Consider the following 288,358-nt stretch of genomic DNA (forward strand, 5'->3'; position numbering starts at 1 on the left):
GGTGGGGCATCTCATAGAGTATATATTATTATTGAACGCATATACCTTATTCAAAAACGCATTGTGCTTGCAACACTCATACTTCATTCAAGGCGCCTGCGCTGTTGTCCCGACTAAAATGAAATAATATCTAGAAAGAAACAAAGCATTCTCCCAAAATTGAAATCTAGTGAATGTTATTAGTAGTTACGTAGTTTAGTGTTCTTTTATTTTTGTTTCGTTTACATTATTATTTAGTCGACATACGTAAATCGACCTTTAAAAAATTGCTTTTAACTCTAGTGGTGGGAATTGGAAAGTTGTCGAACGCCATGGAAAAGGTGCGATCCTCGTGTTTCATACAGGGTAGTTTAATTTAGCGTAGCCCTTTTAATTCAGCAGAAATGAAAGCCCGCGAATATATATATATATATATATATATATATATATATATATATATATATATATATATATATATATATATATATATATATATATATACCACGAGACAATGTGTTCCGTTAGGTTAGCAGCCGCTGGAACTTACCTATGCTCTTTTTCACAAGCTGCTCGCACGACTCGGAAAGGTAAGGGTGACTTGAGTAAACCACTACGACACAAAGTTATTGTGTCCCCACCACATTGAGATATAGTGTGCTTAACTGATACAGAAAACACAGGACAAGCTGAGAAGCAGCAGACAGACGCAGCACGCATACTTTCCAAGAATCGCTAACTAGTCCCCGTTCTTGCTTCATTAGCAGTAGGGTGGAACGAAGCCCTAATGCGCTTCCGGTATCAATTAACGGCCCAGCGTTTGAAAACGCGCCAGTAACGCAGGTGCAGACGGCACTTGTCGCTGCGTTATACACTGCGCCACGCGCGACGTCTGCATCTGCGTAATATCGATAAACTCTGTACAACCACGGCCGCTCGATGGATACTGCCTATTACAGGTCGGACCATTTTCATAGCGCTCGATAGCCTTTCTATTACCACTTCAGCGCGCAAACTATATTTTTTATGTCGGCTATGATCGGACGCCTTTCAGACAATATATACCGTTGACAGGCTGTCATGAAGCGCTGTTAATCCAATTACACGGACGTATCTGCCAGAACAGGGTCGCCGTCGAAAGGAATGTGCCTCTGCGTTCTGAATCCGACTATGATTATTAAAGTAGGAGTGTAGATAAAAATTATGGGCGAAACTTAAGCTCAACCCTAAAGGGGTCATGCCACGGTCATCCAATATATTACAGTTTTGTAGTCTGGCAGATAATACTGGACATTATTACTCTAATTCTGACATTTGAGCGCCCTAGACGCATTCCTTATTTCAAAATAAATGGCTGAAGTTGACACCGCGATGCTCCTCCCACCAGCAGCGATCGCCATGTTGAAATGCTTGGTGACGTCACAGAGCGACACCGGCCATCGAATCGTCTGCTGCAATGCCGGTGCCGAAAGCTGCCGATACACTGTACTGTGTTCGCGCTTGCTAGCATGACTCGCACTAAGTGTACTCAGCATTTTTCTGAAAACAGAACACAGACTGTAGCGATGCGCGATTTAGTTCTTGCCCAGGCATCCACCTTCGGCGCAACAGCCGCCATCGTCCCATGGCAGCACCGAATGCCCCTACCGCCGTAAACATAGCCGCGCCGGGAATAATAATAGCTCTCGAAAAAGGAATTTCAAAAATGAATTGTGAAATGCCGACCCATACGGTGAGAGCTTTTGCTCACCGGGCGCGGTGCCCGTGTTGTTGTACGCTCCGAAAGTAATAATTTCCTTTACTACGAAACAGTGGAGCTGATGGGATCGAGTGGTCCATTTACTAAAACACCTCGCTGATGTTTTACAAAGTGCCGTCCGGTGTGGTTTCGATGCGAAATCAGGCCTTTAAGGAGAAGCAGACGGCAGAGCGCCGTCGTCCTTCGCGCTCGCGGGCGCCGTTGCTGTATAAAGCTGTAAGTCTCATGGGTCTTATGGGCGCCGGTGCTGTTCGTGAGCTTATTGTCTGCTTTCATGATGCGGCTAGGGCCAGGCTTGGGCCTGAGAACGAGCACCGAAAACGATGCTGCTAAGACGGGACGGCCGGGGTATTGGGTGCCTCGATGTAGTGCGCCGCGCCTATATACATCGAGCGCTGTCGGGCGGCACTATATACATTACGCATTTATTGTGTTGCTTTTGAGATGTGTTTCAGTGTACAATGTGTACGGTGTTCGAGCGGGCCAGCTCGCGCGCCTTTCGTACTTGAGCGCCGACGTGCACCTGAACCCCGGCCACACATGCCGTTATTCCCATTAAAAGGGCTAACAGAGGTCGACGAAAAGCTCAGTTCGCGATAACCTCGGTAAGCGGCGTGACTGCTGTTTGGCCGACATTATCGCGGCTTCGAGTAACCGCGGTTGACGCTGCTCGTGCACAGAATATGCAGCAGACGACGCGGTGTCAGCCTATGTCGTCACCGGCTGCGCCGGTTGCCAGATCAGCAAGTTGTTCACAAAGAAACGAAAACACTGTCTTTAAATATCTGCATCTCCGATGCAGCTGAAGCTTTGAGGCACAGTTACTTGACACATCAGGAATAAGATGCCAGGAATAGTTTATATCCCAAAATTGGCACAATGACCTCTTGAAGGGTATGACGCGATAGCATATGCTCTACCAGCCCATATATAAAGCTTCGCTCTAAACAAGCCATGTGAGCGTACTGCACGTGGCCTATGGGTGAATGCAACGGTCGTACGAGGAGCTCCGACTATGAGGATACTATACGTGACAGAGTTAATGACTCGCGTCTGCGCACTCAGACCCCTGTGTTTGCTTCACTGTTATTTCGCGCAAACTCTTCAGAATACATTCGTTAGCTACCAAATTATGAGAAAAACTTCTAAGGCCACCCGACATCAATATAACGCGCAGCTTAACCAAGCCGTACGAGCATGCCTGCGTGGCTTAGGGATAGTGTGTCCGACTAGGGATACGAGGGAGCTGGGGATCGAATTCGGTTCCTCTCACCCTGTCGTCAGAAAGAAGCCTGAGTGGCACCACCCGCCAACGTACCCATGTCACGTGGTCTCTTGACGTTACCCATCCCAGAGCCCATCCAGCTGCCGGCAACCGCCAGCTATCACCTGCCAGAGGCATGATCACGGTCGAAAAATACAGCGCAATAAAGGACAAGGATGAAGACGCATGGGACACACGAGCGCTGACTTGCAACAGTTTATTTCGAGCCTCGGAGACGGGTATATATAGCTGAAAAAAAGCCAACATCACACATGCGCAGTAGGCGAAACATTCATACCTCGTCGTAAGTATACCAGCTCCTTACGAGAGCGATAGAAGGCTCGGCCATGCAAGACCCACCCAGCCGATCTAGGTATCATCTCGGCTTCTATAATCTCTCGCGTCAGTTGACAGCGGTTTTTGGCAATAACAGAGCATTGTTGGTACGCAGGATGGCACATATGGACATTTCATCTGGACCATTTTGATTCCCATTTTCATCTATACTGTTTTATTTACATTTACTGCAGTGTACATACAAAAGTCTCCCCGCTGTTCAGACACATTGTTACAATGTTCTAGGATGCATTCGTTCAAGCACCTACAGCTTTGCCATATAGCTCGGCCGACCTCTCCACCTTTCTTCTCATTAAATTACTCTCTCTCTTCCCACATTTAAAAGGGATGCTGTAAACCATTGAATGCGTACATTCCACAAATTTTGTTCGGTGCTTCTTCTTGCAATTAGGATTCCTCGAACCACCGTGCCTCGTCAGTCTGCTGCCTTCATCGCAAGCGCAGTCTGCAAAGCCCGGTCACTTTCATTCTGCATTCGAAACAAGATTCTACCACAGGCTGTACGCGCCTTTTTTGGAGGGTTCCTACCTTCTGCTAACCACACGGAAACCGGATCTGCAGAATCCAGAGGTCTGAATGACTACGCCTAGCTCGTCTCCACAGGAGACTTCACAACTCAGCACCGCGGGTAACCGCGGGGGACCCGTCCACCGCTCGGAAGCGACTCCGTGAGTTTTCTGTCCTGATCGACCAAGCCACTGAGCACATCTGGCAGCTTCAAGCTAGGCAGCTTCGTCGAGCGCTCCCTGAGAAGCGCTCAGTGTCACATGGTACTGTACATGTCCCTGAACAACTCAGCTTGCCTCAAGACGTACAGAAGGTGCTCGCACTGGGACCGAAGTTCGAGTCGAAGAGAGGACAGCCCCGGAGCATGTCTCCCTAGATCGACAAGTGTCTCGGCGTGCCTCCGCTGAGGATTCCCTGCGCTGTGTGTCAGACGGATGCGTTGCATCACTGCAAGCAACCGAAGGTACCAGTTAAGCGCGTTTTTGAAAGATCATCACGCTCTTTGCCCATGCTGACAAGGAGGGAGGTTGCGCTGTGCTGGTGGAGGGCGTTTGTTTTTACTGCAGCCGCCTACCAAAATTTAACACAACCAGGGACTCCGGAACCAGGGGGGGGGGGGGGGGAGAAGGGGAGGGGGGCGAAACTTTTATTCCGAGGGGGCGGGCGCCGCCCTCCCCTCCCCCCCCCCCCCCCACCTTCCCTCTGCTCACACTAAAATCACTTTTATGAGCGCTCAATTTCTAGGACGATAAAATGTAGACTGTGTTGTAAATGAGCTAGCATGGACTGCCACCATTTTGAAAACTTTTTCTTTGCGTGAACTAAATTAATACTCTCCAAAAAAAAAAAACAAGTGTTGAATGACTGACCACAGCTGATGAGCAAGAACCAGGGGATATACTTCTTTGAACTGAGTTTTTTTTTATATATATATTTCATACCAAATTAAGGCCCTTTTTCATTTCTTTGCCCAAGTTTCGTTAGCTGGCTTGAAAGTTGACAGATGGCAAGAATAGGGCACCCTTGAGCCAACAACCCAATTTCTTCTCGCAAAGAATCTGAAGGCAAGTTGTTGGAACCCTTAAACAACCTTTTGTTGGCTCCCTAAAGTTATGTATTCTCTTAAACCAGCTTTTCGATTGCTTGAACTTGAATCATGTTGGTAATTTTGAGTTAACGAGTATTTTGAAAGTATGAAGTGCTATAGTGTTTTAGAAGGCTTGAACAATTCATGGCCTCATTCTTCTTTAGGGGTAAAACATATGCTTTCAAATTGCGTAAAACTAAATTTACAAGGTGTAAATTTGGGGCTAAATTTAATTAAAAATTAAGATAAAATAATAAATTAACAGTAAAACAAAATTAAAACAAAATAAACAAAACCAAAATTACCTGAAAAATAACAATTATGACCTGACAAAATCCCCCCCCCCCCCTCCCCCCTACTAAAAAAAAACAGTTCCGGAGTCCCTGAACATAACCAAGATTTTTCGGTATGTTGACGATTTCTTAATTTTTCTTGACTACAGTTCGGACTCATTTGAAGACCTAGCTGCTAACACTAACCTTTTTACGCTCAGGCTTTACACCTCTAGAACTAACACACGAGATGCCTTCTGACGACAGCGTTATATTTCTGGATATCAGGCTTTTATTTCCTAACGCACTGATCTACTGGAAGTATGAACCCCGATCTAATAAGCCACTGCTACCATTTGGGTCTGCTCATTCTAAACTTGTAAAGAGAGGTATTGCGGGGCTGTGCTTAAGAAACTCTCTCTGTAAATCTTGTCCTGAACTTATTGCTGTGATCCCATACATAAATGGCCTATCTCATCGCCTGAGTAAGATCGGTGAACGAGGGAACATGAAAGTTATTTTTTCTGCCCCCGATAAGCTGCGAAAATTGTGCAGACTGACAAGGCCCGGTGGTTCCAGAAATCCTAATTGCAAGAAGAAGCAACGAACAAAGTTTGTAGAATGTACGCATTGAATGGTTTACAGCATCCCTTTGAAATGTGGGAAAAGCTATGCATATAGGGCAAAGCTGTAAGTACTTGAACGACCGCATCCCAGAACATTGTAATAATTAATATGTCTAAACAGCGAGGAGGGTTTCTGGATGTACTACAATGCAGGAAATGTAAACAAAACAGTATATATGAAAATGGGAACCAAAACGATCCAGATGAAATGTACGCGTGCCAGCCTGAGTACCAAGAATGCTCTGTTATCGCGAAAAACCTCTGTCGACTGACTCGAGAGATTATAGAAGTCGAGATGGTAGATCGGCTGTGTGGATCTTGCGTGGCCAAGACTTCTATCGCTCTTACTCGTAAGGAGCTGGTGTACTTACGTCAATATATGAATGTTTCGCCTACTGCGCATGTGTGATGTTGGCTTTTTTCAGCTATATATATATACGGCTGTGAGACTCGAAATAAACTGTTGCAAGTCAGCGCTCGTGTGTCCCATGTGTCTTCATTTTGTCCGTCCATCTTTGCGCTGTATTTTTTTATCATAGATAACCACCAGACTGCTACGGCATGCTCACGACGCCGACACTGGATTTTCTGGAGAACAGGTCTTTTAAAGCTATCGTTGAAGCATGGCTTGCCAATGATAGCCAACATTGTCAGAGCGACGCCGGACCTGCCTTCGTGGCCCATAGCGATAAAAAGGGACGAGCTGAGAGGATAGAAATGTAGGAAGCTCGGCTATCTGGTAAGCATTCGACAAAAGGGTGCTAAAGCACAGACACAAATAAAGGTTTCTCGGGAATCCTGTGGCTTCTTTTTTCGTTTCCGACATTTTCCCTGTTCCTTATGATGGAAAGCTCGACAGATTCTTTGAAGGACACCATAGGTGGCTGATGAAGCGAGAAACGTTAAGGCAAGGGGGTAAAGGTGAGGTCAAAAGAAGTTCCCCCATGTACTGCCGCCATTATCAAACTCATCACCATGGCAAAGCATAGTTTTTCCTCGCTAAGTCAAAACTGAGCAAGGTTTGGACTGGAGTTTTATAAACGCGAAGAATAGATAACATAGTTTTACAAAATTTTCATGCGTTTTTCAAGTTTCAAAACACTTTTCAGACATTGTTTGGAGCATGAGGAATTGATGTAGGACGACTGTGAACCATGTTCCCGAACAGATGCTCTTTGAGTTTCGGTTAGAAATTTCCATTTTCGAGTGCCGCTTCACTTGCAAATTTCATGAAAGATTTCACCTTCCACAACAAGAGATATGCTTGAACTATGGGGTGCAAGGCGTGTGAACGAAAAAAAAATCCCTGAGACGAATGACACCAAGCGAACTGAATACTTTAATTCGCTGATTTTCTCACAGGAACAGCTGGACAAGTGGTTCAGCGCCACCGGTACTTAGACCAGAACACGACGCTGCTCTACTCACAGTATTCTCAGCCGTCATTTATGAAAGAACACAGAGCAAATAACGTGAACAGTAAACACACGCGAGCACACGTTGACGTTTGCTGTACGCAGCGCTGGCCATCCAGAATAAGCCAGGCTGGGCCACTACTACGGAATTCGTCAGCGATGTTTCGTTGTTGTTGTTTTTTTCTATATTGTGTTCGCTTTCTTGTGCCCAAAGTGCAACTTTTTTTTTTTTAAATCCTTGCACACCCATTGTGTGCCACAAGATTGGCGCAATGCAGTAGTAATTCGGGTGTTTAAAGGGGGCAACTGAAGACTTTTAAATAGCTACCGCCTAATATCTCCTACATCGATTTCTTGTAAACTTCAACACTATAGCCAAACGGGCGAGTTGGTGGAACATATTGAATGGAAAACAGCGCAAGAGACAAACACCAAAACTTATGGAACATATTAGCGAAGCACATTTTTCATCACCTAGAAACAAGCTCTGTACTTTTTACCCTCACCAACACGGATTCAGAGCAGGCCTTTCCACCACTACGCAACTCGTAGAGACAATTCATGATTTGGTAATGACGATTGATGTGAAGCAGCAGATTGACGTAATCGCTGCAGATTTCGCCAAAGCGTTTGATAAAGTGCCGCACAATAAATTGGTCTTAAAACTGGAAAGAGCTGGAATTAATACGAATATAGAAAAAATGGATTAAAGCACATTTATCGAATCATAACCAGGTTGTCAAAATTGATGGTCATGTGTCCGGCTCACTGGCAGTATTTTCGGGAGTTCCGCAGGGTTCTGTTCTGTAACCGTTGTTATTTTTGGTGTATATTAATGATATCTCTGCTGTCATGGAACCAAATGTACGACTATGTTTACGGCCAGAGCGATAGACGGCGTTAATGTCGTATTCTTGGAGCCTCAAGGCCCAACGGGCCAGTTGGCCGGAAGGGTCTTTCAAAGACAACCAGCAAAGGGAGTGATGATCGGTGACGACATAAAAAAGCGGCCATACAGTAAAAATGGTAGGGGTAACATTAAGAGATAGAAAGCGTGCAGAGTGGGTCAGAGAAATAACTCAAGTTAACGACATTCTAGTGGAAATTAAGAAGAAGAAATGGACATGGGCAGGACATGTAGTGCGAAGAGAGGATAACCGATGGTCGCTGAGGGTAACAAACTGGATTCCAAGGGAAGGAAAGCGTAGCAGGGGGCGGCAGAAAGTTAGGTGGGCGGATGAGATTAAGAAGTTCGCAGGGGTCAAGCGGATGCAGCTAGCACAGAACCGGGTTAAGTGGAGAGATATGGGAGAGGCCTTCGCCCTGCAGTGGGTATAATCAGGCTGATGATGATGATGACAGTAAGTAGGGGCGAAATTTGGCTATTGCCCAGAGGACAGCCAAACACTCTTTCTTAGGTGAAGGTGGGCATTTGACCTCAAAAACCTCGACCTCACCTCAAACTCAAAAAATATTTGGCGACCTCACTCAACCTCAACCTCATCAATTGAGGTTGAGGTCCCCCAGGCGACCTCACCTCACTTTTCAGGTGACCATTGGCGACCTCACTCAACCTCACCTCAAACTCAAAATGTGAGGTTGAGGTCGGACGCTCGACCTCAAAAAAAAAAAAAAAAAAAAAAAGAAAAGAATCATTAAATTAAAGTTAAAGCAAATACAGATTTCTCGGTAATCCTGGGGTATATAGGCTAGCCAGAATTTTGTCTTATGAAGGCTGTATTTTACTCCTAATTTTGTACAACAATTAATATCCCGGATAAAAGCAGAAAAACTCCGGACACTACCATGTCCAACTCTGCACTTAACTGGCAATCCTCTCGACCTCCTCGCCTACTCTTTTGTGGTCGGTTTAATCTAAGGCCTACATGGGTACCACGTTACTACGCATAGGCCCATAATGCAATACGAAGAGTTTATCCCATCTGACCCACGTGAATAAGATTCGTATTAGAAATAAAACAAGTCAGTTCTTACTATAAACTGAAAAGACAAATGCTGTTGACCCTAGTGACGACGACAACAATGACGATATGCTCTTATTCTTTTCATGCCACATAGCGCTAAACAGACAGGGGCACAGCGAGACACACGGGACGGGCGCTTTTTTTTTAGCGCCCGCCCCGCCCCGTATGTCTCGCTGAGTCCCTGTCTGTTTAGCGCTATGTGGCAAGAAAATCGACACCAACTCGCCCAAGCTTCAATCCTTGCTCTTTTTCTTAATTCTAAATAAAAATTGATGATTGCCGAGCTTTTTTTTAATACACTATACATTGTCTTACGCCAGAATACATTAAATTAGGAAAAAAATAAGAATAAAGTCGTGCCATCGTTGGTATGGACGTTTGTTTCCGACAAAAACTGTCTATAAAGCAAGTCATCCATAATAACGAGTCGTGAATAAAAACGAAAAGTATATAATTGAGAAAAAAATATAATTAATGGCTGCTGTTTTAATTAATTTGGGTATTTAAACACAGCCGAGATGTCGATGCTACCCTCTTCTCCATGAATCCGTCGACCCGAAACGTCTTGTCTGTTCTTAAACCTTGTCAGCCATCCTCTTGAGTAGCTGAAGCCAGTAACGTCTAGACATAGCGTAGGATAATATTTCTCAGTAAACATCCCCCTGTTTTACTGAACAAAAATTCCGCAAGTCATCACAAGTAAAACCTATCAAGACGGAGGAGAAGCACCCATAAGTTGCCGAGGCAGCGAGCCTTCTTTTGAAGCATTTCGTCGCTCACGACAGCACCATTCGCGTGCACATTCCCGAACCACGTTAACAAGGCTGACTCTCTTCGAACTGTGCTTGGCTCTGTCGGACTGTGGCTTTCGCTGCGATGCCGACGTTGAGCCATTTATCGGAGTCCTGTAGTATCGATGCTACCGTCGACCTGACGAGGCTGAGGCCTAGTTGAACTTCGGTCCAGTCTTTCACGGCTTGGATTGACTGAGATGGCTTTTGCCGCTTGTATTCACAGATTTCCCGCTTCGCGCCTAAGTTCAGCTCCATTCTTTTGCGTTTAACTCCCGCCATGCCAAAAGTCAGACAAAAGTTGAGGGTTACAGGCATCTGCTTCTTTGCACTCTTTTTCCCTATAGTTAACCTCCCTGACTTTCCGTTCTTCTGATTCTCTCTTTTTTGCCTTGTACTGTTCCTGTAAGGAAACGAGGGAGTCAAGCTGGCAGGCTACTATACAGAGGGCTATCAAACAGCCCTTTCCTGTGCCGTTTTTATGTGTTCCTATGAAACAAACACTGCAAGCTGAAGTACAGTTTAGAACGACGGCTAGCCGACTACGAAGAGCTCAGACCTTGTCAAGGCTGCATCGTTGACTCGAGGCGAAGCCGACATGCGGATCGCTGTGGTGCAAAATGTGGTAGTTCGGCAGCGCAACAGTGACGAAAACCAGGAGCATGAGAAGGAACGGCGTCCAGGACGGGACGCCCGGTCCTGGTTGCGTGCTCGTCGCCTTTCTTTTGTCGCTCTACTTCCTGAGTGTGTCTTAACCCTGGAACACACTTTGTGTTCTGCATGGGATAGAAAAACTTCAGTTCCCACCCCCAATTTTGGCGCTTGTCTTTCTTCTTATTGTTTCTTTCTTACGCTTTTACCGCCCTCTCTTCTGTTCACGTTCAGCAGAATTTATTGCGACCACATGTTGCTGTTTTCCCGACTGCGGCCTCTCGTAGCGGCGCTGCCGCTGCACCCAGAAATCTCCCGGTTCCCTCCTATTGGGGTCTTTCTTAGTTAGCCGACCCTCGGTTTGCTGTGTACGATCCCTGCCATCCACCCTCCTTTTCTCCTCTTCCTCCATTCCTTACCGCTCTTGCGCCCCCCCCCCCCCCCCGCCCCTCCCCTCCTAAAATGACGACACGCCCGCTTTGGTTCTTTCCAACTCCACAGGACTGGTTCAGGCATCCGACCGTATCGGCTGTCGCATAGGTTCCCGGCCTGCGCCCCCGTTCGGACTCCCCTGCTTTCTTCGAACGATGTCCATATTAACGAGACAAAAATACATGGGCCGAATAGGCTGTGTGCATTCATCCCCTGTCCATTGTTCAGAAAGCTAGTTTCTATATTAACGAGGCATAAATACATTGAAAAATCTTCGCCCCCAGAAAAACTGTCCATAATTCGGGTCCTCCATATTAACGGATGTCATATTAACGGGGCACAAATTTTTCATAATAGCCACTCATGAAACGACTTGTGAAGACTAAATCCCCAACGAAATAAACAAAAGAGGAAAAGACAGCAAAACACCAATTAATCATAAAACTCGGCCAACGCCGAATAAACCTTCAGAAAATTTCGAAGAGGAATGCTGTTTATCTTATGAGGTCCCAACCGGCCACTCCTGGGCGTTTGTTTATAATTCTGTGATCCCGTGGCGTATTGCAAGAATTAGCGAAATTGCTTCTTCGAACACCACGCTTATATTAAAAAATTACAAGAGTCGGAACTGCTAGGAAAGAGGGTTAAACGTGAACCACTTTGCTGTCGCGAACATCGGCTCGCCCTTCAAATTTCGCCGGAGCAAAATGTCCAACTCCCACCCGCCTAAAAAAACAAAACAAAAAAACACGCGATATAAATACTTGTACGTCCGAACTGAATAATGGATGCCATTTCGCCAACAATTCTGAGACGAGCTTCTTTGTGGTATTCACTTGTTTTCCTTTGAAGACTGAACTAATAAACTGCACGGTGGTGTCTCCGAAGCTGCTTCGCCGCATGCATCGTACGTGAATCTAGAGAAACCGTTTCCCCGTTAGTGTCGTATAGTTACAGCACATAAACGTAAAATAAAGACAAGAACAACAGAAAGGAGGCGAGCAAGCGGCCCGGAGGGACCACGCTCCTTGCTGTGCACGCGCTCCTCTCTTCGCCGTCCGTCTCCATGGCATCTGGTTTTGCTCGTACAGTGAATGCCGAACTGTCACCAATACACACCAAAAGGCAATGGCGCATGTGTGCCAGCTCCGCTTTCAGAGACTAGATCGCGCTTTCCAAAACTTGCAAAAGAAAAAGAAAAAAAAAAACTCAATGACCGCGCCGGTAAGTGGAGAGGAGGGTTGTGCTATGGGCCTCTGAAAAGATGCCAAAGAAAGAGCCTAATGTGAAGGAAGAAGCCTGTTCTCTTTTCGGCAGCGTACGAACTTAATTGACATACAAGAAAATATAGATAAAGAAATACCATGTTGACGAAAGTAATAACAAATGTCGCACACTAAAAACAGAAGAGAACTGCGCTTCCCAGAGCGTATAGAAGGCTTGAGACATCGACTTAGTACTGCATTCCTAAGTGCTAGCATGTAATTGGTTTCATTCACGTATATCTAAATTGATTTTTAAAGAAAAAAACAAATGTCTGAAAAAATTATTCCGACATCTGGCCACAAAAATTTTCATCCGATTGATTTGTCCGTCTCGAGCAGACGGGAGCACAAAAAAGACACGCTCAGTTCGCCACACCAATTCGTCCGTCTAGACACCAAAATGTCGAGCCGGAAACCATCTCAATACTTTCTAGCTCATAAAAAGATGTAGGAGAACGCTTTTCCTTTTTTTTTTTTTTCTGCGCCTGAATAAGAGATTTCAAGAGAAACCTGATATTATGAAGTTAAGAATCCCTTACTCTCCTCCTTCCTCCTGCATTGCTTGATTTCACTACAATTTGAGAGAGAATCAAATGACCTTAGCGGTGCAAGAACTTTTTGTTTTTCATTGGGCTTTACTGTATGCAAGCCCCATATATTTTTTGTCTCTTCTATCTCGGCAAATAGTTAACATGCGCAGGTTTCTTTCCTGTATATCAGCTGCGTCTTATAAGCTGTGCCGTCCGTTTCATCCTGTTGCACGTTTTGCCGCTACACTAGCACCTTCATCCCATTTCAGTTGTTCGGGGCCACCTGTGAATCTATTAGAAGAAACAAGCAGCACAAGGCCAAAGAGAGGTTGTTCTGGAGAATACAAGAATATAAATTTACAGGACCGGAATATAGAACGATGACGTACAATTCGAAAGGGAGGACTTTGATAAAATGCTCAGATGGTATTGTTCTGGTTTTCCTGGTTTGGTCATGTTTTCCTTTCTTTTTATATCTGTAAGTATCACGTGCTCTAACCATTTCGCTGCACCATTTTCTGTTAAGTTTCCGTGTAATGTACAGCGGGGTCCTTTATCGAATGTAAGGCAGCAGCCGTGACGTTAGCTCCAAAAAACGGGCATGCACACTACAAACAGGTCTGCTTCGCGCCGTCTGCGCAAAGACAGTTTGCTTCGCTTTTTAGTTTGCTTGTTTCTTTGCGGCATCCGACAAAGGCACCCCGGTTCAACGTGAGTTATGTGCTTTGCGCGCTCCTGGGTGTTTGAGCCTGCGGAAAGCATCGGCACAAACAAGTCAGAGAAAACAGGGATGGCGGGGGGGGGGGGGGGGGGGGCATGAGAAGTCCGCGAAGTAAAAAGAAATATCTCCTTCTAAGAAGACCAGAGGGAAGCGTCCTCGGGCTGCGGACATTACGGTGGAATGCCGAAAGCTGGGCAGGGGCTGCGACATCCGGTCGTCCGAACGGGGGGTAACCAAACACCGAGAGTCGGCGGGCACACCGCGGCAGTACGCTCGAGCTCCGCGTCAAAAGGGGCGCTCTTCGAAGAAAGCCGCGGCAACAGCAAAAAAGCCTGGACCTCACAATTTCGACCTCACTCAACCTCAAACTCACGAGTGAGGTTGAGGTCCAATTTCGTGACCTCACTCAAAAAATTTCGAGCTGTCGCCGACCTCACCTCAACCTCACCTCAATCCGTGAGTTTGAGGTCATTTTGAGGTTGAGGTCGACCTCATGAGGTCGAAACCTCATGAGGTTGCCCACCTCTGCGACGGAATAGTTTGCTTCAGCCTTTGTGATCCGGCTGGCGTAAGCGACAACGTACTCGTCAAAGGCCTTTCGCAGAGCGAATACTGCACAGAGACCGATGCCGCTGACGTCAGTGTGGATTTCCGTGTGGGAAGAAGGGCCGAAATGACGCAGGATTGGCGGAGTCGTCACCAGGCGGCGGAGTGTCACGAAGGCTTCATCACAGTGTGGAGACCAGGCTGAAAGGTACTGGCTGGAAAGAAGCTTGATCAGAGGGTCGATGATAGTGGCGAAATCGAGAACGAGATGGCGGAAGTAGGAGCAGAGGCGGACGAAGCTGCGTTCTTTCACAGTAGTTGGCTTGGGATATTCTGCCACAGTGCGCAATTCTGCCGGACCGGGAAGAACGCCATCCCTGAAGACGACATGTTCGAGAATGGCGAGCTGCTGAGCTCCGAAACTCTTTAAATTTAGTTGGGAGTTCAGTGTCGGTCAGGCATAGCGGAACAGTCTCAATAGACGCTGGAGGTGAGATGAATAATCCGGGGAAAAGATGACAACATCGTCCAGATAACAAAGGCAAGTGTGCTATTTTGGCCCTCTGAACATGGTTATCCATCGGCCTCTGCTCCTACTTCTGCCATCTCGTTCTCGATTTCGCCACTACCATCGACCCTCTGACCAAGCTTCTTTCCAGCCAGTACCTTTCAGCCTGGTCTCCACACTGTGATGAAGCCTTCGTGACACTCCGCCGCCTGGTGACGACTCCGCCAATCCTGCGTCTTCTTCACACACGGAAATCCACACTGACGTCAGCGGCATCGGTCTCGGTGCAGTATTCGCTCTGCCGAAGGCTGGCTTTGACGAGTGCGTTGTCGCTTACGCCAGCCGGATCACAAAGGCTGAAGCAAACTATTCCGTCACCTAAGAAAGAGTGTTTAGATATATCCTCTGGGCAATAGCCAAATTTCGCCCCTACTTATTGTATGGCCGCTTTTTTATGTCGTCACCGATCATCACTCCCTCTGCTGGTTGTCTTTGAAAGACCCTTCCGGTCAACTGGCCCGTGGGGCTTTAAGGCTCTAAGAATACGACATTAACGCCGTCTATTGCTCTGGCCGTAAACATGCCCATGCTGATGCCCTCTCACGTTCTCCCCTGCCGTCTGAAGCCACTCCTGCTATATCCGTCCTGCATCCCACCGACATGCCCATCGATATGACTTCTGAGCAACGCAAAGACGCATGGATCGCTTCATCTTGGATTTCTTATCTGACCGACCATCACGACCTCCCTGCCGCGCTCTCCGTCACCAGTCTCACCATATTTCGCCATCAGAGATGAGCTCCTATTCCGTAGGAATTGCCTCCCGGATGGCCGAAAGTGGCTGCTTGTTATTCCGACCCACTTGCGCTCTGTAATTTGCTCCCAATACCACGACGATCCCCAGTGTGCCCATGCTGGCTTATTGAAAACCTTCACTCGCCTGCGACAGCAGTGCTACTGGCGTGGCATGTATCGTTATGTTCGCTGGTTCATTCAGTCTTGCTCTGAATGCCAGCACCGGAAAACAAACCGTCTCGCCAGCCCGCCACTCTTCTGCAGCTGCTTACCTGCCCAGCCCAGCCTGTTGAGCGTGTTGGAATTGACCTGTACGGCCCTCTTCCTAGCACTTCAACAGGCAATCGCCTGATCATCGTTGCTATTAATCATCTCACACGCTACGCGGAAACGTCGCCTTTGCCATTTGCTACAGCCCCCGACATTGCCTCCTTCATACCATTCTTCTCCACGGGGCTCCCAAAGAGTTGCTGAGTGACAGAAGTCCCACCTTCCTCTCTGAAGTTATCGAAGCTCTCCTTCGAGAATGCAAAATCGTTCACCGCACCACCTCCGCGTACCATATATCCGCAGAAAAATGGCATGGTTGAGCGTTTCAACCGCACCATATGGGCGACTTGCTGGCAATATATATTGCTTCCAACCACTCCAACTGGGACCGCGTTTTTCCATTCTGCACCTATGCATATAACTCTTCCACTCACGCAACCATCGGATTCTCGCCATACTTCCTCCTGTACAGCCGTGAGCCCTCTTGTATCATAGACACCATCTTCCCATGCCGACCGGATTCTTCCGAATTCACCAGTTTCCAAAGCTGCAACTTATGCTGACGGATGCCGCCAGCTTGCTCGGCCCTTCACTTCGCACGTTCAGCGGCAGCAGAAAACCACCCGAGATCCTATCTACACTTTTTCCTGCTTACCGTCCACACTCTTTAGTCTGGCTATCGGTGCCTTCCTCCAGTCCCGGCCTTTCCTCAAAACTTCTCAGCAAGTACCAGGGCCCCTATTGTACTCGTAAGCACACATCCCCCATCAATTATCTCATCAAACCCCTTACGCCGTCCACTGAACACCGTCGCCGCAACCGTGAAATAGTACACAGTAACCGCCTGAAACTTTACTACGATCCTGCCATCGTCCCATCGCCATAAGCAGCCAGGATGGCGCCTTTTCGCCCGGGGAAGTTGTAGGACAAACACACGTCTCTGCAATGTTCAGAACAGTACAACGCTCGCGCCGACGCTCGTGCGTGTGCTCAAACAAGCTACGCTTGCTACGACTGATTTCGGGACGTTCTGTGCATTGCCCGTGGCGTAGCGCCTTGTACAAGGTCCTTTGTTACAGGTTTATGCTTATGCATAAACTTGTAATTTATGGTTTCCTTTTCGAAAAAAAAAAAAAAGGAGTAACCAAGCTGCATGGTTTGCTTCCCAGTCGTATCGTGGGGCCCTTCCACAAAGCGTAAAAAGTCTGGAAATGCGACGGTAGGGATCCGCTCGAGGGGTGTCTTCACTTCATTTTATTACAAAGACCCTCACCCCAGTTCGTGGGTGTTACGTAAAGGGTGGGCACAGGTATGAACACATTATACATAAAATAAACAAAAAAAAAACTTATATCCTCGCCCAGGATGCCCGATCTGTAACAACGAAGATGTCGAGGCCGACATCCACCACTTGCTGTGGGACTGCCCAGCACTCAAGCCAACACGAATCCGGCACCTGAGCATAGCTGGCCTTTCAGCAACCAACCCTGCCTCATACGTCACTTGGACGTAGGGACCTCATCATCGCTCACTTCTGGACTTCATAAAATCAGCCAACCTTTTTCCATTCATTTAATCATTTATTCATCCTTCATCTCATAACCTACTGATGCCCTGAGGCAATAAATATCGACTAAAAAAACATATTATTGGTTAAATATGGCAGTTATACAATTACAAAATGTGGATAGACAGGTGACTGCGGCAATGACGTGTGGATGACCATTCCAGTCTACGGCTCAGTGAGGAAGGAAAAGAAAGGCGCGAATACTCCGCTGTATACGACCGCAAAACATGCAGCCTGGTTGTTTTGTAACGAAAGCTACAACAATAGGCTATAGTAGAAGCGAGTTTCACCGTGCTTGTCCGAGGCCACAATTGCGCCTGCGCCGTAAACATGGCAACCAGCTGCGCCGTTCCAAAGATGTTCCGCCAATGCGCCATGCCACTACTGTTACTATGGCAGCGCTTGGCGTGTTGGGACATGTCTGGGCAGACAGTGATGCCATCTACATTGAGCCATTAATGAGATCAGCACTGTAACCATGACTATGACTATGTAGCGCACAGCGACGCTGTAAAGCGAAGGTGCTAAGATCGGCGTTCTCAGCTGGCGAAAGAAGAAAATAAAGTTAGTGGTTAGAGCGCCCGTCTCGACTGCGGGAGGTGGTTAGTTCGAAACCCACCGCCGGACACCCACCGGTAAAAATGGGTACAAGCGTCCTCTGGCCTGGTGCTCGGCTTTTCTAGGGGTGCGTGCTTGGGAGAGGCTCCGCAAACCCCGCTGCGCCCCTCCTCCGCGGTGGGCCCAAACCCAGTTTCGAACATCGCAGCCTGCAAAGGTGGTTCAGCTTGTATTGCAAAGGTACTTCCTTTGAGCCTCAGCTGCAGCAGTCTTAAAAAAAAAAAAAGACTGCTGCAGCTGAGGCTCAAAGGGAGCACTTCAGGTGAGGCTCAAAGGAAGTACCTTTGCAAGATAAACTGAACCACCTTTGCAGGCTGCGAGGTTCCGTTTTGCAGACAACCAGCAGAGCCCTCAATTTTTTTAATTTATTCCTAGTCGTCTTGTAAAGCCATTCCAGGCAAACTTCCAATATATGCGTTTTAGGCGTTTTAGGAGTAAACCATGAATTTGTCGATACCAGGAATAACTTAAGTCGTTTGTCTAAATATGTGTCTTTTAGGGTATAATGTCTTCTACATTTTATGCCGTAATCGCTATATATACTAATTTGAATTTGATGTAATGAAAAACCACTACCTTAGCTTTCATTTGTGCCAGTGGATGTGGTGTTGCCTATGTTTCTCATGTGAATGACTGAACTCCCTCACATGTATTTACTTACATTACGATATTAAACTGGGTTTGGGTCCACCGCGGAGGAGGCGCGCAGCGGGGTTTGCGGAGCTTCTCCCAAGCGCGCACCCCTAGAAAAGCCGAGCACCAGGCCGGGGGACGCTTGTACCCATTTTTACCGGTGGGTGCGCACGCACGGCACGAGTTGTTCGGTTCGAGAAACCTGCCACGCTGGTCGTTTTTTTTTTTTTTTTTTTTTTTTTGATGCTCCGCTGCGACACCGTAAATTCTTGACAGTGGTGACTCCGGCCTATTAGACAAACGACCTCAGCAACCTACCACCCTCAGGGGAACCTCCGCCTGACGCTACCTTGCGCACATGGGACGTCGCAGCTGTCGCTCCACCTGCCGACATTCTGGCCCAAGCAACCGCAGATTTGGTTCACCCAGGTGGAAAACATCTTCCATCTGCGCCGCGTCACCTCGGAGGCATCCCGGTTTCGTCACTTAATTTCCAGCCTGCCTCCTGAGGTGGCTCAAGAGGTAGCGAATGTCATCCTTAGACACGGGCGATATTCCATACCAGCGACTTAAGCAGTGCATTCTGGACCGCACCACGGCGTCTGAGATTGCGCGCCTCCAGCAGCTGCTCACCTGCGAAAAGCTTGGAGACCGCCACCCCTCCCAGCTACTCACTAGCATGCGGCTGCTCCTGGGCGAAAGCAATGCTGACTCCAACGGCGCACTGTTGAGAGAGCTCTTTCTGCAGTGCTTGCCGCAGTCCACCCGCATCGTCTTAGCTGCTGCAGGGCACTTTACCCTTGACCGCCTCGTCCAGCTAGCTGATCAAGTCCATGACGCGACTTCTCCTTCCGTCGCCGCCCTCTCCTCTCCACCAGTGCCATCCGTCATTTCACGATTAGAGACCGGGATCGATCAGCTGGCCGCTTCTCCCGATGCCCTTCGGACGTCCTCTCATGCCCAGCACAGGTTCTCCTCAAGTCCTCCCTGCCATTCGTCTTCGCCGAGAGTTCGCGCTCTTCCAGTCCTCGCAGTAAGCGTATTTGCTGGTATCACTACACTTTTCAACACCGCGCGCCCCAATGCACTCCACCATGCAACTGGTCGGGAAACGCGCTGCGAGACCACTGACGCCGGCATGTGACCTCGCCCTTCACCCTGGCCGCCTTTTCGTAGTCATGGACCACATTTCCGGCCTGTGCTTCCTCGTGGTGTCGGAGTCAGCGTTCTGCCGTCCATCAAGGCTGCGCGTACTTTTTGGGAGTAAATCACCTGGACTTACTCACTGTGCGGCCAACTCAACCTTCATCGCCACCTCCGGTCCTTCACTCTGGACCTTGACCTCCGGCGCATGGTTTGACTGCTCTTCATCGTTGCCTACGCCCATCAACTGAATAAAGATCCTTGGATACGACTTCCTGGCCTGGCGCATTTTGATCTGGACGTCATGCAGCATGCGTGGTCATAGTCTCATCGACAGCACGACACGCCTTTCCATCACTGACGTTATATCGGCTGTCGCTCAAGTGGCATCCGCACGCTGATCCCATCATGCTCGTACGCCCAAGTCCTCGCAGGCTTTCCCGAAGTCACGAGGTCTTGTAATTTCCTCGAGCCACCCAAGCATGGTATTACCCACCACATTGTCACGCGTGGTCCACCCGTCGCAGCTCGCCCACGCCGCCGCTTTGGTGAGCGTCTGGCGATTTCCAAACGGGAATTCGACGACATGCTCCAGCTGAGTATTATTCGCCCTTCATGCAGCACCTGGGCCTCACCGCTCCATCTGGTGCCCAAGAAAGTACCGCCCATGACTGGCGTCCGCGCGGCGGCTACCAGGCTCTCAACGCTCACACGGTACGCGACAGCTATCCTCTTCCACACATCCAAGACTTCTCGGGACGTTTGGACGGATGCAAGATTTTTAGTAGAGTGGACCTTGTAAAAGCGTACCATCAAATCCCTGTTGAACCGGCTGATATCCCGAACACGGCCATCCCTACACCATTCGGCCTATTTGACTGCGTGCGCATGTCCTTTGGGCTACACAATGCAGCTCAAACTTTGAGAGATTTATTGCTGAAGAAACACGCACACTCTCGGCTGTGTTTGCCTACATCGACGACATCCTCGTCGCGAGTCGTACTCCCCAAGATCACGAGCGTCACCTCCGGGAACTCTTTCAACGAATCCATGAATTTGGCTTGGTCGTCAACGCCCAGAAATGTGTTTTCGGCTCTTCTGAGCTTCAGTTCCTGGGCCACCACATCTCGGTTCAGGGAATTCGTCCATTGCCTTCCAATGCCCAAGTTGTTAGACTTCCCAGCACCCACTACCCTACGCAAGCTCTGCGAGTTCCTGGGCCTAAGGATTTTTTTCCGAAGCTTTATCCCGCACTGCACCGAGCTTCTTCAACCCTAGACCGACCTCCGCACAAACAAGTCCTCCTCCTCCGCGGTTTCCTGGTTTCCCGAAGCTCAGGCTGCTTTCACGGCTGCAAAACAAGCCCTCGCCGATTCAATTTTTCTCGTCCACTCCAGAACTTCCGCGCCCACTCGTATCGAGGTGGATGCTTCCAGCGTGGCCATCGGTGCTGTTCTCTAGCAGAAAATCGACCCCGAGTGGCACCCATTGGGTCTCTTCTCTCGGAAGCTCCAACCTGCCGAGACTTGCTACAGCTATTTGGCCGTGAGCTGCTCGTCATCTACTCCACCATCCAGCATTACCGCCACTTCTTGGAGGGCCAGCCATTTTACGTTCTTACGGATCATAAGCCTCTGGTGCATGTGTTCCGTACGAACTCTTCCAAGTACGTCGCTGATGCACTTTCACGCATTACCTCCATCGGCATGTCTACATCTGCTGTGGACTGGGAATGTCTGGCCCGGCGCAGCTAGAATGCCCTGAACTTCAAGCCCTGCGCGACCACACCGTGCCCTAGCTCCGCCTACAGTTCGTGCCTCATCAGCTTGTGACCGGATTGCTCTAGTGCGACATTTCATTGGCTCTACCGCGTCCATTCATCCCAGAGGCCTTTCGTCGTGCCATTCTCCATTCACTTCACGACATCTGCCATCCCAGCATAAGAGCCACACAGCGCCTCGTTACCAGCTGTACGTCTGGCCAAACATTAACACCGACGTTCGCCAATGGGCCCGCTCGTGCCTTGCTTGCCAGACCACCAAAGTGACCCGCTATACAAAGGCTCCATTCCACCCAGTCTTTCCTGCCACCTGGTTGTCGCTTTGACCATGTTCATCTGGACTTGGTTGGACCACTACCACCCTCCAATGGCTGCCGGCACATTTTTGACGATGATCGACCGCTTCACTAGTTAGCCCGAAGCAGTGCCCATTCCGGACCTTACTGCGGAAACAATTGCCAAAGCCTTCCTTTCAGCATGGGTTTTCCGCTTCGGCTGCCCCGGCAAATTGTTACCACGGGGGGCGGCCACCAGTTCGAGTGCGCCCTCTTCACTTCCCTCACCAGTCTGCTCGGCACTAAACACTGCCGCACCACAGTTTACCATCCCTGTTCCAACAGCATGGTCGAGCGGCTCCATCGTCCAGCTCAGGACTGCCCTCACTGCTCGCCTTGATCGTGAGCACTGGGCTGACAACTTTCCTATGTTGCTTCTTGGCCTACGCTCGCCGTCCTTTGTAGTGACCTTGGCTGCTCGGCGGCCAAACTCGTCTTCTGTGCACCCCTGTGGCTTCCCGGAGACTTGTTCGTTCCTTCGGCTCCCTCGTCCCAGCCATTACAGTATCTTCAACGCCTTCAGGACTGCATTCAACACCTGCGTCCAGTTCCGCCTCGATCATCAAACCGTCAGGTCTTCGTGCACCCGGACTTTGCGTCCTCGACGCATGTTTTTCTAAGGCGAAACGCTGTAAAAACGCCTCTTAGCACCCCCACTCCCCCCATACGATGACACGTGCCACGTCCTCAACAAGACAACAAAGTCGGCGACTATCTTGCAGGATGGTCGAGAAGAGATCGCCTCCTTAGATTGCCTCAAACCCCCATACACGGAGACACCTCCCCAGGACTTCCCCTAAGATGTCGCTGGCTTATTTGTCGACTTGCCTGCCGCCGTGGCACCCCCATCCCTACCCCGTCGGCGCGTGCATTTCGCCGTTCCGTCTGGACGGGGGCCCCCGTAGCGCACAGCGACGCTGTAAAGCGGAGGCGTTAAGATTGGCAAACGGCGCGTGCTCTGTGCGCACGCACGGCACGCGCTGTTCGGTTCGAGAAGCCTGCCACACTGGTCGTTTTGTTCTGATGCTCCGTTGCGCTCCCGTAAATTCGCTACAACTATGACCAATCATGAATGACCATAACTAACCGTGACTGACTATGATAACTATGACAATGACTATGACTAACCAGATCATAATTATGATTATCAATGATTGATTTCATTATTACCGACATCTGGATGATTAACAGGGGCGAAGGGCATTTTGTGGTCACCTTTTTTTTTCATTTTTTTTTCAAATTCAGTTTATTTCCGTTAAAACAACAGAGGGGGCTCGAACAAAAAGTGAAACAAGATCACTTGATCGCGTTCAAGCCCCCTTTACATTGCATACGGTAACGACACGGTTATATTTAACGCGGTTAACAGTAAACAGATTTATAATTATAGAAGAAAACAAAATTGCAAATTGCACAAGGCAAACCAAATAAAGTAACTCACACATCACTTTTCCATTTATACAGTTCTAGGTACAGTAATAGAAAAATAAAAACAGCGGTATATTCAATCAGGTAAGGCAATACAAAACTGTACAATTCCAACAGTGTTCATACAATTACTGTCTTAATAATTGCTCACGGGAAGCATGAGGTAAGAAATTTTTTCGCTTAAAATGCGCCTGCCACTACTCTTACAAAAAGCTACTCCCTCTAGTCTCCCTTTCGATACGATTCAGTCCCCGGCCGTCAAGGCCTAAATATAGCTGGCCCACCGGACCATGGTATATTACATAACCATGCAGGGTGCGACCGCAGCAATTAATCATCCGTTCTCATTGGTCGGTAGGTTATAACTTTACAGCGACTGGAGTAACTACGACGACGATAATGATATCAATTCAGGGAACCTATAGACCAACACCGTGTTTACAAACAAAGGGTGCACTCTCGGCTCCGCAGCAGACTGGGGGTAAAAAGTAGGCTTAGAGCCCTTTGGAATACATGGAAGCGAATGTTTTCAAAGCAGTTTTGTCATTTCGCGGGACACCTATATGATGTCGTTATGCGGTGCAGAGCAACCATGAACATCCTAGAACAGATTGTGAAAACATGTAATGTCATTTACGAGGCGCAGTAGTTTTAAAACACCACGAAACGTATGAGGGTGCTAGTTGGTAGAGTGACCCATAGAAACACAACTTGCCACCACATTTTGCTCGTTCCCTGGGCTCCAGCTAGCCGCCATCAAGCTGGCCTGGGACGCCGCCGGCCAACAACGTCTGGAAACCTGCGCCTGAGGCGGGGCCCCCGCCATCCATTCCAAGTATAGTGTACTAGAATTCTAGTTCACTATAATCTCAAGCGACGGGGGGGGGGGGGGGGGGGGCGGAGCTCCTTCATCCGCTGGTGAAAAAGCACCACTGGGTGGTCATTAAACGCTGGCGAGAGCTTTGAGGAAATATGTGACAAAGTATGCTATGTCATTCCGGAGGTAAACTATTTTTAAAATGCCGCTAAATATATGCGTTGTGAAGCCGTATACATACCGCCGACAAGCTTTCTATCCGCTGGGTGTTTCTCGGAATCGCGCCAGCTTCTAGCCTGATATACCGCCACATGCCCTGCATTTGCTTACTAATAACAGTCATTCAAGGTGCGCAGCCTGGGCAAAAACTACAATCAAAAAGCACTTCTCAAATGCCATGACAAGAAAGCGAAAGAAAGACGGCAGCGCAGTCGACGCTTACTTGTGTGAGCAGGCGGGGCATTTTAGTCGTCTGGTGCGGCGCAGTTCGTGTGTATTGCTGCGTGGGGACTGCTTTGAGCCTAAAGGTTTGTATCATTGGAACGGCAGTGTTCAAGAAGGAATGTAGCAGGCGTGGCAGCAAGTCGGACAACACGAGAAGCTGCCACAATATCGAGAAGCACCCAGCGGATAGCTATAGTTTTTCAGGATTATGTCGGTCTTTACAATGCATATTTATCGAGGCACTTTGAATATTGATGGGAATAAAAATTACGTAGTATTATTTGTCATACATTTCCTTCAATGCATTGGCTAACGTTTAACCGTCTGCCCTGTTTGTTGATGCTCTAAGAAACGAAAAATTATTTCGTAAGTTTCTTGCTTGCATGTGTTTCTATGGGCCGGACTCCCGACCTATAGAACATGTCGGCCGGCGTTCTTCGTGGTCTCCCTGCCCAACTAGGTGAGGTTCAAGGTATACAGCATGCGCTATATGCCGACGACATCACCATTTTGGCTACAGAGGGCAACATTGGTCAACTGGAGGACTGCCTGCAAACAGCGGCGGGCATAGTCGATCGCTATGCTACGTACTGTGGTCTCCAGTGCTCTCCTCAAAAATCAGAATTCGTGCATCTACGCCCCTCGCCGAGATGCAAGACACCAATACTTCTCTCTCTGGCTAGTGGACCCATACGCGAAGCCACAGAGATTAGAGTCCTCGGACTCTTTATTCACCAAAATCGTCGCGCTGACACAACACTAGCCAAGCTTCGCAAGGTTGGCGACCAAGTGGGCCGCATGGTCCGCCGCGTCTCCAACAAGCGTGGGGGCCTCAGAAGCAGGAATGCGATGAGACTCGCCCATGATTTTGTGACGAGTCGAATTCTTTATTCTACTCCATACCTGCACTTGCGCAAGCATGATGAAGGCATAGGTCACTCTCCGCAAGATGATCAAGAGTGCGCTCGACCTCCCGATCTCTACCTCCAATGCGAGGATCCTTGCATTGGGGGTGGTGAACACCTATCAGGAGCTACGCACCTCACTAATCAATACACGCGTCATGTGCAGACCGTGCCCGGTCGTTGCCTTTTGGACCGGCTACATATACAACACAACCACCACATTGAGGAAAAGGTACGAGTGCCAGAGCTATGGAGAGGCGCCCTCCGTGTTCGACCCCTTCCTACCAAAATGGACAGAGAAGACCACAATGGACGGCGTCAGGAGCGGGCAAATGCCCTGCACCGCCATTATGGCTCTAAACACAATGTTTTCTATGTGGATGTTGCGGGCCCGCACAATTCCAAGGGAGGATGGTACACTTCTACAGTCGTTCACGAGGAAAGATAGGTGGATGGCCTCCCTAGCGCAACCCACGCGGAGGAGGTAGCAATCGCCCTGGCTGCCTCCCACCCTCAATCTAAATTCATCCTATCCGACTCGCGAGGGGCCTGTAGGAATTATGAGCTGGGCTGGATAACGCCTACAGCACAAATAATACTTCGGAGAGCAGCTTGGGTTCAGGATCCCCACTCCCCAGACCCAATTTCTCATTTGGACTCCAGGCCACCAGGGCCTACCAGGGAATGAGGCCGCCAACTCGGCCGCCCGCGCACTTACTAACCGGGCCCCCGGCGTGGACCCTACCGATCTGGACCAGGACACTTATCCTCTCTTAACTTTTCAAGAAATCTGTGCCTATTACCGGGACTTGCACCGTCAGTACCCGGCTCCTCTCAAGGGGCTAGGGAAAGCGGCCGAAAGAATACTTCTTAGACTTTTTACTAACACTCTACTGTGCCCGGCAGTACTCAAACATTTCGACCCTTCCTTTTATGGCCTCTGCCCTTTCTGTGGAGAGGTGGCTGACACCTTTCACATGGTCTGGGCATGCCAGCTAAATCCTTCTCTTTTACCCATAACCCCTTCCCCTACCCGAGAGGACTGGGATCGGCTGCCTCTAGCGGCACAACAAGCGCTGGTCCAGCGAGCTCATGTGGCGGCCCAGACCAATGGACTCCCGGAATAAGGGACTCCACCTAGTATTGTAAGGAGAGCGGCCCACTAGGGGTGGCTCTCCAAGCAACCTCTCCTTTTGTAATAAATGCTTTCCACCACCACAACCACCGACCTACGTTTCGCGGTGTTTTAAAAATACTCCGCCTCTGTAATGAGGTTTCATCGTTTCAAAATATGTTCTACGATGTTCACAGTTACTCTGCAACGAATGAAGACATTATGGGTGCACTGTAAAACCTGAAAACTGCTTTGAAATATTTTGGTTCTATGTATTCTTATAGGCGCTAAGCCTTCTTTCACCCCACAGTCGCCCCCCCCCCCCCCCCCCCCTGGTGACAGCAGCGCCACCGCATCTTGCTTACGCCACAGATCGGTGTTGGTCTATACATGCTCAGCTTCTGTTAAAAAATGAAGCAGCACGTACAAGTAAGGTCGTACAGGCCTCGTTTATATCGATGTTGTCCCTTCCTGAATTTTTCCGTAGGGTACAAAAATATTTCTGGTGCTTTGTTCTGATTAAGGAGTTGTGTAATTAAGGACATGCGAAAAAATAATGACTAACTACAACCCTGTTCGCAAAAAGACCATTGCCGGCCTACTGGGCACTGTGATTCATTAAGAGCTGCACATATTTTTTTTTTGCTCATTAAGATAGTGAACCTTTAGGACAACTCGGGAGTTTAGTTAACTCGCATGATTTTATCTGCATGAACTACATGAAAATAAATCGCAAAGTTACTTTCCTTATTAGAGCAGTAAGTTTGGCGAGTTGTTGATATGCATGGCGGGAAAAAGCGCGTGAAGACGACGACAGGACGATGAACCAAAAGCATGATCGATTACTTCCCATACTTCTTGTGTCTTCTTCTGTCTTCTTGTCTTCTTGTGGACGACGACATTCTCTGTGCGGCCTCAACCCCCCGTGCCACCCTATAAAAAAAAATAAATAAAAGGAAAAATATGCAAACAATGAGGCTCAATGTGGAAAAAAAAAAAGAAAAAGAAAGGTTCTCACTTTTCATCCGTATATATCAGCAGGATCTGGCTCATCTTTAATTTGACATATTTTCGCGCAGGTTTTCTAAGCGTTACGGGACAGCTTTCGCCACCCTAATTTTAGGATATGTGAATGTGACTGTCACCACACTAAACATTGACTTAGTTTCGCTGTCTTAACTTTGCCCATTATGAGAGAAAAAAAAAATCAGTTTTAATAGTTCACTTTATTTATTTAAATGTGATTACCCTCGGAGCTGTGCCTTCGAATGCCACGCGCCCAAGTTGCGCGCAGAGTGAATGTCAAGGAACGTCACAGTGAGCAGCGGTGATGCCACAAAGTGACATGATCTGAAGAACGTCGTTACTCTGCGCACACAGCAAACACGCGATTTTAGAATTGAGCAACGAGTGGCCAAACTTCGTTGAGCCACAGCGCAGAATAATAACGGTGTTCTCGAAATTCCAAACTATTACTAATGATCAGCTACATAATCAATTTTCAACAAGGTGCACATCTGTTAGAGTTATAGACCAGGAAATTAACTGCGTCAATGACCACATAGCTTTAAATAACGCTTTAACAGTGACCAAGTGGTGTGAAGAATGGCAGATGACTATTAATGTTAAAAAATCAGTTTCTTTATCCGTAACCAGAACGATATACCAATCAAATTTTCAGTACACATTAAACAACTTTCCTCTTGATTCGGTGTCCGAATATAAATATTTAGGCATAACACTAACCTCTCACCTCAAATGGGATTCTCATGTTAACAATGGTGGGTGTTGTGAAGTTATTTATGCAGTGTTGGCCAAAGAAGTGTCTTCTGCTGCTAATGTCAAGTGTTGTGATATTTAAAATACCTTGAGGTTTGTGTAACATGTCCCTTGAACACAAAGTTGCATTAGCACTGTTGAGACTTGAGGGCAGCATCTGTGAACAGTGAGAAATTGCTTCCCTAGCACTTTTACTCTTGAAAGTAAGATTGAGGGCAAAAATTGCTTTGAACCTTTGAACGTTAACACATAGTATTTTGGGCACACCTTGCATTGTGTGCATAATGCACGCACTCTTTAAAACATAAGCGTTGACAGGGTCTTCCAGAAGTGTTCAAATCTAAAATCTTCAGTAGAACCTTAACACTAGTGTTAACGTGCATGCAAAATTCAGAAGGCAACCCCACAAGCCAAACCATATTTGTGTGCAAAATTTTTCTTGCGAATATCAACCTCCTAAGGCAAAAAAGCAAATTATTAAGTGGGTTTTGTTTGTGGCTAGATCTTGCTCACTTGTGAAAATTGAAAGCCAAATAGTAGGGGAAGCAGTTTTATTGCTGTATGAAAAATTGATTGGAGCTAAATTGCTTGGAGCTAATCAACCGCCTTAAAACAGTTATTTTTCATTAACAGACGCCTCAAACTAGCACCATCGGAAACAAAGCTCCTTGCGTATAAGACATATGTCAGACCAATTCTAGAATATGCTAATGTTGTTTGGTTTCCTTTCACTAACAAGCTTATTAAACAAATAGAAGCAGTGCAGAGGAAGGCGGTCAGATGTATATTTAATAAACACAGGTTGACAGACTCACCAACAGAACTACTCAAACACGCAGGACTACTAACCCCTCAAAACAGAGCAAAACTAGCGCGCCTTAAAACCATGTAACAACTCAAAGGGACACTAAAGAGAGAAAGGAAGTGGGTTTGCATCGATAGAATGCCAGTTCCTGATTACAAAAAGACCACTCTTACTGAAAACAGAGCTGTTATAAGGTAGTAAAGAAGAATAACAGAAATACAGGTATCGCCACCACAGCCAGACGGCCGAGGCTCGCAACTACAAATCACGTCACGCGCTAGGGATCCCGGAGGCTGACAAATGCGAATTACGTTGCATGTTTGAAGGCGGTGGTACGTTTTTTCTCAAACATGATAACACGCCTTTATCATACGTAAACGACGGCGAAAAGACAACGTAAACGTTGCAAGGCAAATACAAAAATATACTTGGAGGCGCCACAGGCGCCCACTTCAGTTTTGGTTATGTTTCGGCTCAGGCATTTCGTGCGCACTCGGATAGTTTGTTTGAACCTGCAGCGCCTGAATTACGAGCTTGGAGCTGCAAATGCGCCTTGATGGTTCCCATTTGAGCATTCGGAGGCACGAGCGAGCGAAATCCGCTGCCGCCGACACGCTCCTTCGTTCACACTTCTGCGCCAACATATCGCCGCCGTTGCCGCTTCGACTGTGACCTGACCGCTTGACTGCAGTTACGTACGCCACGAAAAGCATACATATGCTAAGTACCGAAGGAAAAACGCATTGTCATTCAATTGTTCACTAAATCATGGCACATCTGACCAACATATACTGCGTCAACAAGACCTTCAACGTGCTATTTGCAGGCGTCGTAAACAAAAGGGGCATACTTGCCGCTCATACCAAGGAGGGCGTCGATATATTGCGGTCGTCGCCCGGCGAAAAAAAGGGCCTCGGGTAAAAAGTAAGAACTAAAAATAACGAAGCACCAGAAATACATTACAAAAGGTTAAAAAAAAATCGATTTGTAAAAAAAAAAAAAAAAAAAAAAAAAACGCCAGTAGCGGTAAGACGCGAACTCGCTACTGCTTGCTCCGTAACGTTCGGCGCTAACTGCTCGGCTACGCCGCTTTTTTTTTTCTTTATTTCCGAAGTATACATGAACAACAAATGGTCACACTTAATAAAACACTTCAGCCGTCAAACACTCTACCCGTCAAAACCTGGCTTCACGAAAAAGGAATCTATGTCCCTTGGACGACAAACTGCCAGCTTTGCAAGAAGCCAGAGACAATCGAACACATATTCTTAGACTGCTGGGATGCAGTATTTCATTGGGACGTGCTACAAAGAACAATTAAAAAAGAGCTGCCACTAAACCCTTATGGCATTCGGTTTTTACCAGTGGAGAACGAAGACGTACCCTATGATTTAATAATGCTTCTGGGCCTCCACAGCTTGTGGAAAACACGAATGCAAGTAAGGCATGAAGATATTAACATTCGCAGTGTACGTGAAAATTTTGTTGAAAGTGCTGTTTATCTAAGGGAATGTATCTGCGCGCTCCCTGACCCACCACAGTGGGCAGAAGTTCTGGATGACCTGGAAAAATTGAAGAAATTTTAACCTCGCTCGGCTACGCCGCGCCACAGGAACCTTGGAAATATTTCTAGTTTTTATGTCATGGCCCCATTTACAATAAAGTGTTTCTGCTGCCGGTCTAAAAATTACAACTTCTTGATCATCGGCGCATGCTGCCTGCTCTCACGTCTTGCAAATAATGTTCTGGATGCCTATGCGCACTATATTGTGCACTGGATCCATTTTAACATGTGAAATTTCACAGCGCTGGCAAATGTAGTGGCGCCGGCACTTCGGTCATGTTCTGCTACCGTGGACGTAATTTTCGCTGAACACGGAGCTGTAGCACAAACCTTGAAGGAAAAATGTGCGACGAAGCTTCACAACTGACAAGCGCAGCAGCGAGGACACTATTTTGCTGGTAACTAAATCTTATTTGTATGTAAACATGTCAGGAAGCGTTGCGATGACCGAGGGCTCGGTTTGTTTATACACAGTGCAAGAAGGAGCGCAAAAGCTTGAGAAACATGTAAAGTATTGTGCATTACAAGCGCTCTATGTTTTTCTTCCTTTTGTGGGCCCATCGCTCGGTAAATTACTCTCTTCATCGTTTTATTTATTTCGGCTGAGGCCGTCATTGCGAGTACGCTGTTGCCATGTTGGCCCTTGAGGGATGCGACGCCGCGGGCCGTGCCGGCTCGCTAGCTATCACGGAGTCTCCGCTTACGTCATAGTGTGAGTCACTGAACTCCGACTACGTAGTCGGAGGGAACAGTTTGAATTCGACCGGCGGGACAAGAAAAAACCTCAACTTCTTATCGTAATATCTCAGCAATTATTCGATTTTTTGCTGCCGGATATGCGGCGACAGTGTCACCAAATGTAGTTTATTAGATTTTCATACCATCTTTGGCTGTCTTTAGTGTCCCTTTAAAAGTCGTCCACTTCAAGATACATATCAAAATCACAAACGCTACTAATAAGTAATAATCACATACACACTCTAAACGAGTTTTCATTCCGTACTGACACTTTCAAATATTCATACTTTCCTCGTGCTATATGCGAATGGAACACCTTGAATACATCTATTGTTAGTAATCCATCATTAAATTCCTTCAGCACACGTGTAGAAAATCAACTACTTATTTCTCAGTAATTATTGTGTTCTTATGTCACTACGAAGTTATTCCTTCCGTTTGTGTTTTCGCTTGTGGTATTATCTGTCCGCCAAAATCTTGTCACATGCTCCTCATTCTTGTTTAATTGCTATACATATATCTTCTTATGTATAATCTCGTGTCATATTTTTTATGTACTTCGATTAATTACCATTGTTATTTTTTGTGCCTCTGTACTTTTGAATGCCCTCCCTGTTACGATCCCTAATGGGATTGACAGTATCCAATAAATAAATAAGTAACTATTCGATTGACTTAACCGGCTTGCTTGTTAACATGATCCACCTCTTTTCTGACGCCCACCGACACTGGTTCAGAACCCCGCAAAATCCGCCTTTTTACCACAAAACATCTACCCTTGAAACATTGACCTTGCGCAATAAATGCTTTTATCCACATTATCCGGCTGCATGATTGTTAGTGCTTGCAGTACGCGACAATCCGCCTCTGGGGATGTATGAATGAGCTACCTCCGGCAAGGAGATTACTTCGCCTGGTCGCAAGGCTTCTAAAACTCAGCCAGGAGAAGTTATACTCTGCTCTACGATATAATGCTAGCGAGCACAGCCTGCACAGCAAGATCCCTACCCATCTGCCTCCTCCCAGCAGTCTGGTACTTCCGCACTGTGTACATGGATGGATGGATGGAATATAGGAGCGTCCCCTTTGAAACGGGGTGGTAGCAGTAGCTATCATGGTCACTTTTCTCTATATATCTTAATTATTGATTTAGAATGGTTAACTAAACCATCATTCTATTTATTAAATTTTGCTCCTACATTACTAACATTATGTCACTTCTCTGCTTTTAAGCCACCAATCTTCCAGCCGTTTTTTGCTAGTTTCCACCGCCGGTTTATTCACCCGGCCACTGTTATCTCTAAACCCCAGAGCTTCAGGAACAGTGATTGCGCCTGCATTGTTACGACCATGCATCCGCATTTGCGCGCTCTATTGTTCGCCTGTGGGCATGGATAAGTGCTGTGGATATGTGGTGATGGTCCAATGGCTCTAAGTGAGCCTGTTTCCATAAATCCTTTTTGTAAGCCTGTTTTGCTTTGTGGACACCCTGCAAATGCCAAATTGACCATGTCAAGAGAACGTCTGGAAAAACACAAAGAAACGTCCCCCTGCGGGAAATAGCAGGAAGTGATTTCTTTCTTTTCTTCACCCTTTCAGTGATGAATGCCTCCTATCCAAAGGAGACGACAGAGTGACATGTCCGCTGACGTGCAGGACAAGAAAGGAGCATGACGCATACGGCCATTAAATGATTTCCCGGGAATGCAGGAAAGATTTGCAATTGTCGAAAACGGACAATGCTGGGAGCGTATGCGGCGCCCACGTGCACTTGGGTTTCTGAGAAGTAAATCCACTTGCCGGAACCAGCTGCCTATCGATTCTTGGCTGAAGAATAGAAATGTACCTCCTCGCCGTTCCCAAGCTTTTCCCGCCAACAAGTGACCAGGCTCAACGAAACAATGCCGGGCCAGTCAGTGCTTCAGACCATCAGTGCAGTGATGTGTTCGATTGGATGCCGATATCTGAGGGGCGTGCCCTGGATTTGGTTGGTCAGCATCTTCAGAGAGGGGCTGGACATAGGGGGTTTTAAGGACGCTGCAGAGCACGAAATGTCGCTCTGAGCCCTGGGTAAACGGCTCATCCAGTCGCTTCTCGCTATGAACTCTTAGCGCTTGTCATTTTGCTGATGTACCCTTCTTTTTCATGTAAATAATCCTGTAAATAAGTTTTCTCAAAGTGCCATTAAACCTGCTTGTACATATTTCACCAACTTCGAAGATTCAATCCTACTTCAACCCCGAGTCTCTGCACGCTACCAAGTGAAGGCCGGGTCGACTTAGTCCCAGCGTCACGACAGCATCAACTTCCGGATGAATACCATTGCATTCGAGTATAATATGGTCAATTGTTTCACTGGAGTTTCCACATACAGCACATGCGTCATTTCCATTGTCAAATTTCTTTTTGTAGCTGCGTGTTCTAAGGCACCCTGATCTAGCTTCAAAAAGTAGGGCACTGCCTCTTGAGTTATCAAAGAAATCTTCCTTCCTGATCTGCATTTTCCACTTTCGGTATAATTCCACACTCTGTTTCTTTTCCATCGAATTTATCCAATTTTTACCTTCTGTGTTTTTCACCTGTTGCTTAATGCTCTTTATTTCTCCGTCCTTGTTACTAGCATACTTACTAGTTAGTTTCCTAGTTCTTTTCCTCCATTGTGAGTCAACGCTTTTTAGATACAGGTATTTAAATACCTTAGCTGCCCATCTGTTACTGTCCAATTTCCTCAGGCGTTCCTCACATAATATTTTACTCTGAGCTTCCCGTACTTCGAAAGATGCCCAGCCCATATCTCCCTGTACCGCCTCGTTTGTAGTTTTGCCGTGGGCACCTAGTGCTAATCGTCCAACGGATCTCTGATTTGTTTCTAACGTCGACTGTACCTCTGATTTTAGGCACAAAAACGCATTTCCGAAAGTAAGTCCGGGCACCATAATTCCTTTCCAAATACCCCTCAATACCTCATACCTATTGTATCCCCACAGTGCCTCATGCTTCATTATCCCGGCATTCCTTCGCCCTTTGGCCTTAAGTGATTGCTCATGCTTTCCAATGTATGCCAATCCTTCGTTTACCCATACCCCCAAATATTTATATTCTGCTACTCTAGGTATTTCAAGGCCTTGAATTTTAAGACCCTGATCAGTTGAGCCGTTGAAAATCATCAGACCCGACTTAACTGCGCTGAAACTGAAGCCTAGAGCGTCCCCTTCGTCTCCGCAATACAGCTAGCAGCACAATATCGTCTGCATACATCAAACCGGGGAGGCGCTGCTCTACCGCCTTTCCACCTAATCTGTATGACAGGTTAAAACCTAGGTTACTGTCTTGTATCCTCCGTTCCAGGTTTATCATATAAAGCATGAACAGCACCGGTGATAGAGGACAGCCTTGTCTTAATCCTTTGCATACTTTGACATCTTCCGTACTTCTTATCCCTTCCCACGTAATTTCTAGTTTGTTATCCCGGTATATTTCCTGTAGGAACTCTATTATCTCATAACCGATACCTTCTTCTTTTAATATGTTCCACAGGAGTTCCCTGCTTACGTTGTCGTACGCCCCGTTTATGTCCAGGAATGCCAAATACAAAGGTCTATTTTCCACTCTAGATATTTCGATGCATTGGGTAAGCACGAACAGGCGCCTACCATTTTTAAAGCCGTTCTGAAGTTCTCCGAGTATCTACTTTCAACCCATGCTTGCACCTTTAATTTCACCGCCTGCATGGCTAACCTGTACATTACAGATGTTATGGTAATCGGCCTGTAGGATTTTATGTGCATCCTTTCTCCTTTCCCTTTATAAATCAAATTCATTTTACTCTGCCGCCAGCTGTCCGGAATTTGCTTATTCGCTATGACTGTTTCCAAAGCTTTTAACAACGTTTCCTTACTTTTTGGACCGAGTTCATTAATCAGCTTGATCGGAATTCCATCTATTCCTGTAAATGTGTTTTTAGGAATATTTTTTTCTGCCTTTTTCCAGTTTAGATTGGCCAGTTCTAAGGTACTTTGTATTCTGCTACCTTGTGTTGCTTCCTGATTTGCGGACATTACCCTATCGTCGTTCTTAAATGACTCGGCTATAACAGATGTAATGTAGTTCACTGCATTGTCTCCCTTTAAACAATTTCCCTCGTTATCTTGAATCCGATCTTGCTTTCTTTGATTTTTCTTCCCTATAGCCAGCTTATATGGTTCCAGAATTTTCTTGCTCCGCCTCTAGAGGCATCGTGTATATCAGCCATTCAGCGATCGGTGGACTGTCTTATTTTACTTTGCACGAGGGCCTGCACTTGAAGTTTCTTTTGTCGATATGATTCCCATTTTCGGTCGATTTCCTCCTGAGAAGCCTGTGCTTTCTTTGCCATTCGGTGTTCCCTTGAAGCAGCCCGTCGTTGTTCAATAGCTTCCCTGATTTCCTTATTCCACCAGCTCCGTGACTTCCTCTTTCCATTCCAGCGGTTTGCTACTTTAACCTCCTGAATTTTCCTCCTTATGAGTAGTTCTACCTGTTAATAATCCTAGTCTTCCATGGGGCTTTTCTCTATTGCTTCCTCTATGTCTGCAGCTATCTGCGCTATTTGATCGTCGTTTAATTTTGCGTTTACGTTTTGTCTAAGTTCCATTTCTCTTTTCATCAGGGCCCCATATGCAGACTAATACGTTTATGATCACTTCCCAGACTACACTCCCCTTCTTCGTCTATTTCCATTTTTGTGACCTTGCTATAAATTTCCTGCGACATTAGACAATAGTCAATGGTCGTCTGCCTGTTGCGGAATTCCCATGTGATTCGGCCTTCACATTTTGTTTCTCTATTTACTATAACTAGATCGTGTCTCTCGCAGAAATCTAGCATTAGCTTCCCGTTACAATCCGTGTATCCATCCAGATCGTCGATGTGGCCGTTCATGTCCCCTAGCAGAATAATATTGGCCCCGTTTCCAAACTGGCTTATATCGTCACTGAGACATTCAACAAGATCCCTGTTTTCTTGCCTGCATTGATGTCCTGTTCCTAAATAAACTACCCCTAGCCATGTCCTTATGCCGGCAATGGTTCCTGAAACCCAGATATGTTCTTTACAAGATGATTTAATTCTTTGCCAATTTGTTCCCTGGTGTATCAACATGCAGAAGAAAAGGCAGCGCCGCGACGTCGGGCGCTATCGAATGGTTCTCGAAGATTGCGGCGCTTGGCTCCCCTCTTGAGCAACACGGTATGCGCCAGACAGGGGCTACGTAACCATCCAGGACCTCAGGTTAGGCTCGATAAGGGCATCACTCCCTGCTGCCGAAGGTGCTAGTTTTCGCGCAAGACACGCATGGATGATCGGCAAAAAGCCATCTGCTCGGAAGCAGGCGATCCTGCCCGTGTCGTGTAAAGATAAAGGGTACTGCAGTAGTACCCTACAGGAAGTTTGCTGCTCAGGCAGGAGCTACAAAAGTTAAAATTAAAAAAAAAAGCAACCGACTGCAAAAGAACGCAGTGAGATAATACCAGCCTTTTCGATCAGTCGATCTGCTGCTTGTCTAAACTGTTATGGCTCTAAGTAAACGTCTTCATAATCATCATCTCTGAAAGTATTGATTCTTCGTCCCAATACGAAAAAGAAAGAAATCTTATAAGGCATTTTCAACGGCGTCAAGAATTTAACATAAAAATGATAGGTCGCTAATCAAGCCGCAACCCACTGAAGAATTCCATATGCAGCAATTAAGCGCCCGACAGATTGTTAACCATGCTGACATTGAAATGTTGATTCTTGATTGGTCATTGACACACGTATGCATTTAGCAGCTGTGTACGCAGAAGTTCTCCGTGGTTTCTCAGAAAATGCCTTCGCAAAACAACACAAAACGCATAAAAATGGATGCCGTTTTTTTTACTCCCTCGGTGGTGGTGGTGAAAAAGTTTATATTTGGGAGCCTTAAGGGATTACATGCTAATGACGGGTCGGCTCTTGGCTGCGTGTTGTGGCCGGAAGCCGGTGCTTCCCAGCGACACCCAAAGCCCAGTCCGTCAGCCGCTTTTGAACGGCCGGGTCAGAGCTGGACACCGCAGCCTCCCATCGCTCGAGGTCGAAGAGTTGTCAAGTGGCTGGAGGGTGGAATTCCGAGCATTTGATCATAATGTGTTCAAAACCAGCTTTAGGTGCCCCACACAGAACAGTCCTGGATGGATCAAAGCTAAGAAAGCAGGGGATGGGAATGTACGGGACTGAAGTTGGCGCCACGTCACCTGTTGTAGCTTAGTCATAGATTTATGAGGAGGAGGGTAACCAAAAAACAAAACCCGGTTTTGTAGAAAACGGCTGCCACAAGCAGTCAGGGTGTGGTCTTCGCCGCCTGTTAAGGTCACCACCTCAGGGCTGTTTCTGTTCTTCACTCCGCGGCAGGCGAGTATGAGTGACCCGGTCCAAGGTCTGCTACTCGCGATCGGGGCAATGCGCCCTTCCACATTCGGTTTCTCTCCTTTCACACTTATACGACGCGCAGCTGGGCTACCGTCGCGCGGAGCAGCTCGCACTACGCTGAGTCCTTCTCAGATTCATTTTGGGACAAATGCTGGGAAAAGAACAACGTACGCAAGCCCTTTTGCGCAAGTGTGGCGGTATGAGAACCGCGGGCACAAGCGAACGGGACATGCGAAAGGAAGAGTGCGTTTATACCACAGGCGACGCCTCGGGCAGTTTTCAAAAGCCTGCACGGAAACCGCAGAGCCCCTTGCTAGGCAGGTGTATTACTACTGCGCGTCAACCGAGACGGCCACATGTGCTCGGCTCTCGTTTTTCGATCGTACCTGTCTGCGGCTGACACGCAGGCGGGGACAGCGCGCTCCCGGATGATCGGATTACGATGACAGCAGCGCGGTTAGGTTGCATCGGGCACAGGGTTAGAGAAGGGTCCGATATAGGCGCGACAAAGGAGTGCTACAAAATATGCTTCGAAAATCGAAAGTGGAACGCAGTGCGTCTAAATAATGGCCGCCTAATTCAGAATATAACGCAACTAAACTTACTAGTCACTGCACCAGTTCAAAGGCGTTTCAAATGCACTGAATTTATCCCAGTGTAATAAACTTCGTAAAGCTGGCGTCGGCAGGAAAACCTTCTGCCGTGAAATGCAACCTGTTAAAAACAAATTAACATATATGCGAGCATTATGCTAACATTTTTGCACGTAGTTGCTGGTTAGTATACTCAAAAGCACCCTAATTTATCCAGAGAGAGACTTTATTTAAGAGCGCAAATTAATCACTCAACGAAGAGCTTGCGCACTTGCGCGGCAACAAGGAGACTGAATATTTAAAAAAATCTACTATGCAGTTTAATTTTACAAATTCCTTATTTTGTTTGAAAAGGTGGAAGTGATAAGAAAATAATCCGTGGTGTGGTTTAAACTATAGGACAATATAGAGTTGCGAAAAAGAGCTCCAGCCTATGTATATACCTTCCACCCAAAGGCTGCGCGTACCCTACCTGAATACGAAAATGCTGATTAAAGGGAGACATGGCGTCGACGGTATTTCGCTGTAGTGGAGAAGTAAGCAGCCTTTCGAAAGCAGTGGTGGACGCAAGAATAGGGTGTCTCAACGTACGCTGGACGGACGGATGGATGGAAAGACCTTGATATATATCTAACCAATCTGTATAACCCTTAAAGCGGCTATGTTTCGTTAAATACAAATCCTGTTGACTTTTATGCGTGATCAGATTTTATTCGTGGACTTTGACCTCACTTCCCCGCCCTGCTTTTGAACTACCAATATCCAACCGTTTTCTCCTAACGTGTTCCACAGGTTCATTCGCATTACCTTTCTTATCTAAACAATAGGGTCTCAGGGAGACTGAACGTGGAAGTATCGAAATCGGAACGGAAAATGCCACATTCTAGCAAAATATGCTCAATTACCTCTAGTCACTTGCTACTGTTGTTGTTTCGCATTCTGAAGTCACCCTGATTTCACTTCAGAGTACAAATATAGTACGACGCTGCATCTTAGATTACCCCAGAACAATTAATCCTGTTTTGTCTTCTCCATTTTCTACACGGGTCGAGTCTCCTTTTTTCCTATTGTATTAATAGCGTTCTTAAACTCTGCGTTTTGTCGTGCAGTTTAATTAGAGCTCTTTAGTTCTCCTTTCTCCTAACGGACGCAGCGGTGACGTAGCGGTAGAACATCCGCCTCGCATGCAAGAGGACCGGGGTTCAAATCCCGGTGCCGCGCAATACGCCACCGGATTAAATAAAAAAAAAAAAGAAATCCACGTGTCGATGGAATTGCATAAACAGGTTTGGGGTGCGACCTAGCTGATGCCGGTGATCACCTCCGGCAACGCACTCCCTCATCAGAACAGGAGTTCGCCACCCTGGTGCAGTAATTGGCCGCAACCTCTCATGATAAGCTCCATAAAACCCCGGCCCTCAGTCACCAGCGGCTGCGGAACAAGTGACCACGGCGCCGGTCAGACCTGTGACGCAGCAGGTGGTGCTAAGAATTCCTGGCTCCTCTGGACAGGCCGCCATTGGAAACTGACCCTGGCAACGTTTAACGCTAGAACCCTATAGCTAGTGAAGCTAGTTTAGCAGTGCTGTTAGAGGAACTAGAGGGTATGAAATGGGATGTCATAGGGCTTAGTGAGGTTAGGAGGCCGAATGAGGCATATACTGTACTGAAGGATGGGCATGTACTGTGCTATCGAGGTTTACCAGAGAGGCGAGAACTAGGAGTAGGTTTCCTTGTCAATAAGTATATAGCGGGTAATATAGATGAATTCTATAGTATTAATGAGAGGGTGGCAGGCATCGTAATTAGGCTTAATAAGCGGTATAAACTGAAGGTTGTACAGGCCTATGCCCCTACTCTGTAGCTATGATGACCAGGCAGTTGAAAGCTTCTACGCAGATGTAGAATCGGCAATGCGAAAAGTAAAGACGCAGTATACTGTACTAATGGGCGACTTCAATGCCAAGGTAGGGGAAAAGCAGGCAGGCGACCAGGCAGTAGGTGACTATGGCATTGGTTCTAAGAATAACAGGGGGGAGTTACTAGTTGAGTTTGCAGAGCGCAATAACCTAGGAATCATGAATACCTTCTTCAGCGAACGGAAGAACCGGAAATGGACATGGAAAAGTCCTAACGGGGAGACTAAAAATGAAATTGACTTCATAATGTGTTCTAACCCCGCCATTAAAGAGCATGTAGAGGTAATCGGGAAAGTGCGATGCAGTGACCACAGGATGGTGAGGTTCCAAATTAGCCTACATCTGAAGAAGGAACGCAACAGATTAGTAAGAAAGAAACCCATCAACGAATTAGCGGTGAGGGGGAGGGCAGAAGAGTTCAGGATCTCGCTACAGAATAGATATTCAGCTCTAACCGATCCTCGGCGACATTACCCTAGAAGCAATGAACAATATAATTTCAGAGATATCATTACTGAGTGCGCGGTAGAAGTAGGCGGTAGGATAGTTAGAGAGGATACCGATAAGCTATCTAAGGAGACGAAAGATTTGATTAAGAAACGCCAGAGTATGAAAGCTTTCAATCCAACAGACCAGATCGAATTGGCCGAGATATCAAAGATAATCAATAAGCGCAAGGTGGCCTATAAGGAAGTATAACATGGAGAAAATTGAGCATGCTGTAAAAACGGGGAAAGCCTTAAAGCGGCAAAGAAGAAATTGGGCATAGGTAAAAACCAGATGTATGCGATAAGGGACACGGCGGGCGACGTCATCACGAATATGGACACGATAGTCAAAGTAGCCGAGGAGTTCTATACAGATCTCTACAGTAGCTAAAGTAGTCAGGACCGTAATGAGATTGGCGGTAGGGAAAAACAGTCAGACGTTCCACCAGTGACGAAGGACGAGGTCAAGAAAGCATTAGAAACTATGAAAATGGGGAAATCAGCTGGAGAGGATCAGATAACTACAGATTTGCTGAAGGACGGGGGGGATATCGTGCTAGAAAAACTGGCCACCCTGTATACGCAGTGTCTGGTGTCATCGACGCTACCGGAACCATGGAAGAATGCAAACATTATCCTCATTCACAAGAAAGGGGACTCTAAGGACCTTAAAAATTACAGACCAATCAGCTTACTGTCTGTTACGTATAAGGTATTTACTAAGGTAATGGCTAATAGAATAAGGACAACCTTAGACTGCAATCAAGCAAAGGACCAAGCAGGTTTTCGGAAACGATACTCTACTATCGATCATATCCATACCATCAATCAGGTGATAGAAAAATGCTCGGAATATAACCAGCCCTTATACATAGCATTCATTGATTACGAAAAAGCATTTGACTCAGTGGAAACCTCGGCGGTGATGCAGGAGTTGCGAAATCAGGGAGCAGACGAGCCGTACGTGAAAGTGCTGGAAGATATGTATAGTGGCTGCACAGCAATCATAGTTCTGCATAAAGAAAGTAACAAAATTCCCATAAAGAAAGGTGTTAGGGAAGGAGACACAATCTCCCCAGTACTATTCACAGCTTGCTTAGAGGAAGTGTTCAGAGACTTGGAAGGGAGCAGTTAAGAATAAGGGTAGATGGAGAATACCTCTGTAATCTGCGATTTGCTGATGACATTGACTTGCTAAGCAACTCGGGGGATGAACTGCAAATAATGATTGATGACCTAGACAGGAAAAGTAGAAAGGTAGGCTTGAAAATCAATATGCAGAAGATTAAGGTAATGTTTAACAGCCTCGAGAAGGAACAGCAGTTTACATTAGGTAGCGAAGTACTGGAAGTAGTAGGCGAATATGTCTTCTTAGGACAGGTAGTAACCGCAGATCCGGACCATGAAAAGGAAATAACAAGAAGAACAAGATTGGGATGGAGCGCATTTGGCAAGCACTCGCAGATTATGACTAGCAGCTTACCGGTATCGCTCAAGAGGAAAGTATACAACAGTTGCATCTTACCTGTACTCATCTATAGGGCTGAAACGTGGAGGCTAACCAAGAGAGCTCTATAACTTAGGTTGAGGGCAACCCAGAGGACTATGGAACGAAAAATGGTAGGGGTAACATTAAGAGATAGGAAGCGTGCGGAGATTGGGTCAGAGAAATTACTCAAGTTACCGACATTCTAGCGGAAATTAAGAAGAAGAAATGGGCATGGGCAGGACATGTAGTGCGAAGAGAGGATAACCGATGGTCGCATAGGGTAACAAACTGGATTCCAAGGAAAGGAAAGCGTAGCAGTGGGCGGCAGAAAGCTAGGTGGGCGGATGAGGTTAAGAAGTTCGCAGGGGTCAAGTGGATGCAGCTAGAACAGAACCGGGTTAAGTGGAGAAATATGGGAGAGGCCTTCGCCCTGCAGTGGGTATAGTCAGGCGGATGATGATGATGATTTCTCCTTTCTGGTTTCCTACATACGTTACAGGTTATTCTCGGCCACTGAGAGTCTACACCAGAAAACCCTTTGCAGTCATGTTTACCTCAGTTTGAGGTAAAGCATCTTCATTTGCAGCAAACCACCTCACCCACTGAGTGAATGGTCCAGTCCAGCTGGTGATCGAACGTCGTCCGCCGCAAAACGAATGCGGAGGCCAATATTCCTCATCCGTTATTAGGCTCACGTGTTGCCGCCGTTATGGACTGCACTGACGCTGCTATACTCCGGCAATGACTGAATCGGTCACTGAATGTAGGCGATTGATCTACGTTAGGAGCTGTACAAAACGCAGCATCACCCTGTCCATCGAAGGGCTACTACCTTCCAATTGGTACTTTCATGTGGACCAGTCGGCATCGATGAGCAGGCGCAATGGAAACACGGACACAAGAAGCTGCTCCTCTCCTCACCGACTGGTCCACATGAAGGTATTAATCGATGCTATTCCTCCGACACTGCATGGACCTTTCGCAACAGACCGCGCAAGATGCAGCCGTTTTATGTGCAAACATCGTCGCCATCACGATTTGTAAATCAAGAGTCCTGTCATATCACCTCAAAAGAAAACTGGTGCCAGCGTAAATCAATGCCATATTCTGGCTTGTTCAACCGTCCTGGGGTCACGCCCGGGGGAACATGAAGATCCTCAAGTCGGAATTCTTGCGACAAGGTCATTGGTCTGCACTAGTCCTGTTTTTTTGTGTATCTTGTGTCAGTGTTTCCATTGCGCTGCTCCTCTCCATGATGCTTCCAATTAAACCTCTGCTGCGACAGCTACGGCGGCCATCTTATTGCCGCAAACTTCCTTCATCATCATCATCATCATCATCAGCCTGATTATACCCACTGCAGGGCGAAGGCCTCTCCCATATCTCTCCACTTAACCCGGTTCTGTGCTAGCTGCATCCACTTGACCCCTGCGAACTTCTTAATCTCATCCGCCCACCTAACTTTCTGTCGCCCCCTGCTACGCTTTCCTTCCCTTGGAATCCAGTTTGTTACCCTCAGCGACCATCGGTTATCCTCTCTTCGCACTACATGTCCTGCCCATGTCCATTTCTTCTTCTTAATTTCCACTAGAATGTCGTTAACTTGAGTTATTTCTCTGACCCACTCTGCACGCTTTCTATCTCTTAATGTTACCCCTACCATTTTTCGTTCCATAGCCCTCTGGGTTGTCCTCAACTTAAGTAGAACTCTCTTGGTTAGCCTCCACGTTTCAGCCCCATAGGTGAGTGCAGGCAAGATGCAACTGTTGTATACTTTCCTCTTGAGCGATACCGGTAAGCTGCTAGTCATAATCTGCGAGTGCTTGCCAAATGCGCTCCATCCCAATCTTATTCTTCTTGTTATTTCCTTTTCATGGTCCGGATCTGCGGTTACTACCTGTCCTAAGTAGATATATTCGCCTACTACTTCCAGTATTTCGCTACCTAATGTAAACTCCTGTTCCTTCCCGAGGCTGTTGAACATTACCTTAGTCTTCTGCATATTGATTTTCAAGCCTACCTTTCTACTTTTCCTGTCTAGGTCATCAATCATCATTTGCAGTTCATCTCCCGAGTTGCTTAGCAAGGCAATGTCATCAGCAAATCGCAGATTACTGAGGTATTCTCCATCTAGCCTTATCCCTAACTGCTCCCATTCCAAGTCTCTGAATACTTCCTCTAAACAAGCTGTGAATAGTACTGGGGAGATTGTGTCTCCTTGCCTAACACCTTTCTTTATGGGAATTTTGTTACTTTCTTTATGCAGAACTATGGTTGCTGTGCAGCCACTATATATATCTTCCAGCACTTTCACGTACGGCAAACTTCCTTATCTCATTCTAACTCTCCGACGCCTCAATCCATTCCGTTACTATGAGCATGCCCTGTCTATAGCCACTCCTTGATTTCGGCTGGGATATCATAAGAGCTTGTTTCGTGACCAACTTGACTCTCTTCCTCTCGCTTAACTTTAACACACCTATTATTTTCTTTACAACATGGCTCGATGCGCTGCCCACAATTTGAGTTCAACCCTTTTCGTTAGCCTCCACGTTTCTGCCCCATAGGCCTTCACGATCTGCGGGTGCCTGCCCATGTGATTATATACCTATAGTTTCTCCACTCTCATGGACCGGATCTGCGGTCACTACCTGCTATAGTATAGCGGATTCCCTTGTAACTTCCAATTTTTTCGCTGCCTATCGTAAATTGTTGTTCCCTTCCACCGAATGAACATTATTTTAGATTTTTTCACATTAATTTTCCTTGACCATGCTTTGCAATTTGTTTTCCGAGTTACTTAGCAAGCCAATTGTGTCAATAAAAAAAATAATTTCATTTTTATCTCCACTCCTTCCAATCCACCTCTTCGAATACTTCCTATAAATACGCGCTGAATAGTGCCGAAGATACCGCTTATCTTCCACACTTTATAAGTTTTCCCGAGGCGGACTGTTGTCGCTGTGCAACCATAGACACAGTCATGCCTGCATGACTGCAGAGGTTTCAGCTGGATTAAAGATTTTCTCGCAATACACGCATTGAAGGAGATGTACAGGTGATGGTTATATCCTACGCATTTGTGTATCACCTGATTACCTGATATATATGGTCTATGTAGCGGAGTTTCCCAAATATAGTTTTCACCACCTCCACAAATCCGGTAAGAACAAAAAAAAAAAAAAAAAAAAAGCTTTGCGTGAAACAGCGAAAGAGGGCATAGGACGATAGCTGTCTGAAATGTATACTACAGATTCATAATATAGACGCAAAGTGAAAACAGGATCGCGCCAGCTAATTACCCACATTGCCAGCCTGTCTGCTAGAATACACTGCAGCAATGCAAGTGACATCACCACCGAGGAGAGCTCGCGAACGAGAGAGAAACTTGCGAGATGACCAACGTTGGACTGGGATGAACGAGATGTCGGCACTTTCCGGAGCTTTATGAAGTGGTTGAGCCGAGATGCGTTCGTATATATTCTCCCTCATTCTGGAATTGTCGCGTCTAAGCCTCTAGGCAGCGTGATAGTGCCCCGGGCGATGGATGCTGCCTCGACGAAAACCGTGATCGTCGCGGCCCGTGGGTACATTCGATTTTCCGACCCCGCACCCCCAGACGTGTCCCCGGTACCCCCGCACCACCGTGCCCCGTAGCCCCGGACCTTGCAGACCCGGCTTCCGCTCTGACAGGAAGTAGCGTTATGGTCATATGACCTTGCAAGCTTCCTCCACCGTTTGATTTTAGCAGACGATGCCAACCATCAGTCACCACGACTTTCGTTCGCAGTGTCGTCGCGCGCACGGTTATCTTTTGGCGTACGTACTGAAAGGTAACAGAGGCGCGAATCAATCGGTGCTCTTGCGAACGGAGCTTGACATGCCTGTATATGCGAAGCGTTTTACAGAACTCGATCAGTGATTTGGGTTTGCTTGGCCCATCAGCTCACTGCGTTCGAAAAAGACGAAAGCGTTTGCAAACGTATTTAGACCAAGCGTTAGCTGCTCCAGCACACAACTATAGTGCCTAGAATATACTGGCAAGTATATTCTAGGCACTATAACACAACAGTTCGCTTGCTACGCGTTCACGCCTGCGCGCTGAAAAGATAACAAAACAGGTGAACTACTGAACAGCGCGGGCAGCCAATCAGTGCTCGCTGTGAGCGCTTTCGTCAGTCTCTTCGATTTGGCTTGCACTGGCTGCACTAGTTCTGAAAAGTGCTGCAGCGGTGCCAGGTGGTCACGTGAGCGTGCAGTGCCAGTTCCGACACTGGCGTGCGGCGGCAGCTGCCAAAACGAGTACGCAAGTGTAGGACTCTGCAACCTAGCAGACGCGTGCGCGCATCATGCATCGCGTGCTGTAACATGATCACGTCCAGTTTCGAAGCCAGCTGCCGTAGGCCTACAGCGCTCGATCGGAAAGTGACGACGACTAACAGTGACACCAATTGACCAAATACGTGCGACTGCGCACGATCTTTATATCGGCCGGTCTGCGAAGGTGCCATTCATGCGCCTCTGGGTACGAGGGAATTAACGTTGTAAGCAGTTGCCACGAGTACTAGTTTAAATAATTAAGACTGCCTAACAAGACGCTTGATTGGTTTCCACGAACTTACTTCTGTCCAAAAGCACTAGCTGACGCACGTATGTTTGTACCTCACTGCGCTCTCAGACATTCTGTGCGCTCCGTGGGCGACAAGTTTGATGTCGCATAGTCGCTGCGCAAGCTGTCTTGTGGCACACACACTTGGCACGACAGAAACTCGATCGATCGCAGCTGATTTCTGTTCGCATCCACCCGTCTTCCGAGGTCACAACGCGATAAAAAAAAAAAAAAAAAAAAATACTACATAGGACAACGCGCGCGAAGGTGCCGTATCGCGGCCACGTACCACGTATATGTGGCTACAACTACATATAATACCGCTCCTCCATCAACAAAATGCCAATCACCAGCATGCAGCCCAACTATACCTTGTATACGCAACCATTTGCGGATCCGTTAGCAGCGAACCGTCCGGGTTCTGAAGGAGACGGACTTTACAAAAGCTATGCAGAACGATGCGCAGCGTCGTCTGCTCTTGGCCAAGCGTAGCGTACGCCATGCTGCACTTTTTTCTGCACCTCTTCTGGAGCGAGTGCAGAGTGAACGAGAACTCGTGCAGAACTAGCCCTGCACCTTGACAAAACGAGGAGAGAAGTGCAGACGGCGCGCGCGGCACTGGCAAAACGAGGACGGCGGTGCTGCACTACTTGAACTAGTGCAGCTGGTGCAGGCAAATCGAAGGGACCTCGTGTGTAGTGGAAATCAAGACAAGAAAGCGAAGATATAAGATTCAAACGTTTTGCAGCTGCTTAGAGACGAGATACGAAGTTTGCGATATTGTTTAACGCACAAAAAAAAAAAAAGTTATCAGAATGAGTTGTACCATGATTGTACTGATGGGGGGAGCTTTTGGGCAGAAGCTGCATACAATGGTTTCGGTTTCGCTTACGCAGTGTAGCGCATGCAGACTTCGCGGCAGCTTTATTCATTTTACAAATATAATAAACTTACTATAGAGCCTATAAATTAGCAATCATTTTTAAAGTAAGTGACTAATTGTTTATTAATTTCAGGCTTATAAGTAACTGATCAAATCCAGCAATTTTAGTCGCACTGAAACCGAAACTAGTTGTAACAGTAAATTATCAAATTGCATCCCCCTGACAACACTAAAGTGACTAAATCTTGAATATACTGTCTAGTGCATTCTAGGAACTGCAATTCCTCATCATGGAGCCAATGATCGGAGATTCGCTGTCACGCTTGTTGCGGAATTTAGATAATGCATGCAAACTGAGTGAAAGTAGCTTATACCTCGATTTAAGTCATACCCGGATCCCTAGATTTTGGTTCTGTTACGGGTCTCACAACTGGCGAGGCACGCGCAATGACGTATCCGGAACTATTCTGGATTTGTTACGTGAAAGCAGTGAAAGCAGCCTCCTTCAGCTGCGTCTCAGCAGTAGCAGTAGTAATGCTTTATGGCAGGTCACACCCGGCTACATGCAAAGAATATGCAATGTCCTATTTGAGCCAATTATAACTTCCGTGGATGCTTAAAAACTTGCTGCTGCCTTTTCCAGCGTTCTTGGAGGTCCCTTAAAACGTACAGACGTGAAAACACGTGAAATACCTCTGTGTTTAAAGACGTCTTGTGAACCGTTTTGTCCTGATCGTTGAATTGCTATACCTCATGTACCTAAAGAAACGTTGCTTCTCTTTGTTTATTAATATATATTTTTAACATTAGAGAAACTCCGATAACATGCATTTATTCCCCGGCGGCCAGGCTTCGGGCTTCACGGCCAGAAGCATTGAAGCGCCCCCCTGCTAGAGTCCCTAGAGGGACCCTACCCCTGCACTATGCCCATCCCATGCCCAGCATGCTCAACGCCCTCTATCACAGCGGGCCTGTCTAGGCCTAATCTCTGTGCTGCTTTTATAATGGAAAGGTAGAGCTGGCCGTAAAATAGAAAAAAAATAACATGCTCTTCTTGTTGTTATAAGTTTAAGGACGACGATGATTATGTCGTTACTCATATCAAGCTGTCCTCCGAGTGCAAGGGTGAGGAATGTCGGATTGAGTGCTAGAAAGGGTTTGGGGCTGCGTCTCGCCGGCATGTAGCAATGGAGCATGATCTTTTTAATTATGTGCTCATTCCTTCGAGTCCGCTGAGCCTTACCTCTTAAAGCACCCTTAGGCATACACAATTTGTTGCACCGTTTGAAGTGTTTGCCTTAACAGCTTCTAGGTTTTAGTTTCAGTGCAGGAACAGGTGGCATTTCATGGTGGTGTTTTGTTGATGCCGGCCGAGTACAATCAATGAATGACTTGTCTTCAACGTCTGAATCGGTATAAGTGTTGTGCAAATGTGGTGTAATGAGTTGTTTAATGTCAGGTTATTGGTCGTAGCGTTATGTAGTGAAGCATGTCACGCGCTACATGCTCGTTTTGCCAATCCAGAGCTGTGCAAATATCGTATAGCTCCGGGGCGAACACAGCTTTTGGGCCGCTCTAGATCTCGTGATACGTGCGTACCTGTACGTGCAGTGGGTGTCGCTGCCCACTTTTTCTACTTGGGCTGCTCTGATCGATCCCTGGCTAGTGTCGAAACAAGTTGCTAACTTGTTGCGGGTTTGCTTTCTGGTAATATCCGAGGCAAAGCATCTGCCACAAAGTATAGTATAGAAAGTGCTTGGTGCCTTGCAGGGGTGCCATGTTGCCAGGGTGTATTGAAGAGCGTGATGAAAAATGGGCGGGAGCCTCTCGTGCTGTTCTGCGCCGAGCCCCAGGCCCCACCGTAAGAAGGACAGTGCTGACCCTCCGCACTCAGAGGAGAGTGCCTCCAACCTGCAGCACATCAGTGAAAGGGAACCTGAAGGTCAGCAACAAACATAACCTCATGCTTTTCTCCGCGCGGCCACAGTAACATTCACAAGCTTTACACTCTTAGGGTCAGCTGTTGGCAATTTGTTATGATTTATTGATCCTGGATACATTTTGTGACTTTAGACAGAACTAGACCTTTTTTGCATGAAATAAGTGTACTGTTACAGAATAAACAGGTGGAATGTTTTACAGTAAATGCTGTGCTAATTATCGCGTGTTAAAGCTTCAAAATATGTTGTGCATTTGTCTGGCAAGTGTGTGCAAGGGAGGAAGCTAGGGGTCTGTTTAGTGTTCCCTGTGTTTTAATACTTTCCTGGCATTCTTGAAGATATAGTTTTTTTGTTGTCTGAACCTCCTACCTAAACTATGTGCTTTCACTTCTGGTTCTCTTGACAAGCTGATCCTCTGTAAATCTTTTCATCACTTTGTTAGTTGCACTGTCTCTGGGCTCCTTATTGATACCATGAGGTGAATTGAGCATATTAAATTAACAGTGCTTGGTATACAAAAAAGCTTTGATTGTTGTGTGAGCAGGGCTGTCGGAACATTTCACTAGTAAAGGTTTATCGAGTCATTAGCAAGCTATAGCGAAAATTGACTGTGATACCTGCAATAGTTAGATCGTTTCAAGATGCTGAAAGCTATTGTGGATGGATTAAAGGATTGATTATAGCTGTCCCAAAGTGTGTTGAGCTAAATATACTCCATTTGTACTGTGTATTACTAGTAGAGCAGAATATTGCTTTAAAGGCCTTGACTTGGCACCTTGCCTGTTAACGGCAGCTTGCCTGTACTCTTTGCACTTGCTTAAGTTTTATGGTCGGATTGTGGTTTATAGAAAAGGTGTGAGCAAATGCAGGCTGCAGCCTGTTTGCATTCTGATCAACCTCTGTGTGTGAGCTGTGGTGCATTTACCTTTCAGATTTTGACCAGGACCCATCGACGCATCCAACAGCTGGCCCACTTTTTATGCAGAGGTCAAGAAGTGACGTCAGAAGTATGAATGCCATTACTGCATGATAACTGTTTTCACTGCTTACATTGCTGCTTTACTGAACTGGGTGCTCTTTTTCGTCTGCAATCATGATTCTTTACTTTTTTTCTCTCTTAGATTGCAAGGAGAAGAGAAGAAGTCAAATTAACGTATGTATTTTGTTAGAACATTGTATTTTTATTATTATTAGCTGCCTGTTTGCTACCTTCTTGGACAGAGCATTTCTATGAAGGACAGCAATAGACTATGATATGCATGTGAATAAATATGTGGAGAATGAGCTTGCTCTTTGCTGGAGACTTCAGCAAAGAGGATGCTGATGATACTAATTAGATACTAGCAACTTTGAAAGGATTTTCTTTTACAGGGTTCCTGCACACATTCTTTTATGGGCTGTGGTTATTTATATCTAACATATTGTTCCAGAGCTTTGAGGCATTCTGCATAATTGTAGCTAATACGCTGCTAAAATTGGCATGAGGCACCATTTTTTTTATGTATTGCTTTGCCCCACCACAATTCTTTACTTAGCAGGTGATCAGTTTTGAGGGAACCCCCTTAGAGTTCAGAGTGTTTGTTTTAGTGGGTATGTGCCATTGGCGATTTCCCAAATGCACTAAATTGGTCATGGCTTGCCTGGGCTTTCAGCAGACACATTTACTCATTACTGAGGCTTGACATTTTTTTTCTGCTTAGTTGTGTATATGTATTTCTTGAGCTTGGTTGTAGTCTGTGGTATGTTTTTGCTGTTGTTTGCATGGCAAATGGCTTGTAATTATGCCCAGCATGTTAAATGCACATTTTTGGCCACGTTGATGGATTACAAAATCGGTGCTGCTTTGTTGATATAAACAAATGCTATAGCTATGCCTAGACATAGACATAGCTATATATAGTTGTGTCAGAATGATACGAACATCTGATGCTACCTGCTCTGTATAAGGTGAGGAGATTAGTTTTTAAGGCAAAAGCCTTTAATGCTTCACCGTTGTCGACAGAAGGTTGTCAGCAGAGGTGTCACGCTTTCGAGAGCGAGAGTTAAAAATAAATTAATAAACCTTATCTCCACTGGTAATCGAACTTCCATCGCTTGGATCCCCAGCCCAGCGCTTTACGAACTGCGCCGCGCCCCGGATCGTGAAACACTCTTCATATTCCCCTTGTCTGTCGTGAGGATGTTAGCGGCATTCCGGGAATGACAGATACTGCGCCTTTCCTTTCCTGTAAACGAATTATAGAATGCCGGTGAACTTTGATGCGTTCAATGAAATGCTGGTCGTATTCGACAAGGGTTGTGCAATGTACCGTCATGACGGGTCATGACGTCACCAGGCAATTCATTCCTATACGAAGCTGCCCCGCCGGGCATCTGATCCAGGCGTCTGTGCAGCACCTTTCATTTGCCGCTTCCTCGGACGCCGCACCACACAGCAAACAAGCAGACCCAGGTGTCTGGGAGGCATTAGTACAGCAGGTATCAGCAGCATTTGAAATTGATTTACAGGATAGAAAAGGCGCAATATCTGTCACAATTCTCCGCGGACACATGTTCCACGCCATAAAGGAAGTTGGGAGTGAAAGAAGAGAGGGAGATAGAGGTGCCATAGTGGAGGGCTACGATCCACCGTCTTTCACCTCATCGCACTTTGGTGGTCCAAAGTGCCCTCTAGAATTTTTAACGTTGCTAGTTGGCACATAAAGCTCAGTGTTTATGCACACCATGGAAAATTAAACAGAAAATAGAATTGCTCATATGCACTGAATAAAATACAGGTGAAATTTCTGGAGGTACTTTAATATGCCAGCATAGATGTCATACTGTGTGAGCTGTAAGTAGTCCAACATGCTTTCTGGTGAAAGTGGTAGGAGAAATCGGTCATGAGTGCTGTTTGTTGGGTATATTATGAGTGATGAAAGGGTACACAAAATGGGACTTGTTTGAATTACCTTAGGCCACTTGCAAGAATAGCACATAGTGTGCGCAGGGGTCGGAAACTTCCATAGAAGCCATTGTCCTCCATTTAAAACGCTAGCACCAATTCCTTTCATAGTGGCTGGAGGTAAACCTAGCGAAGCATTGTATCGTTGTTTTGACAGTGGTATTATCAGGCAAAAAAAAAAAAAAAAGAAGGAATTTATAGACAAACGTTGTTTGAACCACTGCCAGCGAAAATTGAGAATTCAGATTCAGAAGCGGGCGAGAGTGTGGTAACATGAATTAGAGGTGTGAATATGCGTGTTTCTTCAGTAAAACTGCATCAGTTGCGGGTTAGCTAGTGCTCACGTCTGTCTGTATTCCATCTTAGCACTGTTCTACCCAAAATGAACTCCTTTGCAAATTTAGTTTAACTGAGCGTTACTTCTGAATATGCCAGTGCCTTAGACAACTCAGCCACTGTCGCATCTTATTGCGCTGTATGTGTGTGCAGGCAGTCATTCAGTTTTAAACACCAGTTTCCTTCCTGCCACCAGGTGGGCCAGAGTAGTTGAAACTGGAACTAGCGAGAGCTTCCTAACCCCGCTACGAATGCATCATATTAATGGGATGTAGAGGTAAATTGTGAGTGCAAATTGACATCAAAAGTGATAATTTATTGTGAAAAAAATAAATGTATGGGTAACATGCACTTAGTACATGCCCCTCATAACACTATCTGCCACCTCCAACCTTATGCAGGAACCAGTCTTTATCATATCCATAGCATGTAATCATTTGGGTTAGAAGCTGCAAAATTGAGTTTTGGATAATTTGCTCTACAGCTTTGGCTTATTAAGGTAATAAGGAATGTTTCTTGTATGCTTCTTGCCAGCTGCTGACCCACAAGAATAATCATACAATGATGTGTGCCAAGTTGAGTTCACTCTTCATTGTTACAAGTATGCTTGCCAGGAAACTAGCACTGCATTTATGCCGATTTGTGATGGATATTGTAGCTGTAAAAGGTTGCCTAGACAGCCAAGGTACCATTAGGTTTCCATGACGAGTGTCAAAAGCAGTTGTGCTGCTCATCATGGTGGCAGTGCATAACATTTTGTTCTAAAGGTCGTGCGCGTTCGCAGAACTTTGCGAGTTGCTGTTAATATGCGTGTGTGTTGCATTGTCACCGGAGAAGGGGTAGGCAGCGAACGCGATGGTTGGCTGGCATCCTCGAGGTGCTGCAGATGAAGTTATCTGATGTTAGAAAGATAGTGAGAGACTGGAAAGCTTGGCGTGATATGGTCCATAGGGTCGCGAAGAGTCTGACACGACTGAACGACTTAACTGAACTGTGTTGCATTGTGACTTTGCATATTGTCCCACAGCTGCAGGAGAAGGCCCCGCTGAAGAAATCTAACTCGTGCTCGACGATCTACTTGGATGACAGTACTGTGAGCCAACCCAACCTGCGCTGCACCATCAAGTGTGTCACGTTGGCCATCTACTACCACATCCGGGACCGGGGGGGCCAGCAGCGTACCATTGACATCTTTGATGAGCGGCTGCACCCTCTGAGCAAAGAAGCACCCGAGATGCGTGACCCTGACCACCGGACCATTTACCGCTTTGTGCGCACGCTCTTCAACGCAGCCCAGCTGAGCGCCGAGTGTGCCATAATCACACTTGTGTACCTCGAGCGGCTGCTCACCTATGCTGAAATGGACATTTCGCCCTGCAGCTGGCGGCGGGTGGTCCTTGGTGCAGTCCTGCTCGCCTCCAAGGTGACCACCCTTGCCCCGCTTTCCAGTGCATGCTGGGTTGCTTTTCCGGTGCCAAGCCGCCTTCTTCACAAGAGCACTGTCTTTCACCCACCTCTTCACAAAGAGAAACATTGTGTCTGACATAAAGGAGTGGTTGCAGTGTTGTTCCTATTGTCCCTAAATTCCAAGCTTGCTGACATGGGGTTCATTTGTGTATACAGCATGAATGGTGTCTGCTAAAAACAGCATCTAAGGTGCAATAGAAGTCGGCTTCGTAACCATGCAACCTCTTTGCACAGGGATTGTAGCTCATAATTGGGGCCCTTCGTTTCTTGGGTTCATATTGTTTGAAAAAATTATGACCCGAGTCAGATAGTGGGTGGAAATTGGATTTTTCTTGAAATATAGATCACAGTTTGAGTGTTTTTGGGCTATTTTTAAAACTGAGAACCATTAGCATGCACTTGTTTTGACGCAGATGTGAGACATACTTAAAAATCTAGAAGGGGCTGTAAAAGGCAGGCTAAAAAAAATATTTTCTCCCTCTTTCATTTACTTCTTTCCAACAGCTTTCTCCTGCTTTCATTATCCCATGCATATATCATTTCCAGACACTTCTGCATGAACAAGGTTCAGAAGGAAGGTCACAAACATTTAACTGTTAACACTTTTTAGAAATATGTTTGATAGCAGTTGGTTTCAATGACATACTGTGGTTATGTTGTTTAATACATTTAGGAAAGTCATTGTTCAGGCAGAATACAATTCTTTGAAGATGCAGTGAGTGGTGTCAATATGATAGCCAAGGAATCTCAGATGTGCATTGAAAAGGTGTTCAATCTTTCTTATAAAGAAAACTCTTTTTCGTCCTTTTGAGCTTCGTTGGGAAGAGGCACTTTTAAGGCCCTCTGTTATTGAGTTCCTAAGACCTGACTGCAAACAATAAATAATGCTGTGAAACATTGATTTGAGTGATATTGATACTTATTTATAAATCGGTATACCCAGAAACAATGGTTTTTGGGTAAAAATCAGGTTTACCCTGGGTTTTTACAGAACTTTAATATTAGAGTGCATAAATTAGGAGAAACTGGGCTTCGCCTGAAATCAAAAGGGCCTCAGTCTTGAATGTTGCGTGAAGTGTGGTTGTAATAACAAAACAAGATGTACAAAGAGGCTCGAAATCTTTTTTTACCCCTTTTTTTTTTCTTTCTAATCCTTATTCTGTGGAATAATGTTTCAACAGATCTTGGATTCTTATGATTTTGGAAGGTTTTGTGTGGGCAGCTGTGGTGCAGTATGGGAATGTAAGTGGTTGACAGTGGTTTGTATGCCTACCACAAAATTAGATCTACAATAGTGGCACCTGGTTTATAGTCATGCTTAGCTTTCCAAGGCTATTGCACATGCATGTTGCCATGCAGGATGCTTATGCATGAGTAGCAGCCCCTCAACACCACCACCACAAACCTGTCATGGTGGCTCAGTTGTTGTGGCATTTGGCTGATGCGCATAAGTTTCTTGTGGCCAGGAAATTAAAAAAAAAAAAAAAAAAAAACTGTGTGCTCATTCATAGCCACAGGGCTGCTTTGACTTGTAAAAGACCATTAATTCCTAATCGTAAACCCCTCCCTCCATCACCTTTGCAGAGTGCCCTAGTATAGTTAAGACTGCATAGGGCTTTGTTAATGAGCACAAATATTAAATTTAGAAGTTTTAGCAAACCAGTTCCCAGTAGTCACATTTGAAGAAGACTCTGTGGAGGGGAGGTAGTGTGTAAATATTGAAACTTCTTGTGCATCAAATTCGGTAATGCTATATTTTATTTTAGTTTCGGATTGAGCAGAACTGTTCTGCAACCTCAGTTAACTTTGAAATGTGTATATTGAAGTTAAAATGTTTGTTCAAAAGGAACAAATAAAACCCACAGAGCCATCATTTGTGCATAGTTTTATGCACATATTTTATTTAAAGGTTATGATATATTACAAGCAACTTAGAAGTTAGTCTATAAATCTCTACTACGTGATTAATGAATTAAGAAATACAAATTACCGCTAAGTGCCTGTCAGCTGAGTTGCACTCCCATGGAATGGTCAGATATATTTTTAACCTTGGACAGGTGAAAAACATTATTTACAGCTTCACTGCTCTTTGTTCTGTGCAATTTGCATATGTCAAGCTTACTCTGTCAGAGCCAACCTGATATTGCCAGCGTAATGCTTTAAATTCCACTAGTGTTTTCTTGTGTGCGTTGCTCAGCTGGTTTCTCTAGTGTGGCCAGATTTGGACCCAGAAGTGCGCTTTGGAGTAAAGAATGCTACGCAAGCAGTAGTGTTAAAATTCATTCTGAGTGCAGAATTGTCAGATATATTTTTAACCTTGGACAGGTGAAAAACATCATTTACAGCTTCACTGCTCTTTGTTCTGTGCAATTTGTACCTGTCAAGCTTACTCTGTCAGAGCCAACCTGATATTGCCAGCGTAATGCTTTAAATTCCACTAGTGTTTTCTTGTGTGCAGTGCGTGCTCAGCTGGTTTCTCTAGTGTGGCCAGGTTTGGAGCCAGAAGTGTGCTTTGGAGTACAGAATGTTACACAAGCAGTAGTGTTAAAATTCATTCAGAGTGCAGCATAGTTTGAGCAGATTGGTGGTGAATGCAGGGTTTATTGAAATTTTAGGTAGTACAGTTTAAATTGGTGAAGTGACTGAGTTATGGACATACGTGGAATGCTTTTCATTACTAAGGGAACCAACCAGGATGTCCCTAGTAGTTTCTTTTGCTCAATGAAAAGGAGTAACATATGTTTAAGTCTTATAAGTAACATATATTTAAGGTGTGCGTGCAATGGGAACGGTCATTTCTGCTGCCATCGCTCACAGGAGGCAGACTTTTTCTGTCATTTCTTTCGTGATCTGTGTTGGCCATTCTTAATGCTGCTTAGTGCCCATTTTCACTCTAAAGTAATGCAGTCTCTCAGTTTTCTTTTTCGCTTGCTTTTTCTTTCTCTGTTGAAGTTTTGCCGATTACTGTAGAGTTTAAGGTTGCTTTTGAACTCGAGGAAGGAAGCCATAGGCATTAGGAGCAGAAACACAAGGTAATTTGCAAAAACGTTGTGGCGTGTTGCAAGCTCTGAAAGTTTTGGCCTGTGCACGCACATTTATGTAGGTTTGTGCGCACGCACTCACTTGAAAAAAAAAAAGTCCGCAGTCACTGAAATAAAGGAAAACACAGGAGAATTTTCTTAATTGTGGTGTTTATCGATGTGAAACTTGTGTAACCATTTGTTTTCCCCGAGATGTAATTAAGAAGGAGAAAAAAAACGTCTTCGTGCTGCCACTGGATTCACGTACTGCATATAGTGCTCTACCAGCAGCTGTCCAGTTTCAATCGTATTCATGTTGCTCTTTGTTTGCCTAACCTTTGTCCACAGCGGTAGATACCTCAAGTGCCACAAGGAATGTGATTGGAACAGTGAGGACAGCAGCTCTGCGAAAACTCTCTCATGCTGTGGCATTAAGACTGCCAGAAATGAGGCCTTCGATAGTTGTTGAGCAGACAAAGATAGGGAAACGAGGGGCTCATTATGACATGCAGTCGTGGACCATGCTTCTGCATTCAAACCCTTAATATAATACAACGCAAATAGAAATGTTTGCTGTCTTTATTTGCAACGATGCATGAATAAAGTCTCTAGCTTTTTATGATCCCACAGAAAAATCATAGATTAAGCATTTTCCATGGAATGTGCTTGGAGCTCATTATCTTTTTTTGATGCTATTATGATTGCAGACCTTGATGGTTTGGTGGAAAAAATGCCATTTTACCTTATTTGCATGAATACATGTGAAGCGGGGCTTGAAAACTGGAGGAATTTAAGTAATGTTCAAACACCTTGTTTAAATCTATTAATTTTTGTCATGGAACATTGCTGAAGATCTTGATTGCCAGAGCTGGGTTCACAGCTTTGTTTGATTACCGTGGCAGTGTTCATCTGGTCAAATGATAGAGTTATTGTGTATATGTATGCATGCTTCATGGTAGCCTTGGAGAGCCACACTGCCACCATAGCTGAGTAGGTAGTGCACCACACATGATGAAGGTCGTGTGTTGAGATCTCACTGGTGGCATTTGGTTTCTTCTATCTACTTTATGATCTGGTATTGTTCAGGAAAATATTACACTACTAATTTTCCATTGATCGGTGCCACAATGTAGATAAAAAAAGATTCCTCTATGGTTTTCTTGGTTTCATTAGCTTCCTTCTAATGAGCATCGTAACATGCCCCTCAATATATACGTAAGCAAGATGATTATGGAAAAATAAAGAGTGATAGAATTGGCTCACATTACACACATGTGCATACATGCGTGTGTAGAAAATATCTCTACTTAGTGTTCTGCCACTCCTGTCCGTCATTCTCTTCTTCTTGGTCACTTTCCTCTCTTTTGCTTGCTGCGCTATATATTTCATATTCCAGTCTGGTTGTGGAGAAATAAAATAGGTGAATTTTGTGCAAAGGTAGCACAACGCTCTAAGTTTTCTGCTATGGAAAGGAAAACATGGATTCACATAAATTTGCTTTGGAAGGGTTAATGGTAAATGCTGCCAACAAATGGATGAGGCAGTGTGGGGACATTTGTCTGAAAATGTAAGAGTGGTGCAGGAAGCTGGAAAGATGGTCATGGCAGGGAGTGATGAAAATCACTGGAGGTGATAGAGTGCTGGTGTTCACACTATCAAATTTAGTAAGATGTAGTATAAATGCTATGAAGTATGTTGTGTCAAAACTAGTGTCTTCCTTTTCTAGGCCTTTATTACAAGTTTGCGTCAATTTCAGAAGTATCGTTTCACTCTCATCTCAGGTCTCCTGATTGGTAGAAACAGTGAAACCAAATGTTAGTTCGGTTCTCAGCACTTTTGGTTCTGGTGTTTTTGCCAATCAGATGAGCTGAAACAAGGTGAAAATGACGCTTGTGAAAATGATGCAAGCTCAGAATACAGACCCTGCAATAGGTTTTGTTGTAAAAACTACTTTTAAGGTTTTCAGTGTTGGGCAGCACAGCTAAGTGTAGGTGCCCCATGTATTAAGGGAACACAGGATAAATCCAAGTTGGCATCTGTAGATTGATTAATACATTCTAATGGAAAAGAGGGCACTTTCATTGAAAGCCAAGATTTGATAAGGAAACGGCCCAAAAAAATTTGTTGCTACCAACAGCTGCATTCACAAGAAAAGCTGCGGTGATAACTTCTTTTGATGCCAAGGCCGTACCATTCACCCACAGCCAGAGATGCGGAGTCCGCAACATTGAATAAATCTGCCAGCAATGAGTGTATGTCTTGTTGTCAAAGGAATTGAATTTTACTGGGAAAAAAGAAAATGTAGTTGTTCGGTCTTGAAAAAAAAAAAATGCATAACACAGCCTCAGTGTGCATCTAACTCTGGAGCCGTGTGTGCACCACCAGCGGCCACTGCGTTGAGTGGGATGGCGTTCCATAGGAATAAATGCAGACGAATGCTTTAAAAGCATGTTTAAGATTTCACAGCGTACCTATGATGTCCTTTCATTAAGAAAAGCAGCGTACACCCTACAGTTGAGAAAGGATGAAGCATCATTTCAAGCGCTGTGCATTTTTAAAACAATGCGGTACGTGTGCGTGGGATCACCTCTAGCTGCCGGGATCAGACGGGAGTGCGGCTTACAGAAACCAATTTTCCTTTCACCGTATACACATGTAGTACGCAGCTTTCCAATGCATGCCTATCGTATAGTTTAAAAAGGCACACACTTTTCAGTCTTGCCGTGTGGTATTTATTGTGCCTGCTTAGCAAGAGAATGACAAAAGGAGGAGGATTACCATGGGCAATGCTGGCCAGACAGTCTTTTAGAGGGCAGTCACTGCTAGGCAGAAAAGCAGAAAAGTAAAAATGCCAGAGAAACATCTTTATTGAAAGGAGCTTTTGTCCAGAGCATTTGCCAGGAAAAAAAAATTGATGGTATAGATCACATGTCCAGCCTTGTGGATTTAGTTGCTTTTTTAGCATCATGGGCTTCTTGGTTAATTGAATCAGGGATGTGCTTGCATTCATAAAGGGCATGTTTCAGGGCTGTTCTAAACATTTGTCTCATAAATTCACTTCACTAGCTTTGTTTTGTTGTCACTGTCAGCAGTTATAGCTCCACTTCCCACAGGTCTCCAGTTATAACAGTGCAGCTAATTTTATTCACCTCTTGTTGACGTGTGGGGATATTTCAACATTCATGTTTAAATAACTTGCCGCTTTGCAAAACTGAATTTTACCTGTAATAAATGGTCTTTTCCTTATAACAGCATTTTTACCTAGGCTTTCATGAAACCTTGCATGTTGAAAAAAAGGTATGACAAAAACATTACAGTGACCCTTCTAAAGTTGGGCTTACGTAGTTGCTATAAGTATTTGCGTGACATTGGACACACAGCTGTTCTACTTCCATCCAAGCAATTCCGCATCGTCATGTTAGATGTCCATTTCTGTGTGCTGCCCAGTACTGGTATGGGTTATGTTGTGCATTGAGAATGCCTATGGGCCCATTGTTAGCTTCAGCGTTCACTTGCTGGTCCAAAGGCCATGGATTTAATCCTAGCTACAGCAGCCATATTTTGATGGAGGTGAAATGTGCCCATGTGCTGTGCGATGGTCTAAATTAATCGAGAGCCCTCTATAGACTATGGCGTTCCCGAGTCACTTTGAAATGCCACAGTGCTATGGGCACTTTGCTGTTGCAGATTTACTCCGACCTTTCCAAGCACAGTTCTTGCAAGGTACAAGTGCTAATTGTTGTGTGCAGGTGTGGGATGACCAGGCTGTTTGGAATGTTGACTACTGCCAGATCCTCAAGGAGATCACTGTGGAGGATATGAATGAGCTTGAACGCCAGTTTTTGGAGCTGCTCCAATTCAACATCAATGTGCCAGCTAGTGTTTATGCCAAGTACTATTTTGACCTCAGAACCCTTGCTGATCACAATGAACTGGCCTTCCCATCGGAGCCATTGAGTAAAGAGAGGGCTCAAAAGCTTGAGGTAAGACTGCCAAGCATGCATCTTCGTCTTCTTGAGGAAATCAACTGCGCATACAGACATTATCCTCCTTGAGGTCACATGTGCATGCTAAGTGTGCGGTAAGGAGAGTAATGTTGTCATACTAATTCACTGTCGCATGAAAGAAATATAGAGACCACAAACCGGGAGGACACTTGTGGTAACACTGGCATGGTGACACGACTCATGCGAGTGAAGCCATCAATTTGTGTACCCCAAAGAAAATGAAATGTCAGTGTTACAAAGATTGGAAGGAAAATCATAGGAATGTCCTTGGTCTAACGTCTGCCTTAGCATATTTTCATTGCCCTCTATGATGAAGAGAAAAGTTATTTCATATTCCGTTTTGTAATAAAGATCGGTGGGTGCTTAGCTGCAAATGAATTTTTTGCTTCTAAACTATGGTAGTCAAAAACCAATGTGTGCTTAGAACTGAACACAATATTATCAAGCTGTACCAAGACATTAGTGTGCTTTCATATATAGCCCTGCATATAGAAGGGACAGAAAAAATTGCTGTGTAGAGACCTGTCTGCACTTATATATGAACTAAACTAACAATACAGCATCAAACTTGCTGGTACTAACTAAATATTTTGTGTGCTGTCTGTAATGCCTGTGCAGCTAACGAATTTCACATCATGCTGAAGCAGCTTTTTTTAGTGGAGCTGCTTGAAGGATCAGCCATCAGAGTACCTGTCTAAAATGCTCATTGAAGGAGGATTACTATATTACATATGGCATACACAAGGATGTTAGAAACATGAATATGGCTCAATTGCACCGATTTGCTAGTCCCACTACATAAAACTAGACATTTAGCATTCACGAAACTAAAACCTGCAAGAGCAGACCTTCAGTAACACCATTCCTGGCGTAAGTGCCTAGACCTCTTAAAAAAAAAATACTTAGTTACTTTGAAACTTCACTTAAAAGCAGACTCTACCTCTTTTTACACTGTCTTGTTGCAGACTGCCTTTCATCCCACACTGAGCCCGTCTCCGCTATTTTTATTGCAGGCTATGTCGAGAGTGTGCGAGGACAAGCTGGGTGAACTCCATAGGAATGGTTTTAAAAAGTGGTCCAGCCTCGACAATGTGAACAACGTTTCTGTTCGCAGGAGCACAGCAATTCTGTCCTGATGATACCATCGTCCATATTTGCTCCTTTTGTCAAGTCCTTGCCAAACGCAGCGTAATGTTGAGTATTTTTTTATACACATTTTCTTTCTTGTAATGGTGCTGAAACCGAGAATGATTGGTAACAGTTTAAAAATATTGAATCCTATTGGCGGCTAGTTTTAGTCTGGAAAGATGTTTTTGTTCGTAGTTATGACTGTCGTTGATGTGCTTTTTGTTTCACTCCACGCATTACTGGGGCAGAAGGCACAGTCCATAGATTTTAATCTGGATCTTGTACGCAAGGGACTTGCTTATCATTTTATGCCAATAAAATTTGAGTTACAGAGCAGTTTATGCAAGTTCTTTTTCTGGATTGTAACACTTGTACAAATTTATGATAATAAACGTGTAAATTCTTGCTTCGAACTATGTTTTTTCAAGCTTCTAAGTGTAGACATTTCTATAGGCCTCTCGTTGTATTGTGCTGCCATGTGCAAGGTGTAATTGAGAGCCTGCTTCTTTTTATGTACTTGTTCCTACTTCTGCAGTAGGTCCTTTAATTTTATACAATTCACTACAAGAACACTTGCCTGCTTCAGCAAAAACCTCTGCACCACAGCAGCTGATGGCTGGGTTAGAATTGCATTAGGTTATGCAAGCACAACACATTAGGTTGTCCTAATCTAATTTTAAAGAATGTGTCTTTCTGCCACGTGTCTCCCCACAGGTCTGTAGAAAGCAGTTTTAAAACCATTCTGGCAATGTTTCGATGCTCATAGATGCCAGTGAAATTTGCGCTGTGAATTCTTCTCAAATTCAAGACTTGCTATGCTGAACGACACACCCGAGAATTTGGTTTTTCCACTATAGTATCTTATAGACAGCCTTCCATCTTCACAGTCTACTCTATCAAACAACAGCCAACACTCTGCATAATAATGAGCAGACAGGTGGCAGCCTTGCAGCTGTGGCGCCCGCTTGTTGACTTGAAGCCGCATTTTTAGCTGGCACATCATAATATGCATCAAGGCAGTGCAAAGATCACCAGATATTGGCACTACGCACAATGCCTGCAGTGTATGGAAAGGCGCATGGTATGCCTGCTCGTCGAGTACGTAATGGCTATATTGCAGACGGAGTGAGCTAAGAGACACATGTGGCTACACTACTGGGTGCCTTCAAAGTACATGGAGCAGCATAAAAAGCAAACATCAGGAAGAAAAAAAAAAAAAAAAAAGAGTACTAGACCAATGCCATTTTCAAGTAGGCTGGTTTCGTGTTCTGTCTTCAGCTAACTTACGCAGAGTAAAACAAAACATTTGCGATTATTCGCTCTCTCGAATCTGATTATACATATTTTTTTTCAAGTAGCAGTTTGGACAGCTTTTAACGTTAAGACAAACTTCTGATAAGGTGAAAGGCTAACAATTTTCTGGTCCCTTCAAGTTCATTTTCATGAGAGAGTACTACTTATGATGGCTAACAGATCTTTTGCTTAATTTGTCAAAAATTCATGACAACGCTTCCCTCCAAATGAAGGCATGGTCCATTTTTGATGTACTGTTAACAAAAGGCTCCATGATGCACGAGCGGCTACAAAAAATGCCAACAGCTCTGTTACTGGGTGACGACTTAAAACAAATTCGTGGAGGTAAAGGTCGGGGTAAACATCTCTAGTCTGTGGTGAAATTAAATAGTTGTTGACAAGCAGAGCGCATAGATCACTCTCCATGCTTCCTGGAGACTTATCCTGGGTAGTGCATTATAGGGTCTCGTGAACCCTGTAATGAACCCTGTAATCTCCGACGTATACAGTGTGATGCAGAGTGTAAAAATGCGAATGATTTCAATTTATTGCTTGCAGAACTGCATGAACTGCCAACACAACCTTATTAATCAGAGAGGGTCAAAGGAAAGTGTTGGCTGCCAGAGATGTATTGAATCTGCTGAAAGATAAATTCGTGCCATAGCTAACATTAATGGCAAAAGATCCTAAACTTCTATGTTGGCAATGGAGCAGTTTTGAATTTTGGTCTTGATTTACTGCGCACACCTATGTACCTGTCTGTATTATTGTTTTTAGCATTCAGAAACCATTAAATTTGTCTAAATTATGTTCCAATATTTTCCTCAATCTGTTTTCTACATTTTTTTCAACAGAGACAGTCAGTGTTATTGTGGAGGCTTATAATTATTATCTAATGTTTTGAATGCCTGGGCACAACGCAAGTGTAGCTTCCAAGTATTTGCTACCCATCTGTTATGCATCAGCCCATAAGTTTATAATTCAAATGCTTGTGAAGTTTGGCATTACCAGTCTTTTTCTTCTGAAGGAATGTATGGCTACACGGTGAAGCAACCAGCGGTGGCTTTTGAGGCCAAGATGACCTGTCTTGCTCCCATTTTGTCACCCCTTACTCAATCCACTAGCCCACCCAACTTGATTCATCAGCCTGGGCATTTGTCGAATGAAGCACTTTCTCCCTTAATGGGCGACTTCTCAAATATACCATACTCACACACATATACTACAACATGTGATCTCTGCTTGTCTAAGCCAACTATAAGCATAGAGTTGAGAACAAACTAAGATGGCACGCAGAAAACGGAGAAGCAATGGATACATCAATATTATTTGGGAGGCAATACTTGTGAAATTCGTGTGACATGTACCACTGACATGCTCGCACACTACCATGCAGCACCGACTGCCGTACCAGCACTGCTACATGTTTCCTGCTGTCCAGTTCCGTTCACCCTTCTTTCATTTCCCTACTCAATTTTTTTAGTGCCTTTTTTCCACATTCATAGATACCCTCTTTTGTGCAAGCATGAACTTACTGTCTACTGTCCTAGATGCTTTGGAGCTGGTGAAGCAGTGAAAAAAGATTGCATTACATTTGTACCCCGATTTCAAATATAATGTGCGAGTCCTCCTTAAACCAATGAATTACGGGATAAACCTTGCATTATATTTGTGCAGTACTTCAAATACACAGTGAGAGTCATATATCTAACGAGGCACCGTTATTTTGTCTCAAAATAATTTGCTGTATGTATAACAGACTAACACTCGCTCTGTACAACATCATAACAACAGTAACATAATTTATTGGATTTGATCTCAATGTCAATTTTTGCCACACAATGCCACACAATGTCACACAAAATCACACAACAAAACATATTTCAATCTCAAGCAGTTAACTGCAACACTGACAGTATCAAATTCTGTCCATAAAGTTGGGTTTCAAAGAGAATGAAGAAAAGAAAATTAGCATCTTTTAAGCTCAAGAAATACAAAACAACAATGACAATATCAAACCCTACCCAAAAAGTTGGTTTCAACTTGCATAAAGAAAGAAAAAAAAAAAACATCTTTCAAGCTCAAGTCTCAAAAAAAAAAAAATGCCTTTCAAGCTCAAGCACTTGCAAAGGGAGAAAAAAAAAACATCTTTAAAGCTCAAGCAGTCACAAACTTCAACACAAAAAAACAGAAGTGGGCGTTAAGATCATGCAGTTGTCAAGCCCAACATGAACAAAAAAAAAATTGAGAAGGTCTCGTGCAAAAGCACTGGTTCTGGCGCAGCGAAGACTCCAGGCTACTGCTTTTTAGACTGAAAAGAAAAAAACACGTTGCATATGTAGTTACTATATCTGTTGCACATCATAGAACATGAATAGCACACTCTCCGCCAGCCTGCAAGAGCAGACTGCAGCAGAGCAAAAATTGTCTACAAAATGAAAGGCCACATTAATATACACCGCAATAAGATACCTGGCTTGGCTCATGCTTCCACCTTTGGCAGTGTCGGCATTAAAAATGCTCGCTGATATGTTAATTAGGAGTAACTTATTACAGTGAAAGCTCGTTAATTCGTACCTCGAATTTTCGGATAATTCGAACTACACTACTTGGTCTGGTCAAACTCCATAGAGATCTGTGTTCGAACGCGAGTCTATTCCGCAATGAATAATTCGAACTATGCGCAGCCGGGTATGGCCGGCTTAGCGCACAGCACATGGCAAAAAAAAAAAAAAACTCTGCGAAAGAGCGGCGCAGTTAGAGACTGCATGCATCCAAACCGGGGACAGAAGATGAAACCAGATAGAACCACAGAAGAGTGGGTAAAGCCTAAATGACGCCATGATGGGCGCGGCAGCACCGGAGGGTAAGGGTTGGCGGCCGTGGTTGCTTGTTCTCTCTTCCGCGCAGCCTCCGGAACTCACAAGTACTTGTTAATTCGGAAATACGGATAAGCACTGTCGGCGCAGTCTCAGCAAATGCCCATGAAAGGCTATGACTTCGCATGGGCGCTACGGGTTATGCGGGATTTTTAAAAAATTTTTTTCCGAGTCGTCCACCCTTCCATCCACCGGCCGTCAGAGAGCACGCGGTCGGCCGCGGTCATGATGTCTGCTTTTAGCATCATCTGCTTCAAAAGGCGTTTGCTGCTATTGCGCGTGGCAGTAGATGGGCGCCGGTCATTAAGTGGTCCCTGGGCGCCGCCACAGTACTCGCTAGACTGCATTTTGAGCAGAAAAACCGGTTCTGCTGTGGCTTCCACTGTGCTAGCGACGAGCGCAAAATGCTGTCCAGCGAGCAATATGGTGGCACCCAGGGACCACTTATTGAAAAGGTGTATAGGGGAACGCACGTTTGCTCCCACTACACCAGCGCAGCCTCCTTCCTCTGGCGGTCATTTCTGAACAACTGGTCGGGAACGTCGCCAGCGGAGCATATTGAGTTACACTGAATCACCCCCGTCCCGACTGGTACCGCGCCGCTGCCACCCTCTCCATTGTGCGCACGTGCCGTCTGGTGTGCAAAAAGATATTGCTGGCAGATACAATTCTGGCTGGCATTCAGTGTTCAGAGAGGGAAGAACGTTATTGTGCCCAGGGGTGCGGAATGGATCCTCTTGGTTCTTTTTATTAAAAGCACACAACAGCAGCATGCTTTCAGTGTCACAGAATGTTAGCTCTGCAAGTACATTTGCCACTGATTTTTGCAAGCTGTTGCTTCGGAGAGAACAGATATGAATGCAAAAAAAAAATGTTCGCGATGAAACTTTTTGTTGCACAATTTACGTGTACAAAGAAAGAAAATGCGCCCACAATTTTTTTTTTTTAACCGTGAACGGCTTCCAACTAGACCAGACTTCTATCCAACTGAAAAAGTATGGCACCATTTATTGTAGAAATATTTATTTACTGAACTTTTGCACGGAATCGTAACATTTAGTGAAGCATTTCTTCATTATCGTTATTGACTGATGAGTGTTCATGTGGCCGAATGCAGTTTGTGAAAAGTCAAAATGCTTGCTTGCACATCAGTGATCATTTGCTTATAAGCTATGGCTCTACAAACAGGTTGTCTTGGGGGTACGCATGCGCTGTGATAGCAATAAATAAATAATTAACTGTTTATCTCTATGGCACTTATTAACCAAGCTTATGGCATTTTTTTTTAACCATAAGCGAGCAGTTGGTAGGCATATTTGGTGGATGGTCTCGTATTTCTCTTCTTCACAGTGGTGCAACTGGCGACTGGCTTCTTGCAGCAGTTTGTAGCAGAAATTTCAAGTTTTGTAGCAGGAAAAATGGCATTTTGTAGCAAATATTTGAGCTTTTGTAGCAGGAAAGAAACAACATTTTTTAGCAAAATTTCAAAGCTCGAGACCCTTAGATAAAGAAGGCTTGTTTTATTTCTGGAACCCGATTGCTCAGATGTTTATAACGACCATAGCCATGCAAAAACAAGCTTCAAGCTCAAATGCAGTCTAAAGTGCTGTTCTTTCCTTAAAAAGCCCCATATTAAGAAAACAGGAGGTTTTGCTAAAAACCATGCCTTCCTTTTGAATAAAAACGGCTTTATGAGATATTCAACTACACTATAAACACTGTAGCCTTGGAAAGAAGGTAGCTAGCTGTCTTAATATAAAAACTCCCTGTTAAGATTCAGAACTGCCACTTCCTAAAGCTGCAACTTTAAGCTCTATTTCTTCTCTTTCCTTAATTTCTCCAGCTTGGACAGTGCTGCTGCAAGCCTTTCCTGTCCATTCTTCAGAAGGGCTTGTTCACGCTCAATGTCTGCAAAATTTTTGGACGACGCCTTTTGAGAAAAGCAGCTCAGCATTGGTGCTCATATTCCTGGCCAGCCTGATCTCTCCCTGTACCTTTTCCTGATTCTGACCTCTTTTCTGGGAGTACTTGTCCTGTACATGAGGGTAAGGTTGAGGCACCTTTTTCCTTGATGACCCGTGCTGATTGGAGATAAGGAGGGAAGAATATTTTTGTAGGTCCTGGATGGAGTTGTTTTTTCCCTTGAGAGAGGCACGCTGCTGGCGCACTGTCAAGACTGAGATAATCTTCTAAAGGGCGCGTAAACGTTGATGTTTGGAATTAAGTTGTGAAATTATACAAGATGTTCCACATAAGAGGTTGAACTTGAGGTACAAAAGCGGCCAACAGAGTCCAGTGCACGCGCACAGAAGCAGTAAAATCCTTATCGCTCCCTCCGCTGCTACTCTGGCCATTGCAGCCCATACTTCACTGGTAAAAAAAAAAAAAAAAGAGAGAGAGAGAGCGCGAAGCAAGTGTGCATACTGCTCCAGCTGTGCTTTGCCGAGGGCAACTCTGAACCGTCACTCGTTTGATGCCGCGCCGTCTGCGTTGTCCAGCCTGCTGCTTTGCACACACAAACACGCACGCACACAAATTAAAAGAGCGCCCAGGGCAGCTCGAAGCCGTCACGCATTTGAACGTGCTTCGACCCTTTGACAGCCAGCCTGCCAGCCAGCCTGCCAGCCCCTCCTTTCACCCTTCCCACGCACTGGACTTGAAGCCCCTTCTCACTCCCACCAGGTAGATTGAAAAAAAAGAAAAAGAAAAAGAAACAAACACCGGCCAGAGATGCAGAAGTGACTCAATTTTGTGTCTTGTGATTTTCTGCCCAGGATCTGCAAAAATATTCTTCTGCCTTGCACAGTGTTGCCAGCAGATGCCAATTTTTGTTTGCAGACAGTTTGGTGTCGCTGTCAGCAGAGTTATTCAAAGACTTTTGGCGCAGGCGTTGTGCAGAAGTAGGCAAAAAACGATTTTGTAGCAGCATGTAGCAGGATTTCTAATTTTGTGCAGTTTGGCGCAATTGGCACCGCAGTTCCACCACTGTCTTTAGCCTCGCATATCGCCTTCAAGACTCTTAATTTGTGTTAAAATAAAGGTAATTTTCATTATTATTAGCACAAAAAAGTATCAAAATCCAAGCTATTCAGTCAGCTTCGCACCACACTGAGCCATCCAATAAAATTTTGTATTGTGAAGATGACTATGTTAAAAAGGTATTTACTTCGAAGTCCACGTTGTAGATTATCTTGCCACTTAATTACTTGCGACACTAAAAGCATCATTACGATAATGGCGTTTTCGTCAATTTGCCTCACGGAGGGGACATGATCCACTAGTTTTTTTTAATTTTTTTTTATTTTTTTCCACGTTTGCACTGCCAAATTTTCCAAATTCTTTTAAGTATGCGCATGTCTAAAGGGCCTGTCACTCTAGCGCGACACGACGCCGACGCAGACCCGACAACGACACCGACAGTCGGCCGACCAAGCTGTCACACTAGGCCGACGACGACACCAACACGACCGAAAACCAAATGTCTTCCCAGTGTGACAGGCTTTGAGGCCGGGGACACCGACAAAACCAGTCTGCCGACTGTCGGTGACCGAGTCTTTCCGAGATCGACCGCCGAGCAAAAACTTTCTCGAAAGGCAAAGCCGACTCAGTACACCACGTCAACGGCGAATATCTTTCAGCACTAATATACGTAAAAAAGTAGAATCAATGCATAATCCCTGACCAAAACGCGAGCGTGAGCCGCCAAAATACTCGGGGCTGCTGAATGCATGTGGAATGGCAGCGTTTTCTTTTCGGGGCGAGTGAAGAATTCGGGGCGCATAGATTGCAGCGCGCGTCGGGACCGTGAGCAATCTTTCCGCGTTTCCGAGCTGTACAGAATAGTGCAAAATGAACACAGTATGCGACAAAGAAATGATGAAAAGAAGCGATTATTTTCCTGAAGCCAGCAGAGATGCCGATCCCCCTGCGCCCTTCGATCGTTGTGTTTACAGTCATAACGTCTAGCCGCTGCGTTACTACTTTGCAAGCCAATTTAAACGCTACGTTACGCATTACGAATAAATGTTTGTTCCATAATTCAATGTGTTTCAAGAATTGTGTGCGCAAAAAAGAAAAGAACTTGCATTTAAACTTCACAACGGAACCAAGAGCAGCTGTGGTCCCGCGGCTGGCCCTGTGAAATCGAAATGGGTTTTACGAAATCCGCCAAAGGTTTTACGCACTGCACGGCATGATCCAAACTATCTGCAGTTTACTCTCAGCAAGCTGGGCAGTCAGTTAAGCGGTAAACGCTACTACTGCCTTTGTGACTTTCAGATAGCAAGACAGCATATTAGCTAAAACCATATCTCAACCTCTGAAAGCACCAGTTAGGCCTAACTTTTGTGGTGCAGTGGTTAGCGCAGTTAGCTATCATACAGGAGGTCGTAAGTTCGATCCCACAGGTGGATATATTTTTTCTTTTTTTTTCTGCTTTTAATATACTATCTTATTCGCCGTCGATAGATTTTATTTTTTGAACACTGCCATTCTGATCCGGCAACCATAACCGTAAAATACTGGGCAGTATTCAGTCTCGGCCCATAATCATGACTGGTGAGGCGCTTGTTTTGGTATGGTCGAATTTATGAAATAGAATTTAAAAAAGGCGTCTCTTAATTTTATGAGAATAAACCAAGTAAAATAAAAACGGGAGTAGGTGTAGAAAGGAGAATCTCTCATGGCAGAAAAAATAAAAGGATTAAGAAAAGTAACGATAAGAGCCTGAAAATGGGAGGGCCTAGTCGGTGGGGAGGTTCACACGTTGTCTTGCTAGTGTGACATAGGCGTTGGGCGACCGTCGGCCAACAACCGCCTTGAGAGCGACGCGGCACCGTCCATCGACGCAGTGTGACAGACGCAGACTTTAGGAAGATGCTCTGTTGGTAGACCAAATCGGTGCCGTGTCGCGCTAGTGTGACAGGCCCTTAAGCGTTCAAGCACCAAGGAGAAAGCACACGACTGCACAAACAGCTCTGCAGCAGCCCAACACGTGCAGAACTGACCCCTTTCATGAGCTACTGGCGCAGCTTTTCAATGGGAGGAGGAACAGACTTGCCCGGGACGCGGCCGAAGAGGGTGCTTTTCACTGGTGAGTGCAACGCCCCCCTGCGAAGCTGCGGTACCTTTAGGCATGATAAAGTGAACATACAACCAGACAAGCACTGGCACTCTGCCAAGTTCGCTTGCCCCCTTGCTAGAGCTGTCATTATGCAAGCAAATACGGTAAATTTACGTAATGCAGATGGTTCTTGTCAGTTGAGGCCATTCAATAATTCGAACTTTTTTCTCGGCCCCGTGAAGTTCGAATTAACGGGTTTTACTGTACATGCAATAGGAGCTTACAGAAATAATTTAATGGCAGTGTCAAAGCTTACAAAAAAGAATATACTACCTTATCTCTTTCTGTAAGTCAACCTCAAATTACGAATAGTAAGTAGCTGCCACATGTCATTTGTTTCCTATAATGAAGATTTAATGGCAGTGTCAAAGCTTACAAAAAAGAATATACTACCTTATCTCTTTCTGTAAGTCAACCTCAAATTACGAATAGTAAGTAGCTGCCACATGTCATTTGTTTCCTATAATGAAAGATTTAATTGGTTATAAGCGATTGTTTAACACACACCAAAAAGGCCGAACTTTTCTATTTATAGAGAAGCAAAATGCACTTCTTAAACCACATGCACTCGTGTGTTGAGGCGGCATTAACCGTGTGCAGTAACAGTAGAACAATGTTGAGGCGGCATTAACCGTGTGCAGTAACAGAACAATTTTGATTGTGCAAAACAAAATACAGTGCGCAAGAATCCCGCAAGTAGTTCACTAAATGTATGTCATTGTTAGAACTACACCTAGATGTGCACAAAATATACACTGCTGAACTGGGCAATGACGCTACTCTGCTGCCACAGGATGCAATACAACATCTGTATAAGATGCATGCAGAAGATGCTACAGTAGAACCTCAATGATATATCACTGTTGATATGAGTCGCTGCTGTGGGGCAGTCAGAAATAAGTACTTCAGAGATGCCTTTCACGCACTTCTACTTCCTTATGATAGCATTCGATTTCCAAGCACCAAATGTTTCACATTCAGCACAGCACACAGTGCTCAGACATTGCTGAGTGAGCAGCGTTAATGGAGCCCTTTCTAGGGCACGTCTTGCCACTGTAGGCTATTGAGCACTGATGATTGTCGGCACATTTAGTGGATTCATTTCTGTCAGCTGATGGGACGCAAGGATGAAGCAGCAAATGTCCCTCAAAGGAGACCGTCCGTTCAGCCAGCGGTGCCGCCGATCTTCTGTCCGGCTAGCTTGACCGAGCGTTAACCTGGTGTTACTTGGTGTTGGTGTTAGCTATGTTTTAGCACTTAGATGTGCCAGATTCGCCGCAAACATCAAGAGATGGCACATGGCCCGCACATCGACAGTGACTCTGTGCAGATTTCTACAGTACAGAAGCGCTGAGGCACCGTAATATTGACGATGCTGTGCTGTGCAGTTATGCCATGGATGCACTGCGAAGCACTGCATGCAGCCATGAATACTGAGTCAGCCGTGAAAAGATGGTGCATTTCCAGTGATTGAGCATGTGGATTTTGTTCTATTTTTTGATGATATGAATACAGTAAAATATCAATTATAGAATCTTGCAGGGAGGGCAAAAAAGTAATCATATCACCCAAACTGAACAAAATAAGTATTCACGCAGGTCTGTTCACGGCTAACAAGATTTACTTACTGCTACGCTTCTACATTCACTCTCGATGCAGTGTGCCACCTATCGCTCGCAACTGCCGATCACATCATGGTGATGTACACGCGACGTTCGTGCTTGATAGTATGGTCACAGCTTGACCATTCGCATTATCAGTAGTTAAACCTGAAATTGCACATATTTCATACAGTACACTCTTGCGCAGATTTTATGAACCTGTATCATTTTGGTATGGTTACAGCTTGACCATTTGCATCATCAATAGTTAAACCTGAAATTGCACATATTCTATATAGTACACTTTTGCGCAGATTTTATGAATCTGTATCATCCCAAAATTCGTATAGCCATGATCATATCACTGACCTTTTACTGTAGTACTCATTATCTTGTGAAATTCGTATCAACGTATCAACATGCTACATGCAGCATGTCTCTTTATTATGAGTATTATGCATGCCGCCATGCTGATGGCATGCTACCGCTATAAGCATAGTTTACTCAGTTTGTCTCTACAGAGATGGTAACAGTTATGTATCTGGATACCTCTTAACAAACTTTCTGTCACTACTATATGCAGTATCATTTTGTCAGCTTTTACTTTGTACCATGGGCAAAGTATGTTAGCTTTGCAATGCATGGGTTCTTGACATGGATGCTTGAAAATGTAAGGGGTGAATCTGACAAGACTACTACCCCAGTCTCAAAACCTTTTTACTCAGGATTTTCTGTTGCAGATACCAGAAAAGTTACTTACTTGGAACTGCTGGCCATGTCAAGCATCGTCGGGGATAGGCTGAAAGCATGTTGGGCATATCCTATTGCTGCTGAAAAACAAACATTCAACAAAAGAACAAGCATTTACATTAATATATGACTACTGCCTGGGACATAAAGCTTCAAGCATGCCCTTTAGTGTCAAGATTGCAATTAACAAATGTTGGGCTGCTGCTTCATATCAACTACTTTCTCAAGCACAATGTAATGTGATGAATGCTCCACAAACACATCCACACCTACTCCTTGGTACATACTAACTTATAAAAACTGAATAAAACATTAGCCATTAATCACCACTTGCACCACGCAGCCACTGTACCATATGAAGCTAGGAAGCCATGCTGTACCACACCAAGGCCACCGGATAAGTTGCTCTCAAAATAATACAAACACCCCCAATAAAGAAAGAGAAAACATTTGACAGCGGTCAGTTTGGTTGGTGATAAAGTTGACAAGTGCCAGCCAAGCCTAAACATTCTTGTTGAAAGGAGAGAAAAGAAAAAGAGTCATGTCAGAACTACCCGCAAGGGTTTCATTCAATGCGTCATTCGAAGTGAAAAAAAGAAAAAAAAAAAAGCATTACATGTAGAATTCTCCGAGAAACCAAAGCCATTGGCAAAAACGTGTATGCATTCCATAAGTAAAAGGCATCAGCTACTCAAGAGGAAAGACTGAGTGAAAGGCAGCTTGCAATGGGGCAAGTATTGGGGAAACGAAAAATTACTGTTAGAAATAGCACAAGCATACATCTTACAGAAGTCTGTTTGTCGGTCAAACGGTACACTGAGGCATGATCACTGTTCTCATTAAAAATTGCAGATATTCATCCAGCAGCAAAAAGAAAACATTCTGATTGAGAGAATTTGAGAATTTCCCGCTGCCACTTTATTCAAACTTGTGATGGTTGCCACCAAGCCTAACCTCAAATATTCATGCCCTAAAATCTGTGTCGGTGCATGCATTTTATTCGAAAAATCAGCCAATGGTGGAGATATCTGTATGTCATTCTTTAATCTTTTCTATCTTGTAAAAGCTCCGTTTATGGTGATGGTGGTTACTACAGGTTAGCTTCAATTTGTCCTTGGCGTCCCTTTAGGATTATTAATCTGGCAATCACAGGAACTTCATCATTTTGTCATGGGTGTATTTTAAACCTAGCCATGCCTTGCATACTGGTGATTTTCATGAAATCGACACCATGCAGTGGCAGTGCTGCCAACTAGCCCAACATGGATCAGCATGCACCAAACCATGTAGTTTTTCTGCATTACAAGTACTTAACTGGCACAATCATATATTGTTGTCATAGATGTCTTGTAAAAGTATTTCTCAGAAGCACTGTTGCATGAATATTTAAATTCTTTCCTGCGTACACAGAAAGCCTGGAAACGGGAAGCTTTCCTGCTGTGGTGTAATGACTGCAGGACTATATATGATAGTGCAGTTGTTATCAGGCACAGAAAATATTTACTTGCTTGAACCAAAACGGCCGATTTAAATAAGAGGCATGCTTTTAACAAATGCTGCTCAGCTCACGATTAATGGATGCATTTCAAACGCAAAGAGTTTTGTGCAGGACTCTCGGTAACACAGGCCTTATTACGGCATGTTTGTATGGTGTTTTATTACCTTTGAAAAAGAAGGTGAAGTGACATATTTCCTTTTGAATTGCAATTCAATCGTAATTTCTTCGCACTTCATTACTGCTTATGCTGTCACTTGATCAGACTGAATCGGTCAGACAGACAGCCAAGAATCAAATGAAAAAAAAAAAAAAAAAAAAAAAAAAAAAAAAAAAAAAAAAAGCTGTGCCATAGGAGCCTAACATTCATTACATGACTTCCATCCATGGCTAACAAGCGAGAGCATAAACCACGTTTAACTGCTCCAAGTAAACAAGTGCACAGAAAAGACATCATTGTTCTCTTTCCACCAGAACACACGGTTAGGAAACTATTCTCATATTTAAGTGGTTCTTCCATTTTTTTTTAACAGTAAAGAAATAAGCCTTTGCCAGTGGCTCGCTAATGTTTTTAGTTTCATTTCTGCTCAAGCAGCATGGCAATTGCTTACTTGTCGTGCTAAATGCAAAAAAAAATTGCACTTACAGTTCTGTTCATTACTGATGTCACTGATTTTAAATTTTCTCTGAAGTATGCATCAATTGCCTACTGCATTAAACTCACGCCAGTTGTTTTCAAATGCCATGAAGCTCAGATCCATACTACAGTTGGTAGTGTGCACCTGAGTTGTGTTTCTTCTCATGTGATTGTGTTTCTTGCGCCACATTTCTGGGTACTTTTTCTTTGCCTTCTTTCTCATTTATTCCTTTATGATCATGAAAAAAAACAACACTGGTTCGCATACTGTGTCACGAGTTTACCACAAAATTTCAAAAACAACGTTGAGACCTCCGTAATGCCTATGCTGAATTACTTGAGTATGTCTTCTAGATCGTGATAATAGCCAGCCACACTTTGATGGTGTCAAATTGACTTTGAAAAATTAGGTTTTTCACATAGTTCTCCAGACTTGGCTGGCGCTTTCTTCTTCCTTTATCTACTCTACAAGTGATAAGTGTTAAGTGTCACACATACTCAGAAGCACCCCAAACAATACTTACCGCGAGGTGAAGTAGCTCATGTCCATTACTGGCTGTTCCTCCCAGTTGTAAAATGCCCCCCTCGGTTCTGCGCTGCCATGCACATCTTCATACTGTTCCACATAAGGGTGAGAGTTGGCTAATTCTGCACCAGATTCATCTTCATTCTGTTGCTCATAAGGAGTAGTAGTTGTCACATCTTCGGTCTGCACTACTTGATTCTCTTCCACAAAAGGGCCTGCACCATAGATGTCACTCGGTCCCTCCACATAAGAGCCTGCACCATATGGATCATAAGCTTGTCCAAAATAAGGCCCTGTCGTTTCTGCAGCTATATCTTCCAGCTGCAGTGAATAAGCAGGACTTATTATTACACACTCCTGACGCAACGTATAGTTGTATGAGAAATAGTTGGCATATCCAGCAGCATGCATTCCACCTATGTGGTAAGCCTGTATGACAGGCTGAGGTGGTACGTAGATTTCACCCATGGGGGGTTGTGCGATCATCATCAGGGATGGTACTGGGGATGGTACTCTTCTGAAGTTGCTAGGAAGACTCTGCAAGTGTATAAAAATATAAAAAAAAAAGTCAGTATGAAACGCAGACAGCTCCAGTAGCTTGTATCAAACAAATATACAGAGTGCTGCACTGCAAGCGTTTTAACAAATAACGGGAGAATGTTTGTGCAGCTTTGATGAAAGGGTGTGTGAAAAAGTTCCGTAACATGAGAAACTGAAAACCTTTTGGTTTGTAGGGTTTAACGTCCCAAAGCGACTCAGGCTATGACAGACGCTGTAGTGAAGGGTTCCGGAACCCCCGGACCAGGGGTTCTTTAACATGCATTGCAGGTGGTCGAAATTTCTTGGGAACGAAGCCTGACACTTTCGTGTAGAGTTGCACCACATGCAATCGTTTTTGATAGGTTTGACAAAGTTGAGAGCTGTAGCACCACCTTTTGAGAAGAGTGCACTGGCATAAACACCAATAACTGACAAAAAAAGACAATACTGCTGTGAAAAAGTTCACTTGAAAGGACCCTCTCTTGGAATATGGAGGTACTAGTGTGGCCCTAGTATTAATTTGCCTTTCAACAATTTTACTCAACCACTTCACCCGTAGGACATTCTGTGCATGTCCCACAGGTGATGAAACATATAGTGCCAGAACGACCTGCAAACTGGTTTGGTTTGGTGCATAGAATTGAGCATCCTAAAACAACTCAGGCTAGGAGAGACATGGTACTGCAGGGCTACAAATAATTTTGAACATGAGACTTTTAATGAGCACAGTACATGAGCACCTATGTAGTCACTGCAGCCTTGCTGAACCACCTTCCAGATTAGTCGAGTGCTAACCACTCTGAGCATCTTGACGGGATTAATCTAGAAACAAAGTCTTTCATCTGTTTGCACTTTCGAGAAGAAGAAAAGACTAGTGAAGGAAAAGTGCTTGGCGACATTGTAAAAAAAAAAAAAAATAATAATAATGTTTTTTTTATCTGACTCCTGGGAGGAATACCATAGCACAACTCATTCTCAGTTCCCTGTCATTACTGCCAGGACGACAATTTACAATAACTGAAGAATATTTCAATGCAGTTGATACACAGTGGCACCAGTAATTTTAGAAGTGGTTAGAATATTGTTAGTGGGTACACTTACAAAAATTGAAATAACTGGGGCAAACATATCTACAGTCAGTGACCCATAATTCAGAACAAAACATTTTAGTAACCTTTGTATTGTGCACCACAGCCTTGCTGAAGTGACCAAGAAAATACTTCAGAAAACTCTGTATACAACTTATCCCAGCTGAATGCAATCAAGATCTCAAAATGTGTCCTGGCATAAAGAGACCAGCCAGTCGAAGGCTGTTGAGAGTTGCCTGCCATAGTCTGCAGTATTTTTTTCATTTGCTGTAGTTAGTGAAGAAAGAATAATCAACTTTTAATTATTGGCTTAAGGAACAAAGTATTAATACAAAAGTTGTAGATCATCTTGAACAGCTAGGAAGAGGATTCCCCAAAAAAGCAGATTTAGTTCTTTGAGACATACGCTTTTCGGTGGAGGCGAAAAGCAAGGCGCCAGTGTGCTGTGCGGTGTCAGTGCACGTTAAACCCCAGGTGGTCAAAATTTCCTTCACTACGGCATCTCTCATAGTCTGAGTTGCTTTGGGATGTTAAACCCCACAAACTAAACCAACATGCATCAGATCGTTGAAGTTTGGTTTATAGGGTTTGAAGTCCCAAAGCGACTCAAGTTATGGGAGATACCATAATGAAGGGCTCCAGAAATTTCCGCCACCATGGGTTCACGGGTGCCACAGTCACATGGAAACTTGATTGCATGGGTTATGGTTTAATGCTGCTAGAAAACAATTTAATGTAAACAGTAGCTTGGTGCAAACATTGCAATCGGATGCTTTTCAGGATGGTCTTTGAATTCTAAACTGATGCTTTGATGCTGAAGCCAGTCATTAAAATGACAGTTAAAATAAGTTTGGTAAATAACAAAAATACTGCACTTTAAGCCATATGACTCTCAGTAGCCCTCAGCTGGTTACACTGAGCTAGGACACACAGCCTTCTTTAAAACCTTGTTTACATTTAGCCAGTACACACAATATATGCACAAAGATACCATGGGTTAGCTGCTTTGAAATGATGGAATGAATTATGAAGGAAAGAAGTGCTCCTGCCATCCCACCATTGACAGGATGAATATCTTAAAAAGTTATGTGAAAAATGCACAAGAGAGAAACGAGAAACCTAGCTGATCTGAAAGTATGGTGCATGAGAGTTAGTAGACCACCCATTGACTCACTACAAAAAAGATGACCTACCTGGCAATGAGGTAGTCTTCCACTGAGCAATTTATCAGTATCTTTGCCTAGCTTTTCAATCCCTCCTTTGCCCATATCCTTTTCTTAGTACTTTCTTGTCCTCTTTTACACCAGTTTCTCATCAAACAGCTTTAAACCCTCCAAGTCTTGTTGAATTTGATGGCTTTTATCAGCCCTTTTACACCATCACCTTGCTGACAGACATGATAGTTCCCTTAACTACATATTTTTTGCACATCTTCATATAAAGTTTGGCTTTTAGACAGTGCCCGCATCATCTGTCTCTTTCCATCCTGTCTCACATTCATCTCACAGGTGCTGATCCTATCCTCCGGCTATTCCTTTCTGTATTGCAAAGCAGGATATTGAAAGGAGAACAGTGTCAAGTAAATGAAAAAAATCAGCATTCCTTAATATTTTGTTTCGCAACAAGTCAATGTTACATTCAAAAACGAAGCCAAGGCAATTAAGGCCAAAGTAGACTTCTCCCATGCTTTATACAAAAAACAATTTCACATCTTAGTTCGAAGACTCAAATCATTCGTTTTGCACTAGGAGAGAATGCTCCACCACAATAAAATAAGAATGCTGATAAACTATTTGATCTGCTTACGATTTCTGCAATCTTTGCACAAATAAAGAAAACTTAGGACATTTCACTGGTATCCATGTGCATGATGCATGCCATTGTCATGCTGGCTTGGGTATGCCAGTTTAACCGGCAACCCAGACCATTTGATAAGGCAACATGGTGAAGCCAGGGCAGACAGATGGCTTTAATTTCAACAAATGTCACCTTCTAGAACAACGTCAAGACAAAAGTTGTGATGCTGCTTGTATAGGAATGTGGGCCTATGGAACTCCAATTATTGGAAGGAAACAGTTGATGCATGAAGCCATCTTAAGAGCCTTTTCAAACCTAAGCTGACCACTGGCATAGCCAGGTTGGTACATTACAAGTTGAAAATTACCATTTTATGATGCTGTCCACATTTGCAGAAGGGATCAGATAAGGGACGGACTTTTATGCACCAATTCAACACAGCACGCAGCTAAGCATACCAAAAAAGAGGTCTCCAGATCACTTTCAGCAGTATGGGGTTCTTTAGTATACACCGAAATCTCTACATTTCGTCTTCGCTGAAAAATGACTGTCACGGCCAGGATCAAACTCCTGTGCTCAGCAGCTGAACGCTCAAAACAAAAATATGTCTACGTTCTGCACTCAAATGCACCCAATCCTACCTTTTGTGCAGATCTGCACTTAGATGTAACCAAATATGATACAAAGGCAACCCAGTCTGTGGAAAAAAAAAAAAAACTTCCAAAAATACAACTGAAACTCTCCAATAACCCCAAAAATGTTTGGAAGTTCAAATGCAACACATATTCACCTTCAGCACTTTCAGTTCTTCTGACATTGCTAGTTTTTGTATCCATGCACCCAAACCATCCAAAATAGCACTACTTCATATTGAGCTTATGCTGTTAGTGTCTGATTGAATAATGTTTCTTGCCTGTCAGTATTGATTTCCGTCAAAACATGTAATCCTCAGCTTTCCTTTGGCCCCGATAGGTATGTCACATTGGACCTATTGTATAAGAGCCTGACCCATCAGGTCCAGTTGATATGCTCAGCTAAACCAACTTCAACAGTGGGCCTGACCTATTGGTTGCAATTGCTTTAGTGACTAAGACATAATTAGAAAACCCAAATGATTTGAAATGAAGAATCCAAATGGTTTTAGTTGGAAATTCTAAATTGGTGCCATGGCTTTTTTTCTTTTTAGTGGGAAGGCACGGCTGCTCTGACAAAACGATGCTCAAGAAAAAAAATGGTGACCTTGCTCTTCTCACTTTCCACCTGTAATATTATTAGCAATCTAAAAGAATATTCACAGCCACACGTGCTTATATGGTAGTACAGTGGTTAGGGCGCTTGTCTGCATGTGCCCAAGGATGCAGGTTTGAACCCCGGCTGTTTTTTGATGGAGGCGAAAAGCAAGGCACCCGTGTGCAGTGTGATTGAGTGCACATTGAAGAACCCCAAGTGGTTGAGATTTCTAGAGCCCGCCACTACGACGTCTCTCATAGGCTAAGTCGCTTTGGGAAGTTGAGAGCATGAAGAAACATAAAAAGAATGATAAAGCTTTACAATTAAGGCAAAACTAGGGAAACAGTAACTGGCATACTTTTAGCCCATCTTTTCTGCCAGCAACATCGCAATCAATGGGTTCCACTTATCTGCAGAGCTAAAAAAACAAAAACAAACAAAACTGCGCTTTTTTTGTCACCATTTAGCTAGCACTTGGTCAACACTTTTTGCGAAAACTCTATATGCAGTTCCCTTGTAAGCTTCTCCACTTCTCGATAAGCAATAACAGACAGCTGCAGAGCTCAACAGCATTTGGTGCTGCCCATTCTTTTAGTTTTCAGCATGCCTCGTCTGTTCATTGCCACGTCATGGTAGTACAGTGGTTAGGGCTCTTGATTGCATGCGCCCAAGGATGCAGGTTTGAACCCCGGCTGCCTTTCGATGGAGGCGAAAAGTAAGGCACCCGTGTGCTGTGTGATGTGAGTGCACGTTGAAGAACCCCAAGTGGTTGAAATTTCCAGAGCCCTCCACTACGATGTCTCCCATAGGCTAAGTCGCTTTGGGAAGATAAACCCCATAAATCAAACCAAACCATTATCTGTTCAGAAAACTAGGGTAGTGGTCAACGAACAATACATAAAGGCCACGCACATCATCACCAGCTGGCCCATAGATGTCCTCGATGGGTTTAGCAGACATTTCAGTTTTGGCCCCAGCATCAGTCTCAGCCGAGGTGTTAAATGGACCATTCTCAGCATCAGTAGGCGCTGGAATACTCTCAGTGTCAGTCAGGGCTTGAATACTCTCAGCGCCAGTCAGGGCTTGAATACCCTCAGCGTCAGTCAGGGCTTGAATACCCTCAGCGTCGCTCGGTGCTGGAATACCCTCAGCGTCGCTCGGTGCTGGAATACTCTCACCGTCGCTCGGTACTGGAATACTCTCAGCTTCACTCGGTGCTGGAATACTCTCAGCGCCAGTCAGGGCTTGAATACCCTCAGCGTCAGTCAGGGCTTGAATACCCTCAGCGTCAGTCAGGGCTTGAATACCCTCAGCGTCACTCGCTGCTGGAATACTGTCAGCATCACTTGAGGCTGGAATACTTTCAGCATCTCTTGGGGCTGGAATAATCTCAGTCTCACTCAGGGCTGTAATACTCTCAGTGTCATTCAGTGCTGGAATACTCGCAGCATCAGTGAGGGCCGGGATACTCTCAGAATCAGTCACAGCCTCGGTCCTTGAGCCATCCTGCGTATTAACATATTTGGAAATGAACTATAAATCTCGCACTCTTCAGCACCCCAATCACTTAGCAATGTGAGCAAAAGGACCGTCAATAGAATCTTATCACAAGTTCAGTCTTCATATTAAAAAAAAACATCCCTGCCAGTAAAAAAAAAGCAATAACAAATAAAGTGAATCCCATATCAAACAGCAGCAAATAAAGCTCAACTGATTATAATATATAAGCTTGCACATAGGCCAACTTGAGGTCGAACAGACTTCCCAACAAACATGGCTGCGGCCCAAAATTGCAGAACTTCTACACATATTCAAGATGAAGTGGACCTTAGCTATTCCTTTGGTGAAAACTGTATACTGTCTCTGAGAATTTTACTTTCTGTCTTGTGACATAAGTCAGTATTCTGTGTTTTACTGCATGTAAGGAATACAGTTAACTAAAACAGTGCACATGATCTGAATAATATCATATATTCGCAGTAAGAAAGGGACAATGGCATGCTCAAAAGTGCACATGAAACTGGTTGGATTTTGACCGACTCCATAAGCCTTTATTAACACCAGCAAACAATGTTCTACATATAAAGCTGGTGGACATAATAAGCTTTCTTGCCATACTGCCAGTTCAAGTAATTTCTGCACACACCATTCAGCTCTGCAGGAATAATAAAATATCAGCACTATAACTGACCCAGCCAATTACTGACAACTTGCAAAATAAAGAAAAGTACCATTCAAAAAGGAATAAATGCATCAAATTGTTTGCTTTGGTATTTCACAAGATTGCTATTACCTTTCCAACTTGTGATGCCACCATTCTTTGTGCAGCATTAAGGGGGATGCAGGGCTAAAGTTACAATTTTCACTGTTTTTAAATTTTTGGTTGGTTATCTGCACAGTTACAAAATTAAAATTTTTTTTTTTTAAGATTGGGGGGGGGGGTATGCACTCGCCACCCAAAAGTGCCTATAAATGCCGATTTCAAGACTCAACTGCATATCGGGCAAGAAGGTGAGCACAGAGTGTATTCCCAAGTTAGAACGCTTATTTTTCGCGCTCTCCAGCCAAAAAGAACCTGCTCAACAAGCTGGAGATAGAATATGAAACCTAGACAAAAATGCACGCTCAGCAAGCAACCAGGCAAAGTATTTCACGAGCAGAGACAAGGGCGCTGGGCAGCTATATTGGCAAGTACTCGCAGATTACGACTAGTAGCTTGCCGGTATCGCTCAAGAAGAAAGTGTATAACAGTTGCATCTTACCAGTACTCACCTATGGGGCTGAAAAGTGAAGGATAAAAAAAAAAGGGGGTTTTATGAAAGTTGAGGACAGCATAGGGAGCTATAGAATGGAAAATGGTTGGTGCAATGTCAAGAGATAGGACACGTGCAGAGTGGGCTAGGGAAATAACTCGAGTTACTGACATTCTAGAGGAAATCAATAAGAAGGAATAGACATGGGCAGGACATGGCTTATGGTAACAAACCGGTATCCAAGGGAAGGAAAGCATAGCAGGGGATGGCAGAAAATTAGGTGGAAGGACGAAGTTAGGAAGTTTGCAGGGGTTTAGTGGATTCAGCTACCACAGGACTGAGTTAATTGGAGGAATTAAGGGACAGGCCTTCGCCCTGCAGTGTGTATAGTCTGGCTGATGATTCAAAACATTTCCTCCACAAAGAGGGGGTATTGTGGGCCTCCTGCTTTCCAAAGCTACTCCTACCATGCAGGAAAGAGTGCGATACTGGAAAAAATACAGAAAAGAATATACTTTCAGGAATGTGACAAAAGAAAAAATCTCATTCCCGTGCTCTCCCCTTGTCCCACTCTTGTTTTGTACTGTTTCTAATGTAAAAGATTAGCAACTTGCCCAAGCTTCTGTTTGACAAGAAGTGGCAACCAAACACGTCGACGACTATCATTCTAGGTTATACACTCTTCATTTTTCCCAAGATGCGGCGCCCTTTTTGAAAGTGGTAGAAAATTCGTCTGCTACTGGCCGAAAGCATCCAGGAGAGGGGCGCGCATGTGCAGAGCGGCCTTGTGAAAAAGGTGGACCACGTACATGGTTTTAAGCATGCAAGCTAAAAATGCTGAAATTACTTGGCTTGGAGCTAAAACAAACTGCATGTGTTCCAAACATTAGGCACACTTAAGTAATGCATATGCATACACATTTTAGTACATTAGTATTTATTTGTTTATTGACACAATGTTAAATTGTGTTATGAAATACATAGCAAAAATCTTCCATCACATCTTTCACAAAATGCATTATTAACAGTAACTGGTACTATTACATTCATTATGTACATAATAAAAATATCAAGTGAAGTAAAAAACTACTCGCCTGGTCAGCTTCACATGCAAAAATATAAAATGTTTATATGCGAGCAAAAAAAGAAAAAAAAGGAAGATGGCAAAATCAATCGCAAGAGAATAAATTACACACACACACACACACACACACACACACACACACACACACACACACACACACAAAAAAAAAAAAAACTTGTAAGCTACCGTCAGAGGCATCACTACATGTCTACACAAGATTAGGATGACAACATTAAGCTGCAAGTTCTGTCACAGCAGTGCAAATAGGTAAAGAATTAACCTTCCAGCATTACTGCAAAAATAACCATTATGTACTATCGCTACTGTTTTGCATTATCAACAACAACAAGGAAAAAAAAAAAGTTAACAAGAAAGCTATCTATTGCCATTTCAACTGCAACACCCCACTCTTACTTTACATGGCTATTCTCCCAAGGCACACAACAATTTTACAATGTAAATATATGTGACAAACACTCAAACAGGAAGACGCTAAATGACTTCACTCAAGAAGTCAGCAAGGTTGAGATTCTCCATCTGCAGCAAGAAAAAATTTAAAAATTTGGCAAGTTTCACAAACCTGCTCAAGCTAAACTTGCTTGCTACAAATATTTTAGACTAGTAGCTGCATACATATCCAATGAGACCTTGCAGCTATACATAATTCATAACAAATCATATAATGATCATTATGAGATGGTCTTAAGAACTGTCTAATCTGCTGTCGCAGCAAAAACTTCCATGCAAAGCTGGCAGCTTGGCCTGTTATACAACCTTGTGGACCCATTCAGAATCTTCACAGTTGCTAAAACTTATGTTAGTTCACATATTTAAAACCAACTGGTTCATAACTTCACACAGCCATGGGACACAACACTCAAATCCTTCAAACATTAAAATCACCCACTGACATACAACACTAAGCATTAAAGTACACTTCCTTGGTGTGCCAGTGCTCTGATCCAGAGCAGCATCAGCATTATCTATGACAAATGCACTGCCTGAAATACAGGTATTCAGTATTCAATCACATGCATGCTTAAACACACAAACAAGCCACACTGTTAGTTACAGCTTCGAATGATGCAAGTAAAACGATAAGTGTTAAGATTATTATGCAAGAAATCCTCTTGGGGATATGCTGTATAAGTATCACCACAGACACCTTTTAAGAAGGTGACACAATAGGCAAATAAACTGTAAGCAAATAAGCACAAAGACAAAAAAAAAACAATTCGAGATGGTTACTACAGCACAACTATCCACAGCAAAATAGCATTCATAATAAAGTAGGCACAACTACCTCAAAACCATCGACACAAGCACGTGTATTCAGTACCTCGCCTTAGATCAGACTTTAACATAACGCATGAAATTTTCTTTCTCCCAAAACAGGAGACGGCCAGTCATTACATGCAGCATGCTAGCCTTTTGGAACAGTTAGCAATACTATTCAGTACTCACTAGAAACAGCTGCCCAAAGGACTAGTCTTGCTCTTGTGTCGAACAAACGGCAACATTATAATTTATTATATGCAACTAGAGTGGGGCCCATTAATAATCACTTACAGTCAGATACTATAGTACACTGACCTCTGTTCGCTCATTGAAAATGCAACTCCTGCAGTAGGCATATTTGAGCTCAAGGTTGTCTGTGGATAAAATGAAATGATTACAACGAAGGAGATTTTGGTGCCCCTGCAACCTCGTTACAGTGAGGTTTAACTATGTCGAAAAAGCAAAAAAGGAATTAAAACCTGAGCTTTATTTTTGTGCCAATAAATTTTAGTGCACAAAATAACTGATCACAATCTATTTTTAGCAGCCGCAGAACCGATGCATATGCAGTGCACCTGCAACCTCACTGTACTATGCAACACGAAAGCCAATATATTGACGCTTAAATTAAGTTCTGCACAGATTTACGCTCAACTTGGACAACCTTTACACAATACACTGCCCTATGCCAAGTGATTCTTAAGCAGCTCAAGTTACTATAATGAAAAGGAATTTTCACACGTACAACAGTAAGATTACAGCAAACAATGCAACCTGGAGAGAAACGAAGGGAGCACAGTAACACGACTGCGCAACGTAACAATAGGATTGACAATGCCAAAAAATAATAATTACGGAACAACCAGGCATATGAAGCGACGATTCTGCGCAAGCAGTTAGATTTACCCTTCATGAATGCCCCCGATACTTGTAATTTTTGCGGGCATTTAACATATGCCAGAATTTTTCTAGAGCATAAAGGTGGTTGAAGTCTTTGAATCTGATTTTGCTACTGTTTTTACATCCAGAGCAGATATACGCAACCCACCCTAAAACATAATGCAACTATGATCCATAAAATATTGCAGCCGCTTGGTGGATGCCTAGAAGTTGCCCCAATCCACTGTGTTACTCTAGAAATGAGGAGTGAAGTGAAGAAAGGTCCCACTAATTAATGTATTTAATACAAAAGGTGTCCCTGCCTTTCATACAGATTCAAACCACTCCTCACGCTGGTAACTACCAAGGCATAACATAACTACCTGCTGTACATCTATCTAACTTTGAACAGTATCCGCACTGCTGTCTTAGCAAAGGATTTCAGCTTGGTTTCTTCTGGATACACTAAATGCAATATATAGCAACAGATCTCAAGACATCAGCTACTCGGACATAATCCCAATTCACTATGCAGACGCCCAATGAGGATATGTTGTAGATTTAATCAGACATGCCTAAAGCACAAGTTCAGCATCATATGAAGCAACAAACTATCACAACTACCCTTGTCGGTATAACCACATGAAGCTTCACGCACAAAAGCAAAATGGCAGTGTGTTTGAAATAGAGGGAACATCAAAACGAAATCAGCGGCATGGCACGCCACCTAATGCAACAACGCCTTATATCCACTCAAGACAAAGATTTAAACAAATTCCACGGTGGTTTCATTTATTTACTTCAAATCATTACGACATATATTCAGAAAATTTTGTGCCTCAAGTAATGACTGCTAGCTTAATACCCTCAAAGAACAACTTCAAAAAACTTTCCTTTGGCTAAACTGGCCAGGGATGTTAAGCATTTCGAGAAAGAGGTAGTATAAAAATTCATGGGTCATAGGGAACACAACTCATTAAAAGGCGTTTAAACAGCAGGTATGTGATATGCATGCAATGCACTAGACCACACCACGAAAAATGTCTATAACAAATGCCCCAGACTCGTATAATTATAACTAGCCTTTTCTCTACCTTTCCGCTCAATGGATACAAAGCATCGAAGTGTTTTATACAAAGCAATTTTAAAGCTCACAAAAGCCCAAGGTGGATTCCTGCTGTACCCTTTAAATTTACTAAGCAATGAAAAGAACCCACCTGTAATTTTTCTTTCGCATCCAATTTCACATTAACTGGAACTGAATGAAAATTTTTTTTTTCCCGACTCCGAGTGGTCGGTACCCAGATTAACATTCATCCAATGATTAAGAGATGGTATTGAGATGACTTGGCTCTGTGCACTTAATTTACCAGATATTTTTACACAGATTGACCACCAATTATATGAGAGACTGCATTTTTCACTGGAGCAAAAAACAAGCTTAATTATGAAACAGTCACCTATCCTACAGTTGCACATGTAAAAATTCCTAGTACAACACAATGTACACTACGAAAACCTGCTCCTACTCATTGCTGACAAAGCTCGATAACCTTAACAATTGGAAAATATGATAGAAGTTATAAATCTCCAAAAGTTATAAAGTTATAAACCTCCACATTGCAGAAATGTGAGAAACTGGTTGTTTCATTGAGGTAAATTTAACTGAATTATAAAATGAGCAAATTACATTTCCTAGCTTCTACTTTACAGAGTGATGTGCCAAAGTATCCCATGCTACCTTTGATCAAAGAGGCAAGCCAAGCACTACATGAACAGCTCGTTGTGTCAGTGAAATCAGTCACAGCACTGTATTTATATGTACATGTGGCTCTCTGTGTTGCATTTGATTCTGCGTTTAATAGTTATTTACATTTAAATGTGCATTACATAGGCAAAGTGCAGTAGCAGCACACACTTGCCATAACCAGACACACCTGGCCGATCTATTTCAGTTCCCATGACAGGTAACAACTGCCAATTATATTTATTTTAGTATGGAGGGAGCCCCGCCGGGGTGGTGCAGTGGTAAGACGCCCGACTACTGTCCGGAGTTCCCGGGTTCGAACCCGACCACGGCGGCTGCGTTTCGATGGAGGCGAAACGAAGTGGCATCCGTGTGCTGTGCGATGTCAGCGCACGTTAAAGATCCCCAGGTGGTCGAAATTAATCCGTAGTAATCCTCCACTACGGCTCTCCTTTCTCTCTTTCCACTTTCGCTCCCACCCTCATCCCTTCCCTAACGGCGCGGTTCAGGTGTCCACAGAACAAGTGTGACAGATACTGCGTCTTTCCCTTCCTGTGAACCAATTACTATAGTATGGCGGGACTTTTTTAAAATAGAAGCATCCTGACATCCACATTGCTTCACAGTGAATTCATAGCATACCTCACCTAACAGCACAAGTGTCCCCACTCTACGAAAAGAGTGGGCGTCTGTTTAGGGGGCTATTAGCAGCTACAGGGAAAAGGAAAATGCATGGTAGCAGTTGTGCTGTGGGCAGACTCCTGGATAGCACCGTGAAAATAGAGGTGAAAGGGGCCAAGATTTAAGAAACTGACATTTGCACTACTTCTCGCTCCATCTCAAGATTTGTACAATTTCATTCTGCCATCGTGGCCTGTTTCTAGCTACAGTAGGTAAGACTAGTTCCTCAACATGATGTCTTCAGGTGCTGCAGCAGAGCTGGCAGTCTTGTGCAACATTCATCTCATTTAGTCCAAATGAGAGGACAACAGGAAGCAAGATGAACTTAGGCACTTTTGTAACAGGAAGAGGGACAGTTTATACAATAGCAAATAAGATGAGGTGTTGCACCAACAACTGACCTGGGAAGAACATGAAAAATTTGGCTCATAATGGAGGCATGCAGCTTGCTCGCAATGGCTGTACACCACATTTTTGCAACATGAGAATTATATGCAGACACAACAAAAAAATAAACTGCTCCCGATATCTTGGAGGCATTTTATATCAGAAAAGCTAGACAGGACTTGGTGAGTGATACATCAGCCATTATGTATGATGCAGAGACAAAACACCTTTCATTTCTAGCCCGATAACTTCTAGCTTGCATGCTTCTGAAAGCCTAGAATAGTTGTGCCTGCACAGGCTTGTAGTTATATGTGCAATGGTTTCAGCAAGTGCATTGTTAGACTTTTTTCTGTTGTCCTGTCATTTATGCTAAATCAGAAGAATGTCTGAAAGCCTAGAATGGTTGTGCCTGCACAGGCTTGTGGTTATATGTGCAATGGTTTCAGCAAGTGCATTGTTACACTTCCTTCTGTTGTCCTGCCATTTATGCTAAATGAGAAGAATGTGAAGTGCTGCAAAGAGTAACACATTCAAATGCCATTTAAAATGCGGACGGAATACTGCTATTACGACTTTACTGTCCAGAGGTTGTGTGCCCTTCTAATGTACAACGTGGCTACTTTCTAAGCATTTTCATAATCGGCAAAACCATTTTGCAAAACACCTCTGTTAAATGTGGAGCACCTGCTCCTATGCAACCAAATTTCACATATAGCACAGACACCACAATCTTACAAGATGTCATATCTGCTAAATGCTCATATACTGAAGAAGCAACAAATGCCTAGTCTGATCTGTACTTAATGCACTTATCAAGCCCAAAATATTTGTCAAGGAAATGTGGCAACTCACAACTTTATCAGACCTGGCACCCCACAAACCTTCGGTTCCCTTTGAGCATTTGCACTAAGAATTACCGGTAGGAAGGAACACTTGCAATACTTCCCAAGATTCCCTGTAAAAGTATCAGCACGAAAGATCTTGCAAGAGGTGTCTGAAGATAAGGCAAGCTAGCTGGGCTAGCTTGCTCAAATGTTTAACACAGTTAAATAAACACGTCACTGCATCCTGCCTTGGCTTCCAATAAGAAATAGTGCAATTTTAGTAATGATTTGATAAATCTGTGCACATTCTGCAAATCTGGTTTCAGAACACAAGACATCAGAGTTGAAAGGAACCGCCAAGATAAACACACATGTATACAGTGTCATTGCATGAAGAGATAGGATCTTCGTTTTCAGCTAGAAATTTTATCCTTAAATGTCCTCTTTTCCAAAAGTGTAGTTAACTTCACATACCATGAACGGTGCATCACTGTACTGTATTTTTGCCACTAAAGGCGCACATAAGCGAGCATGTTTGCTCTATACCTCCTTTACTCCTTATTACATTGCTTGCGTGAACCAAATAAGTGAACTACGACAAACCAGCACCCCATATGTCAGCTGAGAGAGGTGAGCATAAATCACTGCAACATGAAAATGCTGCAATTTTTACAGTGATCCAATGTGCAGTTGCATGGCAGGATTTAGACTATCGATATGAAATATTGAGTTATGACCTGTCCAGTCTGTTGCACTGTAGACAAGCATTCAAGAATACTGAGCACCCCAAAACTTGGGATTGCACTCCATGATAAGCCCTTAGAACCTTTCACTTTTCATCAATTAAAATGAGCAGCTTTTCAGTAGTGCTCCCTCGCTTTGGCAGCAAGGGAGAGCAACTGCTACATTAAGCAAAGCTGAGCACACACACAAAAAAAAAAAAAAAAAAAAAAAAATATGGGGAACACTTCAGTTCCGCCTTTCAAGAGTAAAGCCCCGCTTTAACCAAGCCGTATGAATGTGCCTGCGTGGCCTAGGGGTAAATTCTGTCCCGGCAGGATAATTTTGATATCACCCTCCCATATGAAAGGAGAGGACACGAGTTGGCAGCTCCTGCCAAAAGCAAACATCAAGAAACCCACGGCCAGTTAGTGCGCGGCCATGTCAGCTGCAAGCTTACCACTGCCAGCGCTATGCTCTAAGTTTTCACTCACAACGCCAATGCCGAAACCGGATTTTCGGTGAACAGCGTCTAGAAAAACGTTAACGAAAACTTTACACAGCAAGATGCTAGCCTTATCCAACACATCTGCTTTTTCTATGCAGGTCCCAAGTCATGCCTTCAGATGCTAATGGTTTGTCTTCCTTGGTTCCTTCATCCATAGAGTGCATCACCACAAGAGAAACCGACCTTCGACAGACAGGAGCCTAACATTTGGCAGAGGGGACCCAAACTTTGGCAACAAAAATTCATCAACATTCTGTTAGCAAAAAAAGAAAAAACTTTTTTTTCTTGCGGGGGGTGGGGTGCAGGTCCACAGATCAGGCTATTTTGCCGATGATAATGAGATGCACTTGTTTTGTGGCAGGATATAGGATGCTGAACAATAACTTGCAACAGAAGCCAGGTTACACTGACAATGTTTACCAGCTCATATGAATGTTTACCAGCTCATATGATTCAGTCTCTCTTTTCAATTGCTTCTTTTCTTTCCAGCCTGCATAGAATTTCCATGCCCATCCTAGACTTGCTGGGACATGCATGAATACTATATGTAAAAGCAGCCTTTTAATGTCACCAAAGCCATTTCTAATGCCAATAGCTTAACAGCAGAGCTGCTAACAAGTAGGGCCGGATACACTGAGGTGAATCTGAGTTTGTTCATGGGCAGTGTACGGCTTAGTGAACCCTTGCAAGGAGCAACAGGGCCACAGCACAACTCTGGGGGCTTTACTTGAGCATTCTGAGCTGCTGACGTCCATATAATAATTTCAGGTTCCTTTTCTTTTTGTTAGAAGCCATTTTTCAATACACTTCAAGGAAAAATAATTTCAGAAGCGAAAAAGACAGCAAGCTGAAAACAAATATCAGCTGCACAACTGAAAATGGTGCTTTGTGTGATGTAGAAATGACAAAATATTATAAAATAAACACTTCTATGCATGTTCAGTAGTTGCAACAGTGACTGCAAATGATGCCTCCGTATCATGAGAATATTTGTTCAGAAAATGTGGAGCAGGCATCAATGCATGAACAATGTTTGAGACATCACAAATGCAGTGCTGCCAACAGAAATTACCTGAACATCAAGAAAGAAGCAGGACTCAGATGTGCAAAAATGAAGCACCACATGAGTGTTAAACTTGGAAGAAATAATCAGGGCAGTGAGCAGAGCTCAGTCTTTGAATAAGTCATTAAAATTTGCTCGCTTTACCACAAAACAAGTCCCATTATTTAAAAGGAGCTGGTAAATAAACGCGATTCGCTGACGCAATGGCAGGTGTGCTGGAATCTCTGTGGTAAATAAAGGGACCCATTGCAGTAAGGAAAAACAAGCTGCTTCAAACTGTAGAGTTAGCTGAATGTGCACCCCACAGCTCAAGCATGCCTTAGTCAGCAAAGATGGCTATGCACCAGCATGAAAAATGGCGACTGCCGAATATAGCTGAACATAACTTCCACTCTGCCTCTTACAAAATACAGCAGGAAGGTGATCGCGCAGACAATGTTCCTCACCATCTGCTACACTTACTTGCATAATGAACACACTTTTTATTTCCCGAAAGGAAAGATTAACAGGGTGCACTCATTACACTGGGCAAAGTAAGCAGAGAGAGAGAAATGAAGCAGGCAAGAAGTGGACAAAACACAGGTTGGCAGAATAAATAACTGGTAAAACTTCAGACTAAAGCAAAACGCACTTGACAGCATACTTTGCGTGATCAACAGCATGTTCAACAATGTTTAGCTTAAGCCTGCACAAGCAACTTGTCTAGCGGGGCATAATTCTGCCCAGAGAGAGCAGAAGTAGTCTTCTAGTACAGCTTGTAGCATTAAAGATCTACAGACACCCAATTCTAGTTTGAGTTTTTTTTTTACTTTCAAATGATGCGCCACACAGTAGAATACATGGATCCCTGTATGGCATTCGCCTACGGCTACTAAATAATTAACGAATTTTTTCCTTGATGCTGTTTCGGTTTTGGTTGCATCATCTGAACAATGGCTGTGAGGTGTAGTTGATGTTTAGGTCATGCGAGGCATGAAAACATTTGCAATATAATCACTGGTACGTAGTTTAGAATTCACTACAAGACATAAGTCAGCTTGCTTCAAGGGCTGGAATGACAGCAAATGACATAACAGCAATTAGACTGACATTTTTCTCATGTCTAAAGTGATCTAAACACCATCTACACATCACAGGAGTAGTTTGGTTTGCAAAACCAAAACAGCAACAAGAAAGAAATTCAAATACAAATAATTTAGCAGTCAGAGTTACACCTTGGGGTGATCCACGTCTACTAATGTCTCCCGCATCATCCCACAACAAAACATACAAGCATTCTTATTGGCAGTTAGTCCATAAGGTGAGGTGCAGTAGGCCTAATATTCAACAGACGAAGCTTTATGTTAGTGCATATTTGTTTCAGCCTTCAAAAAAGGGTTCCTGCCAGCATTTACAACTATTATCGGTAGGGTGCACGCCAAAAGGAAGAGATGCATTCATTATGTGGATGTTCATTATGAGAGTAAATATGGCAAGTATAAAACAGCAGAAAGATGTCCCATGGAGACTACCATCCTGCATCAGTTGCAGGCATCCCCCCCTCCTCCTGTAAATTACCTAAGCCCACCACTGCACCAGGTTCTCAACTTCCCGCCCCTTCCCTTCCTGCAAGAGGTTCAATTATCTCGCACAAAGAGTTTGTGGTGCCACCAGTGGTTCTGCATGAATGAAAATAATCAGCCTGCATGTCTAATTCATTATTTTGTAACAATTGCTCTTAAAATCCACACCTGTGCTCTCAATATTCAGCAGCTGAACACGAGGTTGCAAGGCCTAACCGTGGATGCAGGAAAAATGCCAGTGAGCTGCAAGATGGCAGTGTATGTTACAAAAAATCCAAGTGGCTGTAATTCGGCCGGAGCAATAAACCACAGCATGTTTTTCTCTGCCTCCCTTCACCTCCTCCTTCACCCCTTTATTTGGGCTGCAGTTCATATGCCCATCAAGAGTGTGACAAAGTAAAACTGTTGATATGACGTTTGTAAATGCAGAAAAGAAATGTCGCAAAGGAAAACATTCAAGCCAAACTATTCAATGTTGAAAGACTGTTGAATGAGGTGCACAGGCATTTATTGATAACTTCGTAATCATGTTCATAATCATTCCTTAGCAAAATGTCTCAAAAGCTCCTTTCCTAGTGCATTGTCCTTTCCACAGGAAAAAAACACCGCAACACAGGAGGTTCGTTAACAACAATTAGAAAAATAGCCAACTCTTCATTGATTTCAGATGCTACGGCGCTTTGCACCAATGCACTGTGGGGAAGCTGCTGCAGATTCTTTCCCTAAATGCTGCATTCTCCAGACCTGGCTTGCTCGTATACAACTCACTTAAAATCAGGTGGTCTGCCCCAGTGCATTTCCCCTCTTTATGTTGCACCCCACAGGAAACCTTGTTCCTAGCTTTTATGCTTCACCCTTCTGAACATAGGCACTCTACAGAAGGCATCAAGGACTGGTTTCCAGCTTTCCATATCAAGTGCCCCCAGGCTCATCCCCCATTCATATGTTTACACAAAGGCATTTGGTCACTAAATATATTATATACAACCAAAGCGTATTTTGAATGCAGAAGCTGGAAAACAGTGTTATTCGGGAGCATATCTACCCAGAAGAAAAACAGTGAAAGAGTCAATGCATGGAACATTCTTATCACCCATGATTTTGAATGTGTGAACTGGGAAATCATCTCAACAAAATTTTACCGTTATTTCAAGTTTCGTTTTCTCACAAAACATTTTCGTTTCAGTGCTAATCCAAATCTAAGCAGGCAGCAGTCTTGTGTCTTTTTTTTTGTGACTGGCAGCACAGATAATGGCAGCACATCCAATTAGTGTTTCTGTAGCTGGGACATTTTTAAAATTAAACCAAATTAAATTATATAATTTTTACCGATTACAAGCTCTCCTGTTATCTTGCAGCAAACGGCTCCAAGTGCATTGTGTTCAAGAAAACATGCTGTCCCTCTTTTGAACAACGAGATTTCACTTACGCTCCACACTGCTCGGTCAACTCGACTGACCAATGACTTCATGGCTGTTGATGCTGCCTGCGTAGCAGCACTCAAATGGCAACTCCATCAATTGTTATTGATTTGAGAACATTTAACGTGCCTGTCTGTCCATCAAATGTCGTCCCCATAACAAGACCGCGGATTATCTGTTCTAGAGACGCATTGTATGTATTGTGCAAGCAATTTCTGCTTACATTTAGTTACATTACTATGAATTTAAATACGTGTCAAGATCAAGCAAAAAACCAAGAAGAATGAAAATGAGACCTTAGCACAAAATTCTGCAGCTGACAACGACAACTTGCACTTAAAAACCCAACACAAGCTCTGGCCGTTCAATGAATGTCACCATTTCCATTTTTTTCTTTTGGTGCAACCTTGCAATGTGCATTTTTGCTTATTTTTTTTATAAATCACCCTCAAGGCCATTTCGTGTATGACTAAGCTCATGAGTAAAAATCCAGCATCAAAAATTCACATAGACAGCACCTAGTTGGCATGTAAAGCAATACAAAAAATGTGCTGTCAGTGCCACCTTATTGGTAGAGCATAAAATTTATTTTACAAAACCTTTTACAAATATAAGGGGGTGCCAAAAAGTCAATGCACTCTTGGGTACACTTTGAGCAAGTCCTCACTCACTAAACAGGACAAGCACATAACAAGGTGAACATTTAACATCAAAAACCATTCTTTCTGCACAGCACAGCACAGTAAAACTGTTGACTCGGGTCTGAATGGTCTAGAGAAAATGTGGGAGACAAACACTGTCTCAAGAGCATGACATGACAGCATTAATGGTTCTCTTCAGTGGTTTCTCTTCAGAGTCAATTATTTGCCCACATTACTGAACTTCAATTAAGCCGATACCGCATACACACATCACCACCTCTCACGCCTCAGCCAAGTCACTGTGCTTGGCTGGTGACCTAAGTATTACGAGTTTGAATCCCAACTAAAATATGGAAATTTTTCTTTACATGAAATCAATCACTTTATACAGGTAAACCTCTATGTAATGAACCTCCATAAGGCAAATTCCTCTATATGATGAGCTTCTGCAATCCCCCATTCCACCCTCATTGGACCGTGCACATTAAGAAAACAATGTAACGATGCGTCATGGCGGTATGATGACGTAATGAATTTGTCACATCATATCCAGAGTACTGAGTGTTTGGCAGAGCTGTGCAGAAGTTAGACAAAAAAAAAAAAAAAAAAAAAAAAAAAAAAGCCTGAAGTTAAATTTTAACCATAATTAACCAATTAACAGCAAGTAATATATACAATTACAAGGGACTTTAGACTCTAAAGTAGTGAAATGCGAAAGCCTGAGAAGTCTCATCTTGTCTCTCATTCCTCCCATCTGCAATCCCACACTTGAACGCGGGGGACACACTTTGTCCACGACAGTATGAGCCATCAAAGGCTTTCGCCTTAACTAAAATCAATTAAGTTAAATTCTACTCGACATAAGCTACTCAATGATATATAACTTTATTACAGCAAAGTTTGACTTAATCACAATTAGCTATCCAACAGTAATCTACATGTTTTTAGTAAAGAGGTCAATTAGCCACTTTGTCATGCATCAGCTCAACACAGCATGCTATACTAGGCAGGTAAAGTCCCAGTTTGACCTTGGCTGGGCTTGCAGGTTAAGTTCAAGAAACGAGGCTTTTTTTCTTCTTTTAGTTTGTATCTGCAGTAGACCTATCACTCTAAAAAAAAACTCGCATAAGAGGAACATAATACATTGCATTTTAGAACCAACAGAGCATCCATGTGGTGAATGCAGCTGACTGCACTGCTTTCGCTTTTGAAATGCCGCACTACAATAGCACACACTCAAAAGCAGCAAAAAGTAACAGTGAAAAGAAAAAAACTGCCTCTCCTGTAACAGAAAGTCAATAAAAGTGTGAAATGGTTACAGGCTCTGTGGTGGCCTTGTCATTTTCATGACGGACGCATAATGGCGTCGGCAGGTCTGGGAGTCCTCTTCTGTGGTGTATAACTTGCAAAGTGATCACTTTCGATAAGACCCTTCCCATCTCTCCTGTTACGAGGCTCCATTGCTCCCACGTGTGAAGAATAAGTGAGCATGTTGAAAATGGGGTGTCATACCTAAATTTGGAGGTTACCACTGAGTTTGCCATAGTTGTATTAGGTTCGAAAGCAATTTTGAACAAAATCAAATTTCTGAAGTTTCAGGAGCAGCCCAAATAAATTTTGAAAGCACCAATGAGTCGACTATAGACAAATTAGGCTAGACATCAATTTCGGTGAAATTTGGCCAAAATAAATTTTGGGGGTTCGGTGGGCAAAGTTCGGGGGTAGCCCACCTAAATACGGAAGGCACCACTGAATTGAACATGGTCAAGTTAGGCTGGACACTAATTTCAGTCAAATTCAGATAAAGTCAAACTTTAGGTGTCCAGGAATCGAAATTGAGTGGCCCACCTAAACTTCAAATCATCAGAGGTGGCCATATTCAAATTAGGCTAGACATCAATTTTGGCCAAATCCAGATCAATCAAAAATCAGGGGTCTAGAGGGTCAAATTTCAGAGGTGACCCACCTACATTTGGAAGGCTTCACTGAGTTGCCCATATTCAAATTAGGTTGGACAATTTTGGTCAAACTAAGACAGCCATATTTAAAGGGTCCAGATGGCCAAATTTTGGGGGTGGCCCAGAGGTCTCCACTGGATTGGCCATACTAAAATCAGGTTAGACACCAATTTTGGTCACATCTAGATAAGGTCAAATTTCGGGGGTGCAAAAGGACAAATTTTGGGGCTGCGGGCGCTTCCTGGGACACATGCCTGTCCTGTGCACGAGATGAGGCAGTGGAGAATGTCTCAAGCTAAATCTAATTCGGTGCCCGGCTGACGACGACGTGGTACCCGGATGACGGGAAATCTGTATGCGGATGCTGTCTCTCAATTGCGCCTTGATGTCACCTCAAGGATGCCGGAAACAGGAGCTAAGACAATTTCATGTTTAAAAATACTGCCTCCTCCATAATCAAGAGTAAATGTAAGCATGAAATGGTTACCAACTCTGTGGCTGCCTTGTCACCTTCGTGAGTGGCTGTGTAATAATGGCACTGTTGGCAGGGGGGGTAAACAAGTCTTCTACTGTGGTGTAAAACTCGCAAAGCGATTGCTTTCCACAAGCTGCTAACTCTCATCAGGCTCCATTGCTCCCACGTAAGGAGAATGCATAAGCATACCAAATTTGGAGATGCCCCACCTAAACTTGTGAGTCACCACTGAGTGTGATAACCACATATCCAAATCATGAAAGGGAAATAACAAGGACACAGATTATGACTAGCAGCTTACCAACATCACTCAAGAGGAAAATATACAACAGTTGCATCTTACCTTACTCACCTAGGGGCTGAAACGTGGAAGCTAACGAAGAGGGTTCTACTTAAGTTGAGGATAACGCAGAGGGCTATGGAACGAAAAATGGTAGAGGTAAAGTTAAGAAATAGGAAGCGTGCAGAGTGGATCAGAGAAATAACTGAAGTTACTGACTTTCTAGTGGAAATCAAGAAAAAGAAATGGACATGGGCAGGACATGTTGTGCGAAGAGAGGATAACCGATGGTCGCTTAGGGTAACAAACTGGATTCCAAGGGAAGGAAAGCGTAGCAGGGGGCAGCAGAAAGTTAGGTGGGTGGATGAGGTTAAGCCGTTCGCAGGGGTCAAGCGGATGCAGCTAGCACAGGGCCAGGTTATTTGGAGGAATATGAGAGAGGCCTTCGCCAGCAGTGGGTATAGTCAGGCAGATGATGACTGAGTGTGCCTATCACATTATGTTGGACAGCAATTTAGACAATCAATCAATCAATCAATTAAAATTGCTGTTTTGGCCAGTTGGTTCATACATGGTACATTAAAGACCAGCACAAAAAATGGAGACAAACGAACCCAAAAAGACCGGATGGGCGCTATCAGGAAAATCAAGCATAATATAAGCCAAGAATGCAGACCATGTGACTACAGAGGGGGAGGAGGGGTTGGAAAAGCATTATGAAGCCATTTAATGTCTTTAAAGAGCGAAAAAGAGAGGAAGAGAAGAGAGCATCACTGCATAATGCACAAAGGGTGATCAAGTAGAAATTGCATGACTAACAGTGTGGTCTACGGGCGGTGTCAAAAACATTAAAACGAATAATAAAAGAGGTGAAAGTGGTAAAAACAGTGAAGCAAAAGCAGTCAAAACCTAAATAAAGATAAAACCATTATACAATCCATGATGATGCCACCAGTGAACTCAAAAAAAAAAAAAAAAAGAAATAAAAAAAGTACTAAAACAAAACAGGCTAAGATTCATTAATACAAAGAGTAAACCGGCAAAAATTTTCATCAAATGCAGATATCTAATTCCGAGGGTCCAGAGGGATAAATTTTGGTGGTCCCACTTAAGTTCGGAAGTCACCACTGCGTTGACCATACAATTACTAGGTTAGATACTAGTTTTAGTCAAATTCGGGGGTCAAGAGTGTTAAATTTTGGGATGTGGACACATTTTCTGGGACATATTGTGGCTCTTGTATGAGACATTAGAGAGTGGAGAATGAGTCGTTAAATATCATTCGGCGCTCGAATGGTCAGGTTTCAGTGCCAAAGTGTTGGTTCTCGGTTTCGGCTTGACGTCACGTCAAACTAAGCACCAACAAGGGCTCAAAACATTTCATGCTTGAAAGATATGGGGCGAGTAGTTGCTGCTACAGGGTTGCCCGCACAAGTCCGGCACTGACAGCTCATGCATAGGTAGTGGGGACGGAGTTCATTTCCCCGAGCAACAGTGGTGGGCAAACCGAGAGCGGGAACATGTGTGAAGAAGGCAGATGCCTCCGCAGGCACAGCAACTTGCACTCTTCTAGCCTGGCCATAGAGCCTCCAACACCTCCCCCCCCCCCCTCTCACTTCCCCCTCCTCTTGTTGGCACAGCTTGTGAGCCACAGCAAAGGTTGTGACGGCTGCCACAGCAGTCGCGCACTGTGCCAATAGAGAAAGAATTGTGGGGGTATTAGCATGGCTTAAACCTAGGGACAGAGCAAAAGCTGAGTGTAGCAGCGATAGCCTCTTTAGCACCACCTTTGAAATGCATGGTTTTTTGTCATAATTTTTCTTACGTTTCGGGGAAAGCAACATACCTTAAACGTTTGGTTTGGTTTGTGGGGTTTAACATCCCAAAGCGACTCAGGCTATGTATGAGGGACACCGTAGTGGAGGACTCTAGATGGTCACCACAGAATGGTGGGCTCCTACACCTAACCAGGTCATGTTTTCATATTTTTTCTTGTAAATTGTACACTGGTTTATAAGAAAGGAAAGGTGCAGTACTTATCAGACTTAAGGGAAGAGAGGAAGGTGAAATGGAAAGAGAGAGAGAGGTCTCGTAGTGAAGGGCTACGAACTAATTTCTGCCGCTGAGGGCCTTTCGCGCGCTGGCATCGCACAGCACAGGGCTGCCTCTCCATTTAAGTTAGGTTTTAGAGAAAGAAAGCCGCAGTATACTTTTGTGCGGCCACTCAAACTTCCCTTGAAGAAGGCAGCAGAGCAGGTAACAAAACAAAGCATAAGCACACACAAACACAAGGACAATGCAGTGTTATCCTTGTGTTTGTGTGTGTTTCTTATGCTGTTTTGTTACCTGCTCTGCTGCCTTCTTCCAAGAGATGTGTGACCAACTAGCACAACATTCAACTCTATTATTGCACCCAAACTTAATTAGGTCAAGGTCACTTGCAGGTCAAATTTAGTGTTACACAAAGACCGGTTCTGCTTAGCATAGTGAAGCTTTCACTTCAAAATTGCTTTGTAAGAAAGGCACAGTACCCGTGACATTAGGCGTCCATAAAAAATGTGCGATACTGCAGATTTCCTTTCACAATTAGGTCAAGGTCACTTGAAGGTCAAATTTACCACGCGAAGATCGGCTTTACCTAGGGTAGTGAAGCTTTCACTTCAAAAGCACTAGCGCGACTGGGTTTCAAACTCGTGCCAGGACAAACAAATCAGCTTCCCAAGGTCTGGGTGAGAGCCTGTGGTTTGAATTTAGCTACCCAAGTTGGCCTTCATTGGTGGACCAGAGCAGAGTGGCCACGCACCCGAGCCATAAAAGTGCATATAGTTATCTTGCTTTAGAACGGAGCAAACAAACAGGAGGACAATGACGACAACATGAAAGTAGGGGAAATTAACCTAATACAGCTAGCACCGTAAAAGACCAGCAAAGCATCAATTAGCTTTCAATACGGAGAACAACTTAAGCACAGCTGGTAGCCGCAGACACTGCAGGCTGGTGGAAAAGCTGAATAACTAATCAGATTGGCAATGGGCGTTTTTCAGTTTTTATTATGCCTGCCATTGCGAACATCATGCAATTCAGACTTGGGCTGAAATATTTGACAGTTGTTGCCGCACCAGGCATACCTTCACATGGGCATACCTTCAGGAGACCATCTGAAGTAATTTGTAGAAACTCAGCAACATACAAATTACCAAGCATTTCGCATCATGGTTAACATTGGTGTTTCATGCCAGCTATATGACTTATTTGAAATTGCATATTAACGGGAGTTCAATTAACAAGATTTTACTGTGCTTGCCAAATCTATACCAAAAAAAAGGGTAAAATACAAGAAGAGGCACCAAGCACATAAAAGAAGAAAAAATGATGACTGCATAATAAGTTAAGCTTTCATAAAGTGCATGAGTTAAGTATAACACAATAACTCCGTTATACTTGCATGGCATTCAGTGTTTTGACACTTCAACCTTCGAGCAAGTACCATCTTTCCAGGAGTTATCTACATATCAACAAAATAATGCCTTCATAGATTACCACACAGCATTCTGATAAAAATTCATATGGAAGCTGCCAGTACAAGCAACAACTACACATAAAAAAAAAAAAAAAGACAACCTTTTGACCCCTTCGCCTTGTATGAGTGCACCTCATATATTGCAAATAGACCTCTTCTCCTTAATGCCATCAATGGGTACATTTGATTATCATCGGGACTACTTGCAGACAGCTGTCCGGCGTTCGTTTTACCCCCCCCCGAGAATGTACCCAATGACACACCTCCTTTTCAATTAACTGAGATAGGGTACCATGTCCAATAACACAGAAGCAGAGCCCGTCTTAGGAAGCTGTGTGCAAAGAATACACTGCAGTAGTAGTGTGGCACTTTGGGGCAATAATGACACGCGCTTTGCTACAACCCTTCAACAGCTTGCTGTGCTGCCTGGCCTTCCTGTAGAGTTTGTTCTGTGACTCCACTGTCATCAGGTTCTTCATCCGACTTGCTCTGGTGAGATGCAGAGCTGTCTGCTTCGGAAGTGCCCTCCTATAATCAGAGGCAGAATGCGAAGTCACCAAATTGGACAAAAGGAGCACAAACTCATACACTGTGAAATGCAAAATATGCTACCTGCAAATATTACATGCAAGGATGTGCAGTTGAGTTATTAAGCAAAAAGAAAAAAGAAAGGAAAGGAAAGATTTTTTATGACAGCTAAGAAGTAAGTAAGCAAGCAGAAAACAACAGTAATCAAAGATTTACCAAGGAAAACCGTTACGGTATTCTAAAGCACTCCTTTTGTCTATTACATATTGTTCTTACATATTACATATTTTTGTAGCTCACAACCACTGCTGTCCTTACTATGTTCTAACTTACATAAACAGTCATGCACTGTCATTCCAAAAATAATCAAGGATGCTCATCTTTAGCAGCACAGATGGTATCACAGGGGATGAGTTGCAGCATTCTTTTGATCTAACGTTAACTCTAAGAACACTTGATACTAATGCAGAGTTTCACGTGGCCACCATGTGCTCAAAGTCTAAACCTTTTTGCCTTCCTTTCACTTTCTTGCAACACAAAAAAACTGATAAAGCAGCTCTCGCACAATACATCAGTGTCAGAATGATCCCATATAATTTAAAACTGGCAGTTCATTGTAAAGGTATGACCAATAACTTCAAATATCTGAAGCAAAACTTTAGATCATATTGGCTTTGGCCAGATGACAAGCATATACATACTAACAATTGTTTGCCCACATATTTCAGCATTTTTGAAGACAATAGATCTAAATAAAGCAGGAGACAATTCTGGAGAAAATCATACCATGTCAGTACAACTCAGAGGTTTGATTGATGGTGCCTCCCAGATACCTTTTGGAGAGCTGACTGGTATATGGAAAGACTTCATGGCCACGGCTTTTAAACCAAGGCATTTATCAGATGCCTGCAATAAAGCCAGATTTAAACCTTTGCCATCCTTCAAGTAATTTTGAGCCCTACTAAAGCAGTTTGGTTAGTGCCAATACTATCTCGACAGACCTGACCACTTAAAGCAGGGGTTTTAAAACCAAGTTTTGTGGAGCCCTTAGAATTCGTGGATTGCCCTTCACGCTCCCCAAGCACCATAATCCACGCATTCTTCAAACGTCGCCTTTCCTTTACCAAATCTATTTTGGGGCCAATTGTGTTGCGATTGGTTGCAGCAGTGTTCCACTTTTCAATCATTCATTATAAAAAGATATAAGCATTTTTCTGAGAGCTTGTGCATCTGCTGCTTGCTCTTTTTTTGCATCCATATTAAGCAAAAAGAAAAGAAAGGAAAGGAAAGACAAGCCACGACATAGAAGTCAATGGCATTTCCTGAGGCTAAAAGGACAGAGAACCTGACCTACAACGTGAACTCTTGAGCGATGACACAGGGATGAAAGGCAGACACACATGAAACGAGCACGGACTTTCCCAATAAACATTTTACTGCTTGGGCTGAAAAGGGCTATTAAAGCGTGTATCCTTTGACCATACGATTTCTGCTGCTTCAATAATTTCCATATTAGCTTATTGATGTTCCTGCTTACCCTTTTCAGCTATGCCAAGTAGGACTAGTCAGATTCAATAGCAAAGTTCCTGTAAAGGATGCCTAGGTAGCCATTCCCTGCATTGTGCACATTGTTGAGTTCCTTGCAAGGTATAAAAGGGCGGCCAAATGATTCTTGTGACTTGCTATATGTGCAATGAACTTGGTATTGGTAACTTTTTTTTGTGCACAGAACAGGTTTTGTGACGCAAGATCAGTTAAAAGCTTATTAATCTATGGAAACACACAATTTTCTGACGAGTGGGCGGGTGCAAGAACCATGTGTCAAGATGCTTGCCGACGGTTGACGCGTCATTCTCGGAAAGGCCCCCCGCCGCGAATGACACGAACGAACGTTGTACAAATGCATAAAGCCACCGAGCAGCTCAGCACAAAAGCTCACAGGGGGAGAGAGTACCCACCGCGGCCGCTGCCTCTCCAACCCCCCTCACCCCCCCAGGCACCCTACCCCCACTTCCCTTTCGTAGCAAACCGACGAGCACTAGACAAGGACGGCCAAGGCGAGGCACGTGCCCAGTCATGTACGTCACTCATTCGCTGGCAGCTCATTGGTCTATCGAAAAGTTGTCTCGCCGGCTGTTCCCAGGAGGCCTGTGACGCTGGCTGCCCCTGCAGTAGTTCACCTTGGTAGTTCTCCGTTCGCCGCTTCTTTCTGTCGTTCGCTGTGACGTGAAGTGCCCGAATGTTAGAAAGACGCAAGCGTTCGCTGCTGCCGAAATGTTGCGGAAGCGTAAAGCCCTTTCTTTTAAGGAAAAGCTTGAAGTGCTGAAGAGGGTTGACGAAAACCCTAAGAAGAAGCGTGTCGACTTAGCAAAAGAGCTAGGGTTGGCACCGTCGACGCTCTGCACCATTGTTGGGCAGCGAGATGCCATCTTGAAGAATGTGCAGCACTTCGGTGCGAACGTGAAGCAGGCTAAAACAACGACCCATGTCAAGCTGGAAGAGGTTCTGCTGACTTGGTTCCATGAAGTGACAGCGGCCGGCGTCAACATGAACGGCAAAGTGCTACGTGAAAAACCCGACACCGTCGCGCTTTCGCTTAGAATTGAAAATTTCCAAGTGTCTGGGGGATGGCTGCACCGGTTTAAGGAGCGGCACGGACTTGTCTACCGGGTCGTCTCAGGTGAAGGCAAGAAAGTGGACCAGTCCGCTGAAGATGTGTGGCTGAACACGCTGCCGGCACTGATTTCGGAGTACGCGCCACGCGACATATTTAATGCCGACGAGGCGGGCCTCCTTTTCAACCTTCAACCGGAAAGAAGTTTGGGCGTAAAAGGTCAGGCATGCCAGAGCGGCCAGAAAAGCAAGGAGAGAGTAACAGTACTCTTTTGCTGCAACTCGGATGGATCCGAGAAACTCCAGCTTACCGTCATCGGTAAGTCGAAGAAACCGAGGTGTTTCCAATCGGCGGAGCGTTTGCCTGTCTTTTGCAAAGGTAATCGAAAGGCGTGGATGACTGGAGATTTTTTCCGCGAGTTCTTGACAAGCCTTGATCGGAAAATGGCGTCAAGAAACCAGAAAATTTTGCTTTTCGTGGACCAGTGCTCTGCCCACCCAAAGGAAATGACATTCAATAACGTGAGTCAGGTTCCTGCCGGCGAACACTACCAGCTATCTTCAGCCACTGGACGCTGGGATAATTAGAAATGTGAAACATCATTTCAAAGGACTTCTAGTGAGGCGTCTGCTGGCGAAAATTGACCGTAAAGAAGCAAACTTCCGGATCAGTCTCTTAGATGCTTTGCACTTCCTAGCCATGTTGTGGGATAGTGTAACTTCAGACACAATCTCGAACTGTTTTAGAAAGTGCGGATGTGCCATCGGACTTGATGTGGCTTCGGCAGGAGATTGTCAAGAGCCAGATGAAGACCCCAGATTGATGGCTGGGACAATCTGGAAACTGAAGCTTCGGCCCGAGACTTCGTTACCGCGGAAGACAACGTCGCGACCTGTGGGCTGAGGTCTATTGAAGACTTGGTCAACGAAGCGAATGATCGCGAAAATGAACCGAACAGCGATGGTGACGCTGACAACGAGTGTGATCAGCCGCCGTCAACAACAGATACTCTTCACGCTTTGGACGTTCTGCGCCGCACCGTAAGTGCAGGCAGCGTGAGCGACGAAACCGCGGCACGGTTTTATGCCTTTCAGGCGGAGCTTGTCCGCGACATCAACAGCAAAAAAAGTGCAGACAAGCATTACGGACTTTTTCGGCCGCAAGTAGTTTTCAATTCATTCCCATGTGGAAGTTGACTTGTTTTGGATCATACGAATTCGGGATGATATGAATATTTTGCGTGCTCCCTTGGAATTCGTATCATCGAGATTCTACTGTATCTGTTGCAAGCTATTCTGTGCACAGCAGCCAATTGCACAAAGGTGTAGCTGTGACATCATTACTGAATTCACAGAAATATAAATGGTCATTTGCTTTACCTATGCATTTGAGAGCAAAGTTCGGTCCTAAAAGAAAAAAACAATTACTGAAATCCCAATTTCTAAATGGTCGGGAACTTTACGTAAAGATTCTTCTTGACCATTTACTAAATATGCTATGTAAGCTTGTATGAAGAGTCTTGAAGTTGCCACTGTAGAAATGCGAAGAAAATTTCTGTATTTCTGTTTCTGAAGTGGCAGCTTCAATATTCTGTAACTCAAGTCCTATCATAGGTAGGGTGATAAGCTCTTAATGCATTCTTTGGCATCGAGAGAAACTAATGGCGTGCATTTTATCAAGCTGCTCGCAGCAGATGTCTTACAAGCTCTCCACAAAAGCCTTTATACATATTGTACAAGTACTCAAGGAATTGTTTTACATAAAATTAAATCATATTAAATTACATTAAATTTATCAGCATACAAAAAACACGCTCCCTGAAAATTTCACAACTGTGACATCATTTATAAAAAGAGTTTTCAAGGCCCAACTACGTCCCTTATTAGAACATTTGTATAGGCAGAGAAACTGTAGCAAAAACAAGAAGCAATAGTCTATTTGACCTCCTCCTAGTCCTTTCCGATACTCCAGCACATGGCTTTTATTTATATCATAGTACCTTCTTCACTCCACTTAGCATAGCCTCCACAGTGCTTGATCGGTATTCTCTAAAAGGAAAGAAATCATCCCATCTGAGCTGCTACAAGCAAAGTCCTTTTTTAGTGAGGTTCATGCAAAGATGGCACACGAAGCAAGCAACAAAAAAGCAGATAGCTTACCTGGAGTCAGAACATGCTTGCAAGCCAGGGGCAAAAAGCACCTTCACCAATTCTTAGCTTGAGCAGAAAGAAACGAAAGTAAACTACAACAAGTGGACACTACGGAGGACACATGCAGCCTAAATGGTGCCCCTTATATGTGCAGCCACCAAGCAGGAAACTACCCATGCACACCAAGTGCAAAGCAGGCGTGCAGTGCAATGTGTGCAGGCAGTGTGGTTACAGCTGGGTGCTGCACCAACCTGCACTGTGCCATGGGACTCTGGAGGAGGCACAATGGGAATGGCTGCTTTTGGCCTCCGAGGAGGTGTGGGCCGCTGCTTGTGCTGCTGGCTTTGTGTGTTATAGTAGATTATGTCTCCATGGTAGTAGGGTGGCTTTTGAGCTTGAGTCTGCTGCTGCGTAACCACAAAGAAATCACCGGAATGAACAGCGTCCCGGTCTGCTTCTATGAGGGGCTCTGTCTCCCGGAAAAATTCTCATTTCAGCAGCACAAAACGGCAACAAAAACTCTTCACACAAGCCCCCACCAAAAGGGTGCAACCACACCTGTCTGTTGTATCCTGTACAAAGAAATGGATGCTGGTAGCAGGAGGATCATTAAATGACTTCCCTTTCCGTAACTACTCACAACATTCATTTACTACCTATCAGGTACAAAGCAACTCGTACACACTAGATTGGTAGGCTTCTAAATAACTGCCTTGAGGAGCAATTTACAATTTTCAGTGGGTATGAAAAAGGAGGCACATTCTCTGCGTAAACTGCCTTCACAATGGTAACAGCAGCAGAACTAGGGCATTGCACACTCTAGTTATGCTTCCCCAATATCAGCCGTTCGTATGTCAGTGTTAACTGCTTCCAGGCACTCCATCCTACAAGGGCATGTGTCGAGTGGTCAAGATGACGGACGGCAGCAAAAAGCCTTACCACTTCTGGGCAAACTGCAGCTTACTCGATGTGTCAAGCGCGACAAAAAATTGGATGCGCCAGCAGCCTTCAAGATTGCCAGGAACATATTTGGCACAATTTAAAAGGAACAGGTCAGTCATTACAAAAAAACACAAAAGAATGACTGAACACACACACATAGCTGCATAACCTGCAACTCCGGTTCCATTGAACTACTCTATTTAGGTCATGATGTGTGACTATGTGATGCTTTTCTCTCTTGTCCCTTAGGTTCTGCATCACCTCTTCTGGCACCTAAATACATCCTAAACAAGTTTATTTTGAAAACAGCAACTTTTGTAGTTGCACTACTAATGTATGTGTTCATTCCAGATTAATAACAAAGCAACGACAACCCAACTGTAGATGTCATAAGCATCTGCTTTGAATATCATGCACTCTGAGACACTCACTTGCTGGCAGCTGCTATGGCACGCTGAAACTAGTACTAAGTGCTACTGTTGCTATCATTGAATGTGTGCTTGTTTTTTTTTAAATGCAGCATGACTAACTTTATATTTGGAGTGTTTTACCGACCTCCTAACATGTGTGACAGTTTTGCTGAAGAATTGCATCACCTATTAGGTGAAGTGTGTGCACATTTTCGGAAGAAGCTCATGCCTTCATACAGACGTGCCTTGACTTTTCGTTATGTCCAATTATTTCTAAACCTACTCGGTCATCGGCGCATTCCTTAAACATTCTGGACCTCATCCTTACCAGTGACCTAAATATTTGCTCAGATGTCGTTTATTATGAAGGGCTTTCCCATCATGACATTATCACCGGGCACATCAACTATCTGTTCAGCGAAAGAGAAACTGTTCCAAAAAAGATCCAATGTTACAACAGGGCTAACTTTCCCAAAATGAACTCCAAATTAGCCACCTTCTCAGTGCAATACCTTTCTGATTGGCCCTCTCATTATGTTGAGGAGAACTGGACGTTCAAAACTACACTTACTAACCTCATCAGTAAGTGCCACTTATATCGATAAACAGCAACCTAAGTGTACTCTGGTTTGATCACGGGCTTCGGAGAGCTAATAATAAGAAAAAAAAGTCAGTACAGACAAGCTTAAGTGCATAGAACTACTCATTCACTTAACAGGTATAAGCAAAGCAATCAAGAATATCAAGTTTTACTAAAACAAAAGCCCGCAGGGACTTCTTCAGCAATGTTTTGCCAACAATCATTACAAATAACCCACGAAGATTTTGGCGCGTTATCAATCCCCGCAGTTCTGATATCCTTAATAACTCGAATAACAGTTCAATTCCTGCATTCGAATGTTCACAGATGTTTCTGCATCCTTACCTGTATTTACTTTTGAGGGCGTCACTTCAGCTCCCAGCCTAGATCCATTTCTTGACGTTTCTATACCCCAAATAGTTATTAAATATCCCTCCTGAATATTGTTAAACTAACTTCTAGCACTGATTTTTAACAACAAGATTCTTAAAAACATCTGAGAGCATTTATCCAGTATTGTCATCACTCTTTTCTCAATCATTATCATCTGGATTGATTCCTAGAGACTGGTGCGTAGCTGAAGTTATACCCATATTCAAATCTGGTTACCACTCTAATCCTCTCAACTATCGTCCTATATCCTTAGCTAGCTCCGTATTTAAGTTCATGGAACGTGTTTACACTAATATTATCAGCCATCTTGAGCACCACATCATCATATTTAACCCTTTCGCTGTCACTAACGTACAGGTGCATTTTCGTGCTTTCGCCCCCACAGTGTCACCAACGTACCGGTACATTCTCTATCGTTCATTCAAAACTGTGTGCCTGAGCGCGAAGCTAGCACACTTGGACAGGCTGCGCCATCTATTAAATCTTTTTACAAGTTCATATTTTCGCCCCGCGTTGTGTTGGTACATATATACTGAAGAGTATGGAGCGACCGCACCCACCCCCGCCACCTTTGCTGGGAGGCGCGGTCGCTCCGCGCTACTCTATCATGCTAAGGGATCATACGGCGCGTGCATGGGGCTACGGGTTCAAGGGTTGTTCTGTCTGCCGCAGGTCTGCAGGTTTTCATTTTTATTCTGTGGGGTGTCTGTTAGGACACCTTACGTTCAGCGTTGTCTCTCCAATAGGTCGACACATGACTCAATCGCTGCTTTCGCTCTCTCTTCCCGCGCCCTTGCTTGCAGCTAGCAGCAGCAAAGGAGGTTGTTTTAGACTACCTCCCTATGTCATCTTGATTTCACAATGTGCCATCTATCTTCTTTGTGCGGGCCACCGAAAGTGCACTCTCCGTGCGCGTGGCTGCTTTTGGATAGCTGACCGCGCGGGACTTTCGACTGCGAACTGGAGCAATGGCCCTTTTGATTATAAATACGAGTAGAGCTCGGATTCAGTCTCTCAAGAAGTATTGAGCAGTTTTTTTTCTTATATTATCCTCGATTATCTAATTTATAATCAGGCTGATAATGATGATGATGTTAATTACCAACACCAGCAGAACACTGAAATGTGCATATTTCGTTGGCTATGTTATTTGTATAGCAATCATAATAAAAAGTAAATCGCAAGTAAATCGCTATGCTGGTTCCCTGATACGCTCGTTCCCTGAAACTAATCCTACACTGGGGGTGCGTCAGTGCCAGAAACGCCCGACAGCAAAAGGGTTAAATACCAGCATGGATTTCGAAAGAGTTCCTCACGTGACACTCAACTTTCTGGATTCACTCACGACCTTCTTTCATCAGTGGACGCAGGCAAACAAGTCGATGCGCTATTCCTTGACTTTTCTAAAGCCTTCAAAAGGGTCCCCAATCACAGACGCCTGGGTTAAGGCATTTCTTGCATGTCGATATCGGTTCAGTTTTGTCAATAATCATCTTGCTTCCTCCTCACCTGTTTTGTTCGGTGTTCCCCGGGGAAGTGTTCTGGGACCTTTACTTTTTCTAATCTTCACGAATGACTTACCCACTTGCGTATCATCCAAAATCAGATTATTCGCTGATGATTGTGTTATATACCGTAACATCACTAATGACTCTGACCGTCAATCTTTGCAAACTAACTTAGATTCTATTAGCAACTGGTGTTCATCTTGGTTAATGACCACTTAATTCTTCTAAAATAAAACTTGTCTCTCTCACTCGCAAGTCATGCTGCATCGAGACATTTTACACTCTCCTTAATAGCCCGGTTGAACTTTCTACTTCCTACAAGTATTTGGGACTACATCTTCAGTCTAATGGAATTGCCATCTTAACCAAACTCTGGCAGCTGCTAACCACTCATTTGGTCTTCTAAACCGTAACCTTAAACAAGCACCTTTTCAACTAAAAAAACTAGCATACGTTACCTTAATACGGCCTAAAATTGAATATGCGTCGGCCATCTGGGACCCAGATCAAGCCCACCTTATAGATGAGTTGGAATCATTGCAAAAACGTGCTGTTAGATTCATCTTTTCGGATTATTCTCGTCCATACTAGCATCGCCGCACTAAAGGCTCGCGCCGAACTTGATATGTTATCACATCCTCGCAAACTAACCCGCTTGGCTCTTTTCCATAAAGTTTACCACCATGTTTTGCTGCATGATGATTTTTTTCAATCACCTGAATAATTTTTTCCACGTCGCGACCATCCGCTGAAAATTAAAATGCCATATCATGCTACACTTCCTTTGCGAACTTTTTCATACCTCGTGCTACTGTCGACTGGAATATCTACCATCACATATCGCTTCAGAAAGGAACCAACAAGTTTCAGGACCTACTAACCCAAATGTCTGTCTAGCATTACTCATTGATTGTACTACATGCTGCATTCAGCTGTTTTGTTATTTTGTTTTGTTCCAGCAGTTATAGTAAGCCTCTAATGCACTTTCTTTCTCTTTTCGTGTGAATTATAATGTATATTACAGGTTACTTTTTGTTTTCTACATGTGTTTTGTTTTGTATTTATGTATTGCACCTTGGTGCTTGCACATTTTTGTCTGCATTCTTGTGTGTTATGCTCCTCCCTATGTAATGCCCTCGACTAAGGGCTTTTAGGGGTTTATTGAATAAATAAATAAATAAGTAACAGCAACAGCAGCAATCTTGTGCAATGTTTAAAGTAATGAAACCATAACCTCATACCCTGTTAAAATAATGCTAGATCTTGTTTCTGAAAGTCAACTATTTTTTGTTTATTTTGCTGCTCCTACTACTTGCCAATTCACACTTTTCAATGTATGCTATACACACAGGTGCCTTTAAATTACAAACCTCAACCACTCTTCAGAAAAGTAACCACTATATATGGAGAAGGTCTAGTGCCAGTGATCTTGCCGACATTTTTTTATTACCGCTTCCTTCCAAAATGTAGGCTCAAATGTTTGTAAGCCACAATAATACCCTGGTCAGCATGCCTTCAAAAATATAGAGGCTTTTAAAAACTTCCAAAATGGGCAACATTAACCGGCCAGTCCAATGACTGCTAGGGTCCTTTCCAGGATTCACAATAAACCATCAAGTATCGCACACACATGCTGCAAAACAAACGTTTGAATAGTGAGTATCTCTAGGAAGCAACAAATGCTGGTTTACCGTTGGAGGCGGAGCTGCGGGGGTTGGTGCAGCAAACTGGGCCGGAAATGTGTACGGCGGCGGATATTGAGGTGGGAAGCTGAGAATGCCACCTGGCGGCGGCAAGAATGGGCCAGTCATCTGTGTTGGCGCAGCCAGAACTGGAGAAGTCTGATTAGGGGGTGGCATTACGGCTGATGCCTGGGCTGGAAGCACTGCAGTAAACAAACAGCCACATCAGCAAATCTCTGCAGGTGACTACTGCAGACATGGAAGGCAGTTTGTTGAGATACACCCAACGAATACCTCTTCAAATGTCACGTACATTACACTTGTAATGAGCGATATTGTGGGAGAAAGTGTGTATGTAGTCTCAAGGAAGAAACCTGCCTACTGCCCTTGCATAACACGCAAGATGAGCTGGAATATCGAAGTGTGCTCTGCACTAGTGTGGCGTCACCACCAACAACTCTGCTTTCTGCATGCTGTCTAGCTGTACTTGATCCATGCTAAAAGCTTTCCTCTTTTTTTTTTTTTTTTTTTTTTTTTTAGTGGTTGGCATGCATTTTTTTTTGTTCTTTTCCTGGGGGCCTAGGTAGGACAACAATGGTACTATGTGAATCATGTAGCCCACGCCCCTATTTGCACCCATACTTTAGGCAAAATTGCACAATGAAGTGATAAAATGCATAATAGCCATGCCCTATTAGAACCTCGGTATTTCTTTGAGAAGACTTTCAGTACGTTCCAAGATTTGGAAGCTTTCTTCTTGAGGGTGTTTTTGAGAGGCATGAATGAGTTTTCTGTTGAGAAAGTTACCAGAAATTTATTACAGGCAGCACAGTTTTGTTTAGATGCAGGATGGGGTCGATATGCAAGCCTTTTTTCAGTCAGGAAAGAACAGCTACTTTTTTTTGTGGACAGAACTTGTGGACAGTAGAACCTCACTGATACATTCCCGGTTCATATGATTGACCGTTTTTTAAATTCTCAAAATCGCTAGCAGTAAAAAAAATCTCATAGAGAGCTATACTACTTTTCTCCCGGTTAATATGTCCCCAGATGATACGATTTCCAGGTCACTACGTTAGAAATTTTGACAAACTGTGGGCGTGCAATATGCTTTGTGATCAATTGGACATGTGTTAACGAGCGCTCCCAATATGAAAAACTGATCAGCGGCGTTTATCCGCCACAGTTGCTTTCCTGCAGTGCCTAGGTGCAAAGGGGCAAAGAATCAAAGAAAGCCAACAAACCAACACACAAGACGCCCTTCCTGCAGAAACATGACTTCATGAGGGGAAACGCACTTGCTTTTTTGCGGGCACAAGGGTGAACCGTTTGATAACTACAACTGTGCATTTGCATAGGAGCGGGCCGAGTCTAGATGTAACATGAGCAAACACACTGCGACTGTAAGCCATCGCAATGGCTTCTCCACATGCCACTGGTGTAGGGGGACGAAGCATCCGGAAGCAACCAAGAAAGCAATTCTGGCTCATCATTGCCTTCTGCGAACCAAATTTGTCACTAAATCTCTCCCATGCTTAAGACAGTGTAAAACTAAAAACAGACTCAATTTCGAGAGAGCTAAAGAAAGGAGCTGTTCATGGTTAATGTCTATATGCTAATTAGACTTTTATGTAGTGAAAGTTTCAATTCTATATGCCTTTGTACCCCATTCATCAGTTAAATTTTTCAAACTTAGGCAGTTCAGATGATACATTTTCTCAGATATGTTCTTTTCCCCGAATTTTTCCTAGAGATATCAAAAAGGTTTTACTGCATCTAGTCCTGTGTGCCCAAATTACTAGTTTGTTTAATGTCAGTTGTGTCTGTCTCCCACATGTTGATATGCTGGAGGATATAATTGAGATTTAGAGGTCGTCGACAGAGAGTGTATTTATTCTTTTACCCACAGCGCCACATGTGGCATTACAGTGGGAGGGTACAGTTCTACAAAGCATAAGAAAAAAACAGTTACACAGACGATGCAAACACTTCATTGCCAGACACATGAACGCAGGATGAAGACAGGGCGTTCTATTCTAGAACAGTGTGTGGAAAAAAACGACGATTTAAACAAGTCGGTTCTCTCTCTGAATTCGCGCACTTTATAATCGTGATCAATTCTCTCAGATCTATAGTGCAGACAGAAAATGTACTTGTCTCTAAATAATTCTAGCTCCAGTTTTCTTCTCAATTCAAGTGGTTCCCATTTAATTTGTTTTACTATGGTCTTGCTAGTTTGCTTACTATAATTTCCTGAAACATAGGACTTTGGTATTATTTGAGCTAAGAAGTTCATTTTTACTGTGAAGACAGAAGTGCTTAAAATACATCCTCGAGGTACACCCTTCTCCTGAACCATGTTCTTTGAGTGCGGTAATAACTGCACTGGTGGGTGTCAAGATGTTTGTGAGATTCGCGAGTAAACCTTAACATCACTTCAGGACACTTTCAAAGGATTTGGAGAGACTATGTGAGCGCACTGACCTATAACTACTAGGGGGTCTACAAATTCCCAGGTTTGAAGAATGCTACTATTACAGATTTCACAACGTGCCATTTCTCTCCGTTGTGCGGGCCACCGGATATGTGCCCTCTGTGCATGCGGTTACTTTCAGATGGCTGTCCTCGCAAGACCTTCGACTGCGGACTGGAGCGATGGCTCTTTTTATTATAAATACGAGCCGAGCTTGGAATCAGACTCTCAAGAAGTATCGAGAAGTTTTTTCGTATATTATCCTCATTTGTCTAATTTGTTATTGGGCTGATGATGATGATGAGGACGTTAATTAACAATACCTGCAGAACACTGAAATGCGCATATTCCTTTGACTATGTTATTTGTATAACAATCAAAAATAAATCGCTATGCTCGTTCCCTGAAACCAAGCCAACACTGGGGATGCGTTCCGGCCAGAAACGCCCGACAGCGAGAGGGTTAAACTGAAGGTAGCCATTTCCCCACTGCTTTATCTTGCAACTCTGGCCTATGGCCTTAGTTAAAGTTCTGTAACAATAAATCACTAAACAAGCCATGTTGTTATCTGCATGTTCACTGTGAATCACGTAGAAATGTGAAGTTCTTCCTGATCTTCATAAAAAAAATGGCCTCATTTCGGTGGCCCCCTTTTTGGAGGGTGGTTGAGCAAAAAGGAAAATTTAGAAGACAAAAAATATCTGACCTTGGCCATAGTGCCAGTACCCCATCAAGAAGCCCAATGAAGGGGCAAAAAAGAAAACATTCAAGAAACCAGTTGCAAGTATTTCACGGTCAATAGCCATTTTATGTGTATCTGGTCTAAAGCTTGCTGCTGAGGCTACTAAATGAGCTATGGTGCCAGATTTAATGTTCACGCTCCAAATGTTCTTGTTTTGGCTGATTTAGTAAGGGTTCTTCGTGCTAGTTTCTGCATTCTGAACGAATAGCTAACCTTTTGATCAAAATTGTCCTTGAGTAATGTAACTCATCACCTATAAACTTTGAAGATACTATTACATCACATCAACCCCGTCGGGGTGGCGCAGTGGTTAGGGCGCTCAACTACCATACCCAAAGATGCGCGATCGAATCCTAGCCTCGGCGGCCGCTTTTTCGTTGGAGGGGACAAGCAAGGTGCCCAAGTGCTGTGCTATGTCAGGAGCCCTCCACAACGGTATCTCTCGTAGCCTGAGCCGCGTTGGAATATTAAATTCCCAAAACCAACAAGCCAACAACCTGTTACATACCATCATCAATTTAATTTAACCAACTAACTTTACAGTCTGCCACCGCACCACAATTACTTCTAGACATAAAGGCTCGTGGCATTCAAATCCATGAAATAAATTTGATGTTTGGAAAGGTTGAGGGTCACCGGAGAAGGAGTAGGCAGCGAATGCGATGGTTAGATGGCATCCTCGAGGCGCTGCAGATGAAATTATGTGATATTAGGAAGATAGTGAGAGACTGGAAAGCGTGACGTGATATGGTCGATAGGGTCACGAAGATTCGGACACGACTGAACGACTGAACTGAGAACATAAGAGCAGCTTGGTTAAGTGCACAGTATTTGTCACCTGTAATCAACTGTATATGCGTCTCATAGCCCGAGTTGCTTTGGGACGTTGCACCCTGCAAACCAAACCAACTGTATATATGATGGGCTTACAAGCCTCGGGTGCTAATCAAGAAAACCATTCTCAATATGAACAGCTCTCAAAGGTTCTTGCCTCCCTCCTTCACCTACACTGATTCGTGTCATTTCGTACAGCACTACAAACTTCGCACTTCTCAAGCACGGCAATCTCTTTCTGTCATATGCCCTCTGCATGCGCATCCTAAAGAGGTGCTTTAGAGAAGCAAATGGCATTGCTGCCTTCGCAAAAAATAGTGGGAATCTTCTGCGAGTGACGACCGTGTGCAGAGGGGGGCAAAACACAAGAAAGCCCTTTCACATTACAAAGGAGACTGTCCTTTGTCACCCGTATCTTCCTTCCATGCGTGTGGGTGGTAGCCTCTACTCCGCTGAATCGCCTACTCTTCATCACCATGTAGAGTGCAAGCGCATGATGAGCGACTTCCTGCAGACTGAGAATGCTGATTCCACTAATATTTGGTTCCCTTGGGAGCTTCAGCGTTTTCTCCCCCAAAAACAAACTTTCAAGGTGGCGGAAACAATGCTGAAGGTTGGGAAAGATGATCGGGCATGTATACAGAAGGTTTGGCAGGCAGGATGTGATTCAACCAGATTGAGCTCAGAGACTACCAGATGGGAATCTAACAGCAGTCCCAAGATTAGCCCTGACCAAGAGAAAGCTGACCTAGCAGCACACCTGAACTGGTCCATGACTTCCATTAGGGGAGGGGGGTTAAAGGGTCAACTTTTGAACTGTTGCACCAATTTTTCAGATAAGGCTTATCTCAGTCTTATTAGAATATAATTTAAGTTTCATCACCTTAGCGCAAACAGAAAAAAAGCAGTAGGTATAAGAAAACTATCATTTCAAAAACAATGAAGACATACTAAATGACTAACGGTTTGTGCTTAGATAATTTCTAGGTATAGTTCACTGTGCAGGATAAGACCAACTGCGGTTTCTCTCTGGCATTTGGTAAAAATCTGCACATTTTAAAAGCGAACTTCATTTTTCCTGTTGTCATGTCACATATTTGATACCTTTTTTTTTTTTTTTTTCTTAGAGAATAATTAGGAATCCAAAAAGGACTTTATCTTGTTCCCAACAAAATTTTAGTCCAGAAACCACCTTGAACCACCTTTGGAAAAAGAGTTTGAAAATGTTAGTTTTCCTAATGTCATTTGTGCTCTTGCAAAAATTGCAACCGTATTCAAAGATTTCAGAACGTGCTATTCAAATTTAGATTCTAAATTAATAAATCAGAGTGGCCTGGTGCATATGTTTGGTTACCCATTTCAACAAGACACTGCTTTGGGGCAATTCCGTTGAGCAGCCTTTTTTTTTTTTTTTTTTGAAGCTTTACAGCTGTCCAGCGCCCTTGTCTACGCTGATAAAATGCTTTCCTTGGTTGTTTCCTGGGCGTGCCTTTCCGACTAGGCTCCATATTACCTCCAGCTTATTGCCAAGCTCCCAGTGGTGTGAAAACAGCATACGAAGGTTATGTGCTGCGTTTTAGTCAATCCAAGCTTCTATTTTGGTTTACTAGCCAATCCGCTGTTACCAAGGGCCGAAATTGGCCTTTTCTTCCTGTTGTTCTTTTTTGAGTCTGCTATTCGCTCGATAGCAAGTCCTTTTTGGCTAAAGAGCACGATAAATAAGCATCCTACTCAACCCATTTTGGCTGAATAGTAGTCTTTGGGTCCTCCTTCTGAGGGAGTGACACATGCGATGTGGCCTTGTGATCAATCTTGAATTTAAAAAAGACTGGGGCCAAAGGTACATCGAACAGAAACTGCACTTGCTTGTTTTACAGGATACATTGGGCAGATTCATGTCACTACTTGATTATGATTATAGAATTATAATTAGTTTTGGTCTAGAAAGAAAAGAACAAGTTAGAGTTTTGACTGCAAAAGAGGGAGACACCTGTGCTCAGTGTACTCTAACTGCTGTTATAATGAGCTGTCAAAATCCACTGGCACAACTCAAGTTTCGGTAGAAAAACAGGCAAAAACACCACAGGTTTAGAACAGGTTCCTGCCATTGAAAAAACCAGTAGCTTGCCAACAGCCAAGAAATGGCCTGCATGGGTAAACACAGACACCATGATGGCAGGCAGAAGCAGGTGGTTACCATCGTATAACAGAAATATGCCCGTCTTTATTGTGCTCCAGTCCACGAACATCTAGTGCAACACCATGGTTACGCCAGCAGCACAGACGCATCAAGTAGCAATGGCAGAGTTCATTAGATTTTGATGCCAAACGTCTAAGTGTCCATTCATCATAAACAAAATTACAATGTAAAATATTCTTTCCACAACAGACAATAGTATGTACTGAACTCAAGCTAGATGAGTGAAAAAAAAATCCTGCAACAGAAACAGCCAGCAGCATAGCCTACAGCTAGAATCGCCTAGAAACAAAAAGCACTCACTGTACTCATCAGGATATGGCGCGTACGGGCCTTGGAAATGGGCCGGTGTGAGTATAGCTGGCTGAGTCTGACTAGGCCCTGGTGGTGGAGCCTGTGCGTTGACCAGCTGCGATGATCCAACAGCCGCCTCACCATAGGGCACCGCCTGGTAAGAAAGGGCCTTTTTAAGTTAATTAAATTAGTTAAAAAGGAACACCAAAAAAGACACCTACTGCAAGGATTCTGAATTGTTTTAGTCTTAGGGAACATGAACAGCTCTCAAAGAGCGGTGCAGAGCCATGTGTTTTTCGGCATGCGACACATCATACCTAATATACATGCAGAAAAGGCCGTGCACTGACTAGCTGTGTAATGAAACAGCCAGCTGTGAGCATGATTCACCTCAAGCTAAATTGGGTAAAAGGAAAGTAGGGGTTGAGGCACACATGAATATGGTTGTTGTTGTTGTGTTGCGTTTTTTGGCACATAGCAACTAAGGCCATCATGCGCTAAACACGAGGTTGCTGAGCTTCTTTACGAGTGAAAATGAAAAGTGTTTAGAAAATCACAGCTGATTTAGAATTGTATCAGATTAGTACAAAAAAGCCTGATAAATAAATGGAAGAAAAAATGGAATAATGAAGAGCAAAATAAGCTATACACAGTAAAACCCATAGTAGAAGAATGGAAATCATGTACACAGAAGGAACGCTTCAGTGAGGTGATTTTGTGCAGTCTTCGAATTGGACATACACACTTGACACACAATTTCTTACTGAGAAAAGAGCAAAAACCATTATGCAAAAAATGTGGAGCTTTAAGAAAACTAAAAACAGATGAAATTTCAACAAGTGGATTGTCTCCTAATAGTAAACAGGGGTGGAATGGGATGCGTTCATTATAGAATGGAGTAAAATATTTTTTTTCTTAACTGTTCAAGTTCTGTGCACGAGACCAAAATGTGGTTCCCGGTGAGCTCACCTCCACATTTTTCGCATAATGGTTTTTGCTCTTTTCTCAGTAAGAAATTGTGTGTCACGTGTGTATGTCCAATTAAAAGACTGCACAAAATCACCTCACTGAAGCGTTCCTTCTGCGTACATGATTTCCATTCTCCTACTATGGGTTTTACTGTGTGTAGCTTATTTTGCTCTTCATTATTCCATTTTTTCTTCCATTTATCTATCAGGTTTCTTTGTACTAATCTGATACAATCCTTGTAGAGGATTGGTATTTTCTTTATTTCCTTATTTCGAGCTTGTGCAGCACGAGTCGGCAGCACACATGAATATGGATGCTTGGGAACCCATTAAGCACAAGAAACTCCGAGGGTGCACAAAACCCAATTCCTAACTAACTTGTACCCGGATGCTGTATACAATGATAAGTGAGCATGATAGTGGTTGAATACCAGCAAAGTTGGGAAATTAAAAAGAAATGCACCCCAGTGGAAAGAAAAAAAAATCAGGCTGTCCCCTCCACATGTTCTTTCAGGATCTGTGCATCATTTTTATGCCAATAATAGGCATGCTTACATTCCCTCTTATGTATACTCATACAAAAGCACTGATGCACACCAGCCTTAACCACACAGCATAAAGGTCGCGCTGCTTTTAAGCATAAGCTCTCTTCCCATTGCAAGCTGTCATGACATGCGCTTAAATAAAACATAATCCTTAAAGGTGGAGCTGAAGAAATTACATGTTATGAGATGTAATTATCCATGTTTTTCACTCGAAATCCATATGAAATAATGTACAAAAACTACCTGTCTGACAACACAGCGATGCCGCCAAAAGGCTAAAACTGAATATAATTTCTTTCGAGCTGCCCAATAATGAATTCTTGTGAAAACATCATGCCTTGCATTGCTGGCGCTCTCTGCCATTCATGATCCTGATGAGTGAAAGCTACTGGAACCGGAATCATACAAGTGATAGGCCCACAGTACTCCCCCTAGGCTTTTCTTGCTATGTCCTGTTATTTTTTTATGCTTACGAGCACGAAATGCTATAGTGCCACATAGTATGAAGTTCCAAAAGCAAAAGCAGTGGAGACCACTGCGTTTGCCGAAGAGATGCCCGAGCAGTACTGCAGCACAGCACACACTACCAGCAGCAGTCACTCGTTGAAATCACTGCTGTCGTGTCAGTTTGAGATCACGAATCTCATGTGGCCCAGCCAAATTTAAAGTGAACAGACAGTCAGTGTAGCGAGTTCGCTGCATCAAGATCACCCACCGCAACATCATTGTTACAAGAATTCTCAAGCACGTACACTTCAATGAGGGCACCAATGGGGAATTCGGACACCATGCAATATGTTGAGGAATACACTACACGGATGTTTATTACATCTGTCTGAACCCTTGCATGACATCACATTTTAGGCATTTGCGTTAAACCTATCTTTTTAATAACCCCAGCAGATATTACATAAGGTTTACCTTAAAAGGAATCAACTGCATTTGACTTCAACAAGCCCATTCTTCACAGCATCTTGCCATTCAGGCATTAAAAAGAACAAAGGACTTCTGAAAAAGCTAGAGTTGCGAAGACTGGAACGAACCCACTGCTTCAGGACCACTTAACTATACAATGCCTTTCTGACTTTTATATCAGACATATGCAAACAAGGCAAATGGTTCAGTAAGACCTTAACAAATGCAGAAAGCAAACACATGAATGAACAGGTGCAAGCAATAACAGTATGCCCACAACAGTTTTGCTACAAGCTTTTCTGTAGTGAACTTATTTTTTAGTAGAGTAGGCAACAACAAAAACAAACCCTGCCCTTTTTCTAGTGATTAATACTTTGCCATACCTCTGCGAGCGGCCTCTGGCGCAAGGATGAATAACGACGTGGCTTGCCTGCCACTTCAGCACCTCCGACTGGACCTCCTCGTGGAGCTACTGTAGCAGCCGAACTCTTCGAACACTCCACTGCATCATCATCTGCATATGGCATTTGAATCGGAAAAGAACACAAGTTCATGTAAGTGCTGCACTGACAGGTTTTACGTTTTACAAAAGTGAAGAAAACAGGATACAATTAACACTGCAGGGCTTTTTAAAGAACAGCTCGGGGGTCTTTAATGGTTACTACATTTTATTGAAACTAATTACTGATTACTTCTACCAAGTTTGGCAACCATGAGAAACATCTGGCACAAATAGATTTCGAATTGCCCCCTTTCTGTGGCCTCAGTTCAAATAATCTACAAACAACACTGCAGTTTCACCATCTCCAACACTCCTCGCTCCCCACTAAAGTAACAAAATTTTTTAGGCTTATGTTAGGCCACCTCAGGCATTTTCTGAAAGGACAGTCACTACTTGAGCCATTCAATGCAAGCAGAAGTTTTCAAACCATTGCGTAAAACATCATCCCTGCCCATGGAACGAGTTTTTCTTTCGGTATGCCGTTTGTGCTGTCTAAAAATGGTTCCCCTCAGTATTTTGAAAAATTATTTGCTGTGGTGGAGACAGGGGACCCTAAAGATATGTGATGCAACTATCAAATCAAAATGTTCGGGAAACCCCCGAAGCTGCCAGTCAATACATAGCTCTATTTACCAATAGAAGCTGACCAGAGGGAAACAAAAAAATCTTACATTTTCTCCTTTTAGTAGTAAAAAATTGTTTCAATTTCAAACCTAGACTTAAACCCTGCTGAACAGAATAACTTAATATGAACAATATACATGCGAAATATCATAAACAAGCACATTAATGCTCCCTTGGTTTAACCATGGCTGAAGCAAGAACAATAGTTCAGATTTGCATGGTTTAGCATTTGCTTAGCTGGAGACTTTGTACAAAGGTAAATGCATTTATTCGTCCCTGGTTTGCTTGGATATTTCGACCCCCTAGGACTCTTTAATGCAAAGTGGTGTCGACAAAGGCGCCTTCTGCATTCTGCCTCTATCAAAACGCCAGCTGGTATTTCATCCCGCGTCCTTAGGTTGGCATGGTTTTGTTATCAGGTGAGCACTGAGACTTGTGCAGAGTTTGGTTGCATCATAATTTTGATACAAAATCGAGCGATATTTTTGGCCCAGCTATGCAGCTTATACTCTTGGCCACGCTTGAGGCTGAGCTGAAGGTCATACGAACACAGTCCACTGGTGCTTGACTTTAGCATCGAGTTCAGATTATCACTTCAAAATAAGTACGGGACTACTCTCATCACCCATTTTCACTAATGAAATGCAATGATGACAAGGCCAAGAGTTTCGAAAAGTCATGTAAACAAAACTTCAGAAAGACGTTTTTGAAGTGAAAGGTTGGAACAGTACTGAGGAGGTTACTGCTTTTGCCTTCCACAGGAAGTCCTTGTTGAACACCTGATTGTGACAAACTCAAGACTCCCTGCATTTGACAATAAACAGTTGTTCTAGGCCCTTTTTTGACATGGAGGAGCAAAGCCTGGTGCACGTCCTCTTGACTTTGCTAACCACCCTTTCACATTCTGCGTTACTGCGCGGGAGAGTCAGAATGCCCAATGTAACTTTTGAGAGCTTACCATATTTGAAAGTATGATCAATGTCCTGACGACTGACAACAGAGTGCCTTGCTCGTCTATGCACTCCTAAATGGTTACTTCTACTCAATCAGAAAAGCCATGAAGAGACACTCGACTTGAATAGTGGCTTGGTCCACTTCAAAACTAAAATATCCACTAATCTCGTTTGTGTCAACGATACTCGCTGAATCCTTATTTTTCTTTGTACTGAGATGGAGCGGAATTTCTCGACGACCAGCATGCGCAATATTCACATCAAGCAGCAGTAGGTGCAGAAGGCGTACCTTTCGCCTTTGTTATATTTTTTGCATGCACAAAAATATAACAAAGGCCTTGGCTAGCCAAAAAGTCAAAAATTGTGATGACGATGTAGCCGTACTTTATTGAACGGGCATGATCTGATTGGAGTAGAGGCACCGACAATGTATGTGGCAAACAAATAAGATGCGCCGCGGAGTACACAGCCCGCCATGAGACGGCGCATGCGGCACAAAACCAGCTGGGTTCGCGTTTTCGCACGTCTACTCGGTACTTGACAAGAAAACAACCTGACCATAGTGAATACTCAACAGCACAAGAGGCGCCTGTACACATGGACTTCACGGGACGGTCTGTACAGGAATAAGATCGATTATATTCTTCGCCGGCAGAGATGGAGAAGTGCTATACAAGCAGTAAAAACAAAGCCTGGGGCCGATTGTGGCACCGATCTTCAGCTTCTTGTTGCCAAATTTAAGCTTCGATTGATGAAAACGCAGAAAACCAGAAGACCTTTCAGGTATGATCTGGATTAAATTCCATCAGAATATGCTGTGGAAGTGAGGAATCGATTTCAAGAATTAGATCTACAAGACAGAGAGCCTGAAGAGATGTGGACTGATGTTCGTGATATAATACAAGAAGTTGCTACTAAGGTAGTTCCAAAGCAAAAGAAATGCAAGAAAGCAAACTGGTTATCTGAAGAAAGGAGGACGGCAAAAGTTATGGGAGAAAGAGAAAGATACAAGGTTCTCAATGTGGATTTTCAGAAAATAGCAAGGAGAGATAAGAATGCCTTCCTAAACACAGTGCCAAGCAGCTGAGGATAACAGCCAATTAAGGAACACAAAGACATTCAAAGATATCAAAGGAAGCTTCTGTGCTAAGCTGGGCGTGATAAAGGACAAACGAGGCAGGGACCTCACTCAAGCCTCAGAGATAAAGAAGAGGTGGCAGGAATACACAGAAGAACTGTACAAGAAGGACTTGGATGTGCAAACCCAACATAAGACGAATATGATTACTGATCTCGAGCCGGGCATCCTGAAGAGTGAAGTTGAATGGGCCTTAGCCAGCCTTGCTAAGAACAAAGCTCAACCACGATGCTGTTAACTTTCTGCATACATTATGTCAGAAGATTTGGACAACCCTGCAGTGGCCACAGGATTGGAGGAGGTCAGTTTACATCACCATTCCAATGAAAGGCAGTGCCAAAAATTGTTCCAACTACCGCACGATCGCGCTTATTTTGCATGCTAGCAAAGTGATGCTGAAAATCCTCCAAGGTAGGCTGCAGCATTATGTGGATTGGGAGCTTCCGGACGTGCAAGCTGAGTTTCGCAAGGGCAGAGGAACTAGAGACCAGATTGCCAACCTTCGCTGGATCATGAAAAAACCAAGAGAGTTCCAGAGACCCATCTACTTCAGCTTTAATGATTATGTGAAAGCGTTTGACTGCGTAGATCACAGCAGATTGCGGCAAGCTCTCCACGAGATGGGAGTTCCAATTCACCTCATCTGTCTCCTCAGGAACCTGTATGAAGGGCAAGAGGCCACAGTTAGAAGTGGGCACGGTCTTACTGATTGGTTTCTGATTGAGAAAGGAGTGAGAAAGGCTGCATACTGTCGCCCTGCCTATTTAACCTATATGCTGAGTGCATCATGAGGAAGGCCAGTCTGGACGAGTCTTCAGCTGGAGTGAAGATTGCTGGAAAACGTATCAACAACCTTAAATATGCGGATGATACCACTTTAATGGCAGAAAGTGAAGTGGAACTCAAGAGACTTCTGATGAACGTACAAGAAGAGAGTGAGTGAGAAGTTTGGGCTTAAACTGAACATTAAAAAGACAAAGATCATCATGGCGTCTTGCCCTGTCAAGTCCTGGAGCATCAAGGGACAAGAAGTGGAAGCTGCGACAGATTTCTCTTCTTGGGCTCCAAGACTGCACCGGAAGGAGATTGCAGCCATGAAATTAGGAGATGCCTGCTTCTGGGAAAGAGAGCCATGGTTAGCCTTGACCGCCTAGTAAAGAGCAGTAATCTGCCAACCAAGATCCGTATTACTTGTGCTATGGTCTTTCCAGTTGTGATGTATGGATGCGAGAGTTGGATTGTGAAGAAGGCTGACCGCCGAAGAATTGACGCGTTTGAATTGTGGTGCTGGCGGAAACTCTTGAGAGTTCCTTGGACTGCCAGAAGATCAAATCAGTCAATACTGTCGGCCATAAACCCTGATTGCTCATTAGAAGGTCAAATTCTAAAGTTAAAGCTCAGCTACTTTGGTCGTCTGATGAGAAGAGAGGAGTCACTGGAGAAAGATTTGATGTTGGGAAAGGTTGAGTGTCGCCGGAGAAGGGGTAGGCAGCGAACGCGATGGTTAGATGGCATCCTCGAGGCGCTGCAGATGAAGTTATGTGATGTTAGGAAGATAGTGAGAGACCGGAAAGCGTGGCGTGATATGGTGCATAGGGTCACGAAGAGTCGGACACGACTGAACTGAACTGAAGTCGGTATAACCCTGCTAACTTTTTTTTAGTCAACACAAAAATAAAGAAAAATCATAAAATGAGAGTGGGCACTACAATACTCGTAAGAAAGCACTGAAAATCAGGCACTTTACGATAAAATCTCGAAACTTGGCAGGTAAGTTCAAGGCTAGGCCAAATAGTGAACATGTAGTTGCTTTTAGCCTTGATGAGCTTGAATCAAATGGTAGGATAACTTTCCAAATTTTCTCAGCGATAAATATTTTGCTACCTAACAAAGATGGCCACGAACACAGAGTCAAACGTCTCATTGTCACCAAGAACAAGAATTTTCCAGAATTGTCTGCCTTAAGGTGCAATCGAAGTGTTTAGTAGCTTTCGTCTCAAAAGAGAAATTTGTGTATCCGTTTTGCTATGGGTACATGCATTAAGCAAAAATTTTCATCAATAACAGAACTTCTAGGCAACTGCACATTACAAAAAGAGAAACAGCGATGCTCCTCACCTTCCTGAAGCTCAGCTTTCTGAACAATTTTCTCACGTAGCTCTACATTTCTTTTGCTTCGTTCTTGTTCCGTAAGGAGATGGCGTATAGTGCGGGGTTTGTTAGCGAAAGAATTTTGAGAAGATTCAACAGTCTTCAATGTTGATTGTGCTACAACTTGACTGGTCTGCTGACCAGAAGGCATGTTTTCTTTGACTTCTTCTTTCTTTTTGGAAAAAGTATCTGTTAGTCTCCTGGGAGGTTGCGAAGCCCGCTTGCCCCAACCCCGTCTCACCACTCCAGAATTTCGGCCTACGTGATCCCATTCATCTTGCTGTGAACTGTCTGAAGTCCCAAGGTCACAATTTTTGGATGCCACAGGTTTGGTTGGCAAGTTTGGATCCACTTTGGATTGGTGCATAGTGGCACAGCTTTCAGATTCTGAATGCTTGGTGTTCAGGTCGGGGAAATCATCATCACGGAATGGAGGGTTCCCAACCTGACCACCCCCTCTAGGTCTACGACCACCTCGTGTGCCCGAACCACGTCCTGAACCCGACCGGGGGGTGTACGCCTCCTCATCTTCCCAACTTCGCTGATATTTGTTGGGGCCACGGCCATAACGGCGCCGCCTACGGGCTCGGGGGGGCATAGTTTCCGTACGAATGTCATATCCATAAATGCTTATCAGTTCCTCTGTGGTTTTGGGGCCCTGTTCTTCCTCACGGTACAGGTCATGGCTCCAAATTCCTTCATCCTGCCAAAGTTTCTTGGATTTTCTCCCTCCTCTGTCAGAGAAAAGAAAGGCACAACAGTTTACACAATGCTTCAAGATGTACCGTCTTTGCCAAAAGTAACTGGGCAGCATGATTTGCTTTTTGCTGGTATTCTAAAGCCAACATGAACTTCCAGAGAATCACAGCTTGCTAAGAAGTGAGGACAGGAGCTAGCCTTTGTTTTGCACTAATGTACAGCTTCAGAAGTGGTACAAATTCTCTGCTACCCAGCTGAGAAGCGGAACACGCAGCCTGGTTACTTTTGGCAAAGACAGTAGTTCGAAACTAAAAAGTAAAGCAGAAACACACTAAAGACACCCAAGTATGTTATCATAAATGGCATTTCGTGACATTGTTGCAGCATATCCGGTAGTAAAAAATCGAATCGTTGCAGAGATATTGCGATAAGAAGTTGAGAAGTTTTTTTTCTTCCCGCCGGTTGAATTCAAACTGGTTTTCTCCTACTACGTAATAGGGTAGAACAGCGCCCACTATGACGCAAGAGGGGACTCCATGATTGCTGGCGTGCGGGGAGCGGAGAATACTTCGCAGGTGTGCACCGAGCATGGAGGAAGAAAAAACTAGGAGGGAGCGTGCACAGCCTCCGCAAGCCAACCTCCTCTGAAGCCGCCCCCTTCTCTCTCCTGCGCGCAATGATTCTTGGGAATTTAGCCAGCACAGTTGCCAGACTCAAAAGCAGCGGGTACCTGGTATTCTATAGTGACTGTGGATGCCCAAGCGGAAGGCCTACCGGAGTGGACTACCGAAAGTTGGGCGTCTCGTCGTAACACATAAGCTACTTTGTTTACAAATGTTGCATTATACTCAGTGTTTATAGGCACACTGGTGAGAACTGCAGGTAGGTTTTTCAACCACGGGTTCCTCAGGAAGACTACTGATTCGAAATAATGTACGTTGCATGCTGGCTGCAGCAGTATTTGAGATCTGCGTTTCATAAATGAAGCAGACGATTTTCTTCTCAAACAATACATGCACATACCCTAACAAGCAAACGTCTCGTTTCTCGAGGAGTGCGCATAACAGGATACTCATCGTTCGAGTCACATCCCTGGGCGGTATATCCGTCTAGCATCCTGGCACGCAGCATTTTATATGGCAGCTTTTGTTGTTGGACTAGTTGGTTTGATTCCATGCTTGCGAGACTCAGCGCACAAAGGCAAAGCACAATAACAAGAAGGACAAAGTGCGAAACAAAAGAACATGAAGGACGACTGGACGAAGCCGATCAGTACTTCGTCCTTTTTGTTCTTGACTTCGTGCGCAGAGCCCCGCACGTCGCGAAATATACGCATGTACTGTGGCAGCGGCAGTTCCTCGGGCATCGGCCCGTCTAAAGGTCCAAATTTCCATCCATCGTCTGCGGTCAGCATGTGCCTCAGATTTCTAGTGCAGGCATCGCGTAGCGAAGGCATTCCTCCAGAGCAGAGCGTGCGAAATGGCGACCGTAACCAGCTACTGTTTACTGCTTGCCGTATCACCTGAAGACTAAATTCCCATGATGCTTTCCATTATATTTTTTATGACCAGGCTTCCCCCTCAGCCCGTGGCGCTCCCTCCTAGTTTTTTTCTTCCTACATGGTGCAGAGTCATGATCTTCCTTCGATAAGCACTTACCCCCGTATTCACGAACCAACCTTTACCTTCCCTTTCGAGGTTCTCACCTTTGCAGCTCCTTATCGCGTTTCAGAAACCAGCCTTCCCTTTAAACTACACCTTTAGCCGGCCTTTCGGCCTCGGAAAGGGAGCGTTCGCTAAGGTAGCGTCTGACCTACCTTCAGCAGCTCCTTTATACCACGGTACTGCTTCGGTGATCGGTAGAACGAAGCTGCATTTACAAATATCATAATTTATAACGTGGTTTCGGGAGTACCGGAGCGCTGTCCGACGAGGCGTCAACAGCGCTGTCAAACACCCCACGATGGCAGCACCCCCTCGACCACCGTAAACACCGCCGTGGTAGCCCCTCCTCCCGCAAACCATGCGCGAACGACACGGCGGATCGCTAGCGCCGATGTCCGAAATAAAGCGTGATAAATTTGTTGGCGTCTGGAATACTGAGCCGAATATCAAGAATGAAGCACTCGTGAGGATCGTTGACCAGCAGCAAATTGCTGGTATGAGCGATAGCCGCGATACAAGCAAGTTCCTGCTCAAGCCAGCTGCCGCCGGTGCATTGCGGTTCATTCGATCTGCTTGTACTAGCTCTGCGATTAATGCGTCGCCAGGCATAATCCTATCATTCTTTTACTATGGCAGAACAGGTTAAAAATAAGGCAGTTTTATAAGTAAACGATTTACGATAGCGTTGATCAGTTCCAAAGCGCCGACCGCCGCGGCTTCTAAGCGAAACAATTTAGGCCTAGCGACGACTAGGGACGGTCATGCACGGCGCCGTCGTGCGCCGCGCTCTCGGTAAGTGTAACGTAGCTCAGCCTTCTCGCTGCATCCCGTGCTGAAAGCGTTGCAAACTCGTGTACTTTCATGATAGAGCTAAGGCCGCACATTTTTTGACGTTCCGTTCAGCAACAAGCCGTTCAAATGATACTGGAGGCAGGACGGGGCTTCAGTACGCAGGCGCTGCGCTGTCGGCCGTAACCGAAGACGTCGGGCGGTAGAGTAGACACCGCCTGTTTTATGCATCGATCTTTAAACGTGATGAAGTTGGAAAATGAATAACATTGTGAAGCAGACCCGCTCGTACGCTTCGCGCACTCGGGCGCCGACGATCGAGTAGCCTCCGTCAACAGACGCCTCGCAGTTAACGACGCAAACCGAGGTCGGCAAGCTCGGTTTGCGATAACCGCGGAACCACGGTTTGGTCCGCCGTAGCATGGTTTCGCGTAACCGCGGTTAACCCTGCCCGTCCGCTCCTGTGATTGCTGATCGCCCTGTGCTTCTGTGGTGCAGGGACATTTCAAGTTGCGACAGGTGATCCCGTGCTGTATGCCGTACCATCTGCGTACTGGTGATCTCGCTGCGTGGTTTGCCGTCTGCATGCCCCTGTCGACTTATTCTCAAGGGAACATGCAGACAATAAAATAAAAACGATACTTGCGGAGCTTTATCTTAAATTCTTCTTTAAAAAAAAAAGGTTGGCGTTCGCGCAATGATAACCACGATTCCACTTGAACTACGTTTTCCGGCTAGCAGACGACGCGCGCACTGTCTTGTAGTACTGTTGACAAGGTCTACTAGAACGCCACGCTCATTCTCCGTAAATGAGCATCTTTTTTTTTTTTTGTTCCCATTTTGAGACACCACACACACACACACAAAAAAAAAAAAAAAAAAACGAACGCTCACACAATGCAGCACGAAGCACATGGCAGCTCTTGTATATATTTAACTGCAATTTCTAGGACAAAAACAAGCTACGCAAACATATGCTGCTGATTGAAACATTACTATTTGTTTAGCCTCGCTACCATATCGCTTACAACCGCGCTAAGGCGCCCCTTCCGGAAGGCTGCCCGAAGGTGGGTCTTTGAAACGCGGCTTGGCCTTTGCGTTACCATCCCCTTTCCGTTACCTTTATGAAGGTCGCCTTTGCAGTTGCAGGAAGGTAAAGGTTAGGCCGGTTTGTGAATACGGAGGTTAGAGCAGGCACATCTGCTGCTCCGAGCTCGTATTTCAGGCGCCGCAGGTCCAGAACGAAACTATCCGAGCACGCACGAAGTGCCTGAGCCGGAACATAACCGAAACTGAAGTGGGAAATAGAAGTATATTTTCATATTTGCCTTGCAACAATTATGTTGTCGCTTTGCCGTCGTTTACATGTGATAAAAGTATGTTATGTTCGAGACAAACTACTGCATTCAAACAAGCAACGTAATTCGCATTTGTCAGCCTCCAGGATCCCTTGCGCGTCAAGCGATTTTTAGTAAAGAGTCTCTACTGTTTCGGCTGTGGCGGCGATACATGTATTTCTGTTCTTTCTCTTTACTACTCTATAACAGCTCTGTTTTCAGTAAGAGTGGTTTTTTTGTAATCAGGAACTGGCATTCTATCGATGCAAGCCCTCATCAGAAAACCTTGATAGACAAAATAGAATACAGAACAGAGCAGCAAGGTTCGTTCCTGGGCGGTACAATCGAGGTGAGAGCTGCACTGAAATGAAAAGAGAACTGGAATGGGAAGCGCTGTCGACTTGCCGAAGGAAATTGCACTTGAAAATGTTTTTTAGAATTTATAACAGGACTGGCATTAATAAAGATATTTATTTTAAACAACTGCATTACGTATCTAGAAGAACTGATCATGACCTAAAATTCGCGAATACCCGTCTAGAACGAACCTTTATGCTAACTCATTTTTTGTCAGAACCATATCAGAGTGGAATGATTTGTCTCGTGACCATGTGTGCTGTACTAATGAAGATTTGTTCGTTTCCAAGTTGTAACCCCCCTGCTTGTACGCCCTTAAGCAAAGCGGGGTATCCCTGAATAAATAAATAAATAAAATAAAATATACTTAAGTGCCCCCCCCCCCCCCTTTCCAGATTAAAAAAAAAAAAAAGCATCCCAAGTCTGTACACATGCTGCATGAAAAAAATGAATAAAATGGCCTTGCAGGAAAAGGGCAACTGCAAATACAGTATGTAATGCACTATGCATAAGGTGAGCTGAATAATGAGGGCATAAAATAAGGTCATATTATCCTAACTAAAACAGCACAGGTAAGGTTCAGTTTTTTTTAAACTGTCTCTTTCTTTTCTCCACAGCAATGACTGTTTTAACACGAGAATGTTGAAGGCCCTTTTCCGAGAAAATCTGGCATTGGCACCATGCAAGAAAAAACCATAGGCATGACTAAGGCAGGTGGCAACTAGGTGACACGGTCTGGTACTGATTGGCTAAAGCGGGGGTTTATATCTATATCGGATGGTCATTCACACGTAGTAGCTTAGGACAGTACGCTAATGAGTATATAAGAGGTAACAGAGGCACAAATTAAGGGATTACTGATTAAGCAAGGGGAGTGAGCAGACAGAGGGCATTAATGCTATCGTGTTATACCCTTAAAGGCACGCTTAATGCCCTCCATATTTTAAATTTTATTTCGCTTCCCCTCTAGCCCCGAACGGTTGGGTAGGCACGTCCTCCTTTTAACATGGTGCAGCTGTTTCATCTCCATGAGAAGGTGCATCATGCATGTTTCTGTCCACCGGTGGCAATGCATGTATGGTGCCAATATCTAGCCATTTCTGCATTGTACTGAGAAGCCTCAAGAGGCAAAAATTTGGCACCCAAATTTTAGGCCAGTTTTCACTCAATGTTGTCGTGCTTTGAGCACAAGGAAGCCTGCATGCTGGCTTAGCCTGCGCATTGTATTTGTTCATCTCTCAAAATTCCAGCATGTCAACTTTGCCATTCTTGTCATATCTCTGTTTAACCTTAATAAAAAAAGGGCCACATATGTGCTTCTTGCATGAGGCGGATTTATGTTTGTCCGATGGCATAACGAATCACTGACCCCCAAGAGCAATTTTTTTGGTCCACGACCCCTTTCCCAAGCACTTCAGCCCAAAGCGCCGAGCACCAGACTGGGGAAAGCTTGTAACCGATTAAGACTACTAGTGGGTACCCAACAGCACCAAGGATCGAACCTGATACCTCCCGAACGCAAGGTGGATGCTCTACCACAAGGCCATCACTCAGGGGTGGAAGCAGGCTCGAGTATTTTGGAGCAGCTTTGGGAGCAGTAATAGAGCCATTTTGGAGCATCTGAATTATGTTTTGGAGCACGGTTCTAAGGTCAAACGCCGTTGATAATTGCCGTCTTTGTTTTCTGAACTACAAAATCTACAATCTGATTCCTTTTTATGCACATTCAAAGCCTCTGCAACTTCACACTCATCTCTGACAAGACAAACGGCCAAGCATGTAAAGATTATATATATATATATATACATACATAACACAGGCTGACCTAGGGAGCCACCTGGAACAGACCAGCAGCAAATGGAACGCTTGCTAGTGCACTTCATAACTGAACACCTAGTCTGACCTAATGCATTTACTTACTTAGACTTGATGGATTCTCTACGACTTCGATGCGCTTGAGCAGTGATACTGAGTCCAGATGAATGGGCATGACATTTCCGCTTAATATCTTGTGCATATCTACCTTTTTTATTTAGAATACAGCTCAAAGCCCCCAAATACAGAGTATTACATGATCCTTTGTCTGGCCTTATCTGATAAATTCCTAAGAATTGGTAATTTGGTCTGCCAAAAAAGGCGCCTTCAGACCACAATAATGCGGCTTGATAAGCTTGGTGCCAGTACTGCTCCCAACTTTTTGCCTATCGTGGGATGACAGATGCCTGCAGCGCCACCTATATCACCTTGTTTGTAAACATGGAGGAGGTCTGCATAGGTGGAAGCGGCTCGAGCATTTTGGAGCAGCATATGGACATAGACAAATGGCAATGAAGGGCATATCATCATTCTGCTTTACTTCACTGGCTCCTGCCAATAGTTTATCAGTCTTTGCTTGAGCAATGCTGGGGCTCATTTTTAATATCTTGGCAGTAGGCCATATGCCTTTTCAACACTCTTTGGAAGCTTCCCAGTGACTGACAACTTTAGCGTTCCAACCCATAACGCTTCAAGTATGATGTTATCTAACGTAGACCTGACATGCTTCTCAGGGACATAAGAGCTCGATGTAGAAGTATTGGCTTGTTTTCATAGTACAAAGACGTGTATTTTTGCAGCCGGACAAGTTTCCAAACAGCTCGCGGTAGTCTACGCTATCTGCTTCGTTTGCTACTCTCGCTACTCCTCCACTGGCGATTCAAAAGGCTAGAAGGAGGTCCTACATCACATGCATAGCGCTATCTCCAGCCGCCTGTGGCTCATACTAAATTTACTTGTGAACAAATATTTATTATTCTCTATGCTTCCTTCCCTTAGAAAAATTTCATTTGTATTCGGTCCAGTGCAAGATGTGTTAAATCTTTGCCCCTGGCGCTGTGACATTGTTCCCGAGTTCTGCTAAATTTGATGGCAGAAAATCGAAGCAGCCAGTTTGGAGCAGTTTTGGAGCATATTGCATTTTGAGCAGGATGAAGCAGGCAAAGCAGTTTGGAGCAAAATGGAGCAATCAGAGCAGCGCTTCCACCCCTGATCACTTCAGTAAAAATCACACTGAATGCAGCCCCCAGTTCAAATTATCTGGTAAAATTTATGCAAGAAATTAGGCACCCCAGCAGCTTCGAATGATCTCGGATTTAAAATTAAACAAGTTTAAATTGCTGAGGTTTTATTGTTAATTTTATATTGCTAGATCAGCCGTAAACACTGACTCGCAAGGCACAATGAGGCCTACTGTAGCTGACGTGCAATGGTTGATATCAGTTTGGAGCAGATGGTAGAATCCTCAAAAGACTGTCACTAGGGGCAGTTGTTTTGAGATATGGAAGAATGTATGCAACATTCTGCATTTTCAGTCTATACGGCAATTTTCAAAAGCAACACAAAGTACACTGAACTAGTTCAACAAGTTAAGGGTGACATACCTCCATCACCTCTAGACAGGCTATACTGCCTGCCAATAACACAATACAAACAAAGTAGTATACAAAATGACTGAACAGCTATGTGAAAAATAACTAGAGCACATTACTTACTTGTCATCGTCATTCTTTTCTTCTGGGATTTCAGACTCATCCCCATCACCTACCAGCCTGTCATCGTGCTGGTAAAATGCACCCTTTTTGGGGATGTACTGAGGGTTACGCTTGTCTTCGTCGAAATCTAATACTTTATCCTGAAGGTCAGAAGGATCATTGCTTTCCTGAAAAGAACCAGTGCCCAACAATAAGCAAAACTTAATTTAAGAATTAGCTCATCTGCTGCAATGAAAGTGGCATTAACAGCACTTGCTACTGATGTCAGTGAGCCTAGCCCATGGCAAGGGATAGGCGCACTTCCGCAATGAGAGGATGGTGTTTAAATTGATGCACAAATCAAGAGAAGGCGCACCGAACTAAGGCCTGCATGCCACTGCACGCCCTCCTGTTGCTCCTACAACTGGTTATTGGATGAATAGCATTTCTTAATTTGATGCTCTCCCCCTGCCTTGATGCAGCAGTGTCATGGGGAAGTCCTTTGTGCCGTATTGTAAGACGGGCTACAAGGCTGAGAAGTTGTCACTTTTCAAGATAGCAAATGGAAACGCCACGCTGGAAGCATGGCAAAGAGCCATACTGCGAAAAGACTGCGTGCTGCAGCAGACAGACCATGTACGTGAAAAGCATTTTGCTCCTCATTTTGTTCCCCAGGTCATGATTGTCCGAAATACATGGCCATGTCCGTATGTCAGGAAAGAGGAGAACCAGCCTGACGAAAGATGCTGTGCCTTCAATTTTTGATTGAGCGCAAAGTTACCTTTCGAAACAAAAAAAGAGGCCCCCCCCCCCCCCAAAAAAAAAAAGAAGCGTATAGAGGAACCTATGGCAAGGTCAAAGCGTTCCCTGGACTGCACCAGCAATTCTGGGGCCGGCAGTTCATCGTACGGGGCGCAAGACCACCGCAATAAACTTTGAAAATGAAAACAGCTGTGACACTGCAGCTCCGAATCGTTCTTCATTTGATCAATTCTTCGAATCACCATTAAACACGTGCCTATTAAGGTCGTCGTGGGCAGTGCCTCGAATCGACATGAAGCGATTAAAGACGTTTTGATCAGTGAGGCGCATATTTCCCCCTTTGACGAAAGTTGCTCTATATTCAACAAGAGGTATGTGCCTACATTTCCTTTCTGTCTCAACAACATCTGAAGTGGAAAGTACGGTGACAGCTTTCGATAATGTGAATGTTTGCTGCAGCGGGCCAAGTCTCTTTCCATATGTACTGCCGGAATGTCAAGAATCACAAGAAATGGAGAAATGACAAGTGTCCGCTAATATTGCCTGCAGGTGGCATACGTCATTCATGTAATGGTCTCAGCAATAATTTGAGACTGCATGCTAACCGCCACACGGCAAGGGCGAAGCAGAAGAGACCGCTCCAGACAGTTGGGCTGCTTGCTTTGTGGATAGGTGCACCGCCAGTCAACTAGAAAGAATCCGTTTGTTGCATTGTGCAAAAAGACAGTCAACAAGAATTTGCAAAGACGAAAGAAGAAGGAATAGCAGAAAGGCTGGAAAGTGTTTATTTACCAGCACCACAGCTGCTTGTAAAGGAGTGCATTGCTACAACTGAGAGCATGACAAAGCACAACAGAAGGAACACTGATGACAGGCTGCTGACGTGTCTTTTGCTTAACATGAGAAGCCCTGCAACATACTTTTTTCTGCGCAGCAATCACATATTGCCCCTGCCATGCGTTTCCACCACCAGAAAGTACATAAGGTTAGCTGGCGTGAAATGCGGCTTTGGCAAAGCCTTTTTTAAGCCTCTTAAAATAAAAGTTGCCCAGAAACCAGCATTGCAGTGCAAAGAGATGCTCATTCTCGACGAGACTCAAGTAGGGAAGGAGTTGAAAGCAAATTCCCTAACAATGACATATGCCGGCTTAGTTGATTTTGGTGCAACGAACAACCAAAGTAATGAGCAACCTGATCACGGGCTGGTTTTCGCCTTCATACTTTTGGCGAAAAATATTTGCAGCCTGTAAGTGTGTTTGCCTCCTAGGGACCTATTAAAGGGACTCTTCTAACACAACTACTACTTCAGTGCATTGTGCACTTGGAAGAAGCGGGCCTTCTTGTTGACGGAGCTGTTCGCAATGGCGCATCTACCAATACAGCAATGTGGATAGAGCTCGGAATAAACGGTGCTCTGGGACATGTATAAGTGCCTTTGAGCCCGGCTGGATAAATCAAGTGTATGTCTTTGCAGATGCTCCTCCTCTCTTCAAGTGCATACACAATCGTCTGTATGACAAGAAAATTTTGAAGAAAGGTGAGAGTTTATCAAATGGTCTTGCTACAATGCCATTTGTGGCCAACATCAACAACACTACTAAGCTGAAGGTATGCCCGAAATTGACTTATAGCCATGTTAATCCTTCTAATATGCTTAAGATGAGGGTAAAATTGGCAACAAAGATCTTTAGTAATGAAAGGAATTTCGTTTTATGCATGCAGAGGAGCCCCATGGTTTTTGATGCCAAGCCCAAAATCAAGTTCACAGTCTTAATAACTTATTTGATGTCTTGAACCACCACTTTCTGGCACAAGGCCAGACTTCAAACTGCAATGACTTCAGAGTTCTTGAGAGCGCACCTCAGTGGCTTGACGAATGGGAGGAATTATTATTAGACAAGCAGGTGGCCAAGACGAGCATCCCACATTTTCAGCGTTCTTACAACTGTACTCTGTGCCCTCTCCATACTGCCTGCTGAAGCCACCACGGTTTGGCAGCTGTTCAGCTTCTGAGAGGGAACAGTATGGTGTTGTGACTTTGGCGACTTCAAGAATATGTATAACAGCTTAGCTATACAGGGAATGAACAAGCTAGACCAAGCTTGACGAGCTAACCGATCAAGGAAGCTGAGAGGGCAATGAAGTGTGAGTATAATGACAATGGTGCAAGTGTTATTGAGTGTATAATTTGCTATGTGAACGGGTTTGTATCCAGAAAGATTTTCAACAAGACCGCCTGCACTATGTGCAAGAAAGCAGGAGCAGAAAGGCATTTCAAAGGTGCCCAAACCAGAGCTTTTCAATTGCAAAATAAGAGGCAGACTCACACCCCCCATCATGCACCCCTTAGCTCTTTAGGGAAGCTGAAAAGCATTTCTCTAAATATGCACATCTGAGAAATGCCTATGACAAAACAACTGATACTACACTGAAAAACTTCACTTTTACCTTCCCTTGCAATATTCATAAAGAAAACATGTTCGCCAAGCTACTGCAATACTATACAAGCCTTTGCATGCGACGGTACTGCAGGCAAACACACTGAAAAAAGCCAGGACATGTGTAAAAAGTGCAAGCTTGTTTGAGCGCAAGCAACTGAGACGACTGCAATGTTTGTTATTTTAAATGCACATGTGGCAGTGAAACTGCAATGCTTCCCGTGTAATTTAGGATTTAAAGGCTTATGTATGGAATAAATCCATCATATATGCTACTCAAGTAGTATGTTTCACTGGGCTGGGAAAAACTCCCAAACAGTCATCATCCTCGTAGAAACAGCATGCAGTTTTAATAAAGTATGTGGTGAGAAGAATGACTCTAGGATTTACCCTTCTCTAGAATCGCGCAAGCACCAAATGAAATGCAGTCGCTTTAACACATGGAAGGTTATTGTACCTTGTATTGTTATTGTATTGTACCTTCGGACTGTAGATGCCAGTGGCTTCAAACTGAACCGGACATTTGGCCTGATGCATCCTTCCACCTCATTCCCGTATAACGCATAAGCTCACTTGATTTTAAGAAGCAAAGTTCTATACCACATGCAATGTTGGCTTGGTCTGCGGTCAGCCAACTGTCAGCCAACTGCAGACTTATTTTTCAAATAATTTTGCGCTAATTACTACGTGGTGCTTGTTTTGTGGGATAATGTTAAGCTATTACATCACGGCATCGCAGAAGGCTTTAAGGATGCAAACGATAACCGCCAAGTTTTCATTGCACTGCACCTGGCAAACCGTGATGGGCAACAGTCAGAAGTGCCAACTGTCAACGCGGTATGAAAGCACAATATTAAAGGCTTTTAGTTTAGCGATACCACTGACCGCCACCATCTACCGCTACCGCGCGAGCGTCTGTACACACGTGCAGATCACCCTGATGATGAAAGATGGCACCACGTCCCCATCAAATGCCAGCGGACTCTGCACACAGGGACCAATCGGCGCGCAGTAGCGGTAGACGGCCGCGGTAAACTAGAAGTGTTATTGCGCCAGGGTTGCAGGTGGAGTCCGCTCACTTAAATTTGTTCTTTCACCGTGGCCTAGCCTATGCACCCTTGAAGCCTCTAAACTTCCCATCACAGTAGCAATGCCAGCAAACACCTGTCAGATGAGCAAGCTTAGTGTCACTTAAGGTGAGTGACGCTCGCCTTTAGTGTCATTCGCATCGTGTCACGCAATGAACCTTAATGATTCTCACCGCTGAACGCATTCGGCGCGAAGTGAGTTTGGCGAGCTCACTACATTTTGTTCGGCAGGCGAGTGTGTAGTCTCAACAGCAGGACACTCGCATATTACCTATAAGCTTTGAGATTTACAATATTTTGAAATGTTTATCCTAATTTCATGAGCGTGTCTTTCAATAGGCACCAGACTTCCTTCAATGGGCACCAATAGGCGCCGACTAAAAACAAAGCGCACATTTGAACAGCCACTCTCTCCTTCAGCATATGCGCTAAGGCGAAGACGTTCGTCTGCTGCTGCGCTTCGATGGCTTCTGCATGACATACTTAAGGCTCAATCTCAAGCAGCATCAATGAAGTCGGCGTTATTATAAGTCTATGTCTAGAAAGTCGTCAGACAACACGGCAACAGTTTGCTCAAGCGCTGGCCGGAGACAGGACTGCTTTCCCTCCTGCAAGCCGCCTGCGCCAAGCCCCGCTATCAGCGGCGTCAAAAAAGCGTGCTAAAATTAGTCTTTCCCACAAATAATAAACCCTGGAGTATAGTAGTCAGGAATAAATCCTTCTTGGGGATTGCTGACCCATACAGAGTGGCTATAGTAGGAGTAACAGCTATGATACTAGCAAATTTGTGCTCGCAACTTCATAGCTCACCCGGACAGCTTAAAGCCCCTCATTAAGCTAAAAGTAGTAGTAGTATATAGTTGTTATAGTAGTAGTACAAGTAGTTATTAGCCTATAAATCATTAGTCAGGTCCAAACTAGAATCTGCATCGCCCATTTGGAATCCTCATCAAGCTTACCTCATTAGTGCCCTCGAATCTATTCAAAATCGCACCGCTCGTTTTATTCATTCATCATATTCTCATGGCCATCAGAGTTTCCTCCTTAAAAACAGCATCCGCATTATCCCCCTTATCGCTCCGTCAGTGCATTGCCAGCCTATCTTTATTTCACAAACTTTTTCACAGCCCTATGCGCATCGCACCTTATATTCTTCCCCCCGCACGCATATCTCATCGCACCAGCCATCAGCTACAAGTTGACTGACCACGTTCACGTACCATCAAATTTTCAAATTCCTTTTTTCCTCATACAGCTGCAGACTGGAACGGCCTTCCAGACAACATTGCTCTCATCAAAAATTTCAAAACTTTCCTGTTATTGTGATTATGTATATTTACTCTTGCCACCCCTTATGTAACACCCCTTTTTAGGGGACCTCAAGGTAATAAAATGAAATGAAATTAAAACATGTGAAGATTGCTGCCCGCCTCCTCTCCAGTGCTTTCCTTCGGCGTTCGACCCTCCCATTGGCCAAACGCCGTCACGTGCTTTCATGTGCTTTTTTCTTGCTTGTGTTGGCTGCCTCCGTGGTGCCAAACAATGCGTGCGCGGCACACTTCACCGTATGTTTTGCTAAGGCTTGCACCTATTTCGCGCTGTTTTTTCTTCTTAATTACTTTAGTCAAAAGGCCATGCTGCTGCACTTTAGGGTGCAGCACAGCACATGTGAGAATGATGCCAATGGCTGTTTAGAATACCGTTTAGAATACATTCTCTAAATGGCTGACATTAGGCTATTTATTGCCTACCCTGAAAATATTTTGAGCACCTTATATTCGTTGAAATCCATGCCGTAGCACAACCGAAAGCTGTGGGTCTATATTGATTGCATGCATTTGGTAGTAGACACTAGAGATCTCTACTGTCCAGCTGAAGCCTGGAAGAAACCCACTACTCAGTCGCACTGTAAAAAAGGGCCGCAGAGGCCCCGATGTTTGGAAGCAATTCTCAGACACTCCCGACAGTATGTGCAGAATAAAGCCCTTGATGAAACAGTGAAAAATCCTCGTTGTCTCTACTATGGAGACAATCATAATCTAGAATTTTATTACATAAGATCGCTGTGGTGCCAACGGCTACAAGAGGACCAGGTGGTGTCATGGCACGCATGATCTCATACTAGTTAGTGCTAGTCAATGAAGCTCTAAACTGCTACCGGCCGGACTATACCCACTGCAGGGTGAGAGCCTCTCCCATACTTCTCCATTAACCTGATACTGTGCTAGCTGCATCCACTTTACCCCAGCAAACTTCTTAACCTCATCAACCCACGTAACCTTCTGCGCCCCCTACTACGCTTTCCTTTCCTTGGAATCCAATTTGTTACCCTTATCGACCATCTGTTATCTTGATCGAGTTATTTCTTTGATCCACAAAGTATCGGGATCAGATAAACACTATGTGTGTCCATGGAAGGAGTGAGAGGTGATGCCTAAACCTTCAACAGCCCCTCATGACTATCTTCCTAAAGCCAGGTCCCTGAAGGTCATTATCGAGAATGTTCTCTCTGAAGGCCGCGCAACAGCGAGAGTGCAGGAAAACGCCAGTATGAGACTGCAGCAGCCACTCCCTCCCTTGTGTCACTTGTGCCAAAGAAAAAAAAACTGCAATGTCCCACATGGGATAGCGCAACGAGCAAGTAGAGTGGGGCATATACAGAAACCCATCCAGATACTGATGCTCCGTGTGTTTCCGCCTGTGGTTTCAACGCAACCTAAGGCCCCTAAAGCCACAGCATTTTCACTGCAACTTCCCTGCACTGTATAAACAAGAAACTATAGTAGCATAGCACAGCCCACAGTAAACTGGCCTGAGCTGAGCTTAGAACTGCCTGCTTTTTTGTACACATTACAATGTGCCTTTGACATCTCTCATGCTGAGGCCATGCACTCAACCACAGTGCACCCTTCTGTGAATGGTGCTGCACTTACACCACATGATTTTGCTAGATATCACTTGAGTGACACTCCCCATGCATTCACATAACCTATGTGCTTGAAAGAGTTATAATTCAATCATGTATCCAGACTAAATGCAAGCATATGGAAGTTCCACTGCATGCCTGAGTTTGCCACATTTACACACACATTTTCTGTGCTTTGGGTTGTGTCAGCCTCTTCTTTCCGTCCTGTCTAGTGTTCTCAATATACCTTATACCACTGTCACACGGGCATTTCAAAGGCCCTCGAACCGACTGTCTATCACCACGAAGGCCTTCGAAAGCTGCCACACAGGTGTTTTCAATGGCCATGTCGCGTTTTCAATGGCGGTGTCGCATGGAACTATTTCCTTAACCCGTGACGTCACGGGTGAGTTGACTGTCAAGGCTTGCTAGAAGCTGCCATTTGCTACGGCCACTGCAGCCATGATGTCACGGACACACTTCCAGTAGCTGCGAAAGTCGTCTGCTTGTGCGCTGCTCGAAGACTGTGCGGGCTGTTACACAGCTCGCCGCCCTTATCGGTTAGGCGGCCATTGCCCATCAAGTACAACAACCGAAGCGACGCAGTGATCGGCGGAACGAAGCTGCATTTACAAATATCTTATTTATATAACGTGGTTTCAGGAGTACTGGAGTGTCGTCCGACGAGGCGTCAACAGTACGGTCAAGCACCGCACGATGGCAGCATCTCCTCGACCGCCGTAAACACCGCCGCTGTGGCCCCTCCTCCCGCATACCGTATGCGAACGACACGGCGGATCGTTAGCACCGATGTCCGAAATAAAGCGTGCTAAAATTTGTTGGCGTCTGGAATACTGAGCCGAATATCAAGCATGAAGCCCTCGTGAGGATCGCTGACCAGCAGCAAATTGCTGGTAAGAGCGATAGCCGTGATACAAGCAAGTTCCTGCTCAAGCCAGCTGCCGCTGGTGCATTTCGGCTAATCCGATCTGCTCGTACTAGCTCTGCGGTTAATGCGTCACCAGAGTTAATCCTATAATTATTTTACTACGGCAGGATAGGATGCACTATAAGGCAGTTTCATAAGTAGAAGATGTACGACAGCGTTGATCAGTTCCAAAGCAGCTTCCGCGGCTTCGAAGCGAAACAATTTAGGCCTAGCGATGACTAGGGACGGTCACGCACGGCGCCGTCATTCGCCGCGCTCGCGCGCCCCACCCCCGCGGTAATTGTGTAACGTACCTCAGCCTGCTCACGGCATCCAGTGCTGCAAGCGTTGCAAACTCGTGTACTTTCATAGCGTCACGCACACACGTCCACAGCATGTTTACGATACAAAAACGTCCACAAACGTTATTATTCTATATATCTTTATTTATGCGGTAAAATATTATATTCCGTAATAATTTTAAAATAGCATCGCTCTTTTTTAAGGCGTATTATTTATGTACTCTCTACCACCTTAACATGCGCCGCCGAGAAAAGCAAGCACAATGAAAAACACAGCCGTATGAACGTCAATGTGTTTAAAAAAAACAAAACAAAACAAAAACAAAGTTGTCCTTGAATAACAACTAAACACCTGCAATTACTAAAAAAAAAGTTAACAGTTATATTTTATTTCGCATCAAAACCAAAAGCAACGATAGCGGCCCCACAAAAGTTTGTCGCTAAAGACCAGAACTATTTCAACAGCCTTCCGAGTTTTGCCATGTAGCAATGGCCCAACTCTTTAGAGTTCAATCGCGATTGAAAGCCTCGAAGGCTATCGACTTAATTGCCTTTGAAAATGACCGTGTGACTATGGTATTATACCGCTGTCACATGGGCATTTCGAAGGCCCTCGAATTGATTGTCTATCAACTCGAAGGCCTTCAAACGCTGCTACATGGGCGTTTTTAATGGCCATTGAGTCTATAGTCTATCGAGTCAACGGAACAGCTCAGAACTCTATCGAGATCTCGAAGGCCTTCGAACGTCAAGCAAGGTTGTCAGCGTTGGCCCGAGGAGCACCACCGGCACTCTCATACACAGCGTGTTTACGACACAAAAACACAAACGAGCGTAATAATTTTAAAATAAAATTTTTCTTTTCTAAGGCGCATTATTTTTGTACTCTCTACCACTGTAACCTGCGCCGTCGAGAAAAACAAAAATGGAAAGCATAGCCGTATAATGGAATTGCGTTAAAAAGAAAAACAATATTAAAACAACCGAAAACCTGCAGTTACTAAAAAGTTGTTATATTTTATTTTGCATTTATAGAAAGATTTTAGTTCATTAAGCAAAACGGAAAGCAATGACAGTGGCGCCACAAAAGTTTGGCTCCAAACACTAGAACTATTTCAACAGCCTTCGAGTTTTGCCATGTAACAGCGACACAACTCCTTTGAGTTCAATTGCAATTGAAAATCTCGAAGGCTATCGACTCAATCGCCTTTAATGACCGTGTGACAGGGGTACTAAACCAATTAGCCCAACTCTAATCTGTTGTAACAATGCCTTGCCTAGAGAAGGTATGCAAAGCACAAAAGAAGTTTATTGGCTTGGTTTGGGGGTTTAACGTCCCAAAGCGACTCAGGCTATGAGAGATGCCGTAGTGGAGGACTCCAGAAATTTTGACCACCTGGGGTTCCTTAACGGGCACTGATATTGCACAGCACACGGGCGCCATGCTTTTCCCCTCCATCGAAAAGCGGCTGCCGAGGCCGGGATTCAATCCAGCATCCTTGGGCATAGTAGTCGAGCACCCTAACCACTGCACCACCCAGACGAGGCAGTGAAGTTTATAGTGGATGAAGTTTTATAATGCTCCGAAGCGACGCAAGCTACGAGGGACACCATGTAGGAAGGCTCTGAATGATTTGAACTGATGGTGCTTTTAACATGCACTACCACCTTGCATTTCGTCTCTATCGAAAAGTGGCCACTGCAGCTCAGCCAAAAAGGTTACAACTTTAGCTGCATTTGCTAAAGTTCGAGATAGTGCACTGAGGCTAAGTTGGTTCATATCAGTTACATGCAGGCAAGATGGATTGCACAAAATAAGCATAAGAAAGAGCAGTATTGGATGGGCACAACTTGTTTTGCTTAATCCATTTACAATAACTTTTAGGGACAACATGTTCAGTAACTGAATGCTGGCTGGAAAGTAGAACTAGATACATCAAAATGGAATTTGTACCTGGGTATACTTCCCATCGTTGCCAATTCATTTCGTGTTCTCAGAGCACCAACTGAACAGCCAGTTCCTCAAGACAGTTGAGCACCTGCCGTTTCATAAAGCCTCAGCATACTCTAAACAGCCCAAAGACACACACTCGCGTTAAAGTGGCACTACCTTCATTCTAAGCACAAAAAACACAGCCTTTTTTCAAGCATGCAGGGACTATTTGTTCCACTACAGCACTTTCACATAATAATCTCTCCTTAAGTTGTAAACTCAGCTCCAGCTGCAGCCAAATAAAGCAAGATATGAAAATATAAGACTATTATATCAACCCTTCTGAACACAATAATTTGAGGCAAATGCAGTGCACATAACCACAGAAAAGTCTCAATGTGCTTCCCATCTGCATTCAGAGGTTGTTATGGGCTCCAGACACAACTGCAGGATGCCTCTGCCAATAACTAATGTGTCAACATGCATGCAAGGCTAACAAGTGCATGTACCCACACATACCAAGAGACCAGAATGTGTAACACTGTGCAGGCAAGCATGCCATCTTATGCTCACCTGACCGTCTCCTTGTTCTCGTTCTTCTTTGAGGCAATACTCTTCTTCCTCGTCCAAGTCTTTTTTGAGATCATCTTCAAAACCTCGCGTGGCTTCTTCTGAGCCTTCACCAGGATCGGGTTGAAGCTCTACTCCAATATCCTCAAATGAGCCAGCCTGAGCAACAACTGATGTTCCATCACTGCTACACGCTTCCTAAGGATGAAATGAAAAGCATAGGTCAAAAAAGTTTAGAAGACGTTATTACTGAAGAACTCGCAGAAATGCAGAAACAAGTGTTCAAAAATGCACCTGAAACCTTTTCAATGTCTGTGAAATGCAGGTGAACAAATGGTTCGGTCAGGAAAATTTTCAACCAGACATCAGGCACATTCTCAGCTAAAGAGGCTGCCCTTAGTCTGATTGCCTACTCTGAATTTTTTTTATTTTTCCATTTTAGAGGTATGTAGCAGTAAGAAATAAACAACATACAACACAATCCTTCCACCCTGCTTTTCTTAACCATTAGCCACTTTGCTACCATCACTAAAAAAAAAATAAAAAATTTAAGCAGAGTTGCTAAAAATGTAGGAACCCATACCACTGATAAAAAAAAAGAAAAAAAAGAAAAAAAAATTCCATGGCAGCGTTTCTTCAGCTATCGGCGTCGGCGGAGGCGCAATTCTGCCCCTTGAAATTAAGCCCCTTGAAGCGAGGCAACGCTGAAAGACACAGGTATCTGGCAGTGCCAGATCTCAGCTTCGATGCCGGAAATGATTCGCAGGCGGGGACCAATGACAAGCCACGCATCGGCAGTTACAGCACCCACCCCCACAAGAGCAACTCCTTCCCGCGGAAGCGAGAGCTCCTCTTTTGTCCGCTCGCACGCCTGCGCCTTTGTTCCCCTTGCCTCCCCAGTAAGTTCCCATCGTTGCTGAATAGGACGATTTTAGCCACGGACGGGGGACAATTGTTCGCCGCCCTCTCCGGAGCACGCCGAGCGACGACGTCGTAGACGAGGCGCTGATGCCGAAAAAAAAAACGCTGCCATGTGGTCGGGCCTTCAGGTGCGCTAGCCCTTATCCATATTGGCCATCTTGGTTCCGCCGGCTGCAGCTGGCACGAAACCGCTGTCCCTATCATTACCCATTCAACTGACGACACTGAGGGTTCACCTGGATATAAGAGCTGTTTCGCAGCGACACTTCGCAGATAGATTTTATAAGGCGTAACCTAGACTGCAAAAGAATGCCTACAGCACTAAAAAATGGCCCAGCACCAAACAACCCCAGGAGGACGAAATTTCCGGAGCCCTTCACTAAGGATCTCATAGCCCGAGTTGCTTTGGGAAATCAAACCCCAGAAACCACACCAAACCGTGTTTTAAGAATGTCTGCCTACCTCGTGGTCGATGTCGCTTGGCGAAAGCCTAAGCCTAATTGTCCATGAGACGAAGTCCATTTTAGAATAATTCGAGAGCACCTGAATAGGGACCGGGCGCCCGTTGTATGGCGCCCCCGTCGCCTTGGGGGAACAGCGCCGCCCGCGGCGGAATGCCGAAACAGCGAAATGGCGAGGCAGCTGAGCGGCGCAGTCGTTTCCGTTCTGCGAGGCGTTTTTGAGCATGTCCCTACCCGTCGTTTTGCGGTGTGGCTTTGAGAGCTTTTGAGCTGCTTTAAGTAATCGCAAGGAGTATTTTTTGACGGGGAAATCTTGAAAATGAAAAGGGCCGTTCTCGGCAGGGCGTGCGCGTTTTTTTTTTTTTTTTTTTTGAAACCGCCTGGCGCATGGTATTTCTGTTATATACTCGAAAATGCCGCTTGCGTGATTTATTTCACCATGCGCTAGGAACACCTTCGTTAGGCACTTGTTAAGGCGACTTCGAAGACGGGAATTGCGCGTGCACTGCGCGTCTATCTTATATCAGGTCTAGTCGAAATTGCCTGAAGATCAAATACCGCAGAGCCGTGTAGCCGTGGCGCCGTAGTAGTGGTAGTTGTAATGGTCAGCGTTCATGTAAAATGAAAAGGATGCTGCACCTGTCTTTTCTGGTAATAGCTAGGCTCAAACGATTCAGAGTAGAATAATAGCAAATGACATTCCAGTTTCAACCTTGCAACGAGAGCTGTAAAAGGAGAAAAATAAACAAGCAAGACAAAAGTAGGATCCTATTTATGGTTAGAATAGCAAACACACATATACTTCCAGGACTTCCTGCACAATTACGCTACAATAGCTAACTAAACCCGGCCTTGAGATCATCAAACTTAATCATAATATAAGCCAAATGAGTAATACCACCTCAGCATCATTTTTACATATACGGCAATGCTCTTGTTGAACACGTCGGAGCTGCTACATATAATTGACTTAGAAAATATTATACTAAGCATGCCTTTCTCCCGACATGCTGCGGAGGTTGTGAAAAGAAAAAAAATAATTTCCTGTTAGCGTTCTCTCAGCGCAGGAAGTTTAATGTGATTGACCGCACCTGCCTTGGACATCTGAAGGCAATAAATAGTCCCTCTGATGGCTTGTTCGCTAAGGTGGTCTACTTTCTCAGCGTACCACGAACTTGCGGGGCCGATACATATAGCTGACCTCGATACCTGATGAGAGTGAGGGGACACGACCATGTATGTAGTTGTCTATTTGCACGTAAAGGAATCCGGATAACTGAAAGCCATTCCTTTTATAACTTTGTCACTGCACCGGACTGCTGCTAAATCTGTTTACATTGGCCATAGAAGCAATTTCTGAGAGAGGTAAAACGGTCTTGTCATACTAAGCCACAATCAGGAAATCTCACGTTCCCTAAAACGCCGATGAGAAACACATGTATTTAGGCGGGCCAGGAAATGGACACTGCTGAGAAAATACGTAAAGCCGTGTCAGGTGCAACGTGAATGCGAAAAAAAAAAAAAAAAACCTGCTACACGGCCTTCGAAATTTAAAAAAAATGCTCCGTTTATGCTCGTTTCCACAAATTAAATTGTATTTATTTTTCTTGTTCGACTTTTATATGAAGCCGATAGCAGATTTTGTGACCATGCAGTATTGATTAAGCTGTGAAATGAGCGACTTATTAGGCGAAATGGACATGCCACAAACAAATGTTAACAAATTCTAAGAGTATCAACGCAGAGCTCTCAGCGCATTTTCATTGGTTGACAAACGAAGAGGAAAAATGACAAGATCATGGTAATAGGAATTGTTCATGTCTCCTATCTGCTCTTTCTGTTAAGAGAAAATTTGACTATGTCAGTGAAAGTATCCGCACAAACATTGTCTCTGCCCATCACTGAAGATCGTAACGCAGCCCGAAAGACGATGGTGGAGCTGTCTTTTCTTTTTCCGTGCTGGGGTTTTCTTGTACACAGGCGGGGAAATGCTAGCGTTGTAACTTACGCTGTTGGGTTACTTCGATTTGCAGTTGTCAATAAAGTGACTACAGATGAAGGAGTGCGGCTTCGGCTCCGAGACTCTCGTGCCGTCACTCCTGGGGAACAGAAGGCACAGAGCATCCGGAAGCAAGCGGAATTTTAAAAATTCGGCACTTTCCATGACCACACAGTAACCAAATACGTAGATTCGTGCCTTTGCCTTTCAAAGAACTATGCTTAGGTCACCCGCCACTCATGCTTCTGTGGGAACCCGTAGAAATGAATAGACAAAAACCTCCGACGAGTTTGCGTAGCTGCCAGTGGAGCCAACAACGCACCACGTTTCGCCAGCCTTGTTCGGCCAGACTTCATTTCACTGGACATATTCACACAACTAGCCCAACTTTCTGTTCTCTTGAGAATATATTGTCACCTGGTGTCCCCATGTTCTTGCTGCGCCTGGAAGAAGAGGACACTGAAGTTGACTCTCGCGTGCTGTGCGCCGAACTTTGCCTGCTGGTACAGCTTCGTCCCGTCGTTTTAGTCAAGTCTAGCCCTGTTGTCCGTGACATATTTTGGTGTCGGCGCAGGGTATCGATCCCAGTATATGTCCCGCACTCCTCTGCATACCCAGGATTCAGGTCCTGTGCCAATCGACACTCCTGTTCACCGCGCTAGCCGGAGGAACCTAGGCCTACCACCTGAGCACGGGCCGTTGGAATTCACCACCGCAGCCGCCCCTCGACCTGTCATGCAAACTCCAACGCATTACACTCTACAGAGCCCACGACTGCCTAAGGCTTTCCACGGCTTTCAGACGGAAGACGTCGAAGACTGGCTCGCCCAGTTTGAACGGGTCGCCGCATTTAATCAGTGGGACGACGCCGCAAAGCTCAGGAACGTCTTCTTTAGCCTGGAAGATGGCGCTCGTACTTGGTACGAGAATCGCGAAGGCGCCCTAACATCGTGGCGCGAGTTCTGCCGCTGCATCCTGGACACCTACACCAGCCCGGATCGCAGAGAACGAGCGGAAAGAGCTTTATGCTCTCGCATACAGATGCCGAACGAGACCATAACCATGTACGTGGAGGACATGACTAGGCTGTTCCGACGATCAGACCCGGCCATGCCCGAAGAGAAAAAGGTGCGCCATCTCATGCACGGCGTTAAGGAACAACTGTTCGCTGGGCTCGTGCGCAACCCGCCGAGCACAGTTGCCGAGTTTCTTTCGGAAGCAATCACGATGGAAAGGATGCTCCAGCAGCGTTCTACGACCTACGACAGGCCGGTACTCGCCACTTCGCTCACGGAGCCGCATTCGGCCTTCGGGGATAGTCCGGATCTTCGCAAAATTATCCGCTCCATTTTGCGTGAAGAGCTCCAGAAGCTTTTTGGTGCTCCCCAGCCAACGGTCGGCTCTGTCGCTAGTATTGTCCGAGAAGAACTCCAGCAAGCACTTCGGCCTTCGGTACCATCTGCTAACCCGCCATCCTTTTCCACCGAGTCCTGTCGGTCAACGTATGCGGACATCTTGCGACGTCTCCCAACTGATTCCACACAATTACTGCCACCCGACCAAGGCTCACTGTATTCAGCCCACCCCGAGCCGTACATCGACAACCGCCGACCACCCCACCGAAAGGCAGACCTGTGGCGTGCCCCAAATCGGCAGCGCCTATGCTTCCACTGCGGAGAACCTGGTCACCTGTATCGACAGTGCCCATATCGACAACTGGGACTGAAGGGTTTCCCCATCGACATGCGTAGCCCTCCTTTAGGCCAACGACCCCGGGATATTGAGGACTACGTAGCCCAGCAGCGCATGGCGCCAACTTTTAGACGACAGTCACGATCTCCGTCTCCACACCGACTATCCTCGCAGCCTAGCTCCTCCGGGATGGCGCAGCGACGGTCGCCTAGTCCAAGCCAGGAAAACTAAAGACAGCGACCTCAGGGGGTGAGGCCACTTCAAATCGATGCGACGAAGACCCCCCGACAACGCGACCTGTGAGCGACCGCAACTTGACAGCCCCGACGACAGTTCGTACAAGTGAAGATAGACTCTCGCTGGATATACCCGTGCTCCTCGACGGCTATAAGGTTAGCGCATTGGTAGACACTGGTGCTGATTTTTCGATTTTAAGCAGGAAGCTAGCGGCGCTTCTAAAAAAGGTGATGACGCTATGGTCTGGCACGCAGATTCGAACCGCTGGCGGACATGTCGTAACTCCGAGCGGTCAGTGCACGGCGAGAGTTCAAATTCGCAACTTCACGTTTGTTGTCAGCTGCCTTGTGATACCTGACTGCTCCCGCGACTGTATCCTTGGTGTCGATTTTCTCCGGGAGTATGGGGCCATTATCGATCTCCGGAAGCGTACCGTGACCTTTTCGACCGAGAAAGCTGATGATACTGACACCGCAGACTGCCAAAGCCGTGCGCCTCTTCGAATTTCTGCCGAGAGCGTTTCTATTCCGCCACGTTCTAGTGTTTTTGTGACTGTTAACTGCGATGAACTATGTGACGGAACGGCGGTCGCTGAGGGCAACCAGTCTCTTTTGCTCATCCACGGCATCACCTTGGCGCGGAGTCTCATTCATCTGCGTAACGGCCGATCTAAGCTCCTGGTGACTAACTTCACGAACGAACCCCGCCATCTTTTCCGCGCTACCGCAATCGCATTCGCCGACGCCTTAGCGGACGATTCTGAATGTTTTACGTTCGGAGAAGTTGAAAATGTCCCTTGGCCCATCCCTTGATCGTCTGGATATTAGTACAGATCTCTCGGAAACATAGCAGCACGATCTGTGTTCTCTCCTTCTAAAATACAGTGCTTGTTTCGCGACGTCATCGAAAATTCGGCAGACGCCTCTCGTGAAGCACCGTATAATTACTACTGACGATGCCCGCCCTATATGCCAGCAGCCGTACCGCATCTCAAGGACGGAACGTGAAGCGATTCAGACACAGGTTCAGGAGATGCATCGTGATGGTGTCATCTAACCCTTCCAACAGTCCGTGGTTGTCCCCTGTCGTGCCGGTGAAAAAAAAGGATGGCACCCTTCGCTTCTGTGTTGATTATCGAAAGTTGAACGACATCACTAAAAAAGACGTCTACCCATTGCCCCGTATCGACTATTCACTCGACAAGCTTCGTCGCGCCCAGTACTTCTACTCCACTGACTTGAAGAGCGGGTACTGGCAGATTGAGGTCGATGAGCGGGACCGCGAAAAAACAGCTTTTGTCACCCCAGATGGACTGTATGAGTTTAAAGTGCTGCCATTCAGCCTATGTTCAGGTGCCGGCTACTTTTCAGCGCATGATGGACACCGTTCTCGCCGGCCTCAAATGGCAAATCTGTTTAGTTTATCTCGACGACGTTGTCGTGTTCTCTGAAACCTTTGGAGAACACCTCGAACGCCTTCGCGCAGTGTTAGATGCCCTCCGGTCAGCTGACTTGATGCTCAAGCCCGAGAAGTGCCACTTTGGCTACAAAGAGTTGAAGTTTCTCGGTCATCTTGTGAGTGCCGCAGGCCAGACCCCAACAAAACTGCCGCTGTCGCCAAATTTCCCGTTCCTGCCACGAAGAGGAGTTTAAAACGTTTCCTGGGTTTGTGTGCGTACTACCGCCGCTTCATCGCCGACTTTTCCAAGATAGCCGCACCCCTGACCCGCCTCACGCGGGATGATACACAGTTCGTGTGGGCCGCCAAGCAACAGGAGGCTTTTGCGGAGCTGCGCAGACGACTGCAAACTACCCCTGTTCTTGCGCACTTTGATGAAGACGCTGCCACCGAAGTCCACACCGACGCCAGCAACATCGGCCTTGGCGCTGTACTCGTTCAACACCAAGCTGGCGTGGAAAGGGTCATTGCGTATGCCAGCCACACGCTCTCCCGCGCTGAAACAAATTATTCCACTACGGAAAAGGAATGCCTCGCAGTTGTGTGGGCAACTATGAAATTTAGGCCTTACCTCTATGGCCGTGCGTTTAAAGTCGTTACTGACCACCATTCTTTGTGCTGGCTGGCCAATCTCCGTGACCCATCGGGGCGCCTAGCACGATGGAGCCTTCGCCTCCAAGAATTTGATTACTCCATTGTGTACAAATCTGGTCAGAAGCACGAAGATGCTGACACGCTCTCCCGGGCACCCGTCGGATTTGTCGATAACGTCATGGATGACAGAGGTTTTCTTGGACTAGTGAATGCCTCAGACATAATGACCCAATAGCGAGCTGACTCAGAACTTCGACCTGTCATTGACCACCTGGAGGGTCGCGCTGCTGACGTCCCCCGCCAGTTTGGAAGGCACCTGTCTGCATTCTGTCTTCGGAATGGCGTTTTATTCAAGAAAAACTCCAGCACTGTTGATCGAGCGCACCTCCTTGTCGTGCCGGCCGACCTTCGCGACGATATCCTTTTTGCTTGCCACGATGAGCCCACCTCCGGCCACTTGGGCTTTGCACGCACACTCGCTCGAGTTTGTCAAGCCTATTATTGGCCTAAACTTTCTCACGCCGTCCATCGCTACGTCAGAGGCTGCCGCGAGTGTCAACGTTGAAAGGTGCCTCCTCTCAAACCCGCGGGTTTGCTCCAACCTATTATTCCACCTGGGACGCCATTTGACCAAGTCGGCATCGACCTACTGGGCCCATTTCCGCTGTCATCGATGGGTAACAAATGGATTATAGTCGCGACCGACTATCTCACACGTTATGCGGAAACCAAGGCAGTGCAGCGGGGCACATCAATTGAGATCGCCCAATTCTTTATGCAGCAAATCGTGTTGCGTCATGGCGCACCGTCCCTAGTTGTAACCGATCGAGGCACCGCGTTTACGGCACAGCTCATGCACGACGTGCTCGAGCTTAGTCATACCAGCCACCGAAAAACTACTGCATATCACCCGCAGACGAATGGCCTCACAGAGAGACTCAACAAAACCATCGCCGACATGATCGCAATGTACATAGACTCTCAGCACAAAAACTGGGATGAAATTCTCCCCTACATCACATATGCCTACAACACGGCCACCCAAGAGACGACGCGTTTTACACCATTTCGCCTAGTCTACGGACGTGACGTTCAGACGATGTTGGATGCCATGCTTCCGAGCTGCACAGATGATCATTCACTCACGCCAGACGCCGAGCAGTTTGCTCAGCGCGCTGAGGAAGCACGTCAACTTGCCCACATTCACATTCAACAATAGCAGGGCACGGATGCACGCCACTACAACCTCCGTCGTCGACACGTCGCATATCATCCTGAAGAGAAAGTTTGGGTGTGGACCCCGGTGCGTCGGCCCGGCTTGTGTGACAAACTGATTTCCCATTACTTCGGACCTTATGAAGTTCTGCGCCGAGTCACGGAAGTGACTTACGAAGTTCTTCCAGTGGGTACTGTGCAGCCCTCGCGTCGGCAACCACGCTCCGAGGTCGTGCACGTTGTCCGCATGAAGCCCTATTTCACGCGGTAATGCGCTATGCACTTGTTTCGTTGTCGTATAGGACACCTTACCCCGCCTCCATTATCTATGCTGTCCATGTGCTGATCTTTTTTTTCGCTTACATTAGCCATCGCTCGCGCTCCATCCCTTATTTCTTTTTTTAAGAGGAGGAGTAATGCCACCTGGTGTCCCAATGTTCTTGCTGCGCCTGGAAGAAGAGGACACTGAAGTTGATTCTCGTGTGCTGGGTGCCGAACTTTGCCTGCTGGTACAGCTTCGTCCCGTCGTTTTAGCCAAGTCTAGCCCTGTTGTCCGTGACAATATTCACGCACAACGTCATCTAAACCTTAGGATTTCCAATTTCCACGCAAACCAACGACAAACAGTACCCTCCAATGCGCTGGCAATGCGCCGGCAGCGATTGAGCGATGCGCCGAGAGGCGGCACCACCCGTTCAGCTGTCCGGTCCCTATAGGGAACCCAAGCTCAAGTTTCGCCGCGCGATGGCAGCGCCGCATTCCTGGCATGGTGGCGAAATGTGAAACGATGGGACGTCGCCGGAGCAGACACTCCGCTAGCTTCCTGTGCACGTGCGGCGATCGAGTTGCGCCTGGCGGTTATTTGGAGATACAAAAACGCTTCCGCTGATGCGAAACAGAGGTACCACAATAGTAGGCGAAGCGCCAAAAGACGAGGCTCACGTGTGGAACTTTGCAGATTTCATTGGAAGCGTTTCCACAAGACTTGTTTTCCAACCGCATGAAGCATTCTGGGAAGTCTCGCGTTCTTTGTGGAAACGAAAAGGGCCAATTTTCCCCCTTCTCCATAAACTCAGAAATGTTCGACAGTTGACAAAGACGTCTTAAGGCCCGTTCACACTTGCGACTAGCAGCGGTCGCGCGACCATTTTGGTCGAAAAGCGACGGTCGCAAATGGTTGCATCGGTCGAAAAGCGACTGCCGCGGGCCGATCGGGCACTGCTCGAATTTTCAGTCGCGCGACTAATAGTCGCAAACCATTTCACCAATCAGCGAGGTCCCATAGTACACGATCGAGCACCTTCTCAACACAATTAAAGATACCCCTACCTTTTCAACAAACGGCACCCGGAATTCAATAGCAGGGAGAAGAAATATATGGCCTGGGAGGAGATTGGAAAGATATTGACTATCCGGTAAGTACCATGAACTTTTGAGAAATGGATTTTTCACGCAGGCGCAACATTTTATATTGACACCACGGTGATTGACACCGTCTATTCATCGTCGGCGTTCTCCTGGAAACACGAGAGTGCGGCATGCGCACCGCGGCTCGCCTGAAAAAGCTGAAGCGTCTGTAAAGCGATTGCTACCGACGTTCGCTGTCATCACCCAGTAGCTCTCCTACTCCCAACTCGTTCGGAACGAGAACAGAATGAGAAGGCGACTGTCGCAAGTGTGAACATCGGTAGTGGCGAGCTCCTCTCCTCTGGTCGCGCGTCCTCATCTAGTCACAAGTGTGAATAGGAGGCGCCAAAGAGTACAATGGTTTAACACCATGTATACGAAGTGAAAGGGGTGGAGGATTATTCTGCTCTTCGCTCCGCACGTGTCTTGCTTTGCCGATTTTCTGTGCTCTCTCCCTGCCTGGCGAGTGCTCTGAAAGCAACCAAATCAACAGATATCCAGCATGCGACGTCCTCGATCGACAATGATGTGTGAATGTGCCCTAGGAACGAGGCCTTTCTTTTGTGAGGAGGGGGGGGGGGGGGGGGCGAATCATACTTGGCTGAGCCGCTTTTACAGATTTCCACAAATTGGCCAATAAATGAACCAACATTATTATTATTCATAACAAAAATATGTTGGAAGTGCAATACAAAAGCGATCCTAGTTATGGCTCGACTGACACTAGTCGCACGGAGCTCCCTATTCGCGTCACAGGTTTTGTAAATGCAAACCAAATATAAATGAAGCACAACCTTTTAGTAAGAACCGAAATAAAGCACGATTGTAGTACAAGCTTGGATTTCACCTTTCTTCCGAGCCAGCGAGCCGGTTATGTTGCGTGCAGCGCGCGGAGCACACATGTGCTTTTGAGACTGCTAGCGTACGTGCCTTTGAAGAAACATCTCCTTCGGACTATAGCTTATTCTTCTACTGTAAGATTTGCTTTAGTAACGTGGTAATAATAAAAACAAAACCGTATATAGATCTCATGCCACAGGCCAAAATGATGATCAACAAGCGAGCAGCTTTATTTCAGAGTACTGATAATACTTCTGCAGTTTTTAAACATATTATAATGTAGCGTGTGCAACAGCAGCCGCTAGGCAGCTGCTCATCGAGAGTATCGTGCGCGGACTCGAAGAAGTGGCCCCGTGGCGTTCCATGAGAAGAAGCTGAAGTCGGCTGCTGCCACTCGGTGCTCTGGACCTGCTCTCCTGTGCCTGCTAGATCAACCCCCTATTAAAAACCAACCTTCTTCTGGTTACGGGCCTAAACGGCTACGTGACAATATACGACAATATAGTTAGATAGCTGACTTACCTCAAGATAAACTTCCTATGTTTTCGCTAACATGCGAAACGCATTCACAATCAATATTTACTCATCGCCGTCTGTCGTGTACTCTACAGTGCAGACGTGAATAAACATTTTCTCACCTATAATTACGTTTCCTCCATGGAAATACGCGGCAGGTTGTCCAATCATCAAGACAGAATGCAGGCGGCATGTCGCGATGCGCCTGCGGGGGCGCGTGCTCGTTCGAGAGAAAGCGCACGTAGCGAAGGCAGCGAGCCGAGCCGGCGCGTCCCAGTGTATGTTTTTCTGCCACAGATGGCGTTGCCGATCAGGAGCCGCTAAAGCCCCTCTATCTCTGGAAAGTAGCGAAATTGTAAGATCTTTGCCGCCGTTTCCCTCTCCCGGCGCTTTCCTCCTCGCTCCTCTACGCTCCCCTCTCCAAAGAGAGAATGAGGGCGGGTTTTCTGGTTTGTCGTTGGCTGCCGGGCCCCCTGACGTGACAAACACGTCACCATACGTCATCAGCGCGCACAAAATCTTGTTTTGCTTGTTTTTTATTTTCTTGCTGCCGCCATTAAACTGCCTCGTCGTACCGTTCCTGTGGCTTGCGCGCGTGCAGTTTCGTGCACGCGATGCTGTGTTGCTGCGCGTTTCAGTGTTCAAGTAGAACAGAAACAGAACATAGAATAGTAGAACAGAACGACTGCCGTGCTTCGCTGATTACCAACACGGCACCGGCAAGGTTAATTGAGTTGAAGAACTTTTCACAGTCTCACATGTCACTGACGAACCCATCGCCAGCCGTAATCGAAACTGTAAAAATTGCTGAGAACTTTTTCCGCAGTAACAGAGAGGGTCTCCTCAAAAATTCAATCAGCACTGCACAACTGCAGGCCCGGATAAAAGATAGCATTTCATTGGTATCTTGCTTCCCAGCCTGCCACGATGTTGTAAAAGAGATTGTGAGTGTTTTCGTGGAAGTATGGATCCAGATTTTTGTCCGAGATGAAGCCTCCAAAATATCTCCAGTGACTAGTAGTAAATGCGGTAGCAAAAGCGTAGGCATGCGGGTCGCTGCAGCTCAGATTCGGTGACAGTATGCATTCGTAATTTCATGTTTTATTAATTTGAAACATTTGTGAAAGTTGTGGTTTGAAAACCTGCATACAATTAATATTTTGCCTGTCGCCTGAATGAATCTGTAAATTGTCCAAATTTCTGGTAACTGCTTGCATTTTTTAAAGATATTCTCGTGCATATATGAAGCTTATAATAATCGAAATTAAAATTGGATTGTAGCGTGTGTGAAAAATGTCTCTACGAAAATTATTTGCTTGCACTTCGTTTTCATATCTTTTCATTTCGTTAAGGTTTCTCATCATCTTCCAATTGTCTAACAGTGTTTTTCTGTGCATTTATTTTTATTTGAAAATGTGTGTTTTCAATTAATGTGCCTGCGCCAGTCTTAGGACCCTTTTCAAAGCGACCTGTGCTGTGTCAGTAAAATCAAAGATGCTACTTGGTTCCAATGTGCAACAGTGTTTATCGCTACATTTCTTCTGTATTTGGAACTGTGTATTTTGTATGCGCCACATCTTACGACCTTTAAAGCAAACCAGTATTGTGACAATAAAATAAGACCCTATTTTGCCCGAGTCACTTTGCCGATCAATTGATTTTGCGAAGAAATAAAAGCCACTTTTTTCACCTACACTGCCTCTGATTAGCAGCTGCAGGAACACTGCTTCGTTTTCTTACAGATGTGATTTGAAAATGAAAGCATACAACAATCGACGTTTTTGCTTATAGGTTAGCCAGAAGCGAACGATGTTAGAATTCGCCGGTTTGCCGCTCACGCGCAAAGATGCACAAGATTTCTGAAGGGGCCATTGGCTCTCATTCAGGGTCATCTATCCGTCACCCAACACAGATGACACCATAATTGCCTGCTCAGTTTATTACCCGTTCTTGATGCTTCAGAGTACCCGAGCGCGATGCTGAGTGCAAACATTTCTTGCCGTTTTGAGCGTGTCTTCTCCTTCCTTCTTTGTTATTGCGAACAATATGTGCCGCTAAAACCAAACATAACATTTTCAAATCCATTAGTAGTTACCTGTGCAAAGCAGATTTAAAAGAACGCTTTAAAAGGCAGCACAAAAAGCCCCCGCCATTCACTATCATTGAAACTTCCGCGGCGCCCCTCGAGCGCAGGCAGGTTCAGCGTGCCGTGCGCAGCGCTCCCGCCGGTGGGAGAGTGAAATTAGAGGAGAATTGAGGAGGAAAGCAGCCGAAGGGAGGAGAGTTTCGCTACTTTCCAGATAGAGGGGCTTTAGGAGCCTCAGCGCCGCCCAACGATGCTTTGGGAGCCTATAACAGTGGCCAACGTTAAATAATCTACACTCGCTACTGTTGGAGCTTAAAATACACCATCTCCAGCGCAACATTCGCCACCACGTCACCATGTGCATGGTCGCGGTAGCTGCAGCAGTTACGATTCGTGGACTGGACGTTGTTGTAGCGTTGGGTTTAATGGCGCATAAGCAACTAAGGCTATCATGCGCCAAACACGAGATGTGTTATGTTTATGTTAGGAATACAAACCACAGACATCAGACATTACAACTTGCTTGGGAGCATTGTCTTTCGCATTTTGTCGGTGATTATTTCTGAGTGTGCCACAGGAAACCGCGTAAGTGTGTGGAATACGGCCGTGGACTGCGTGGGACAAAAACAACGGAACTGGTAAAAGGTTTGGTTTGGTTTGTGGGGTTTAACGTCTCAAAGCGACTCAGGCTATGAGAGACGCCTTAGTGGAGGACTCCGGAAATTTCGACCACCTGGGGTTCTTTAACGTGTACTGACACCGCACAGCACACGGGCGCCTTGCTTTTCGCCTCCATCGAAAAGCGGCCGCCGAGGCTGGGATTCGATCCCGCGTCTTTGGGAACAGTAGTCGAGCGCCGTAACCACTGCACCACATCGGCTCGTACAGTACGACTGCGCAAACTGCGTCGTGGTGTGCTACATTGGTTACTGGTTTGCGACCAGCAGTCAGAAAGCTGGAAGATCGAGCTGTGCTTAAGCGGCCTGTAACTGTCGCTTTTTGAATAAAACGGTCGCACAATCTCCGCGAGTCGCAAGTGTGAACGGGTCTGCTGTACAGAACCACTGCCTCCCGTTGAATTCACCAATATCGCAGTCTGCCTTGTGAAATGCGGCTCAAGTTTTGCGACACGTAAAGAAATTAAAACGTAAATATTCCACAAAAACGTTAAATTGTGACATGCGGGCGAGGCTAGAACGGCCGGCGCACCGTTTTTATAGGTGAGTAAATTTCGACATGTCTATTCGCTGCGTTACAACCGCAGCTAGGTTGCATCGCTATCACGTTGCAGCGGGCCTTCCACGTATATTCCAAGCAACGCTACATTGGCGCAACTAGACTGCAAAACGTTCTTGCTGGTTTGCCTATGTTGCGAGCGCGTGACAATATTTGCTCGAGTGTTCTGTAATCCAGAATAAACAGCCAAGGTGCTTCGCTTTACTGCTTGAACAGCGCCTGTGAAAGCTGCGGCAGTTTGCAGACTACCACCACTAGAAACGTGCATTCCGGCGGCGCCAGGTTTGGAACTGGCAGCTAATAACGCGCTGTCTCTTCATGTGCCCTACGTCAATAACAGCTAACGGATAACTTCAGTGTACAGAGAACTGGAAGATGGTCAAACTATCCATTATCGTCAGCCATGGGACGGGAACTGAATGCAGCGAGGATTCAGTGTCAATCAGCAAGTTGCCGTGGAACACCCGAAAATTGTTTTGTATACCCCAGTTGTTAGTGTATGATGCTGGGGACAGGTGCAGGTGGCACTTTTAACATCACAAAGGACGTCCGTGACTTCTGCTAGGCAGCGCTACTATGCTCTTCTGGGAGCTAAAGTTAAAAACAAAGTCGAAAGCACAAAGCAGCAGTTGAATAAAAAGTACCCTCATGGCGACTTGGTGAAGGAATGGGGCTAAAAGCAGCTGATGCTGAGTTGAATGCTGGAGCAGACACATTGAGAAAGCACAAGCTACTGATGACATCACGTGTCTTAATAAAAAAAAAGGCAAAGGACATTGTTAATATCAATACTGGGCATGAAAAAACAAGAGAGACTCAGCTTCCATGATAGGTGAAACTGAAAATTCTTTTTTGTGCAACAAAAATTACATAAGTGAGGTGCAGAAAATGTTCTGGCAAACACTTCGTTTCTTCGAAAAAAAAAAAAAAAAAAAAAAAGACATTCCTTGACTCTTGAAAATCCTTGAATGACGCACTGAAAGCTGGCATGAACTCCAAATACCCATAGGATCAGAGGCCGTTGAAGAGACCAAAAAAAAAAAAATTTTTGATTAGCACCGCAAGCAGGACTTATGCAGAAATAACAGCCTACATAAACAAAGCACTAGTTCATTTTGATAGGTACATTCTTGGTCTGTTAAAATTTCTATCTGGCATTTAGCCATGAGATAAGCGGGTTAGCTTTCTCTTTCGCTTACATGCAGCACGTGCCCGCATGCACGAGAGTTCTCGTGACGTCGACATACAAAACGCTAAAATGATACAAGCCCTAAACACTCACCACATGGTTTCCACCTTCAAGGCTGCACTTAGTACCACTGCTTTCTTCGCTTTCCTTAGCGACATCCAGAGATGGTTTTTCATCTTTTGGTGCAGCAACAGTTGCATCACAGTGTGTTGTGACCGAGGGTTCTGGAGATGCACAAGACTCTCCGGGAGATTCTGGTGAGGAAGAACACAATACCTGTGCTAGCTGTGCTGGCACTGTTTTACCCTCCACTTCATCAGTAACAAGAGGCCCGGTGCCATTCTCATTACTCATTTCCTCGCTCAAATTAGCAGTTGCCTCCCGAGGCTTGGCGGGAGGAGTTTCGCCACTCGCTTTGCCAAAACCAACTTCTGTGTTTGGCGCAACAATATCGACGGCGCTCGGTGGGAATGAGTCAAGTTTTTGAGTTCCAGTTTCACTTTCCTTGGCACCAGACAAGGCATCCAGTTCTTGAACCTTTAACTCATCTGAGCTTTCCTCAACAGAGTCTTCGTATGAATTTTTATCCGAGTGTGCAACTTCCTTTTCTTCCGTATCTTGACATGACTTGTTCACAGCTTCAAGGTAGTCCTTGCCCACACCTTCTGTGGGGATATCGGGGCTAGTCTGAGAGCGATTCATCACTTCTGTTTTTGATCCCTTGCAGTTAGCCTCAGTTGTGCATACTGAATTTGAATCTTCCCTATCACCAGGACTAGCATAAGTCACGTGGCCCGCATCTTCAGATGGGCTACTCGTATCACGTAGTAAGTCGGGGCATGAATCTGGAGGCTTTGTCTCTGCACTTTCCTGAAATAAAACAGAAATCAACTTTTAACCAGTCCCTCAGCATCATGAAAGCTGCAACTTTTGGTTGCTTAGCTCAAGCTAAACTCCACGCACAAAAAGGTTACAATGAAAACATCTGCTCATTCTGCTAATCACCATACTGAAAACAGTGCTCTCGAGAGAAAAACAATTGCTCCAGTGGGCAATGCAAAGAAGTGCTGATTTAAAGACACAAGTATGCAAAATCAGCAAATTTCTGACATACAGCCAGACAGCATTACATCAGATTCAACCAGTTTTCCAACAACCTAATTTAAAGCCCCTTTTATATACAATGCCAATTATGTTATAGAATAATTTTCGTTTTCCAACAAAATGCCAAAAGTTTTGGCACTTCAACAGATACCGAGAACTAAGTGAACTTGGCGCCCATCTATTTATTATTCCACTCCAATGACAAAGGGCCCAATGATCCAGCTATCAGTACTACAGGTTATTTTCACAAGCAACCAAGCACCTGTTTTGTTTGCAGACATTTCTGTTCAATTTCAGGCAGGGATCATGGCCTCTTTACTGTTGACATCATCCACCAAGGAGTGTAGTACTTTGAGTGGCTAGTTGGTAAGGCATGAACTTAGAACGAAAACAGTGCAGAGGATGAAACACAGGGAAGAATTGGACAGGACGGGCACGGATTTCCAACTATTTATTGAATCCTTCCTAAATCCTTCACTGACAATATTGTGCACGTGCACTAAGCTTCACTGATTTAAAGAATTTCAATTCTTTATTATACAGAAGGATTGAAGCCTCGTTCACAAACTTTTCTAGCTTATATCTATCTGCACCGCTTCAAAGGTTTTAAGTTCAGGAAAGTAGTAGCCCTTGGTGCATGTGTGCAATGTTGTCGATGAAGAATTTAGGCTGTGCTTCAATAAACAGTTGCAAGTCCGCACCAATCCTGTCCACTTCTTCCCAGTGTTTCGGGCGGTTTCCCTTCTAAGTGCATCACCCATCAACACCACAAATCTAAATCAAGTGGTGAGAAAGGTGTTAAGTTTTAAGAACATAATTCTTAAGCAAAAAGTGACAAAACGGCAATCATGTCAAATTGTTATCATATCCAAGAACAAAAATTAGGTGCGGCTGTCCTCAACATCCATTTAAAGGAGCTTGACACCTTTCTACACCAAATTTTTCAGCCCCCCCCCCCCCTTTTCCACTAGCACTGCACAATGTTTTGGATCAGGTTTCCGTGGGGTGTGATATCAAAGGTGAGCACACAGAACCTCTATACGCTCAAAAAGAAAAAAAAAAGCTGCGAACACACGCAAGTATGGTGGTTCTGCGATTCACAGCAGATGAAAAGCAGCGAAGGCATCACTTCTCTGTGAATGCATATGACATGTGGCATATATGTGTACTGAACCTGTTTGCCACAGACCATGAGAAAAACCTAGCGTCAAGAGATTATTTACATCGTATGACAGGATCACACTAATATAACATTCTCACGAGTTCCTTTGTTATCAGCAATGTTTTGCCTGTTGTATTTCTTTTGTCGTGAATTATTGTACAAACATATGTACCTACCATCCACTGTCTTGTTCTTCAAGACAGTAATAATTATAAGTAAACAAAACTTGCACACCTTGGAAATCAAAGAAAATTATTGTGATTATTCACAACGGAAAATACACAAACATGTACATGCATATATGTGTTCTTTTGTCCCTTGTGTCTAAATAAGTGCTAGCAAATATGATTTCAAATGTTTTAAAAACAACCAAGTTTCCACCTTAAACATGACAGCATGTGCGTTCTGGTTTATATGGATTGTCGCATTTAATTTGAATATTAAATATGAAACCGGCAGGGTGGCAGATTGAACTAGCTCGCGAAAATGAAACCAGAGACAAGCATTATCAAACAAGGGTAAAACCAAAATCTGCCTTTTACACTGCCATGCCTTCCTGGTATGGTCGGTTGGCAAGTAACTCGGCTCTGCGCGTTAAATTCTTACTGCAATCCTCACAGATTTTGTGTGCGAGGTCATGATTGCACAAGCATATGAAAATAATTTTCACAATCTTAGAAATAACTACGAATTTGTGAGAAATCGTGGCGATATCACACAACGATCACATCACAAACCTGTCACAATTTGGTCAATTAGCCCTGCTCCTATTCGTCGATTCTGCCCGGTAGACTTGTCGACCAATATAAGCAGGGGCTGACAGGTTTGCGACAGTTTTTGCACGTCCCAATTGCACAACGATCACATCACAAAAATTGTCACAAACCTGTTAAATAGCCCCCCCTCTTTTGGTCGATCCTGACCGGCGGTCATATCGACCTATAAGAGTGAGGCTAACTGAGGCGACAATTTCTATACGATCTTGCATAATTCGGCGGTGATGTGAGCGTTGCGTAATAATAGCAGACGTTAACGCGGTCCGCTAAAAACTAGAGTTGTAAGAAGAGTTCCACATTTGTGTCGTCACTGATTACACAATAATCTATGCTAACTGAACCTAAGCGTATACAGCATACCAGGCGCTAACGTTTTTATATACGAAGTGTCTAAAGGTACGTCCGACGGATCCATTCGATTCTCGTAAAGATACGGCGGACGTCGATATACAGGCTCATGGCTATATGCACGTCGAACGCGGCCCCATTCCGCTTGCTACGCGTGAATGGATCTCATCCTCTATGATATCAGCTAGCCGCGACTCTCGATGAGGTGCTACGAAGAGTGAATCCGTTCTAACATAGATCACGGTCTTCACTTAGGGTTGTGTACGGCAAACATCGCTGTCAAGCACATAGCTGCAGGCGATATGCTACGTACTGCACCAGCTCCACCAGCTGGCATCGAGATACGCACATTCACGAGCAGCTTTCGCTTCGCACTAAACTATCACCCCGATCTGCCCGTAATGCGAGCGAGCTATTCCTAGCATTTACGCTGTCTTAGGTCCTGCATCGACCTCTGAAGATCTAGCGCCGGCACAACACACACACACCTCGTCGTGCAGCTGAACATTCGGCAGTCCAAAGTATGTATGTGAAATGGCATTGTGCTCGTTCCTCACATGCAGACCGAGGAAACAGGATGTTTTTAGCTAAATTCTTCGTTTAAATTCTACCTCAGAGCCGTGGCAGAAGACATGCCGAATCTACTAGAGGCCTGCACATCGACTCGTCGAGGCGAAGACCTACTGCACCGCACCGCAAGAGTGCACAACCGGAAAGCCGGAAGCGTGAATGATCCGAATTCCCTGTGAACAGCAATGTTCTTTGGTATATAGGGGATTACTAGACTAAAGTGCTTAGGCTGCATCTTTTTCTTGTCGTTGAAGTTTGCGTACATGTAGTTTAAACCCCCGCATGCTCGAGGTTAGCGTGACCCGACTGAACGGCCGCGCAGCTTTGAAACGATCGGGATCGATATGCATGCATCGCCGGGCTTAGGTACGCGGTAGAAAATGTGCGCTGCACATTTCGTTGAAGAAGCTGACTCTTGGAATTTTGCAGAGTGTGCCATGCAAGCGATCGTTGCTACAACCACGCATCCATGTTCCCACGGCTGGCCTACCCCGAGGCGCATAAATGTTCAACCGTGGACGTATCAATGATCGAAGAGAGGACAGATTTTCACAATATTGGGCGCGAAATCGATAGCTACCAGTGCTCAGTGTTAGAGAAATTCTGCCTTGATCATGCGCAATTCAGTGTTTCAGGTGTGGTCAGTAGCTATATAAGTTTGAACAGTTCGCCTTTCAAGTCAGCGGCGCCAGCGATGGATCGGCGGAGCGATTTTCCACGCTACACCGCTGTCTTGCTAGAAAGCCTATCTAGGCGGCGTTTGACATTCATCTGCTTTTTGTTGGCCCCGTAATTGAAAGCAACGCCTTCAGAAACGCGTTAAGTGTTCAAAAATGTATTCTCTTCAACAGTTTCACTCCAGGCTGTCAAAGCAGGCGGACGTTGATAAAACAGTTGAGCACTCCAGTCTTTAGAAATCTGTACAATCACCTTCAGTTTGTAAAAGTATTGGAATAGGTCACTTTCCGATCGCTGGGACATAGACCCTCATGACAGCGCTGTCACGTGAATAAGGACCACACCAGGCCGAAAGCTTGTCTCATATAACATAGCTAACCAAGGTACACCTTACTACAGCATTGTGTTGATTTTTATGGTGCCTAAGCGACTAATGCTGCCATGCACCAAGAACAAAATTTAATGTATTTATTTTGTGTGTAATGACTAAAATGTTCTTTAGGATGTAGCTTGTTTAGGAACATTTTAGGAAACCAAAAATGCAGGAAATTTGCACGTCTCTCCTAGGATCATGCTGGGATGGAAATGGATCTGTTGGAAATTGTACAAAATGTTTCCTCTTTTCTCGACTCTGGCGCATGTGTAAGATATGGTTTATTGTTAGTTCATCTCCACACTCCTTGCATATTGGTTTGTCCTCTTTCATAAGCATGAAGCTGTGTGTGAGGTTTGGGTATGTGTTTTGTGAAGATGACCTAAAATGTCCTCCATGTTGTGTTTTTGATTACTGCATGATTTCCATTCCTTAATGACAGGTTTGACAAGTATGGTTTGTAGTTTATTTCAATGTTTCAAAAATCCTGCCATTTCACTCTCACTTTTCTTTGTACAAGCTTCTTGGTATCTTCATGCAGCATATTCACCCTCTGTAATTTAGCATTGCGTCAAGGTAACCTGGTTATTTCTTTTCACCTTTCAAGACTGCTGTCCCGATTTCATAAAGTTTCTGATGACAGGAACTCCTTGGAAGTCATAGAAATAAATGAGATCCACAATCATGAGCTATCTAGGGTATGCATATACATGTCCATCGCTCAGTGGAATGGCGTCAGCACGCTGTTAGAACAGGTCTTGAGATAACAACAACCATTGTCTGAGGTGGTCCTTTAATGGGCATTGAAATGCTATGTAACTGCAGGTACTGATAGAACTCTTGATCATGTTATGTGATGATGCGATCCTTGCATGAATATAGGTATACATTTCAGAATCTGCAGTGCACCACTTGACCATTTGCCACCAGTTTGTGTGAAAATGTATTTTTCATGCATGTTAACCAGTGTTTAACAGATGACCCCTGTGCACAAGCCAAAAGTGCCACGAGCCAAATGTCACGAGGCCACACGACATGGCAGGAGCTGTTAAGCCAAGCTTACAAAGTTATATTTGAAATATTTCATCTTCAACGTTTCAGCTCCAATTAAGAAAGGTTGAGGCTTACAGAGGTCTATGCCAGGTTGTCTATCACCTAACAGGGCAGCCTACGACCGTATGCTAATGAGTATATCTGAGATAACAGACATGAATTAAGGAATTAGTAGTAATGTTTGTAGCAAAGGGCATGTAAATTAACGAGAATCCACAGTGGGATCTGCAGACAAGAACCATTAACGCTGGCACACCATACCCTTACAGGTGGAGATTAGGAGTCTCCCTAATTTTTTGTCTGCTCAAAGCTTGTCATTTCCTTCGTTCTTCCAGATGAGGAAGATGTGAAAATGATAGCATCTAAAATGCCAGAGACCATCGTTAACAAGGATGCTGATCCCAACAGCGTAAAAAGGAATTTCAGAAAAGATGGGTGACTAGTAATGCTGGCAACAGTTGAAACTAAGTGGAAAGGCATGAAATTGAAATGCAACATATGCAGAGATATGTTGCGAGACGACCAGTCTGTGGTGTGCGACATCTGTCTCCGTTAGTTCCATCAAGTGATTGGCCAAAGCAGATGGGGCTTGTGGTTTTGTGATAAGTGCAGTGTAGTAGCATAGATGCAACCTTGCCCATTAATAATTCGAGTGGAGTAAGTGCATTGTTTTGTTTTGTTCATGGTTTCCATGAAAACATTATGAGAAATTTTTTCCTAGAGAATGTTTGCTGAAATGTGAATATAATGTGCAATAAAACTAGTGTTTTCTTGCTGTTTACTTTTCCTTGTATACATTAGTTCTGTGAAGAAAACCACAGGCTAGAAAGAAATGTAATGGCATGCATTTTGATACTTGGCCCCGTTGTGCTGGCTCAGTAGTTAGAGTGCTTGGCTGCTGAACCCAAAGATGCAGATTTGGTTCCAGCCACAGCAGGGACATTTTAATAGAGGCGAAACAATAGGCCGTCATGCACCGTGCGGTGTCAGTGCATGTAAAAGAACCCCAGATGGTCGAAATTATACCGGAGCCCTCAACTATTGTGTTCCTCATAGCCGTAGTTATTTTGGGATGCTAAACCAGATATATATCACATCATACTCTGAGTAAGATGCTATTCATGGTCAGTTAATCATACACTAAATGATCAATTTTTTTTCTGCATGGTACAGCAGCTGTTGTACAATTTTACTTTAGCCTTCATGAAGAATATCACACTGGCTCCATATGGCCTTCTGTTGACCCTTGATATGCGTCACAATCACACACCCGAGTATGTATTTGTCTAAAGGCACCTATGCATGCAAGGAGGGGACCGTTACTTTCCACTTGTCAGAACTGAAATGCATGATCCACATCATTTCTGTAATTCAACTGCTTGCTATTTGAACTGCCCAGCATTGATGCAAGTTTCAAAGAACTGCAATTAGCAAATTAATCTAAGCAGCAAACCATGCCAAGAACTGCTTCGGTTTCATCTTTAGCAACTGTTTGGGAACTAAAATTAGCCAAATGTTGCAAAACATAGATGAGAGGTTACAAAATCTAAAAAACAATGCAGCCTACCTGTGGCATGTAGGGTTTCACATCCTAAAGTGACATATGTAGCTATGAAGAATACCGTAGTGGAGAGCTCCAGACTAATTTGACTGCCTGGGCTTTGTACTTTGAATTGACATCTTGCAGAAAACAGAAGCATTTGCATTTCACCTGCACCAAAGTGCGACTGCCATCACTGGTATTAAACATCACGACCTTGGGGCAAGTAGCCTAACGTGCCACTAAGATGTCGCAGCGTGTACGTACATGCTATACATATCAACCTTTCTAGCATTAAAGCTGTCACATGCATGGCAGATATTCATGTTCAGCTTTGGACTGACAAGTTTAAAAGTGTACTATTTGTGTTTGTCTAGCATGAAAAACAAAGGAAACTAAGGAAAAACGAAAAAAAAAAAATGAACATAATATGTTGAAAAAGCATTAGTCATTAACACATAAAGCATATTCGTTCCTTTATTAATGATAAAGTGGCCTTCAACAATAGTACAAAGCCTGAACATTTAGAAAGGTGCTGTGCCAGGCAGCTATTTTACAGAAACCTGAACCATTTCACCTGTAGTAATACGCATCCCGGCGGTGTGGGCTGGGCACTTATTTTTCGGTCCACTCCAACATGCGAAAACTGCATCGTGCATTCCCATTTTCCGAGTTTTGAGCTCTGTAGTACAGGCTAACAAATTGTCGATGACTTATTTTCGTCTGATTGTTGCACAGCGCGTGTAAATAAATTACCACTGCACCTAATAAACACTGACATGCACGTGCAACATCGCCGATCATAAACGGACACACTGATGTCCGTCCGGACATCGGCGCACTCATCACAGCACTCTTCGTAGTCTCACACAGCACTCTAGTAGGACGTAATCCGTAATCACAGCATCTCACGGTAAGCACAAACCACACCTCCAGTTGTACAACAAACACGAATGACGCGATGCTTGGGCTAGAGACACGCCGGCGGTGCCCAGCTTTTTCAGCGCCGCTTGTACTACGTAGAACTTGCAGCACCAAACCTGAATGCGAGCAGAAGGCGATGCGTTACGTGACGCATCTCATCACAGATGGAAGTGAGGAAACTTTGAAGAATCAAAACTACATAATTACATAACGACCGTCGTAGACGTTAATCCACATAATAACGAGGACCAAATGAGCGGGCGTGCGGGCCGCGGGCTGGCCGTCAACACCGCGATTACATGCGCTTGCGCTCTGGTCGTGCTTGCCACCCTGCCGCGGTCCAACTCACGTAAACCTATCATCATGCCATCACGTAGTATATCACCCATTCTAGGCACTATTCTTGCCACTGTACTATTCTTTGTAATTTCACATTTCACGCATGCAGTATGTAGTACATACTTCTTACACCTCGCACGTAGTACACCTCATACCAACTTCGATTTGGCTACATATGGCTACCATGTTGTTGCTACAACCACATCTGAGTCCGGCTTTCCCGACGGATCCCAAGGCCCATATCGGAGAAAAATGCGTTGGGTCCGTCGGAAGAACCCTACCGATCGGGTCCGTCCGCCGTACCTCTGAAAAATATTTCCCGGATCCGTCGGACGGATCCCGAAGAAAAACGCACCGGGTCCGTCGGACGTACCTTTAAGACCATTGATCGGGTCCGTCCGACGTACCTTTAGCCACAGCCTTTTATATAATGCGCATCGAAAAAAAAAAATAAAAATAGCGTATCCACAAGCAACCACGGGCACAACACCTATATTTTACCATTTTACAGGTCTCCTGTTCTACGCAGCTTTCAAGAGAACGAAGACAGGAATAGCTGCCCCCGCCGATTATCCTAAATAACCACAACTGTATTAGATAACCAAAACAACTGACAACAAGCCGCGGAAGCCCCTAACAGATGACAAACTAGTGTTCTCAAACTTGTGTTCGATAATGCGAATGCCACAACAGCATTCCGCGTGGCAAGCCGAACATGAACAGTAGTACACAATTTATGGCATTTTTTTTTTTTCTACAGTGCCGGAAGCATTACTGCAGTACAGACTATGAAATGTCATCTACCATCCTAGCATTCTAGAACGCATGAACGAGCCAGATTTGGATACTGATTCAATACGTAAGCCTTGCGACCGCTTGGCCTGCCTTACCAATGACGCTATTAAAAGACAAACGGCGTTTTTTCTTACCTCGTAAACAGCAGCTACCTTTTCTTGGCCGGTATTGTGAACTTCTGCCATGGTTAGATTACTTCTAACTGCTTCAGAAATGCCGCACTCGAAGATTAGAACACTCCATGCAGACACAAATTCCGACCGCCGTCCCGAACGTTGTCTGTTCCAAAGCGACGTCAGACGACGTTCTAAAACGTTGCTGATTCAGCTGCACGTGCAGCTAACAGCCGCGAGGCCGCACCCGCACGTTCGGCGTAAGTAAGCTTTCTTTCTACTTTCTAGATGACTAACAACTTCACGCAAGCTATTTTCATTTTTATATCAAAAGTAACTTTCTGTAATCAGTACTACTCATGAGTACTTTTCACATTTTTCACGTCTATGACATCCGTCCCAAGGAGGTTATATAACCTCCTTGATCCGTCCTACATGGTGGCTGGTAGCGCCGGTGAGCCGACGCTTGTCATCATCATCGTTAGGCGCGCAGCGCGCGCGAACTTCTGGCGCGAGCTGGTTGCTGTACCAATAGGGTCGTGCCACAGTGCCACTTTGCTTTACGTTGCTGCCTTCGTGGCTGGAAGAGAAAAAAGTATTTGCTTTTGCCTTGAACTTCGAAGTTTAAGGTATCAAGCTAGTGATCCGAGCAACGAGCCAGTCCTTCACCATCATGGCACCCACAAGCGCTGTTTACAGTCCAGAGCTATTGGATGATTTCTTGCCGTTGTACTACGGAAAATTGTTTCCAATTGACGCATTTCACAAATGGATCACGTACGCTGGTACGGTATTTTGTAGAGCAAGGAAATCTTGCGCTGTGATCGCTGTCTCTATCCCATTGACGTATGTTTCATTCTCTTGACAGATAAGAATAAGGGTCCTCGCCGCGAGGTGTCTTTTACGTTGCGGGACGATGTTTACATAAGGTTCCAGTCGTTTGCGGACAAACAAGAACTGGAGAAAGCCCTGAAGGACAAACGCCCGCACAAGATCGATATTGGTGCAGTGTACAACTACAACGTAAGCTTCTGTTCTTTTTAGTTATCAGTATTTGTAAGCCGAATGAGAACAATTCGGGCAGATGTAACGTTCTTTGCGACTGTTCTATGCAGCCGAAGAACCATCACGAGCCCTCGTTTGGACCTGTGGAAAGGGAACTAGTGCTTGACATCGACATGACGGATTATGACGATGTGCGCACGTGCTGTAAAGGAGCTGACATCTGCAAAAGTTGCTGGGCCTTCATGACTTTAGCGATGCAGATCTTGGACAGAGTGTTAAGAGGTAACGCATGAGCGCGAGTTGCCAGCACCAGTGAATGCTAATATTTTTCTTAGCTTGTTATTGTCAAGCGTCATTCTGCTTCGTGATCAGTTTCACGCACTGTGATAGTCACTGCTGAAAATACTGATAAAAGCGGCGTTTCAGAAAACTTGCATTTTTTGCGTTGACGGGATAAAAACAATACTGTGTTATCAATAACGCGCAATACCTTTTCACACCCACCCTGTTTTGTTTGGGTGCAGAATTACGGAGTCTGAAATAGCTGGCTTGTAAAGAAATATGAGCTGGCAGTGTGGTCTAGGACACAAGCATTAACTGCTAACACTCGGTTGTATCGAAATGTAGAGAAACAAGGTTGACCAAAATAGTGCGGTACATATGCTCCTCAGTGGGCATATCGTTGCTTGTTAGCCATGGGGCTCTTATCTTGGCACTGGACAGGCACTAAAGAATGCCGGCCTTTAGTATGTGGCTGTTGAAGAACATTGCAAACATCAAAATGCATTAAGAACATGATAATGGCACTAGCACCATCATGACTTCTGAAATGCTCATAGTTATGTGCACATTAAATGAAACAAGCATTTTGTAGAGCATTATAATTCTCTGCATAACTGAAGCTTGAGAGTAGTTACCTGCAGCATTATCTTGTCAATGTCATAACAGTAGTCTGGTACAGGCTACGTGTGACATTTGGTACTTTTAAAGAAATCAGTTATTCGGTTCTACTCAAGAAACTAACTGAGATAAGTAGAGACATTTCATAGCATCTACCAAACTTAATGCTTGCATCAATATGTTTGTTTTATTAAAGGACCATAGACACCAAATTTTGGTTGCAACGTTACTGTATATGGATCACCATGTAGTTCACCTACAGTTGAATTTGAATTCTATTGTATCACCAGTCTTGGTTTCAGTTTCAAGAGCCAAAGCGATGGTTATGACAACAAAGTGGAGTCCAGATCACTTGAGAGATGACAAAACTGTGATGTAATTGCTGATTCTTTACTTGCGATTCCTGTTCTCGAGGCAGGCTGGCTTTAGCAATGTGCTTATTAAAACAGCCAAGGAGCGATTGTATCGCAATTTTTGCTTCCCTCATGAGACTTAGACTCCACTTTGTCACAGCAATTGCTCAGCTGTTGAAAGCAAAACTGGAACAGGTGAGAAAAAAAACTCTATCATAAATTATTTAGTAGCCTTTGGCAAATAGCATGTGATGATTCATATATAGCAGGGGTTTCAAACTCGTATCACCTCGCCACAGTGATGCAGTGGTTAGGACAATCTACTTCTGTGCCCAAGGAAGGGGGATCGAATCCCAGCCACAGTAGCCGCTTTTCGGTGGAGGTTAGAAACAAGGCACCCATGTGCTATGTGTTGTCAGTGCACGTAAAAGAACCCCAGGTGGTTGAAATTTCCGGAGCCATTCACCACAGCGTCTCTCATTGCCGTAGTCGCTTTGGGATGAACCCCATTAAACAACCAGTCAAATTCCTATCACTATGCAGGTCACGTTGAGAAAGTATCTTTTCTGTACCAGGAGTTGGAAAATAACAGTAAAAACAATAAATAAGCATAAAGAATACTGAAATGAAGTAAATAAATGTCAGTCAAACCATTTCATTCCCAGACCACACTATCCAAATAGTAGCATGAATAAACAGCGCTACAGACTAGGACGGAGGTCAAGAACAAACAGGACGGGCGCTGGCTCTCAACTGAAGTTTATTGAAAACACGCAGTATAAATATCCCAGCCAAGCAGCACCAAACCACAGATTAAACAAAAACCAAATCATGATGGCCCCACACACACACCACATTCAAGAAACCCAACCTCATTATCTGTTTAATACCGTCTCTTGGGCTAGTTGGTTCATATTTCTATTGTGAAAAACTGCGCCGAAATAAACACACCACAAGACAGAGGACGGGACAAAGCGCCTTTGTCCCGTCCTCTGTCTTGTGGTGTGTTTATTTCGGCGCAGTTTTTCACAATAGAAATCATTATCTGTTAAAGCGATTGATGGTTCACTAACAAATTTTTCACCTAATCGCATGTTATGCCTGGCCTCAATGATTTCCCAGTTAATCTGTGCCGGATGGGCATCCAAAATACCTTTCTGTGTTAAAAAAGGATGACAGCCATCACACCCCTTACAGTGTACAACCAGATTAGATCCTCTGCCAATCTCTAATGATCTCTCGTGCTCTGTTCGGTTACGAGAGCACAATGAGGGTTCACTAGCCAATAAGTGCACATTATCTTTTTGTTGCAGGGATACAAATGATGTGCTGGTTCATTTATCCAGCTTTATGAATGTGAAGTCGTCTGTAGATTTTGCTGCTCTTGTGGCTTCTGCCATTTGGTTGGGAGGCCGCTTTCTTCAGCAAGGGGTGTTCCCAAGCTAACAGTCACGGCAGCTGTGTGTTTGTGTGTTGCAACCAAACAGTAAACCAATGGTCCACTGTTGCTGCACCTTCCCACAGTGTCTCGATGATTAAAGTGCTCGACCGCCAAACATGAGAATGTGGGTTCTAAGTGCTGCGCAGCTGGGTTTTAATGGAGGCGTAATGTTTTACAAGGTGCCCATGTCCTGTGCGATGTCAGCCCACGTTATATAATCCCAGGTAGTCAAAAGTTTCCGGAGCCTCCCACTACAATGCCTTCATAACCAATGTCACTTTTGGACATTAAAGAGACCATGAAAAGTTAACCCCCTAGTGGACTAGTACAAGCCAGGCTTGTCACAAACCGGCTGTTATTTCTGGTTCCTGACAGGTCCAGCACATCCTGTATTGTGTGGCATGCTGTGTCCTGTTTGCAGCGAGTAGGGTTCGTCTTGTGCAAACTTTAGTTGAGCCGACAGATGCTGGTACGGGCACTAAAAGATCATTTGGTTGAAATTTTATTAAAATATTATCTGTAAGGGGGTTAACTAAAACTATAACATACGCACAAATTGACACTCCTTTAGTCCTCAGAGTCACGCATAAATTTTAAGCTCTCTTCACTAACACTGAAGATATTAGGAGTCAGAAATGGTGCTCCTCCTCTCTCCCACTCAACTCTGTGCGAGCCAGAACACAAGGAATGCCTGTATCACTTGGTAGCACCGAAGGAGAAAGCAAAGGGCCCAGTTAATGTCAGAAGGACGGGGCAGCTACGAACACTCGTTGAGATGTTGCCCCAAACAGTTTCGAGTGGTTGCCGAGCACACTCTTCTATAATTATATATGTAAATAATAGGGTTCATGCAGAGCTCCTAAATTTGGCTCAAATACTCGCAAATACCACCTCTGTGAATTTGTTGCATTAAAATATTATCATAATTAACACTATATAAACCAATCGGTGCTTTTCATAGGGTCATCTTGTTTTTTGGCCTGTTTATAAATTCCTGCAAAACATGCTGCTGGTTGAGTTGGTTTTGCATAATTTCGAATAGTCTAGTGCAAAGATCATGGCGTCTTGCCCTATCAAGTCCTGGAGCATCAAGGGACAAGAAGTGGAAGCTGTGACAGATTTTCTCTTCTTGGGCTCCAAGATTACCCCGGAAGGAGACTGCAACCATGAAATTAGGAGACGCCTGCTTCTGGGAAAGAGAGCCATGGTTAGCCTTGACCCTCTAGTAAAGAGCAGAGACATTAGTCTGTCAACCAAGATCCGTATAACTCGTGCTATGGTCTTTCCAGTTGTGATGTATGGATGCGAGAGTTGGACTGTGAAGAAGGCTGACCGCCGAAGAATTGACGCGTTTGAATTGTGGTGCTGGCGGAGACTCTTGAGAGTTCCTTGGACTGCCAGAAGGTCAAATCAGTCGATATTGTAGACCATAAACCCTGACTGCTCATTGGAGGGTCAAATTCTAAAGTTAAAGCTCAGATACTTTGGTCATGTGATGAGAAAAGAGGAGTCGCTGGAGAAAGATTTGATGTTGGGAAAGGTTGAGGGTCGCCGAAGAAGGGGTAGGCAGCGAACGCGATGGTTAGATGGCATCCTCGAGGCGCTGCAGATGAAGTTATGTGATGTTAGGAAGATAGTGAGAGACAGGAAAGCGTGGCATGACATGGTCTATAGGGTCACGAAGAGTCGGACACGACTGAACTGAACTGAAGTGCAACGGTGACAAAGACGAGGGATGTTCACATGCGCCCATAAAGTGCCTGTGTCTTCAGTCGCCGTTCTGCCTGAGATGTCGATGTCTAATTATGCTGTCAAAGTGGTTGCTATTTGCAAGAGGCACAAGTTGGCCTAAGTAAGCTTGCTATTCGTAAAATACTTCTGTTGTCACTGTTGCAGAGGATTTTGGCTTCAGCCACTTGTTATGGGTCTACTCGGGTCGTCGTGGTGTGCATTGTTGGGTGTGTGATCCAAGAGCAAGGAGACTTCGAGCCGGAGCGCGTGCATCCATTGCCAGCTATATCTGTCTCTTAAAGGTTTGTTTTGCTTGGTATCATTGTCATTATGGGGCCTACAGGCCTGCAAACTATGCGGTTGAAATACTTCAAGTGCAAATACTGATATAGTGCTTATTGTCATTATAGGGCCTACAGGTCTGCAAACTGTGCGGTTGAAATACTTCAGGTGCAAATACTGGTAGTACTTATTAATTCGTTACATCAATAAGCACGACGTTTACCAGCTTAGCATGACCATTATTAGAGCGCAAGACTGGTTGTAATTGTACATAATTTTGTGGCGAGTTTATATCAGTGGATAGCATTAAAGTGTAATGATTCGCTTTATGAATATTCTACCTCACTTAAAGAAAAAACAAACTTGTAGAGAGTAAGTTAGCTGCTTTTTGTAGAGCATATAGACAAGCGTCAGCCCGTGACGTCAGTGGTGATGCGGCAGTTCTGGATACAGCAGTGACTTTCGGGGTGTAGGTAAAAACCCCAGCCATCTGCATTGGATGCGCGGCGCTTGCTGTATTTTCGAGCATAATTCCTGATATTCCTACAAGCTGTGGTGCGGTTGGTTGCGCCACGAAGCGCAAAAAAGAAAATGACAGCTGTTTTCACGTGTTTCTTGCGGTCGGATAAAAATGAGCGCAACGGGTAGATCCTTCGGCGATGGATTGCCTTCGCGGCTAGCGTGAGTTGCACTTCTGCCCTGAAACTTGGTCAGTTAGCAACTTTTTTGATGGCTGCTTTTCGGCCGCACGACAAAGAGCGCAATAGCAAATGCTTGCAGCTTGTGCACGTTTTGTTGTATACACTATCATGTCATAAGAAGTTTTTGACGCGATATTCCGTGTGCGTGTGATCTTAATCGAAGGCAGGAAAGCCGCACTGTGACATCCCATTCACCTGCAGTACTGCAGTTCGTACATAAAGAGACACAAAAGCTGCCGCGAAGATAATTGCAGTTAACTTGAGTGGTCACTCCAGCGCGATATTGCCGAAACAGGCCAGTCTTGTGAAGTAGGTTTTTTATTTTCACTTTCGCGCGTTTCAACGAGTGACTCTTCATGACCGGTCCTAGAAAGCGGGTAAACATCATTAGGATCCCGGCAAAGTCATGCAGCATTATTTTTTTGATTAATGAATTTCCTTTTGAAGGTCATTAGGAACCTGACAAAAGAATTAAATATTCACATACAACCTAGCTATGATTGAGCAGGATATTTAAGTATGGTACATATTGTATATGGTGTTTAATGTCCCAAAGTGGATTCGGCTATGAGGGGTGCAAAATGAGCGGTATAAAATGACGCCCATTTGAATAAAAATGTTGCAAGTACAGTTAAATCTTAATACATGAGACACTGTTACAAGAGACATCTGAAAATGGTTTGGTTGGTTTCCCTATGTCTGCATTGCATACAAGAGACATGGTTACAAGAGATACTCGGTAACTAAGGACAACGTTTTCAGGTGCCTAGGGTAAATTCTTTACTATTTAGAAGAGACATAACCTAGGTTTGTACATGATGCATTTCAGATTCCCTTAGCTAGATTCTGTTCCATATCAGCATCCTTTTTTGTGTCAATATGTCAGGAACTAAGAAGTGCTTCCCCATGATTGGAAAACCAAAACAACCCCGTTGTTCCAGCCACTGGCATCACATTACTGTCACCTACGAAGATCAAAATGCATGAATGACATCCAGCATTTTTAACTCCTCGTTGTTAAAATTTGATCACAAGATGAAAGCTCAGAATCCTGATGTCTTTCTCATTGTGAACAATGCTTCTAGCAGCACGAAAGTTCTCGTACTCAAAGCCACCAAAGTTATTTTTTCCCTCCAAACTCCACACACTACCTTCAACTAATATACAAAGGCATTATGCACTCTGTCAAGTTGCTGTACAAAACAAGGTTGGCAGAACGCCTGTTGCTCGACAGGTAGCAAGACAGTACAATAGTAATTGATGCAAAGTTTGCTGTTCAGGTGATTTCAGGTGTCTGGAATGGCCTGAGATGTGAAGCTGGGAAAAACTGTTTCAAACAAGCAGGCTTTAAATGTGGTGACAGTATGTAAGAGGGCTCATATACGAATACTGTGGAAAGCTTCCTTGAAAATGAAGCTTGGGCGAGCATCCAAGAGACCGCCGAGGTACCAGAATCTTTTGAGGAATTCGTATCTACAGATGTGGATCTTGTGTGCTTCTGAAGAGCTTACAGGCTGTGCAATTCTCGCGCAAGTAAATGGCACATATGCCACAGAGGACATTTCAGAGGAAAAGTGTCAGCACCTGAGGGTGACGAGCATGTAAGAGTGCTTGAAAGCTATTAGAGCAACAGGAAGGCTTGCAAAGTGAAGTGCTTTACCTCCAAAATTTGGGAAGGAATATACTCTGCACTCACAAAAATACATGCTAGTATGAATAACTTCTTTCCTGAACAATACCCTGTTAATGCATGTGAATGCATTTATATGCTGATGTGCAGTAAACTGATCAACACAGTGCTTTTAGAATGTTTGCTTACAAGAGAACTTTTTCGGGTTCCTTGAGTGTCTCTTGTAACGAGGTTTGACTGTATATCAAAAAAAAAAAAGATCAGCATATCGCTTACATTTCGCTGCGTGGAGAACATTGCATTTGGGCTCATGCGCCTCTCCTATAGAGCGAAGAGAACAAATTGAGAGCATTCTTAAAAGCCTTCATGTATATATTAACCTGTGAATGACCTTGACGCATCTATACGATAAAATGTGATTTTTTTTTTTTTTTTTTTATCAGCCACAAGTTGGCAGCACACTATAAGTGAATATTACAAAGAACTATACAATGAAATTCTGTCACTTAAGTTGCAGGTACAGTGAGCTAGAAATAGGATTTCTAGTTCTCTGTAGTTGCCAGTAATAATTGTTCTTTAGAGTCAAGGTGCTCAGAGCAGCGGAAAGCCCATCAAAAGAGTCATCTTATGGAAAACACACTTCCAGTCATTCATATAATTGTCCTCCTTTCGTGTGCTAGCTATAGGTCCGGGAGTTGAACAGTGTTGACTGTTAGTTTTTCTTATACTTTGAACTTTCTCGTTTTCATTTAATATAACCAAAGTCACTACAGCCACCCACCGTAGCCGCGCGCTGTTAAGGCCACAGCGAAGGAAACCAATGCAGCTCTTCGCCGGGTAATTCCAGCAGAAATCGGCTCCAAAAGTGCTGAACTACTCTCCAGGCGTAAACCAAACCATTTCTATGCACAAGCGAAGCTTACGTTTCAGAATATTCGCAAGTGCGAACTAGTTTCGAAGGCAGCGTCGCTTGGCGCTGTGTAGGCACGCTACGTTTTCGCCTACAGCTACACCCCATGGTGTTGCCGATCCCAGCGCCACCTTTGTTTATAAACATGATGCTTCTGTATACAAGCTTTTAAGCTGGGCATCAGCATTAAGCATGAGAAACCTTTGAGGGTGTATGAAAGAGAACTGAACAAGGATAAAGGGAGGGCCTCAGTTCGCCAGCCGAGTCAATGCTTCGACAATGAGACTTGTCTTTGGGCCTTTACAAATCCTTTTGTTGAAATGTTGGCTCTGCTTGCGAACTGAGGTGTCCACTTAACCCTTGTTCATCTTCTTCCACTCGTTTTACCCTGGATCCTCTTAGGGTGTAGCACGATACTAAAGAAGGTGCATATTGGTGCAGTTTTAGAGTAGAGCATAGAAGCATATATTCAGTTCTTGAGAATTTAGTAATTGCTGTCCTTTATCCAGACAGGCTGCAGCCACAAAGCGGATTTCATTGGTCACTAAATAGCTTGCAGCGTCTAGTATCGCACTGCTAGGCAAGCTACGCTTGGTAATACATTTGGAGTGGAGGGCTAAGCAAACCAAGTCTCTGTAAAGAAACCTTGTGGTTGGCGCATGATAATCTCAGCTGGTTACGCGCCACTAAACCCAATACAACACAACACTCAGTAAAGTAGGTGGTATTTTAAATGCAAGTTGTTCAAAGCTGTTTAAATGGTTCACAGTCTTGCAAAATCCCTAGGCAGTAAGTGCGAGATGATGCTGGGCAACTCAGTGCACTTCATTGCAGAAGCATCACTTCTCTGGCAATGAAGCTGCAGCCACCTGTCAGTGGCAGTCCCCCCAACGGTTGCTACTGTTGCAGCACTTACTTTGTCGAGCACTTCTTGTCCTCGGCTGTCACAAACTGCACTATGAATTAAAAACAAGCAAAAAACAGAGGCATAGTGCATGATGAAAAATGCTGGTGGTTTGTTTAAATCGTTCAGTCTATGGAGCAGTAATGTTGACATGAAAAATTTAGCTTAGTCTGCAGTTTATAAAATATAACAGAAAGGTTTTCTTTGTGTTAAGTTTCTAACATACCCCCCCAACCCCCCTCCTCATTTTGTTTCTCCCAAATTTGTAGTATTGGTGCTCTCAAGGGCTCCTGAAATTTCTGTGGCCATTTGGAAACTTCCACTTAGTGCCGGGCCCCTATTCTAGACAATTCGCCATTTTGTTCAAATCGTGACGTACGCGGGACGTATGCAGTAGGACAGTGCCAGGCTGCGTAAGTGCACAATCGGGTTGTGCGTTCTGAAGTAAAAGAGAGAAAAAAATATGTATAAAAAAAAAGTGACTTAGTCTGCTACTATGTATGAATGCTAAGTATGAAAAAGATGATGCAGCGACCAGGAGAGTTTATTGTAGTTTGTTAGTTGTTTAACAGTCTTTTCTTCTTCTTGGCTTATAATCTTATGTTAGTTCCTCTCTCCTCTCCTGGCTTGGTCATTGCTGCACTGGTTTGGCTGATTTGGTCCCGGTCTGTTCTTAACAGTAAGAACCTAATAGGAATGTGTAACAGTTCTTTACTGAAACAGATTGGATATAACCTGCCAGATGCTGTCATATTAGTGTGACAGCACTAATCCTAATCTGGTGGCTACTACCCCAAGCGAATTCTTCTCTTACTTATGGAGCCATGCTCATGATGACTAGGGTCAATCATGACTTCACCTTTGACCATGCCCATTGACAAATCAAAATCTCTTTGGATGCTAGTTTCGAGGCAACGGCAAGTCCCGCATTATGGTGTTGCAGTCGCACAGCCATTTGATTTGGTGACAAATGTGTGTCTTATCTCAGCCAGCTGCACAAAACTAGGTGACAGAAGAGCAAAACCTGTGCAACACCTTTCTTGCATGATAATAAAATTTTAGACAGAATTCTCTGCATCTTTCTATTGATCAAAGAGGGTAGTGTAGTATGGTTAAGCCATATTTCTCTGGGACTGGAGTGGGAAAGAACTGAATGTGTGAAGGCACTACTAGAAGCATATCTTATCAAACAAATGGGAAAAAAAGGATGACCAGAATTATATATATATATATATATGAAAGAAAGAAGCCAACAGTATGTATTATAACGAGCACCCTCATTTCCCCCTATATATATATATATATATATATATATATATATATATATATATATATATTTGGTTTTTGGGATTTAGAGGGCAGCAAAGTAAAAGTAAAATATAGGAGGTAGTGCATTTCCAAAAAAAAAACAAAAACAAAAAAAAACATGCATGATGTGTTCAGTGCATTTTGTTGCTGTATGCTGTGATTGCATGCAGTTTTTTTTTAATTTTTTTTTAGTATAAATTTTATTTGGGCAACGTACCCATTCCATCTTTTTTTTTTGTTTGTTTGTTTCTTTCTTCTTTTTTTTTATTTGTTATTAGTGTGCCCCTCTGCAATCATAATCTCATGTTGGTTTGCATGCTCTTACTTGAATTAGTGCCACTTCATGTTGCAACTCATTACATTCCTCCTGTCCTCCGCCTTTTTATTTCCTTGTTTTAGTCTCAAGCCCATACTTCCAAGAAAGTGTCCTTGTTCAAAAGCTTGCATCCAAGTGTAAGGTAAGCTGTTGCAAGGGCAGTCTCTCCTCTCTTTCTGACATTTTTTCTTTCTTTCTGGCATTCTTTTTCAGGGAGACATTGAAGTTCGTGAAAGAGTACTTTCCCGTGCTTGCTCTCCAGAACCAAAAGGTGCTTGAGGGAGACAAGTTCTGGCACGAGCTTATTAGTACTTCTTCTGATACTTGTATCCTTTGGATATAATTGAGTGTTAACAACCAGTGCACTAGTATTGTTGAATATATGCAGTTAAACCTCGATGCAATGGAAGTCTGTAAAATCTGTCATTTACTTTGTTAAATTGAAATTTCGCAACATGAAATATTGTCATCTTGCAGGCAGAGAACCCTCCAGAACATTTGAGACACTTCAGTAACATTCTGTAAGGTTTGAACAAAAAGGCAATTTCGCTTTTTGCTGTCTGCGTTATCAGTTTCCATATGCACTGTGTAAGCTTATTCCCTTTTACACAGACTTAGTATTTCAATAATCTGTAATAATCGTTTAGCTATGTGCATCATATGTAGTACCAAATTGGTTTTTCGGGGCACTTCATTGGGACCATGGAAGAAATAGGTTAATTACAGAGGAGCCTTGGAAAATGTTCTTTAATAAATTAAGTATGCTGTAACATATGCAAAAATGTAGCTGTTTAAGTGTTTTCATACAATGCCTTTTTTCGTTCTTTTGAAAATATGGCTGCCTTGTCTCTGCATTGTTTTGTTGTTTTTTTTTCTCTCTCTCTTTTGGGGCTGCTGAAAAAGCAGGTGACTGAGAAGGACCTTCAAACAAAATTTTATGAAATCTAAGGCTAAAATATGTCTTATATGGTCTTTCAAGCCCATAAAAAATATTTTGTTTAAACATGGCTCATAAAATGAAAAAATCACTGCAAACTTGCTGAAGAAAAAAAACAAAGCAGTCAAAGAAGGCATGGCTATCATTATAAAAACTGCAATAAATTTAATTCAGAATGTACAAAATGCATTACACTACTACTGCTTTTCTTAGTTGTGAAAATTTGGCACGCCTGTCTGAAAGTTTTCGTGCGTGTGGGGAGGTTAGTGTGACCGCCTTCGCGAAACTCTGCATGCATTGATCACGAGCGCATGCGCAGTTCTGCGGAGGCAGATGCGGTAGTTTTCGCGGTCACGCTGTGCACGGTACACTCAAAATAAATCTTAAGCGTGCAGCGGGCTTAGTGGGTTGCATTTTGTTCACTGAATCACGGCCGGTCTCGAGGGAGAGCGCGCTTCTCTTCTCTTACGGCCTCTCCAATAGGTCTGTTTCCACCGCCCTCCGCGCCTCGGGGGGGGGTCGCCACCGCCCCACTGCTGCTCCTCCGCCACAGCTGTTCACGCGCAAGGGAAACGCGCGCTTGCTTTTAGCTTCGTCCGCGTCAGTTGCAACCGGCAGGTCCTGACATTTCGCTCCTTATGATTTATACAAAGGCCATAATCAGCATCGGACATTTATCATGTACAAGGAATAAAATACCGTCAACAATCCACTCACGCGCGCGCGCGCCTTCGTCAGTGCGGCCGTGCACGGTCGAATGATGCTTCGGGTACACTTCAACATTTTTTGCCCCTAAGTTTTATACAAAAATAAATTTACCAGGCTATGCAATGTGCCTTTGAATGTTTTAAGCAGGTGTAGCGCGACCTGACGTGAGTGCATGGTTAACTGTTGGGTGGAGATTCTGTCAACCGCTACCGTTTTCGTTTAGATCTAAAGAGGCACCGGCGAAAGATCATGGCGCATCTCAGATTCAGAGTAAAGAACAAAAATTTACTCATATAGTAAAAATGTCCCTTGTCTAGTGGAGTGGGCTGTTCTAGCTTCGTTCAAAACATATCAATCGGTCGAAAGACCGAAGATGTATATGTATTCTCTCGACTACTTTTAATCAAGGAAAGGTGCATAAACAGTTAAGCAGAATCGAAAAGAGCGGCAAAAAATAAAAAAATTGTCCTTTAAAGTTACACAGTGCACTACATATTCATCAATTCATCAAAATTCGACCTGCGTCTAGAAAATTCAGTCTCAAAATCTTCCTGTCTGGCTTGTGCACATAAGGAGTTGGCATCTCTGTCTTCTCTCACTTTTATTGTATAATTAATTGAGAAGAAGAATTTTGATAAATTTTTCAAATATCAAAGAAGCGGACCTAATAACATAGCTGTTGTCAATTCCTTTCGGGCAACGCAGTGTTGAATTCTCACATGCTGACTGAATCAGGATCTTAAGTACTTCGAGAACATTTGTGTGTAGTAGGAGCACGGCAGCTTTTTCTAAAAAAAAAAAGAAAAAAGCTTGTTCAATAGGGCAACAAGCTCTGGTTTCGGATAATGCAGTCCACTAGAATATTGTCCTCGTAGAAGAGTGTACCACATGGGGCTGCTTCTTTCGCTAGTTTCAAGAAGAATAGCGCAAGCGTCACACACGAAGTTGATTAACTAATCGGTATATCCAGCGACGTAAGGTAAATCGGAATATGTGACAGTGGGAAATAGGATGGTAGGAGATGCCATCACTTCCTTCAGTGCCTTGATTTTGCTCTCAGATGAAACGTCCGTCTTGACAATGTAGTCATGTGCCGCTAGCTGTTATGGCCCTCGCATCTAGCATATGTCGTTCCCTTCCGCACATTAACCTTACTTTCCCGAAGAGAACCTCAATGGGTCGGTCTTGAAATGAGTCTTCAGTGAGAGTGTCCTTCTTTAACGCTTTAGAAATTTCTTGCACACTTTCGATATGTTAGATGATCTCATTTGTAAGTCACTGCATCGAGTATCACCTTCGTCATTTATTGGCCTCTTTTTACCACTTCGAGCACAGGTGGTGTCATTGATATCAAACCTTTTTTATTGTTTTCATATTAAGCTTAATATTACGTAAAAATTTCATTAAAACAATGTTTATTTGCAAAATTAAAATAATGTTTATAATACCACACATTGGCTAGTATATGAATTGTAATAACATTTAAAACTCAGCCCTACAACGTTTACTTTGACTGTTATACTAATACTTTATATCATGCAAGCATTTTGCCATTTACATTACATTTTTCATCTTCGGTGCTACGTGTGGATGGTTTCGCATCTATAGTGCTTAAAGACGGTTTTGCTGTTGCAGACGAGTTGTCATGTTAGCCTTGAAGAAGCTTCGATATGATCACTGCTCATTCAGTTTTTGTTTTTTTTTTTGTGTTCCTATTCTTAATTGTACAGGCTTGGGAAAAATTCGGAATAAAATAGACAAAAGTAGCTACCATGCCGCAATGTATGTCATGCTTGTCGAGCGTTTGCTGAACGACGGTGTTTTTTTATATCCGTTCACGTGTGTAGTATGTTGACGTCATGTCGCTGCAGCATCTACCTTCTGTGTTCTTTCATTTTGGGGCTGCACTCACCACGAAACTCGTGAGCGACAGCGCGAAACCAGGCGAAAGCCAGCCACCGCCGCTGGAGCAGACGCGGAGCGAACAGTGAGCAGGTCGCGCCCCTTGCGGCGGTGGAGAGCGTAACTCAAGGAGAAACGTTCCCATTGTTACCACGGCGATTGAGAAGGCCGTGAGAAAGAGCGCGCGCTCTCCCTCGAGACCGGCCGTGACTGAATAATAGGGCATTTTTGAAAGGGAGGCTACCCATCTGACGTGCATTTTTGACATAAATAATAATGTTTTGGTTATACAGTCGAACCCGGATATATCGAACTCGAAGGGGATCGCGAAATAGTTCGATATATCGATAATTCTATATACAAAAATCGGCTTGCGACGGCACTTACGATGCGAAAAAACGATACCGTATTTGTCGCCTAATCAACCCACTCGCATAAATGAACCCACCCTCCACTTTTGCACCCGAGAATTTGAAAAATAAAAAATGCGTTAAGACCAGCTCGCTCACATGCAAGCGATTGAGCGATATCAGCGACGAGCGGCAGCGACAGAGCGAAAAATTTCAAGCTTGTTGGAACTGCGTCCCTCTTGCCGCTCGAGCCACCGCGACATCTCAATACAAGGTTTCTGTGTCGCTGCGGCAGAAATCGCGAGCGTTTTCGCGTGCATGTCGATGGCGCGCGTCACTCCGTTTCAGTCGTCGCATCCACAGCTCATTTCTTGGCAGCGTGCCAAGATGCTGCGCAGCGATAACGTCAGGGCGCGTTTATCTTTTTATAGTTCCTCCGGTGGCGGGGAGCGAACTTGGCAGAGTGCCCGTGATGGCTTGATTGCACAAGTCTGGTTCGATTTATCACGCCGCGCTTGGGGTGGGCGTCATGATTGCAGCAGCAGACTGCGTGCTTCCGTTGGTTCATACATGCCAAGATAAACGGCTCCCGCAAAAAAAAGAAAAAGAAAGAAAGAAAAAAATCCTGCCGCTTAACATCCGCAGCCGCCATATCTTACGCTACGTCGTGCGTACAGCACAACGGTAAGAAAGAATGACTCGAAAAAAAAAAAGAAGAAAAAAATTACCGACGATTACGTTACTTCCTAATGCGAAATTTGAGCGCAGCAAATAAGCTATTTCACCTTTTCGATGGATTGAGGCAAAGAAATCGAGCAACACATGTATGCGCTATCACAGAATTTTTTTTTTTTATTTTTCACACGTATTCCTTTAACAAAGACTCCCTTCTCGACCCTCCTCTCCTCTTTCTGCATGGCGGCGACGGTGTTCTATGCAGTCACGTTGTCTTGACTCTCTAGCGGCGTCAGCGGCATCCAGCGGTATCAGTCGGTCGCTGCTGGCGCTGGGGGATGAAAGGGGGGCGGAGCTGGTTACGAGGCCGACGCGAAACCCAGGAACGGACACCAAAGAGCTGCGCTCTAAAACAGAGAGCTGCCACTTCTTAACGTCCGCAGGCACCATAGCCACGTCAGCCGCAAATCGCCGCGCGCAGAGGGTTCGCAACACACGCTGGAGAAAGCGTCCAACGTCTGTCTGAAAACGGGCTGAGCTAGCTTGGCGCATGCGTAGCGCGTGCTGAAGGAAAGAGATAGCTCGGCAAAAGAATGGGCACACCCACGCACATGGCTTGCAAACGTCATGTGTTGGCGCGCGGGAAACGATAACTGCAGATGCGCGCGCCTTTGGGGAATGGGCGCGGCACTGTCCAGAACTGTCCCCTCTCATTCCCTCCGCGCGTGGCTTGAAAACGTCACGCGGCAAATGGCCAAGGGTGATGCGATCGTCTTTGGAGAAGGCACACTTTCCAGTGCGTGGTGCGGAGTTCGATATATCGAACGACCGGTGAAATTGAGTTCGATATATGACGCGGCTTTCCTATACTTTTACATGGGATTTTCAAGGGGATATTCCGTGAGTTCGATATAACCAAAATTCGATATATCCGGGTTCGATATAACCGGATTCGACTGTATATCAGTGCCGCATATAGTGCGGATTTCCGTGGCCCCCGCGATGCGCTGTATTAGCGTCTTGCAGACTAATCATACGGTCCAACTGTAGCTTTTGCTTGTATTATGTGTTTGTGTCTAACTGCTGATGTCTTCATGGTAGCGATAAGTCACCTATGCTAACAGATGCCAAGCAAATAACTTGCTTTAGGAGAATACATTTAACAATTGATGCTGCTGAAGTCAGGCACTTTTTGTCAAATTCTCTATGAAAGTGTTTAGTCATGCTTCCAGCATTTTATTTGAAAGCATTGACGTTAATCTTGTAGGGATGCATTCTGTGTAAATTGCACTTGACTCAAACCAAAGCTTTCAAAGAGGACATTGAAAAAAATGTATTGTCTCAAGTATCCTCTGAGGAGCGCTGGGAAGCTTTTGTTGCCACTGTTGAAAAGGCACAACAAAAGGTATAGCCTTTGTTTGTTTGTTTTTTGTGTTTTTTTTTTCTAGCGTAACAATTCTGCAAAACAAAAATAGAAATCTTCGTTGTGAATTTTTTTACTCATTGTTTGCCTCTATTCGTTTTAGAGCAATAAGTACCAGTTCACGTTGGAAGAAGTGATGCTGGAGCTGTGCTACCCTAGGCTTGATGTGGCAGTGACAAAAGGTACCCAGCACCTTCTGAAAGCCCCGTTCTCCATACATCCCAAGACTGGTCGAGTCTGTGTGCCCATAGATATTAGGAATATCGCTGCATTCGACCCTCTTACAGTTCCGACTGTCAGGTGAGCACAAGAGTGGAACTTGTTATTGTTTAAAAGGCAGACAGGCCCGGTTGACAAAATATGCAGTGGTTGATGACTCTGCTAGACTGGTTAATTGTCAAATGCCATTACTTTATTCATACTTGATAACTGAATGTGGGGACAGCAATGTGGTATAATGAATGAAATCAATTCATGACCACCTTCGCATTGCCTTTCATTATAATGGGCATTTTACAGTCTTTTAGCTACATGGTAAATAATTTACTTTGACACAGATAAAGAATGTAAATGTTTGTATCTCTTCATTACATAGTACTTTCGATCGAGTAAGCATGTAAACAATGCCACTAACAAGGCAGCATATGCTCTTCGGTTCCTCCATAAAAATTTCTTCACCGAGACCACTTGAGAGAGCGTCAGAATAAATTACAGAATGAAAAACTATAGCTGCCCTAACATTTGTGACGAACTTTGAAACCCGACAAAATCATGTAAAATATGCAAACATGTATTTTTTTTGTTCACCAAAAGCCTATTCACAAATTATTCAATGATTGTACTGCTGTCTGCAAGCTCTCGGTCAGGGACACCAAACATGCTTATTGGTGTTCAGGCATATGGCGTTTAGAACTATTGCGGAGAAAAAAGTTTTGCAGAAGTCTGCTGCTTTGGCGAACTTTAGACTGACGTTTTGTTGTAGCCTGAATGGCTGCTGCGGAGTGTCAGTCTAAGGTTGATGCCTGGATTTCTATTCAGTCGAAACTCAGTCGTTTTTTGTGATGGCAGAAAGACATCTCTTCATATGTTTTTGAGGCACCACAGATGAGATAAATATCAATCACGACATGTTTGCATTTTGTGAAGGATCTCCAAGGAAGAACAAACAAATGAGAAGCAGAAACCGAAACTTATGTGCACACAGCCAGCAACTTTCCAAGCTGTTGATGTTAGTTTCAATATTGGAATCAAAATTCGATAATGCAATGTCATCTCCTGAACCGCTGTTGCTGATAGCATCCAACAACTCTGCTCTAGAGGCAACAGAATCGCCTTAACCAGGTTTTGTGCGAGCAAGCGCTGTTTGTGAGGTCAATGCTATGCTGGGAGCGTCCCACGCCACAACCTCAGCTTTAAAGGTGTTTGAAAAAATAGCCGCCATGTGGGAAAAAAAATACAAACTACACAAAAAAAATTTAAATACAGTGTCTGAAGTAGAAGCCAGATGGCTCAGCAAGTCTGTTATGGCACTGTTGGCGCGCAATTTGAACTTCGAGTTTTTTCGATCACCGATGATCAAACCATAGTGGCGTGGTAAGGAAAGGGTTAACACTGATAAGACCGTCCTTCTTCACTTCTCTCACCAAAAAACGCTGCTTTCCTTTATGTACAGGCTAGGTTTGACACCATTGCTGGAAAATGTGTAGTAAATATACGCACTTACGTGTCACGCTTACTAATACTTTATCATGGAATTTACATATAGATATCTGCTGTTCCGCGTTACGTAAGCTCTACATTTTAAGACATAAGCCTAAATATTCACCCCCTGGCGTTAAAATACTTGCTTACTTGAATATGCATGCATTGTTGCACAGTGTACCATGCAGTAGACAAGCATCAGGCATCACAGAGACACGGTGATGCTGGTGACCACAGTGACTTTGTTGTGTAGACAAAAACATAGACTGTCTGCATTGAGTGTGCTGTGCTTGCTTGTTTTTGACCACGTTTCGAAATTTTCTGACAAGTTGTGGTGCTGCACCGCAACTGCATGACATATTCATGTTTTATTATGCTCTCAACAGAAAACATTGAGCTGCCATACTCTGTGTGCTCTTAAATTGAACGCAGTAGAGCCGCTGTTGGATTTCACTCATCGGCACTACATCTCTTCATGTAAAAAAGGAGGCCACAAAAAGCTTCTTCCTTCAACATTCATACCAGGCTACTAAGCACTATGCTGTTGAAGCAGCACTAGACTGGGAAGCAGTCTGACATATAGCTTTTTTGTATTTTCATTTTCGCAAGCTTCAACAAAGGACTGTTTCAACACTAGTCCTAGGAAGGTGAAACATTCCTAGGATCTGGAAAAAATCACGCAGTGTTATTTCCCTGATTTTCTGGATTTTCTTATTGAGAGCAGTTCGGAACCTGACAAACACGCAAAATAGCCAACCAGAAGTTACTCTGATCAAGCAGAGTAAGCATGGCATAGGATTGCAAAATAAGTTGATGAAATATCAAGCATATTAAAATGTGCACTCGATTAAAAAAATGACTTCAAATACCTAGCTGATTCGAGTGAGTAATTTTTGCTAGAACGTCAAGGAGTACATCTTTAAAAGGACACTGTGCGGTATTTCTTGCAAAAATCGAGCTTTCAGCAAAAAACCACAGTTTTTCGTGCTGCAAACTCTAATATCAGATTGAAATTAGGCAGAAAAGAGCAAAAATAGCCTTTTTTCAGCAGAAATATGCAGCCTGTGCGACTGTGCTCACCGCAGGTTGCGCCACTACCTGTGATTGGACAAGACGTCGCGTGACAACATTTTGAGGACCAGGGAAGTAATGTGTGTTGTTATTGGCAGAAACTGCATGGCCCTCAGTGAAACCCGGCACGCTAATTCCTGGGAAGGAAATGCAGTAAAAAACGTACTAGCCGACTACCTCCGTCTCAGACCTCCCGCCGCAGCAGAAAAGTCATTATTCTGAAAAAAAAAAGGGCCTTAGGCGTGGTGTACCAAATCCTGCTTTGAGTGGCAGGCTTCATACCCTGGGAAATGAAGAATTTTATGAAAAGGGCGAAGCAGTACACAGCTGCCACCAGACAAATGAACAGTAAGCGAAGTGCTGTTGCCGAGCTCTGCGATGCATGCAAGGCATTGATGGAGCTATTGGGCTGGAGGCCAAATCAAACGCGCAGAGTGCTGCTTAAGTCATAGGACATTTAACAGACGTAGAGAACTTGTCCCTTTTATCGTACACTCACAAGTTTAGTGAATTGGCGGCTGACATCTGTTGAAAGCCAAGCTGCAGCTCCACGTATACCGCACCCATACTTTCATGAGGAAACCATGTTCTGAAATGTGTTTTCTTATAAGAGCCTCGTCAGTTTCGTTTCATTTGCATCCCCAAACAAGACAGAACTATGTAAAATGACAAGGCAGCAACGGGTGCAAAATCGCAAGGCCATATATATATCAACAACTTCGATGATTGCTTGCTTGGATGCATTGAAGGAAACCTCGCTCAATGCGCTCTATACCTGAATGTAGCCATACTACGCTGAGCGTAGTACACGCCTCATCTTCTAATAACACTCCCGTAGGGGTTCCACAAACATATCAGGTCCGTGCCAGGTTGGAAAGGATCTTGCAAAGCTGTCACTACCTAGCTGTGACACAACAGTAGGCTCTTCTTAATTATCTACTCGTTCGCAAAGGATTATCAGCACGTACGGCTGATGTGTTGTCCGATGTTTAGCAAAGAAGCCATTGCGCATATCTTTGCTGGGGGAAAAAAAAAAAAACGAAACACGCAAGTACCACACGCCGATGCTGTCTGCCTGCCCCATCGCGAGATTGCACTCCGTGAACAGATCGCAATCAACGCTAAACGCGATGGTTCACATACAAATAAGACCTGAATATGCATAAAGTCATGGAACTGCAGTCGGAAGTAAAAGCCTTACCTCCCTTTTCCTCCTTCAATAAACGCGGTTCTAGGGAATGGCGACTTGCACGACTATTGTGCGAGGAAATGGAAGGAACGGCGTCATGGTTCAGCCATGCCTTTTTTGACAAAGCCCTATAGAAATCACATTAAGGACAAACTGCACATAGTCACAGTCACGAAAATGCTTAGAGTTGAATGTTTCTTTTGGTCAGCTTAAATTTTCAGCAGCCTCCTATTCTATTGCGCTGCGAGCTTCTGACATTGCATGAAACCATGGAAGACTTCCTCGTCGCTGCCACAGCTGCTCGTGCATCTGAAAAAATGCAGAACAGTGTTATCCCCCGCCGGGGTGGCGCAGTGGTTACGGCGCTCGACTACTGTTCCCAAGGTTGCAGGATCGAATCCCGGCCTCGGCGGTAGCTTTTCGATGGAGGCGGAAAGCAAGGCGCCCGTGTACTGTGCGATGTCAGTGCACGTTAAAGAACCCCAGGTGGTCGAAATTTCCAGAGTCCTCCACTACGGCGTCTCTCATAGCCTGAGTCGCTTTGGGACGTTAAACCCCACAAACAAACAAACAAACAAGCAAAACAGTGTTATATCAGACGCACAACACTAAGTTGACATGTTTTGTGCATCCACAGTGCTTGTAAGACTAATAGCACACACCAAAAGCTTCCTCGGGTGGCTCTGAATGCCTGCGGCTCCTCAAAGTGACGTCCTAATTTACGGAGAAGCGAGGTTTCTGTCAGTTTCCCCCCTGTAGCAGCGACGCGACTCGCGGAAGATTTGAGTTGCGTTTTAGTCAGCGATTGCGCAGGTGTTTTATGCATAATCGAAAAAATAACTTACTTCACAGACATGACCAGCAAATAATCTACGTCAAAAATATAGAGTATTAGTACATTTGAAAACCGCCACAGTGTCCCTTCAATGCACTTATGCAGAGCAAAATGAGAACATTCTTGTGGACCTCCATGTAAGCATTACCTTTGACTCTAGCGAGTCAAGCTGGCAATGCGCTCGGCGAAGTTTCAAAGGTCAGACAGATTATATTTTTCCTATTTCAAAATAACAACATGACTCACATTTCTAGTAACTTTTTACATTCTCCAGAATAAAGAGGCTTGGAGAAAGCAAAAAGAGCATCAAAAGTATTTTCTAATGAAAAAAATGAGAAGAGTTCAACGCTGCTGAACCGAATATTGAGCGAAAACAAAAGCTGCGGGTGACCGAGCATTCTTCTAATTCTTCTTCTTCTTCTTCTTCCCCAGCCCACACATAAAGCCCCGCTTTAACCAAGCCGTATGAATGTGCCTTAGTGGCCTAGAGGGGTAACGAAATGCCAAGGTCCTGGCTGGCTGATTCTAACATAAGCGGCGTCCCATGTGAAACGAGAGACCCAAGTTGGCAGCTCCTGCCAGCCCACATATAAAGCCCCTCTTTAACCAAGCCGTATGAACGTGCCTTATTGGGCTGTAGGAGTAACGTGAATGCCAGGGTCCTGGCAGGCCGACCGTCCCATGTGAAATGAGAGATCCAAGTTGGCAGCTCCTGCCAACTTGGTGGTCACCGCCGGGCCATGCTGACGCCTCAAACTGCGAGCAGTATTGCTTTCGCAATAGAAGCTGCTTCACGTTGTCCATAGCTCCATCCTCCTTGTATGCTCTGCAATCATTCCGGAAGTTAAGGAATGTAGATGAGTAGTATTTTTCTATACCTCGCACTTTCTTGGTTTCATTTGATCAATCAATGTTAGAGAAAAGCCAATACAGTGCTTTGCCTGGTAATTCTGTTGGCAAATAGGTGGTTGACGAAGCGCAGAACTACTCTTCAGGCATCAACAAAAAAAATTGTGAGCACTGCAGAACCAGCACTGGAGAAATACGAAAACGTGAGCAAGCATTGTTGTGACACTAGAATTCTAAATTTCTATTTTTTGCTGTTGTAATTTTTGTAATTACTATATTTTATTTTCCTCAATGCCCTTCAGCATCCTTATGCTAGGCAAAGAGTTAGTCTTGTTTGCAGCAAGTCAGCCTTGAGTGTTGGTTAGCGCAGTTGGCTGGAACACAGAAGGATGGCGGTTCAAGTCGTGGCGTAGATGGTTTTATTTATTTATTTCCCCCCCCCCTTGTTAAGTGTCAGCTCGTGAGGGCACGCTCTGATGAGGCCACTCATGGCATTAAAATGTTTCTAGCACAAGCAACACACACACACTTAAAAATATTTGCACATGCAAGTTGGTTTCGAATGTGGCATCACGGCATAGGCATGCCAAAGTTGCATCCAAGATTCAGTTTTGTCGTAGTGGAGGATTCTAAATCAACTTTATACTGCTGCGGTTTTTTAATATATCAGTGATGTCTTAGTGTACATGTATTCTGGCTTTTTGGCCTTTCCTTATGTGCTGGAAACACTTCTAGGATTTCATGCTCAGCAGCAGAGCTCCATAACCACTTGCTCAGTGTGGCATGTGTTCGTCCATGGTTATCACAGCTTTGTGTGGGTATTTTCCATTTCTGTTGCTGTTCCTGTTTTGAGACATTTTTGCAAATGTAACACAAATGCACAGTGAGCATTCGCATTGCAAATGAGTTACGCTGTTGCATGTGTGCTTGTGGGTTGCTTTCATTTCCCTTATAACTGAGGCAATGCGCATGTGTGCTGTGTGATGCTAGAGGAACCCCAGGTGGTCGAAATTCCCAAAGCTTTCCACTACGGCTTCGCCTTATAGCATGAGTTGCTTTGGGACGTTAAACCCCATAAACCAACCAACCGAGTCAGTGCACTGTAATTTGAGCTAAGCGTAGGACTTGGTCAGTGTACCTGGGGCTTCTTGTGCTCTTTCTGTGCTTTGCTTTTTTATGTTAGATTTACTAATGAGTGCCATTATTTTAGCCTATGGGTTCAACAACCCTTGAATATATGTGCATACTTGTGTATGCGTTTACTGGTATACTTATTCAGCATGCCTCTTGTCCCGCACACTCCTGAATGTTCATGGTGTATCAAAAACTTCCCGGTATCCAATGAGAATTCGTTTCTGTAACAATTTAGGTCTCATTTTGCAGCGTACGTAACCTTGGTGACATGCTTTTCCATCTAGCCAACTCTGCAGTGAGATTGACAGCTATGATGCCCAGCACAAGGCTATGGACAGCGCCAGCCCAGCTGTGGAGGAGTACAAAAAGACGACACTTGCACCCAGCGTTGCATTTTTTCAGAGCTTTGTGGACAAAGTTTGCCTCGCAGAATCAGATGCAGTTGCAAACCGAGGGGGTAAGTTTGTCTGCTCATTTATTGATGTATATTGCATGAACTTCGGTAGGTTTCGATAGACAAGAGGTTGCCAGAAACTACAATGAAACCATGAAATTTTTAGTGAAGTGTGAAATCTCATATTGATGAACAGTGTATTTGCTAGTACTTTGCTGGGTCTTCTGCAATGACTAGCTCGTTTGGATCTGAAAAAGTAATTTAGGCTAAATTGGTGTGATCTACCACTTTCATCGTAAAGATGCAGATGTGGTTATTTCATTGAGAACAGAGTTTCACCAACTGAAAGAAGAAAACTTAAGATCTAGTTTATTCATTCATGCCAGCTGTCCATTCAAGATTTCTACCACCTCCCTTTTATGGACTGAGTGTGGTTAAATAATGGTGGGGTGCAACAGCTGCATGTTTCTGTGCCGTAAGCAAGAAATTTGTTAAATTTGCGCCACACTGCGCCAGAATGCCCTGACTAGCTGCAAAAGTTTGCCATACTTGGGCACAACTTTCTGCGGCCGTGATATGGCCTTTCACAACGCTTCAGGCACTGCAGCGTGTGTCACTGGCCTTTTAGTTTTATTTTTAGGTGGCATCACGCTGTTCTAACTCCTACTCATATTTTTCTCTCTTGCATCCACGCGATTCCTCCGCTCTTCAAGTACGCTGAACCGTTGTGGTTTGAAGATGCCCTCACTCATCAGTTTTCTTTGCTTACGACTTGCTTTCCTATCTGCTTTCTTCATTTGCCCTTTTGCCTTTTGGTAGCTGTTTTTTATTATTTTTTTTGTCATTTTTTTTATGTGCTTCGTTTTGAATCAATATTTTTGTTTTGTTTTTGTATACCGCGCTCGCTTTTGGGCACAGGCTGATCGCAGTCACGGCTTCGAATTAAGATCTTCTGGACCTCCCTTTGCATGACACAAGCTGTGGATCTTGCAGACAGTAAAACATTGTTTTATAAGAAATGCATATTCTCTGAAAAATTAACTTCCTCTGTTTTATGGCTCACTTTTTTGTGTGATGCCTTGCAGAACGAAAAGCCTAGTTACAAAAATACCTAGGTATCGTCTTTGCCAAAAGTAACCGAGCAGCCCCACGGTGCGGTGGTCGCCGTCAGTGGCCGCTGTACACCGGCGGCAAGTGTAAAGTGGCTGACATAATGCTGCTCCCTCGCTGTCTTTCTTGGGATCATAAAATGTAAATGGATAACATGTGGGCTCTAGTTTTGTGCCTTCGGAGCGCTGTGCTACTGAGAAAGGGCGCTGCTAGCAGCAAAACTCGCTGAATGATCATTTTTTACTGGTGCCGTGAACCATGCGCTCTTTGTTACACCTTGCGCGTTTAATATCAGTATGCAGCTCCTTTAGTTGCAAAGCACGTGCTGTTCTCCTATTCGCAGTGTAAGCAAAGTAATTTGGGGTATGGTTTTCCAAAAATCGATGTGGTTTTTTTTTAATCTTCGGCTGTGACGCTTCATTGAGCCTGAGGAGAGAGAAAAACTGGGCAATATCTTCCTCTGTTTCAAATGTCGCTATTGCTACATAAATAACGAATCGAATGCACCAATGCCACATTTGCTGCCGCTTGCTAACGCACGGAAGTACTGGCTTGACGATTGTAACATCAAACCGAATGTGGGAAAGTTGGGTAAGGAGTATACCTGCCTCAAGCATATTAGGCAATACAGCGAATGCGTGATATATATGTAAATGTTCTCTAGCATATGATCCGCAAGAGTGCATGAAAAATTTCTTTTCTAGTTGCATTGAACCTTCCACTGAACTCGACCATGTTGCATCCAGGGCATGATGTTAAGATAGAGGAGGTGTGTGAACAAGCCTCTCCACAGCGAAGGGCAAGTGGCGACGGCGATGCTCAGATTTCCGCAGGCAACCAAGAGGTGACGTTGACTGTTGGGGACTAAGGGTCTGCAGGTTGCCGCAAGGAACGGCAGTCAGGTCTCGACTTGCATCGCGTGCGCATTTTGTTTGCCTCGCTCATTGCACGGTGTATTTCGCTGATGCCCACCCTCCATTTCTTTCTTCAATCATGATATATTTTGCATTCATGTGATGGGGAAAAAAGTGCTTTGTTTCCTGCTGCAATACCGGCTACAAATCCTGCAAAGAAAGATTTTTGCTTTTTTTTTTCGACGCCAAAAGACGAGCGGCTTGAGCTGTGGCAGCGGACAATACCATGGAAGGACCGAGCTCTACAATCAACAGACTATGTTTGTGGGCGGCGGAGTACTGTGGTCGTGTGCTGCAAAGCATGCCATGTCGCACATTGCTGGCAAAGGATGCGGTCCCCACGATATTTTCTGCCTGCCCTTTCTACCCTTCGAAGACTTCAAAAAATATGAAGCGACCCGGAACCCAAAAAAACGAGCATCAAACGTTAAGGTTCCAAGGCGGCTCAGGATCGTTTCGGCTGCCTGGTATTCTTCACCGAGCACTGACATCACTAAGTACATGCCTTCTATGCTGTCCGCCCTGACCAAAATGCTGTCGCTGCCGCTAGGATCAAACTAGGGTATACCAGATCAGTACTTGAGAGTCTTAATGACTAATCCACTGCAGTATGGTAATAAGTGAATTAACAGGTCAATAAGGCCTAACTTTTTTTTCTTAGCTCATACAATATGGTTATTTCTTCCGTTTCGTTGTTGCAAAACAGCAGGTGTGTAATTCACTAAGTAAAAGTGAATAAAAACCGCACGTCGACCCTCTATGTACAAACCCGAATCCGGCTCGGTCCCGCAACTTTAAAGGGCCACTGTCCAGGGAAGGACCTTTTAAGCTGTTAAGCGCTATAGGGCCCCCCGCCTAGACGGAACAGCGAAATGTATGCGCCGACGGGGCAGAGATGGGGGTGCCACGGCGGCAAGCAGGTCTGCAGATAAGCCGGAAACATCTGAGGGGAGCTCCTGGGGAGGTGTCTCGAGGTACGCGGGTTTGAGGCGATCTAGAGAGACGCGGTACGGGCCGTCGTATGAGGGGGTAAGAGGCGCCTTTACAGCGTCTCTCTCGCCTGAGAAACACATGCGTCGAGGAAGCAAGGTCTGGGTGCACGAAGACTTGATGGGCAGATGAGCGAGGCGGCACTGGGCAGATGCTGAAGACAGTCTTGTAGGCGATTAAGGTATTGTAGTGGCTGGGACGAGGGAGCCGAAGGTACGAACAAGCCGCAGGGATGTGCCGAAGACGAGTTCGGCCGCCGAACAGCCAAGGTCACGACGCAGGACTGCACGTAGGCCTAGGAGCACCATAGGGAGGTGGTCGACCCAGTGCTCGCGATCCAGGCGCACAGTGAGGGCAGCCTTGAGCTGGTGATGGAGCCACTCGACCGTGCCATTGGCACAGGGTTGGTATGATGTGGTGCGGCAGTGTTTAGTGCCGAGTAACCGTGTGAGCGAAGTGAAAAGGGCACATTCGAACTGGTGGCCACGATCCGTGGTAAAAATGCCGGGGCAGCCGTAGCGAGAAACCCATGCTGAAACGAAAGCTCTGGCAACTGCTTGCGCAGTAATGTCCGAAATTGGCACGGCTTCGGGCCAACGGGTGAAGTGGTCAACCATCGTCAGAATATACTTGTAGCCCTGAGAGGGGGGAAGCGGTCCAACGAGGTCAAGATGAATATGGTCAAAGCGCGATCCAGTCGACAGGAAAGACTGAGGGGGAGTTCTGGTATGGCGTGTCACTTTAGCAGACTGGCAAGCAAGGCACGAGCGGGCCCACTGGCGAATGTCGGTGTTAATGTTCGACCAGACGTACTGCTGGGCAACGAGGCGCTGCGTGGCTCGAATGCTAGGATGGCAGATGTCGTGGAGGGAATGGAAAATGGCACGACGAAAGGCCTCTGGGATGAACGGTCGCGGTAGGGCCGATGATATGTCGCACCAGAGCGATCCGGGTACAAACGGATGAGGCACGAGCTGCAGACGGAGGGCTCGGGGGTGATCATGCAGGGCTTGCAGCTCAGGGTCTTCAAGCTGCGCCCGGGCCAGAGATTGCGAGTCCACAGCAGGTGAAGACACGCCGATGGTGGTAATGTGTGAAAGTGCGTCAACTGCCTCGTTGTCAGTGCCTTTGATATGTCGAATATCGGTTGTGAACTCCGATATGTAGGCCAGCTGACGAAGTTCACGGGCGACATACTTCGAAGAGTTCGTACGGAACACATACACCAGAGGCTTATGGTCCGTGAGAGCGTAAAATGGCTGGCCCTCCAAGAAGTGGTGATAGTACTGGATGGGGGAGTAGATGGCAAGCAGCTCACGGCCAAATACGCTGTAGTGAGTCTCTGCAGGCTGGAGCTTCCAAGAGACCTAGTGGGTGCCACTCGGAGTCGATCTGCTGCTGGAGAACCGCACCAATGGCCACGCTAGAAGCATCCACCATGATGCGAGTGGGCGCGGAAGTCTTTGGGTGGATGAGGACGACTGAATCGGCGAGGGCTTGTTTTGCAGCCATGAAAGCGGCCTGAGCTTCGGGAGGCCGGGAAATCGCGGAGGATGAGGACTTGGTGATGTGCAGAAGGTCAGTCAGGGGGGGAAGAAGCTCGGCGCAGTGCAGAATAAAGCGCCATGAAAAATTCACTAGATCCAGGAACTCACGGAGCTTGCGTAGGGTAGTGGGTGCTGGAAAGTCCTTAACAGCCTGGACGTGAGAAGGCAATGGACGAATTCCCAGTGCCGAGATGTGGTGGCCCAAACTCGAGTTCGGAAGAGCTGAAAACACATTTCTGGGTGTTGAAAGAGTTCCCGGAGGTGACGCTCGTGATCCTGTGGAGAACGACTCGCGACGAGGATGTCGTCGATGTAGGCAAATACCGCCGGGAGTCCACGTGTCCCTTCAGCAATGAATCTGGAAAGTTCGAGCTGCTATATGTAGCCCAAATGGCATGTGCACATACTCAAACAGTCCAAAGGGTGTAGTGATGGCCGTCTTCGGAATATCTGCCGGCTCAACAGGGATTTGGTGGTACGCCTTGACAAGGTCCACTTTACTAAAGATCTTGCAGCTTTCCAGATGTCCAGTGAAGTCTTGGATGTATAGAAGGGGATAGCTGTCGTGGACCGTGTGAGCGTTGAGAGCCCGGTAGTCGCTGCACGGACGCCAGTCACCCGGTTCTTTCTTGGGCACCAGATGGACTGGTGAAGCCGAAGCGCTGGATGAAGGGCGAATAATACCCAGCTGGAGCATGTGGTCGAATTCCCGTTTTGCAATAGCTAGACGCTCACCGAAGAGGCGGCGCGGACGAGCTACGACAGGTGGACCACGCGTGACAATGTGGTGGGTTATACCGTGCTTGGGTGGCTGATGGAGATTACAATGCCTCGTGACCTCTGCAAAGTCTGCGAGGACTCGGGCGTACGCGCATGACGGAATCAGATTTTGGATGCCAGTGGAAGCGACAGCCGATATAACACCAGTGATGGAAAGGCGCGTCTTGCTGTCAATGAGACGATGGCGACGCATGCTGACGTCCAGATCAAAATGCGTCAGGAAGTCGGATCCGAGGATGGGTTGATGTACATCAGCGACGATGAATACCCATCAAAATATGCGCCGCAGGCTGATGTCCAGGGTGAGGGATTGGAGACCATATGTTGCAATGGAGGTTGAGTTAACCGCACGGAGAATAGGTCCATGTGACTTGGAAGCTTGGCCGGCCTTGGAGGACGGCAGTACGCTGTCTTCGGCACCAGTGTCGACGAAGAAGCGCAGGCCTGAAATGCGATCCATGACGACGAAAAGGTGGCCAGGTTGAAAAGGGAGGTCACACACCGCCATCAGTGATCTCGCTCTGCGTTTCCCGACCAGTTGCATGGTGGAGTGCACTGGCGGGCGCGGTGCTGGAAAGTTCGGTGATGCTAGCAGAGACGTGGACTGCGAGGACTGGACAAGTGCGGACCGCTCGGCGAAGAGGAACGGTGGCGAGGTTTTGAGGAGAAACCGTGCTGGACATGAGAGGACGTCCGAAGGGCATCGATAGAAGCGGCCAGCTGATCGATCTGGGCCTCTAATCGTGAAATGACAGAGGTCTTTGGTGGAGAAGAGAGGGCAGCGACGGAAGGAGAAGCCTCGTCGTGGACTCGATCAGCGAACTGGGCAAGGCGGTCAAGGGTCAAATCCCCCGCAGCAGTCAAGATGAGGCAGGTGGACTGCGGCAAGCGTTGAAGGAAGAGCTGCCTCAACAGTGTGCCATTCGAGTCGGCGCTGCTTTCACCCAGGAGCTGCCACATGCTAGTGAGTAGCTGGGAGGGGCGGCTGTCTCCAAGCTCTTCGTAGGTGAGCAGCTGCTAGAGGCGCGCACTCTCGGACGCCCTGGTGCGGTCCAAAAGGCCCTGCTTTAGTCGCTGGTACAGGGCATCGCCCAAGGGTCCAGCAATAATGTCCGCCACCTCTTGAACCACTTCAGGAGGCAGGTAGGAAAGTAAATAACGAAACCAAGATGCCTCCGAGGTGATGTGGTGCAGATGGAAGATGGCTTCCACTTGGGCAAACCAGATCTGCAGACACTTGGGCCAGAATGTTGGTAGGCAGAGCTGGAGAGTCGCAACGTCCCGTTGGCGCTAGGTAGTGTCAGGCGGAAGGTCGCCTGAGGGCGGTAGGTTGCTGGGGTCTGTCATTTCTTAGGCCGGAGTCACCACTGTTGCAAATTTGCAGGTTCGCAGTGGAGCACCAGAGCAAGATGACCAGCGTGGCAGGCTTCTCATTCAGAACAGCCCATGCCGAGCTTGCGCTCTGATCATGCGCTGTACATCTTTATTTTCCTCTTACACAGCTGGTAACGCTGATCTCAGCACCTCTGCTTTATATCGTCGGCAGGCGCTATAAAGCAAAGGAGCCCAGTGCTTCGATCAGGTGCCGAAGATAGTCTGTGCAAAATGCTGCAGCGATGTGCGCGCCGCAAAGCAGCAAACATACAAATCAAGGCTCTCTCATCCTCCTCTTCGGGAAACCAACATCCCTGTTCTCTACGAGCTGACATTGGAGTTGCAAACGACATCCATTGGTCCGCCTCACTGACTGACTGGTGAAGGATGGGCTTACGCGCTTTTCCGTCGCCACAGCCGGACTGAATGCAATGAAAGCAGCGGCGTGCGCTCTTTCGCCCATTTCGTTTTCTCACACTCATAGTGCCACGCCCCACCTCCCGCCAAACGTGGAGGAGGAAGGGGAATTTGTCTTGCGGAAGCTAGGCAACCGGGCAGGAGAGTGAAAAACGTTTGCGAGGGAACGGGAGGTGAGAAACATAACAGAATTGGGTGATTGCGGAGGCTGTAACTGCGTTAATTATTACTGTTTAAAAAACATTTTGCGGCCTTGCGTTCTGGGGGCGAAGTCTCACAGTCATCGAGGAAGAAAATATTTTTGACCGGAGGGTGGACAGTGGGCCTTTGAGCCCGGCCCAGGACCGGCCAAAATGGTAATTTCCCAGCCCAGACAGGCCTGTGGGCCAGGCTGCATCTGGGCTTTCGGACCGGCTCGAGCCCAAGCAATGCCATGTGAAGTGCGCATTCCTAACTGCTTATATATAACTTTAGGAGGCCAATTCAGCCTTAGCCTTAATAAACTGACTTCATATTAAATGCTCGTTTTGAAAATTGCAGGCCAGTGAGTAGCTGTTCGCTCTCGCTTGGAATTGAAGTTCGAATTGGTGTGAATTGTAATAGCTGCTCCTCTGGAAGCCCCAGAAACATTACCTTTGTAATAGGAGTCCTTGAAAAGGGCGCTACGCCGTCAACAGTCAATGGAACGTTCTGCGATCAGTCGTTGCACTTCTGTAAGCGCACGCCCGAGCGTCGGAGAGAGAGCTTCGTTGTCGTTTTCTTTCCTGACCGTCACGCGCGTTGAACATGGTTGTCGTTCTCTTCAGAGCATCAGGCGCTGAACGTATCAAAGTCGAATACCTGTTTTACAACTTCCCCCGGGCGAAAAGACTCCATCCTGGCGGATTATGGCGATGTGACGATGGCAGGGTCGTAGTTAGGCTTCAGGCGGTTACTGTGTACTATTTCACGATTGCGGCGACGGTGGTCAGTGGATGGCGTAAGGAATTCGATGAGGTAGTTGATGGGGGATGTTTGCTTGACAATACGGTAGGGGCCCTGATACTTGCTCAAAAGTTTGGATGAAAGGCCGGGACTGGAGGAAGGCACCCATAGCCAGACCAAAGAGTCTGTACGGTAAGTAGGAAGAAGTGTGGTTTTCTGCTGTTGCTGAGCGTGAGAAGTGAAGGACCGGGCAAGCTGGCGGCATTCTTCAGCATAAGCTGCAGCTTGTGAAACAGTCGTGAATTCGGAAGAATCCGGTCGGTAAGGGAGAATGGTGTCCATGGTACAAGAGGGCTCACGACCGTACAGAAGGAAGTATGGTGAGAATCCTGTGGTTGCTTGAGTGGCAGAGTTATAAGCGAATGGGACGAATGGAAGAATGCGGTCCCAGTTGGAGTGGTCGGAAGCGACATACATTGCCAGCATGTCGCCCATGGTGCGGTTAAAACGCTCAACCATTCCATTTGTTTGCGGATGGTACGCGGAGGTGGCGCGATGAACGATTTTGCATTCTCTAAGAACAGCTTCGACAACTTCAGAAAGGAAAGCGGGACCTCTGTCACTCAGCAATTCTTTGGGAGCCCCGTGGCGAAGAATGATGTGATGGAGGATGAAGGAGGCAATGTCTTGGGCTGTAGCAGATGGCAAAGACGCCGTTTCGGCGTAGCGTGTGAGATGATCAATTGCAACGATGATCCAGCGATTGCCTGTTGATGTGCTAGAAAGCGGGCCGTACAGGTCGATTCCAACGCGCTCGAAGGGCTCAGCTGAGCAGGTCAGCGGCTGCAGAGGAGCGGCGGGCTGGCGAGGTGGGTGTTTTTGGCGCTGACACTCTTGGCAGGACTGGACGAACTGACGAACATAACGGTACATCCCACGCCAGTAGTACCGCTGTCGCAGGCGAGTGAAGGTTTTCAATAAGCCTGCGTGGGCACACTGGGGATTGTCGTGGTAAAGGGAGCAAATCACAGAGCGCAGATGGGTTGGAATTACAAGCAGCCACTTTCTACCATCCAGAAGGTAATTCCTACGGTAGAGGAGCTCGTCTCTGATGGCGAAATGGTGAGACTGGCGACGGAGAGCGCGACAAGGAGGTCGTGAAGCGCGGCCAGATAAAACATCCAGGAGTGAAGCGATCCATGCGTCTTTGCGTTGCTCGGAAGTCATATCGGTGGGCATGTCGGTGGGGTGTAGAACGGATATAGCAGGAGTGGCTTCAGGCGGCAATGGAGAACGTGAGAGAGCATCAGCATCGGCATGTTTACGGCCAGAGCGGTAGATGACGTTAATGTCGTATTTTTGGAGCCTCAGAGCCCAACGGGCCAGTCGACCAGAAGGATCTTTCAAAGAAGACAGCCAGCAGAGGGAGTGATGATCGGTGACGACATCAAAAGAACGGCCATACAAGTAGGGGCGAAATTTTGCTATTGCCCAGATGATAGCGAGACACTCTTTCTCGGTGACGGAATAGTTTGCTTCAGCTTTTGTTAGGGTCCGACTGGCGTAAGCGACAACGTACTCATCAAAGCCAGACTTCCGCTGAGCAAGTACTGCGCTGAGGCCGACGCCGCTGGCATCAGTGTGGATTTCCGTGGGAGAAGAAGGGTCGAAATGACGCAGGATTGGCGGAGTCGTCGGAAGGTGGCAGAGTGTCGCGAAGGCATCATCACAGTGTGGAGACCAGGCTGAAAGATCGTGGCTGGACAGAAGCTTGGTGAGAGGGTTGATGATTGTGGCGAAATTGCGAACGAAGCAGCGGAAGTACGAGCAGAGGCCGACGAAGCTGCGGAGTTCTTTCACATTAGTTGGCTTGGGAAATTCTGCTACAGCGCGCAGTTTTGCCGGATCGGGAAGAACGCCATCCTTGGAGACGACATGCCCGAGAATGTTTAGCTGTCGTGCTCCGAAATGGCACTTCTTTAAATTTAATTGGAGGCCAGCGTCGGTCAGGCATCGCAGAATTGTCTGAAGGCGCTGGAGGTGAGATGGAAAATCTGGGTAAAAGATGACAACGTCGTCCGGGTAACAAAGGCAAGTGTGCCATTTGAGCCCTCTGAGTAGGTTGTCCATCATGCGTTCGAATGGGGCAGGGGCATTGCATAGTCCGAATGGCATGACATTAAACTCATAGAGCCCATCGGGTGTGACGAAAGTGGTTTTTGGGCGATCGGCCTCTGCCATCGGCACCTGCCAATAACCGGAACGCAGGTCTATTGAAGAAAAGAACTCAGCTCCCTGCAGGCAGTCAAGGGCGTCGTCGATACGAGGGAGAGGATAAACGTCCTTGCGCGTAATCTAGTTCAGTCGACGGTAGTCTATACAGAATCGGATGGAACCGTCTTTTTTCTTGACCAGGACGACCGGAGACGCCCAAGGGCTGTGCGACGGTTGGATGACGTTTCGCTGGAGCATGTCAGTCACCTGTTCGTCAATAATGCAGCGCTCGGCGGCTGAAACACTGTACGGACGCTGGCGCAAAGGGGCATGCATGCCGGTATCAATGCGGTGAGTAACGGCAGTTGTGCGCCCCAACGAAGGTTGCTGGGAGTCTAACGAAGCCGCGAAACGTTGTAGGATGGCGACAAGCTGGGCTCGTTGTAAGGGCGTCAGGCCAGCGTCTATGGACCGGTGGAAAACTTCGAGGGAAGATGGAGTGGCGACAGGAAGGGGCGTTATGGCGCTGATGTGAAGGCCGGCAGTGTTATCGACGAAGGGATAGGTGGAAGTGGAATCGAGCAAAGCAACGCTACCCAGTGACTGGCCACATGGCAAAGTAGTTGGGCAGGGGCACGGGTTACAAACAAAAATAGCACTTGAGCTGCGAAAAATTGTTAGCACAGCATGGGGCAGCAACACGGATTTTTGGTCAGCGCATCGTAACGAGGGTGTGTAGATAACAGTGGCGTCGGAAAGAGCAGCACAATAAAGAGGCACAAGCACTGAGGAGAAAGGCGGAACGTCTGTGTCCTCTGCGACGTGCACGGTAGCGGCAGCAGCAGCGGATACGTCGAAAGAAGTGTCACTGAGGGGTGATAACTCAAGTTGAGCACGGGCGCAGTCTATTATGGCGTTATGATTGGAAAGGAAGTCCCAACTAAGGATGACGTCGTGTGATGAGCGGGCGAGGACGAGGAATTCTATTGTGTATTGAACGTCGTCGATGACAAGGCGGGCGGTGCAGGCGGCTAATGGTCGAATGTCCTGAGCGCTGGCGGTGCGAAGAGAAACGGCAGGAAGCGGCGTCATTACCTTTTTTGAGTTTGCGACAGAGGGTGTACTTAAGCACTGATACGGCTGCGCCAGTGTCTACAAGTACTTCGACAGGAACTCCCTCAATGAATACGGTAATAATGTTGGCTGGTACTGAAACAGGTCTTGTGTTAGTCCCTGATGGCGCAGTTCTTGCCTCCGGAACTGCGGCCGTTAGTTTTCCGTGTTAACGGCTGGTTGGCGGCGGAGCATCAGAGAACAGGAACGATGGCCAGGTGAAGGCGAGCGGTGGGATCGGCGGTCGTAACTTGAAGAGGACTGCGGAGGAGGCTCAGGGAACACGGGCGAGGGGGACGGGGTGAGATTGTACATCGGCTCACGTGTATAGTCGTAGGGACGAGGGCCACGATTGCGGCACAAACGGGCCACATGGCCGGCGACTCCACAGGCGTAGCAAATGGGTCGGTTGTCTTGTGTGCGCCAGGGGTTGGAAGGCTGTGGCTGTAATCGACGGCGGAGAACTGGATGGTAAGGGGGAATTGTAGGCTGCTGAGGTTGCTGATGTCCCTGAGGCTCGTAGAGAAGGGGAGGCCGGCTGTATACAGGGGCGACAGGGGGTGGTGGCCGCACCAAAACATCAGCGTACGTGAGAGGAGCCGCCACCAGGGGCTGCTGAGGAGGTGAAGGCAGAACCTCGGCGACCTGCTCTTGTATAACACGCTGAAGGGTGGGATTGAGCGGCGGCGCAGGTGCTGGGGGGCAGGTAGACAAAGAAAGCTGGCGTGCGACTTCCTCACGAACAAACTGTTGAATCTGCTGAATGAGCGTTGTACTTATTTTTATAATTTCAAACAATATAAGGCAACACTTTTTCAGCAACACTAATAAAAACACTTTTGTTCCCGAGAAAAACTGTCCACAAAGTGAGCTATACATAGCAGTGAATCATAGAGCAAATAAATAAAAGTATTTTTCATTACCACCTGCTTTGTGTCTAATGCTCTGTGGGGAGATGGAAATTAACCAGATCTCTGCAATTTTGGTAGCATTGCCCTGGTCTCCGTATTAAACAAAAATGCAGTGTTGTTAGGCAAATAATTGCTGTCTTGTTGTGTGGTGGTATTTCTCCTGCTGTAGACGTGGAGTGTATACATTCCATGAACTGTGGATACATGTTTGCACTCATGTGGCACGCTTAGGAAAGTAGCGTGACCTGCTGGGAGAAATTTCCTTGCTTGCATGAATTCCTTTATTCCTACAAAACGCCGTATGGAATGGCACACTGGCTTCTTTGTACTGCAAAGCATCGTGCCACTTGTCATCAGTGTGGCATTTGAGCTTCTACACTACCTTTTGCTGGGGTCCTGCACTGGGTGGGGCAGTTGAGGTTTTGCTTTCATTGCTATTTATGTCTTCAACAAAAATGATGCTTGAGTCGCAGTGGGCTCTGAGCACTTTCACCCTCTCCATCATCTAGACAGGGCTTTTCGCATTTTTGAGGCTTAAATCCACTGAAAAATTTGGTCCTCAGAAAAGTTAACAAGAACTGGGTGCAATTGCATCGAAATTTCAGGCAGTAGTTGCCACAAAAAAGGGCAGTACAATTGCAAATGCTTTCTATTCGTTCATGTCAGAATTGCCCATCACTCTTCACATGCCTTCCAAAAGTTGCTTACATTGAATGACCTGTGCGTTATAGCTTGGGCTGAATAGCTTTTCTATTGCCAATCAATACCTGGCAATGAGCTTTTGCTTACTGAGATTGCAGCTTCTCCAAAAATTGATTTCTTTTTTATTTTTAGATGCAACGATGGAATTCTGAAGACTTCAGCTGTGACATGCTCAAAATTGTGTGTGAAAAATTATATGCTATCATCGGCAAGCTAGTCTTTTTATCAGCATTTACTTTATTGTCTACAATAAAGCAGTCACAGAAATAGTGATGCTGTAGTTTGTTTTATCTTCTGTTTTGTCCCAAATGAACTGGGCCATTACAATGGATATTTTCTTGTACAACAGTGTCATCATAAAACACACAGAACACATGAAACAGTTTTCTCTACCACCTACTCATATCAGCAATGTAGGAAAATGCCCAAACAGCAAATTTAAGCAAAAGTGTGATTTTTGCCATCTGTTTACAATGTATACAAGTAACCTTCAGCAAATATGCATGGAGTGCCATCTAAGGACAACTTTGCAAGTTACAGCTAGCAGCTGTCTGGTAATGCGCTAGCTCTGGCAATGAATGAGTTAATATTGACTGGCACAGCTTTTGTTACTGCTGTAAAGACTGCTGCATGACTGGAAACAAATTATGTCTTACTCTTGCATTGGTGCAACTGTGGTATGGAAGTGGCAAGTCTTGGCACTGAAAATCTTATGAAGTCAAAAATTGTTCAGGTCTGATTTTGACCTCGTCTCTGGTAGCAGGAGTATCAAGTGTCGTGTGGCTGTAATGATGTGCTTGCTGATAGAATGGTAAATATGAACGAAAAGCTGTATTCGGTCACACATAGTACCTGCCACGGTGGCCGACTGGTTAATAATGCTCAGCTACCTGGACAGGAATACCCTGTTCAAACCTGACCGTGGCGACCGCATTTCGATGGAGACGAAAGCAAAGGTGTGAGTGTGCTGTGCAATTTCAGTGCATGTTAAGGATGTCCAGGTGGTCAAAATTATTCTATAGCCCTCCGCTACTGCACCTTTTTCTCTCTTTATTCTTTCCGTCCCACCTTCCTTCATTTCCTTATGGCATGATTCAGGTGACAGATACTGCGCCTTACTTTTCGTATAAACCAATTTGCATTTTTCGCACAGTTGGTAGTTATCAGTAGCAGATTGGGTCCTATTTCAGGCATAACTCATAGACAGTGTTGTTAGATAATTGCGAGCAGGCCCACATTCTTTACAATCCATATCTATAGTGCTGCGGTATTAACAAGATAGCTTTGAAGGCCCAGTTCTACAGAAAATGTCAATATTGCGAGCAAACAATTACTGATATGGCTCAGGCAGGTGACAGTGTATTTTGCAGGTGCTGCCAACTTATGTTTTGTAAGGCAGACTTATTGTTGTCCGATGGCGGAATGAATCGCTGTTCCATCCGACTCCCCAGGTGGTCGAAATTTCCGGAGTCCTCCACTACGGCGTCTCTCATAGCCCGAGTAGCTTTGGGACATTAAACCCCACAAACCAAACCTTTCCCAAGCATGTCACCCCAAAGAGCCAAGCACGAGATCGGCGGAAATCGTGTACCGATTAAAGACTGGTAGGCACCCGGCGATACCGAATGCGCGGTGGATGCTCTACCACAAAGCCAAGGCATTGCATTGTAATGCTTGTTGTGGCCCGGGCCTCACCCCAAGAAACCACGAAGCTGCCGCCTGAACACGGGCTGCTACTGAACCACACTCGAGTACAGAAAGTCTCATTTACTAATATGTCGACCATTACTATGACACCAGCCTCCTCTTACCTGCAGCGGCCATGATCACTTCCGACGTTCAATGGTACATCGGGTGAGGATCCCAAAGAATGACTGAAACAGATCAACCGCGTGGCCACATTCAACAATTCAGATGATACCATCAAACTGCGTCTCTTTTGCTCCGAACGGTGCTGCCAAAGTCTGTTATGAACACGTCGTGGTTACGAGAACCAGCTAGGAGTCATGCCTGACAGTGGTGTTGGGAGAATTTTTTTTTTCTTTTTGGAGAGGGGTGATCTGATGTTGCTGCGCTGTCTCCTTCGTATGGAGCTACCTGTCACCTCAGCCTTTCCAACTGCGCCACGAAAGGCTGCGTGCCGGGACGCAAGGACTGCACGGAAGATATATACCACCCGAAGCTTTCGTTTCGTTTCAGACAGAAATCGTTTAATTTAACAAATGCAGGACTGAAAACTCATCACAGCCAGTTTTCCAGGCATGCAATTAGCATTGTATTGAGTGCATTGTCTTCTTGACGGACCTGTGGGTGAAAAGTTTACCTGCAGTTCTCTCCAGTGTGTCTATAAAACTGATTATAATGCAGGATTTGTACATTAATGAACTGAGATGCTATGAACAGACGCGGATTTTCAGCTGACCACTTCAACAGGCTTTCCACCAGAGCATGCACTGTCACTAAAGACGCAGAGATTCAGGGATTCAGTGCGAACAAGGGCCCCGAGAAAGGGAAGGCAGCGGCGTTGGAGGAGGCTGCGCATGTGGCACCAAGCGTTCGTGCTGAAGTGTCTTTCCGAGTGTGAAAAATATGTTGTAGACAAAATCCAGATTGAGTTCCGGCGCCGCAGGTTGTTTTGTTCTGCGGTGTGTGACAGTACAAAAAAATTTCCCAGTGGGCTGAAGCCCCATAGCCCTCTCCCATGCCTGACCACTTGGGAGATGTTCAAGCTAGAGTTGCTGGAGACATTCACGTGTGCCTTATGAAAGGATAGGGCTGAGCTACTGCTACACTTACGATTCAACGGCTCAATGAGGCTGCCATTAATTTATACTGAAGAAAATTACAATGCCTTTTCAGGCGTGCCAACCCCGAAATGGCAGAAGAGAAGTAATATCGTGCGAGGCGTCAAGGATTGTAGAAAAGACGCTCGATGCCCGAGCTCGCGAATACAACTGCTTTGCAGCAACTCGCAACAGCAATTATGGAGGGGCACCTATTTTCTTAGTTCTGCATAAGGATGCAAAATGAGTGTTTGGAGCCCACCTAGTGTCAGTACTCTTGCTTGCTTAGATCTTTTAGAATATTTTAAATTAACATAAACAAAATAACATCCATTTGTTGCAAGTTGGCTTTTATTCCACTCTGATTATTTTTCATATAAATATAACTAGGCTATTTTGCTCCAACAATCAAAACATTATTTAAAGGAATAGTGCTTCTTGTTTCCTTTGATTTCAGTTATTCTTTGTGCCTTTCATATACGTATGTTTTAATAAGTGCCTGTCATTTTTCTTACTATTGCGTTCTTTATAGACCAACACCGTGTTTACAAACAAAAGGAGCGCTCGCGGCGCCGCAGCCAACTGGGGGGGGGGGGGGGGGGGAAATGAGGTTAGCGTCCATAGGAATACATGGAACCGAGATATTTCAAAGCAGTTCTCATTTCGCCGGTCACCTATGATGTCGTTATTCGGCACAGAGTAACTTGCATCAACAGCCTAGAACAGATCGCAAAAGTATGGAATCTCATTACCGAGGCGAAGTATTTGTAAAACACCGCGAAACGTATGGGGGTGCGAGTTGGGAGGGCGACCCTTAGAAGAAACATGTGAACACAACTTGCCGCAACATTTTTCTCGTTTCGCAGAGCACCAGAAGTGGTGATCGGTCGTTAAACGTTAGGCAGCGCTTTGAAGAAGTGTGTGACAAAGTGTGCTGCGTCATTGCGGGAACAGTGTACTTTTAAAACTCCCCAAATAATCTGTGTTGTTAATGTGGACACCCCCAAAAGGCTCATGTAGCGAATCGCGCAGTTTTGTTTAGTCTGATATGCTGCCGCATGGGGTAAATTAGTTTGATAATACTGTCGCTGAAGTGATACATCCTGCATAGAATTAACATTTAAAAAGCAGTTGTCAAACGCCATACGACAATATGGTCACCGAACGAGAGTCGAGCATTGCAGCAGACGACAGCGCAGCTGGCGATACCCACCGCAGCCGCCTCCAGCTCCGGAGCGTCTGCTAGCGACGGCGCCGGTGGTGCATGGTCGTCTGCAATTGTGTGCGGTCAGTTTATCGTGCTGTGAACAGTCCCGTAAGTCGTCAGACTTGCGGAGCAATGTCGGACTACGTGAAAACCTTCTCGAAACCAGATAAACAGCGCTACAATGAAAATCTACATTGACGGCATTGAGCACCCGGATCCATTTGCTATATGCCTGAAAAGCTTCGGGAAGTCATCTGGACTGACGTCGGCGCTCTGCCACCAGTGGGCAAGGCAAAATTTGTAGTGTGTGATTTTTTCTCTGAATCGCTTCACTGCAGAGACTGTCCAGGCATACAATTATTTTGAATCAGGGGGGTGCGCGCAAGGTCATCAACGGTGAGTAGTAGGAAAGAACTCGGGAGGAGAACTGAAGATGCCCGCACACACACATAGTTTTGAAGGGTCCGTGCTCCCCAGGTTCTCTAGGTGAAGGGCGAGCTCGTCGTCGAGGGAGTGTCCTTATCACTCTAATGTCACTCAAATTGACACACTTTCACTCTCGCAGACACGCCTCCTCGAAAGTTTAGATTTGGTGGGAAAGGAGGAAGCCGCTGCGGCGGTGTAGAGGGCAGCACCTGAGGAGCTCGCTGTCAGCCGGCGTCGCATAGTCTGGGGCACACCTGTGTCAAACGAGCCACCTCGCGCCGTCGGCAAGACGAATCGGAGAAGCGTTGACCGCCGGCGCCTCACGGTCTGGGCACAAGCGTCTGTGTCGCAAGGGCCGCCGCGCGCTGTCGGCCAGACGAATGGGATGACCGCGTGGCCGCCTTGAGGGTACTGACCCACGCAGGAGACTCCGGGATCCACTTGAACCTTTTTGTTTCCCGATGGCCGGGCTTAGACCGCTGTCGCTGTCCGGCCGAACACCCCACGTTTCTTTCCGGGGGGGAATTCTTGTCTCGATGGTTGAAAGCGGCAGCTCTCGCGCCACCCCGTTGTCGCCATCCTTATCAGCTCCTAGGGTAGGCGCATCTGCTGCTCCGAGCTCATATTTCAGGCGCCGCAGGCCCAAACCAAACTATCACAGCACGCACGAAGTGCCTGAGCCGGAACATCACCGAAACTGAAGTGACAAGCAGATCAATTAAGGGGAAATGAGGGTGCTCGTTATAATACATGAAGGAAAGAAGCCAACAGTCTGCGAGGCCAAGGAAAACTTTGGGGATGGTACTTCGTTTTTTTTTTTTAATGTTTACTTGGATAATCACAGAAATTAGTAATGTAATCTGTTTAGGGGAAAGATAATTAGACACAAAATAGAAGAAAAAACAACGTGCCGATGGTGGGATCCGAGCCCACGACCTCCGAATAACGCGTCCGGTGCTCTTCCAACTGAGCTACATCGGCCGCTGTCCCCCCTGCTACTTTCTTGGGTATTTATGTTGTCTGCATACGAACCTTTGAGAGTGTTCACTAGCGCCACCCTCAGCCATAGCGGCGGACGTGGGACGTCCTGTGTTACCGCCAGCGTCACGTAGAACGTGATCAAGAGCGAGGGCGAAAGCTGTGCTAGAACCCTCTTACGCTACCTATGGCTTCAAGACTGCCAGAACCGAGACCCCCGTAAGCTACAAGCAGATCAATTAAGGGGAAATGAGGAAATGAAGGAAAGAAGCCAACAGTCGGCGAGGCCAAGGAAAGCGTTGGGGATGGTACTTTGTTTTTGTTTTTTTTTTTAATGTTTACTTGGATAATCACAGAAATTAGTAATGTAATCTGTTTAGGGGAAAGATAATTAGACACAAAGTAGAAGAAAAAAATTACCGACGATTACGTTACTTCCTAATGCGAAATTTGAACGCAGCAAATAAGCTGTTTCACCTTTTCGATAGATTGAGGCAAAGAAATCGAGCAACACATGTATGCGCTATCACAGAATTTTTTCGTCTCGCTCATGGCTCAGAAAGAACTGGCAGATAATTTCGCAGTGGCGAACGGCAGCGGCAATTTCGGCTCGGGCGGTGCACATATACAGATCCGCCGCCACCGATCTGGCTCTCTGATTGCCACCGCACAGGGGTTGCATTGGAGGAGGAGCGAAGAAAGGAATTAAGTTCGAGCCGGCGCTTTGACAACCGGAGACTCGCAGGAAGAGGGGGGCGGCGTGTACACCCAGCGGCAAACGATGGGGGCAGAAGCGCGCGCAGCAAGCGGACAACGCGATAAAGGGAGGAGGGGAGAGATAGCAGCGACTGACTGATGCTGCTGACGCCGATAGTGAGTCAACCCCAGCTGCGGAGTTGGTTTCAGGGACAACGCCGCAGATGCCGACGCAAACAATATGATACCCTCGCTTCCGCAGCGCCAAGAACCAGGTCTAGCCGTGGGAAGGTGGTCACGTATTCGTCGACGTGCCGGGGCCTACGTGAAATAACCGGCGCGTCGGCAACTGAAGAGCACACTATCCGCCACACAGGAACAGGGGGAGGGGACCCTCCTCTTTCTGCATGGCGGCGACGGTGTTCTATGCAGTCACGTTATCTTGACTCTCTAGCGGCGTCAGCGGCATCCAGCGGTATCAGTAGGACGCTGCTAGTGCTGGGGGGATGAAAGGGGGGCGGAGCTGGTTACGACGCCGACGCGAAATCCAGGAACGGACGCCAAAGAGCTGCGCTCTAAAACAACGTGCCGATGGTGGGATCCGAACCCCCGAACCCACGGACACCTGTAGTACAGTGAACTACTGTAACGCCGTGCTAGCTATGCGAGCGGCATCTACCAACAAGCGGACGAAATGTGTATATTTTTATATTATTGCGAAAGCAATACTACTCTAGGTTTCGAGTCTTCAGCGTAGCGTGGCGGTAGCCACTTACGTCTTACCCACGTGACGCTGTGACGTCACACCCCACGTGACACTAGGGTGTGGACTGGCAGGAGCTGCCAACTTGGGTTTCTCGTTTCACATGGGACGGTTATGTCAGACCCAGCCTGCTAGCACCCTGATATTCGCGTTACCCCTATAAGGCACGTTCATACGGCTTGGTTAAAGCGGGGCTTTATATGTGGGCTGAGGAAAAAGAAGAACGCTCGATCATCTACAGCTAATGCTTTCACTCAATATTTGGTTCAGCAGCACTGAACCCTTGTAATTTTTTGCCTTGCAACATTTACGTTGTCTTTTCGCCGTCGTTTACGTGTGATAAAAGCATGTTATCATATCCGAGACAAAACCAACTACTGCATTCAAACGGTCAACGTAATTCGCATTTGTCAGCCTCCGGGATCCCTTGCGCGTCACATGATTTGTAGTTGCCAGCCTCGGCCGTTTCGGCTGTGGCGGCGATACTTGTATTCCTGTTCTTCCTCTTTACTACCTTATAACAGCGCTCTGTTTCCAGTGAGAGTGACTTTTTTGTAACCAGGAACTGGCATTCTATCGATACAAGCCCACTTCATTTTTCTCTTTACTGTCCCTTTAACAAACGACTGCTTTCATAGGTGGAAAGTCAGTTTCTTTGCGAAACGTTATTTACATATACTTTGTATGGGCCGCGCTACCTCAATGCATTTTTTTTTAAAGTAGATTGCCTCCGCTTTGACGCAGCTTACTTTGTCACACACTTCTTCAAAGAGCTGGTCAACGTTTAACGACTGGCCACCATGTCTGGTGCTCTGCAAAACGTTGCTGTAAGTTGTGCTTACAATGTTTCTATGGGTCGCCCTCTCAACCCGCGCCCCCATACGTTTCCCCGTGTTTTCCCCGTCGCCTCTGTTGCTTAGAGGCTTATCCGGTGGTGGCACCAGCGTTCTGCTTTGCGTATAATTTTCCTGTGTAATTTAATAGGCGTTCGTCCATGTTCTGGCAATCAGGCGGCTCCACGGTTACCCGGAAGTAGAGATCTCGGGCTAACTCGTGTGCCGCCTCGTTACCAGGAACAGACACGTGCGCTGAAATACATATTAGGCTGACTTTTCTATTCAGCTGTTTTCCGGTCAGAATTATCACTGCTTCTGGTGCAATCCTGCCCTTTACGTAATTGTAGATGGCTGTTTTGTTGTCACTAATTATGAATTTTGCTTCCCTTCCTACGCAAGCGAGCGCTATCGCAACTTCTTCAGCTGTTTCGGAGTTGCGGCTTCTGATAGTGACTGCCGATACTGGGACGCCGTCGACTACCGAGGCTACCACCGCACCCGACTTCCCACTCACCGCATCAACGTATGCAACTGTCCTGCTGTCCAGTGGCTCGAGGCGCTTTTTGAGTGCTTCTGCTCTCTTTTGCCTCCTTTCCGCGTTGTATATGGGGTGCATACGTCGAGGAAGAGGGGAGGTGATTAGCTTATCTCAGTATATCTGTGGGGTGCTCGACTTTTGTTGCATCCCTCTGTCTGTCTGCAGGCCTACCATATTTAAAATGGCTCTTCCTGTAGTTGTCTGGCTTAGCCTTTCGAGTTGCACACTCTGACTGCCTCTGCTATTTCTTCCCACGTATTGTGTACCCCCATAGCGAGCAGCCTCTCTGTGAATGTACTCAATGGTAGGCCCAAGCCCTCTTTATGCATCGTCTAATGAGTGCTTCTAATTTTCTTTTTTTCTCTGCTCTAAGGTTTAAATATGGCGTAGAGTAGCTTATGCGGCTTATGACATATGCTTGCATATAAGTCTGATCAAGCTCCTTTCTTTTAAGTCTCGGCCCTTCAATGTTATTCTTCTGAATATGGCCTAGAACTTGTGCGGCGTAGCCTTCCAGTTTCTTTAGTATTCCGTCCTTGTATCCGTTCTCTTAAATATATAGCCCTGGGATTCGTATTTGGTCAACCTTTGTTACGGACATTCCTTCCACTTTGATATGGAATTCTCCGATTTGCTTGCACATCAACGATTTTGGATTAGACTAGTAGTTCTGATTTCTGCGGTGAGCACGAAAGCCCCCTACTAGCCGCGTAGTCCACTACTGTGTCTGCCACTACCTGCAGTCGTCTCTCTATGCTCGCATCACTTCCCTCGTTTATCCAGAGATTGATGTCGTCCGCGCACATGCCAAATTTGAGCCCTTTGATGTTGCTCAGCATGCCCCTAATTTTGCTCCGAGTTATACCAATATATGCGTGAATCGCCTGGTGACGTCATCACTAGTCGCGACGTCATGACCGGATGTGGCATCATGATGGTGTCACATCCGGTCATGACGTCACAGCCGATGCCGTCACCATGTGATGGCGTTACTAATTAGAACTAGTTATCAGACATTCGACACAGCTGGCAAAGCGAGCGAAGGCGAGCGCAACGATGAGGCAAGCAGTGTGGCGTCATACCAAACGGCGGGCGGCGGCTCCGCGGCGAGCGCTGGCGTCCGCCAGCTGCGCTAGTTGCTAGGCAGCGGCTCACGGTCATTCTGTGCCTCCTCCGAGCACTGCCACAGCGAAATCGCAAGTTATTGACCAGTGTAGCTTTCGCTACAAAAAAGATGAGCCGGACGGAGACACGAGAATGAAAAAGTTACTGAAAGCACCTCGCGATCAGGCGAGCACGTGCACGACTTCCGTTGATTGTGTCGACGGGTGCAGGGAGTGGCAAATGGGGCTTCTGCCTTCTGCTTTTGGATAGTAGGACAGCAGGAATGAGCACAGTAGGTAGGCAAGACTTGTTCCGCATGGAGTGCAGGACAAGCTGTTGTTATAAGCACCAAATGCTCCAACTTCTGCTGCAGCCGCATCTCAAGGCATAGGAGTCGTCTTTTCCGCTCACCGAATGCCCACTCTCACTGTATTCTTTGTTTCGGTGCTTAGCACTACTAGCAGCAATCACGGATTTCGCCGATGACTCATTTGGTATTGACCAATACAAAAAATTTCCCAGAGGTCCAAAATCTGTGCGAGTGCATCTCGGAAGTCGAGAGCTCGGTACGGGCGACCTTAAGGTCAGCATGCCGGAAAATGGTATTAAGGACAATGTTACCGGTAGGCATTCGAGGTAGGCATTCTGTACGAGTCTGTCAGATGTCGGAGGACCTCGGCTAACAGCTGATGCGCTGTTTCCAGCAAGGAGCATTTTTAAGCACAGCCGCACAGAACGGCTTTTTCGGCGAAAGCCCATTATGCGGCCCCTTTTATTACCGAAGCGGTGGCCTGGTGAGAGGAAGCACAAGGCCACCGCTTCAGTAAAAAAAAAAAAAAAGAGGCCACATAATGGGCTTTCGCCGCGCGAGGCGGACTTGTCTGATGGCGCAATGGATCACTGCTCCAACGGCTCAACTATGGGACCTGTGACCCCTTTCTCAAGAATTTCACCAGGCCGAGGGAAATCTTCCGTTGGAAACCTGTCAGTTCAGCAATGTCGCGAAAAAACAAAATTGCCACAACTGGTAGTTTCACGAAGTTGCTTCGCCTTGCGGTGAAGCATCCGCCTCGCATTCTGGAGGTACCAGGTTCGATCCCTGGTGCCGCCGGGTACCCACCGGTTTTCAATGGGTACAAGATTTCCTTCGGCCTGATGCTCGGCTTTTCTGGGGTGAAATGCTTGGGAAAGGTGTCACGAAAGGTTTGGGCTTGGGCACACCCAAACAATCCCTTTTTGAGACGGAAGTTGTGTTGCATAAGGTCCTCCCTTATCCAGGCTCATGTCTGGTGTGGGCCCGTAAGTCCAGGCCACAGAGCGGCTGGAGCGGGATCGCAGCATGAATGAGCCCACACCTGAGAGCCCTCTGCAGAAGCAGAGGATTTGGAGGTGGATCGGTTGAAGAGGTGACATTAATTTGTCCCCAGCACACTATAGCAGTTTCTTTGATGATGAAAGGATTGACTTCTGGGTGGTCACTGAAGGGCTGCGTCCTCCTCTAACCGAGCGAGATGTAACCTTTGGCGATGAATTCTTGCGGAATAAGACTAGGAGCAGCTGCGCGCTCCTGTAATCCAATCCATAGGAAGCCGCGTTGGTGGATGCTCAGATGGCAGACAGGAACCTCGGAGATGGGGGCCCTCTGATTAAGTCTAACGCACAGAAACGGGATGGATTCTCGGGCTTATGGACCGCTATGGCGGGGCCCATTGAAAACTGCAGCCTTTACCAATGATGCCCTTATCAACAAACTGGACTAGGGATAGGGCTGGGGAGCTTCGATCCGACTCCGTTATCCAAGGAGGAAGCATGCAGCTACAGTTGGGATGACCACTCAAACGTAGCGGAAAATAAGAGTTGATTCACCCGTACGTCGGTGCAGTCCAGGGATGGGCTGTGCCGGCTCTATGTAAGGACGCCGCAGGGGAACCCCCGCTGACTTATATGTCATCAAGGGTAGGGGAAATCTTGTGTAACCCAGCCCGCGAGGATGCATGGGGGCACTGTTGGAGACTGTCTTCACTCCCCTCCGAGAAACCAGGGACGTCCTGGGAAACGCTGAGGCCTTCGGGCGTCTCAGTATATAGGCTAAGAGAGTGAAGACGAAGCGAACGCAGAACTGGTTCAAGTACCCTTTGAGAGTCTGAGTAGCGCACCGCTGTGAGACCAGAGGGGTGGAGGATGAAACCTCCACGTACTTCATTCTGGTTCCAGCAATGAGGCCGGCGTCAGAATCAAGACGCTTACTAAAACTTGTCCAGACAAAAAAAAATCACTAGGTCCGATTGGAACAAAACTGGGTTAATGGCCACATGAGATAACTGTAGAAAAAAATAAAGAGGCAGAAACAGCTCGCGCAAAAAAAAGGGGCAACCACAATCTCAGGAATAGCAGCTCTCAACAACAAAATTGAGAGCCATATGCCCAAACAGTAAGACAACACTGGAACGACATCTGCGATAGACTAGACAAGCAGTCAAACTCCATCACCACCTGGAAACTACTGAGACACCTCCTGGACCCAGACAACACCAAATCTAAAACCAGGAGAAAAATGCAAATACTAACACAATCTCCAAGGGTCAGAGGAGGATATGATCAACCAGATAAGAGAGATACATAGGAGAAACAAACACCGAAACATTCCCCGGCTATACCGGCAAAAAAAAACGAGGAGCTAGGCCAACCAATCACCATAAGAGAAGTCCAAGCTTCCTTAAAGGGACAGAACACTGGCCAAAATATGTCATGAGATTATGGTGGAGATGAAAAGATCTTGCCTCATATACTACAGATCGAGCACTACAATATCAAGGAAAAGAGGCTTTACAATTTTAATTTGCCATTGAAAATCTCAGAAAAACAACCGAGGCGCTATCTAGCGGAGAAACCCTAGTACTTTCAGTGTAGCCCCCCCGTGACTACATGTCAGCAAAATATCGCGATTTTTGTAACTAACTGCACATTGTTCTTTCTTCTTCTAGGAGTGCTTGCCATAATTTATTATATTTTGCGCTCTCTCCAGTGCGTCCTTAAATAAAAGCCACCCCTGCTTTCGCACCGCGAGAGGTAAGCTTTCAGGTTTAGCCACTAAATGGCGCCACAGTGTTTGCAATTTCGTGATTGAAGCAATGACAGTGCCCACTAAAACTTTCGTCGACGAGGGCGCGCGTTATTGTGCAGTAACAGCATTGAGTGTGAAAATGAAAAGGACGTTATTCTACGCAAAAAATGTCTGATTACTGTCTGGCGAGTGAAAGTTATATTTGTTTTCGGTGCGTCTTTTTTGTCGACCACCAGTCGTCATTGCGGTTGCTGCTCATGGTTTCCAGCATCGGACTACATAAAAACGGGCGTGCGCATTGATCGAAAAATTCCCGGTAAAAATTTTCTACAGCGTTTCTAACAAAACCGTTATGCAATTGAACATTTTAGACATCAATCTTTCCACTGCGGCGAAAAAAAAAAATCGAGACCTAAATTCCAGTATTCTGTCCCTTTAAGGGGGGACACCCCTCTTAAAACTTTTTTCCTTATTTATGGGTGGATCTGACTGAAACTTGCACCATTAATGTACTTTTGCATGCTGATTTCAAATATCTGATTAGTTTTCTTGTAGATGAAATAGCTTTCAAAATATTACCTAATTCATGTTCTTCATTTGGAGGTGAGTTAATTACTAAACACTTTATGGCATGAGGAGAATAGCCCTGCCAGAGTGATCTAGAAGGATCATAGAGTGCCGCTAGTCATGAATTAACGTGGTAGAAGAATTTGAACCAAAGTTACAATAAGTCAAAATTTTATGAATAAAAGCCCAGGTTGGCACCTAAGATTGATAATTAATTCTGTAAATATTGCCGCATAATAACTGTACATATTTTTGTCCTACGGCACTGTCGAAGGTTTTCTCTTTCTAACAAGACAAGAATGAGAGCTATAGCACAAATAGACTAAGAGATATCTCTCCTCCAAAATTGCAGCACCCTCAAAATTGCAGTTTTGAGAAAACGAGGAAAAACACTTCACAGCATGTAGGTGTAAATTATGTCAACAAGATCAGAAACAGGTGGAAAGTGATCTGAAGCGAAAATTAATGGCCTATGCCAATTTGAACCAAAGTTACGCAATAGGAAACGCTTGAAAGCAAAAATCCATTTGGGTACCGAAGACAACATAACCTTCTCAGCAAATTTTCTTTTGTCGTCACTGCATTTACCTTGGTTTCATGAGACTCGCAGGATTCCCTTTCTAGAAAAAAAATTTTTAAAGCAATAGCAAGAACAGGACCAGAGATATTGATCTTTAAAAAATGCAACACTACCAAAATTGGGGGATTGTCGGAAGCACTCAAGCCTCACGGCATTTAATCAGGAAGGGCAACCCCAAAGACCTCATGCTATTAAAATGCACCAGGAGCATAGTCGGGGTGCATGCTGTCGCGGTGTTTTCTTTTTTCTGTTTTAGCAACGCCAAGCGAAGCCGCCCGCTTCTTTGCAGAACGTACGCTACGGTGCAAGTCCTTTTCTTCAGCTCTCCTGGACCCAGTTGCTGTCACATTTGTACTGCATTCTTGCAGAATTGCTGCTGCTGTATGCTTGCAGCCGGCATTGAAGCGCAGCACAGCTTCTGCTGTGGCTGCTTCCACAGCAAACAGTGATGAGTGCCGCTCTTTGTGGATCAAGGTCCAGATGACCGAGTGGAAGCTTTCGTTCGAGTTCTGGGTCTTCCCCCGAATGCACCTCTGCAGCAGGCTCTTCTCTGATAAACGACTATAAACAGGCAAAAGAGCATCAGCCACATCTCTTGGCAGACTGTAATTGTGCTTTGGTGCAGGCTCCTCTTTTGCCTTTGCAGCGTTGTGGCGGCACCATGACTTCTCACCGGTAGGACACAAACTGTGTTTGGGGCAGTCATCAGTAGATGTGATGTGGTAATATGTCGCCATCACAGCTCGCTGCGTGGCATCCACATCACCTACATTTGATCGAAGCGCTCGGCCATAATATATTGCCAGCTTGTCAACTAGATCAGCTGTCAGCCTTCCTCTGCCGCCAAGACTTTGCTTCCCTGCACCCTTGTGTCTCTGCAAGAGGTTGTGCAAAGCTGCTCCCATACGCTTGTGCACGTGATTTATGCAGTCCTCTTTGACTATTTCAATGTAGCCATAGATTGCAGCATCTTTAAGAGCACTGAACGTGCGACTGTCCCCATCGCATAGCATGGTTGTGTAGCGCATGTTGTGGCGCTGCAGAGATCTTTCAAACAGAATTTTGCCAGCCTCTACTTCCATTTGACCAGCCTTGGAGTTGGTGTTTTTTTGGCACTGGTGGCGTGATTTCCAAAGTTCGTAGCCGTCAGTGTTTGGCTTGGGACCAATTTCGCAGCCCAGACAAAAGTTTGACAACACCACATAATCAAGCACGTAACCAGTGAAGAGTTCCACCACGGCACCGACGCCTATATGTGATGAGTGTCCGCGCGTCATCCATGTGCCGTCGTAGCACACGGCAATGTTCCCCCTATGCCCAAAACACAAGTCATCGTAGACCTTCGCCACTGCCTGCGCGGCTTGTGCCATAGCGGTCGTGGCGGCTCGGGTAGCAGCGGGTTGCAGTGTGTTCTTCAGATGCCGTTGAAACGTCTTGTTGTGCATCCCGCGCCGCGACAACCCCATCGCCGAAAAGATATCGTTCATTGCTGTCTGGCCGTTACCGGTCGACAGCATTGCTCGACTAGCCAGAATATTCAGCTCAAAAGGATTGCACCTTTTCTCGCCGTCAACCCTCCGCGAGTTCCACTCGGCCGCAATCTCACCGCAGTTGTCGCACAGCACGATCAGTTTTACGGCGAGGCCATAGCTCCGGTCGCTGGTAATTAAACGCACGCATCCACGACACGTTTTGCACCGCACGGCATCCAGAAGGATATTCACAATGCTGAGGTCAATTACCGCATAGGAGGCTGTTCCGTCCGCATCTGACTCTGCGGACGCACCACTTGCATCGGCGAACAGCGCGGTCTTTCGTGCCGTCGCCGGCGTCGATACCAGTCTATCAAGCGTAGCCTGCTCACGGGCACTCACTTGAGTTATGTCACTGTTAGTGACAGGCGCGGTATCAATACGTACACGACTGCAGTCGGCACGAAGAACGGCGCCGTTGTCCAGCGGAATCGGAGAAGCGTCGCCGCCCGCAACGTGATCGTCACACAATCCCGCAGCACTGGCACTTGCTTCTTGCACAGTATGCAACGAAGTCGCATTCTTAACGCGTTTCTTTGGTTGCTTTCGCCCGAACTTGTGCAAAGAGCGGTACTTCTTCGCGCCTGGCATGACTCTCGCGTTGCACTAGCGTGGTCGGCAGAAAGACAAAATGGCGTCACTGGGAGTCCGCATTTCAGGGCTAGCTTGCCGGAACCAACCAAACGACGCCATTTTGATCACGTGCCTTAACCGGCCAATAGTAGCGCGCGCTGCATGCTATCTTTTTGTTTGTTTTTTATGGGGAAGGCGGAGTGCACAAGGTTGCTTTCCGAAAGAAAAAATAAGCCGAAAGCGCGCGCTTTCGAACGAGACCAAAATCGCCGCGGTGGAGCGCGTAGTTCTCATGCGCCGGGCGATCGAAAGTGGGTGTCGTTTGTCCACAATTTAAAGGGCAGTGGGTGTGGTACTGCATTTTTTAATCGCTATAACTTCATAAATACGCGGGGTATAAGGATGAAAATTTGCGTGCAGATGCGGAATGGTGCGAGGAATACGAAAATGAAAAAATTGAAAATCCGATTTTCAGGCCGATTTTCGGTGCCAAAGAGCCGTGTCCCCCCAAGACAAGCTCAACAGAAAAACCGCGGCTGGCCCAGATGGGGTAAGCAATAAGATGCTTAGAAACCTTGATGACAACTCCCTCCAGCAACTTACAGCATTCATTCAAATGTGTTGGGAACGGGGCGAGATACCCGCGGAGTGGAAGAATGCAAATCCAGTCCTCATTCCCAAATCAGGGAAAGAACTCAAACTAGAAAACCTTAGGCCAACTTCCTGTGTTGGCAATCTCATGGAGCACGTCATACAAAATAGGCTCGGCGGATACTTGGAAAGTAATGAACTCTACTCAGATAGCATGCTTGGATTCAGACATCTACAAACGACGTCGTGCTACAAATCAAAGAACGAATACTGGAAAGGAAGACTAGCGACCCGAGAGTCATAGTGGGACTGCACGTCAGCAAAGCGTTTGACAACGTCAAACACCTGTTACACCTCAATCGTCTAAATGTAGGAAGCAAGCTATACAACTATATCTAAAGTTTCCTCACGGACAGAGCCGTGAATATAGAAATAGGGGCAACAGAGGGACACCGCAGGGATCCTTGCTGTCCCCTACCCTTTTTAACATTGCAATGATCGGGCTGCCAGAACGACTCAGAAAGAGGGGGCCTCTGCCACACCCTCTATGCTGACGACCTCACCCTTTGGGTCGACAGAGGGGGGAGTAATGGCCAGACAAAAGACATCCTACAAAGGGGAATCTGGGAAACGGAAAGCTATCTGAGACCCATAAGGCTAAAATGCTCACCAGAAAAATCGGAGATGTTAATCATGAACAAGCAGCAGGTCAATATCCAGCTCTTGGTTAACAACATCCCGGTCCCAAGGGTGGACAAGATCAGGATACTGGGTATGTGGATACAACAAAATGGAAAAAACAAAAAAAATAAACAGACGAGATGCCACGACCAACCAAACTTGCAGACTTCTCAAAAGGATAGCAAACGAAAACGCGAGTATGAAGGCGGCGAACCTACTTAGGCTTGTCCACTATTTCATCATTAGCCGAATCACCTACGCTATCCCGTACTTGAAAACAACTAAAGCAGAGAGAGACACGGTAGACATCCTCATCAGGAAAGGTGTCAAAACAGCCCTCGGTTTACCAGCGTGCACATCAACCGAGACGATCCTCAACCAAGGAATGTCAAACATCCCGGATGAAATGTGCGAGACGAAATTCACAGCCCAATATATCAGACTAACTGGCAGTAAAACGGGCAGATCCATCCTTAGGAAGCTGGGCTACCAAAACCCAGAATCGCGAAAGGGGATAACCGCCATCCCCCCAAAAATTGTCATCGAGTTAAGAATATCCCCGTCTCAAGAAACATACACCCCATACACAACGAGGAACGCAGGAAAAGCCGAGTCCCTTTACTCCAAAGCTCCCTCCTCCAAAAACAAGGGGTAGTGTACAGTGATGCGGCAGAGTACACAGAAGGACACTCCGCTGCAGTAGTAGTCGGCAACAAAGGCGAGCTAATCTCGAGCTGTAGCTTAAGACACTCTTCACCAGAGGAGGCAGAGATGGCGACGATTGCCCTGGCAATCACAAATGCAGCAATCAAAGCCTATGACAACTGTAACGTGTCCAGAGAGGCCAGAAAATTCTGCAAGCAGGCAAACAGGCAAAAAGAACGTATCTAATGACCTAATTAAAATAATATGGGCACCCGCCCATAGTAGACTCACAGGGAACGAGATCGCCGACGAGGTCGCCGAGGACTCACCCACCGGGCCCCAGCGCGGGCAGATTACTCCCTATCCAAACAGCGAGTCTGAACCACATAAATTCTAGAACACAGGAGAACCCTCCCCCCCCCCCCCCCCATAGATCTCTCACAAAGAAGGAAGAAGTAATCTGGCGAAGAAAATTACAGACGGGCACCTTCCCAAACCCGTATATCCTACACAAATGGCATCCTGAGATGCACTCTTCCAAATGTAAAAACTGTGAAGGCATAGCTACCCTAATTCAGATGCTCTGGGTTTGCCCAGCGCTAAACGGGATACATGAAAATAGTCATGGGAATCCTCCCTTCACAGCCAGGAAGAACAAATCCAAAAACAAGTCATCCGTCAAGCCCAGGCCGCCGCCGGAAGTCAACTGATTGCAACTGAAATGAATTGGTCAAAAACCAATTGTGTTTTCGCCACCTATTGGGCCTGACCATTTGATATGAATTGGGGCTTCTAATTGGAAATAATTGGTCACCCATGAAAACAAAAATGGTTCACCAATTGAACTCAAATGGCATACCCATTAAGCCCAAATGGTTTGAACTCACAGAGCTGAAAAAAATAATGGAGATGCAATTTCAATGTTTTGGAACTAACACAAATTCAATGTATATAGAAGTTTTACAAAAGTTAGCGCCATCTAGTGAAAGAGACAGAAACTGTGCGCGGCGGCCATGTTTTGTTCAGTCCGCCCGCGCCTCCCATCGAGTACGCTGTCAACGTGCGCCTTCGTGGAACCCGTGCTTGAACCGCAAGGTGCATTGGAATGATCACAAGCGATTGTTTCATTTTTTAACATCACAGCAGTCGCTGCTAGCACCAAACTCTATTCGGAATGATGCCAGCATGTTGCTGCGTACCCTTCTGCAGCAAGCGCACCGTCGTATAGATGCGCACGGAAACAAGGTATACGCGTGTATGCGACCGCTCGTTTTCAATCCTAATCGGCTTTACAAGTGTCACTTGCATTATGTAAAGCATTATTGCACGTCCTTCTGACTGGGAGCTAGCTCACAGAACGTGCTATCACCTAAAACAGCAAGGTTGTTTTGCGTGCTATGGAGTTACTTGAAGGATTAGCTTCTGCTTCGATGGAGGACACGGGAGAAGGAGCAATGCATGTATAACGAACGCTATAGTTCAAATACGTTATGTGAAACCCTTTGTACGTAGGTTGCATTTACCATTGTGTATTGGATTTAAAACAAGGGCATGATTACCGAAACTACTGTTCACAGTCGTACGAAATTGTAGTGCTTGGTGCAGAGAGTAATACGGCTGTCTAGTGCGCCCGAGGTGCGTTTTTCACGCTGCAAAAGCAGCTGCCAAACACGCGGCGTATAGTAAAGTAGAAGAAGATGACATCCCACTAGCGTGTTGTAATATGCTCACGTCCAGCCCGTTTCGAAAGATGTTATCACGTGATAATGCATGCGAAGTCCGGTCCGCGTCCAGAGCGCGCAGCTCAGGTTTGCATTCTGTGCCTTCATACCTGCTAGTGCGGCCGATAAAATGAAGTTTGCTTTTGACTTTTGTGCGTTGTATCGAGTCGCCCGATGATTCGCTAATTAACAGCCACCTGAAATTCAGTTGATTTTGTAAATATGCCGATTTCTTGTTTATTCCCTCTGTCAGAAAGCAGACATTTGAAGCCTTAACATGATATGAAAGTGCTGTCATGGGGAGCTTCGAGGAACTCGAAGGAAGAGGAACTCGGCTGAAACGAAAAGAAATTTGAAAAGTCAACTCGCATTACTGCGAAGTGTCAGTGCTTGGTGCAACTGGCTGTGTTCATTAAGTCAGATTTATATTATATAATACTGGTATAAAACATTAGGGGAACACAAGCTCCGCCATTAAGGGTATGACGCGATAGCGTCTCTCTCTCTCTCTCACACACACACACACGTTTTTTTTGTTCCCTTTTCGAATTTTTAGCTTTTATTTATTTTATATTTCGACTATTTGTTTCTTTATTTTATTTAATGTTTTATATTTTTATACACTAATACTCAGGGTCAGCAACAATCACCTTTCCATTCTGAGCAATTTGACACCTTTGAACACATTCAATTATTTCAATTAATCAATCACGCATTCTAAATTTTCATTAACATCACCAAGTACTAGTTTTTTCTTCTGAGCATTTTGTCACCATTAAACCCTCAATTTCCATTTTTTCTTTTTTTGCTTTATTTCATCAATTGGTTCATTAATTACAAATATTTTATCTCATCATCGCCTATTGCACACCAATCAATCTTAACTCACCGGAAGCAGAAATTACCATGACACATTTTTCTTTTTTTTTTTTTACTCAGCCCCCAATTATTTCCGAGACCTGTGCCAATAACTGCGTCGACGGCATAGGCAGGAAAGTGCTAAGCGCCACTCCGACTTAAGTCAAATTACGCACGATTCTTTCATATCAAAACAAATTGCATCCTCGCTCATTTCACCAGCAAGTATCCCACTGGTAGCAGTGGGATGAGCGACGGTGATGCGCAAGCCAAGCAAACTCGCGATCGTCTCTCATAGTCGTTAAAGTAAATAGCAAAGGCACACAGACAAAAAAAAAAATCTGCACATTAAAAAACCCTAGATAATATACCTGGATACGAATGACGCTGCGCGGATCGACGAGGGGCCCATGCACGACTCGTAGAACAGTTTGTAACCGCTACGCCTCGGCTGTCAAAATACGCTTCTTGGCTTCGCTAACAGACACCGCCAGGGACAGAAGAGAGGTCCAAGCACAGCACAATACGTTACAACGTGAAAAGCGCGGACAGAACGGCGGGCGCTGACGGACGGACACGAAACGAACCAAAGCGAACGGATGGAGCGAACAAAATATGACTGCCAGCGCCGGATCAGCGTGCCGCTCATGGTTGCCAGACTTACTTTTGTAAACCCTCTATTGTCACGTCCTAGCCAACAGACAGGACGATAACAGCAACCGCAGGGCAGCAGCAGGAACCAGCGCGACGGCGGTGATTCTCAGAAAAAGATCGCCCGCACCGGCGTCTTCTTTACAGAACGCACGCACTTCCTCTTCTTCGGCTACACTGCCTCCCTCCGAAAAGAAGCATCGTCCCGAACACAAAGTGAATTAACCGCCGCGCCGAAGTACACACGATCTCGGAACGTTAGCTAGTAGAAGGAAATGCTCTCGATGATCACTGACGTGCACAATGTCAGGACGCGAGGAACGGCGTGACGACGGTTGCGTTACACAGGGCAGCACCTTGTAATTAAGTTCACCGACGCGACGGACAACTGTGTACGGCCCAAAATACCCCTTCATGAGCTTTTCTGAAAGCCCTCGACGGCGAACCGGTGTGCACACCCACACTTGTCTCCAGGCCGGAAATTGATGTCACGTCTCCGGAGGTTGTAGTGACGAGCATCGGTATGCTGTTGCTGTCGTATGTGGAGTCTGGCCAGGTGCCGAGCCTCCTCCGAGCGTTCGCATACTAGCCGAGCATCATCAGCTACGTTGTCTGGTGGTGCGTGAGGCAGCATAGCGTCAAGCATGGTGGTGACTTGCCTTCCATGCACTAGCTGGAAGGTGGACATACGAGTGGTCTCCTGGACTGCGGTATTACAAGCGAACGTGACAGGGTAGTACCTCGTCCCAGTTCCGATGGTCGAAGTCCACGTACATGGCGATCATATCGGCTACAGTTCTGTTGAGCCTCTCCGTTAGTCCATTAGTTTGCGGATGGTAAGCTGTGGTTCGGCGGTGGCTGGTGCAGCTTAGGCGTAAGATCTTCTGAGTGAGTTGCGCCACAAACGCGGAGCCACGGTCAGTAATCAGCACTGCTGGGGCACCGTGCCGGAGGACAATGCTCTCGATGAAAAATGTGGTGCCTCAGCAGCCGTTCCCGACGGAAGTGCGCGGGACTCCGTGTAGTGCGTTAGATAGTCCGTCGCTATGATAATGTACTTGTTGCCTGATTGCGACGTCGGAAATGGGCCCAAAAAATTCATTCCAATGGTATGAAACGGAGCTCGATTGGCTGGAGAAGACCCGCCGGTCGCGTACGAGGTGTTTTTCGCCTTTGGCACTCTCGACAGGTTCTTGTATATTGACGCACATACTTTGCGAGTTTCGGTCAGTAATATTTTTTTCGAATACGTGAAAGCGTTCGGCTGTATCCTTGATGACCAGTGGTAGGATCGTTGTGGCATGCTTCAGTAACCTCACTGCGCAGGTCTTCCGGCACGGCAAGAAGCCACGATCGCTGGCTACTGTCGAAATTCTTTTTGTACAAGACACCATTCCGGATCTTAAATGCAGGGAGAATACACAGGAAATCCCGAGGTACCGCATCTTCGTCTCCTACGAGATGCGCCATGTTGACGAAGCTGTGGATCATGTCGTTGCCGATCTGCCTTATCGTCAGGATTCAAGGCCCCAAGGAAGCTGTCAATTCCTCATCATCTGCGCCTCATGGCGACGGTCCTACAGGTGCTCGAGACACAGTCATCATCATGATGTGTTCTTCCGGATTTATGCACGATCGTGACTTCATACTCCTGTAGCCGAAGGCTCCACCTTGCAAGCCGGCCCATGGCACAGCGAATGGTGGTCGGTGACCACACGAAACGGGCGGCCGTAAAGATAAGGCCGAAGCTTGGTTATGGCCCAAATGACAGCGAGGCACTCTTTTTTTGTCGTCAAGTAATTGCCTTCCACTTTGGAAAGAGTTCGGCTTGCGTACGCAATAACCCGCTCAGCGCCATCCTGGAATTGTACGAGCACTGCCCCTAGTCCTTTGTTACTGGCGTCCGTGTGGAGTTCAGTGTCGGCATTTTGATCAAAGTGACCTAATATAGGTGGTGACAAAAGGGCTTGCTTTAGTTGCCTGAATGCTAACTCTTGCTCTTCATTCCACACAAAGTTGACGCTGTCTTTCGTAAGGTGGATAAGCGGCGCTGCGATCTGGGCGAAGTTGCGAATGAAACGTCTGAAGTAAGCGCAGAGACCAAGAAAGCTTCTGATAGTTTTCTTGTCCGACGGTGTTGGGAAGGACGCCACGACTGCTGTTTTCTCGGGATCTGGTTTCACGCCTCTGTGGCTGACTATATGCCCAAGAAACCTCAGCTCGCCATATGCGAATCGACATTTCGAAGGCTTCAGTGTGAGTCAGGCGTTCTGTATAGCACGAAGAACCGCTTCGAGGCGCACAAGATGGTCAGCGAAGGTGCTTGAAAAGATAACGACGTCATCAAGATAAATTAGACACGTCTGCCAATTCAGTCCGACAAGCACACTGCCCATGACGCGTTGCAATGTCGCGGGCGCTGTACACAAGCCAAACAACATCACTTTGAACTCACAAAGGCCATCTGGTGTTATAAACGCGGTCTTCTCTCGGTCTCGCTCATCCACTTCGGTCTGCCAGTATCCACTTTTCAAATCGATAAAAAATATAGCGGGTGTGACGGAGCCGATCGAGTGTGTCGTCGATTCGGGGAAGTGGATATACATCCTTTGTCACCTTGTTGAGTCGCCTGTAGTCCACACAGAACCGAAGCGTCCCGTCCCGTCTTGTTTCTTTACCAGCACAACAGGTGCGGCCGGCGGACTGTTTGCAGGCTGGATGACATTGTCATGTAGCATTTACCGCACTTGTTCTTTTATTGCTTCTCTTTCCTTCAGAGAAACTCGGTACGGCGGTTGGCGAATCGGTTGGGCCGCGCCGTCGACGATAATTCTATGCTCCGCGACGGGCGTCTGGCGAACCTTGGATGTAGTTAAAAACACCCGCGGTAGCGATACAAAGGTTAAAGTAATTCGCTTGTCTGGGAAGACTCAAGGTCTTTGTCGATGTTCAGTTGCAAGGGTTCTTCCTCGTGCGGTTCAGGCGGAATATCCCTCTCAGGCAACACAACAGCCTCACCCTTCTGTAGGTAAACCCTCGTAACTGCCATAAATAAAGCGGGTACTCCAAAGCACTTTCCATGCGCCGCGACGTCAACGCCGCCGTCACGGCAGGCGTCGCAAAAGGGGAATGCACCTGCATGTTCGTGGTGCTGGCTCGCTCACCCTCTCGCGCGGACTGAGAAAATTTGAAAACCGTGAAGAAAACTATTCTGTGAAGAAAAGAAGCAGGGGGAGCTAAGTGGACTTCAGGACGAGAAGAACGGAGTAGGGGACAGCCGCGCGGTCCCAACTCCTCGCTAGTTTTCGACGCGTGTAGCACGCGCCAGATATCTGGCAGGGACAGATCACAGCATCAGAGCTCGCGATGCACGCAGGCGCTGCGCGCATGCGCAGACCGGCTTTGGCTGACGCGTGCGACGACGTTAGCGCGGCAGTGCATGACGCATGTGTGTTTGGAGTCGGGGCTTATGTATTCCAGTAGTTCCCTTCACCCCACTCCACTTCTACCCCCAACATGACGCAATTTTGGATGTACTTTGGGGAAGTGGTATGCCTTTATACTTTCTTCAATCGCCACACTGAGAGAAAAAACTTGACGAATGCTAAGCAGCACAGGCATCGGAATGTATTCATTTTCATGTTAGACAAAACATTTTCCCAGTGCATGCCCAGATTATTTTGGACAATTTTGGTCAATCTAGTCTGAATTTACTAGCTTTTGTAGGCTTACAAAAAGCGGTTATGAGCTTTAGGCACACTGTCTCTCTGCAATGCTGTTTCTTGGGCTAGTTGGTGGAGTTTGCTCATTTTGACAAAGCGCAAAAAAAAGGCAGGGATGGTCGAGAGACATGGGACAAAGCGGTTTGCCTGTCCCTCGTGCCTGTATATTTTTAGCCCTTGCCCAAAATGACCAGTCCCTGTCCTTCTCTCTTCCTCTATCATGAGATCAATCATGGTGGCAATTCGTTGACCTCACCCCAATGTTTTGTTGTTTCACTATGCCATGCAGCGTTTCAGCAGGATTAGAGTTGAACAATGGCAGAGCTGGTTCAGGGCCACTTGTTGCACCTAACCCTTATCCTCCTGCTTTTTTTGTCCACACAAGAACTCCTTAGAATGTCTTTCCAATCAGTCGGCTGAAGTATGCTCGTGAACGCTCAAGATGCAAGTTGATAGACCCTTGAAGCAATTTCTCTAAACCAAGAAAATGGCAGATGCTGCGAATATTTATGCAGTTTCTTCTGCGGCGATGCTGTTTCAAGTCATTTTGTTTTTTGAACATTATGTTTCCATTCCCTCTCATTTATTTTCGATTTTACATTGCAAAGGAGTGGAAATTTGCCTTCCTATCACTAAAAAAAGAAAAAAGAAAAAAAAAAAGAAAAAAAGTAGTCTGCAAGGCGTGGTCGCCATTTGTTATCTGTGCACAGCAAAAATAGGTGAAGTTCGCTACACGTGGGAACGAAGCTTTAGCGATAACTCGACGCGGTCAACTGTGGGTTTCACCGCAAGGTCTCGACATACAGCTGTCTACATCGAACTGACGTGGTATTGTTATCAAAAATCATTTCGAAACGGATTGAACAGGTTCAGCCCAGTTCGTGAATGTGCCTTCGTGGAAGACTCAGGCTCATATATCTCCTGAGAGAAGCAACAACTGCTGCCTTGGTAGATATTGCCGCGTGTCTTCTGCGTGTTTGCTTGGAATTGCTTTCGCACTGCTACCTGTGCTACTACGCTTATATTTCTGAATCTTTTTGAGTAAGACCACGTGGCTCCTTGATGCTAAGCAGTAAGGATTAACACTAGCGTTAGTCTTTGGTTTTATTTTCTTTTACTGCTTTGCATGTTGGTTATCGGAAATGCTTTCAGTAAAAAAAGAAAAATGCCGCTGGTGACCTCGACGTCAAAACTGCGCGCCGAATCAGACTGTCATGTGATTTCCGCTCCACACATCGCCGCATATTTCATTTCGGTGGTGTCAATCGATATTCAGCCATTCGGAGGCAAAAATTCTGAGCCTCCTCTACTTACTTTACTAATACTAACTGACGTGCTCGAAGGTGTGAAGAAAACGATGTCCTATGTCAAAATCAAACGCGACGTTTATTTACTTTTTTTTTTTTCGGTACAAAACCGAAATGAGCTGCAAGAAACACCCAAAAAGCTTGGAATTTCACCGCGGTGACTAATCGGGGATGACCATGTGCGCTCGTAAAGGGAGGCTGTCATTGTGCTAATAAATACGTTCGATTTTTTTCATTGCGGCAGTCTAAAAACAGTGGCGATGTGCGTGTGCCGCGGTGGATAACAGTACTCTCTTCTGCACGACCGCCCGATACAGACACGCGCTTCATTCCGTCAACCCACCACATGCACTAAATGTCCGCGAAAGCGTTTACGGTGCATTGCATAATAATAATAATAATAATAATAATAATAATAATAATAATAATAATAATAATAATAATAATAATAATAATAATAATAATAATAATAATAATAATAATATTATTATTATTATTATTAAAACAGACCCCTGGCCTTGAAACATGAATCCACGGCTTCGAGGCTTACTATTTTGAGCATAGCGTAGACGCACAGAGAAGTAGAGAGTGCCGGCTGCGCACGCGCATTAGCCCTACTTGGCCCCACTAATGCCACTGCATGTGCGCCGAAGGAATCCGGTAATTCGGTTTACATGTAGGCAAGCACTTTTCTCTTGTCACAGAGAAATGCGCCCAGCTGCCCTCTCGGTGTCACTTTGTTTATGTTACGCTGTCTGCAGTTGAAACTTATCTCTCTCCACGCAGCGTAGTGCGGTCAACTGTCCCTCCTTTGCGAAGATGTCCATACACGCTTCGTAAGTGACCAAATACAATTAGACAGACGTAGAACGGCTGTTACGTTTCATTACGATGATTATCGGTGATGACGTCTGGTTTTTGATTATCTATGAGCACATATTTGTAACGTTTATAAGCATGAAAAGCACTGAACCAAAACAGTGTACATTCTCATTTCAGCTAACGCTCGACATTCGGTTCAGCAGCGTCGAATTCCTTCGTTTTTTTTTTTTTTTTTTTTTTTTTTTTTTTTTTTTTTTTTTTCATCTGTACTCCGTATGCAACGTCGTCCTTTTGCAGTTGTGTTTCTTGTAGCGGCTGCGAAGCTACATTCGTTTAAAACGGTGCTTTCCGAGAGGACAGCTGCACCTAAGCACACGTGTGCCACTGAAAGCTCTAGGGAACAGAGCACGCACCAACGGAGATGTGAAGGAGACAACCACTCGATACCGCCGGCCGAAACTATTTCTTTTGGTCTACTGTCCTATTCCTTTTTCGACCAATATTTGAGAGTCGCATGACGCACCTAGCATCTAAACGGTGGATCATACGCGTGGTACGCCAGCTGGCGTATCGTGATGTCACGTGCGAGCATTTTGCCAGCACACCATGCAGCATAACGTGGCGATATCGGTAGCACTCGCTGTCAAACACATAATGTCTAGATTTTGCGAGAAATACAACTGGACCAACTGCGCGCACGGATGAAGAACCTCGTCCAAGCAACCTGCAATCTGTCAAGGCATGTCTTAATTTTGATAAATTTGCACTTTTGTCGCCAGCCGAAAAGCAAGCCCGATACATGTAAATTTACCGGAAGATCCTGCGCATTCTGTTTGGATTTTGCTAGCCGTGTCACTTGCTATTCGAGCCTGAAGCGCCTGGCGAAATACGAATGCGTGAGGGAAAAAGTACAGGGCCAGAAGCATATTCAGAAAAGTACAAAATAGCGCAAAGCCCCTCAGCGATTGGGCGTGAAGGTTAGCGGCTTAGCACTGCAGGCGAGCGTCCACTGTTCGCACACAATGCAGGGGTGCAAAGGGTGATGCGGTGACCATGTGCAGGTTCTTAGTGCAGGTTCTTCGTGCGAGCGAATAGCCCCCGCATAAACCACAGTGTATGCGCGCAAAACATGTGCACGTACGTAGTGTGCGTGTCATGTCTTGTCACCTAAAAGAAACTTTCACTCCGCGGTCCTTCCCTAATGGACTGTTTGTGTTTCCACTTTGAGTAGATGCGTCTCCTTGTGCTAAGAACCAGCGGTGTCTCGCACCACGTTCTCAATCGAGTGGCGCCTCCAGGTATCCATTCATTCCTTTCACTCCACTGACACTCTCTGCTTTCCTCTATATCATGAATTGTAGCCTCTGCATCAGGTGAGAGAGTTGTCGAAATTCTTCCTCTATGGGATGTTTGAAACCGGATCTGCTGCAGAAAGAAGTTGTTTCGACAGGCAATGAATTTTTGAAAAGTGTGACACTCACCTCACAAACAGCAATGCAAATAGCAACAAGCAAAACACTTCACAGCACAAAAGTAGTATAGGTGGGTTGCTGAAACCTAGAAGTCAGCAGAGCAAAACCCCTTCACGATGGCAGCCAAACCTGTTTTGAGGGCAGAAGTTGGGTGCAGCGCAGAATACTTCTATGTCCAGCCTGATGTCATGCGCAAACGTGTTGAGCAGAATTCCTTCACTATTGAGAGCCTGGAGGAGGTAGGGGCAGGGGAGGTGTTATGAATGGCACTCACAAATGGAGGGGTTCTTAGTCCCATAATTGCGACAAGAAGAAGAGGGGTGCAGGAAATGTACGTGGCCATTATTACCACAATAGACGTCTCCTGCACTGCACCTGATTTCTGCCCCCAAAACAGGTTTGGCCGCCATGTTGAAGGGGTTTTTGCACTGCAGAGAAGCTGACTTCTAGGTTTCTTGACTAGCTTCAATACTTTGAAGGAGTATAGTCACGCGCGCCTCTCCTGGCAATTGAATGAACTCACACTTTTGCTGCTTTTACCTAGATGGCGCTAGCAGTAAAAAACCTTTAATGACCGAATACAGGTGCAAATACTAATTATCACCATGGTTTGTGCTTCTTATTTTAACTTTATTTTACAGTAATACAATATTTAAAAAAAGCCAACTCAAACAAGGCTCACGTTGTTGAGTATGACGGCCTTCTCGATTGAATGTCGTGTACGAAAAATTGATTATATTTGAAGGCTCAGTATAATCGTGCTAATTGTATAAAGCGCAATTTGCGATCATTTTTCACAAATAACGACTATTCTAGTTTCGCCATGCATGATTCCTAGGCTGTAGAATGAGCGGTTTTTCTGGTCAAGCTATGCGATGTGAGGCAGTATTACGGAAATCTTCAAATTGGAAAGGTAATTAAAAACGAACTAGCGAATAAATTTCGATGAAACTTCGTACACTCAACTATTATAATGTGCGCCCGAAGTGGTAAAAATTTTACTGCTGTGCACGTTGATAAAGCGCAGATATTCGTGCCCAAAATAGCCAAACTTTACCATGTTGAAAAGGCTGTAGATCAAATTCTGATTAAATTAAAACTAATTACGCACCATGTTTCCTAATATAAATATCCATTCTATGTGTAGGCCAAAGGAAACTGTTCTAAGTGCAACAGTTTCTTCAGCAAATTAATCCGAAGTAGGGTATATCAACGACGCTAGCGAATTTGTCATCTGCAATACCACCTCTCATGCAGTTGATAACGTTGCCACACTAAAGCAGCGCACATCATTTGACAGAGCGTATATTAAGCTTTCGAATGATGCCTACATTGTGATGTTCGAAAAAGAACAACGCGCAGAATGCTCACGCAAACATTGCCTAAAATGGCACATTCGCGCTGCCGGAGTGGGACCCCCGCCTTAAGGAGCTCGTGTCGCAGAAAAGCCGGTGTCGGCGGCGTCGGCCGTGAGCGATAAATCCCGGCATGCACTTCATAAATAAAAAGCAACTTCCAAGATGGGCTGGGTGGGAATCGAACCAGGGTCTCCGGAGTGTGAGACGGAGACGCTACCACTCAGCCACGAGCTCTTTTTTTTTCCTTATTGCATGGAAAAACTTCCGTAAAAAGGAACAACTCCACTTACTTAAACATGTCCATGTCTAAAGTTACCGGGCTGCTTAATACGAGCCCGTCATATGCCCAGCCCGACAATGCGCAGTCATCAGATCATCAAAAGTCTGGGAGACATAGACATGCGTCTAGATACGGCATCCAGTTTGGAGGTTCTTCACGTGCAGCATATACACTTCTCACCAAAGCACACTGCTCCCGAAACACGGATTTGGACGATCTTGGTGGCTCTGCATGCCTGTCGATCATGCGGCTTTTCCAAAGGCTGAACAGTCCCATCAACACAAATAGATCGTAAGGCACGACAGAGTTTTTGTCAAAAGGCAAAAATCTAATTGTATAAGGCGTAATTTCAATGTCCTTTTTAAGAGTTCTTTGTAGTATGTCCCAAAAGAACATAGCATCACGGCACAGAATAAAGCAATGATCAATTGTCTCAGGCACGTTACAGAGACGACAATTTACCGACCAGGGCACAAACATCTCCTTATTGTGAACAAATGTCTTGACAGGCAACGTCGCTGTATGTAATTTGAAAAAGAACGCTTTTGCAGCTGCCTGAATGCACATTTGCCTAACACGCTTTAGAACAGTGGTGTCCAAAAACCCCAGATAAGGCTGTCGATACAACGGTGTAGGGAACAAAGACTCACTGAGAGCCTGGGTCATCTGCTTTCTCGAGAGGCTATACAGGTAGTCTACAGAGAAACGCACAGTGAGAAAATTGAAAGTGTCAGCAACCTCCTTAAAGGAGTATAGACACCATTTTTTTTGAAGCGTCGGAAGGAATACGATTGCTTTCTTGGTTATACAGAGATGCTCCCCAAGCAATCCCAACTCGCACGTTTCCGCGAAGATATTTTAATTTGATTTTAAAAACAAGCCAGGCGAGTACTCCGTTTTTCAAAACCCATTGGCAGCGACATCTCTGTGACGAAAACGTGTACATAGGTAAACAACATGACGTCATCAAATAACTCTGACGTGGAGTCGGCAAAGCAAAGAGCAGTGACGACACATGGCCGGACTCGAACAGCGCCGCCGCCGCTTCCAGCCGTGCCCTGAGAAAGAACTCCGCTTCTGGTCGCTTTACGCGATGGCTTCTTCGTTGGTGCATGTTACAATTACCTCACCGGTGCACGTATGGAGACTGCCTGCTAAACTCAGGCCCCAACAGCATGCCTGCACAAGTGTAGGGCTTACGGGAACGGTGCCTGTCGATGGCGCGCCGGGAACATACTGCGCCGCTCCCCGCCTATCCTAGACGTCGCTAGCCCTAGCTGGTTTCACATCAAAGCGCCAGCGAAAGGCGCTTCGGTACGAGCTAACGCTGTAAAAAACGCCGGAGTTTAGCGCCGCTTTACTCGCGAGCCCATCTCAAAATAATTTCTTGCTTTGCGCGACGCCTTCAGCAGCCGAGCTAGCTGACATCAGGTGCGTCGCACCGGGCAGCAGCTGTCGGAAAAAAGAAAGTTCGCTTGTATCACTGTAATTATTTCTACAGGACCTCCGTATTGGCCGAATAATCCTCGCAATTTAATCGTGGCTGATAGTCCTTTCTACAAATAGCTATGTAAGCGAATGAACAGTGATCTGCGATAGCTAGATTACCGATAGCGGATGCTGAGGCAGCTATGACTTGGGAGCCGATCGCGGCGGCCACGGCTTTACGCACCCAGATTGCCTTGACTGCGCCAGATGGCGCCACATGCTTGGACGGCGGCACGCAGGCCTGCCGCGTCGGGACCAAGGAGGTTATATAAAAACTGCAATTTTTTATATCCTCCTTGGTCGGAACCAATCAGCGCGTGAACAGGCGTGAGCACGGGAGCCATCGGGAGAGCTTACGGGTTACGGTGGCTGATCGCGTCATTACTAAAACATTTTTTTAGAACAGCTTGGCTCACAGCGTTGGCCAACCGGACTGATAAAGCAGCATCTTTACGGTTCATTTGTTCAACATTCCTACCAGTTGACATTTCCTGCGCGTCAACCCACCAAGCTTTCGTGGCTGCTGCTGATTCCTGCTTCGTCGCTTGAGTCGCAGGCGAGCGGGTCGGGATTAAAGTGCCCGGCAATGTTAGCAACATCCACGCTATTTGGCGAAACAACGTCGCAGTACTAATTATGCTACGCTGAAGCGCTGCTCGACGACGATATTTTCGTGCACGTGCGACGGCAAGCAGACGAAAAACGCGACCCGAATGCGTCATCAGATTTTGTGTTTACGCGATCACCAACCTTGCCAGTAGGGGGCGCTCGTGTGGCGTTCTCGTATCTTTGACGTCATTGCGCACTCGTGTCCGGAGAGATCGAAACCGAAACTGGCCCTGATAAATGCACTGATAACAAATTAATTGATCTGTGCTGGGGCTTTTTGGGTCGCAGTCCCTCTGTTTTGGACCACTGTGGATCGATTAAAGCAAAAATACCGGAACAGGAAATGTACGTGTCTATACTCCTTTAAGGAATCCCCATAAACGCCCCTCACGAGCCTGCCCAGTTGGTGCGAATAAGTAAGGCAAATGTGGACTAAGACGCCTAATGAGCACAGTTATAAGAAACGGATGGTTTGCCGATTTGAAAAAGAAAAAACGGGAAACAAGTTGATGCGCAAACAAGTGTACAAGGCCCACTCCACCAGACTCTAAGGGAAGAAACAAGTTGTCACGCCGCATGGGCTCCCATTGAGAGCGCCACACAAATGTTGCAAATATTCTGTGTATAACTTGTACTTTGCTCCTCGCACAATGCAGGACTTGAAGGACATACGCAAGCTTTGCAAACAAAAATATGTTACAGACCTGTGCCTTAGCAAACACTGAGAGTTCCCTACCCATCCAAGCCTGCGTTTGTCGCCGCATAGGTACGATTTGTGAATCCCAGTAGGCTGCGCTGTTACGAACTTGGTTCAGCGGAACCCCTAGGTACTGAAGACGACTACAGTCCCAGCATATGCCTCCAAACTGGCTTGGTCTAGTGCCCCAGTGTCCCAACCAAAAACCTTTGGATTTATCTAAATTAAGGGCCGCGCCTGATGCATCGCAGAACTGTTCAGTCAAGTGTAAAGCCTCGAGTACACTCTTTTTGTCAGAACAAAACAGGGCGATATCGTCCGCGTAAGCTAAAATCTTAACTTCACATTGAGCCAGAGAGAAACCACGGATGGCTGCACTGTTAATTATACTGAGACAGAGGGGTTCCAGATATAAGCCAAACAACAGTGGAGACAATGGACATCCTTGACGAACAAATGATTCCAGTGGTATTGGTTTCGTTAGCTCCTGATTAACAATTAGTCTTGTATACGAGTTCGTTAGCAGAGCCTTATGCCTTTGAGCAAAACGTCACCAATGTTTGCATTCTCCAAGACCGCGAACAAGAAATTGTGCCGAACTTTATCAAATTGACCTTCGCCAGGTCAATTTGAATCAGAGCTACTTGGCCTGTCTCATCTGATACTGTCTCGATTACTGAACGTGCAATATGGATGTGTGTTTGAATACTGCGCCCTCTGATACCACACACCTGATGCGAACCTATCAAGTCCATGATAACCAGCTACAAACGAGAACAAAAGACCTTGGCAAAAATTTTGTAATCAACATTACAGAGGGAAATTGGGCGATATCCTTCAACAGTTTTCAACCCATTAGTATCTTTGCTTTTGGGAATTAATATTGTGTGGCCTGAATAGAAAGTGGGAGGCAGGAAACCCACATCATAAGATGCTTGGAATACTTCCATCAAAACAGGCGTTAGGCAAGGCGAAAATGTTTTATAAAATTCCCTAGTAATACCATCTGGGCCAGGAGATTTCTGGTTCTGAAGGTCTGAAATGGCTGATTTAATTTCTTCCAAAGTGATGGGTCCCTCTACTACAGCACACTTCTCATCGTCTAGTCGAGGAAAGTTTTCAAGTAAGGAATTATAATCGAAACCCTGATTTGGATCTTTACAACTGCCGAACAGCTTTCGATAATAATCATAGAAAGCAGCAAGAATACTAGGAGCATCACTATATGTGCAATCACCATACTGAATTTCCAATATTTCCTTCGTAAGAGCATTCTCTCTTTCATCACTGAGGGCCCGACGTGAAGGTTGCTCGTCAAGAAACCTTCGAGTCCGAGATCTTATTAGGGCCCCCTTGTATCTTTCCGTCGCAAATTGTTGAAGCTCTGCCTTTACGTTATTAATTTCTTCAACATAGGCACCCCGGCTAACCCTCTCTAGCTCATGTAGCTCAGAGTGCGCCCAAGCTCACAAAGGTGGTGTCTCTTTAGGAACGCGATTCTTGCAGAGGCTTCAATTGCCAAGTTTTTGGTTTCCTGTTTAAACAAGTCCCATTTTTGAAAAACTGACAGATCATGGCGTGACCATATGTCTTTCAAACAAGTAGGTACAGCACGCTTAAAGATTTCATCTGAGAGCAGGCAGTTATTCATTTTCCACAGTTCCCACCGAGGGTGAAGTATCTGCCGACTGTACCTCCCTACCTGAAGAGACACCATACAATGGTCACTGAAGAAGATGGGCCGCACCCAGTAACCAAACACATTTGCTAACGTGTCTGCAGAAACATAAATTCTGTCAAGGCGGGCATTAGAGGAGAACTGAAAATGAGTGAAATGAATACTGTCGCCTTTTTCCTGCCCCACATCCACAAGGTTATATTCACAAGCCAAATCGTTAAGTAATGCAGCACTAGAGTCATATCTCTTACATAATGCTGATCGGTCCTCATCCCTACAAACACAATTAAAATCTCCCAACAACATAATTTTGCGACCTGTGCACAAATGATTAACTAATGAAAGAAAAAAATGCCTTCTGTCTCGCTGTTTTACAGGGGCGTAAACACAAATAATTCGCCACTGCACACCTGAGATTGTGAGGTCACAGCATATAAGTCGTCCCTCACCATCTATGCAATAAGACATGGCTGTCATCTCTAGTGTTTTGGCCAGGAATAGCATACACCCTCCGGACAAGCCTCTACCGTGGCTAACAATAATGTTATATTCCGGCAAAAACGGCTCAAGAGCAGCTTCCGTCTCTTCATCGGATGACAACTTTGTTTCCTGAGTTGCTGCTACAGACACACTCCATTTATTTAACAGATGTCTTAACTGCTGCTGTCTCCGACGATTGCGCATACCCCTGACGTTAAGGGTAGCGACTTGATCTGCTGCGACGCTAGCCATTTTTGGTACTAGTCCTTTTAAACATCATCCCCTGGAATGGGGTGGCCCGCCTGCAAATTGGCGGCCTTTCGGGCAGACATCGCCCTCCTCTTTAAAGTCACCCTTCCTGTGGCCTCTACACAGTGTGCCTTCTGGCCAGCACCATCGATACACACCTCATCATCTGCGGGACGCTTCAAAGGCACTGTGTTGTCCATGTCCTCCTCTGAGACGCTCAAGGCTTCGGCCCACGAACCTGATTGGAGCACATCGCTCGCTGCCACACTGACAGCCGACAGAGAACCGGACGCACCAGAGATCGGCGCCACATACGGCTCACTGTTACCCTCCAACGACGAATGAGAATCAATGACGAAGGAGGATAGGCGAGCATCCACTGGCAGTATCTTCTCCATTGACTCCACAGGAGGCATATCCAGACGTCCTTCAATGACAGGTGGTTCTTGGGCAGCAAGCGCAGCACTCTGAGTGGCACTCACAGGCGGGCCCGGGTCCGGCGGTTTTGACTCTGGAGACGCTGGTTCTTGATGGCCAGTCACTGCAGCTTCTTCTGAGTTGATGTGGGGTGCAGAAGGCTTCTGGTCCCCATCAATTTGAGGTTCACGACCTAACTCACCAGTTACATCAACAACCTCTGACACATCCATGATATGTTCGGACGCCACGTCATCTTCTCGTGACCACTGGCCTTGACGCAGTCTATCAGCCACGAGCTCGATGCTTGAGAGCGGTACAAAAGCGCTTCTAGTGAATGCGGTGTATATCGGTAATTATGAGCATGTTACTTACAGAAGTCGCAGTTACACGAGTAGCGAAGTACGTTTCCGCTATATTTCTTCTGCGCTCTGCGCACATGCAGAGCCATCTTGCGGCAAACACAAAAGAACCCCTCCTCGCAATGTGCGGCGCTGCCCCGACACGTGGCGCGCCACTCGCCCCTGACGTTTCGCCGTGCACCCTCACGAATTGTAGAATCAAGCGTCTTTCCTTTCTTTAGATCACTATCTTCGCTCACCCCCTTCTCCACTTCGGGCCGCGCGGGTACCGGTGCGAGGATGCCCCAATACTCTTGCGTTTAATAAGTTTCCTCGCTCTCTCCCTTTCCAACATCCAGCATGTGTCACTCGAATAGTGGTGTTTAGGCGACGCGGCTCCTCTTCCCGCTCACTGCGCGATTGCTAGGTGCAGCGTCTGATGCCGGACGCCTCTGACGTGATCGCTGCGCCGTAGCGCTTCTGCTGGGAAAGCGTCCCCTGCGATGTGTGCCGAGCTGCTTCCGAGGAATCATGCTTCTGCGTGGTGCTCCCAAGCGAGATAGAGGACGATCCCATCAAGGCGTCAGCCCCATGATCGCGTCCGCCTTCATGGCGCGTCGCTGCCCGGCTTTCTCCCTCCGAGACACCGAGTTCTTTGGTTCGTTCCGCTTGCTCAGGCGCACGTTTCGTTGCCGCGCCGAACGCTGCGTTGCTCGGCGCTCACCGCGTGCTTCGTGAGTGCAAAGTCCGACGCGGGGCGCCTCATCAGTGATTGCTGCGCCGTAGCGCATTGTCTTACACTCCTTGGCAGGTCGACGGGTGTTGTATTGCAGGGCCTTGCGCGCTCGCTCTTGAGACGCGTGTGATGGAAGCGGCGCCGTCTACCAGTGCCGGTAGCGCTGGGCGGTGCGAACGAGGTGCAATAACGCTATCGCGTTCCACTCTTGAAGGCGAAGCTTAAGCGTCCTCCAATTTTTTTTTTACGTTTATGCTGCACACGCATGTTTAAGTTATTATTCCTATCTTTTGAAGCTTTTTGAGCAGGATAGGACACAAATCTGTTGAATTAAACAGTTTATGTGTGCACCGAGCACGGCTTCATGAATACGCGGTATGCACGAAAGAGTGTGGCGCGTCGTCTGCTAGCGCTGCTCCATGGACCCCTCGAGAGGGCGCTCGTGTAGTTGTCGCTACCTTTAAAAAAAATGGCTGAGGCTTAGCTGGCTTAACTTGGTTAAGCCTGGTCAGATGCGAAGCATATTGATTGCTAAACTCGGCTTTCCATGGTTACACTTGGCTAAACTTTTCTTTCCTTGGTTACACGTGCTTTTACACGGTTTAAACTTGGAATGCACAATGTTTTCCCATCGCATAAAACTAGGGCACGTCGTTTCCTCGTTCTTTCTCGCCGTGTTTTCCGTTCCTTTTCAAGTCGCTGCTCTCGTTGTTCGGGGGTTTCTTCGGCACGCTTCCGTCGCCTAGAGGCATTCCAACGCTCCAAACGTGTCGACGTACTACTAGACTCACTGTCCATACTAGTGGAAGCGTTGCTCGTATCAGTGGAGCATCGTTGTCGCCGAGCCGCATGCCGAGCACGCTCCTTGGCCAAACAATCTTCCCGCTCTTCTGGGCTCTCTGCAGCACGCCGCAGCCTTCGCTTTTCATTCCACCGCTCGGCTGCACTCCCTGGAGGCATCGCCACCTTTTGTGAGGGTCTACTGGAGGTGGTGGTGGTGGTGGTGGTTGTTCGGAAGAGGAAAGGGGGAGTGCACTGGCCGGTTGACTGCCGACGGTGTCGACACCGCCACTGCCGAGTGCAGATAGTAGGAGAAGGGGGAGGGGAAGAAAGAGTCTCCCCTTTATATATAAATCTGCGCTATACCACGTGGTCCGCACGGCGTGCAACCGCAGCCGACGGCGCGAGCTGCACCCCCGTCTCTCCTCTGTCGTGACGTCAGCATATCACGTGGTGTGACGTAGCATTCCACATTCTTTGCACGGCGTGTTACCGTCACGAAGGGCTGTGGTTTACCTCTAGCAATATGCTTCGCATAAAAATGGAGGAGCCCCTTAGCTCTTGCAACGCCCCCCTGCGAAGCTGCGGTCCCCTATAGTTCCAGTGACGCCTGTGGCAGTGGGCCGGGCCTCTGCTGATCGCACGTGCCCGCTGATTGGACTGGGCCAATTTAACTTCATTTCCCCAGCTAGGGAACTGGGGATTGCGGACGCTATATTAAAGGGCAGCTGCATCACTTAAAAAAAAAAGAGTTCGAAGTACAGATATATAGTTTACGACCCGCTGAACACGAATACGACGTTAAATTTAGTCATAAGTGACCGCAAACTACCTTTTAATCAGAAAAACGTGCACCAACGCCGTGGGGCGTTTTGAAAGTGGCGCTCTTGCCTCTGATTGGTCAAGCGCGCCGTGACGTCAATGACGGCGTGCCATTCAGTGGTAGCGGCGGTCCAAGCGATTGTAGTACATGCACGCACGTGCTTTTCTGTGAATTTATGCTGCTGAACATGCAACGATCACGCTGCTCAGGGGAATATGATATTGAGCCGTACTTGTTCGAACCAGCGGCGGCTTCGGAACAAGGTGACACTGGCGGCAGCGGCGACATGACGAGCGAGGAGACAGCGCTAACCTTTTCCCGCATGGGAAATTCACACTGGTACGTACCGCTGCGCTGCACTGCTGTATGCGCCTGTGATCCGCTCTCAATTGAACATATCTGCGTTACTAGTGCCCTAAATCTCTTTCCAGGCTCGAACGAAGCAGTGTCACGTCAATGCGCTTGATGTGACGATTGTAAACAAATGAACTCACCCAGACGAGCCGTCGCCCCAGTTTTGTTGCGTGAATTTAGTCATTTATATGTCAGCAAGAGCAGCAAAAGTCATGCTCTCAGCTCCCGCAACCTCGAGTACGTATACATTTTATTCTGGCGGGATTTAGCAAATTAACGCGGGAGCGCGGTGTCGACGACAAGCCAGGCCGCTGCCTTGCTGCGCGCGCGTAATCCCATTTAGAACACCGGTAAAAATACCGAAACGCTAGGACAGCTATGGGCAGTCGCGCGCTGCCATGTCGCGAGTTTAGCACACTTCATTTAGCTGCGCTTAACAGCGCGACTTCGACCACACACATCATGCTGCCCCGATTTCATTTCTTAATTGGGATAGTTGAATTTCCCAGGAGCTCTCTAAGAACCTGAAAATAAGAAAATGGCCATAAGATATAAACATGACATAAGAAACTTGATTTAACAAAGCAGAGGCGAGTTTAGGATGTGCGTTCTTCTTTATGACATAGGTTTCTGACTTCCATTTAAAAAATTTCATGCTTGGCATGTGCAAGCAGAATCGGATCGCCAAGTGCAAAACGTATAGAGGTCTAAAACTGCTCGTTTTCCTGAACAAAACTTTTCATGAGCAAATAAGGGCTGCCTTTCCATTCGTCGATTCAGCAATGTGATGACTCCGCATCGCACCGATAGCCTAATCATGATTAGCCAATATGCTCACACACTGCAGCGTTGTGGCCATTGGCTGAGCACACCTGTTGCAATCGTTTGGAAATTAAGTTCACTGTGCTAAATTTCAACAGCTCTTGCCCTAAGTGCCGTGGACGAGTAGAGAGAGAAGAAGAATACAGGATCACCTTGAGAAAGATATATAAAGCGCTCCAGTCCGACGCGCGCGGCTAGCGCGATCGTTCGCGTTCTCCCGGTTCAAGTTACGAAGCACGGCGCGCACTTCGTGCACTGGGCGCGGCGTTGGGGTTCGTGGCTATGCATGAGCGCGTGGAGAAGGTATGGCGCTCCTCACATCCCACTAATTACCCACTCCCTCCTCTTTAAAAAAAAAAGAAAGTCCTACTTTCTGACATTACTTCTCACAGTTTTCCAGCCGCGTCAGCGGGCGCCAATGCTGAATAGTTTTACTTTCACCTGTGCCTTCATCTGCCCGGCCACCCATCTGCCTAACAGAACAAAAACGTAAACAGAACACAAGAGCAATATGATGTACTGGGCCTCTTACCTCGAGTTTTCTTCTTTTTGCGAAAGCAGTTCTTGGCGGCGAAGAGGTGCTCTTGTGTACGAAGACAGAAGGCACAGCACCGGTTTTCAATCGCGCAAATTTGATCGGTATCCCAAAAGATCGCATCAACGACAAGCTTTGGTGATAGTCACTGTAAGGCCGCGGTGGTCCTTTCTTTAATGTTTCGGCGCGCGCGCCGCAGAAAACGGCGATGGAACGTTCTCCAAGCTACGAGAAAGCGACGCGACCGATTACGTCATCTCGGCCACCGCGCTGCGCCTCCTCGCCCTCGTCGCCATGCGCGGAGAGCGTGCATTCCCCCGCACGGCCCCGGCCCTCCTCCTCGCTTCGCGCGGGAGGGCCGCGCGTGCTGACCATGTTCGAGAAAATTCGAGGCCTCTCCAGAAGGCCAAGGGGGGAAGGCATAGCTTTGGCAGCGCTAAGCTGTTTTCCGTTCCTCCTCCGCGCCTAGAAGGTTCGGCGCTGGCTATTTAAAAGCGCGCCGCGCAGTTACTGACGGTTCTGGTTCTGATTCAATTCTCGCTCGGCGAAGACAGCGTAGCAGGCAGGCCCCGACTGAGAAGTCGTTAAAAGAGCTATGCGCTCGTTTTGCCGTTAGTTATTCGCTCAGTCTCTTTTGTAAAGTGTGTCGCCTCTCTGTCTGGTGTAACTAGGTTTTCTGTACCCTGTGTTTCGTGTTCTTGTTATATAAAGTTAATGTTCGTTTTGTTACGGCAAGTTCGTCGGCCTTCGTCTCAGTGTGTTCGCGTGTGAACTGCACGTCGCCTGCCGAATCGAGGAGCACCTTGGAGAGATGTGGAAGATTTAAGGAAGAGACAAGAAGAACCTTTTTACCCTTTACTGTCACTGTCGTGAAAATGACCTGAGCTGATCACCGACAATTTTGTAGGCTTGAAATCCTTCCTCTTGACCGCGGCAACCCAAAGCGCCGATAGCTTGCTCTCCTTTGGGAATTTATGAAACGCGACATCTTCTAATATAGCTAGCACTAATATACACAATTTATTTACATAGTCGGCTCAGACGCCGAGAGCACAATGCACTTACACAAAGGCATGCGGGGATGACCCGGGAGGATGTCTCTCTTCGCTCGCTGTCTCCGTCTGTCGTCCCTTTCCTCGTGTACGTGGCTTATTGTTTTAGTCCCGGGATCCGTTGCAGCAGCCAGCAGTGAAAGTAAACTATAGTTTGTAAGAAAAGAATGGCTAGTGTGTGGTGTAGGTGTCTAGTTAATTAAAGCTACTCGACCCGTTTGGAGGTAGCAATCAAATGCCGTATTCCACTTCACGGTCACTTCGGTCGTGGCCAGACTTGGGCGACGGCGGCGCGCGCGCACCGCTGCGGCTGTTCAAGTCCGGCCTGCTCAGCCTGCATGCCATATATCGAGGCGGTGGCACGCACGCGATTTTGCCGAGGTTGAAAAGAAAGAAAACGTCAGCGCTGTTTCTCTTTTCGCGTCTGTTGTGAGAATAACAGAAGCGAATATTTAGTAACATGTCTCCTCCCGGAGGCAGCAAAGTAGACGCAGACGCCAACCAGGGAGCGTCGACCAGCGATGACAAGCCTCCAAACGTTGCCAAGCCATCCCCGTCGAAGAAACTGTTGCTGTGTAGGATACTGTACCGCTTCCACTGTCTACTCAGGGCACAGATGTACGCCGATACCATCCTGGGCAGATCTGCGGCGGAGCTTCAGGAAACGTCAAATATCAAGAGGTATGAACGCATCACGTATATTTTTTGGGGTGCACTCGTTCTTTGAAGCCAATATAAATCTGCCAAAGTGCATGGTTGTCGTCACACCCTATTTCAATTAGCCCTAGCTTCGTTTTATTCTAGTTTCATTAGCCTTGCTCTCAACGCCGCTTGCAGTTGTTGCTACTGTTTTGCGGTGATCGTTTCGATCTTAATTGAATACATTGGCACGTGAGGTTTAACTTTAAAGAGGGACGCCGCAGTGAGGGCTCCGGATTAATTTATACAGGCTGAGCTCTTTAATGTGACGCCGTATAGCATACGGGCATTTTTGCATTGCCCCACTCAAATGCGGCCGCCACGACTACAGTAAGTACCTGCGCTGTCGGTGCCGGGTCCGGTTTAGAGCTAGCAATAAGCTCAAGACGGCTCGAAAGCACCCATCCGGCCCGGCTCGCGGGCCGGGCTCGGAAGGGCTCGGACTCGAGCTAGGGTATATTTTTTTTTTTTTTTTTAGTGGGCCGGGTCAGGTACCCAATCCCGAGTACGCACAACATTTGCGAAAGCGCAGATATTGCTATTGTGTGCTAGGCGTCTAGAATGCACAGCAGGAAGTGTTTCCCTCCACGCGCGAGAGCGTCTGAATCCTCCCTGTCTGGTGGTTCTCTTCTTACGTCGATTCCCCTTTCCTCATAGGCCCTCGCCGCGAAAGGATTTTGCTAGCCGTCAGTGACTGAACACAAGGGCCGCTTGTGGGCTATCGAATTAGAAATTTCTCGTCTCCTGCTTCGATGACTCCGATGCAGATGTTTGAGTATCCGTTTCAAGACTCGCTCCACTATGTCGCCTCATGAAAAGCACGCGGTTGGAAATAAGAACTCACCGTTTACTTGGCTAGAGAATCTAACCCTTGCTCAAAGTTTAAGCGAACGCAGTTTTGGAGAAGCAAGTAGCCGCGTATCCACAACCCAACTGCTCTTCTTACTAAGAAAGTATAAGTCATTGCGGCTACCAATTTGATCAGGGAAAGAAGCTTCAGCGTTGCTGGATTCATAACGGTGTGCTGCGCATATGCCTCAAGCATTCATCAATCAACAACTTGTATCTGCATATATTACTTAAGACGATGCCTCTATATATTCCGCATATTTGTCACCCTGCGTAAGAGCTCTACGTTTAATGGTCTCAAATATACTCATAATCGTAAAAGTGTTTCTATCTTTATTCTCGTTTCAACTGTAACTATAGCCGACCGATCCGGGCCCATGGCTCTTTCAGTGTCTGGCCATGCCGGGCTATACCGTTTGTAGCATAGGGCCGGGCTCAGGCTCAGAATTTCGGCCCGTGCACACTATTTGATCCGTTTTCCGAGCACTATAATTACCTGATTTGATCCTGGCTGGATTTCATTACGCGAAATGTTGAAACCCAGACCCCAATATATGTATATCTTCTGGATGTCATTAGATTATGTTTCTAAGGGTATTACTTTGTCCAGGGGATGCGTCTGATCTTTATTAAGCTCTCACGTGGCCCCGCCCTGGTAGCTGCGGTTAGGGCGCCCGAGTGCTGAGCCTGGTCAAGGCCGTGGGTTCTGTAGAGGCGAAACCCAAGATGGTCCGTGCATAGTCTGAGATGACAATGCACTTTAGCGGTTTCTCATAGCGGACCTTGCATTAGGATGTTCAACCTATATACCATATACAACTGCTGCACGGCCTCAGTATACATCCATGATACATCCTTAAATTTTCTCTTAAGGACCTCATTGGTCTGTTTTCTTATAAAGTCACGATTTCCCGCAGGGAATGTGCTTATTTGCGTAATTATTGACAACATTCATAAGAGTGCTCACAAGTTTATCCCCACCAGTAAAATTCAGTGGATAAATTGTAAGATATGCAATAAGTATGGCATTTATATGAATAACAAAAACCAAATAAAAATTGTGTCAAGGTGCCACTTAGTGAATCAAACGACTGGTGAATGCATTTCCTGGCTTCGCACTTATGAGTTCTGACATGGTTCAGAGAATTAAAAAGGTGTAACCTATAACCTAGGCAGCAAACGCCATCGGCCCAATATTTGTACTGTGTTGACAGTGCACTGCCCAACATAGGACCAATGGCTTACTACCAATACAATACCAATATTGAGCTGATAGTTTGTATCGCCCGGGTAGTTCCCGACTTAAAATCGACAGTAGCTCTACGCTGGCCCAACGTCGGCATTCTAAATGGCCTGTTCTGGCACAAACTCGGCTAACAAGTTTGGGCCGAGCTCGCTTTTGTTGTTAGCCTTACAACGTTCGACCTAGTGCGACCCTTGTTGGCCCTATGTAGGCCCGACGTCGAGATGTAGACTGGTCTACCTAGGCCCTGTATGGTGACCAAGATGGGCTGAGGTAGTGCCAAGGTTGGAGGCCGACCTTGTAGACAATGTCCACTCTAGCAATAAAAAAAAACGTTGCCTCAATAGTTTCGAATGCAAGTCCGCAACGTTGCCAACAAAAAAAAAAAAAAAAAACAAGCACGTTTTTCGCGAAAAACGTTGACCCTCAGAATATTCTGTAAAGCTGAAACAAATGCAGTGGATTTTTATAGGCAGATTGCAAGAAGAAGATGTCTGACAGTGAACATAATACAAGCATTTCATTGGCGACCTGGTCCATCATGTCAGTCATACAAGAAACAGTGCACAAAAGAAATAAGACACAACTGCGATGCGCACACAGACACACCTCAGAACTTTCAGCGAGTTTATGAGGTGCTCATTTCAGGGCCAGTGATCCTCACAAGTCGAGAGAAGTTATAAAATGGAAAAATAAGAGGGCATGCTCATGTTGCTGATAATTTTTGTTAAAGATTTCGTTCTGCCGGCTTTGTGCGAACATCATGCAAATGCATTTGCTGAAAAACGCATGCTACTTGGCCAACCTATTGGGCAGTAACCACGACCCTACGTCGGAGCATCTTTGGCTGCCACGCATTGGGTACCAACTAATTCTCTACCATTCACCGATGTGTGGCCAACATAGTGGGGATCTACCCACGGCCCTATTACTTTGGACCATGTTTGGATGCCGAGCGTTGGGCGCCGACTAATTCTCCACCATTTGCGGATAGTTGGCTGGAAGACTTTGGCCAACTGTTAACTAGCGTAACTACCAGTAAACCAGGGCCCACCTTTGGGCCTGCATTGGCTGGCCGAGAATTCCAACTGCTAATCACGTCTTATTTGTTTGCCGATGGTCGGCCGTCGGCGAATTTCAGTTGGGTTGTAACATTAAATTAAATTGAAGAGAGGTTTATTGGGATGTTAGGAGGACTGAAGACGGGAAACGTTCGCGCAAGGCGATCGAGTTGCGGAGCGCAAGGCCGGGTCCGCAAAGGGCAGCTCGACCTTTAAATGCGCGCGACAGCTGTCAGCCGAAGAATTAAAAAATCTTCACCGTCGTTTGCTACGGCGTAGTGTCATCTTTACAATTCAGCTTTGAACTCAGTGGCTCAGTCATCAGGACTCCAATATTCCTTTGTGCGCGAGAAACGAGGAAGGCTAGCATACACAAAGGAGACCCTCCAGACAATCCAGACAATGGTACCACCCAGTTCTTGTGCCATCTTGAGTAATCCCCTTAGCCCAGCCCTGCTATATATAGTGACATATCGCAGGGCGTTGCAAATGAAGGGTATTCACCGCAGTTTAATTGGGATTCCAAGAGTGAGCGATGAGGGGCTGCGATGTGGGGTTAGTTGAGATGACTGTGGCTTTAGAAAAATCGACCGATGTCATTGTATGAGACAAGACAATATCAGAGGTGGGAGCGGAAAGAAAAAAAAATATGTCCGACGTGAATAGTTAATCAAATATGAAGTAGGTGCGTAGCACCGCTTATCCCCGTTATACCTTTCATGCATTAGCACACACATTTGCGATTTATACTCTCTCCAATATCTTCCCTCAGCTCACGCAAGAGGTGGCCAGCAGTCACAAATACAAACAGCGCCGACGGTTGCGCTTCCAAAACACACAACACTCAAACATTCCGATCGCTGCCCTTGGTCGGTTGCGCGCGGGCGGCGGTTTCAAAGGACGTATGTCCAGGCGTATTCCCGAGAAGACACCGACAGCAGCTCTCTCTGCCGCGCATTCTCCCAGCCCGTATTTCGCCGCGATTTATGGCCTCCGCGCCCTTTCCCCTCAAACCGAGAAACAGAGCAGTTAGCGCCGAACCCACAACCCTACAACCACTGCGCTTATGCTGCGCTTTTTAGCTGCTCTGGTTTGCCTCCTTCGCGGCACGGTCGAAGCGCGACTTTTCCGAGAATCGTAACGGACCGAACCGACGGCGTCGCCCGTTTCCATGTGTTCCTATACCACTTCCGAAAAGCGGCCGCCTGTGCGACTGTCATAAATAAACTCGCATCAAGCTGCCACTTGACCTTAGCCGCCCCTTCGGAATCCCCTCCGCGACAATGGACGCGCGGTGAACACTCGTTTCTGGGAGAAGCCCGCAAACTTAACTCCACCTTGGAATGGGAATTCTTCGGAGCCGACGAAGGTGACCTATGCTCGTCCGCTGTCAGCTCGCTGCCAGCCTGCGCCGCAGTGCCAGATGGCCCGGCTTCATCCATTGCGCTGTCCAGCGACGGCCGCCATGTTCGCAGCTGACACGCCCCTCTCTCACTGTCTTACTCTTGTTACGTTTCGAACTTCCCGAGTAACGAGACGGTGCACGTGTCGAAATGGGCGTCCGTTTTTCTAAGAAGACTGCACGCGACCACCTCGGAGTTCGTGGGCCAGAACCACCCAGGACGCAGCAACGCGGTGTCGCATATCGGCAACGACGGCAGCAGTTGCCCCAGTTTGTGTCCGAAGGACTGTGCACAGAGGCGCTAACGAATTTGCCGAAGAGCGGGCGCGCCTGTGTTAGCAAACAGAGCGCCGCGGCGCCAGCGTGTTAGCACCGAGGAGAGAGAGCGGGTCATCCCCCCCCCCCCCCCCCCCCCCCGTGGAGAAGAGCGGTCACCGCATTCCTTTCCCGCGGAGTGCTCCCGCGCGAGGGGTCCGCGTGGGTGGCGCGCGGTTCCGACCTTAGACAGCCAGCGAGCCTCCTTGGGACCCCCCATGCCTGTCTTCCCCCGGCGGAGTCGCCAGCGTGCCGCTAAAGTGGAAAGAGTGCGCTGGGAGGACGTTTCTAGTGGGCGGTTCCCGAATGTCTGCATATCAGGAACTCGTTTGTGATTGGACTTTGACCAAATAGAAAATTCCCCAACTAGGTACTTGGGGACAAGAAAGTTGTTAAAAACGAGAGCACGAGTTCTCTCTGGTGTGTACCTTCTCAGATTCACCATGTAAATAAACCTTCGTTAAGTTGTCTCTAACTCTCGGCCAGTCTCTGCTTGGGTGGTCACCGCCCAATGTTCAAGTGCCTGCAGCCCGACGTCTGACTCGGCTTTTCGCTACCCGTTGGTCCGCTACTGGAGCAGACTCAACGCAACAGCTGGTGGCAGCGGTGGGATGGACGCCGCTGTAATCATGGTTGCAAGGTCCGGTGAGTGCTTGGCTTTTCTTCACTGAGGTTTTACCAGGCTTTGTAGTAAGTTTACAAAGGTGGTGGGAATTGGTTATCGTTAGCACGGGACTTGAAAGTACGTGACGATAAGAGATTTCTGAAAGGAAGAAATTGCAGCACTCGGGATAACCATGAATTTGAAAGTGTTGAAAAAGCCACTTTTGCTGGAGTTGGCCAAAAGTCTGGGTTTGGATCTTCAGGACCAAACGAGAAAGCCAGATATCATTGAGGCTATTGAGGCACTTGAGGCAGACGACGATGAGCTCTCGGAATGCCTGGAGCTGATTGCTGAGAGAGAGAAATCAAAGAGGGAAGCAGAAGAAAAAAATGAGAAACGCATGGCTGAAGAGAGTAAGCGCTTGTAGCAGGAACTTGAGCTGAAGCGTCTCGAACTGCAGGTGCTAAAAGCTCGAAATGAAAGTGATGAGAGCGTAGCATCGGGCACAGTAGAACGCAAGTCGTTCCGTATGAAAGACCTTATGCAACCTTATAGGAAAGGAGAGGACATAGGTCTGTTCTTGGTAAACTTTGAGCGCACGTTCGAGAAGGCAGGGTTTATCAAAGCAACTTGGCCGCAGTGCTTGCTGACACTGTTGCCTTGTGAGGCGGCAGATGTGATAGTCCGCTTGACTAAAGAAGATGCAGATGATTACGATAAGGTTAAATCTATCTGCTCAAAAAGTATAGAATGTCAGCGGAAGCTTTCCGGCAAAAATTTCGCAAAGCTCAAAAGGAGAATGATGAGTCGTACCCTGAGTTCGCGTATAAGCTCATGGCTAACTTGGGGGAATGGCTCAAAGGAGCTAAAGCTTATGGCGAAAGCCAAATAATGTTGCAATGCTTCGGACTCGAGCAGTTCTACTCTTGCTTGCCTGATGATGTAAGGCATTGGGTGCAAGACAGGTTGGAAGTTACGACTATTTCGAAGGCAGAACTGGCAGAAGAGTTTGTGTCGCGCCGTGCGCTGGACAGAAAGGAAAGCCCTAGGAAAGAACACCAGAATAGGAAAGCAGCTGGATGGAAAGGGCAACCTTTAAAAGAGAAACAGCAAGCACGAGGCGCAGATGTCGCAGAAAAAAAGGCGACTGTAAGAGAAGCACCCGAAGCAGTATACCGCCAAAAGAAAGCTTTTGAAAAGAGACGGCCATTGGTATGTTACAACTGCCAAAAGCCGGGACATTTAGCGACTGCTTGCAAAAGCCCAAAGATTGTTTGCTTGTCAGTTAACAGCAACAATGAAAGTATGCGGCATCTAGGGCCATACTTACGAGATCTCGTCGTGAACGGAAAACCGTGTCGCGTGCTTCGAGATTCGGCGGCTACAATGGATGTAGTTCATCCCTCGTATGTAGAGCCAGGAAATCTCACTGGAGAGTGCACATGGATTAAACAAGCGGTGGAAGCAAATAGCGTGTGCCTTCCAATCGCTAATGTCAGCATTGAAGGTCCATTTGGCGTACTTCGCACAGAGGCTGCCGTGTCAGCCGGTCTGTCGAAGCAGTATCCCTATCTTTTCTCGAACAGATCTGATCAACTGTTGCTAGTGTTCGGAGAGGGTGCTGTTCACGCGTTGACTGGCTCGAAAGCACGAAAGCTGGCTGCTAAATCCATCACACTGGAAGCGTCAGGTGACGTTGACGCGACAGAGAGTGAGCCGTTAGACACGAAAGAGGCAGTCCACGCGCCGATTAGCGAGGAAGTGAACATCCGAGAAAGTAGCGAGGATTGCATTGAGCTTAAAGAGGCCTGCGGTGAGCTTCTCATAACGCCGCCATCTGACAGCTTGCAAAGATTGCTGGGGGTGGACTGATCGTCCCTGATAGCCGAGCAAAGAGCCGATTCCACATTGCAGAATCTTAAGCACATGAAGAGTGAAGGTATCGCGAAGAAAAACGTGATATTCTTAGAAAGGTCCGGGATACTTTTGTCGAAAGTATCTTGATCGCAGAGGAGTGCAGGTCGACCAATTGTTCGTACCAAAACACTACCGCGGTGATCTTTTGCACTTGGTTCACAAGAGCTCGCAGTCAGGTCATTTAGGGCTTAAGAAAACAAAGAATAGGTTGTTGCAGGAATATTACTGGCCGGAATGTTTTCGGGAGGTAGAAAATTTTGTAAAGACCTGCGACACATGTCAACGGGTGGGCAAGCCGGGAGATAAGGCGAGAGCCCCAATGAAGCTAGTGCCTGTGATCACGGAGCCATTTCGACGACTCGTGATCGACACTGTTGGTCCCCTTCCAAAAACTAAGACTGGTTACAGTCACATTTTGACAGTAATCTGTCCTGCCACAAAGTTTGCTGAGGCAGTGGCATTGAAAGAGTTAAGCTCAGTGGAAACTGTGAACGCACTCATGTGCATTTTAGCACGGATTTGGTTTCCCGCTGAAGTACTGTCAGATCAGGGGACTGTTTTTACCAGCGCACTGACTACAACTTTCCTGGATAAGTGTGGGATTAAATTAATCCATAGTTCAGTGCACCACCAGCAGTCCAACCCAGTAGAAAAGATGCACTCGGTAATGAAACGCATACTGAGAGCCCTGTGTTTTGATCGCAAAACCGACTGGGATGCCTGTTTGCATGCAACAGTGTTTGCGCTGAGAACCGTGCCTCATGAGGCCACGGGGTTCTTGCCGGCCGAAATGGTCAACGGCCGCTCTCTACGATCGCTACTTCGCTTTCTTCGGGAATCGCGTGAGGGCAGGGAAGAGAACCCTACGGTGGTCGAATACGTGCTCGCGCTGCTTGAAAGGTTGCACAAGGGGCAGGAGCTCGCGGGATGCGAAATGAGTAAAGCGCAGGTGAGGGCCAAACAGTGCAATGACCGAACAGCGAGATCACGCTGTCTTGAAGCTAGAGACGCGGTAATGGTGCTACGACCTTCCCAGAAAAATAAATTGGAAGTTCAATGGGAGAGCCCAGCGGAAGTCATTCAGAGACTGTCCGATACGCACTGTATTAGCCTGCCCGGAAAGCGAAAGATAGAGCCACGGTAAACCTAACGGCAATGCCGCATGCTTTTGGTGTTGTTGATAGCATCGGTGAGTCTGGCTTGGGTATGTTTTTTTCCTGGCATACGTTTACATTATTACCATTTTTATTTTAATCTTGAACATTGTGTTTGTGCGAATGAATAATGTTCTGGTTGTTTCAAGTGCTGAAGTAATAGTAAAAGGATTAAAGTAGTATTGGTATGAAAGCCTCGTGGATCTCGTGGAGAGAGTCCTGGCGCTTGCCGTCTTTGCGGCTGTGATTTTCGTGTTGTTCAAACTGATGCTGTCTTTCCTGTGAATGAGCTGGTCTGCAGAGAGCAAGAAGCCCTCCATAGTCTTGACAAGAAGCAACGAGGAGCTGCAGAGTCCGTTGGAGGCAGCAGAGCATCAGCAACAGTGAACCCAACCAGAACGACATCGTGTATCCCTCTGGACAATGGTTGCTGACCTTTGTGCATCGGGATCTTCAACCGCCACCGGAGAAGCTGTTACGTTTCGAACTTCCCGAGTAACGAGACGGTGCACGTGTCGAAATGGGCGTCCGTTTTTCTAAGACTGCACGCGACCACCTCGGAGTTCGTGGACCAGAACCACCCAGGACGCAGCAACGCGGTGTCGCATATCGGCAGCGACGGCAGCAGTTGCCCCAGTTTGTGTCCGGAGGACTGTGCACAGAGGCGCTAACGAATTCGCCGAAGAGCGGGCGCGCCTGTGTTAGCAAACAGAGCGCCGCGACGCCAGCGTGTTAGCACCGAGGAGAGAGAGCGGATCATCTCCCCCCCCCGTGGAGAAGAGCGGTCACCGCATTCCTTTCCCGCGGAATGCTCCCGCGCGAGGGTCCGCGTGGCGCGCGGTTCCGACCTTGGACAGCCAGCGAGCCTCCTTGGGACCCCCATGCCTGTCTTCCCCCGGCGGAGTCGCCAGCGTGCCCCTAAAGTGTAAACAGTGCGCTGGGAGGACGTTTCTAGTGGGCGGTTCCCGAATGTCTGCATATCAGGAACTCGTTTGTGATTGGACTTTGACCATATAGAAAATTCCCCAACTAGGTACTTGGGTCAAGAAAGTTGTTAAAAACGAGAGCACGAGTTCTCTCTGGTGTGTACCTTCTCAGATTCACCACGTAAATAAACCTTCGTTAAGCTCTCTCTAACTCTCGGCCAGTCTCTGCTTGGGTGATCACCGCCCAATGTTCAAGTGCCTGCAGCCCGACGTCTGACTCGGCTTTTCGCTACCCGTTGGTCCGCTACTGGAGCAGACTCAACGCAACACTCTCTAACTGGGTGCATCATGCGGTCGCTCCGCCCCTTCAGTGTCAAGTCGCGTGATGCGGGCGTCGCCACTTTCCCTTCCTCCTCTTCAAGTTCACAGAGAGATGGATGAACAGAGAGAGAGAGAGAGAGCGGCTTCTACTACAGCTCTGCGGCCACTCCACCTCGTCAATGCTGAGCCGCGAGACGCGCACGTAGCCACCTTCTCTTTCTCCACTTCAAGTTCACGAAGAGAGAGAGAGAGAGTGAACAGCTTCGGACAGACATCGGCGAAATCCATGATTGCGGCTAGCAGTGCTACGCACTAAAATGGTAAGGAAAACAGAAAATGCAAGGACACATCAAAGCTCGGGGCGAATTAATGAATGACATATCCACTCCGCGCGAAGCCGAGCTTGCAGTACAACGCATTTCTTTTTCCCAGCTGGTTCTTCATTCTCTGCACATTTGGCTAGCCATGCTTCCTCACGGTGTCCCGTTCAAGCAGCTTGTTGTTCGCGGCCGCTTTTTTGCGTGCGCGCGTGCGTGCGTGCGTGCGTGCGTGCGTGCGTGTGTGTGTGTGTGTGTGTGTGTGTGTGTGTGTGTGTGTGTGTGTGTGTGTGTGTGTGTGTGTGTGTGTGTGTGTGTGTGTGTGTGTGTGTGTGTGTGTGTGTGTTTAAGAAGCGGTGCGCATGTATGTGGGAAATTTCTCAGCGTTTTGGTGTCCTTTTGTGTATTTTTAGTTTCAACTCCAACCCCTGTAGACATATTCGTATCTACTTTCCTCATCCCAACTACCGCGACCAGCTGAAATCGCTGCTTCTTTTTTTCCAATGGGAACGCTCATATTCGCTCAATGCTGCGACGCGGCGAAGCAGATGGCTAGTTGTTCTCCCTCCGGAGCTGCGAGCAAGGGTATTTTTGCAGATACTGGCCGAGCAACCACGCGACACAAAAGTGACATTGTGTCTACGTCACTTCTGCGTATCCTGCCGGTGTTTTTTTTTATTTTTTTATTCATTCTACTGGGATGAAGTGAAAGGGGGCTGCAAGATATCTCTCAAGTCCAATGCGCGGAAAGGATGAAAGGAGGGGCGGGTATGGGGCGGGAAGGCTGGCCAACGCGCAGACGGCGCGATTTCAAACGAGTGACGGTTTGGAGCTGCCCTCGGCAAAGCACAGCTCGAGCACTATGCACGCTTGCTTCCTTTTTTTTTTTCGTAGCTGTGAGGTATGGGCTGCAATGGCCGGCGCCGCAGCGGAGGGGGCACTATAGATTTGATTGCGTCTGTGCGCACAGGCTCAATAGGCCGCTTTTGTAGGTAAGAGCCCCTTATGTGAAACATGTATAATTTCCCAGTTTAATTACAAACGTCAACGTTACGCACCCTTTAGAAGATTATATCAGTCCTCACAGTTACTTCTTTTCCGCCACTCCCAGTCAAAAAAACAACAACTTTGGAACCAACTGGAACTTCAACGGTAGCAATTGGTCTCAATGGGTTCCAGGTGGAAGTTTCTTTCCAAATTGGCAGTTCAATTTAACTCTCCTATGGGTTGCAGTTGGAATCCACATTCCATCTGGAAGTCATTGGAAAGTCCAGTTGGAAATCACATTCCAAATGGATAGTCGATCTGGGTCCAATCGGATAGGCCACTTGGATCTAGCAGCTACTTGTGCAAAGTCTATTGACTGCCATTCGTACATAACTATAGTATTAATCAGTTGCTCGTGTTCCAAATGAATACTCAGTTGAATGAATCTTTGACAACTGGTTAGCCCAATTGGTCAAGTTTATTTCATCCAATGGGTGTTATCAATTGAGTCCAACTGTGGTCTGTCCAACTGCAATGAGTGTATCCACAGGAACGTTCGCGTAATTCACAAAGAAAGCACTCAATATTCTATTTATGATAACTATCAGGACCTGCTAAACCAAATTCATCATCTGCACTATCGCTACAAACAAAATTAAATGAAATAACTGCATTCTAATGGCAAATCACTGGCATGAGGGTAGGATGAGTGGTGTATATACAGGAGTAGAAGTGTTTTTGCTGAGTGTATGTAATGATCTCGTGTTACACGTTACTGTGCGACGTACTGTATATTGCGTTTCTTGTGTGAGATGCATACTTGCCTGTACTTGTTTTCCATCAAGCGTGTATCACTTTCCACATGCCTAGTAAATATGCAAATTGCCAGTCGAATATTCCTTTTGTCCCAATTGGTAAGTCCCATTTGACCAATTGTATTCAACGTGGTGTGACCCTTTGAATCTGACTGGTACCCATTGCATGCAACTGATGTGACCAATTGGATCCATTGTGTGCAACTGTTTTCACCCACTGGCTGCTATAGGTTAAGTGTCCAAAATGCTATTGGCTTCAGTTGGAAAATCAAATAGTTCCAGATGGAAATCTTCAATTAGTTCCAATGGCTTTTTTTAACATGGGCTACAAAACTATGTGTATGTGGGCGCGCGTGCGTGCAAATAACTCATGCGCAGGTACTCAATATATTTGCAGCCCCGCATACGGTCAGTACTATTGCACGTTTTCATTACAATGAGTAAATCAGACGCAAAATCTCTGCAGCGCGCTGCGAAGAAGCCAATTCACGACTCCGAGTCCCTGCGTCGCTTGGAATACCAGCCACCCGACAAACCATCGGAAGAAAAAGAACAAAAGTAAAATATTGCGAACGTACAGAATCGGCGACCGCTCTACATTCCCGTGCATATCGCGCCTTTTGACTGAGCAGCCCGCCTCCCTCAAGGGAAAAAATATCTCTAAGAGATACGTGTATGTGGCGTATGGACTACGTCCCCCATGTTTCAGGTGATTGCACACCCAGGATCTGCAAAAATATTATCCCGTAACTGCCAACTGATTTTTTTTTCCATAAGCACCCAATGTGCCCCGCTCTTACCACTACAAAGCCTTCTAGAACACTGTGTCCAAACAGAACGAGCGAGCTCTGCTTGACCACTTGACCCACTGCACAAGCGCAGATCGTCCTGACGTCTCCATGTGCTGGCTAGCTTCGCGCGCGCCTGCCGAGTCGGGACCGACCAGCGCGTGCACACTGACGGCGTGCAGAAACGGATCGCGTTATGCCAAACCTTCTGATTTGATTATTTTACCACCCCTCAGTCGGCACATATGCTTCTATCATTTAGCAGAGACGATCAACGCAGCAATCGGAGGGGGAGAAGGGGGGGGGGGGGATAAGGGCCGATGCTGCAGCCCAGGGGCTCACCTCTGAGAGCAGGGCAAGGGTGCCCACTTATTTTAACCTGCTGCATATATGAAACTACAGATAATGAAATTTCGGGCAATGCAAAAAATAGAACAGGAATATATAGGGCACCGCCTAATAAAACTTCGTTTGGCCTGATAAATTAGGGAGACCGTGTCCTGCAAAAGTGAGCTCCCCACCACCCAGTGGGTCCTTTGTTATGAGGCGATCTGCGCTTTTAGACCCGCTCCGCATGCATGCGGGCGCACCGAGACGACCGGTTCGGAGGGGCATAATAGCGCACACCCGCATCCTTCGTCCGCAGAAAAGTTGACTCAATCTCAACTTTTTGCCCGCACGTGCTGATCAGCAAGGCGACCGGATTGCAGCTATTGGTTGCGCTGGTAGGCGACGTCTCTGGCTCCTCTTCCTCGATCTTGCCAGGGCAATATGGCCGCCAGCGGTGCGAAGCAAAGCGTAGATGGTAGTTGTTGCTCTGCCGCAGAAACCAATATACTTAGCGCGCATTGCTAATTCTAGTGTTCCTATCGACTGTGATTTCCCCTCAAGTTGGATCATATGCGCCACTGTTATCTGCGCTGAGCTGAAGACAGTGATCTTCCAACCGGCGAAGTGTACTAGGCCGCACCGGTGTCACAATGTTTTTGTGAATATCGCTAGCCACGAGGATCTTCACGGCCGAGTTTTAGCTGAGCGTTTTTACGGCCAGCGGAGCGGAGCGGGCGAGCGGATACACCATCGGAGAGACTCGCGGAGGTCGCGCGACACGGTTCGTCACGGAGGGGGCGACCCGAACGAGTCGCCAGCGACCCGTTTGAGGTAGTCGCTCGCTGACCGATTTCTTGCGACGCGACTTGAAGTCGCAAAGCTACTGAGCTGCGCCCGCAGTTGTTGGGCACACATGTTAAGGAGAACTGCGAGAGTGAAGCGTACTAATTCACGTTTGTACTCGTATCCTTGGTCATGTGCTGGACGCTCGGGCATGAGGCGATTTCGTGATCTGCTATTTCGCGAGAACGCTAACAACAGCGCACACACCACCGCCGCTTCCGTCTTCGTCGAACTATAGCGCGTTGGCGGTCGAAACAGTCCTAAACATGGGAATAACCATAAGATCCGGTTCTTCGCTGATAATTTCACATATTTATAACCGAAATGAGTCCGGATTGATCTACTCCGAGCGCGGTAGCAGAAGCCGTAAAGGCGCGAAAGCCAGGCCTTCGTTCAAATCTTGTTCGGAGAGGGGTTTGTCGTGAAGCGAGTCGCATTCTGGTGTGAACACTCCCTCTTGATCGACGATTGTCGCCGGTCTCCCCCACCGTGACGAATCAAGCCGCGCGACCTCCGCGAGTCGCCAGTGTGAACCAGCCTTTTTAGCCAGGCGGATCGCTTCTTCTCAAGCGGAGTAGAGTCATAGAGAAAGAGATTGGTAGAGTCGCTTAAGCTTAAGGCTCCTCGAGTTGCTAGAGTTGCTTGCTCTGCTGCTCCACCTCTCGGTCACAATTCGAGTTATAATGAAAAGAATACCAATTAAGCCTGCTAATAATGCGCCAAAACTGTTTAATAAAAGTAGATTCTGTGTTTCTAGTTAGTTATTTGATATATTTTGGGTTTTAGATGTACAAAAGAGAAGTTTGTTAAACAGGATATGTTCGCCAGTTCTAGTCAAGTCAAGCCGAAACAAAAGACAAAAGTCAGCTGTTTTCTCGCGCATTCGCCTGCTACTGATGTTTGAATTTGCCGAAGAGCACACTACAGGACCAACACCACCTAGAAGACTGAAGGCCCCCGCACGGCGGCGTGACGTCACGCAAGTCAGATCGTCCTGGAAGTGGACTTCACCACACTCGCTCTCTCCCTATAAGCTGCATGTTGGCGTGAAATAAATTAGATTCGCTCGCTCGTGTTACCAGTAGGAACTAATATACTGCGTCTACAGTTATTTACGAAGCTTGGCCGGGAATTCTCACCCCAGTTTGTAGCTTCGTGCCTTAAGGAGTCGGTTTGCATGCTTACACATATAAGAACCGTTTTCTGACTGATTGGAAGCGAATGATGTAAAATTTTGTCATCACTGTGGTGCATAAACTCTATTTGATCTAGTAATAAGCTATTCACGTTGCAAGCTACCGCCATGATTATATTACATATATTTAACACTTCGGGGCTTTTTTTTTACTTTCAAAAGCCCTATCAGGCAAGTTACAAAAATGGCAAGAAATTGGCATTACATGAAAGTAAAATGTCAATAGTTCAAAGTGGAATAAATGAACTCATAAAATGCACAAACTCATTTTTGCTCAGCAGCAATACAGGATCATTTATTATACAATTCGTCGAAAATAAATAAAAATACAATGCTTGACAGTCTCTTCTTTGTACAAGAACACATTCTTCGTAAAAGTGCACATAAATGCGATGCATGTCAGTGTCAGGAAAAAAAGTTGGTAGAGTAAATTTTCTGCGAATACACTTTACTGCTTTGGCACACAGGACTGCTTCAAGTAAAGAAATTCAGGCGTGCACGAGTTTCCGTGACACGGAACAGACAGAGATTACAACATCAGAAGCCTTCTTGAGAATGAAGGTAGGATGAAGGACATTTTATTTGACATTGATGAAAGAAAAAGTTATTTTCTTTTTACAAACAATACTGTGGAAGCAAAACTGCACAAATGACACCTCAACTTTTAACAGTTGCAAGTTTTCGCTTTGCCTTTGTGGCAGACAACTTGTCGCTTGCTAACTTGTTATTTGCTGCTTTGCACAAGTTGTTCAAAAGGGTGTTTGCTGCTGCACTCAAAATGTAATGTATGACTTGTTGAGGAGTATGGCCATTCACACAAACATCCAGGTCATCATTATCATTGATGATGCCATGCACAAGGGCCACTAGCACTTCTTTCTGCTTAGGAAGTGCAAAGAACTGTTTTGCAAAGCGTGGACTCCTAAGCTTGTCCAGCACTATTTCTGTGGTAAGGACAGCATTCACAACAAGTTCGCGTGGGAACTTCAGGCCACCTCTTGTCATGCTGGAAATAAGGACATTTCTAGCAATGTCCATCTCTGTATCATCCATTATCAGATTTTCTTTACATGACTGGCACAACAGTTTCTTTACAGCTGCATGAGCACAGTAACCGGCAACATATGTCACAGCTGGTAGCCTTGCCACTTTCTTCTCAATATCGCTGTCCCAAACTGCGACATCAAACTGGCTCAGCAATGAGTTGGAGCTAATGACAGGAACATCGCACACCACATCAATGTCTGGTAACTCGAGCACTTTCTGTAGCCGCAACTTTGTCTCAGACTCGTAAATCTGCCTAATCGACACATGATAGTTGGCACCAGACAACTGACGGTACCGACCAAAGCGATCCTCAAGGGAATCTGTTTGAAATTTGCCTAGCAAAACATACTGCATACCAAGTTCTTCAAGGCAGTAGATAGCGACCTCATGGAGCGCATGAGTTGTGTGACATAAAGCTGAGTGAGTTTCTTTTGTTAAATGTCCTGCATCGTGCCTCAAACTTTCCCAGTAGTCGAGCCACTGCATCATTTTCCCCAAAAACTCTAACTGGGGACAAGATGTCGAGGTTATGGGTTTTTGCAAGTCATCTAAAAGCCGCTGGCCCTTTCGGGGAGTTTTAACGTTAACAACATTCCACCACGTTAGCACCATGCTGATATACTGAGCAGTACTGTCAGCATGCTGAATGTTGCTATTATGAAGTGCTGCCACAGTTGATAAATTGAATATTCTCAGTGCTAACTTTACATTTTGCCTCTCCATGTTTGAAGGATTCAGTGCCTTCAATGACAATGTCGGAGCAATCTTCAAAAGCTCATTTTGTTCGGATTCATGCAGCTCACATAAAGTGTTAAATGATGCTGCCAAGATTTTGGGTTTGGGGTCTGTACTTTTTGGATCTGGGAAGTACATGCACCTTCCTGCATTGCGTTGATTTAACCAGTTATTTCTGACACATTTCAACACGTGGACAGGGTCTATGACAAAAAACAAAGGTCGTGATTTGTCAGCTGGATGCTGATAAACTATCTTTAGTCTCGGAGGGTCTGAAAACAATGACATTGTCTTTCTGTTGATGGAATTATTGTCAGAGATGATGGCAATTACTTTAAATCCTGTATCTTCAAGCTTCATGACTAGCATTCGCAGAAAATCATGCAAACATTTTGCATCGATTGTAGCCACTGGCAATATATGCACAACATCTTTGTTATTTGAAAGCAGACTCTGAATCATAAAGACAAACGCTGTTTTTGCCGGGCTTGCAGTGTTGACTGCTGCACCGGCAACTGATCCAGCTTTAAAATCAAAGTATGACTGAATGTGGATTTCATCCATCATTAAAGTTACTGTCTTTTCATGCTCTTTCAATGTGGTAGCAACTTTCTTAGCATATGACAGGAAACAGGAGCCTTGCTGTTCTATGGCCGGGCTTACTTGCTGAGCAGAGCAGAGACGTCTTATTGTCTCTGGATGAGGCAACTTTACCTTCAGTGAACCTCTGAGGAATTTGTATGCATGCGGTGAAATGGTGTAAAGGAGGCTTGCAAATACGAGAAGGTCCGACGAGTAGCGTGCAGCGTTGTTGAGGATTAGGTCTACTTGGGATTTTATAAACTTCACGACTTCGAGGTGCCATTCGTGTAACTGGGGCTGATGATTGCATATTAACTCTTCTAACAGCTCCTCCACAGTTTCAAGCAGATGGCGAGCCCGCAGGTCATTGTAGGGAGAATGAGCACTACGCAGAGACTCAACATGTTGAAGGATGTCACTCAGTTGTCTTAAGTCCTGCAACACTGCAGGCACACTGACACCATGAAGGTCCACGATGCGTGTTTCCCCGTAATACACTTCTACACACATGTTGTCACAAACTACCACTGATGAACGTACAGAGGCGCCCTGATCAACAGTCAAATCAAGGAATAGAACTTTGGACTCCATTGTGATCACAGACCAAAACGGCGAGGTGTTAAAGCTTGGCAGAGCATGAAGAAATTCAGAAAAGCTTGTTACTTCGTTATGCTTGTCTTCTTGATGTTTTTCTTCTAGAGATTTTTCCATGGCAATGCGGAGTGATTCGTCCTCAACACGTTTTCTTTTATCCTCCGGAGCCTCCCGAGTGCACGCATGTTGCCGTGAAAGGTACTGGGGACAATTCGGGAACACACTTGGTACCGCATCCGGCTTCAGCCTGGAGACTTTCAGCGGCACTTCAATAACGTTTCCCGTCTTCACATCTGTGTACTTAGATGTTTTGACGTAATCGCTTGCCACAAAATGTTTCTCGCAAAGCTGAAATGAAAAAAAAAAAAAAAGACATTCTGTACAAATATGTTTTATACTACCAGAAAGATAAACGACAAAAAGAATGAGCACGTTTCAGGCTCCGACAACGCAAGCAACCCGATTCGGCTGTTGCTGAATACATTTAGCCGGAAAAACGCACATTGCTTTAATAAAAAAGCCGCGAATCGACTCATAAGCCATAGCTTACCACTGTGTTTTTCGTAGGAGTAAAATCCTTCCGGGGAACCGCTCTTGTCCATGCCGCTCGCCGCACAGGGTCACAAGGAAACACGTGCACGCGCACACGCGACTCTCCAGCATAGTTGGACTTGCAATTGGGAGCGCAACAGCAGCCCGGCATTCTAGCAATTTGTTTACGAGCACAACCACAGCACAAAATCGAAAATATGCAGCTTGCAGACGTAAAAACGACGCACAATCATGCCTGTTGTACGGACAGGCGGCATCCGATACAAACGACTGCAAGCAGCTCCGATCACTGTGGCCAGCACAAGTGAAACAAAATCCGCTAGAGGCGCATGAAAATGTGGCTGCCTAACTATGCCAAACGATGCTGTGTGCCATTCTTTAAGAATATAGCTGTCGAATGAAAACCGAATAGCTCAATACTGCGGCCTTTGGTATTATTTGGACTCTAATTATACTAAAAACTAAAAAAATGACTTGTTTTGGTTGTAGTAAAAGTCACCGCTGAAGCCATTGCGAGCCATTCATAGCTGTTCTTGTCCGGCTTGTCCATGTTGCCCCCTCACCCCCTACCCTCGCCACGCGGACGTTCGGAGAGGTTGTCGCCGTCCGTCCGAGCGGCGATCTGAGTGTGGTGACGTAGGCGCTTGGGCGAGGAGGCGGCGCGGGGGCCTTAAGTCTTCTAGGTGGTGTTGACAGGACCCGCAGCTGCTGTCGCAACTGACCTGGACTGAAGTTGGAGATGGGCAGTGCCTGGAGGTATTTGGCGGACACGACGTGAGCCACATTCAGTGCGCGGACTTTTGAACATTGATACGATAGAAGACGTATTTTCGTTTCGAGAAGGAGCATATACGCAGACTTCAGCGGGCCATGTGCATACCCGATAAGGTCGTAACTGCGCAAAGGGTTGCGGTTCCCGGAGATGAAGCCCTCTGCATTACCCTTCGACGGCTGGCACATCCGAACCGGCTGTGTGGTCTTGAAAATCTTTTCGGGCGGCATAATCACTGACGAACGAAGTTATGCGCCATATCGACGAGCGGTTTTTCACTTGCTCGACGATGTAAATAGCCATTCTTGGCTCAGTCTCGAAACGCTGGAGAAATTCTCGCAGGTAAGTTGCAATTACAGCAGAATCAATGTCAAGGTTGTGAAAAAAAAATTCTTAATCTAAATTTTCACTTACATTTTGAGGCTGTTCAGCCAAAGGTGCCCCACTGACAAACTACTGGGGTTTGTCAATACAAGCAATACAAGCGCATCAAAAAGTGCCCGTGCATGTGTGGCGAAAGTGTTTACGACTTGAGCGACTGCCTCCTAGCAAGGAAGAGAACTGTCCATGTTTGCAAAGTTCGTCACACACTGTTTTCCTAATGCTGAAATTAACTTGGTGACAGCTAGTCTGGCACCCCTTCCGCTGGTCACAGTGACCGCAACTGAAACGAGCACACGACGTTGTTTCCGCGACGTGTCGATCACCTGTGTTTATCGCGGTCCGTGTATGTGCTGCGCTTGCCGAGCCCTTCCCTTGCGAGCGCCGAGCCCTTCGACGACGTTACTGCACGGCTTTCGGGCTACTAATATGCCACTATTCCGCGGTTTGCGCTTTGTGCTGATATGGGAGCTCGACGGCACTGTGTACACTGTGAAAATATCGTGTACTTTCACGGCAGCTGTCACTTTGAGAGTACCTTTCTGTTTATTTTTATTTCCTGCTAGCTATGTGCACCTATGTCTGCAATAAATATCTGTGCGGTGAATCGGTCGACTGAACACTTGTGTATGTGATGGGCTAAACACTTTATCACCATATCAGGTCTTTAAAAAAGCATTAATTAGACGCGATACCAAAAAAAAAAGTACAGTATGGCGTGAGGTTATGCTTATGAAAAAAGGCACACCATATGCAACTGTGCCTCATGATATGGACACTTTGGTGTACCTAAGGCATGTTGAGCATGAAAGCGTATTTGGTTAAAAAGAAAGAAAACAAGTGAAGAAATTATTGTGGTTACAATCTGCTTTCTTCCTGCATAACTTGGATGAGAAGTTCATTGGACAACTGCTTAGACAAATGATGTATGTAGGCTTTATACTGACATGATGCTGTTATGGAGTTGCACACATTACATCCCATACTTGTTGCTTTGACAGCTCTACTCCCGCCAGACTGCATGCAAACTCAGTTTCATTGGTATTGAGTAGCTGTTCAGCTGCATTTCTTTGCTAAGGGGTACCAATTGAGATATTTTCGATGCCATCAAAATCAGATGTCGTCGATGCTCATGTCCGTGCCTATTTGCTGCTTTCATTTTGCTGTGACGCCCATGATTACTTGCCTACTGAGTGATATCGATGATGTACGTGTGCAAATCTTACAAGGTAGAATGCATTACAGATTTTTAGTCCTTGTTGCATTTGCTGCTCGCCTTAACTTTTTTGCACCTTGCAAAGTAATCAACTGGGTTTTCTCACATATCAGTTTACATTTGCTGTATGGCCACCACTGTGCATGGTATCATACCACATTTGCAAAGATTAATTACCTTATCTTTTCATCGTGTGTTAAGCATTATCACATTGGTATTGGTTCTATAATGTTGATGTTGATCCACTATGAAAGCTCTGAGGCATGGATGTAACACCTGACTTGTTGACAATGAGGTTACATGTAGCTTAATCTGAATTCATTCCTTTTCTGCTTGGATTGAATTTGCTGTTTGCATTCACAGATTCACTACTCTGCTTTGCACCTATGCAGAGTGTTACCTTAACTTTGCAGGATAAGGTTATAACAATGGTTGCAATCTAAGTGGGCAGCTTAATTTATTTTGTGCAATGACTAGCAAATGAGCTGCCAAGCCTTGCAGTGGTGACTTACTGCTAACTATTTTAACATAAGAAAAAGTGATTTGAGAAGCAGAGTGTGTGAGCTGAAGGTCTCAGTGTGCTTCACAATTCATGAATTCACAAAAATATTGTACACAGTGCAATAAATGGTATGATGGCAGTTTCACAGAGTAACAGCCATGTAATTCAGTCTGTTTTACTTTCCTACGCAAATACAAAGAGCCTTAAAAGCCCTCACACACTATAATATAAACCTCGGTTCCACAGTGGCAGTTTTGTTTGCAAGCATTGCTGTGCTTATTAATAAAAAATACATAGGTCACAAAAATACATTTTAACGAGGCGTAGCTGTATATGTGAACTTATTTCATTTTTAGTGACGGTAATGACACAACCAGCCAGGCTGTGTGTTTTTAAAATGTGGGACTCAAGAAGGACATTTCTTTGGAAAGTGTGCAAGATAATTACAACACTGTGTTTCATGGAACAAAAATTTGTTCAGTGGAAAATATGTCGGCTTAACTTGCTCTTAAAACTTTTCCACAACACATCAAAATGGGTCTTGTGGAGCTGGCAAAAACACTGCTAAAGGACAAGGACAGTAGGAAAGAATAAATGCAATTGTTCAGTTCAGTTCAGGCGTTCAGTCGTGTCCGACTCTTCGTGACCCTATGGACCATGTCACGCCACGCTTTCCGGTCTCTCACTATCTTCCTAACATCACATAACTTCATCTGCAGTGCCTCGAGGATGCCATCTAACCATCGCGTTCGCTGCCTCCCCCTTCTCCGGCGACCCTCAACCTTTCCCAACATCAAATCTTTCTCCAGCGACTCCTCTCTTCTCATCAGACGACCAAAGTAGCTGAGCTTTAACTTTAGAATTTGACCCTCCAATGAGCAGTCAGGGTTTATGGCCGACAATATCGACTGATTTAATCTTCTGGCAGTCCAAGGAACTCTCAAGAGTCTTCGCCAGCACCACAATTCAAACGCGTCAATTCTTCGGCGGTCAGCCTTTTTCACAGTTCAACTCTCGCATCCATACATCACAACTGGAAAGACCATAGCACGAGTTATACGGATCTTGGTTGGCAGACTAATGTCTCTGCTCTTTACTAGGCGGTCAAGGCTAACCATTGCTCTCTTTCCCAGAAGCAGGCGTCTCCTAATTTCATGGCTGCAGTACTATGCAATTGTACTATGTAACAATTCTTGTTCTCCTTGTTTCATCATGCAGTTTCTTCTTTTCTTTTCCCACAAGCTATCCCTACAGTGCACTGGGATCAAGCCCTTTAGAATTTACTCAGTCACGACAGGAGAAAGTACAGGAAGCAGTGTGTATGTGTACTTGTAATGCACATTATAGTTAGCCATCTCATATACACTGGCCTCAAAGTCCCCGCTGGGGTGGCGCAGTGGTTGCGGCGCTCGACTGCTGTTCCCAAGAATACGGAATCGAATCCCGGCCTTGGCAGCCGCTTTTGGATGGAGGCGAAAAGCAAGGCACCCATGTGCTGTGCAATATCAGTGCACATTAAAGAACCCCAGGTGGTCTAAATTTCCGGAGTCCTCCCCTACGGTGTCTCTCATGGCCCGAGTTGCTTTGGGACGTTAAACCCCACAAACCAAACCATTGACCTCAAAGTGCTGCTTATTCTCATCATGGTCCCAGAAGCATGCACCCCCTTCCAATACAAAACATCTGATAAGAGAGAGCTTCCACCATTTCAGTTAAGACCATAGCTGCGTAATGACCGTTTCACTTGAAGCTGACCCCAAGAGATGCCAGCAAACCATGCATACCAAGTATCCCGGCTAAATTTAATCAAACCTTAAATTAGGTAGACTGGTCTAGGCTAGTGAAACCAACCGAGAACTATTCAGAGTTGATCGCCCTAGTCTCCAGTGGCTTTGCATTTGCCACGGTTTTTCTACAGGTAGTAAAAACTAATTAGGGACTAAAAACTAATTAATTAATGGCCCCAGGAGCAAAGCATCAGTTCTAAAGTTGCAGATAGTGCTGAAAAACAGCTGCCCACAATGTTTGCTTCATGGCATGATTTCCATAGCTGGCTTCCAAATCGAGCTATCATATGACTAGCTGCTCACACATATCTCTCACCCGCATCATGCAAAGCCACACCATGGAGAGCACTTCTGACAAAAGCCAATTTTGTTGTCTTAGCCACGTTTCGAGACATTGAAGAGGAATTGCTGTCATGCAGACACTTTATTTATTGGGTTTGTTGCTGTTCAAGACAGAGAAAAAAATATTGTGCAAAATAGAAGGCACCTTGGTGCAAACATTTCTGTCAGCTGTTTTGGAAGACAGTTTACTACTTGCTTATTGATACTAATTGTTCTTGAAGCCAATAATTTAAATATTAACTATACAGCCTTAATCATTTTAAGGTTAAATAATGAAACACCAGCCTAGGCCATGCAACTCTCAACAGCCCTCAGCTGGATTATTTCACATCGATTTTCTGAAAGCTAGGACACCTGGTACATAGTCTTTTTTTTTTTCTCTCTTTTAGTTGTTTTAATGTCACAGCCACCTTCTGTTTTAAGTACATCACACAATATGCTATTGATTTCAGGAACTCTAGGATTTAAATAGTGTGCATTTCTCAGATGAAAATAAACTGCATTTAACCGACATCAATGCTTTCATAAAGCAGTAGCACAAAGAGAGTCCTGTGGAACAAACATGTAGTAACAACATGGCAAACTGCAGCTACTGTAACTACTTTAATTGCTGTCATGGGCACTAATTACCCTGGCTCTATTCCCACATAGCAATTGCCAATAGCTATACATGTTTCATGCCGAAATCCTCATGCTTTAGCTTGCATGTTACAGCACTGAACTGCATCCAAGAAATCAATCAGTTGTGAGTGAGCTGTTTTTCTCTTCAGGTAACGCCTTGAGTATCCGTTTCCTTTTCACACATCTGTCCCATATTTCATTTTAATTTTTCTTTAGGGAAATGTGGTGGAAGGCAAAAGAGAGCTTGCATTGGTTTGAGGCTAATCATTGGTAGATCCTCTTCCATAATTGTTATCTTTCCCAGGTTGCGCTGGTTCAGGCTCCACTAGATTCTTTTTTTTTTTTTTTTTTGCAGCCTTTTTCTGTATTGTATACATGCCCGAACCATCATATCATTCCTTTTTGAATGTTTCTTTCAGCATTCATGATTTTAACACCTGGTGAATGTTGCCATTGCAGATTCTCGTCTTTTTATCCTCACTGCACACATATAACTTGGCATCAAAGGGGCCGGTGCGTGCTACTTTTGCAACTAATAGCTCTTTATTGGGCTGACTTGCACCCACAAAACAGTAAAGCAAAACGGCTTCGTCTATAGTAGCAATCGTGCTCATCGGTCGTCGAACTATGAATGCGCGTTCATTCGACAGTGCTCAATTTAAATTCGGCATAGAAACATCTAGATAAATCAGCAAAGGCATACTAGAAAAGTCAGAAAAGTGGACAGACAATGTGGCGGCAGCTAGGAACCGTGCGAGCAAAGGCTAATTCGAATTTACGGTGGTGGCCATGTGAGCACTCAAGAACTCTGCTGATGCGCTACTCATTTGTAGCTGACGAGACCCCATCAGTACAACAAAAACCACGCCATGGTGACCCAGAGGCAAGCGAACTGTGCCTAGGTGAGAAGTGATTCGGGAGCAGACAGTGTGATTGGAAGGATTCAATGTGCCATGAACAGTTCATGGGTTCACAAAATATTGTCCACAGTGGAACGGTATGATGAAAGTTTCACAGAGTACCAGCCGATGTGATTCATTCTGTTTTACTTTCCTACTGAAATGAAAGAGCCTTGGAAGACCTCACACTATACAATATAAACCTTGCTACCACAGTGCCGATTTTGTTTGCAAGCATTGCCGGGCATATTAATGAATAATACATGGGTCACAGGGCTCCAATAGGCTCTTGTTTATTGTCCAAGTACCAAACTTCCATGTCAATGAAGCGTAAATGCATTGAAAGTTTCATCTGCAGGAAAACTGCTCGTATTAAGAGTCATTAATGTCCATATTAACAGGGTCTATGTTAACGAGGCATAGCTGTATATGTGAGCTTTTTCTTTAGTTATGGAAATGAGACAAACAGTGAAGCTGTGTGTTTTTAAACTGTGGGGAAGGGCATTTCTGGAAAGTCTGCAAGACGATTACAACACTGCGTTGCATGGAACAGAAATTGTTGATTGCAAAATAAGTCGACTTAACCTGCCGTGAATACTTTTACACAACACATTAACATATGTCCTGTGGTGCTGGCAAAAAAATACTGCTAAAGGACAAGGTCAGTAGGAAAGAATGAATGCCACTGTACAGGGAAGCAATTCTTGTTATTTTCCTTTCTTCTCACACAGTTTCCTCTTTTGTTTAGCCACCAGGTATCCCTACAGTGCACTTGCATCAAGATCTTTGAAATTTACCCAAGGTGATGACAGGACAAAGTACAGAAAGCAGTGTGTATGTGCACTTGTAATGCGCACTGTATAATCACCCACATCATCATACATTGGCCTCAAAGTGTGTCTTGCTAATAGTCCCCCAGTTACTTGGCGAATTGAACACAAACAAGAATGCATACAGAGTTAAATAAAATGAAAAGAGGCAAACTTCAATACACAGCAAAGGATGCCAGTGAAAGATGCAAGCCACAGCTGCCCTTTCTTTTTCCTCGGTGTTCTTTCACCCAACTTCAACACGGCCTTTTCCACGTTTCTGATGCTCGTTGATACATTGCATTTTGTTCTTCGAAAAGCAGACTAACAACGAATGAAGCTATATTAGGCTGAAAATGTGACTAGTCGGCAACGAAAATCACTTCTGAAAGTTTTAGTTATGACACCACTTAGTAATTAGCAATGTTATCTATTGCCTTGTGGTTTTGAAAAAAAATTCACCATTACATTCACCCGTACTATTTTTACTTGTCAGGAAAAGGCCAGAAATATCACTGTAAAGCTATGTGCGAACATACGCGTGTATGCTACGCACACACTTAAACGGTTTACCATTTTATCTTATTCTGTGGCATCATAGGTTTCATCCTGGAAATGTGCTTTTGCAAATTCTGCTTGAGATTACAGGTTTGCTTGCAGTGACCACAAAGCACGGCTACTGTATATTTTAAACACTTGTCACCCATATGCCATATTTTCTTAGTGCTAAAATGAAGTTGTGCTAGTCGTGTCTCGTTCCCATGGCTGCAGTGATTGCTGCCAATGTTAGCGCAGAACGCTTAGTGCTAAAATGAACTTGTGCTAGTCGTGTCTCGTTCCCATGGCTGCAGTAATTGCTGCCAATGTTAGCGCAGAACACTTACTGCTAAAATGAACTTGTGCTAGTCGTGCCTTGTTCCTATGGCTGCAGTGATTGCTGCCAATGTTAGCACGGAACACTATGTGTAAGCAAAGGTTGCTGACCTCCTCAACTTTCTTTTCATTATACATTACTCACTTCCTCCTGTGCAGAGTAAAAAATTAGATAACAAATATTGCCACATAATCTGTGCTTTTATACCTATTTTATTTATACCGTGTATAATGCCAGCGGGGCTTTTAGTTACAATCGCAGCTATGCAGTATACAGTTCTGTTTTATACTGTACTGTCTACATGCAATTTCTTAAGGATGCTTCCTCTTTTCATTGCAGTTTGTATACATTGCTTACTATTCTGTAGAGTTAGTCTTTCTTTATGCCAGCTTTTCATTTTGTGGTTTATTAGAAGACTTAAAATGTTAGTTAAGTCACAATCAGGAAGCACCAGTTTTACTTTCGTATGGGTGCTACACAGTGTTCTCTGACATTTGCAACTGATTACGGTCCCAAATGTTCAGTATGCCTCTCCAACGGTTCCACCTTATACTGTGGCCTTCCAGAGCAAAGGCACATAACCACTTCGTTTTTCATATGCCTCATAAGCAAACAGTAAACAGCCATGGCGCATATAGCATTCCGTGCTGCCTGTCCTCATCATGATCCCAAGGGCATACATACCCCAATATCATGCATCTGATTTGAGCACTGCATATATGCCACCGACATTATTTATACTGGTTCAGTCTATGTACTAGGTCTCAATACAGCCTGACCTGTAAAGAATGTATTGGTAATCAAGAATGATACTTCACTTCATATTGAAGACAATGTATTTTGTCCAGGTGACTTCTAGGGATAAAATTACAACTGGCACAGCTCATGAATCTGTCTAACAGCATTAACAAATGTAATACACATTCTTCAACATGTCAATGAAAAGGTATATTGACTAGTGGAACGCTAAATAGTAATCATGGGGCCAGTTCTTTAGGCACATCTCTAGAGTGCAAGCAGATGCTGGAAGCAAAGGCTCTGTCTTTGTATATAAAAAGGTTGCAGAATTTCTGCCTTTTTGTTCAGCAGAGCACTGTTACATGCTATTGTATGCATTTCCAATGTGCAGTGTGACTAAAGCTGATGTCTCTTTTCTTTGCACAGTAACCTTCAAGCTATAGTCACTATGACCTGGCTAAGCATGACATAGTCCATGTCATGCATACATCTTAAATTTGCGAGTAATCAATCCCTTACATGTCACGGCAGCGGCAGCCCCAGGGTTTGGTTCTAGGGGGAGCGAAAAGACTGCCTTTGTCTGTGAAATGCTTGTGCTCTGTTTTTAAACAATAAATGGTGAACAACAAAAATATTTTACGTTAACTTATTCTTTTCATGCAACTGTTATACATGAGCGATATTCATATATGTAATCATTTTTATATTTATCTTAAATTATTGCAGCTTCAATAATGCTGTGCTGCTTCCAAGGTCATTGTCTCGATTTTGAAACTAACCAGTAGGAAATTTTACTTGTTACAAAATGCTTCTTAGGAGAGAAGGGGGGGGGGGGGGGGACATCGGCCTCATAGGACCATGACCGTTTCACTTGAAGGTGACCCCGAGAGGAAAGCTTAAATGCAATCAAACCTTTAAATAAGACAGAGTGGCCTAGGCTAGTGAAAGCAACTGAAAACTGTTCAGTTGTCTGTCCTAATTAAGGATAGAGGGGCTTTAGCCTGCCATACCTGCAGTGGCTTTTCATTTGCTGTAGTTATCCTATTAGCAAAAACACATAGTCTGCAGTTTTTATTTATTGGCCTCAGGAACAAAGCATCAATTCTAAAGTTGTAAGTAGTCTAGAAATAGAGTTACATGCAATGTTTGCATCAAGGTACGATTTACATAACTTTATAGTTTACTGCTTCTCTATTGATGCTAGTTTTTCTTGAAGCCAATGGTTGAAATGGTAATTATATAGTCTTAATCATTAAAGGGTTCATAATGAATGCTCCATAATGGAACTCGAGCCAGGCAACCCTCAACAGTCACAGCTGGTGCACCTAGCTAGTGTGCTAGCTATAGGCACACAAGCTTGTTTTGAAAGCTAGGACAACTGGTGTATAGAACACTTCAAGGCTCTCCTTTAGTTCTGTTAATGTCATGCCAGCTTCTGTTTTAAACACATTACACAATGCTTTGATTTTGTTTCTGCAATTCTTGAATTAAAATAATCTGTTTAGTTGCACAGTAATTTCTCAGCAGAAAATAAAGCATTTACCCGGCAACTAGTGCTTTCGTAAAGCAGCACAAATGCCCTGTGGAACAAATATGCAGCAATAACAGGGGCAAACTGCAGGTGATGTAAATATACCTTAATTGCCAGCCTTGGCAACTATCCAGCCTCTATTCCCACATAGGAATTGCTATACATATTGCTGAAATTCTGATGCTTTAGCTTGCACATATCATAAATGAACTGCAAGTAATCAGTCAGTTGGGAATAAGCTGTTTGCCCATGCGTGCTGGCTCTTCAGGTAGTGTCCTTGGATCTGCCAATTGCTTTTTCACACCTGTGTTCCATATTGTACTTTTTGTCCTCATGAAGAAGGGAAGGGGGGGGGGGGGGGGGGGGGCAAGAGAGTTTGCACTTGTTCACACTTGAGGCTATTCACCAGTAGATCCCTCTCCATATCTTGCTACCTTTCCCGGCTGTATCTGGGCCGGTTCAGGCTTGACTGCATTGTTTTTGTTGCCCTTTCGTTTACATCTTGAACTGTCACAGCATCCTTCTTCAGCTGTCACTTCAAAAGTACCTTTCTGTTGCTTTGTTTTTATTTCCTGCTGCCTAAAAAAAAATATTTCTTTGATAGACGACTGAGCACAACTTCTGTATGTGATAGGCTGAACATGTCACCACATAAGGTTTTTTTCGTCCCCTGCTAGCTAGTCCCCTGCCCTTTCCACACAGAGGAGAAAATGCGCTTCTGCTGGACAGCTCTCCCGCTATTCTGCGTGACTTTGCATTGAAGCCATCTGGGGTAAGAAGGGGGCTATTTGGAGTAAAATAAAAATAAGCTAGATGGGGAGACAGAGATAGAGGGGGGGTACTTTATGCACAGGAGCGCGCAGCATTTTTTTTTTTTTACCTTTCATTGCCATTTCCTCGTGTATACCTCGTGAGAGCCGTGCGGGCTACCCTGGTTCGCAATCGGCGCGAACGTTTATCTGAACCGAAATAGACGGCGTTTCATTCGAAGCGTTTTTATTTTTACGTTGAGTCCGAAACAACGCGCCTCACATACGCTAACATAGCAAACATCTTAACGCACAGGAGTGCATATTAATGTAAAAGAAAGGGCAGCAGATGCAAAAAATTCTCAGTATGAGACGACAATCTAGAACATTACCAGTAGTTTTTTGTGATACTATATAATTTGAAAGTGAGCAAAGGTTCGAGAACGATACGTGCCGCAGTCTAGGCTACGCTACTCTCAACAGCTCTCAGTTGTTTTAGCAACATTAGCTGGAACACACTTGGTCAGAGAAAGAACGCTAGCAGACGACGGACCAGGAAGAGAAGCGACACACACATATGCGCTCACTAACAACTTTATTTTGGAACACAGCCGATTCGCGCCTTGTATACACACAAGACTAAATTTGCGCATGAGCACGGTTATCGGAGCTCAAGCATCCAAGGAACGGCATCTGATATGGAACACAAATTAACGCTGTGACACGGAAGGTATGGGGTGGGGCAGATGCAAAGAACAGAACTGGGGCGCATGTGAAGCCCAGATAAAATGATAATTGAAAAGAGCCAACAAATAACATGACTAAAAGCGAAAATGAAAGCATGAGACCAATAACAAAAACAACAAAACAGCGCGGGCATAAGCTCAGTCTAAAAGGCAAGGCTGTATAAGTCAGCGAAGGTAAAGGCAATAAAGTAGGAAAAAGGATGGGAAACATGAATAACAACTAAAAGACGCTAAATGAAAACTTGCTAATCAGACAAACCGAAAAAGGCAAGTAAAATGACACTGAAAAAAACAAAAACAATTCATACGCCTAGGACACTGAAAAACAGGACGGGCTTAAGAAACATACCACAGATGCACGAAACCTTATGGCAATAAAATAATGGGGCAAAGACAGAATTGCTCGATTAAAAAATTGCGATAGGCAAACGCGGAACTAACCAACACAGGGGAAGACTAAAAGAATGCACAAAACAGATCTAGGCAGAAAGGAATGAAAATTCTTTTTCTAACAGTGCAAGTGAAAGAATGCTAACGCACTCATGTTTTTGCTCGTTGATAGCGGTGGCTTCAGTGATTTCGCGGGTAAGTTGATTGTTGTTCTTAGCCAAAATTTCTGGTTTCTTGAACATCTGGGAGAGGCAATTTGGCAATCCACTGTCGAGACCGCAGTCCGTGCACATGCCGAGAGTGCCACTGCAATGGTCTGGCTTCCCAGCCGTTCAAAGGGTGGCAAGGTAGGGACACAAAGCCCACAATCACATAATAAAGAGACAATGCAGGCCAAGAATGTACTTGACACAGCCCAGGCATGAGTAGAAAGAATAAGAACTAGCAAGGACAATGCAAGCAAAATCAGAAAAAATGATATGCACATGACTGAACTGCAGGCTGCAACGCCCCTGTAAACTTCACAGCTGCCTTTTGCACAAGTCTGACGTCACCTGAAAAGAAACATAGAACAAAAACAGAAAACCACAAGCACAAACAGGCAAAGGAAAGAAAAATAAATGAAGCAACTGCTATAAATAGCAAAGGCCACACATTTACACGAGTGCAGCACAGGGAGAGCTCTGAAGCGAAGCCAGTACATGAAACGTCACTGGCTGGTCTGGGCCTGGATCAAACGGACCGCTATGAGAGGGCCCGCTGAACCAGATGCAGAGCAGAACCTGGCAGCGACAGCAGAGAAGCAGCACTGTTAGGCATTCAAGAAATTCTCACCCAGCATACAAATGGTCAACACATGTCGTGTCCTAGCGCTGTGCTGCCACTGCAAGCCGGAAATTGCTTGAATTCCTAAATGCAACACACAGACCAGTTGCAGGAAGCCACTCACAATGCAGTGCGAGCTGTGGTGCCATGCCAGTACATGAAAAGTCACCAGCTGGTCTGGGCCTGGATCAAACGGACTGCTATGAGAGGGCCCGCTGAACCAGATGCAGACAAGAACCTGGCAGAGGCAGCAGAACAGCAGCACTGTTAGGCATTCAAGAGATTTTCACCCAGCATATAAATGGTCAACACATGTCGCGTCCTAGCGCTGTGCTGCCACTGCAAGCCGGAAATTGCTTGAATTCCTAAATGCAGCACATGAACCAGTTGCAGGAAACCACTCACTGCAGTGCAAGCTGTAGTGCCAGGTCTTAATTCTTCTGTCTAGCTTTAATGTGAGCTAACCGAGCACACCTAAAAGTGCCCATTGAATAAAATGTAGACCGGAATTCAACAATGGCTACACCACGTTCAAGGTAAATGTAACTTGCTATTTTGGGAGTACAATGCCAGCATCAAATACATCGCCCTGCCATGACACACGTCCAGCTTGAGAGAGAAAGTACTGCATGAACTTTTCTCGCACTGCCTTTGCCTGAGCTCCATAGTTGTTGCTGCTGCACCTGCGAACAGGTGTAAAGCAAAGACCTGTGCGCTCATCAGCTCTCCATTCACCATCAATTACTCGCCCATCCTCTCCCACCCTTTCAACATCTGCTGGGGAACAATATTGAAAAATGGTGTCCTCTTCGTCATTAAGTGTCCTCAGGTAGTTATGCAAAACCACAGTGGCCCATACTATTGCATCCACCGTTTTTGTAGAGGCCCTGATTTCCTGACGAAGGATCCTCCACCGGTTAGCCAAAATACCAAAGGCATTCTCTACGATACACCTTGCTCGACAAAGCCTATAGTTAAAAATCCTCCTTTCTGAGTTGAGGCTTGCTCCTGGGAAGGGTCTCATGAGATTTGAAGACAGTGGGAAGGCCTCATCCCCAACTATAACATAAGGAAGTTCTACAGAGGTGCCTGGGAGCAGCCTTGGTTCTGGTATGGACCAAGAGCCCGCTCTAAATTCCTTCCCCAGTTCACAGCTGTTGAAGAGGCCAGCATCCTCACGAGAACCGCATTCCCCAATGTCTACTTTAATGAATCGATATCTGGCATCACACACAGCAAGTAGAACTGTGCTGAAGCCACCCATGTAGTTGTGGAACATTGTTCCATAGTTAGCAGGCACCTCTATCTTAATGTGCTTCTCATCAATTGCCCCAGTACAATTTGGAAAATTACAAAGGTCTTCAAATTCAAAAGCTATTCGTCTCCAGTCAGCTGTGGTTGGCTCTGGGAGATACAAGGGCTAAAGAACTTGCCACAAGGCAATGAATGTTTGCCTCACAATACAGCCTGCTATAAAGTCGGAGATCCTGTATGACTTTGCTATAATCCTCAATGTGGAACCGTGTGCCAGGTACCTGCAAAAATAGGAAACCCAGTGAGCAGGACCAATGCAAAGCACTATTTGTAAATGGAACAAACTTTTAGGCACAGATGTCATTCAGTGAAGCAGTTTATGATTTGGTTTATGGGTTTAACGTTGCAAAGTGAACCAAGGTTATGAGGGATGCGGTTAGTGGAGGATCCGAAAATTTTGACTACCTGGGGCTTGTTAAAGTGCGCTAACATTGCAATGTACACAGGTGCCTTGCTTTTCGCCTCAATTGAAAAGCAGGCACCACAGCCTAGATCAAATACACATCCTTTAGTTCAGAAGTAAGTGTCCATCACCGAGCTGATATGGTGGTGAGATATTAGTTCATATTGTTGAAAAGCATGAAATGCAAGCACAATCTCAAACAGGCAATACATAGGCATGGCACCACTCTTTAATTAAGAATGAAGTACTTAGTACAAGCATGAAAAATTTTGGAATTATTATTCTAGTAGTCAGCAGATCACTACATCAGCAACCAATCATTAGCTGTAATAAAAGAATTGGCATAGTCGGCTTCTTACTACACCTGCCTCCTTTGCTTCATATCTCAGATCTGATCTAATGTCATAAAAGTCCTTGAGGGCAAGGAGCAGTAGTCGAAGAACAAGACTATGCAAAGCTTGGCAGTGGTATTTTATGCATTTGGGATCAAGACCTTTCGTATAGGTTGTACCTACTTTGAACACGAAGTGCAGTGCCACTGGCATTCACACCACTAATGTTTCCGTTAATTAAAGAAGGGAACATGCAAACAAATCTCGGAACAGTCAGAGGCACTTTGGCAATGAGTTTCCTCAGTGCCCAACCAGGTCTTGTTCACTTGTACTGTTTGGTTTCGGTTTGTAGGATTTAAACTTCCCAAAACAACTCAGATTATAGAAGTCAAAAGATTATGACATGTATTCTAGCTTTCAGCTAGTTCTTCACTGAATGCTTGGTTGATGCAAATACTAACATTATCTCACCCATCCATAAGCTTGAGAATGTGAGCTAGGGCCAGTATATGTGATATGCTCTGCCAATATTAGTACACGAGAAATGGAATCATGTGCCTTGTAAAAAGCCAGCAGAATGTATACAGCTTTACACTTGGTAAATGTAAAAGTGCAGATTCTCACTATAAGTTTGGGCATCTAAATATCTGATCAACGAGGATCCAAAGGAAATTAATGTATGGACATTTGAGTGTGAAACCTTATAAAAGGAAGTAATGTAAATGTGCTGGATGCATGTAAGTCCCAACAGAGGACTCAAAATCCATAAATATTAGTTTTCCACCATCTTAAATTGAAATAACAGTATCAAGACCTGTTGCTCCCTTCAGTTCAGTTCAGTTCAGTTCAGGCGTTCAGTCGTGTCCGACTCTTCGTGACCCTATGGACCATGTCACGCCACGCTTTCCGGTCTCTCACTATCTTCTTAACATCACATAGCTTCATCTGCAATGCCTCGAGAATGCCATCTAACCATCGCGTTCGCTGCCTACCCCTTCTCCGGCGACCCTCAACCTTTCCCAACATCAAATCTTTCTCCAGCGACTCCTCTCTTCTCATCAGATGACCAAAGTAGCTGAGTTGCTCCCTTACGACAATGCAAATTTGCAATGCACTGTCATGAGATATTTTATTATCGGACTGTTTTTTAGACTTACACAGTCCCTTTACATGCTATGTAAATATATGGCCTTTTGTTTTCCTTGTATTCAGTATCTATATATTCGATGCTGGACGAGCCATGCAAAAAAATAATTGCAGTATGTTTGCGAAAAAAGTAATCAATAGACCCTGACATTCAAGGCATGCAATCAAGCCATGGAGGTGTAATTTACTTAAGATCATCACACCTAAATCAAAATTCAAGCAAGTCTACATGTTTACTTTGCAGCTGGGAGCCCTTTGTGTCAATAGGCCATGGTAAACATTCTGCTAGAAGTATGCTTAAATATTAGTTCAGCATGATATGGTGGCCTGAAAATTTTATACCTTTTTTAGCCTAAGATAATAAGATAAATCAGGGGAGCTGACTACTTTTTTATGTTTATTGATTACTATAATTGCTGCAGCATTATTCTGCTGTGAAATTTTGTCAGTGTTCAGCATTTACTCTTCAGCAGCTTTGGAACCGCTTCACTACAAAATACTGACAGCAAGCTAAACAGTGAAGCAAATATTCACAATATTCTGACATATATTTTTCACATTTCTACTTAGCACTGGTTGATGGATGTCTTGCATTGTTTGTAAAATAAGGTATGTGCAATCAAGAGACAAACTGTGAGATCTCACGAAAAGTAAGGCACATGGTGTACTAGACATGGCAATACTTGACAATATAGAATTGACCACAAATGTAAAAGAATGTTTACAGCCACAATAAAAAGTTAGTATAATCCAAAATGACATTATTGCCTTCTTGACTGAGC

The 288,358-nt window shown here is 45.4% G+C and overlaps 3 protein-coding genes across 9 annotated transcripts; 2 read left to right on the forward strand and 1 right to left on the reverse strand.

Annotated features, from left to right (window-relative positions):
* Positions 1 to 48,763: 48,763 nt before the first annotated feature.
* Positions 48,764 to 63,086, forward strand: CycY (cyclin Y). Of its 3 annotated transcripts, none has more exons than XM_084590805.1 (7): positions 48,764 to 48,956; positions 49,602 to 49,773; positions 50,704 to 50,778; positions 50,893 to 50,924; positions 54,079 to 54,474; positions 61,288 to 61,521; positions 62,559 to 63,086. In XM_084590805.1, the coding sequence occupies exons 2-7, from the start codon at positions 49,644 to 49,646 to the stop codon at positions 62,679 to 62,681; spliced, it is 990 nt and encodes a 329-aa protein (XP_084446931.1). In that variant the 5' UTR covers positions 48,764 to 48,956; positions 49,602 to 49,643; the 3' UTR covers positions 62,682 to 63,086. The 3 variants fall into 3 exon arrangements, with proteins under 3 accessions (XP_084446931.1, XP_084446933.1, XP_084446932.1); XM_084590807.1 differs by having other exon boundaries at positions 48,772 to 48,843; XM_084590806.1 differs by lacking the exon at positions 48,764 to 48,956 and adding an exon at positions 48,991 to 49,244.
* Positions 63,087 to 65,679: 2,593 nt separating this feature from the next.
* On the reverse strand, positions 65,680 to 173,666 carry LOC146206173 (uncharacterized). 5 transcript variants are annotated; one of them, XM_084590801.1, is made up of 12 exons: positions 173,484 to 173,666; positions 163,781 to 164,557; positions 147,840 to 148,034; positions 136,932 to 137,098; positions 128,523 to 129,289; positions 123,571 to 123,701; positions 120,769 to 120,913; positions 114,229 to 114,422; positions 82,544 to 83,137; positions 76,975 to 77,513; positions 74,329 to 74,395; positions 65,680 to 66,277 (listed from the first exon to the last, which is right to left on the reverse strand). In XM_084590801.1, exons 1-11 carry the CDS (start codon positions 173,532 to 173,534, stop codon positions 74,347 to 74,349), a joined length of 3,609 nt encoding a protein of 1,202 aa, XP_084446927.1. In that variant the 5' UTR covers positions 173,535 to 173,666; the 3' UTR covers positions 65,680 to 66,277; positions 74,329 to 74,346. The 5 variants fall into 5 exon arrangements, with proteins under 5 accessions (XP_084446927.1, XP_084446926.1, XP_084446929.1 ...); XM_084590800.1 differs by having other exon boundaries at positions 74,329 to 74,398; XM_084590803.1 differs by lacking the exons at positions 65,680 to 66,277; positions 74,329 to 74,395; positions 76,975 to 77,513; positions 82,544 to 83,137 and adding exons at positions 95,609 to 103,940; positions 104,727 to 104,846; positions 108,956 to 109,108 and having other exon boundaries at positions 173,484 to 173,665.
* A 265-nt stretch (positions 173,667 to 173,931) lies between these two features.
* Positions 173,932 to 211,377, forward strand: Prim1 (DNA primase small subunit). Its single transcript, XM_084590808.1, has 10 exons — positions 173,932 to 174,247; positions 174,331 to 174,485; positions 174,578 to 174,749; positions 179,058 to 179,194; positions 185,027 to 185,085; positions 185,157 to 185,269; positions 190,823 to 190,920; positions 191,042 to 191,238; positions 198,002 to 198,174; positions 211,240 to 211,377. The coding sequence occupies exons 1-10, from the start codon at positions 174,136 to 174,138 to the stop codon at positions 211,257 to 211,259; spliced, it is 1,236 nt and encodes a 411-aa protein (XP_084446934.1). The 5' UTR covers positions 173,932 to 174,135; the 3' UTR covers positions 211,260 to 211,377.
* Positions 211,378 to 288,358: the final 76,981 nt, after the last annotated feature.

This window comes from Amblyomma maculatum, chromosome 1 (assembly GCF_055883805.1).
Source record: "Amblyomma maculatum isolate TAMU_Amacu chromosome 1, ASM5588380v1, whole genome shotgun sequence".
Classification (NCBI taxonomy): domain Eukaryota; kingdom Metazoa; phylum Arthropoda; class Arachnida; order Ixodida; family Ixodidae; genus Amblyomma; species Amblyomma maculatum.

Excerpts from the sequence above, each read along its gene's own strand:
- CycY (XM_084590805.1), top strand. The coding sequence starts at position 49,644 with ATGGGCGGGAGCCTCTCGTGCTGTTCTGCGCCGAGCCCCAGGCCCCAC. Across the intron at positions 49,774-50,703 it reads CAGTGAAAGGGAACCTGAAG|ATTTTGACCAGGACCCATCG; the intron begins GTCAGCAACAAA and ends TTTACCTTTCAG. Across the intron at positions 50,779-50,892 it reads GTCAAGAAGTGACGTCAGAA|ATTGCAAGGAGAAGAGAAGA; the intron begins GTATGAATGCCA and ends TTTCTCTCTTAG.
- Prim1 (XM_084590808.1), top strand. The coding sequence starts at position 174,136 with ATGGCACCCACAAGCGCTGTTTACAGTCCAGAGCTATTGGATGATTTC. Across the intron at positions 179,195-185,026 it reads GCTATATCTGTCTCTTAAAG|TCTCAAGCCCATACTTCCAA; the intron begins GTTTGTTTTGCT and ends TCCTTGTTTTAG. Across the intron at positions 185,270-190,822 it reads TAGTACTTCTTCTGATACTT|CTTTCAAAGAGGACATTGAA; the intron begins GTATCCTTTGGA and ends CTCAAACCAAAG.
- LOC146206173 (XM_084590800.1), bottom strand. The coding sequence starts at position 173,534 with ATGGCAGAAGTTCACAATACCGGCCAAGAAAAGGTAGCTGCTGTTTAC. Across the intron at positions 137,099-147,839 it reads GAGAACAAGGAGACGGTCAG|GAAAGCAATGATCCTTCTGA; the intron begins GTGAGCATAAGA and ends GGTTCTTTTCAG. Across the intron at positions 83,138-114,228 it reads CCGCAGCTCCGCCTCCAACG|GATGGCTCAAGGACCGAGGC; the intron begins GTAAACCAGCAT and ends GTTAATACGCAG.